The 243,793-nt window shown below is 38.6% G+C and overlaps 2 protein-coding genes across 4 annotated transcripts; one reads left to right on the top strand and one right to left on the bottom strand.

Moving 5' to 3' along the window:
• The first annotated feature begins 1,787 nt into the window (after positions 1–1,787).
• ASPH (aspartate beta-hydroxylase) lies at positions 1,788–120,821 on the top strand. Of its 3 annotated transcripts, none has more exons than XM_061994415.1 (27): positions 1,788–1,997; positions 19,117–19,266; positions 21,377–21,445; positions 41,410–41,499; positions 43,032–43,106; positions 43,587–43,748; positions 44,038–44,097; positions 45,637–45,693; positions 46,203–46,247; positions 46,976–47,011; positions 47,804–47,842; positions 48,997–49,041; positions 49,157–49,198; positions 50,294–50,341; positions 51,312–51,356; positions 61,086–61,127; positions 78,423–78,511; positions 80,544–80,630; positions 83,598–83,748; positions 84,810–84,946; positions 91,282–91,380; positions 91,952–92,041; positions 97,737–97,874; positions 104,192–104,327; positions 105,153–105,244; positions 109,871–110,004; positions 115,649–120,821. In XM_061994415.1, the coding sequence occupies exons 1-27, from the start codon at positions 1,937–1,939 to the stop codon at positions 115,797–115,799; spliced, it is 2,370 nt and encodes a 789-aa protein (XP_061850399.1). In that variant the 5' UTR covers positions 1,788–1,936; the 3' UTR covers positions 115,800–120,821. The 3 variants fall into 3 exon arrangements, with proteins under 3 accessions (XP_061850399.1, XP_061850398.1, XP_061850400.1); XM_061994414.1 differs by having other exon boundaries at positions 50,291–50,341; XM_061994416.1 differs by lacking the exon at positions 1,788–1,997 and adding an exon at positions 16,029–16,150 and having other exon boundaries at positions 50,291–50,341.
• A 276-nt stretch (positions 120,822–121,097) lies between these two features.
• Positions 121,098–219,463, bottom strand: CLVS1 (clavesin 1). Its single transcript, XM_061995723.1, has 5 exons — positions 219,075–219,463; positions 190,723–190,897; positions 137,424–137,534; positions 135,890–136,125; positions 121,098–121,185 (listed from the first exon to the last, which is right to left on the bottom strand). Exons 1-5 carry the CDS (start codon positions 219,461–219,463, stop codon positions 121,098–121,100), a joined length of 999 nt encoding a protein of 332 aa, XP_061851707.1.
• Between the last annotated feature and the right edge of the window lie 24,330 nt (positions 219,464–243,793).

Raw genomic sequence — 243,793 nt, 5'->3', positions numbered from 1 at the left:
AGGATCACACAGAAGGCTTGAAGATACATGAAGTATAAAGATACATGACTAGCACAAAGATAAAATACTGCTATGAGCATATGCACCTCTGTGCCAATATTTTAATCCTGCAAGAGAGCCATCTTGGACAGAATAGTGGACAAGTAGGTACTGAATACACCAAACACAAAATGCTGGCAGCTGTTTGACAATGAAAATAGAAATAAAGAATTTTACAGTAAAAAATTTTGTTCACAGTAAATCCTTAGCAATATCCTTTAAGTGTCACTGCTCACACAGTTGCTTCAATGTTTTTAATATCTGCCACTTCCTCATAGCAGACTTTCAGGAAACTGTATCCCACATTAACCACGAACAGCAATTGTCTCACTTGAAAGTAATTACTACTCACACAAATACAGTCACGCAGATAGTTACTTTCTATTATTATATTTTAAATAATCCCAGTTACAGATTATCAATTTTTCTTACTTTATTTATGACTATTTGTTCCTTAACGACACTTTCCAATTTTCTGAAACTTTAATAATTCACCCTATTAGCTTTTGTGGGACAAATTGTACAAAGTCTTGAGTAGCAGGTTTGCTCCTTCCTAGCAGCTTTTGAACTTGTTAGCAGTTTCAGCCTGACTAGGTAAAAGGAGAGCATCTCAAAAATATTAAGCACTTACACAGCAAGTGAAGGTAAGACTCTGTTAGAGTACCATAACAAAGTGGAAAGTGTATATATATATATATATATATATATACACACACACAAAGGTTTTACTAGTCAAAATTGTTTCTTTTGACATGAAACACTGGGCCAGGAAGACCCAAAGGTGAGGTTTTGGTGGATTTTTTTTGTTGTTGTTTTTTTCCAGTTATACTGTTGTGTCAAACTACTACTTAAGTCTCAGTCCACTTCATTAAGTAACAAGAAGTGTCTTGAATTCATATGAAAAAAGAACAACTTATTATGTCACAAGTCGGTTTAAGTATTTTTTAAAGCCCCAAAAAGCACGTTTGAGAGCTGATGCTAAGTACCACGATCTCTTTCATCGCTGTGGTTAAAAAGGCCCTTCCAAAGAAGCTTTTCTCTGTCAAGCTGTCTCCCCGCGCCACGGCAAGCGCGTCGGGCAGGCCCCTCACCCGCTGGCCACCCCGAGGTGCCGGCTTCGCACACCCGCATCGCCCGCGGCCGCTCGTCAGCCGTCAAGACACTGCGGAACGCAAACTGCCGACCGACAACCAGCCAACCAGCGATCCTCCCGGGAGGGCACTCGGACACCTCGGCATCGTCACGCTTCCCGCTACTCCTTATCGCACCGAGCGAGGGGACCCCAGTGCCGCACACGCCTCGGCCCACGCCAACCAGCAGACACGATCTTCCCGTCCCCACTCCCCTCTCTTCTGCTCGGAGCCTGAGCTCCTTTCCCTGCGAGCAGGGCGCGGAACCGAGCAGCCCTCTCCCGCGGCGAAGGCCATATACCACACGCCCAAACCGCCCACCACACCGCTGCCCCTCAGCGCCGGCTGTAGCCCCAGCCCCGCCCCCGCCGGGACCGCGCGGCCCAACACTCGCGAGACAGCGCCGCTCGCTCCCGCGCTGCCACGTTCAAAGGAGCCGGCGGCGGGGAGCGTGTCGGACACGCGCAGCCGGCGCTGCCGCTGCTCCGCCCTACCTCCCCGCCACCAATCGGAGCCGAGAGACGCCCCGCCTCGTTCCCATGGACGCCCCGCGATTGGCTGGCAGCGGGCGGGCGGGACGGGCCGCGGTGCGCTCGGTGCTGCGCTGCTGTGGCCTCAGGGCGCTGCCGCACGCGGGGCTCAGGTGGTGGCGGCGGCCGTTCCTGACTTGCTCTCGCTGCGGCTCCGCCGGCTCCGCCCCGCCTCTGTCTCCGCCGCGCGCGCAGCCGCCGCCCCCGCCTCCCCCGCGCTGTCTGACAGGAGGTGCCATGGCCTCACGCAAGAGCTCCAGAGGTGCGGGCAGCAGCCCTAGCCCCGGCTCCAAAAGAGGTGAGTGGAGGCGCATCGGGAATGGGGCCGCAGCCCGAGGGGAAGGATGAGGTCAGGGACTCTCGCAGCCTCGCGAGGGGCGGTCGAGGCGGAGCGGGGCTTACTGCTGCGGGGCGGCGGTCAGAGCCCTGGAGCTGGGGGAGGAGGCAGGGGCCGGGGCCGCCCCTCACTGCGGCGAGGGGGAGAGTCCTCCGGAGCGGGAGAGCCGTCCGGAGCAGCCTCGCTCTCCGGAGCAGCCTCGCTCTCCGGCCACGGCTCCTGGTGGGCTGAGGTGTGGCCTCCCGCACCCTCCCCCTCCTCTTCTGCCCGCCTTCGGCCGCGCGGCGGAGGCTGCTCTTCGCTGGCGCCGTGGGAGTTGTAGGGGGCTGGGACAGATGGCCGAGGTCTGTCCCTCTCCATTCCCCTTCTCGGGAGCTCACGTGGAGGAGGAGAATCTTGAGTGGCGGGGCCGAGGCGCTGGGGACGCCTCTGGGAAGCTCCTCAAAAGGGTTGGGGTGAGTGGTAGGCAGGTCTCGACATCTGTAAGCATCCCGAGAGCGTGTGCTCAGACCTTTTGCTCCAGAAGCCGGGATGTTACTGAAGTGGTGGTTGTTCAATGTTGCGTCTTGGAATATTTCCTCGGGCTGACCAGTTTAACAACGCTGGTCTAAAATTATTAGGTATACTGTAGATGTAGTAGTATCTAAGCCGTAAGTATGGAAGCAAGAAGGAATGGTCTGGAAAAATGTAGGCAGAAGGTTTTTTTGTGTGCACTAGCATTTTTAAGCATAGCAGAACATGCTTGACACAGGAAAGAAGTACATGCTTCTGGAGTCACTGTGCAACCATGCACACTGGACTAAATAAAGGAAGTGCTCTTATCAGAGATTGAATGATTGTTTCTTGTAAGTTTGATTTTTAGCTCTACATGCACAGAGCTCCAGTGATGGAATGTCACGATGATACTGAAATAATACCTGTTCCCCTTGAGTTATGGCAATAATTCAATATAGCAGGCATATGAAGAACAGTGTTGATTGAAGGATGAACCATATAGCATTACCTTACCTGTCACAGGATGAGTTAGGAGAAAAAGATTTCTAGTATACTTAAGCAGAAAAGAGTTTAGAGATGATGTAGAAATGGTATGGATTTTTTTGGGGGGTTGTTGTGCTTTGATGGGGTTTTTTTAAATCCTTTTTCAATGGCTGGCCTACACTATAGAGTCTGTATTACATATTTTCCTTGCACTGGTGGTGCTCTGATCATCATCCAGTATTAAGCATGCTAAATAGAGATTTTCAATTTTAAAGAATTTAAGAACATTCATCCCCACTGTAATTTTGAATACTAAACATGGTTCTGTTAAAATTTTAAAGATCATTTGAAAGGTTCATCAGCATTTGAAAAATAAATTTATCAGGAAACCAAATCTCTGACTAGCTAAATAAGTATTCCGTAGGTTTTTCTTTTCAGTCTGAATAAAATTTTATCTCATTGGATGAAAAGATATCTGGCTTGTGTAATTACATTGGGGACTGTTTATTTACTGTTATCTCTCAGGGAAAAAAGCAGTATGAGTAATGTGTTAAGCACTTGTAAGAGGTAACCTCTTACATTTAGACAACTGTTTTGCTGGTTTCAGAAAACCCTAATTTGAATCCCTTGGACGGCTGTAGAAATTACAGCATGAAGCTGATGCTGTTTTCATAGCTGCAGAAAGAGATAATGGATGATTACTCCTGTGTGAATAAAGGAATAGCTAGAGGAGCTGAGGCTTCTTAGCAACTCGTAAGCCTTCCACAGTTGAGGGATGTGAAAATCTCATGAAGAAATAATTTTGAGATGGCTAGTAATTGAAACTGTTAAGTGTGGAAACCTGAAGTTTGAGGCAGTTCTTGATAATGTAGCATTCACTTTCACAGCAGTTAATGGGAGAGGATGTGGCTTCTTGCCAAAGCATTGCTCACAGCTCAGAAACCACTGAGGTTGACAGCACATCTGAAAATCTGTGTGCTGAAGAAAATACCTGTGTCTGAATGTAGTAATTTGCTTCTAGGTTTCCATGTTGAAAAATACTGACAGTAATGTTACAAATAGATTGTCTGAGATAGTTAAAACTGTAGTTGATATTGATGTTTTCAGATTCATTGGGAAAGTCAGAAGTGGGAATAAATATTTTTTTAGAAATAGAATGCTGTCTTTTATTTTCAAAAGTCATACACTAGAAGCTGTCAAATCAGTCCCAATAAACCAAAATTCTTTGTATTTAATCTTTGTACTACTACTGGTGACATTTATGTTTGAAAGTGACATTTACAGAATTGTGTGAATACCTGAATAACTATTTGGAGCACAGAGTGAAATCCAGGTCAAGATTTGAGATGGGGACATGTGTTTGTTATTATCTTTACTGGAAAGTTTGGCATTTTTTCACTAGCCTACAGAATCCATTGTAAAAACTGTGACTTCTCTAAAAGAAGAAAATAAATACGGAATATTACTTAAAGCTTTGTTAGGTGAAGTACAGGTTTTGATCCAGGAGCATATGCATGTCATCTGGTCATGAATTAACTCCCTCAAATGTCAAGAGATAGGAATTTGAAAATGTCTTGGGCATTAGCAGGTGTTGTGGAGAAGCGTTCCAGTCAAAAACTATTTGAAATACAGATGGCTGTAAAAATATTACTTTGTAAGCTGTGCTTACTTGTAGACATAAGAGTACCAATGATAAGGCATTATGTTGTCCTATGTTTGACTTACAGTACCTAAGCAAGGACTTACTTAAATGTAATTCTCACTGATCATAAAGTCATGCAGTAATTATCATCTGTTTTCTTTATATTTCTATCAGAAACCAGGAGAATTCTCCAGTAAGCTACGAACTATACAAAAAACGCATTTCCAATACAACTGTATTTTATGTTTTTTTAAGAAAAAATCCTACTGCTAGTTCTGAGGCTGTGTTGTCACACAAATTGAAGTCAAACAACTCTACTGTTGCTTTGATAAATTTTCTTTAATCTCCATAATGGTTGAAAAGATCTTCCACATCCCCTTCTTTTCTCTGCAAGATCCCAGAAGATGTTTGTTTTCACTTTTTCATATTTAACCATTCAGTTTCCTTATATATCCAAATGCAAATCTGTTACCAAACATTTAACTCCTTTTACTCATTTCTTGGACCTTCTGAGAGTCTTTAATCCTTTTATTATTTTCTGATTTTTGAACTTTCTTTGAATTTGGATAGGGGTTCTCTTTTATGGATTGACCCAATATCCTTACTGAAATGCATTTTTTTGCTAGCATTACTTCTTGTTTTAGTTAACAGTATCACTTTTAGAAAGGAAGTTGTGCCTGTTAATTTGCATGAAGTTTGGCATTTTACCTCACTTCTGTAGTGTTTATTATATTATAATGTACTTTCTCTGGGTGAGGTGGGTAAGTAAATTAGCTTTTTAATTTATTGAACAAGCAGAGAAAGTTCATCACCCTAACAAGTCACTTTCCTGGGAATCTTGAACTTCCTATGCTTTCAGTGGGCTTGCCCAGGACTTTTCTGGTCTCTCTCAGCTACCCAATTGTGCTGTGGTACAACATCTGCTTTAAGATGCTTCCACCTATCTAAAAAATCTGTCTCTCAATTTCTGATCTGAATTACTGGTCAGTGTGCTTGCTTTACGCTCTTGGCTTTTACTGTTGCATAGTGTATCATCTGATTTCCTCTGTTGCAATCTATACATTTTTAACTTGTTCATTTTTATTGTAAACTTTAGGAAGAAGGATACGAAGATGTTCGAGGTTATAACTGACCATATATTTGGAATGCTTGGTGGGGCTTGACAAAGGTTTTGCTTGGTTTGTCCAAGCCTAACTCTTAATGTTTGGTGAACTAATACAAATTCTTATTAATTCAGTTAGTTTACTGCTCAGTGCTTTGGTTTGCCTATTCAAACTCAATGTTAGAATGTTTTCTTGTAAGATCTTTGCTGTTTGGGAGTATAGCATGGAATGTTATTACTTTGCCTGTGTTTCACTGATGAAATCTTCATGTACTGTTTTAGAAATGTTGCAGTGATTTCTTCACCAAGCTTATCCTGTTGCCTAATTTAGTTGCTCACAACTAGTCGAAGATCTTGAATTTTTACTGTTAGTGCCAGATACTACTGGTTTTTTAAACAGTTTGGCATAGACTGGTAAAAAACATGTATCTGTGTATGGAACAAGATGGATTTAACTCAGAAAGTGGATTATAATTTGCGAGACTAATTGTAGATCTTTTAATGGCATTTGTGTACTTGGTATCTTAACTATAGCTTTCAAAATATGAATTGCTTGTGTCAGTGACAAAGTATCTAAGTAACAACTGTGTATGTGTGTGAATGTTTCTTCCCTAAATCTTCAGGAAATCCCAGAACATGTGCTAATACAAATAGCAAAACCATGAAAATGCAGACAACCACTTCTTTGTGATTCATCTGTCTGCCTTGTGTCTTGTTCAGAGGTGGCTTTTCTGGAAAACATTTTAACATATTGTAAAATAACCTGCCAAATGGTAGCAACACTAATGATCCAAACATCTGTTATTTACATGGTGTGTTGCAGTAGTGCCATCAATGAAATTACTGGTTTTAGCTGGGTTTCCCCTTTTTTCTTTTCTTTTTTTAAAATGTTCTGTACAAAATTCTTCAAACAAGTTAGCTTTCCTATATCTAATTAAAACATAGTGATGTAAATAACATTCTTAAAATTGTTAACATAAGTATTCCTCTGGATACATGAGCATGTTTGAGTTGGAATAATGAGTCCTTGATATACCTCTTAATTCATTTGTCTAGAACCAGAATTAAATGAGCTCTAGATTCTAGAAAGGCTACCTTCTCATCTCAGATTTATTTGTATTCCATTAACTAGTGAAAGATATGGTAACTGCCAAGGTCACTCTGGACATGGTATGTGCTGTTATGACAGGATTTTCCATGTTGAATTTCTTCTGTTTGTTCTTTCTCAGAAAAGTATTATTTTGGGTTTTAAGATTGATATCTAAGTGGAGCAGGATTAACAAAAAATCAAAGCGAGCCTGATACTTTCCTTCTATTAGTACTTTTTCTCTTGAAGAATTCTGTAGCATTGGGAGATTCTTCTCTGGACTTCTGGAGATGCTGCCACTTGATAAGAATATCAAGGGAGTTCTCCTGCCCCTTTCTATCCAGTGTGGTCTGAAATCTTGGGCCTGGTCTGTATTCTATAATGTCTCTTGTCTGCGTGCAGAATTTCATTGTGGGCTAAAAGATTTGTGAAGAGTTTAAATGCTACTAAGAGGTAAGATGAGGTAGCTTTTTGAAGGTAGAGCTTATTTGAAGTGCTAGGTGTAGAACCTAAAGTATTTCTAATAATCTCAGAAGACAGAAAGCTGGATTATGTTTTTTCAGATTTAGGCAATTACTCTGAGAACATACATGAAAGTTCGTCATTAGAGGTGGTAGCTAGTCTACATTCAGAGTCCAGGGATGTACAAGGTGTTAAATTTTTTTTTTGCAAGTCAGTGTCATAAGTCTGCATTCAGATTTATGTAGTCTGTGGTTGCTCTGCTGTCTCTTTCTTCCTCTTTTTCTTTTTTTCTCCTTCCCCTTCCCTGTACCTGAATGTGGTAGCTGCACAAGTTCTAGGTGAACCACACTAGGAACTGATAAGCCGAAAGCTGACTCTGGTCTTTTTCCCAGACTGGCTTCAGTACTCAGCTTTATGGAAGGTCCTTTGAGGAGATGGGATGAGGAGATGAGACAGTGAGTGGCTGGGCATCAGGGGAGGGTGAGATTGAATCTAGAGTTTTATGTTCAGTCATCATAGAGCCATGGTGTGAACATAAAAGGCGAAAAGTTGGGTATGCTCATGTAATGGCTGGATATATAAAGATATCAATAAAGACAATAAAATTTGCTAGCAGGAGAAGGCATGTATGTTAAGATTATTTATAATTACAGAGTGCATAAAGAGGTGAGACTTCAATATTGCTGTTTCTTTAACCTGAAAACCACTTTCCTGATTACATGTATGAAAAGAAAAAAGTTCATTTTCAGCTGAACCTTTCTGAATCACTTTGAAACATGTAGTAAGTGCTCATATGCTAATTCTTATGTTGAATTCTTCATTGTAGAGAACTTGGGCAGTGAAGTTCTGGTTTACCCCAAGTGATTCTTTCCTGACGAAGATCACAAACTGGTAATCTGTGTGATACCCTGCAGCAGTCTTTTTCCTAACCACATCCTATGGACTAGCTCTTTGCATGAAAGTGTTTTAAGCTATGTTTTGAAATGGAAATAATAATTATGTGTCTTTAAAGACACTGGAAGTGAAGTATGCAGATAAGCATATACAGAGTTTGCACAAACTATAGTATGTGTGGTTCAGCTTTGTTAGAACTTTTAAAATTAAGCAAGTTTTAGTCTCCTTCATGTGGTGTTGCACTGTTACTATGCATGTACTCACCCACTGTAACAAATGCTACTATTTTGTTTGTTTGAACTTTCTTTATAAAATGCTTAATAGCTAGGGGCTTTGTAACTTGAGTGATGGTTTTCTTGGTTTACAATTTTATTTCCTGAGGTCCTGTTTGATTGATAACTGACAATTAATTACTAATGTAAGACTTCACTTTCTCATTTTTTTTTACTCTGGTGCTTTTGAAGTTCAATTTTGGTTGGATTTTTTTAGTATTATTAAAGAAATTTCTCATAGTAACAGTAACTTGTACTATTTCTTTTCATAGTAACTGGGGACATAAGTATATCTTCTGAAGCAATAAAGTTGTAAAAAGAGCAATAATTTAGCAACTCCAATCTCCTAACACCATATCTTAAAAATCTATTTGTAAGACTGTAGGTATAGGTCTAAAAACATTTTGAAGGGGTTGCCAAAGCATAGCAGTACCGTGAACTAACACCTAATTGCATTGATTTAGTATCAGACTTGAAACTTGGATAAGTTTTAGGCATTAAATAAAGGATTTGAAAATACTCTTTCTTATATGAGCAGAAACCCAAGAATAATGGATTTGTAGGTACTTGCATGGCAACTACAGTCTTACTTGCTTTTATTTGAAACTATCAGAAACCATGAGAAAAATTGAAAAAGCAGGAATAACGTCATCTGTTTGCTTTCTTTTGTGGCTTAATTAGGACTACTTGCTAAAACAAATTGATGTGACCCACATTACAGGATAGGAAAATAGAACAAGGGAAAAATACCCTAAAATTAGTGCCAGTGCGCTGTACACAGAGATGAGGATTTTCAAGCTTATGTAACAGAAAGTTTTTTAAAGGTCACCACCAGTAGAACTTTGCATGTTCTAGGCTTAGGTATTTCTTGTATTTCCTGTCCACATTTACCTTTCCTGAACTCTGTTCTGACCTAAATACAACTAAATATTTAATAAGCTAGTAATTATGTAGGATTATTTGCTACATTAAATTGTTCAAGTACAAGACAGCTAGATTGTATAATTTTGGATCTTATTTCCAAATGTTTTGTGGCAGAGAGCTGGTTAATCAAAATAGCAGCTATTAAAAATCTCTAAGTAATCTGCACACAAAATCTTCTAATCAGCGTTATGACCGATACAGATATGTTGACACTGTAGCAGGAGAGAAACTAAAATTTCTTCCTAAGCTTGTAGTCTTAACCTTAAACTTCTTGACTTGATGTTTGTCAATTAAGTTTACAAGAGACAAGTTCTATATACAGTTTTGGACATTAATTGTATTTTATGTTTGTATACACATAAAAAATCCCTTGAGAAAATTGACTAAAGTTTGGGAAAAATATCAGAATGTAAGAAGGTGTACTTTTCTGTACAAATCTGTTTAGATTAAGTAAATGGATTAAACAACATTTTTATTTTGTCTTTATAGGACTTCAAAGTGCTAGCTCTCTAAACCTGTTACTGTACTATCTGAAAGTTTTTGGATAAAAGTTTTTTTTAAAAAGTAATTCAAACTCTTCAGATAGTATGTGATAGATGCATTAAATGTCCCTTTCAATATGTTCCTATTCAAAGTCAGTGTTCATTACAAAACTTTTTCAAGTTTTAAGTAGTGTAGTTTTTAGTCATTTTAGCTGTGTGCACATTTGTGTGCATTATTTTATTGTAGTAAATCCTAATTGAAGAACTATTCAAAGAAATGTTCAAATTGAATAACCAAAAAAGAAAAACCCAAACCATGGCTAAAATAAAATTTTACTAGCTTTTGAAAATGATCATCTTTCTAGCACGTTTAGAAAAAAAGCAGATGCAGATTCAGATTTTTCTCTTATATATCTATTCATTTTTACCTCCTCTGACTTAAGCAGTTGTGCTTAGATAAACAGAACTCCAGAGGAAAGTTGTTAACAGCAGCTGTTTACCACAAGAGCTGCTGATCTCTCTAAATCTCACTGAAAAGTGTGGAGCTTTACTGCAAGTAAAATTCACTCCTGTGCTGTATTTAGGTAGTGCTTTTGACAAGTCTTAGAAAAGTATGCAATGGTGGGACAGAATTTCTCATTAAGTTTATTTTCATCTTTAATTTGTGACTGTTTTTGTCTTAGAGACAAAATCTTCTGTTTCTTTAAAGAAACCCACCCAAACCTAGTCATCCTTGTGATGTTTATTTTATGAGTACATTTCCTTTGAATAAATGTTCGTATTTTTTTTGTGTGTGTATATATACCTTAGATCATTTAAATGGAAAGCAATTAGGATTTGTTCACTGTTTACAGTCAGAATAAATGTAACTACATGAGAACAATAATTTAAAAATAAACTACCCTGGAAATGATGCCTGACATCAGTCTGTCAGATGATGATCTTTCTCTTGCTTTGTGCTGAGTTTTTTTTCTGAAGAATAATCAGTTCTGACTTAGTATCAATTCACCTTATCTTGCAACTAAAAAATCTTCAAAATACTGTTGTTCCTGTGAACTAGAAGATATCTATTAGCTTAAAAGTACTTTGAACGATAATAATTTCCATTAAGAAATGGACTGACTTTTGTCAAAAGTATTGACCATTTTACTTTATAAACTGAATGTAAAAAAGAAAAAACCTACATTTATCTACTTTACTTGAAGTGTATTTTCAGGTAGTAGGATTGCAGATGTGATTCTGCGTAGAACAAGTCTGGAAAGAGAGGTTTCTTTGTGCAAAACTTGGTAATTGCAGCTCTCACCTAGAATAGAAGAGAAAAGATTTAATTTCTCTTTTGTTGACATTCACTGTTGCAGCTGCTGCTTATGAGGTATACTTCAACAGGAGTGAGAGTGTATATTTTCAATTATTCTTGTTGAAACTGTTCCAATCCAATGTGAAACAGAGGTTTGGCCTGATGAAAGTGACCATAATGATAAGCCAGTTATGTGTGGAGTTCCCTTTCTTGCCTAGAAAGGAAGGGAAAAACTGGTTTTAGTCTCTGTTCCATTGAACTCATCTCTTACAACTTGCTGTTGTGGCCAGTTGAGATTTGTCTATGCATGAATAAACAGCTTCACCATGAAGGACTAAAATGGCTTTGTTCTCATACTCTTGATTATACTTAAACGTGTGATTTAGACCTCCAAAGAAATTTAAACACTGTTCTCCAGAGGTGAAAACTGAATCTCCGATCTTTCACATACTAAGTGCCGAGTTTGAGGAGACAGTTCAATAGAATGGCTTCATCTGTTGGAGGGAGGATTTTTCTTTCACTAAGGAAGTTCATGAGGCAGCTTATGATCCTAGAGGTTTTTGTTACAAATTTTATGATGCACCCCTGTGGGGTTTTTTGATGTTGTTTTTTTAAAATTTTGTTTCTGCTCCAGTTGGCCACCTTCAGCATCTCCACTGTCAGCCTCCTTACTTGTCAAATCCTGAGTTTATGACTTTGCTCCTGTTTTCAGTATTTGTGCTCTTCTTTGATTGTATAGTAGCACACTTTATTATGAGAAATCTTGTAGGGTTTGAAAGTGGAAGACCTTAATGGTTTATGTGAGGATTGATTAAATGTTGAATAAGGAAAAGTTCCTCACATGCTAAAGGAAAAATCTATGAAATGGCAACAGGAGAGCTGAAATTGCTTTTCATTTGGTTAATTTTATTATCTCAACTTTTAATTTCTAATATTTGTATTTTTGTCAAAAGTACATCTCTTTCTGTTCCATCCATTTCACTGTTCCTAACTGGGAACTGATTTAGTTGATTAAAGTCCTTTGATAATGTGTACAGGTATCTTTATATAATCTAGGCTACATAGTTATAAAGTACAGGGCAGAGATCTAATTTTTAATGAGAATAGTAATAATTTTAAAAACCATGGGTTTTTTCTCCAGTTTCCATTAAGGCTGCAGTGCTGAAGAAGAATTCTTAGGTACCAAAAAGAAGAATCCATTTTGTATCACAGAGGATTTATATTGAATTTATGAAAAGTAAACCTTTACATTAAACTTTAGATCTTCTCTCTAAAGACCCTACTGTCATGACTGTTTTGAAAACAAATAAAAATCTCTGAGTAAGGATATTTGTGGAAATTTAAGGCTGGAATGCTTAATGATACCAAAAGTATTTTAGGAAAAAAAAAAAATCTCTGTTCTATCTGTAAGGTAAACAGAAGAAACAATAACCCTATCTCCCTTAAAAAATGAAATAGAATTTCTACATGCACATCAAAACCACAGGTTTGTCCATTAAAAGTGTATTATTCCACCTTTGGTAAAGATGAAAATCTGTTTTTTCCTCCAGTATAGTACCTGCAGTCACTATGGTGTTGTGGACTTCTCAGGATGGTACAATTCAACACATGTGCTTATTGAGTCTATATTTTAAAACACATCTCACAAAAAGTGTGTGTATAAATATATACGTATTTTACCTGTCTCACAGGAGTAAGAAAAGAACCCCAAACCCTTTCATTTTATTATTCAGACAGGAAATGAAAATAGTATCAACAGAGTATTCTCTCTTTCCTTGATCTTTTACTCAAAATACTTGCTACTAACCCGACCTAAAAAACCTTTGCGTAAAAACTAATATGTTTAAAATTATTTCAATTTTATAACTGTGAATGGCTTGCAACAGTTGTTTTATTGTTAATCATATCAGAAGAGATTATTTGGCAAAAATGTCAAATGGTTGTAGGCCATGCTTGTACAACAGGTTATTTTTTGTCTTTGCACTGCTACTAGATCAGCTCTCTTGATGGTAGAATGGTTCTATTGTAACTTAGTTTTTTACTTTTCTCTGTATCTGTTTTTTTTAATCACTCTGCGTTTGACTTTTGAAATTAACTTGTTCTAAAGTCTCCCTGTGGTATACTTGATTGTTATTTTTTACATTTGAATTGCAAGTTTTAAATATTTCTCTGAGGTGACTCTTTTGTTAGTTTTCCTTTTATTGTGTTTTTCTAATTTCTAGTAACTGCCTGCTGGTATTATGTTCATGTGGTAATCTATAATTGCTTCCGTGTTTATTCCTCACAAAGGAATATTAAGGAGTATTATACACATTACAAAAGCTTAGCTTGATCCTTGGAATCCAGCCTTTATTTTAATGTTCATAGTTGACTTTTTTTTTTTCCTCTATACTTCTTTGCTTGCAGGTCGAGATCTACAGGTGGAATTAATGCTGCTAGTCTTGATTGTCGATGATGCTTTTCTAAAATTAACTAAAACAGCATAGAGCAAATAGTTGTAGCAAAACTAACTTGAAAATAGATTTAAATGTGAAACTGTTACACAGGTGAGGTGAAGAATAATAATTTGAAAGCAGTCAGTGAAGCAATCTGTGTTGCTTCGAAAAAGAATTAATAAACTACTAGGCACGGCATTTGAACAGAGTAGAACAATATCTTACAAGAAGTCTGCACCGTTGACTTGGCTATCCCAGTCTTGAATTATATTTTAAAAATATATCTATTCAATTTAACCTTCGTCTTTCACAAAACTAACCAAAATTATATTGTTTGATGTTTTGAACTAAGGCATTCAGAGATACATGTATAAGCTTTTTTTTTCCCACAGTATGTGTTAATGTGTGTTGTTCATGGGGTGTATAACCAGTTTTGTGATGCTTTGGCCCATCTTCCTTGAGGTCCACTTTCCTTCAGATGAGTAAAGCATTTCCCCATTTTAGCTGTAGTCTCCTCTTTCAGGAAGGAAGATGTTTATCATTTCTGGGGAAGACATTACTTCAATCAATTTTTTTTTTTTTTTTTGCAAGGTAAGGCTGTGAGTACTTGGCTAAAGGTCAATGTATGTGTTTTAGGTCAGATAGGGAGTGTACATTTGAATTTCTTGACTGTCTCCACTCACTTTATTTTTATGTGTTGTGCTACTGTCCCTGAGTATACTTCTGTAGGTTTGAGTGAAATGAAACAGAAAGGTGTGCTGCTGCCACTTATGGACATTCAGCCAAGTAAGATCTAGTCTGGAGTAATCCCCCCAAAATACATATTGGACTTCAGGTTCTCAGCATCACTTGAATGCTCTATGAATACACTTGTAGTAAGATCTAGTATCTTCAAATGCAGATGCATCTGAGGCAAAGTTGCAACAAATTGCCTAATCCAATACCTGTCAAAACATTATAGGTTTTATATGCAATAGACTACATATAATTCATTAAATTATTTCCCTTAAGCTGTTGATTTCTCCATATATTTGATGACTTCTACCCTTTGTTTAAATCTTCCTCCTATCTTGCTCTGAACTGCTTGTTCATTGCATGAGTTGCTGAAATGTACTAATCATTAAGTCTTTCTTAAAGCATCCATTCTTTTTCATGCATTGAGTGTCTTTAAAGGTAATTAAAAGATACACTAGTGAAAATTATCTGTCTGTAGTTCCTTTACATCCATTTGAAAAGCCTTAAACCCCAGTGTTATTTCTCACTGTTTTTCTCCCTTGAGCTATTGGGAATTGCATTTATTAATTAAGTGCTGGTATTAAAGCCACAGGAGGTGTGTGTTGTTTTTCAAAGTAGCTGTAGCATTCTGTTGGTCACTTCATCTGCCTGGTGGCTATCTTATATAAAGTTTGCTTCTGTCTTCCACCCAAGAGGAGCTAGCTTCTGTTTGAAATGCAGCAGGAAAAGAGTAGTTTGCAAAAATTGAAGATGTAAATAAGTTGAATAGTGTGTTAGTAATTTTTAAATTTTCCTCCTTTTTCTTGCCTTTAAGAAGAGGGGAATATGTAGATCATTAATTGTGGATGTTAGCTTTTAACTGTACTGGTAGTATGCATATTGTCAGAGTTCAAGGGAGGGGTGAGTGAGATGAATTAAGTGGTAATCCTTTTTGAAAAGGGAGGACAAAAAAGCAAAATGAGCACCTCTGCTACTTTGACAAATATGTGTTAGGAATTTGCCTGGTTTAGCTTTATGACATGTATTGCACTCTAGGGAAACAGACTTTGCCTTGGCAAAGCTTTCAGTAACTGTCCCTTGGGTCTGCTATAAGCAGATAGGAGAATGTACCAAGGGAACAAATCTGATCTGAAAATTCGTCAATAATGTGTGTGGTTGGTTTCAAGTGACTCTTATTAGAAGAATCAAAACTACATTTTAGAAATTGTCTGGGTTTTATTCTTGAAGTAGCTAGCTAGTTTCAAATGAGCAGTCTCTACAGGATACTCAGGAAGCCTGGAAGAGCGGTGCCAACATGAAGAAAGTTTTTTGGGCTAGGGCCAACTTCACAAATGCAAGCAGGCAAGCTTTGTGTCCAGACTTGTGTTTCAGCTTACACTTGATGTCCTTAATGTCCTCAGAACTCGGGCACTGAGGCATACATTGCAGCAAAAATACTACAGTACGGCATGCTTCATTTCATTTGCTGCTGTGTTTAATGTTGGAGGATTAAGGGGAGGGGAAAGGATCAACTACCCAGGATGCTCTGTTAGGAGGAGTAAGTGAATTTGATTGTCGTCAGAACTAGATTGCCATATGAGTTCTGAACAGCACTTGGCTCCTGAGGATAACTACTCCAAAAATAGATTTGGAAGAGAGGTTTCTTTTGGGTTCAGTTTCCAGCTGAGCTGGCTTTAGGAAACTTGTTTGCTCCTGTTGCAAGACTACAGTGAGGATAAAGAAATCTTCAACATTAATTTTTGGAGATATCGACACACACGTTCTCTGTGGAAATCGAGCACTAATGTTATGGCTGACGACACAGGTATAATCTTAACGTTTTTGTGAACAAATGGAAAATGCATAGTTGCAAATACCATCTGTACCTGATTTTGTACTCGACAAAATAACTGGCTTACTGTGTTATGTTGGTGTTTTCTAGCCAGTTTGCTTTTTCAATCTGTTTTACAGGCTGTTTCTGTTCTGTTTGATTAAATGTTCTCTGGAGAAGAGATATTTGAATGAATTTATGGCAGGTGGTTAATTGTAACTTAGTGTGCTCTATTCAATCATGAACTAACATAAAAGACATTGTTTTGTCTTCAGATATCTGACTTGAAAGTTATTTTTGGAGTATATGAAATTACTAAGTATCTTTAACATAAGCTAAAGGAAAAATATTTTAATACATTTTTTTTCTAGATGTGACTCTTGGTGCAGGGTGGATGAGGTGTATAAATAGGGCTTTTTGAAAGATTTGCCATTGGGGAATAGCGTACTCTTTTAAGACTTTGTGATGTCTGCATAAAGACATCTGGTGGTGTAAGCAGAGGCTTACCAGATATGGCAAGTGACCTACTTCTGACATGGCTGGCAGCATGTGTATAGAAGGGGCTTGAATTGAGAATTAACTATCTGGAATGAGCTCTGAGCCATCCTGAGTCCTTGCAGTGTCTTGTTCTGACACTATGTGCAGACCATAGCTAAATTTTGTGTTACATAACTGCTATTAATATTAAGGAGTTGGCTGATCAAGATGTCATGGTTGAATTCTCAGACGAATTTTTCAAGACTTTTGAAAATAATTTTCCCATAGGATAGGAAGCCACAGCATAGAAATGTATCTCTGTCATTGTTGTGAATTATATCTTTTTATAGCAGAATCTGTTATTTGAGGGGTTTGTGTCTTTCAGACTGTAAAAAGTATCAGCAACTGTGCTTGATTGCCTAAATAAATTATCTTTTATTTTCCTATTCTTTTATTCTAATAAGTAAAGCCACTTTCTTCAGAGGCAACTAGCAGCAAAGAGTAGAAAACAGTAAGGTGAATGTGTGTGTGAAACACAGTAAGATTCTCTCTCCTGTTTGCCTCTTCCAATAATAGCTAGTTTGGTCTAGAATGAAATTGTAATCTGGAATCGTATAAATTATTTTTTTTAGCCTTAAGGTTTCACTTTAAATACGTACAAAACTTCTGTTGACTGCGTTGGAACACAGCAATAGCAAAATTCTGCCATCACATAGTATAATTTTTAATTTTTGAATATTAGCATTTCTAGCTCGGGAGTACTTTAAGTACGCAGTCAATCTTATTTCTGAATGTACCGGCACATACTGCTTGCCCTTCACTCTGTTCTCAGCCTACCTGTACCTCTCTCCCACAGGAGATGTTGTGATGAATCATATATATGGACCTTGCTTATATGTATTAGTGTACTGCACAGTAGCAAGTGATAACATGCTTGACTTGAGGCAAAGATTTTTTAGCTTATTTCTCAATATTGGACAGTCTGTACCAAGGTAACTTTGTATTTAATATAGAAAAGAAAATTATTTTTTTCAATAAAATGCTGAAATGAGTAAGAGCTGATGTGAATATGTTGGGGTTTGCTTGTTTGTGTTTTTTTTTTTTATTGGTCTGATCTCAGTAGCACATATGAGGTTAGTTTATTACAACTGTAAACCTGATGGCAAGTAGGGTCTGAGAGTACTTTTATACAATGTTTATTACAGAGTAAGTCAGTTACCAGTTTCTCATTATGCATCCTTCAGAGCTATACCATTTTGTTCTAAAAAGCAAAATTCTGTTTTGTTTAGTTGTTGAGAGTGGCTTTTTGTCTTTTCCTATGATCAGTGTTGATAAATACATCAAACATTACTTACAATCAGTGTGATAAAGTTAACTCCCTACCATATTACATTATCATAGTACTCATGAGAAAATTCCTCAAATATTTAAAAATATGTAAGAAATACTTTTACCTTAATAATGAGGACTGAATGTGGCTGAATGGGCCACGTCCTCAGGGATGAAGTGCAGTAGTCTGGTAGACATGAAACTGTGGCCACGTTTCAGCCATGCAATGGTAGTATCAAGAGGCAAAAGACCAGACTTTAAGCTTTGGAGTAAAGCCACAGGCAACTTTTTGGATGCACATTTATTTACTACATGTATCTCTCTTTGTCTAAAATAATCCTGAAGCAATGAACGAAGCAATTTACGTTCTTCTCTGGTGTGATGCCTGTTTGAAACCCCTTACCCATATGCTAGATTGACTTCTTTCTTTTCCCAGCAGTTTGTTTAGAACTACTGTATTTTTTTATATATATACACACTTACTTTCCATATGTGCAGTTATAAATGAAGTATTGGGAACTGTCACCCTTTTACTTGTATATTCCATGAGACTGGAAGTCTGTAGGTATTCAGCATGTAGTGAGTGTCTGATTCAAAGCAACAGCGAAAATATTTGTAGTTGCTTGAATGTTTGAACTCGGAGTCTTACCCTTAATATGATTTAAATTGAGACTTTGAATTTTCATGTTAATTCTGTGAGCTATTTAAACGAGGTTAGAAAAAACTTCCTTTAGAAGAATAGCTATTCTGCTGGTCATAGTGCCCTCTGGTGGCAGTTCAGGAGCCACTGGCACGAATGCAAAGCATCTCAAAAATGTTAAGCTCTGTGTAAATATACAGGAAAGGGGACGAAGAAGGAATTTCCCGCCAAGTTGTTAAGACAAATTACATGTGGGTTTTTGGTGTTTGATTGGTTATAGGGCTTTGACTTAGATCATCATTGAGCTTCCCACTCTAATTCACAGTAATAGGAAAAGCAAGTAACAGTGAGTATTTATTTTAAAAAAAAAGATGTCCAGAAAAATAAATGTTACCCAAATGTCGTGTATACTGTATTGCCTTAAGAAACAAGATTTTTAATTATATCCTCAATCATAATTTTCTAACTCTTACACAACTCCATTTTTTTCTACTTGTTTGCCGTGTTTAAACAGAGACTAAGCATGGAGGAAGCAAGAATGGAAAGAAAGAAGGCCTCTCTGGAAGCTCATTTTTCACATGGTTTATGGTAATTGCTTTGCTGGGAGTTTGGACATCAGTAGCAGTTGTCTGGTTTGAACTTGTAGATTATGAAGAAGTTCTAGGTAAGAATTTTGAATCTTCAGATGCTTCTAATAGTAATTGATATGTACTAGTTGGAGGCCGTTTTAAATTTCAAGATAGCTAATTTGATTCATGCAGTGTTTGCAAATTACCTACACGATAAAAATAGGAAATGCAGTTCAAAAAGTATGTTTTAATGCTAAACTCTATTATGATGTTAAAATAGGATTCTCATAAGACTGAAAAAGGCTATTAAAATACTTGATTTATTAAAGAATTGAAGAACTCTCCTAGGATAAATCCAGATCTCTTTGTAACTTGTATACTGTAGTTCATGCATAATGTTGGCTAAGCATGTGTTATTTTAATTTAAGCTCTCAGAAACTTGCAGCAGTGGTTGAAAGCTGACAGCTAATGTTACCACTCATCTGATGGATTGTGTTGCCTGTAGAGTTAGGAAAACTGATCAGTATGAGTGAGCTGTTTAATGAGCTCAGTTTTAAGCTTATAATGGTGATAAATCTATTTCAATATGACAATGTTAAGATAATAAAGTAAATATACTATCTAAGGGTGAAAATGTCTCAAATTTCAAGATGTCTATCTGTAGGTAGAGCTGTTGTCCCTGATGTTGTAGGATTTGACATGCCCTTTTGCAACTGCTGGTTTTATAACCTTTACAGCTTTAGAAATCTATTGGTACATGTTGTTTTTTTCCTTTTTTTTTTTTTTTTTCCTTTTTTTTTTTGATCTGGACTGATTTTAAGAGAAGCCTCTCATTTGAAACTTAATTGGGTCTAGCAATGCAAATAATGTTTCTATGTTTTTACCATGCATGCAGCCAAAGCAAAGGATTTCCGTTATAACTTGTCAGAAGTCCTACAAGGTAGGATAATAGAGAAACGAACTTGTTTTACAGTCCCTTTGGTAAAAATTTTGGTTTACTGTTTTTTATGTTTTTAATTTTTTGAGAATTACTGTTCTTCTACAGTGACATGAAACCCAGTCATTTCTCATCTATGTCATGCTTCATGGCTTTTTAGATGATACAATTCTTCTTATTTCTGGAGAATTGCAGTTATTCCACCAGTCTGCTGTGTTTAACCATAAACCAGTAAAGAACCTTTCTAATTGATTGCTTCCATAAAGTGGTGATGACCTTTATTTTCATCTGTTCTAGACCCAGGTCAGAGCTTTTTACTTCCACAAAACTTTTCTAATTTTCTAAAGTATGGTATTAAGAACTATATTTAATATATTTTTAATGGCATTCAAGTTCTGCCTCTAGAGAATGACAAGTGTAATAATAAACTAGCAAACTGTAAGGACTGTAAGTTCTCCTGCAAACAGTGTGCAGAGTCTCAGTTCTATTAAAAGTTATATCTGAATTTTACCAAAACTAATTAGGTAGCTTTCTTAGTCACTTGATGATCCCAGGATATTTCTAATCCTGGATACTGTGATTCTATGCTAAAAGTTCTTTTTTAATAGAAACTGGGTTCTCCTTTTGCTTATACTTAGGGCTGTTACAGCTTCTGTTTCAAAAATAAAAGTGACAAATTTGATGTATTAGTCGCCTATGAAAGGATGGACAATTTTTTTTGTCTGCAGTGAATGTTATGCAGTTGTTGATAAAAATTATGAATATTTTTCCTTTGTCCAGTAGGTAGGTTGCTTAGCTTCTATTAACTTGTCACTAAAAATTACTTTTTTTTTTTTCCCTGTGAGAATTCAAAAGGGCAAGAGTGTATAATTAGAACACAAATTGTGATTATGTGATTAATTCTTGTTTTGTTATTTATTTTCTCTCAGATGCGTTGGTTGTTCCTTGTGAACTTGAATTTTATTCTGAGACAATTGTGTTCACATAAGCATATCACTTAATTACAGATTTTTTTCAAATTTGTCAACACTAAAATAAATATGTGCAAAAAGACTAACTTGTCCTCATTCCGAAGTTTAGGAAGTGCAAAAAGGAACTTAAAATATTTCTAATATTTTCCTGTTAATTTAAACTATGGTTAAGAACAGTGTAATGAAATCATTAAAGCACCCTGGCATTTATAGTCAAATCATTGCACTTAGAAAACACTGTGCAAGAAGCAAACTTCTGGATCCCTAATTGTCTTTTCCTCCTCTTTGCATTTCTAGGCAAGCTTGGCATATATGATGCTGATGGAGATGGAGATTTTGATGTGGAAGATGCTAAAGTATTGCTAGGCAAGTACAAACATGGGTGGAATAATCTGTATAATTCACTTGTCATATTCCTGTTTAGTGTCAAAACAATATTTCCATTTTTTCTGTAATTCGAGAACTTAAATTGATTTAATTGTGATGGATTTTTTTCTTAATATAAGTTGTACGATTGTGTGTGCTACTTGTAGCGAGTTGCATTGTTTTCTCTTAACATAACAATGTAAGTAGAAACCATTTAATTACTTACAGGATGATTTTGAAGTGATTGATACTGCTGCACTGACTTTTGAAGGAGGGTTGTGATTATTAATAAATTTATCAGATGCAGGGCATAAGATACTTCAAGAGTTAAAACATTGTTTATATTAACATGTTAATCCAGGTTTGTTTTAAAATGACTTCCAACAGACACTACTTAAATGACTGCTTGTTTAGCATATTTTTATTCGATCTTTCCTCTACTCTTGAGTTCTTCACAAGTCTGTTCATTTTCTTTGCCTTTCAGAAATCCTGTATCATACGAATTTTTATTCTTTGACATTGAAATACTGCTTTCAGGCTTCTGTTCTGTATAGTTTGGGAGTTTCTTTCTGATCACCGTGTGTCTTGAGGAATTTTAATCACTATACGTACTTAGTGATATCGCCCTTCTACCTACATCCTCTAGCAGTTAAAACACTACCATATTCAGCTTTACTGTAAAGCATTGGGTAGATACTTCTTGCATACCTGAAGTTAGAAAGTTTACTCTCCTTTAATTGATTTGTTCAAATGTAAACCTATCCTGAGCGCACAAACCAAGCAAGTTGAACAAATAACAAAACACAAAGAATCCCTGGCCTAGTCAATAATAAATTGAGCAGAAGTCAAAGTGGAATGTCTCAAACTATTCCAAGTTAACAATAGGATATCAATAGTATATTAGGCTTGCTATTTGAGATTCATACTCCATAAAAATCAGTTTATCTTCAGTTTCTTTTTCCCCACTTATGTTTGCAGAAATAAGCAAGTCTTTTGGAGAGGTTCATCTTTTTTAATCCTTTCATGATTAAAGAAAACTTATGAAATCAAAATTACTGAACTAGTTTGCAGTGGTATTAATGTGAGAGGCACTTCAAAGACTCAGGTGCTTTGAATTACTTCAGAGCTACCAACTGTTAATTATAAATGGTGAATAAGGTAACATTTTGTATGGTTAGAATCATAATCTTTCTCTGTCTGTTATGTAGTGTATAGAAAGTGGATATGAGTCTCTTGTGGGTCTCATTAGTTGGATTAGGATTGCAAAGGTGCTTTGTTTCATCTCTGTTTTGTGCAACTTGATATAACTGGGAATTCTGCCAGTACATGACAGTGTTTCTATTATGAGCTTGTCTTATCACACATTTAAACCTTATGCTTCAAATGTGCTGTTAAAAGGTCACAGATCAAAAATTATTATTTTTTGAATACTTGCTAGAAATCTAACGGAATCTTATTTACATTTTAAGTTTGAGAATATTTTCTGCAGTTCAAAAGAAATTTTTGAAAAGTTGATTAAAAAATATAAAAATGGTGGGTTTTTTTCTGATAACTAGCATATTATAATATTAACTGAAGTTCTCAGTAAATCATTGTGCCTGTTTATATTTTACATTTCATAGGAACTAAAAAATGAACACTGCTATGCAGAGTAAAATGATTTCATTGATGAAGACTAGAACTGAAAGACTAGAATCCTTCTTGTCTTCAAGAATTATAGTAGAATTAATTGTAGTAAAAAAACCTCTATTGTAAGCCTATATTCAGCTGCAGTAGGGTAATTTTGTAGACATTTAATGCACGGTTGCTTTTGCAGCTTATTTGTGAGGATTTTGTGTAGTACATATCCTGTGTTTGAAGACTCAGTACTTTCTGGGATTTTTCTTTGGATGAGAGTACAATAACAGCAAGTGGTTTTCTCTGCTGATATAGTACTGACTTCAAACAGCAGTATCTCCTTGTTATGTTTATGCTAGGAAGCCATATGTATTTTTCTTTTCTGTTCTTTATAACTAAATGACTGTATACTGAAATTGTGACATGTACAGTGGTTTAATGTTGTCCACTTCCATAATCTTTTTTGCTTCAAATTTTAAGGAATACTTCTGCCAGCATGACTTTATTTTGCACTTCAAAGAATGATTTAGTAGCTCATAATTATTAAAGTGGGCACACCTAAGTGGGAGAATTAAAATGTATTATTTTATTTTATTGTCTTTATAGGATATTATAAGGTCTGTTCTTTTTATTTGTTGAGATCAAAGGAAGTTTGATGATTAAGTGCTCTTGAGGTATTTGTACAATTTGTACAAGAAGTGTGTGTTTTCCTGCTTTGCCACCCTTCCCCAAGTAAGTTAGTACAAGAGGGAACCCCTATCTAAACCCCAGCCAGCCAACTAACCCCAAATATTTGTAGAGTTAGCTTTGCATACGTTTATTACAAAATTATCTAGGGTGGAGATGCAAATGTATTGAAGCTGATGTGCAGTTATTTTGCAGATTCTTTTTCACAGGTGTTTGTGAGGTTCTGTTTTCTGAATTCCTCTGATAAGGGAAAGGGAGGCTTTATTAATCTGGTCCTTTATGGACTGCCATTGTCAGTAATTCTCTTCCCGCTTTTTGTTCGTTTCACCCTGATCTTTCTTTGAACAAAGTTAATCTTCTCAGAAGGAATGTTTTAGCTTAGTACAGTGAAACAGTGGATTTAGTCATATTACCAGAAAATGCGTGTATGAGGAGTACTAATATCTGTTGTAACAGAACCTTTGGAGCCAAGACATTTTTTTTTTTTTATGCTTAACCCTTTTTTCACAAGCAAAAATATCTTGAAATTCTACTGAAGTGGCTGCAGTAGTTAGTACAATTTTTTAACTGCAGCTACACAAAATCATTGATTTTTTTTTTTTTTTGGTACATTTGATTCAGAGTAGTTTGGCACTGCAGAAAATGGGAAAAAAACCTCCCAAAACCTAGTGTATCAACAAAGAAAGGATGGTAAACAATAGAATCCAGGCTTCTGTGAACCAACTCTTTTTTCTTCCTAGTTCACCTATTGTAGAAAAAGTTGTTTGCAAGCAGTCATACAAAGGTTGCACATTCAGGAAGTGTGTGGTGAGATAATAGGAGTTGACACCTCTGTGATTCAGCTGTTTAGGATAAATGTCATCCTCTCATTTTTCTTCTGTAGCACTTTAGAATTTTACAGGCTCCCATATGCCTATTCTCTTAAGAGGTGTTTTCAGTAGAAGAAAGGTGCTGTCTTGTTGAATGAATGTAGACAAGTCATGGGACTACTGTTGAGTAGATAAAGATTTTTGACTCCTTTGATCACTGCTTAATTTAAATTTTAATGTTTGGACTTCTGTTGAAATAAAGTAGTTCTTTCCTGTGAGTCACTAATTTCCCAAGAGTCTTAGCCTTGATTTAGTGCAAGAACAGGTACATCTATACAGTTCTTCACCTGCTTACAGAAATGGTATCTAAAGCCTGAGTCTTTTGTGAGTAATGTTTTTCTGGTTTTGGAGTGTTGGGGTTTTGTTTGTTGTTTTGGTTTGGTTTTAATGCCAGATTCTGACAGAATAGAGTGCTACAAATATTTAATATTTCATAATTCTGTTTTTATAACCTAGATTTTTTAAAAAAAGTTTTACATTTAGGTTTTCACTCTTAAATTGAGTAATTCTTCAGTAAATATACTTCAATTTATATCTTTGCATCTTACTTGGTCCAAATTTTGAAAACACAACAATGACTGACTACCATGCATAAAGTTAAGTTTATAAAATTTAATTTTTATAGACCTAAGCCATGGAAGAAGTTGGAGAGGGATATTTGTAATACCTTGATTGCCTCCTGGATTCAATCTGTCATTTTTAAACCTTTGGGCTATCCAGTGAAAAATTAAAGAGAATGGCTGTTCACTCAAGTAGAGGTTCTGGACATCCAGGTACAAGGATGTGGAACATCATGGACTTGGAAGTTTCCTCAGAATTATCATTGATACTTTCGCTATGTTCTGTAAGAAAAACGTGTTGAAATGTCTTCAGTGTCTCTGCCATGAATTCTTCTATCTTGAATATTTCATTAACCTGCACCTAATATTACTTTGTAGTCTGCATGTGCAACACATTCACTTAATTTTATTTATGTCTCAGCAATCTGTCTTCACCCTTAGCCCACTTTTCTGCTTCTCCTTCTAACACAATTGAAGGTTTGTTCAGGTTAAAAGTGGAGGAAATTCTTTCCTCTCCTGCTTTAAAGCTTACCAATAATTGTCATTTGTCATTGTTTAGTCATTCTGTTGTACTTTTTCCCAGAATGGAAAAGTTAACTGTAAAACAGTGGATTTTTCATACTGAAAGAACGGGGGGGGGGGGGGGGGGGGGGGAACAAACAAACCAGCAGCATTAGTCATGGCTTATTTGTATTTTACAAGCACCAATTAGATCAGTTGGTCCGGGAGCATGAGACAGGAACTCCTGGTATCAGAGAGTTTAGAAGTGATGAGCTCATTCTTTGCTGCTCTGGCTATCTCCACTTTGTCTTTATGGTCCTTTAGATTTTCTGTGTAGCAATAAATATAGCCTTTATATTGGCTACCTATTTATTTTTATCTAGTCTTCTGGAATTAATTCCTGAGGATGAACTGTATCATGCAGAATTCACATGCATATTAGAACAGATGTTATCCTTAACAGTATGTCTGTGACAAGTTCATTTAAATACTATTTGCTTTTAAATGTTGTCAGCTATCAGTCACAAGCTCTCAAATTTGAAAGTTCTCTCTAAAAAAAACCAACAATAGTAATTGGGTGATTTTAAGTAGTGGAAGAGTACTTTTTAACACTGTCTAAAGATAAATACTCTGGCAAGATAATTGATTATAAATAAATTTGATTTTAGGACTAGGAAGATGAGAAAGCAAGGCTACCACCCTTTGTAAAGATTTTTGGCATACTATTGTGCATGTTTATTGCCCAAATTATAGTCTGCACTTTGAAAGACTCAACATTCTTGACACCTTTCTATCTCCTAATTAGCATTCCTGTAAAGACTACTGTCTGTGACATGAGATGTCTTTCACAGATCCTCCATTTGCAGTTTCCTCTTTCCACCTAACTGCTGTCTCTTTTTTTCCTTCCCTCTCTCTCTCTCTCTCTCTTTCTCCTATTCTTGTGTAGGCCTGACCAAAGATGGCAGTAATGAAAATATTGATTCCCTTGAGGAAGTCCTTAATATTTTAGCAGAGGAAAGCTCTGATTGGTTTTATGGCTTTCTCTCATTTCTCTATGATGTATTGACTCCTTTTGAAATACTAGAAGAAGAAGAGAGTGAAGCTGCAGATGATGTTGATGGTACGTCACAGAATGAAGGGGTTCAGGGAAAAAAGACTTGTGTTATTTTGGATTTACAGAACCAGTGACTGAGAGATTAATTTGATTTGCCATGAAATCATCAATCTTAATATAACAGGAATTTATGGCATTGAGGGGAAACTCCCAAATGGACGCTATAAAGATTGAACTAAAGTCAGCCATGCAACGTAGTTTCACTAATTGAAAGCCTTTCAATGACTTTTCCATTTTTGTGACAGGATGACAAATACTACACAGTTGTGTAAATATGTAGAATAAAACATGTAACTGCAGTTTTGTAGCTGCTTTCTGTATGTGCTTCAATTTGTGCATTTTGTGCACAAAACCTACAAAGCTAAGTGTAATAACCTCTCCTGTTAATGTTATAACATTGTCTTTCTAGCAAACATTAACTGAAGTGTTTTGTAACAGCTTTGATTGTAAAGTATTCTGGCATGACTGCATTATGTAAATACATATTTATATGTTAATCCTTAATATAGACATAACAATGATAATTCTTCTGTGAAATATAATTTTAATAAATAATTTATTTTGTAATTTCTGAATTTCTGAGATAGATTCTTTTACCTGTTCAAATAAAAGCACTTTACTTAAAAGTGCTTTTTAATTTTACTGAAACATTTTATTTCTAAGTTAGCTACATATGTTGTATTCAGAAACTGTGATGTCATTATTTGGTTTATTCCAAACTGAATTTTTAGTCACTTTATATAACAATCACACCACAAGGGCTGTTCTGAATTTGATTTGAGTTTTTTAAGGTGGGTCTTTTATGGAAGCGGGAAGCTGTGATTATGTATCTAATGTAATACTGAATATATTAAAGATTAATTGGAAATTAGAATGTAATGTCTTCTATTCTTTACTAATTTCAAGAACTTTATGCAGTTTTGCAAATTTTAATCCTTTTCATATGAAAATAGTGTATGACAGTTGTTCCAAAAGTGTTTCTTCGTGTTCATGGTTTCTGTCTGCTGTCATAAAGTTGTTGATATAGGAAGGGGAATTTATAGTTGTGCTCTGAAATTTATAAGAGGATTTAGAAGCTGAAACTGAACTGGATACATGAAGTGTGCTCAATCAGATTATTATTAAAATTATATGACATTGTTTATTGTGGTGCCTGATACGCTTAATTTTGTATCAGTTTACCATAAGAAGTTTAAGCTTAAGTTTTAACTCTAGTGGATGCAGACTGAAATTTTAACCTCTTTTTAAATGAATTTTCGCTTGCTCTTGCATGGCAATTTTAAAGCAATGTGACCTGCTTACATCACAAGTACTTTCATTAAATCACCTAACTCAGAGTTCTACTCAATCTTTTAAAAGTAAAAAAAAGGAAAAAGTGTTTAATTTTAAGCAAGTGAAATGTTTAAACAAAAAAAATAAAGGTTGTGACATCTTAATATTGCCACTTAAGATTTGCAAATGAAATCGAGGCACATGAATGTTAGTCACATATTTTTCCAAATGTTTGAGGATTAGGATATAAGGAAGTTAATAACTTGTAAATTTAGTGGGTTTTTTGGGATGATATATGAAGCATAATTCAATGAAAATAAATTCCTCCATACATTATGAAGAAAAATACTAGTAAGTCTGTGGAATATTACTGAGAAGTTTCTTAGCAAGTGGAAGAAACTTGCAAAATGTCAGAGACATAGGAAATAAGCAAGCTTGGTTTGTTTTGTTTGTTTGGAGTTTTTTTCCCCTCTTAATTTTAGAAACAGATCTGAATTAGAAATGAGAGTTTCATCAGTACTGCAGGATAATTGTATCTCACTAACAGAAAAACTGTCATGAAATGTTGAATTCTATTGTAGATGCTTTGATAGCTAAAAAGAGAATGAAGGCATCTGGTGTGAGAATTTTGTATCATGAAGTTTATACCAAATAATTAAAATAAACATTGATAATCTAATAAAGTTTAAAGTGAAATAGACATAAATAGATTGCTTGAACTATGAGAAAGCTGCAGGCACTGAAATAAGTAATGGTTACATCGGTAACAGTAAATTGTAATTTAACTTGGGCTAAGGAGTTGAAAATGCAGGCCAAGACATTTCTTAGTTGATTTCATGAAGATTTGTTGTTGATTTTATTAAGTGTATGGAAGTCCACTCAAAAACAATTATAGAGGGAATAAAAAATTTGTAAGAGGAGAGAAAGGGGTAGGGCAGAAAAGATCTAAGACAAATAAAACCAGTAAATAACATTCTGGAATATTTAGTTTCTGGAATATAGCTTTTTTTCGTAAGTATTCACTCTTGCCTCATATTGTTCCTGTTGAGTTAACAGCTAAACCCTCAGCAGTGGTGAGAGGAGCTCATATCCTAAAGTTTGTGTTAGAAAAGTTTGATTTTAATGTATTGCATTAATTGTGACTGCAGGACTTAGCTAGTAAGGATAGTAGTAAGGTTTAAATGAGTCTTCAGTTATATCAGCTTGCCATTTTCTTTTTTTTTTTTTTTTTTTAAAGAAAGCATGTTAACAACAAAAGGGTTGAGCTCAGTACTATGTGCAAGGAAGCAAGGAAAATTGAGCTGTGTCTCAGCTCACAAAGTGTTTTAAATTAGTTGAGAATGTTAAAATTTAAATTTTTTTGTTTGATTTGTAGTGACTGTCGACTATACAGTCAGTATATTAATATTTTAGAAGATGGCCAGAAAACTTTTTAAGTGTTTTTAAACTGTAAGTAGAAAGCTGTAACAGCTTTGCTGCCTTATATTGGTTTAGAGTAATTATTTTTAGAAGGCAAAGCTACTTCTTTCTACCTACAGTTTTTTGTTTGAGAATTTAAAATAGGAGCAAATTAGTACCAGATTTTTGAGTGAGGAAATTATTTCTTAAGTGATAGGAACTTAGTAGGTTTTGTAGCTAGTAAAGAATGAAAATTTAGTTAGTTTTATGTTAAATTGGACATGCTTGCATAAGCTATCTTTATGTTCCTTACAGGTAATTTCCATGAAATTTTACAGAGATCCTGAAATAAATGTCTGTGACTAAATTTGTAGTCTTCTAGTTTGGCCAGCATTTCTAGAAATACATGAGAGATTTTGCTTTGCCATTTTCTTGTGTTTGTAAATGTTTTGTATTTCATGGCTAGTCTTCAGCAGAAATTTACAACCTTCAAACAAAAATGTTGCATTAACCTCTGTAGCATCAGCTCTTGCTTTCTTTGTTGTGACATCTGTCTGAAATGGCTGAGAACTTATATAATGTTTGAACCCCCGATTTCTGTGAATACCTTCAACAATATTTAACTTGAAAGTAAGGCAGTGTTTTATATAGGGGAAGAAAATTGCAATGCTCATAGAGTAGATTAGAACTGAAGAGAATAAACAGAAAATTGTTGGCATGTCTGTTGAAATTATTGTTGCAACAACTTTTTGCCAGTACTTTCCCTTCCCCCCAGCCCAGAAGATTTTTTGAGTCTCTGCTCAGTCTTCCCTCTTGAAATTTGTTTCAGGGTTAGTGAATAAATCTTACCACCTGTAGGTTTCATTTTATGGTAATTTTGCATTATTAGTTATTCTTAATTGACTGACCTTAGAAAAAATGGAATTTTTATGACAGTTACTCAAGTTACAGTTGGATGGAGGAGTAGAAGAAAAATGCAAAGGAGGATTTGAATTTAATGTCATGGTCATATGGGAGGGAGAAAATGACCTATATTGGAAATATTATTTGATTAGTATTTGAGAGCCTGAGAATGCTGTTGCTCACAGTTTCACTATTCAGTTGCCATCAGTTAAGCAGCTATCATCATAATGACATAGCAGCATGAAATACATTAAATACTGTTTTTCTTTTGAGCAATTAGTATTATTTCCTTATGATGAGGCTAATAAAGACAAGAGTTGCTTGTTGATTTCTTACATCTTCTCATACAAGATGCAATGTATGTGTCTGAGTTAAGAAAAGAAAATACTGCCCTGTGTCTCTGATTTGAATTTTTCTTCTAAAATTAGGCAGTTAAATAGGCAAGAATTATTAAAGAAACTTACTGAGAATGTATTGAAGGTAATTTTTTGTTTGTTTTTCGTGGTAGTTGTACCAATTAAAAAAGCTCTCTTCATTTTGGAAGGTTAAAGGCTTTAGTATTCTAGGCAGTCTATGAACAAGTAATGACTTGATAAGATTAGTGAGTTTGACTAGCTTTCCATCAGTAAGCTATTTTGTTTAACAGAAGACCTTGTATATCCAATGTAGCTTATTATAAATGCAGAAAAATTGTAGTAATTAAATGCAGATGCATATACAAACAATGATAGCTTTTTTTCTGACTTGTAGTCTTTCTGGAGGAGGAAAACAAACAAAATAAAAGAAAAAAGGTTAATAACAGTTTGGTACTTCCTTTTTAAGTTTTGCAATTTTAACATCTTTTGCTAAATTCCTGTGTGGTGAAGGAAAATTTTGATGTGACCTCATAACTTAAAACAATCTGAACATAAGCCCTGATGTTCAAAGCTTGATGCTTTCTATTGTTATCTTGGCTTTTTCAAATTACAGAGGGTTAACTGTCAGCAGCTTAGTGCTGACCTTGACTGCATGATTTCTGTAGAAATTATGAAGTAGCGTTTTCATTTTTCATGTGAAAGTGAGTAAGCTATCTTAATTAGCTTACGTTTGTTGCACGGTGCTGCAGGTAAAAAGGGTTTATTTAGGTAGGAGTTGTGGTGAAATTGATTTATATTAATTTTTTCCTGTGAAAAACCAAGACTCTTGAAGTTTTCAGTATTATTAAATGAATAATATAAAATTTGGAAAAAGCAAATGTTGGATTTCTCAGAACATTGTTAAATATGAGACTTACCTGTCAACATCTGTGAAAGTGCTCCAAAAGACCAAGTGCTTTGTGTTATGTATTTTTGTTTGTTTGTTTTGCAATACTTATCTTTCTGAATAAGTATAGTACTCGTATATTTTTCTTTTGATGCTGAAATTCTAAAGCTGTGCCTTCACTTTGGAGTTCTTTTTGTGGATGTTGTTCTTAAAGATTTTAATGAGGAAAAATAGAGGAAACATCTGTGTTTTGTTGTAGAATGAGAATGCTTTCTGATTTAAGTTTCAAAGCACCAGATGTGATACTAAGTGATCTAACATTAAGCATTATGTAAATATAACCATTTTGACATCAATATTTAATTTTTAGTATGACTATTTAAGGCAGTTCTTTGAAAAAATATTGGAAACCTATACACCTATCTTACCTTTGAATTTTCTAATTCACTGACTCCAATACTAGCCATTTCTGACATTCCATTATAACCACGTATGTAGTTATACATTTTATATTTCTTTTTAGATTGCCAGGACTATACGTTTGTAATGTAGAACTGAGTAGGAAAAAGAAGGAACTTAAAAACTAGCTCAAAAAAAAGTGTGAAGACACTTGAATTAGCTTTTAGAATAAGAGTCCACGAGCTCAGCTACACGATTCATAAAATTCAAGACACTGGTTTATGCCCTGGGGCTCCAAGAACCTAACTCTTAGCCAATGAGTTTACTTAGATGACATTTTTTATCATATGCCTGAAGCTACTGCTTCAGTGTTCAGTGTTTTGAACCCGTAAGATATCTTGCTTCAACCTGTTTGAGGTTCACAAACTTTCCTGTGCTATAGCCATTGCAGCTCAGGTGGAAATCAATATTCAGTAGGACTTCTGCCTTATGAATGTTGCATAACAGTACTAAGATTTTGAAATACATCATTCTACATACTTTTCCTATAAATGAGACTATTCATGGTATGTCAAACTGTACATGATTTATGGAATTTTGTCACACATTAGTAATTTGATAAGAACTGTGATACTGTATGTTTTATGCAAACAGATTGAAACAAATCGCTGCTTGCCTGAATATTTAACAAATGAGATACCAATAATCAGCGAAACAGGTGTTTTGTAATCTTTCAATACTTGTGCTTGTACTTTTATTTAAAACCAATGTCATGTGTCTGTATGATATTTTTGTGTATACAGGTCTGTAAGTTTTCTATTTTCCCTGTCAGGATGTGCTTTTAAGAATGTATCTGGAAGAGTCCAGTAACACTTAATTTTACTATGAAAAGAGGGGTGGAGCTGGAAATTTTAATATTACTTTTTTGTACCGCTTTGCTGAATACCTTTTATTATTTATATTTTCATTAATGCTGTAGTATAACAAAGTTGGAGTCTATTCTTTCTTTTATATCAGAAAATTGTTTATTCTTTTTCTATTATTTATTATTTCACACACTGCTTGGAAGATTGAATAATGTATTCAGGAAAGTTAAAACGTTGCATTTCAGCAGTGACGGTAATATGTAAGGGAAGAGCTTAAGAAGGCTTTTGTATCACAGGTATGAAATTGTATTTTTACCTGGATGACCCATCTTTAAGAAATTTTGGCCATAACATCAGTACTTAATAATTTGAAAACCATGTAGAAATTAGATGCAAGTTGATTACAATGACTTCAATATCTACATTCTTTAAATTTATTAATATTTTTTAGTGTAGAATATGGGGATTTTGTTTGGTTTGTTTTTTAAGAATAAATGTTGAGGTATTTTGATCCAGTTTGAGTAGATATTGTTTTCTGGAAGCCTAAGCTCAAGGTTCAGGTGTCTAGTGTAGCTGCTTTATATGTCTGAATGCGAAACCTAGTATTGTGATATGGGAATATTATCTCTTTTAGTTTATTACGATTATGTATGAATTTTAGAAATATATTTACCATGACTTTACCTAACTTTCTAGTAATTTTTTCAGTAGCAATGCGCATGATTTTTGTGCTTAAGGTGCTTACGTTTCTGGGATTTAGGTCGTAATCCACAGCATCATGATTGTCAGAATACAGTCTCTTTTGTGGTGTGAAATGAGACCAATTGTTATTTGCATTTCTGGAGGAAGATTTTTGCCTTCACACCTCTTGTGGAACCAGGTATAAGGTAGAATCAAGATGCTGAATGACCTCAGTTTCTGTTAGCTGCAATGGTAAGAGGACAGCACCTGAATTTAGAGAGCAAGGTCTAATTTTTAAATAACTGTCTTAACAGACTATAAAGAGAAGCAATATCTTCCTTCCTATGGGAGTGAGAGAGTGCTGACACAGGCTGCCCAGAGAGGGTGTGGAGTCTCCTTTTCTGGAGGTTTTTTTTGGAGCAATAGCAGTACCTTTGCCAAAACACATCTTTCCACTGGATAAAGATACATGGATTGCTATTGATTTTAAGAAAATAATTTATATAATCTATATATTAGCTCTTTTGAGTTAATGCTTATTAAACATTTATAAAATTATATAGAAACATAAATTAGGGGGTTTGAGGGAGAACTGGCACAATACTTAGTAGAGAAATCAGCTGGGATATTGGTCATAATTACATGGCATTGCACTGTCTGGAGAGAGCTGAGATAGCTTTAGAAAGTTAAGAAGCACCTCAAGTAGCATGCATCTGGTAATGGGGTGTTTGTCTTGGATTAATTAGTCTTCTACCTCAGTACTTGTGGTGGTCTTGCTGTTGAAGATGCTTTTTTCTTAATGAATTAACAGTTGGTATCTCTCCATAGCAGTGTAACATGCCACGTATAGATAACTTTTTGTATAGCCTGGCAGATTGGAACATTTTATGTCATGTTTGAACATTGCAGATATGTTCATAACCTATTTCCATTTTGCAACAAATCAGGTGAGGAGCCAGGAGGGCTAGCCAAGAAAAAAACTAAAGTCAAAGGTATTTTTAATCTTTTTTTTTTTCCCTTGTGGAACTTTATGCAGATAATGATGTCTGAAATGCATGTGCATTGCAAATACAGATTGCAGGTAACACTGTTTACTAATATTAGCAATGTTAGTGAAGTGTTGGCTAATGGTGCAGCAAACAGTTGTCTTCTACAATTTCAGTAAGTTTTTTTTTTTCTTTACTACTGAGTGTAATTTAATAGCAATGTGAGTGTTCTTCTAACTGGATATTATATTTTATTTGTGCTTTTTTTTTTTTTTACAAATGTCTTGTTTTAATTAGAAGTATATTTATGATAACTTCATATCCTGCATGTTTAAAAAAAAGTTTGAATGTATATGCAGACTTTGCTCTGAGTGAAATGCTCCTTTAGTTGTCTTTCGCAAATTTGTAGTACTATTACTGTGTTGTAGTTCAACTTAAGCGCCTTAATTTTTGCTTAAGTCTATAGTTTATAGTTTCATCTATTTCTTTCTTATAAGAGGAGAATTTTAGGTACAGTTCAATAGCTTTAATACTATTTTCAGGATAATGGCAGTGATGAGACTGATAAAAGAAGGATAGCTTGCAAGAGATTTATGCCATATATTTATTTATAATTAGATTGTTGTATGAACTCAATAGCCTCAGCAAAACACAAAAGTACCAGATGTACTTTGAGTGCACAACATTTTCAATGTGCTTGGTTATCTCCACACAGCATGATACTGTACAAAGAACACAGTCTCTTTGCTCATATGGGTTTGTTGAGGTTTTTTTCCTAGTAGTATGTGAAAAATGTATGCTGTATGTAATGCAAAGTCCTCTTAAGAAAAAAGTGCATTTGCTGAGGGAAGCTCTCATGCTTATATGACTGTGACATTTCTTAGCATCGTGCATGCAAGTTGAGATTTTTAGCATTCATTCCATGGTGTGTTTGGTATGACTTGCAAGTCACGTGTTTCCAAAAATGTAATAAATGTCATTTAACAATTAATTCCTGAGTTTTAGATTATTTTAAAATGTTTTATATGAAAATGAGGAAACTATGTGATATATTTCAAATGCCTTATGCCAAAAATCAGTTTGAAGGAAACATGATGTTATTTCTTTTAGCCTGAGCTGTGCGAGTGAATTGTCAGCTCCACAGAAATGTTACACAGCAGTTAGAGGCAGATGCTACAGGAGAGATGTTGTCACTTGCCTCCTTTTTGCCTCAACAAACTGCAGTTTCTCTCAAAAGTGAATAAAACTAGAGCTATTTCTTTATATGTATAAAATCTGAATAACGTTTTTAATAATATGGGAGTATTCATTTTAAAATGAAATACACATATTGCATACAGAGATTTCATGAAAAAAAAGTCTAAATTTTATTGAGTTAAAATCTCTTTATTCTGGAGAATGACAAGTTTTGAAAAAATTTGTCAGAACCAGCAGCAAAGTGAAAGTTAATACAGAATATTCTGGTTTAAAAGATGTTGTTCCAACTGTTCTTCTGATGTGTTATCAAGATGTTGTGTCACAGCCAAATGTGAATTGAGAGACAATGAGCACAGGAGATAGAACTCAAAAAATAAAAGAAACAAACAAAAAGTATTACTAATAATGCTACATATAGAAAAACAAAGATGGAAAAATTTACAATTGTTACTTTAATTTCACTGAATATGGTCAAACTAAGTTAAGGGTTTTTTTGATGTTTATTTAATTCACTAAGATATAACTATTTCTTCCTAATTATTGTGTATTTATTTCTTATTTCTTACTTTTGTAAAATGTATGCTTCAGATTCAGTGGCTTAATCCGAGGTAATAAAGTCAGTAAAATGTTCTAGTACACATTTCTGTTGTTGTAACACTTCAATTTGTAGTTTTAGAAAGTTGAGAAAACTGTGTAAAAAGTGTGTTTTGGTAATGCTTTTAACATTTCTACATCCTAAAATTATCATACCATGGTCAAAGATTTTTTTTCTACTCCCAGACAAAACTGGATTTTGTGTTCTGCAGTACTTAACAGTACGATAATAGAGGCATGGTTTTCACTAGACAAGTGCGTTGTTTGGATGCAGTTGCAGTAAGCTAAGGTCATTGATTGGCTGCATGGTGTGAGATATTGCTTAAAGTCAAAACTAATTTGTTTAAAGTGCTTAAAGCTTAAATAGTTAATTACACAAGTTAAAATTGGCATCTAACAACATTAAGTAAAAATTTGCTTGAAGTTTTTAGGTTGTTGATCATAAGGTATTTTCTGATCTAAGAATGATTCTCTTATTGAACATTTCCTCTTTTTTGAATGAAAAACTAAAAAGTAAAAGAAGCTATTAAGGAGCCACTCAAGAAATTAAGGGAGAAGCAGGAATCCAAGAAGGATGAAATCAAAGATGAGGATGAAAAAAAGAAAGCCAGGAAAGGAAAAGATGCTACTGATCGAAAGGACAAGAAAGATGTTGATATGAATAAATTAAAGAAAGATTCTGACAAGGCTAAAAGAGACAGAGGAAAGGAAAAAGCCCTAGACAAAAATGTAAAATCCAAGGTGACTACAAAAAAATCAGCCAGTGAAAAGGATGGTACTATTCAGGTGGGTAAAGACAAAGAAACAAAAAAGCTAGTTAAAAACCCATCGAAGGAAGACAAGAAAGAGAAGAAATAAACAGAGTTCTGCTTCTGCTAATGAGGAACCTCAAGAATGAGAAATTCAGCATACTTGTGTGAACGTGGTAAATATGACAATAAGAAGATAATTTTTCTGGAAATTAATATGTGAACAAAGGCTGTGTATAATAATTTTTAAAAAACTGTTAAGTGTGTATTGGCATTGTAAACACAAAGCAAAAATGTCTCCTCTAAAACTGGAATGTATACATACATTAACAGACCTGGCTAATAATGTGTATTGAAAACAGAAATATCAAATTGATGCCAACTACTTCAGGAACACTCTTTAATCTGATTTTGTTGGGTTTTGTCGACATTTTTTTTTTTCCTTTCCCTTTATTAAAATGCTGTTTTCTTGATGTGTGCAGGAAAGTGTAATGTATACCAAATGCAAGTTTAAAAGCAGTATTAAGAGGATTATCTGGGCAAACATAGTGGAAACTCAGAAGAAAATAATTTTATTTACAAAAGCAACCAAGACGAACATTAATGGAATGTATTGCTATGAGAACTTAGGGAATCATTTATGGTTATTTGCTAAACTCTTTCTTAAGTAGACTGAGAAAATTATTTTGTACACACTCAAACCAACTTTAATGTTGCATTTAATTATGAGACTTCAGGGTACATTCAACCAAAATACTGCGACACTTTTGTATGTTGACCCTGAGATGGTATGTTCTGCTTTACTTCCCTTTGTTTTTTTAACTAGCTTTAGGTTTGAAGACTTTATTAATTGTCACTTCTCATTTAACAGTGTCCTGAATTTCCAAGTTTTCTAAACTTCTGGCCACCTAGTTTACCATTTCTGAATGTTGCTGGTTTCCAATCACATTTTGTTATATTGCTACTACTATATTCTTATTGAACTTGGTAAGAGAACAGCTTAGGTATTTTGCAACAATAATTTTCTACAAACACCACTTTTTAAGTACATAATACTTCTGTAAGCAAACTCTTGTTAGTGTGCTCTGGATAGCTTCTGTATTTTTGGCACTGAGGAATGATTTATCCAGCAGTCTTAGAGTAAACAAAGTTACAAACTTCTCTGCAGAGATATTTCAGTATTGAATTTATACTTGCTTTCAGGTTTATATGGGAAAGGAATATATTTTACTTATTAGTAAAATTATCAGTAGAGAAATAATATTACTTATATTGAAATGTGTAATTTTATTGTAAAATTAATAAGATTCAGAACAAAATTTTATAATGCAGTACTATTTTAAAACAAAACTAAGGAGCTGAATTGAACATGCATGTGAGTGATGCTTTAAGTCCTGAAAGTTGATTCGGTTCATGATTTTGCTTAAATTTTTTGTGTAACAGTACACTTATCTCAGACTTCTGATACAGCACAAATGTGACTGTGAAAGTAATGCTTTAAGTAATGCTTTGATCACTAAAGGTCTAGGATCTGTTAGGGTAAGATAAAATTTGATTTCTTTTTAGAGGTAAATTATGAAAAATATTTCAAATAAAAGCTGTAGAAAATAGTACAGTAGTTTAAGATTCTATATTTGGTAATTGAGAGACAATATACTGAGCTATTTTCTAAATATATATTTGTGAATAGAGAGGGAAGAGATGCGTTTGTTATGAACATTATAGTGCTTAGCTAAAAGCTTGACAGAATGAAGGTCTAATTAATGCACTTGCATAATGAGCATTCCTTTAGGTTTCAGTGATGATCGATGTATTTATTCATCTTTGCTTTGATAAGTGTTGAGATCCATATTTGATAGAGGAGCACTGAAATCATACTTCTCAAGTTGTGGCACAGTAGTCTAGTACACATCACTTTATTTTCACCTCTAATGTCACAGAAATTTTAACAGTCTGGGAGGGAAATTTGGAATGAGTTACCTTTCTGATTAATATGTTATTGTATCTCTGACCCAAAGTTGTATCTGGTTCTTAAAAAGTTGGGTTTTTTTCAGAAATGAATGTTTTATTTGAGCAGCACTTCAGGCTGTACAGATAGCCACACAATAAAATGAGATTTTTGCCTCAGAGATCTCTTGTGCTGTTGTGTATCTCTATGAAATAAAAATGTTATTCAACTTAGCAAGTTACCACATGGGCTCAAAAAATGCACAACAAGTAAAAACTGAGTGCAACTTTATTTTAGTAAAAAGGTGAGAGAAAATTGTATCTTGGGAAAATGAACTGACTAAATATATTACCTACTCAAGAGGATTGAATAGAAATCTACATATGATAGATGTATATAGAAAGCTTGAAAGCAAAGTTGAGAAATGTGCAACCAAAACAAAGAAATACTCTTTCTAGTCCCTTCGTTCCTTTTACACACTCTTAAGTGCTTGTTAGTAGTGAAATAATATTTTTTTAAATACTTTGAATCCCTTTGTTTTTCATGTCTGGAATTGGAAGATGTGAGAACTGAATGAAAGAAGTACATGTATAAGGGAAGGGAACTGTATTTATGAAAGCGGAGTAACTGTTCCTATACTTCTAGATTCTGAAACGTGTGGCATTAACTAATAGAAGTAACTGGTTTTATCTCCACATGTAATTAAAGATTATTGTAGAAGGAAGTAGCTTGTTACTCTTGTAGCCATTAATATTACTACAACAAAAGATGAATATATGTCTTGATAATAATTTTAAATATTTCGGGGTTTTTAAAATGTCATGAAAGAAAACTGGCAAAAAATGAAGTGTAAATTTGCTTTTTTTTCTTCTACCTTCTGATCTTGACTCCACAGTAATGGACTCATAGTTACAGTATTTTTAGATACAGACTAACTACTTATTTTTGTGTAATTTAAATAATATAAAAGATATAATTATAATTAATTATCTTATTCCTGTTCCCATTACTTAAGGTAATAGATTAAATTATGTTTTTCTCACAATAGATAATATAATGTCTAGTTTATAAAATTATTTTGAGGCATGTACTAGTCCTGTTTGTATTGACTGCATTAGAAACCCGGTAATTATTTTTTAAAAACTTTACTGAATTGAAATATACTTATATTGTTCCACTTACAACCTTGTAAAAGTAACTTAGCAGTACTCAAGTGTTCATGATAGTGTAGCCTCCGCTTTCTTAAATACTGTTATTCTGTTTATTTGTGTTCATACAGCTCTTGAGAAACTAGTTTATTTTGGGCAGTGTCTGTGTATTTATTTAGGATAACAATCTATCTTAACCTTGGAACTCAAGTAGGAACCTAGGGAAAATGATGTAGGATTATAAGATAATTCCATTTGTCACCTCAGATGTGTGACAAGCTCTTAGTGGCAGTTATCCAGTGTAGTCTTTAAAACCTCCAAGGACAGGAATGCACATCTTTCTGTACAGCCTTTTGCACTGATTTGACTGTCCTCATGGTGGAGGATGTCAGTGGATGCACATGAGTGTGTTAATTTTTTCTTACACTCAGTCTGAAACTCTCTTGTTTAAGTCTTGCTTAAATCCTTCCTAAAGGATAGTTGAGAGGAGGATTACGCTAATACCAATATGTTCTTCAGGATGTGGTATCTAAAGGTGTGGCAATCTCTTTCAAGGCTATGAATTATCTTTATCTCTTATAATGATGTTGATCATTGCTGTTATTGATTGCTTTCTTTTCATTGTTTTTTGATCTAGAAGGACACTGTGGTATATAGATAGTAAGCATCTTAGTGATGAAATTCCATCAGTGATACATTTTCAGTAGTAATTTAGTTGTCAAATGAAACTTGAAAGTTGCAAAAGAGAGAGAGATTACCTTAATTTGAAGAAACTGTAATTCTCTTCATCTGATCTTCTGAGATTTATTTCTCATTATGTGCAACGTTGTATAAAGTTCAAACTAGTTCTTTATAAAACCTATACAATTGATCATACGAAGCACTTTCTACAGGAAAAACCTACTGCCTGTGTTTCTTATGGATGCTGAATAGATTTTGAGAATAGTATAATCATTTGTTCATTTACTTTGAAATAAAGGCACATACTTAAATTTCTGTTACTTTTTTCGCCTTAATGTATGTTTGTGTTCAAAACATGTTAGTTTACTATCTGAATGCACTTTTGTCTTTGTGTTATAGTATTGTGTATTGTGAGAGCCCTGTAATTGTGATTGTCTGAATACATTTTGGAGAGTTTAACATCAGTTAACTTAATTGAAACAACTTTCTTAGTTTATAATTGAATCAGATAAAAAAAGACAATAAAGTTAACTTTATAACTGAAAAATGCAGGCCTTAAAGAAAGATCTGTCCCAGCACAGCCAACATCATCAGAATCTGTGGACACCATCCAGCCTGATGAGAAGTCATATGTTGAATCAGGTAAGGTCTTTTGTCAACCATAGGTGAGACAAAAGACAAGATGCTTCATTATTATAATTCTGTTTCCTTAACATGAAAACTCACTGTGTTATTTCTTCGGGTAGGAAAAATAATTTTTTGTGGGTTTTATGTATTTCCTGTTCACTATAGTTTGTTGAATGGGAACCGCTGGTGATAACTTCATGTAAATCCTTGACTCTGAAAAGTTTATAATTTAAATGCATAGAGGGCACTTTTATCAGCTCTCATGGTTACCTTTGAAACCATACCACATCAGAATAACTCTGCTTACATACAGTTGTAGTTTTGATACATATGCAACAGTATAGTCAGAATAACAACAGATTCTCCACCTTAGAAAAACCAAACAAGCAAACAACAAACCCCCAACAAAACCCACAACAACCAGCTTTGTAAGATTAATCAAGTATTCACGTTTCCATTGAAACCGATAGTATATCATAAATATAAGAAATAGCTTCTAATATTGAAAAAAATAATTCAAACCTTTTTAAAGCCTCATAGTATTAGTAAAATTTGTAGATTTAAGAAAAATTGAAGAAAAAAAATTTTTTTATGTGTCAGATTTCAGATAGGTGATTTTCATCTTAGTGTTATTCAGAGAGTACATATTTTTTCCTGTTCCTTGAAGAAGCTTATCCTACTTGAAGTTTATATTAACACAATAGTCCACAAATCTGAGGCATATAGTAAATAGAAAGGAATATAGATTTTATATTAAAACATTACATGAAAACCATTACTTTTTGTAAGTTACCATTTATAAAATATTAAACTCTATCAAGTTAAGTTGTAATTTTCCTATTTTTTGTTAGTTTATAATTGGTGCCATTTGGGATTTTTATTTGAAAAGTGCAGCTGTGGTTTCCTTTTTTGCTGTTGAGTTTCACAATGTTTTAATAGCAGGGCATTCACATGAAGGCAATACTTAATACAAATTCCTGTTATGTCTTGGACTGATGTCTTAAGTGACAATCACGTGTCCTTGCAATCACTTTGTGATTTGTTGTACTGTGAATTGCCAGGAGAAGACTTTGATTTTTTTATAATGCTAGTATCTATTTTCCCTATTGATGAAGCCAACAAAGCCATACTTTAAGTGACATTTTGTTTTCAAATATGACATGCTAATGTTGCTGTCTAAATTGCAGGAAAGTAATAGGTGAAAGTGTTCATGAAATAATTACTTGGGAGGGAATCATTGATTTGAGAAGTTATTTGAAGCTATTTATGTTGCTAACACCAAGAAAAATATGTAATGGAAATGCAGTATAGATAATTTTTTTCTAATTCATCTTCAGAATTAATCTGATCGATGTAATTCTTTGCATATTGGAGAGTAAGAAAAACAAGATTGTGTTTATAATTGAGTGAGTTACAGAGATTCAGCAAGTCCATCTCTATAGAAATTTATGGAATACAATGAAGGCTACTAAAAGCCGCAAGCCTTGAGCTAGTGTTTAGACTTTGCCTTTTGCACTTACCTTCACTGCAACTTATAATCCTTTTAGAGCACAAGAATGCTGACATAGAATTGGAAGACGAAATTCAGTCTGTTTTTCATGAAGATCTCCATTCCCAGCCTGGTAATGTATTTACTCTTACAATTCATTGAAGAACTTATAAATGCTACCATAGGCTAGATCAATCTCAGGATCTTGTTTTGGTATGCACTTTTAAAGAACTTTTACCTGCATAAAACATTCTAATTGACTAATTTGTCATTTTTGAGAAAATTCAGTTACCAAAACTTAAAACTATGGTATCTTACCCAGAGATATTTTACAGCAGTAACTCAAATCAATCAATTGACAAAAACTGAGAATATTGCATAGAGTGGGTAAACGGGTAGCTTTCCCTGTGGGCGAAGAAAGCATATCAAGTCAGTGCAGATACTTTGGGTTTATATTGCTGAAGGTACAGACAAGTAAGTCATCTATCTCCCTCCCCCATCCCCTTTGAGGACTGGTTGAAAAACTTGAAGGATATGCTGAAGACTGAATATTTACTGATAATAGAGTTTGCCAAAGATTATCTATTCTCTAATGATCTGTATTATTGATTAGGAGAGAAACATGAAGATGTAGATGAAAGTATAAATGACCAGTGGCAAATGAAGGAAGAAGTAGAGGGAGAAACTTTTGAAGCTCCTACAACAGAGGACTTGCTTAGAGAATTTGAGAATGAGCTACCAGAAGCATATGAGACATCAGATGCAGTTCAGACAGGTATCTCAATGACTAGATGTATTTTAAAAGAGAATATGTTCTACTTTCTTTACATTTACACTGAAATTTCTCTGGAGAGTCATCTTTTTCTGAGCAAGTGTGTATAGAGCTTATGTATGTACACACAGTGTTTATTCATATAAGTGTCTTGCTGACTTTGAAATAAATTGGTCAGAATTTCTGCATAGAAATTTAACTTTATTCTTACATAATACTCTGTTATAGGGTTTGCAGTATCATATGTTAATTTTGAAAGTCTAAAATTTGTAAATACATGTTTATTTCTCAGATGCTGATCTTTTGGCAGATGATCTTGGAGCAATGGAGCCTGAACCATACGAACCTGCAGGTATAATTTTGTTTTTCCAAACTCAGTAATAATGGATTTCTGCCTAAGTTACATGAAAAAAACAATATAAAAAAAGATTACACTAGTTTAGGAATATATGCTTTTAAAAAGTGTATTTTCTCCAAACAACTCTTGATTGTCTTGAATATTTTTGCTTTGACTGAAATGACTGTATCATATTTGCTATAGCAAATGGTTCCTGAAAAGAAAGGATGATAGGTATGGAAACTGCTTTCATTGGTGCAAAACCTTAATTTTTATTTTTAAATGTGTTTTTGTCTGTTCTGTATGATTGGAATCTGTTTAGGCAAGAGATCTGTGGTTGCACAGTGAGACAGTGAGAATGAGAGGGCTTAAATTATTGTTTTCTTTCAGTCTACAATGCTAAAATTCTTCTTGTCATTAGTCAGAAACTTGTGTTCCCACATGGAATCTGTCATCTTTCAGAAGCAACCACTTTATAACCTTTTTCTTTAGGACTGTTTGTTTCTTTATGGCTGATTATACCATCAGACAGTGGGTCAGCACCAATGACTTAATTCTGAATTGTCCTCCCACTGTCTTTCACTCTAATTGATCTTTAAAGCCTTTTGAAATTTTGTCTGGACTAATCCAATTAGTTTATAGTTATTTTCATATTGTGATTGATATCCTAAAATGGCATTAGCTCATCTTTTCCATTATGAAGAAACATTAGATGGATAGACCAGTTTTCATGCTATCTGCTGAGTAGTTTCTCATGGGTGCTAATAGTGTTTGTTTATAGTATGAGCAACCTCCTCCATTTACATTAGACATCAATTTCTATTTGGACTAAGCGTCTTAACTTTGGCTCAATGTTAGTTCAGGACTTACAATCCTCTTTGTTAAATACGACAGAAGAATAATTTTGTTTGTTTGATGAAGCTAAAACTGCTTTTTCCTCTCTTTCTGGGAGATTTCTGCTTTCTAGTTACTGATTTAGAATCCAAACTGTGATGATTCCAAAGACAAAGGATAATTACTTTTACCTTCAGTACCATGTTTTGTCAGATGTATCATACAAAGTATATTAATAACATTGCAAAGAATTGTAGTCAGAGGAAAATAAGACACATTTATCTAGGCAATGAAAAAAAGTAAATTGTTCTAAATCTGTGATGCCAGAAGAGAATGTACATATTACTCAAGGTCTAATTTCTGGTTCTTCACTTACCTTCTCTAGATCATCACCAATGGTCCTCCATCACGTTAGTAAAGAAGCTAGGTTAGAACTCTGAGGATAGCGAATTACATTTTTTATTCATATTAAAAGAACTATTAAAAAATAGTGATGGAGCCTAGTGACTCTTGTGGATCTGGTTTTCGTCTAAAAGAGGATAACAGAGAAGTGTGTCATGCTACAAATGTCTGTTCATAAGGTTTAATTTGTCAATTTTAAACTAAGGAGATTCATTTAGCTATTCACACATTATGGATGCAAGTTGAAATAACTGAGTATTTTTTAAAGTTAATATTCTTAATTTCAAAAATATTTATATTTTTATATTTAATTTACAGTTTCATACGAATATGATATGGATGTGGAAAAGACAGTAAGTGATCAAGAAGATCCAGGTTTGTGAATTTTCCTGACTTCAGATTATAATACAGACACTTATGCTTTCTTAAACATCTTTTGAATTAATATGTGACATTGACTATTTAATCAGTTTTATTTTCAAACAGTTTTTGAGTAGTTTCAAATAAGCCTTATTTTTGCAGTTGTGTTGCTGTTACATTTGTGAACACAACACAACATGAATGCAATCTGCAGACAGTTACATAAATACTTTGTTCTGTTAGGAGTCTCTCAGTCTAATCAATGGATTGTCGAAGACGTACTTTTATGCCTGATTTTAAGCATAAATACAAATATGCATGAACTTAATATATTGCGTGACTTGGCTTTTGGATGTATTTTACAATCCATCTGTCACTTTCAAATAAAACACTATAGTATTAATGTGATAAGTTTATTTCTGTTATTCTTGTGCTAAATATGTAACCTTTGTAACTTTCTGTGCTATTCAGCTGTTGCATGAAAATTTGATCAGAATAAAAAATATTAATTATTTTTATTTAAGGTGACTCTGAGCTAACGCTAGAAGATGCTGTGGAACATTACACCGGTACAGTACAAAATCTTACATCTTTTTATTGAAGTTTCATTGACTTTTGGCCCCCAAAAAAGACAAAAAAAAAACCCAGAAACATTAGTGCTCATAGATAGTATCAGTTCCTTAGTAACTTATTAGATTTATATTTTTATTTATGTTCTGAAAAAATACAAAGACATACATTAATACTACTTTACTGTAATGTCGGCCAAATGGACGGAATAATATTTTGAGGGTTAAATTTCCAGGAGAATGAATATATTTTAAATTATATAGAAGTGATTATGTGGATAAAAAATAATTTGAATTTGACAAAAACATTGAAGTTAGTGTGATGTCAGGAAAATAAAGCGGTGTCTTTTTTTTTTTTTAAATGAACAAGCTATAACAAGCAGATCGCAATATTCCACTGTGGAAATTTGCTACATTATTTATGAGTATTCAAATCCTGAATTGTTAGTCATTTATAGATAGGCTCAAGAACTGTATAAGAAAAGCCTACTTGATAGTGCTTTAAGTCTGTCTTATGATGCCAGAAAATGATTCAGTTCTTCCCACAGGATCTTTTAGAAAACTGCATCTTTGTTGAACTCTTACTGACTTTTAATATGTGTAAAACACCAGAGTTTTGAATATCTTTTTTTTTCTGAATAAAATTGCCACTGTATTATTTGTGTGTATTTTTTTTGTCTTAAAATTCCATTAATTTTCTTATTGATTTTTTTTTTTTCTTTGAACAGAAGACAGAATTCATGATGTCTATAATGAAGACTATGGTATGACAGCTGCTATGTTTAGTGAAATGACAGTGTCAAAGTCTTTAATTTGTAGCAGTGAAACTAGGACAAGAAGGCAAAGTGGAAATTGTCATTAGAAATTAAGAGTTCTAGATATTTTTTAAGAATAAGGTCTAAGAACTTTTTTTTTAAGGGATGAATGGGAAACCAAGTGACTATTAGTGCCTTTTCGGATAAAGCAATAATACAAATATTTTATTTTTCTTTAAATCTTATCAAAGTAACTTTTTTCTGATGAGAGATAATACTTGTGAAGGTAATAAAATTAATCAAAACTCTGGGTGAGCATAAACCATTAGTTCTGAAATTCATAATAAATGTGTATCAAAGGTTTAAACAATTAATGGATAGCACTTTTTTTATTGTCAGACATTAAAGTAAAATAATTAATATTCCTAACCTGTGTCTTCTCCTGAGTTACAAAAATTAGTCTGTCTCTTTACTCAAAGATTAGTAGTGTAGAGGAATTGTAACAATTGTACAAAATAGTAGCTTTATTGTTGTCATTGTTTTCAATATTACATCTGTGTAGATAGAAATGCTTGAAATTTCAATGTTATATTAGCATTTGGTATTTGTTTTTTTGTGTGGAATTTCTTTTATAAACTCCAGTAGGTGTTCATATGCCTCTTCAGGCCCCAAAACTAGGTAAAGTCTTTGAGAGCTTTGCATTTATCAGTAAAGAAATTAACTGGATGTTTAACAACCAAATTCTTAGGATACTTTATGGATATCAACCACTTAGAAGTTTTACTCTTTTTTTCTTTTCAGAACTAAAACATGAAAAACAGACTGAACCTCAGGATACAGGTGTGTATATATGTGTGTGTATAAAAATAAAAGTATATATGTGGGGGGCTGTGTGCACTCTTATTCCACCATGTATATACATTTTTATATATGGAACATATTAGAAAATCTTTTCTTCAAATGTTACTAAAGTAGAAATACCTCTAAAATAAGTATTACACAAATAATTTTTAGGATCAGAGAAATATTTTTGTTATTAGCATAAAAATCATTAACTTAATCAGACTATTTATATATATTGAAATATATAACACTTTGTGTGATCTTCAGTCATGTACATTTCCAGTTCTATCAAAGGTGCATTACAGACTCTGTAGTTATAAAGTTAGGTTTTGACTATGAGCCCAGACACATTCCTGTAATATATCATCCTTGAGGATTAACCTTTAAACTGTCAAGTGACACAAAGTGGGGTATGTGAGGCTTTTTATGGACATTTGGAACACAGTAGTTGAGCACAGATAACCCACTGCCTGCTATGAGCATTGCTGATAAACTTGTAACCAGTGGTTAAGGAAACTCGAAGTTTACAGGCTGTCAATACTAGCTCAGCTTTGGCAAAAGACTTTTTGCTAGTGCCTTTGTTGAGTTAGCAGAAGCAATTAAAAATTACTTATCTGCCATGCTCGCTCTGGGTCGTGTATACTTGGTTGTCTTGAAATACCCATTCTTTTGAGAGTCATCTCAGAAAGCTGCTTGAAAAGGACACAATTGTTTGGTTTAGAATGAAATCAAGAAATTCTCTAGTCTAAATAGATTATATGTATTTGTTTTGTCACATTTGTAATCATAAACTTAAGATGACAGTCAAGTTAAAAGGTGCCATAGTCAAAGAAAATAATAATTTGAGATTTGAAAGTGGAATACTGATTATGCTTTTAGAAAGAACTATTTATAGAAGAACTATTTATACAATTTCAGTTTTTGCAATTACTGTTCAGAAGTATGTTCAGAAGACACAATTTTGAGATATTGGCCCATTTAATGCAACAATTATTTAGTGAAAGAGAAGAAAATTTGACATGTAACTTAATTTTTCCACCTGTTAACATTTAAACATGCCTGTATGCTAGCTCTTTTATTTTGTGTTGTGTGTAAGTTTCATCAGTTGAGGTCTTGACTTCATTATTGCTCTGAATTTAATGTTTTCTTAGCTCCTGAGGATCTTCCAGAGGAGTTAAATGAAGTCACTCAGCCAGGTATACATTTTGAAATTTTGTTCTTTCAGTGTTTTGATGAAATATATGCAGTTTGAAATCTGATGTTAGAAAAGATCACTATATACTTAATTTATTTTTGTTCTTTCTCTTACAGATGAAATTGTTGAAGATTTTGATATTGATAAAGAACTGTCAAGTATGAGGGGTTTTGTAATTTTATGAAAGAAAACATTTTTTTCTTGCATTTCTATCTTTTACTATAATTAAAAATAAGGGCAAAGCAAAGCAGAGACAGCCAATATGGAGAACGACAGCACAGTTTAGGTTGGAAGAGACAGTTAAAGATCATTTTGCCATGGACCGGAACATTTATCTCTAAATCAGGTTGCTCGTAGCCCCATACAACTTGACTCAAATCCACTACTGCTCTGGGCAATCTGTTCCAATGTATCATTACGCTCATCATTTCTTTCATATGTCCAATCTAGTATATCCTTTTTCACTTGAAAATGATTGCCCCTTGACCTGTTGCCACAGGCCTTGGTAAAAAGTCTCTCCATCTTTTTTATAAGGCCTCTTTATATACTGAAAGGCTCCATGGAGCCTTTTCTTCTTAAGACTTAACAATCCTAAGATCCCCAAGTCTTTCTCTGCAGGGCTCCACTTGATGCCTTCATCCTGCAGGACCTTGCACTTAGCCTTGTTGAACTTCGTTCTTATGAAGCTTAAAGCTTCAATTTGCAGAATGTAGTATGTTAATTTCCCACATTACTGCTCAAAAAGATTAAGTGGGAAGGTTTTTTTGTACTGGTGTCAAGGTTTTTTAAATGAGTGTTAGGTCAAATGTAGTTTGAAGATTTACTCTAAGAAGTTAATATCATTAAGCAAGATTTTTTTATAAACAAGACATTAATTCATTCAGAGAGAGTAAAGTGTTCTAAGCACTTTCGTCTGAGCACAGAATTCAGGATTTCATGCTGTATTTACTTAGGTTTTCCATTTGAAAAATATGTTGGGATATAATTAAATGAGGAACCAAATATTGTTTAACACAAACAATAGTTGTAACCAAAATCACTTTTGGTGGGTATAGTAGGAATGGAAATCAGTAACAGAGAGGAGCTAAACTTTCAGCCTTGAAATGCATTTAGTATCTTTTTTCTACTATCAAGGTAACCTAGTTGGTGATTCTGCAGTTTAAATCTTTCTTTTTGTTTGATACTGATTTGATTGGGTGGCTGGGAACATAGTATGTGGAACGCTTTTCTTTTTCTTTTTTTTGTAACAGTAGAAAGTAAACATAGAGATGATGTTGTGGCCACTGAACCAGAGGAATCAGGTTTGTATATTATCTTTTGCATAAGTTGTCTACTTAAAAAAGAGAATTCTAAATATGATAGAATAGAATTCTGTGCTGCAATAAAAATACCTCAATAACTTTTTCTGCAGCTTTTTTCTTCTAAGGACAAACATAATTGTGTTTTTGGAATCTTACAGCTTGGGGTTTTCAATGACAATATTTTGATGGCTTACAAAGGACTCTTCGGTTTTAGAAGTTGAGAATATTGGCAGTTTGGAAAAACTTATATCCATAAAAATGACCAGATTAGGTCATATGAAACTGAAGATTTCTTTGCTATGCTGTTTCCCACCAGCCAGGCAGTAGCACCTACTCAGGAAAGAAAGTATATGCAAGAAACGAAGTGGAATGTCTCCCCAGCTTTGAACACTTTTCATGAGCTTTCTGAGTCAGAGAATATATTTCTCTCTCTTCAATTCTTCTTGTCTGCAGCCAGCATCCTGGCTATCATAAATTCTTTTCTGGTGAGCCTGACTTCCCTCCATGCGTGAATAGGGAGCTCTGTGCAATCTTTAGTCTGTTAGCAGTAATAGCACCCAGTGACATGTGATATTGTCCAATTTAAAAATACACGTGGAACTAAAAAGAACTGTAATTTAAAGACAAATATTTCACACTTACAGCTGGTAGCATTGTAAGAACATGAATGCTTTCTAAGCCCATGCTCTAGCAGCCTATGAAACCGTGGGGGATGTGTGCTTTGGATACTGTAGTTTCAGGATTTTTAAATATGGGTTTTGAAACTAAAATTTTCCCTGAAATTTACTCATTGGCCTACTTAAGTATTAATCTTTCAACTGAGGAAAATTTGCATCCCATTTATGCAAAAGTAGTATTGCAGAGTAGTCTTAATAGGTCACTGTTTTGAATGTAAGGGGAAAAAATGCAGTTTTTTGTCATTAGTTAGAGAACAGTCCAGTTTGAATGTTTGCACACTTTTGATTTACAGAAATGCCGGTTCAAGCTGAGGATTTTTCAAATGATGATCTAGTGGGTAAGTTGATCTTAAGTACTTGTTTTTTGTTTTGGTTTTGTTTTTTAAAAAAGTGAGATAAAGCTACACAGAAAGTTTATAAACAAATTACTTTGTGGAAAGGAGTGAAGGGATATGGTTGTCATCTAAAGATGCTTCTTGTTTTGAAGCAATAATTTTTATCTTGTAGTGAGTAAATGTTAGTAATAGTTACTGGATTATATGGAAGTATTCCAAAGAATCATTAATTTTTAATGATATCAGACATAGCTGGATCATTTTGCTGTAAAGGGAAATAAAAAAAAATCAGGTCTCCTGTATGTGCATGCTTCCATTCCAGAGTAACTAGTCATGAGTGGTGATACTGTCATTTTTCTGTGTATCAGTCAAATCTATTGGAATACAACTGCAGCATGTTCTTTGGGCACTGGTCTGGAAACAGGAATGTTTTGTCATGCCTTTACGTTTCTCTTGACAAACTGATTTTTAACAACAAGAACGTTTACAGCTCTGCCATCTGTTGTCTGACAGTAGTAAACATAAAGTTTACCAAAACCACTTTTAGAAGAGCTAAATGGCTTCTAAATTTGCAGACTGTGTATTACCTGTTACATTCAGTCTGCTTTTGGAGTTAATTATTAGAAGTTGCTAGTTTATTCTTTGTAATGAAGTAGTTGCATTGAGTGAAACATTAGAATTGTGTCTCCGGGCAGAAGCTGCGATCCAAGCACCCTGACAGCTGTATTTCTGTTTTGTTCTGATTAGCCTGAGCACCAGTTAGTCTTTACAACACACAGAAGTTCTTATGTGGTGTGGTGCCCAGGTAGTTCAGTGGGGATTTGGTTTTACTTGTGGGAAAGGAAACTTGTTTTTGATTCTTGGGCATGCCAAAAGTAGGGAAGTGAAAAAACATGAGGCCTTTGTGGTTAACCAGTACAGACTGGAAGCAGGGTTTAGTTTGTGTTTTGATTTACATGCTGATCCTTAACTGAGGCAATGTGATATGCTCATATCATACATAATTGTCTTGTGTATGAGATTTTTCTAACCTCTTTACTATAACAGCCACATGGTGTGTTGAAATGTTTGAAGCCGTAGGTATTCATTACTAGATGCCATTTCTAAAAATGGTTTGTTTCATAATTAGTATGAAATATTTTTCACTGAGCTTATAATCAGTGTAGCAACAAGCCGTGGTTACCTTTGACAACATAGGCAAGAAGTTCAGCGAAGGATGTAGTGTTCAGTTGGTTTGTTGTGCTTTAAGTTGGAATGTAGAAGAAGAAAATGTTTTTTTCTCTGAGAAGATGGTGCTGCTTAAAGTTAAAATAACAGAAAAGGTACTTACAGGACTACAGCAAAATTTCAACTGTAGATAATTCCACTGCAGAGTGACAGTTGTATTGATATGAGGATATTGTGATGAACTCTTGACTTCATATACTATTTTAAAACTAAATTCAGAATCAAAATGTCAAATTAAAATCTTTGGGAGTTTTTGGTCCATATTTCCATTGGGTTTTGTGCTATAATTTATACCTCAGTCTTGGAGTAGTAAATTAATTTCCTGCTTTCACCAAAAAAAAAAAAATCTTATCTGAATTGCACAGTAGTGGATGGTTTTCCAAATATTCGATTCAGAATCATTTAGGCTAGAAAAGACCTTTGAGATCACTGAGCCCAACCATGAACCTAACAGTGCCAATCCTATCACTAAACCATGTGAGCACCAGATCTACACATCTTTTAAATGCCTTCAGGGATGGTGAGTCAACCACTGCCTTGAGCAGCCTCTTTCAATATGTAATAACCCTTGTGGAGAATTATTTTCCTAATATCCAATCTAAATCTCCATTGGAACAACGTGAGACCGTATCTTCTCATCCTATTGCTTGGGAGAAGAGACTCACCCCCTCCTCACTACAGACCTCCTTCGTGTAGTTACAGAGAGTGATCGTGTCTTATCTCAGCCTCCTTTTCTCCAGGTTAAACAACCCCAGTTCCCTCAGCCACTCCTTACCAGACTTGCTCTCCAGATCCTTCACCAGCTCCGTTGCCCATCTATGGACACGCTCCAGCACCTCTGTGTCCTCCTTACAGTGAGGGATCCAGAACTGAACACAGTGTTCAAGGTGTAGCTTCACCAGTGCCAAGTACAAAGGGACAATCACTCCTCTAATTGCAGGTGGAAATTCAAATAAGGCAGTGGAACTGAATGTAGTTCTCCACTATATTTTTATTGTATTGTGATACAGAGAGAGTCCTTACTGTTTTCAAGCACCATTAGAATAAAAAAAAAAACCACACACCTTTTTTTATTCTCAATTAGTATGTATTTCTTGTCTTTTGGAAAGATTTCATAGATTTCTCTTTTTTTACCTTCAGTTATGTTCAAAATTAGTGCAACACACTTTTTTTTAAACCATAAGATGAGCCGTAGCTCTATCCTTGTATATCTTGTAGAAAGAGATAATAATAGCAGCACTGGAAGGAGTGATTTTCTTTTTCCCTTCACGGGAAGAAGGGATAAAATAAATCAAAACCCATTTATTCAGTTATTAAACACAAAAGTGACTATTAGATGTAATACCCTGTGTGTGATTCCTTGTTTAGGAAGTAGAAAATTTAAAATAATTTGATCAGCACAGTCTGATCAAATTGATCTGCAACAGTGTACTGACATACTCAGGAGTCTTTAATTTCCATAGTGATGTGGGAACCACTTTCAAGGCAGATTAATTGTTGGTTATCACTTCTTGTAAAAAATTCGTTGTTTCAGCACATGAATTGAAATGTGGAAATGAAATGACATCTCTGAAAACTGAGAAATACAGGGGACATAAGTGAACTTCTGACCAGGAATAAAAAAAAATATTACTATTCAATGGTGGGGTTTTTTTCCTACTATTAAGGATGGTTACCTGCCTTTTTATTGATGTGAATATTCCAATTTGAAGGCAACGTTATTCTCACATTTTGTTTTTAGAGTATGAAATTCGTGTTTACCAGAGATTTTTCTTAAATTATTCGTGATAATGGATTGTGTGGGGTTTTTTCTTGTCAGAAATATTTTATTCTTTGTTCAAGTGATTTCATTTCATTAAGTATTTGAAACTAGCATTTCCTGATTTTTCAGCAATAATAAGATTCAAGTTCATTGGCCTAGAGACAGTCAAGAACTCTCTTCTGGAGGAAGAACACCTTTGTATGCATAAGTGTTCTTTCAGGCAGTGTAAAAAATATTCTGAAATGTCACTATAGAGTCTTTATTCTTTGGCAATATAAATTCATACAGCTTCATTTGAAGCATAGTGGCATCAGTTTGGATCAGGTCAGAAGCTATTATGTAATTTTTATCTGCGACAGAGGAGCGTAGTTGTTTTGGAAAGAAAACAGGAGATATTTCAGAGGATTAATTTAGTTGTAAGGAACATTCTCACATTGTAAATGAAGAGATCAGGTGTGGGATTTGAATATGTTGGAGTGTAAGTCAAGTTTTTGATAACTTCAGGGCAAATCACAAAAAAGTACTAGGCAACTGCATCTTTAGGTGTCTGTAGGTACTGTTTGCTAATTCTCTTAAATATACTTCTAAAATTATTATCATGATTCCTTTCCAGCAGTAGACTATTTTAACTGCAATTGTATTCTGTATTTTTGTGAATGAATGTACTTGGGTCATACGATAGGTCAGCTTGAAATAGTAACTGATTTAGGATTTTTTAGCTAAATCTGTTTTACAATGGCACATAAATTGCAGTAGTTGTGAGAGTGGTACTTGTTGGAGACATATTTTAAGGAAGAGGTTTTACAGTTTTTGGAATACCTCTACAATTCTGTATTTGGATTTTTATCCCTCTTGTATATGTTCAGATTTAAAATATCTAAGGGTTGTTCCTCCCACCCCTTTCATCTTGTGTCCTTGACATTTTTATAACCCTGCATTTATTTTTACCGACTGATGAAGTCCCTTATGTGTAGAAAAGTTTCTACCTTACTACTTTGACCCCTCCTTGTTCCCTGGCTCCTCTTTTCCAGTTGTAATCGTCCTTGACTTAAAACAAAAAAAAAAAACAAAAAAAACCCCAAAACCTTACTTCAATATGTTTGCAACATGGCCTAGATTTCCTTTACAAGGTAAATGAAGTGCCATATGCTGAGAAAAATAATTGTTGCTTCAATAAGTATTTAAAAGTTTTCATTTTCCACCTTATACAGCAACTTTGTGTATATTCATTATGATAGCTCTTAGAAATAATAGCTTTCTCAAATTCACTAGTCTGATACAAAGTTGCATTTTTTAGCATTTAAGATTTTTTTTGTTGTTGTTTTAGACTAAATTGTGTTTTGGTTGGTCCTTTAATATAGATTTCCCCTTATTTTTTCAGATACTTAAAGCTTCAAAAGAAAAGTCCCTACATCAGGAGGACCAGCCCTAACCATACGCTACAAAAGGGGAGCAGATGGTTGTAATAGACCTTATGATGTAATTACCAAGCAGTTCAGGGTTTGGGGAAAGAACACTTAAGATATTGTAAATGGGTTGTAGCCAACTGTCATTTTAGTAAGCTTTTTTTAACACTTGGATGTTTAATTTACATTCCTGTCTGATTTTTTTTTTTTCTTTGGTTGAGTTTAGTGAATTTGTTATTTTTCTTCTGTTTGTGACAGAATTGCAACTTTGAGCTGCATTTCTTATATGCTATTCAAGCAATTGTTAATATTCTATTTATAATGTAGCAGCAAGTACATTTTTTCAGATTTTAATATATATCTTTTGTTGTGGATTCATACAGTATGTACAGAGCAGTTTGGTCCAATGAAACATATGCATTTTTAAAATGTTTTCTAACTGCTGATACAACATACAGCCTAACTGCGTTTTATTGAAAACACTAATCAGGCACACACTGTGCTGTGAAGTTTGACTTGTGTCTCTTTGCACTGATGTTACGTCAACGGTTACACTACATGAATTTCAGGTGATTTTTTTAAAATAACAAGATACAAAGTGAGTATGTTGAATGCATACTAATAAAAGGGCAGATTACTAGACTACCTTTCCCAGAAACCCTTCATGTGTGAATTAGGACTTTCTATTTCTGCACATTTGGTTTTTGAAGCAAAAATGTCTAGAAGCTACATAAGAGCGTGAAAGGGAGTCAGTGTAGACTACAGCGAAACTGAGTTGCCAGAATTGGGTTGAGTTCAGTAAAACTGTTCTGGTTTACTTACCATTATAATGATCTCAGTGCAGGGTTTCATAAGCTTTATATTCAGTGAATTATTGAAGAAGTCAAATTTGTGTGAATACTTGACTTGTAAGGTTTATTTAAATTTAAGAAAAGCTTTGAAAATTCAACCTTAAGAAAAAATAGGATATAAAAATTCAAGACCTACAATTGTAAATGCTCTTGTAAATGGTACATCTGATGTCTAGCCTTGATGTGATTTAGAATTTCAATATAACAGGTATCCTTTTTACCTGTTCTGTGCTGCTGTTCCACAATTATGAAGACATATTTTATTCTTTGGCGTTTTGCATGTCTTCCTTTTTTTTGGCTCAGGAATAATTGCTGTAACTTTAGGAAATGGCCAAGCATGATGTGGGAGCTTAGAAGAAATAAGATAAATTTTTGCGAAGAATAATCAGTTTGATAGGTCTAACAATGGTAGCCATTATTTTGACAGAAAGATTTTAAATTTCTGTAATAATGTTTAGAAGTCAGGTTTTTAGTTGCTCACATTTATAGTGAAAGGGGAACCATATATGCTTCCCTTCTGTTATTTGAGATTTTAGTAAGACTTCATGTTACATCTGATCAACAGAGATATCCCAAAGTGGTTTCTTTAGACTTTTCAGGAAAGCAATAATACTCTTAGACTGTGATATGGTTTGGGATGGGATATTCTAGTGAAATGACCTGTGACTGTGCATTGCAGAGCAATAATTTTTACAAAGCCATATTTTGTGAGGAAGCATAGGAATAACTTTAGAGCGGTGAACGGAGGACTTTTTATATAACAGTGGCAGCCTATTTGTAGAATTATGGGACTGTGGGAGTGTATGATGCTGTGATCAAAAGTATTTTGTAACTATGTGATTTTTACGTGCATCATGTTTACAAAAATATGCCAAGATGAGCAAGGTCAAGCGGACTGTTAAAAAATGTGTATTTTATCTGTTTTAATGTTTGGCTACAATAAAATACAGAAGAGTATCTTTATCTTTCTAGTGTCATTATTTTTTCCCAGAATGTGGTAGATATTAACTATGGGGGTAAATATTTGCCTCAGTCACTAATTAATTACTAGTTAATTAGTATTATTTTTCAAAGTAATAATTTAGAATGTTTGAAATTGTTATTTACAAGAAGGAAGAAATTTAAGTGGAAGTAATTTTTATTTCTGGATAACGTGATGTGAAAGAAATGTGCATTACTCTAAGATCTGTGTCTTCCATAAGTGTGTTGTACAGCTATACTGCAACCAGTTTGGCTGGAATTTTGCCCATGGTACATAATTTCTATTTGTAACTTAAAATGGGTGAGATATCACTCTTCAACAAATGTGAATGTGTGTGGGAAGTATGATATCTAACTTTCATTGAGAAGTATTCTAGGTTATGGTCCATAGTTTAAAACAGAACTGTAGCAAAGGTGTAATTTTTGTGTAGTTCCCTGTTTGAAAACAAATATATCTTTGACTTTTTCAGTTTTTAAACACTTCCATATTTTTATGATGAAATACTGCTGAATAAAGAATTGTAGTTTAAGAAACAATCAAAATATTACATCTTTCTTTATATTTTTGCATTGCTACACTGCTTCTTGCTATATCTCAGTGACTCTGTGAAAACTTGCATAATTTTTTGGAAATCATAAGAAGAAATACCAAAAAGGAAAGCAAAATTTAAATGAGTAGGATACTGTGGTGGTTTAGCCCTGGCTGTCTGCCAAGTGCCCACCAAGTCATAATATCACTTCCACCTCTTAAACTGGACAGGGGAGAGAGAAATGTAATGAGAGGTTTGTGAGTTAAGGACAGAGAGATCACTCAGCAATTAGCATAACGGGCAAAACAGACTCAGCTTTGGGAGAAAGGGTTTGATTTATTAATGAACCATCAGAACAAGGAGATGAGAAATTAAATTGAATCTTAAAACACCTCCCGCCACACCTCCCTGTTCCTGGGACTCTCCTTCCTGCTCCCCCAGTGGCACAGGGGATGGGGATTGTGGTCAGTTCATTACAGATGGACTTTGCTGCTGCTTCTTCTCAGGGGGAGGCCTCCCCACACGTCCCACTGCTACACTGTGGGGTCCCTCCCCATGGGAGACAGTCCCTCACGAACTTCTCCAGCATGAGGCCTCCTATGGGGACAGCTTCTCACACCCTGCCCCAAAGTGGGTCATCCACCAGGAGAACAGTCCAGCCTGAGTCCCTCACAGGATCACAAGTTCTGACAATAAACCTGCTCGGGCGTGGGCTTCTCTCTCCCCGTGGGCTCCCAGGTCCTGCCAGGAACTTGCTCCACTATGGGCTTCCCATGGAGTCACAGCCTCCTTCCGGCATCCACCTGCTCTGATGTGGGGTCCCTCGTGGGCTGCAAGTGGATCTCTGCTCCCTGGTGGCCTCCATGGACTGCAGGGGCACAGCTGCCTCACCATGGTCTTCACCATAGGTCAATGAAAGTCATTCTTCCAGTGCCTGAGCAATTTTCTCCCCCTCCTTTTCCACTAATGTTGGTGTCTGCAGAGATGTTTTCACAATCTCACTACCAGTTGCTGCCGCAGTTTAGCAACTGCACAACAACTTCTCCTTCTCAAATACATTATCCACAGAGGCATTACCTCAATCACTAACTGGCCAGGCCTGGGTCAGCTGTGGGGTCCATCTTAGAATTGACTGGCCCTAGTCCTATCAGCTACAGGGGAAGCTTCTGGCAGCTCTTTGTTTAAAGAAGCCACCTCTGTAGCCCCCTGCGTTACCAAAAACCTGGCCCAGGCAAAACCACTGCAGTTACTAAGATTTTATTTTAATGTTTAAGATTTACTAGAATTTAAGTGACTTTTTTACATTCTCAGTAATTGAAAAGATATCATGACACTTTTCTTTCTAAGAAGTAAAGAAAATGGATTAGATATAAGAAAGATACTGAAAAGTCATTTTTTTACTGAATAGCATTGTGTAATTAAAAATGTATATTTAACTAACAAATTGTATATTTATAGAGTTGGTTGGGATTTATGTAAAATCTACAGGGTCTGAAATACATTTCCAGTTCTGACTTGGGCCATTGTCACATGCACTCACAAATACTCTAGATGCAGTACAATATGAAAAATGTGTTCCTTTTAGTAGTAACCTTGGTAATACCTGATGAGTACGTAACACAGTGGTAGGAGTCCCAGCCTGTAGAGGTTGGTCAAGACAGTTGTGTCTATTATTTTAATCTAGATTTGTTTTGCTGGTAATGGAGACATTCAGTAAAGGATGAATGGCATGGAGAGCTACAAAATTTTTTTGTTTGAGCTACAATTTAAGTTGATGACAAAATAGTCTCAAGGTTTACTATCATATCCCTGTCTTTGAGACATCACATTTTTAAACCTTTGTGTGAAATACACAATAAAAACCATTTGCACCATCAAATTAAGCTAGGGATCAGCATAGAGAGAACAAAGTCAATTGTCACGCTGAAGTAAATTCTTTAGAAGGTCAAGAGCTAAGCGACCTAGAAGGAGAGGCTGAAGTATCTAAAGATCATTGGAGGCTCTTTGGTGAACTTAATGGCAGCTAGTTTAGCAGAATACAGGTTGAAAGCAGTCTGAGAGATAATTTGGAGACCTGATCCTAGTACATAAATGGGTACAGAAAACTATAGGTTGTATATTGTATGAGCCTTAGTAATAAAGAAAAATGAAGTTGGACAAGAAATGGGAGGAGGGAGGAGGCTTTAGTGACCCGTTCATGTCTTGTTCTTCCTGTGATGGAAGAGAAGTTGCAGAAATAACATGAATGTCCAAGATGGGTGAAAGAGGGTTGCTGAGTGATATAGAGGGAATTGGAGAGGTCAAGTGAGAACATCAGTATCGCTGATAAGGGGAAGATACAGGAAAAATAAGTGGCTAAGTGGCATGCTCTATTACAGTTTATTATCCTGTAATGAGCTGTTCCTGTGCTTTGAGTTGGTAAAGTTTATAGAAATATAAGTATATAAGCTATTCTGTGTCTCATCTGGAGCCACACTCTTTCAAAAATACAGTATTTCTCATTACATACAGAAGGACGTGATCATTTTATTTATTGTGTGCTACGTGTATGTCCTGGTTTTGGCCCAGATAGAGTTAGTTTTTCTTCCTGTAGCTGGTATACTGCTATGCTTAGTTGCTTGCTGGGGTTAAATCACAACAGCACAAAAAAAAACGGTAAAACCAAAAAAGACAATGTTTTAGCAAGTACTGAACAATGTTTCCATTAATGTATTGTTATAATGATAGTTAACTAAAGGGGAAAATTTATGAAATACTATGTGACAGAAGCAATAATGTACTATTGGAAGCACCTACAGAGAAAGACCTTTTGTTTAACTGTGTAGTTCAGACAGTAATCTTTGGTTACCTGAAAAAAAAAAAAAAGCAAAGTCCTGTTGACCTGCTTATATTTTGAGTATAAGCTGTAACTTTTTTTGGTTATTCCTTTCTTAACATAAATTTATTTCAATGAAAATATATTTTTAATATTCTAGGAAAAAGTGAAACAGAAACTGAACAAGAGAAAACAGAAAAAGGTAAGTCTGAAAGGAACATTTTGTCCTTCTGAAATTCAAAAGCATGCTTTTCGGGAGGACTAATTTAAGTCAGGACAAGTAATAGTGAAGTTGCATGCCTGTACATCTTATGCAGATAAACTGGACTTGAACAGACATCCAGAGTGCATCTGCTTTTGTACTTAAATGCATGATAATTTCCGAAGCTGTGACATCAAAGTATTCCCCTCTTATATGGTCACAGGCTGCTGTCAAAAACACAAGCTGTTTCAGTAATAAAATGATCAGTGTTGTGCAGTTTCTAGGACTGTCAAACTTTAAACATGTTATCTAAGTATGAAGTATGTCAAATGTAAACATTCTATTTAAAACATAAATATACTATTAACCAGTTTACTTGGAAAGCAAAGAAATTATGTCAACATTTCTTTATTAAAGGATAGATTTGCCAGGAAACACCTTACTGCACTGAGCTTACAACCTAGGTAGCAGAAAAACCCCATTATGTTGTACTAGTTTTGTTGCCCTGTTAAAACAGTAGAATAAAATGATATACAATGATATAAAATGACATCCAATATGGGTAAAAGAGTTCATAGGTTAAAATACCAGCTTGTGTAAGAAAATGAAAATGTATGGATTTACTATTGTACAACACTATTAATTAGAACTTGTAAGTGAACTTTGCGAATTGAAAGAGTGACAAGTAGAACCACTTTACTTTTGCACCCTAAGTGCTATGTGTTATTGTTTCTTTTTAAACACTGAGGAACTGAATAAATGCTTGTGCATTCAGTTTTGCCATTGTAGATCACAGGATTTCTGTAAGTTGGAAAAAGTTCTGATTTTGTTTTCCAGGTTAAAAAGATAAAATTTTACATCCTGCAGGGAAAACCAACCCTTCTTTCTTTACAAAATTCATTTATAGTGTATGATTTTCATACAAGTTGAATTTTGTTGAACTGTTTATCCCTTTCAATAAAAGTGTCTAGCAGTAGACATAGAAAGTGTTTAAAATACTATTGCATTGTTTTATTTTAAATTATCCTATTAAGATGCAGCAATACATTGATGAGAGATGTGTTTTAAAAAATACTGTGCTGTGCCTGTCTGATATATGTAGAAAACTTGGAAATCTAGGCAGTTGGGAATTAGAAAATTCATGTTTGGCTTGGGTTTAGGACTGGCATATGATTCTAACAGTACACAGAGCTGTATGTGAAAGTTGCATATGTTAAGTATTTTGACATACAAGCATCAGAAGGCCTGTGCAGAAACTACTTAGAGCTTTGAGTGGACCTTACAGCATTAACAATTTTCACTGTTGCAATCTTCATACTACTTTATTAGCAAAATGTCATAAAATTCTCTGTATTTCGGGGTTTGATAATATTTCATTAAGTTTATTAAAAGACTTACTGAAACTTCTATATTAACAAACTCCTCAAAAGAAAGAAAACCTAAACTTATTTGCAGTCTACTATTTAAGTTTTCTCTTATATTTGATCGAGAAGGATTTTTTGTCTTCTCCATAAGAATGTGATCAGAGTTTATACTTAAGTGATTGAAACTGGATGAATGTTTCAGGTGAATCCAAGAAATAATTCTTTATTTCACAGGTAGCACAGACTAGGGCATGCATACTACATCCATAGGACATCTTTCCCTATGAGATAGTTTTAATTATTGCTGATAAAATATGCTAACAAAATTTAAATTTAAGTAAGTAGTGTAATTTTTCTCCTTTGGCTTATGTCATCATATATTGAATATTCATTTATATTGGTGAAGAGTGGATATAAAGACGAGAACAATCATTTTCTGCAGTGAATGTGGGTTTTGTGTACATTGAATATGAGCATAGGTAATTACAATACTAATTTTCACTTTTCAAAACTGATAAAATGTGGAAGTGAAAATGAACACAGAGAGTGCTCTGGTAACTGAGGATGCAGAGAAGGTCAACTACTGAATGCCTTCTTTGGTTCAGTCTTTGTGGCCAAGGCTTGCCCTCGGGAAGCCCAGTCCAGCAAGGATAGTAGGATGGCCTGGACAGCAGAAGACTTGCCCTGGGTGGGAGAAGAAGAGATTAAAGACTTATTGGCCAAGCTTAAGGCTCATAAGTTTATGGGACCTGATTGGATGCATCCAAGAATGCTGAGGCTGCTGGCTGATGTGGTTTCCAAGCCACTCTCCATCATTTTTGAACAGTCATGGAGGACAGGCGAGGTGCTTGAGGACTGGAGAAAGGCCAATGTCACTCTAGTCTTCAAAAAGGGCAAGAAGGATGACCCAGGAAACTATGGGCTGGTCAGCTTCACCTCCATCCCTGGAAAAGTGATGGAACAGTTCATCTTGGATGTTGTTAGTAAACACATGAAGGAAAATGTGGTTATCTGGGGGAGTCAACATAGATTTACTAAGGGGAAATTCTGTTTGACCAGCCTGATAGCCTTTTGTGAGTGCATAACCAGCTGGCTAGATGAGAGGAGAGCAGTGGATGTCATCCACCTTGACTTCAGCAAGGCTTTTGACACTGTCTCCCGTAACATCCTCATCAGAAAGCTCACGCAGTGTGGCCTGGATGAGAGGACAGTGAGGTGGATCAAGAACTGACTGAATGACAGAGCCCAGAGGGTGGTGATCAATGGCACAGAGTCGAGTTGGAGGCCTGTAGCCAGTGGAGTTCCACAGGGATCAGTTCTGGGGCCAGTTGTGTTCAACATCTTCATCAACAACCTGGATGAGGGGACAGAGTGTACCCTCAGCAAGTTGGCTGATGACACCAAACTGGGAGGACTGGCTGATTCCCCAGAAGGCTGTGCTGCCATTCAGCGGGATCTCGACCGGCTTGAGAGTTGGGCAGAGAGGAACCTCATGAGGTTCAAAAAGGACAAGTGTAGAGTCCTGCACATGTGGAGGAACAACCCCACGCACCAGTACAGGATGTGAATTGATCTGCTGGGGAGCAGCTCTGCAGAGAGAGACCTGGGAGTGCTGATTGATAATAAACTGAACATGAGCCAGCAATTTGCCCTCATGGCCAAGAAGGCCAATGGCATCCTGGGATGCATCAAGAAGAATGTGGCCAGCAGGTCAAGGGAGGTTCTCCTTCCCCCCTACTCTGCCCTGGTGAGGCCTCCTGTGTCCAGTTCTGGGCTTCTCAGCTCAAGAGGGACAGATAACTTCTGCAGAGAGTCCAGGGCAGGGCCACCAAGATGCTCAGGGGACTGGAACATCTTCCTTATGAGGAAAGGCTGCAAGAACTGGGACTATTTAGTCTAGAGAAGAGGAGACTAAGGGGGCCCTCATTAATATTTAAAAATATCTAAATGGTGGATGTCAGGAGGTTGTCCTGTTGTGTCTAGCAACAGGACAGAGGGTAGTGGAAAGAAGCTGGAACACAAAAAGTTCCATTTAAACATAAGGAAAAACTATTTTATTGTAAGGGTGATGGAGCCCTGGCACAGGCTGCCCAGGGAGTGTGTGGAGTCTCCTTCTCTGGAGGTTTTCAAAAGCCACTTGGATGTGTTCCTGTGTGACCTGATCAAGGTGGATATGGTTTAGCATGGACTTAAATGATCTTTAAAGGTCCCTTCCAACCCCTACTATTCTGTGATTCTATGAATGCTGTTTGGTTGGAGCACACAGGATATTGCATCAGAGACAGAGGTATGCATAGCCAGGCTTAGAACAATGTCATTCCACAAGTAACTCTGCCAGTGTCTTTCTGATACTAGGGTCAACATTCACCTCAGTTTACTCCAGATATTTACCTTTGAATAGTGTCTGTAGGATTCTGCTGTGGCACCAGTAGAAACACATATAACCCGTGGAGGCTACAGTACTATTCTTCTGGCTTAATATAATTGTTTTCTTTAGGATGAGATGAGTTGTCCCCTAAATTGAGAATCTTAACCAGAGCTCCATTGACCGTAGAAAAATTTTAGCTACTTAGCTCACCTCCAGCATTGTCACCCCAAGTTAGCTGGACTGAGTTCCGCTCTTGCAAGCTTTATTTTTAAGGGTATCTGTACTAAATTAAATATGTAATTGTAGCCTGCGTGTAATATGAGCTGAGTAACCGAATGTAGTAGAATCACCTGTATTGTACTTTGTAGAAATGTAGTTCCCCAGAACTGGTGCACTACACCACACTGAAGTAAACATATAGGACATTGGAATATTAGGGTGTATTTTTGTACAGAAAGTCAATGATGAAATTTATTTCTGCTCTTATCAAAGAGTTGCTTGATTCTCGCCTCCAAATGAAGCTGAAATACTTCATTATGAAAGGGACAGATTAATCATGGAAATATATACAAAAAAAGAGAGCATTCTGCAAGTGTTTCTTACGATCAACATCTAACTAACAAACAGTAATTTCAGATAGAAAACTATGTAGAATACTTTTTTACTGCAGTGGAAATACATCTGGAATTAACTGCAGCTGAAGATTTATTATAGCCATTAGATTCCACAGGTTTATTAGTCCGTAAAGTGCCTCAGTTTTTATTGTGTGATTACTTCCCCAGATAAGTTGATTATAGAGGTTTTGCTGGTTCTACCAATACAGTTCAGAAAGATCTTTTAATTATTGTAGTGCTACTGACTTTAAGTTGTCTAGATGCAGTTACTTGCTTTTATACCTTCTAAGCTATCATTTATAGAAGCCCATAAAACAAGTGAATTATGCTATCTATATGTTACTTAAGCTTCCCAAACAACAGGACAATGACAGGAGATTTTCATCATCATTAATTTCTCATTCAAGCATCCACTGAATGGCAGCACAATTTCAGAAACTAATTTGGATAATGATATGGGTCTTGTATGAATAAGGAGGACAATTCTGAGAGTTGTGATCAATGGGGTAGGATCTAGTTGGAGGCCTGTATCTACTGGAGTCCCTCAGGGCATGGTGTTGAGACCAGTACTATTAATTAATGAACAGAGGGCACTGTCAGCAAGTTTGCTGACAATACTAAACTGAGGGGAGTTGCCTACACAGCAGAAGGCTGTGCTGTCATTCAATGAGACCTGGACAGGCTGGAGGGTTGGGCAGAGAGAAATCTAATGAAATTCAACAAGGGCAAGTGCAGAGTCTTGCATCTGAGAAAGAATAACCCCATGTACCAGTACAGGCTGCGGAATGAACTGTTAGAGAGTAATGTAGGGGAAAGGGACCTGGGGGTCATGGTGGACAGCAGGATGAGCATGAGCCAGCAATGTGCCCTCGTGGCCAAGAAGGCCAAAGGCATCCTGGGGTGTATTAGAAGGGCTGTGGTGAGTAGGTCAAAAGAGGTTCTCCTCTCCGTCTACTCTGCCCTCGTGAGACCGCATCTGGAATATTGTGTCTGGTTCTGGGCCCCTCAGTTCAAGAAGGACGGAGAGCTGCTGGAGAGGGTTCAGTGCAGGACCGCCAAGATTATGGAGTGGAGCATCTTCCTTATGATGAAAGGCTGAGGGACCTGGGGCTCTTCAGCTTGGAGAAGAGGAGACTGAGGGGTGACCTCATTAATGTTTACAAATACATAAAGAGTGAGTGTCAGGAGGATGGAGCCAGGCTGTTCTCAATGATGTCCAATGATAGGACAAAGGGCAATGGGTATAAACTGGAACACAAGAGGTTCCAAAGAATACAAGGAAGAATTTCTTCACTGTGAGGGTGATGGAGCACAAGAACAGTCTGCACAGATGGGTTATAGAGTCTCCTTCTCTGGAGACATTCAAAACCCAGCTGGATGAGTTCCTGTGTGACCTACTTTAGGTGGTCCTGCTCTGGCAGAGGGGTTGGAATAGATGATCTTCCGAGGTCCATTCCAGCCCTTAATATTCTGTGATTCTGTAAAATTTTGAATTCCAAGTTAAAGTAGTTGATCTGATGGCATATATGTACGTTTTTGAGTTCATAACTGAGACTTTGTAATTAGACTTAGGAGTAAGACATGATTTGTGTTAAGTGTACAAAAGTGCAAACTGGTTTTTACAGATTAACGCTGATTGTTCCCCGTGGAATTTTCTCCCACTTACTTCACTCAGGAACGAAGCTGTACGTGTATTCTTTGATCAGAGGCTGAGAGTATATCAGCAAGGACAGAAAAATTAACACTATGTGTTGTGCTAAAGTTATCTTAAATGACTTTTTCAGAAAACAATGAGTAGATGATGAGTTACGATGTAGACAATATCAGAGACCCACTTAAAAGTAACTTGCTATCTGTTAAAATGCTAAGTGTATGGTGTATCTTCAGGATGAAAAAAATGTATTAATCATGAAAGAGAATTATTATTGTATTCAATATTTTTGTCCAATTCTGGTTAATGGATTAATGGTTAACTGATTTGAGATACCAGGCTCGTTACTAATCACTTTTTTTTAGAAAGATGAGGTTTTCCATAGCCTAGCTAATTGTTTTGTATTGCAGATGAAAATGTGAAATGGAGAGATGACTTTTTGTTTCCCCTACACTTTCCTTCTGTGAAGGCTAGAGAGGATTCCTGTACTCTGTCACACAAGTTATTTTATTTCTGATCTAGTATTTCTGCCAGTTTGTTCTTTATTGCTTTGGACTTCTGGTCAGGTGTAATATACTCCTCACTCTTCTTTTTCCTTTTTTTTTTCCTTGTTACTTCATGTAATTGGTTTGGATGCACTTACTGTTTTAACGTAATTGGCTTACTTGGCATTTTACACTAATTTCAAGCCTTGTACTCTGCTCAGTTTTACTGGACCATACAGACTTTTGATAATTTGTATAATTGATAATTTTGACATTTGTATAGAAATTCTAGAAAAAATTCATTCCTTGATTGTTACTACTTTAGGTAGCTTTTCGCATTAAAAGTTATAAAGTATAAAGAAATTATATTTCCTGTTTATTTCTGTGAATAAAATCAGTATAATAGTTGCAAAATTATTTGCCTGATGCAGTTTATCTGGACAGCTACTTAAAAAGACAGATCTGCTTCAGATGAAGATACACAGAACTTGATTTTTTAAAATGCTATTAGCCTTCTGTTTTTACAGAAAAAACTTGATAATAGCACTGGCAATTCAGATTGCTTTCAGTCACAAGGTGCTGTTTTTATTTAGTTATAGCTTTTCTGAAATGGTACCATTGAGGTGAAATTTTGCATTGGGAAAACTCATTTTGGAAATGCCTTTTTAAAAATTGATTTTTGAAGGTTTCAAGGAAAAGATTCAGTAGCTTCACAAGATATGCTTTTCACTGATTTCTTTGATTTTTTTTTCTCAGTATTTAAATGAAAACAAAAGAACTAAGCTATTATTTCAATAGTGTATGTTTTTTCATCTACAAAAGCATGCAGTATTAACATCTGCAAAATATTAGTTCACCTATACACATGCTGCCTAATAATCAATGGAGAGATGTTTGAGCTTGGCCACTAAGTTTAGTTATCTGTCCCCTGCCCACTCACTGTTGCTGTATCTCCACTTGTCTCAAAGCAGGTGGTGTGTTCTTGTCTAGGTCTGTAGACTTGAGCAGCATTTCCTGCAATGTCATTCCTCTGTAGCTCTGAAACTTTCTGTGAGATCAAGTTGTGAAAGGAAGGAATTAACTGTTTCCCGAGTTTTTCTGTGTTCACACTACTAGCTTCTAAACAGCTCATGGGAGAAGTAAGAGTCAGCATCTAACAGTTATGTCAATGAGTGTGTGAAATAGTTTGGACAGGACTTGGTTCCAGATCAAGACACATACATGTGACTGCATGTGCTGACATGATGTCCAAAGTGCATTATATACAGTGGTCATCAAATACAGCCAGTGGAGCCTGCAACTGAACTCACTTTTTATGCTCCATTGACTGTAATGACTAGCTTTCTAGAGATTGCAGCAGAGTTTAGGTGTCTACGTAGCAAAGCCTGAATTTCGTTGTCTTAATTTTAAATTGGCACTGCACTGGTGACATTCTCAAGTGATGGCTAGGTGAATGAACCTTCAGCCAGAGAACCAAGAGCTATGCTAGCAAGTACTGTTGCTGAGATAAGTAGTTGTATTGCTTCTTGCTTAGACTGTGATAATTTGCAAGTGGTTAACACAGTGTTGCTTTATGTGTAGAAATAGGTGAAGTGTTTCTCGAAAAGGGATACTGATGCTCTGTTACAACAATTTGGTATGAAGCACATGTATGTGACAGCAGAGGGGCTTTTGTCACTTGCCTTTATCTTTCCTTGAGTCATTCTCATGACTGCTTATAGACTCAATCATTTTCTGAAGTACACAGCAGAGATCAGTAGAGTGGATGGTCAGTAATAGGGATCTGGGGCAAGGGGGTTTAGGGGAAAAGACCTTCAAAGAAAAAGAATATATTTGGAATAAATAGGAAAGCTGGACAGAAATAGATTGTAAGAAAGTGCAGAGATGAAAGGGATGAAATGTCGTAGGGCATTGAGACTGGAGAGGAGGATGATAGGAGCAGGAAAGGGAAAGGAGATGAACAGAAGCTTAATGATTGAATATAAGCTGCTGAACATAAAAGCATGATTGTTAGATCAGATAATCTGTGTCTGAACTGGGGTTTTTTTTAATTTCAATATCTGTTACTGGCATAGAGCTAGGGCAATCTCAGTGACAGTGATAACTGGCACCGGGAGCTCCAGGAAGCAATTTTTAAATGAATAGATGAAAGAATGGAAGTTCCCTGCATAGTCTTGACAGTAAAGCGCATTGACATATAGCATTATATTGTAGAAAATAAAGCTGAGTAGGACCCTGAAGCTTACTTTGTCTATTCTGTTGACCAAAAGCCTTATCAACTCCACATTGTTACTCACAGATGTAAGAACAACTTGTTCTTACAAATTGCCAGTAATTAGACTTCCAAAACTACCTTCAGGAATCTATTCTACTGTCCTTGCTCAGAGATACTAGATCCATATGTTCAAGCCAAATTTTCTGCTGTGGCAATTTTGAAACCTTTTAGTCCTTCTCCTGTCTATGGTGATATACATCACAATGTATTATTTTCATCTTTGTAGCTACTTTTTACAGAGGAGTATGTACCCTTCTTCCAGTGGGAAACTCTGTACTACTGCCTTTTCCCCCTTTGTTCTTGCTTATTCAGATGTAAATGTTACTCCCCCCAATTAAAAAGATTTTTAAAACATTCTTCGAAAGTGATTGAATCACTTTTAAATTTTTAGATTACTTTTCCTTATTTTTCACATGATGCTGTTGTGATCTGAATAATGTCATGCTGTGCACTCATTGTTTTTCATAAAAGTATTACTCTGTCCTTTGTAGAAAGAGATTGTCATAGCTTTTGGTGATGACAGGATGCCTTTCAACGTAAAAACATAGAATATGCCTGGCATTTTGTTTTTCACATGCCAAAATAGTTATATAAAGTAGCTTTTTCGTCATCTTTCACTGTAAGTTTAATACATTACCATTTCCAAAGTATTTTCCTTCTCAGTTTTGTTAATTTTTTCTTTCTTCTCTTCCATATCTTTACATGGAAAGGAGATATGAGATTGCTTGTCATCAAAGGCTGTTGTTAATTTTTCAACAGAAAGAATTAGCATAGAGTTTCTTACAAGGCTTCTCCGTAGCTTGCTTTCCATTTTCACAGTGGAAACTGTTTTCTCTGAGGGAGTCTTCAGCAAGACTTAGATAGAAACCCCATCCTTATTGTTATTGGCCATTATTGAAAATCTTCAGTATTATTCTTGCAAGACCATGGCATGATATATAAAATAATTATTACTATTTTAATGCTTAACCAGATTTAGGCTGGAAATCACATTAGCAGCTGTGTGATCATGCATTACTTGAACTACATGGTGAAATCTGTACATCATTGAAAAAAAACCTACATGTTATTTTCCTCTGAAAACAGATAAGTTAAATTCTTTGTCACATCAAATTTAATATATTGGATCACATCTGCTAAAAGATTATTGCACTAGAAGGAGGCAATGGATAATTTATTAAAATACCCCTGCAGGGAAATAGCAGACTATCTGGTTAATATAGAGGAATGCTTGATGGTTACTCTGAAAGCTCCCTAGTGAATCCTTTAACATAGGAGTAGAATGGGAGATGAAAATGATTGCTCATTACATAATGTTTACTGTGTTATATTGGTGCCTAACAGATGAATATTATTTATGTTAACAGTTCCTTTCCAGATTTTATATTGATCTCCTACTGGTCTAGAGCTGATATATAATTGTACTGAAAATGAGAAGATAATACTTTTTTGTATTGGAAGGTGGCAAAAAGATTCCTCCAATGTCTCACCAAAGTCAGACATGAGGGGAAAGATGTCCTATCTTTGTGCCACAAACTTGTAAGATTTTCATTCAGTTTTTCTTCTGAGCTGTTTCTGTCTCATCTCCTAATAAACTTAAAGGAACTGTGGAAACAGTCTCCCATAGGCAGTTAAGTGTTCTTTGGTGGATGGGAAAGCTTCCTTCCTTTGCCTTGAAGGAATCTCACTATTGCCATGCTTACCGAGTTTGAGAAGGACCAAGTGCCTGTACATCTTTCCATAATTACTGAAAATCACTAAGCTGACAAATAACTGTCCTCTCTAACTGAATTCAGAGTTTATGTGTAACTGGCTAGTCTTAGGTAAAGATTTTCCTTCATGCCAGAAGACCTGAGAGTTGACATTTTAGTTGTGATTTACATGATTTGTCCTATGTACAGCCTCCTTACTTAGAGAACGGGAATAAACCCAGTGTTTGGTGGCAATATCCAGCTGGAAGCTGCCCAGATCATGTACCCAGAAGAACTGACATGCCTCAATTTCCCTGCTAACATCAAATGACAATTTCATGTAGCAGCTGTGCGCTCAACCAACTTAAAAGGCCCTTAGGGACACTTGCTTTAATTGTCTTCATGGACTGATGCATCTGAGTTCATCCACACCTACTGTTGAGCAAGCCAGGCCTTAGAAACAGCAATGATTTCTTAACAATTGAACTGGCATAGTTTTGGAAAAGTAGGGGTTGGAAGGGACTTTTAGAGATCATCTAGTCCAACCCCACTGCAGAAGCAGGTTCACCTAGATAAGGTCGCATAGGAACATGTCCAGGTGGGTCTTGAAGACCTCCAAGGAAGGAGACTCCACAACCCCTCTGGGCAGCCTGTGCCACTGCTCCCTCACCCTCACAGTGACATAGTTTTTTCTTATATTTAAGTGGAACTTTTTGTGTTCCAGCTTCATCCCATTACCCCTTGTCCTGTTACTATCTACTATAGAAAAAAGGGATGTCCTAACCTCCTGACACCCAGCCTTTAAATATTTATAAATGTTAATAAGATCTCCCCTCAATCTCCTCTTCTCCAGACTAAACAGCCCCAGTTCCCACAGCCTTTCCTTGTATGAAAGATGTTCTATACCCCTGATCATCTTGGTGGCCCTGCGCTGGACTCTCTCCAGCACTTCCCTGTCCCTCTTGAGCTGAGGAGCCCAGAACTGGACACAGGACTCCAGATGAGGCCTCACCAGGGCAGAGTAGAGAGGGAGAAGAACTTCCCTTGACCTGCTGGCCACACTCTTCTTCATGCATCCCAGAATGCCATTGGCCTTCTTGGCCACAAGGGCACATTGCTGGCTCATGTTTAGCTTATTATCTATCAGGACTCCCAGGTCTGTCTCTGCAGAGCTGCCCTTCAGCAGTTCGACCCTCAGCCTGTACTGGTGCATGGGGTTGTTCCTTCCCAGATGCAGGACTCTGCACTTGTCCTTGTTGAACCTCATGAGATTCCTCTCTGCCCAACTCTCAAGCCAGTCAAGATCCCGCTGAATGTCAGCACAGCCTTCTGGGGAATCAGCCAGTCCTCCCAGTTTGGTGTCATCAGCCAACTTGCTGAGGGTACACTCTGTCCCCTCATCCAGATCGTTGATGAAGATATTTAACAAGACTGGCCCCAGAACCCATCCCTGTGCAACTCCACTGGCCACAGGCCTCCAACTCGATTCTGTGTCATTGATCACTACACTCTGAACTCTGTCATTCAGCCCATTCTCCATCCACCTCACTGTCCACTCATCCAAGCCGCGCTGCCTGAGCTTTCTGATGAGGATGTTGTGGGAGACAGTGTCAAAAGTCTTGATGAAGTCAAGGTAGATGATATCCACTGCTCTCCCCTCATCTAGTCAGCTGGTTATGCACTCATAGAAGGATATCAGGTTAGTCAAACAGGATTTCGCCTCAGTGAAGCCATGTTGACTCCCCCTGATAACCATCTTATCCCTCATATGTTCAGTGATAACATTCAGGATGAGTTGTTCCATCATCTTTCCAGGGATGGAGGTGAGGTTGACCAGCCCATAGTTTCCTGGGTCATCCTTCTTGCCCTTTTTAAAGACTGGAGTGACATTGGCCTTTCTCCAGTCCTCAGGCACCTCACCTGTCCTCCATGAGTGTTCCAAAATGATAGAGAGGCTTAGCAGTCACATCAGCCAGCTCTCTCAGCACTCTAGAATGCATCCCATCAGGACCCATTGACTTACGAGCCTTAAGCTTGGCTATCAAGTCTTTAACCTCTTCCTCTTCCACCCAGGGCGAGTCCTCTGCTGTCCTGGCCATCATGTTATCCTTGCTGGACTGGGCTTCCTGAGGGCTGGCTTTGGCCATAAAGACTGAAGCAAAGAAGGCATTCAGTACTTCAGCCTTCTCTGCATCCTCAGACACCAGGGCACCCTCAGCATTTAGCAGTGGGCCCACATTACCCCTCACCATCCTTCTGCTGCTGATGTACTTGAAAAATGCCTATTGCTGTCCTTAATATCCCTGGCTAAATGTAATTCTGGAAGGGCTCTAGCCTTCCTAGTTGCACCCCTGCATGCCCTGGCAATGTTCCTATACTCTTCCCAAGAAGCTAGCCCCTGTTTCTACCTCTCATAGATGACTGCTTTTTGCCTGAGTTGTCCCAGCAGATCCTTGCTCATCCATGGAGGCCTCCTACCTCCTTTTCCTCCTTTCTTGCGCATTGGGACACACTGATCCTGGGTTTCGAGGAAGTGGTGCTTGAAGATTGACCAGCTCTCATTGGCACTTCTACCTTCTAGAATCATATCCCATGAGATCTGTCCAAGTAGATCTTCAAAGAGGTCGAAGTTGGCTCGCCTGAAATCCAGGGTCATGGTCCTGCTTTGGGTTCTGCCCCTTCCACGCAGGATCTTGAACGCTACCATCTCATGGTCACTGCAGCCGAGGTTGCCTCCAACCTTCACATCCCCAACCAGACCCTCTCTATTCATCAGTACCAGGTCCAGCAGCACACCCCTCCTTGTTGGTTCCTCAATCATCTGTGATGGGAAGTTGTCGTCAGCAATCTATAGGAACCTCCTGGACTGTGTGTGCTTGGCTGTGTGGCTATCCCAGCAAATACCAGGGTGGTTGAAGTCCCCTATGAGGACCAGAGACTGTGATCGTGAGGCAGCTCTCAGCCGTTCATAGAAGGCCTCATCCACATCCTCCTTCTGATCAGGTGGCCTGTAGCAGACTCCTACAACAGTATCACCTGCCTTGTCCTGGCCATTAATTTTTACCCATAAGCACTCTACTCTCTCCTCATCCCTACCCAGGCACAGTTCAGTACACATTAATTGCTCCCTCACATAGAGAGCAACTCCACCTCCACAGCTTGTCAGTCTGTCTTTCCTGAACAATACATAGCCCTCGATGGCTGTGCTCCAGTCATGGCAGCTGTCCCACCACGTCTCTGTGACCGCAATGAGGTCGTAGCCCCGCATCCGCACCCACATCTCCGGTTCCTCCTGCTTATTCCTCAGGCTGCATGCATTGGTGTAGAGGTAGTGCAGGGGCTTACTCAAACACACAGGTTCCCCTGGGCAGGTGCAGGAGGTTCCTTCTGGGTTTAGCTCTTTCCCAGGGTGGTCACCCATCTGTATCTCAGCCCAGTGTGCAGATGAAGGGCACTTATCATTGCATTCCCTGTCCTGCCCTGTTTCCCAGCTGGAGGGGACAGCTTGTTCTGTTTTGCTTCTCCCCTCACCCCCCAAGTTCCTTAGTTCTATGAGTTTTACTGGGTTCAAGGGGTATGAACACTTGGAACAGGGCCAGTGCTGTGCTCGTTATTCATTATCACCATTAGCTGCATGGAAGTGCAGTAAAGACATCACTTTCCTATGAAATGAATAATATTAACATAAGACATAGAAAGGCTGGAACAGAACACAGATTGAAATGTATTTGTAGTCTTTTGTTTGTTACCCAGAGATAATAGACACAAAAGCATCTCTGTCATATTTTGTTTTAAAAAGCACAAAACATCTCATGGGTCACTTCAGGTCCATGACAATTACATTCCTTAAATACGTTGCTGTGTGCTTGAGTATAAACGCTTAATTTCAAGTCATAGGATACAATTAAAACTAGAATCTCAGAATTATAGAAGTTGGAAGGGACCTCTAGAAAGCATCTAGCCCATCCCCATTGATCAGGCAGGTCCATCTAGATCAGGTCACACAGCTACACATTCAGACAGAATTTGAAAACCTCCAGAGAAGGAGACTCCACACCCTCCCTCGGGAGCCTGTGCCAGGGCTGCCTCACCCTCACTGTAAAGAAGATTTTCCCTTAAGTTTCAGCAGAACTTTTTGTGTTCTAGCTTTTGTCCATTATCCCTTGTACTATCACTGGACACTACAGAAAAAAGTGCCACCCCATCCTCTTGACATATATATTTAACTACTTTTGAATATTAATGAGGTCCCACCTCAGTCTCCTCTGAAGTGATTAGGAGAACAAAACCAGTATATAACAGTATGTTATTTGGTGGTTCATTCTGAAAAAGGAGTAAACTATATATCAGACAGTTTTTTCCATCTGAACTTCTTGGTCTGTAATGCCTTTGAAAATTACAGTCACCTCTATTATAAGAAGGATCAACAGGGGTAGAATAATCCTAATGCACCACTTTTGTATGTTTCCTTTACATTTTTGTATTACTCTCTTGGGAAATAATTAAAGGGAATTTAGTAGGATATCTTCAATCCTGCTTAAATTTACTAGCCACCACCCCCCACCTGAAAATCAATAGCTTCTATTTAACTGTGTGTACCAATGCTGCAGAATAGTCTATAATGGTAAGAAAAAGTCTATATAGAGCTGACTGAGTTCACTGTTGAACATGATGGTAAAAGTCTTACCGAGAAAGAATGAAAGGTAGTCAAGTTTTTCTTTTTTCTTGCTGCTTGTACAGAAGCAGCTCAGACTCATGAGATCCTCTAATAGGGCTTGCATTGGTTTAGCATTATCTAAGGCATTGGTCTTTCTCTAAGGTTTAATGTAGATTAAGTGGTTGACCTGCCTAGAGCTCCTGTGTATGATCAGAGTCTCAGAGAGAAAGTGCCGTTTCATGAATCATGAGCATGGCTTCCAGTAGCACCTGACGGCTCTTGTTCTTCTTGAACAGGGCACCTGAGGACTTGTGAAACAGACCAAAACATGGCTAGTTTCAATACTCTGTTATCCAAAATAATTGCTACAGTATTGCAGCAGTCTTGTGACGTTAAGCTGTATGGTGTTTGGGTTTAACTCTACACATACCACTTGCAGCATTCCCTGTTTAAACTTCTACAGAGAAAAGAGAAAATAAAAATTTTACTATTTTTATGCTATTAATGACTTATTGTCCATAGAGGGGGGAAAAGGGTAATGCACAACTGAAGCAAAAGTATACACTACTGATTACAGATACACATAAATAGTAGTTACATTGTCTTCTGATATAAGTTTCCCTTATGTTAGAAAAGTTGTATTTTTCCTAATGGAGTGCAATAGCAAAGTTTAGCTATAGCAAATGTGAAGAAGAGCAATTCTCTTTATCTGTCATATCTTTTAGTAGGGTATTGGCATGTTTTTTTTAACATTCAGTATGCTTAATGCAACGAAACAGATATTGTGTAAGAGTGGACTGCTGTGAAGTAAATATCTGTTTGAATTGATGTAATTTACTCCAATTTGCTTCAAACACAATTTACACAATTTACTTCAAGACTGGCTTGCTACACACTGCTGCTACTCTGCTGCTGTGTGATAGCTTGCTAAGCTGTGGAAACTTGATCAATTAAAGAGGTCTTGATCAGAGATTTTGACATTGAACTCTGTTTTCAGCAGAAAGTTGGACTACTTGACTTTTTGAGTCCCTCCTACCCTGAGTAACTATGATTTCCATCACATCTTCTAATTGCTTTAGACAAAGGAGTAGACACATATAGATACAACTTTAGAAATTAATAAGGTCTCTTGGTTATTATATTTTTTCATAATACTAAATAATGTGTAAAATTAACGGTTCTGTTTGTTCTTCCATGTCAGTTGAACTATTTTGAAAAAATTCTGTGACTGGATCAATGAGCTGTGGCCAATTGTATGAAGTTCAACAAGGCCAAGTGCTGGGTCCTGCACTTGGGCCGCAACAACCCCATGCAATGCTACAGGCTTGGGGCAGAATGGCTGGAAAGCTGTCCTGTAGAAAAGGACCTGAGAGTGGTGGTCAAAAGCTAGCTGAACATTAGCCGTCAGTGTCAGAATATCAGTATTCTGGCTTGTATCAGATATAGTGTGGCTAGAAGTACCAGGGAAGTGATTTTCTCCCTATACCTCTGGGGCTGCATGTCAAATACTGTGTTCCATTTTTGGGCCTCTCACTACAAAGAAGACATTGAAGTGCTGGAGCATGTCCAGAGATTGGCAATGAAGACACTGAAGGGTGTGGAGAACAAGTCTTATGAGGAGGAGCTGAGGGAGCTGGGGTTGTTTAGCCTGGAGAAGATGAGACTGAGAGGAGACATGGATTAGACAAGAGGAAATGGACTCAGTTGTGCCAGGGGAGGTTTAGATTGGAGATTAGGAAAAACTTTTCCACAGAGAGGGTTCCTAGACACTGGCACAGGCTGTCCAGGGAGGTGATGGAGTCACCCACATTGGAGATATTTAAAAGACACATAGGTTAGGGCTGAGGGACATAGTTTAATGATGAGCCTGACAGTGTTAGGTTAGTGATTGGGCTTGATCTTAAAGGTCTTTTCCAACCAAAATGATTCTATGATTCTATGAGATGAAAAATGCAAAAACTTGACCGAAGAGTTACTCAGTTTGAATGACTGAAAACTGCATTTTCATAAAGGAGTTTGTGATTGTATTAAGTAAGAAATTACTTTTTCTTCAGTTTATTTTGAAACTGTCTTATTTGAAAGTCATGTACTTTACTGGCATGGTAGTAGTGGCTAGTTAAAGGTTACTCCAAGCAATTGTGGTGAAACACAAAATTGTACTAAACTGTGTGTTTTTAAAATATTTTCTAGCTAAAAAGAAGAAGAAGCCAAAGCTCTTAAACAAGTTTGATAAGACCATTAAAGCTGAACTAGATGCGGCAGAAAAACTACGTAAAAAAGTAAGTTTTGAGTGCTGTAGATGATGGACAAAAATGAGTACAATAAAAACTAACTTAGGTAAAGGGAGGATTGCTTTTAATTTTTGTGAAATTAACTTTTTAAAATTAAATATTCAGTGCATGTTTATCCTTCAAGTTTCATTCCTCCTGGATAGTTTATGTTAATTTTTTTTTCAGTCACAAATGTATATCTGTTCATCTGTGTTTGCTCACTGTCAACCTTAAAAATATTTAGCTTAACTGTAAAATTCCTACCATCAAAAAAAAGCTTAAATTAATCACATGGAATAGGATTAGTTCTGTCCCATCACTGTTGTTGAAGTCAACTATTATCGGAGAACTTAACTAATATGTGAGTTCATATAGATCTTTCAATATGTGTTCATACGCTTCGTGAGCATTAGGTGCAAATCTTTGTAGTAGATGTTTCTGTTTGGATTCTGTGTACGTGCTGTGAGTGTGTCTGCTTCCCTACAGCTGCTTAGAGCATAACGCAGATGTTCCCGCCTCTCACCAGTGGCAGCAAGACCTTAATATCAGCCAGACGAGTTTGCTAGCTCTGAATTGAATAACTTGTCTGTGAAAAACCAACAACCAAAAACCCCCAACAAACACAAACTCTTCAGTCACCTCCTCTGATAACTTCTAATTTTTCTTTTGTTTCAGAAAATAAGATCTTTGCAGAGATGTCTTGTTTCCAGATGTAAGCTTAAATAGTGAAGCAAGACTATATGACTGTTAGAAATGAGAGACCTTGAGTCTTTAGATTGTAAATCTTGTAAAAACTCTATGATATGCCTCATAGACAGTCCTAGCACATGGAGAGCAGCTGCAGGTCTTTGTTGTGCCCTGGATTTGAGGTGGCTGAGCAATGAGATATGCTATTTTCAGTTCAGAACAATAAAAAGCAGGCACTTCAGGTGTAGGGTTATTCTTGATTTTCAGAAGACTGACTGCAGTTTTAGCTTTACACTGTATCTGTGCATTCCAGAGTTCCTGTAGGTCTATGATGGGACTGAAGGGGCTACTGCATAGAGAGCATAAACCTTAGCTGCCAGTGCTACTGCTCTTCACTAGGAGCCTTGTTTACTTGGTTAGAATGCGTAAATTAAATGTATTTTCATGCTTCTTGTTACAATTGGTCTATCAGAGCAAGGAATAACAGAAACTGTTGATGAGCCTGTAGGGTTGGTTGTATGACTCCCTTTTCCTACCTATGTCTCTTGGTGAGATACAGACAATCATGCTTGTCTTGTAGGAAGCAAGATAAATTTTGCAACAAATCAGACGTGTAATATTTTAAGATAGCAAGATAGTTGTGTATAATAGTCCACTCCAGTTTATAAATCTGTGAGAACTGGAAATGGCAGCAAGATCTGATGCCAAATTTTGCCAAGCAGTTCTTAGCTCCTTATTAGCACTGCAGCTGGTTCTTCACAACTTCCATCTTTACCTGCTAGTCACCGTCAATTGTGAGAATACCATAGTTACACTTGGACTTTGTATGCAACAAGGAAGAGACAGAGGGCATATGTGACATGTCCTGAGGGACATCGTTATGCAAAACATTTGGAAGAAACAGACATAAACTATGGATGAATTTACAATATTTCCCCTAGAAAAACTGTAGATACTATACCATTCAGCGTGTGAGGTATGCAGAGAGGAAATTTCCACACATGTTTAGAACCTGCTTTCTACTCTCTGTCACATTCAGTTTGGATTTTGCTATTAGCAATAGGATATTTGCATTTTTGTAGAGACAAGTGATTGCCATCTCAGCAATTTTTCCAGCCAACAAAGGGAAAGTGAGTAAATAAAACCTATTCATTTTAACCATGGGAAGTAAACAATATTGATTCATAAATAATAACATATTTCTCTTAAATAAGCAGGCAATGCCAACAAAAATATGAGTGAAAACTGTTAATTCAGTCTGCATTTTTTTCCTTTGTTTTTTAATTAGGAAAACTAATGTAGTATTAGGTCATGCATCCTTTAAAGAATTGCTGATAATATCTCTACTTTCCAGGGAAAAGTTGAAGAAGCTTTAAGGGCCTTTGAAGCGCTAGTGAATCAATATCCACAGAGTCCTCGAGCAAGATATGGGAAAGCACAGGTACTAAAGAAAAGCCATAAGTGTTAAAAAAGATAAAATAAGCCTTTATTAACAATAGAGTTCTAAACCCCAGTCAGACTTCATTTATAATTTTATCGATGTTTCCTAGGGAAAAAAAGAATTATGTAATCCGTCATAGTCTATCTGTTTCAGTCCTTTGTTCTTCCTCGATTACTATGGGAGCTTTCATCTAACTTTAGTCCAATGCCAAGTATAGTAAATAACACAAAAATAATAAGATACATTCTGTGGATCTCGTGAAAACTATTAGATGAACAGTAAGAGAGAAATCCCAACTAATGTCCCAGTGCGGAACTTAGCTGTTACATTCTATTTGCTGTAGCTGGTAAATAAATATGTCAGTCAACTCTGGCTGTTTTTTGCTTAGTAGAGAAGGACATTCAGAGGTTTTTCTACAGAGTATGTTAAAGAATAAAGAACATAAATTCTTAAGCAAGGAGGATTAAATTGATTTTTCATATGAAATGAGTTCTATTTTAGGTGTTCTCCTCAAATACAAAAAAATCACCCCAAAACCACACCACCAAAAAGCTAAGCATCAGAAAATAAGTTCTGCGTTTGTAATACTTTTGACCCATGTTGGGATGTTTCAGAAGAGAATAATCCTCGTATTTTTATAAACAGTAGGATAATCCCCCTGTACTAGGTGTAATAAGAGACTGCCTGAACTCATGTTAATCAAGATGAGCGAAGTGAAGCCCTCACTATAGAAGGGAATTGTGCTAATATACAATTAATGAAGCACTTGGAATTACAACTAGTTTTCACATGGTTAATAAATTATGCTAAAACCAAAGCTATAATAGTCAAAGAACTATCACACAAGCTCTTGATACACAAGAAACCAAATATTTCAGTGCTCACTGTGTGAAGGATAGTCTGCTGAACTATCTAAAGACGGAACTGCAAAAAGATTCCAGGTAATTTTACAGCATATGTTCCTAACACAGTTGAAGCCATTGCATTTGAAGTATGATTGATACAACAGCGAATTTAGATCTATGAATAAGAGCTTCTGCACCTGCAGTGCTTGCTATGTGTCTACACTTTGCTCTACTAATTAACTTAATAAAGAACACAAGCCAGTAAAAATAGAAGTATTTGAGAAGAGTGCATTAAACACATAAAAATGCATGCATTTATATAAATAATTGAAAGCAATGCTTTAAAAATTTGAGACTTGAAATATAGTCCCTTTGGGGTTTTTTTCAGCTATGGAAACAAATTATGAAAATGCCATACCACAGGTGAAATCAGTCAAAACTTCCATCAGCTTCATCAGAAGCTGTAATTTCACAATAGAATCATAGAATCATAGAATGGTAGGGGTTGGAAGGGACCTTTAGAGATCATCTAGTCCAATCCCCTGCAGAAGCAGGTTCACCTAGATCAGGTTGCATAGGAACATGTCCAGGTGGGTCTTGAAGACCTCCAAGGAAGGAGACTCCACAACCCCCCTGGGCAGCCTGTGCCACTGCTCCGTCACCCTCACAGTGACATAGTTTTTTCTTACATTTAAGTGGAACTTTTTGTGTTCCAGCTTCATCCCATTACCCCTTGTCCTGTTACTATCTACTATAGAAAAAAGGGATGTCCCAACCTCCTGACACCCACCCTTTAGATATTTATAAATGTTAATAAGATCACCCCTAAATCTCCTCTTCTCCAGACTAAACAGCCCCAGCCCACAGCCTTTCCTCATATGAAAGATGTTCTATACCCCTGATCATCTTGGTGGCCCTGCGCTGGATTCTCTCCAGCACTTCCCTGTCCCTCTTGAGCTGAGGAGCCCAGAACTGGACACAGTACTCCAGATGAGGCCTCACCAGGGTAGAGTAGAGAGGGAGAAGAACCTCCCTTGACCTGCTGGCCACACTCTTCTTCATGCATCCCAGAATGCCATTGGCCTTCTTGGCCACAAGGGCACATTGCTGGCTCATGTTTAGTTTATTATCAATCAGGACTCCCAGGTCTCTCTCTGCAGAGCTGCTCTTCAGCATTTTGACCCCCAGCCTGTACTGGTGCACGGGTTTGTTCCTTCCCAGATGCAGGACTCTGCACTTGTCCTTGTTGAACCTCATGAGGTTCCTCTCTGCCCAACTCTCAAGTCGGTCGAGATCCCGCTGAATGGCAGCACAGCCTTCTGGGGAATCAGCCAGTCCTCACAGTTTGGTGTCGTCAGCCAACTTGCTGAGGGTACACTCTGTGCCCTCATTCAGGTTGTTGATGAAGATGTTGAACAAGACTGGCCCCAAAACTGATCCGGGTGGAACTTCACTGGCCACAGGCCTCCAACTCGACTCTGTGCCATTGATCACACCCTCTGGGCTCTGTCATTTCTCATATATCTTCTCATATCAATATTTCTCATATATCTTCTGATCTGCTCCTGAGCTTGGTGAACAAATTCTGAAACAAGTTCTAACAGAGCTGTAAGGTAGATATGCTATCAATATGTGCAGGAGTAAAGCCAATTCTTAATTAATTTTCTAGGAAAGGGAAAATAAATTTTGTCAAAATATATGAGGAAAAAATAATATTGGTGTGTTTTATCTGGTGAGGCTTAGTATACAGGAATAATCCATAAGCAATAATTTACTTCCACATTATTAAAACAGATTTCTTCGTGTATTTTCAAAGCAGAAATTATGACTTCTACAAATATTAACCAAAAACCTGTGTTAATGTTTGTTTTAGGTGCAAATTTTCTCATATTTGTGCTTCCAAATAGCTTGCAGGAAACAAGAATTAAAAGTAATTAAAATCTACCTTACCATAAAGCACAACCAAATAAGTTTTCCATCGTTATGCCAACATTATAGAGATTAAAGATTATTCTAAAGTTATTCTCAGTTTAATACTGCATAGTTTGACTTTTAAGAAAACAAAGATATTTGCAAGACTAATGGAGTACTGTGTGTTCTAATAATGGCTTTGTAATTCTAGTCTGAAGATGACTTAGCTGAGAAAATGAGAAGTAATGAGATGCTGCAAAAAGCTATTAACACATATGATGAGGTGGTTAGTCTGCCAAACGTCCCTTCAGATCTGATAAAACTGAGCTTGAAACGAGAAGCAGACAGGCAGCAGTTTCTTGGTAAGTTTTGAGTGATGCAAAAATTACAGAAGTTGTGTGAGTGAGACTTACAGAAAGTAACTAAGGCAATAAAAATGCCATTTCCATTGAATTTTCAGTGGTATTTGTGTTCCTATCTCTTAAATGCTTATGAAAAATCCTTTAAAATTCTTTAAAGTTTTGCTATGGAAGTAGTGTATGTAATGCATGCGTGATAACAATGCACTGTTGACAACAGTGCACTAAGTGCTAAGAGAAGCTGTGATGGGAGGTGGTAAATTGTTATTGACAGAGAGGAAGAAAATGTTATTCTTTTTCTACTGAAGCTGAGGAAAATCAGGAGGAAATTGATGGCATGCACAGAGTGATAACCGTACCCAGAATAAACTTTTGGTAAACATAGACAAGAATGGAATTGAACTTGGGGATAACATCTGCAAGTTAGGTCTCAGTTCTGTGCTGTACGCGAAGTGATGATTAGAATATGAGGCACAGTCAGCTTGGGTGGAGAAAAGAGTTCTGTTCCCATGGGTTGGATTTTGGTAACTTATTTTGATCTTCCTCTTCCTCAGCCACACCTCATCTAGGAAGTTGCAGGAAATACTTAGTTTTAAGCATTTAATGCATGGTTCATTTTATAATAGAAGTATAGTAGAACTATTGTTTCATTCTAGAAATGTATTTAATTAGTCAAGACATATTATTTTGATATGTTTACCTAGTTTTGTCAAGCACTCTGACATCTGTGTATGAAAGAGCAACCAAAGCACAAAGAATATTGTTTGCAGCTACACTATAAACGCTTCTCCACTAGAGGTTACCATAGCACTGCATGATAGGCACTCGCAGTGGTTTCCTGAAATGATCCTTGTACTAAACCCCCAGTGACAACCAAGCAACTGAATATACTCCTACCTGCACAAGTTTTTTTTCAAGTTTGGCCTCTTGATATGTAGTGAAAGTGGAACGCCTGGGTCTGATTTGTGTTTTCTTAGTCGTTGTGTAAGCATCTTGCTACTGTTACTCATATCTACAGTTATGAGTTACAGTTATACCTACATTGTCTTGTTCAATCAAATTAGGTCGTATGAGGAGTTCCCTGATTACTCTACAGAAGTTAGTTCATCTGTTTCCCAGTGATACTTCATTCAAGAATGACCTTGGTGTTGGTTACCTCTTGATAGGAGATAACAGCAATGCCAAGAAAGTATATGAAGAGGTGAGTTTCCATTCCAAACAGGGAAAAATATTTTTTGCATTCGTATGTTCATACTAAAGATTGCTTGCTTTTAACTTCTTTTAGTTGTTAAACATTTTGCATGTCAGGTTTTTAATATATGAATATAGCTATGATTTTTTTCTAGTAAAATTCTTAATTATCTTCTAATTTTAATTCAGATTTTCTAGTACTGTCATGCTAAAGTTTTTTGCCTCATAGACAGAGAAATGCAGATGTTTTTCATATGCTTAATAATACTTGATTTCTTATACCTTCTGGTAGCCAGGTTTGGAATATATTGATAACATGTATGAATGTAGTGCACAGTATAAAAAAGATGTCTTAGCATGACACAGAAACAGCCTATTTCTTTACAGGAATACTGTCTTTAAACATGCAATGAAGTAGTTCAGTACTCACACAGCTATTTAACCTTTGCTTTTTCATTATATTTGTAAGCAGCCTACATTGTATTTTAATTTCATGGTGCTTCAAGTGTGGACAGTTCACTGTGTTTATATTTCTGTCTTATACTATGATTATCAGGCTGGGAAAACTTCACCTCCAGGAAGGGCTACTCTCCTCCTGTGATCTAGAAACCCTGTTAACATCTGGAAACTCTCTGACAGATGTAGAGCTTAACATTACTGGTAGAACAGAAGCTGTCAGAACCTGATCAGAGATGATTTTGCTGATGCTGGCACACTTATTGCGGTGCTTGTTTAGTACAGACATGGTACAGTGGCTGATTATGTAGATGGAATGATTAGTACCACCTCCTGAAAGTAAAGGTCCAGTTTTCCATCCCCTACATCTGAGAGTCTGAAGGGATTCTCATTTCAGGTGGTTTCTCAAAGACAAGGAGGACATTTAACCTCAGGGTTGGAAACGGTAGCTGAATCTTGATATTATCATTTTTTTTCCTCAAACTCCTGTGGTAGTTCCAGATGTTGCCAGAAAAATGTTCGCTTTGCTACTTTGGCTATTTCTTAGGTCCCTCCATAAAACATTTCTGTTCAATGATTTTTGGCCTGCTGTCAAAATTTCTTGGAGGATTGGAAACATCAACTTTTAAAGATAGACTATATTAAGCTGCAAACTGTAAGGAACTTGAAAAAAAACAAAAAACATGCTCCTTTGGTGCGTTTTCCTGTACAATTTTTCAATATTTCACTGCAAACAATATAGTTGCTGTAATTTCTCAGTATCAATAACCACAGGACTTTTTATAAATCGAAGAAGATAATGAGTTTGCTATAAAATTGCTTTGATATTGAGTTTGATATACTTCAGAGAAGTGTATACTACTCTGATTAAGAACAGATATGTTTCTGCAGATTTTATCCAGTGTAATTATTCTGTTTTGCAGTTCACTAACCACTGAAATAGAATAGATCACAGTGATGTTCTGTCTTTGTAGAAGAGCAACAAATAATTACTTCTTAAAAGGAGTTGGATTTATTCTTTTTAAAAATCATCTGTGTTCTGTCCGTATTCTGGGTATTCCTCAGGCTGAATTCCAATACTGTATTGTCATTTTTTTTTTTTTCTGGATAAATTTATGTAAGAAATTTTAAGAAAGGAAACAGCCAAAGAAACGGGGACAAGCACACGTGTACCTGCATTTATTCTTGGTTGTACTAAGGGCTTCTTACATGATTTTGGGCAGATTTTTTAGAGGCCATATGGTCTCCTCTTGAGTACTTTGCTCAGCTGTTGCAATGGATATTTAGAAAGCTATTGACATAAGGTTTGGAACTCCTACCATACGTATGCAGGTTCTCTGCATAGCCAATAATGAGAGTGGAAAACTGTGAAGAGTGGTTCTGGGGGCCTCCTGGAGACTTCTTCCCACGATTTTTTAAAAACCTGAGAAACTTCTGTAGTGTGATTATATCCTACTTCTCACTAGTGTAGGACAAATTAGCCATTTGACAGAAAAATGTAAGAGCACAGACAAGGGCATGAACTCAGTGCTGCACAGTGGACACATAGAATCATAGAGTTGTTTCAGCTGGAGGAAACCTTTAAGATCATAGACGAATATTTATGAATCCTGGGTTCTGGTTCCTACTGTAAGGATATTTATATTCTCTGCTCAGATGTTTTTTAATGCAGAAGGCATGGACATGTAGGAAGTGAGATCAGAGCTCAGAACACATCCTCAAGAGAACATAGCCCTTGTTTGACCAAAGGCTCAGCTTTTTGCTGATTCCTGTCTGGTTCCATTCATTTCTTTGTGGTTGTCTGGCATCTTGTGTGTGTGGTACTTGCTTCTACTCCTCCGGCAAGTCCCCAAGTACTTGAGTACTCCCAAGTTCTGTGCAGAAGACTCTACACTCCTAATTTCCAATTTTCTGGGAATCTACTAGATTCTTGCACAAAAGGTACCTGTATCCTCTGCTTCCTGTTGTAACATTTTGATCTTAATTCAGTCTATGTTAAGCATGGGCTGAGCACACACAACTAGCTGGACACTTTTCACAGGTGCTGTCCCTCATGTCGGAATTGCAGCATATACTATTTCAGACCAGGCTAACTGTAGGTGGTATCATCTCCAAGGCATTGAATAGATGTCAAAGGAATATTAGTGAATGAAAACTTTCTGCTTTACATTTAATAAATATAAACTTAAACTAAATGTCCACCATTCAGTTCTTATTTTCACAGAATCTTAAGGGTTGGAAGGGACTTTGAAAGATCATCTAGTCCAACCCCCTTGCCAGAGCAGGATCACCTAGAGTAGAAGGGCAGAGTAGAGGGGGAGTTGAACCTCGCTCGACCTACTCACCACACCCCTTCTAATACACCCCAGGATGCCATTGGCTGTCTTGGTCACGAGGGCACATTACTGACTCATGCTCATCCTGGTGTCTACCATGACCCCAAGTCCCTTTCCCCTACACTACTCTCTAACAGTTCATTCTCCAGCCTGTACTGGTACATGGGGTTATTCTTTCCCAGATGCCAGACTCTACACTTGCCCCTGTTGAATTTCATTAGATTTCTCCCCACCCAACTCTCCAGCCTGTCCAGGTCTCGTTGAATGGCAGCACAGTTTTCTGCTGTGTCAGCCACTTCCCCCAGTTTAGTATCCTCAGCAAACTTGCTGACAGTGCCCTCTGTTCCCTCATCAAAGTCATTAATGAATAGATTGACTAGTACCGGTCCCAGCACCATGCCTTGAGGGACTCCAGTAGGTACGGGTCTCCAACTAGACCCAGCCCCTTTTATTACCACTCTCTGCCTTCTTACCTACAACCAGTTAACAATCCACCTCACTACCTGATCATCCAGCCCACACCTTGTCAGTTTTGCTGCGAGGATGCTGTGGGAGACAGTGTCAAATGCTTTACGGAAATCAAGATAAACCATATCCAGTGCACTACCACCCTCTATCCACCTTGTTACATCTTCATAGAAGATCTAAAAAAGGCTATCAGGTTGGTCAAACATTATTTCCTCTTGGTAAAGCCATTTTGGCTGCTCCCAATGACCCTCTTGTCCTTTATATGTCTGGAGACAGCACTCAGTCATTCCATCACCTTTCCAGGGATGGAGGTGAGGCTGACTGGTCTGTAGTTACCCAGCTCATTCTTCATACCCTTTTTGAAGACTGGAGTGACATTTCTCTCCTCCAGTCCTCAGGCACCTCTCCCATTGCAAATTTGTTTTCTCTTAGCAGCTGTTGAAGTGTTAGTCACATTTTTATTTCAAAAGTCTTAAATACATATTCCTTCTTATAGCTACAGAAGCAATGTGTATAAACACTGAACTTCATATCAAGAGAGTTTTCTACTTAGAGCTGTAATGTGGTGTAGTCTAACTCACACAAAATACATTTTTCTAGTATGCATTTGCCAGAATTTATGCTGAAACACAGAGAGAAAATGGTGTCCAGCTGGAGAGGATTTCAGTTTTCCCTCTAATACTGTTTTCTTTTGAACATTAAACTTAGGGTCATGGAAACGTAACATTAAAAGAAGTTCAAGTTAACACAATTTAGAGCTGTTTTTGTTTTCAAAAATCTACAGATTATGATAAAAAATAGATCAGAAGAGAACTTTACAAGACCAATTACTCTACTAATAGCACTTTTTCTGCCTGCAGTGCTGAGACGTGTCTGTATGGCTCAGTGCAGCATTATACAGACATTCGTAAGCCAGCTCTGATTGAGCCATCTCAGGTACCAAAAGCAGAAATATCCACATTAATGCAGTACTCTGCCCTGGCTAATTAGCCATGGATAGCCCCAGAGGTTAATTTCTATATTCATGATTAATATTTAATTGTCTATGAGCAGTTTAGTAAAACTTATTTCTAAACATAATTAATATTGCATGCAGCAACAGCAACAGAGTAATACAATTTACATTAAATACTTCCAGTGTAATTTCTGCTGATTGTATCTCTTTGCTTCTCTTTAGGGGCTCTGAATGTAGATCATGCCTTAATGTAACTCGGCATAGTTTCAATCAACCATAATACAGAAAAAATCTATTCTCTCTTAATTAAACAGATAATTGTATAGTTAAAGGAACTGTATCAACATTATATGGTTAATAAATATTTCTGACAGTCATTTATTTCACCCTGCAGGTACAGATTTTTGAATCAAAATAACTATACATAGAATGCTGTAGTCAAAAGGCACAAGTTACATAAGATGATAGCGTATTCTTATACTGGGAGTCAAACTCACCCTTGCTGTGACTTGTTGTTAATAATGTGTCATATTATGGACAAATTGATTGTTCCTTCACAGTAACTCTTTTCTGCAAAAAGAACTGAAATGCTGCTATTTTTAACTCACAATATTTTATACTTACATTGTATTGATTTTGGTTTTTCTTGGATGTACATTGTATGTAATAAGTTTGAAGAAAGCAGAGAAACTGGCCCAGAGAACTTGTTATGGTTTTGTTTGTAATTATTTTAAATGAAAAATTAGGTTAGACAGTGACTGGAAAAGGCAGAGAGAAATGACTGTAATGTGTGCAGACATTTTTTCCATGGCATAAGTTTGGTAGCTTCGAATATGGTTTCAGGCAAGAGAAATTGCTCATCTGTCTGTAATTTTGTATTTAGCAACTGTGCTAGATATTCAGCAGGTGTCAGCCTCTGTAATTCTACTGACTGCCAGGGTCTTGATCCTCAGAGACTGAGGATCTGTCCAGGTGAGACCGCCTACCCTTATTCTAAGGAAAGAGGAGGTGTAACAACGGATGAACTCGAGTAGAAATGTGGAGTTGGAAAGAAGATCAAGACATTCTCTAATTTTCCCCTTGGCTGAGGAAGACCAAATGCACTTAAATTATCTCAGTAATATTGGGGTATATGTCTCAGAACTCAGGCCAGCCAGTATCAGACCTCCTTTCTTCCCCAGTACATTGATATTCTACAGCTGTCCCTGTACTCAGAGCTTTGTCTCGTACAGTCCTCATAAAATATTCTTTTCCAGATATTTGCCTATGTGTTTTCCTTTCCTGCAAAATTAAACCAGGTTTTAACTCAGATATTATCTGAATCTTACTCAGGATACAAAATCTTTTAGCTTAATTCAACATGATAGGTCTTGGTCTTTGTCAAAGAGTTCAGCACACAACTACAAGAATAATTTATCCATCACCTTCTAGTGTGAAAGCACATTAAATTACTACTACGTTAGACCTTGTATTACCATTTGATAGCTTTCCTTAGCCAAGCATCCGTGAACTCTTAGAGACGGTGCTTCAGTTCACTGGAAGTGCTAAGAATGTCCTGTGTATTCCCTGGGTGTGTGCAATCCCGTCACATGAGGCAGGTGTCTTTTTAACAGCATCTTTCTCAGTTGCACTGACTGTGCTTTGCGGAGGAATGTATTTTTCTTTTGCCAAGACTAGTTTATCACCAGTATAAACCTGTCTAACTTTCAGCTGTTTCAAGTATACTCCTGCACTACATTTTTCATGACTGTGCTGTACACTCATTCAAAAGCAGCTGCTTTCCTTCAGAGCTTTCAAACCTGGCATATGTAACTTGGATGTCAATGAATGGTATTAATTCTGTAATGTAGCATGCCATAACTCAAGAGAGAGTGTAAAGAAATATGGACAATGGAAAAACAATGCAATGCAGAGGTTCCAGTTGGAATAATTTTACTTCTGAGACTTTAAATTCTCCTTTCCAGAGAATCACAAAATTGAATGAGGAAAAAAAGTACAGCCAAGACAAGAATGTATCTGGGAGCCAGTGATAGAAAAAGATGTAATTGCATCACTAAATAGTAATATCCACACAGGTTTGTTAATGGATATGTTAATACATAAATATTTATTTCCTTTACTCTTAAACAGGTTCTAAGCATGGCTCCAAATGATGGCTTTGCCAAAGTGCATTATGGCTTCATCCTGAAGGCAGAAAACAAGATAGCAGAAAGCATACCCTATCTAAAGGTATTTTTCTTTTCTCCTCTACAGTAAATATTTAACCTGTAACAAATAGAATTCCATTGTATAAAACATGTGAAGATAGAAGCATACCAATCATAAATCATAGTTTAAGCCACGTGTTGGATTTGTGTTGCTAAGTCACTGCCTACGAACTAGAACAAGCTTATACATCAAGACTCATCAATTCTTAAATATCAAATATTTAGTTTATTAGTGGTTAAGTACATAGGGTTGAGTCTCAAATTGTTTTGAGTTTGGGAAGAAATACCACAAAAACTGAAAATGCTTACATGCGTGTGTATGTAGGGTAAGTGTAAGTATAAGGTAAGTGCCCTTCTCTGATACACCTCTGTCTTGATGGGACTGAGAGGAGAGACCATGGCATTTGGAAAACTGTCTTTTTACTGAAATGTTGTATTTGTTCAACCTAAATTATAGGTTACCATGGTGGTCATATTTTATAGCTAATTTTGTAGCCTGTCTCTTGCATAGAATTACCAATCTATTTCCAGCAATCAAAGTAACTGTTTTAGAAGTCCTGCTGAAGTTTCTCTTATACTTTGGGTTTTTTTAGGAAGGAATAGAGTCTGGTGACCCTGGCACAAATGATGGACGCTTTTATTTTCATCTGGGTGATGCCTTGCAGAGAATGGGAGACAAAGAGGTATGCATTTAATATGTTCTTGCTCTAAAGTCTAAACCTCTGATGGACTGCAGAATCCAGAAAAACTTTTAAGCGCAGACTCAGTGTTGAAATCGTGAATAATCATACTGCAGTAGCAATCCAGCATATGTGTGTAGAGATCAAGATCTGCCACTGGTGTGACAATACAATCTCTTAGCATCCTGTGCTTTAGAATTATCCTAAACTTTTGAAGTTTTCATGAGACAATATTAACAAAGAGACCAAACATTTTTCAAAAATTTAGCACAGCTATTTTTAGAGTCTGTTTTCTGCTTCTACCACTTACAACAAAGATTTTAGCCAGAGTTAGAAAAAACAGTTGCATGTGTGTGACTGTACAGAAGTTTTCTCATAGCTCTGAGAGAGAATCATAGAATTGCTTAGGTTGGAAAAGACCTTTATGATCATTGAGTCCAACCATTGACACAGCACTGCCACATCCACCACTAAACCATATACCATATCCCTAAGTGCCACTCCAGAGATGGTGATTCAACCACTTCCATGGGCACTGTGGAATGCTTCCAATACTTGACAACCCTTTTGGTGATTTTTTTCCCCCCCCTAATATTCAATCTAAACCTCCCCTGGCACAGTTACAGGTGATTTTTTCTTGTCCTGTTACTTGTTCCTTGGGAGAAGGTGTGGAACTCCACCTCACTATAACCTCCTTTCAGGTAGTTGTAGACAGTGACCATGTTTTCTCTCAGCTTTCTCTTCTCCAGGCTAAACAACTCCAGTTCCTTCAGCTACACCTTATAAGACTTGTGCTCAGGCTTCTTGGCCACCTAGGCACACTGCTGGCTCATGTTCAGCTGGCTCTTGACCAACACCTCCAGATTCTTCTCATCTTGACAGCTTTCCAGCCACACATCCCTAAACCTGTAGCATTGCATGGGATTGTTGTGGCCCAAGTGCAGAACCTAGCACTTGGCCTTGTTGAACCCTGTACAATTGGTCTCAGCCCATCGATCCAGCCTGTGTAGATCACTCTGTGGAACCTTCTTACCCTCAAACGGATCAACACTCCCACCCAACTTGGTGTCATCTGCAAATTTTCTGAGGGTTCACTCAATCCTCTCATCCAGATTATTGATAAAGACATTAAACAGAACAGGCCCCAGCACTGAGCCCTGGGGAACACCACTGGTGTCTGACTGACAACTGGATTTAACTCTATTCACCACCACTCTCTGGGGCCAACCAGCCAGACTTTTACCGAGCAAATCATACACTCATCCAAGCCTTGGGCAGATAGTTTCTTCAGGAAAATGCTGTGGGAAATAGTGCAAAATGCCTTACTGAAGTCCATGGCTTTTCCCTCCTCTGCTAAGTGGATTACCTTGTCATAGAAGGAGATCAGGTTAGTCAAGCAGGACCCTGGGCCTGCTCACCTAGTTTTAATATATGTGCTGTGTGGTTGCACTGAAAGATCATCTGTTTCATAACCTTCCCCAGCACCAAGGTCAGACTGACAGACCTGTAGTTCCCTGGATCTTCCTTCTGGCCCTTCTTGCAGATGGGTGTCACATTTGCTGACCTCCAGGGTCCTCCCTGATAAGCCAGGACTGCTGGTAGAGGATGGAGAGTGACTTGGTGAGCAGTTTTGCCAGCTCCTTCGGTACCTTTGTGTGGAACCCATCGGGCCCCATAAACTTGTCTGTGTCTAAGTGGTGTAGCAGGTCATATATAATTTCCCCTTGGATTACAGAGGCTCCATTCTGCTCTCTGTCTTCCAGCTCAGGGTACCCAGGGCTGAGTACCCAAAAAACAACTCACCTTACTGTTGAAGATTGATGCAAAGAAAGCATTAACTACCTCAGTCTTTTCCTCATCGTTTGTCACTATGTTTTTCCTTGCATCCAATAGAGGATGGAGATTGTCCTTAGCCCTCCTTTTGTTGCTAATGTATCTGTAGGAATGTTTTTTATTGTCTTTTACAGCAGTACCCAGATTAAGTTATAGTTGGGCCTTGACCCTTCTAATTTTCTCCCTTCATGACCTCACGACATCCTTGTACTCCTCCTGAGTTAACTGCCTCATCTTCTAAAGGTCATAAACATTCCTTTTTTTTTCCCCAACTTATAGCCAAAAGTTCCTGTTCAGACAGGCCAGTCTTCTTCCCCACCAGCTTGGCACATGGGGTTAATGGTTAAATCTGCTGTAGGAAAAATTAATGATCAAATATCCAGTAGAAAAAGTTATAATCGACAACAAATTATCATCTCGACATAGAGGAGACTTTTAAATTTATTAGTGGATAGTTCACTGTTAAGCTGTATTTTTCTCACTGACCTCACTAGACTTGCTGTATTTCAAGATTTAGTCAAGGAAACAGATCAATATTTAAGGAACATGTGAAATTGCTATCACTGAAGGTTTGTTGAAGGTAGATATTAATCTATTAGAACTAAATTAGAAATAATGAATATGGTCTTGGTAAGTGCTAGGGAAAAAGTATTCAGTATACTCCTTCCAACTCTAACTTGATAAAATGCCAAATTGAATTTAAGAAGATAAATTAGAACTCTGGAAGGTATTGTAAAACAATGTGCTATTCACTTAGAATGTATAAACTGAGTGCATCTCAAGTACTTTCTTGGAAAAGAAGCTATGCTGTTGTAGCCGTCCTGAATAGTACATTGGCCATTATTTAGTCTTTCCACTGCCAAGATCTGCATTTGAAAAGAAAGATTTCTCATGAAAACTCAGAATGAGCAAGGAAACTCAACCCTACTCCTTGCTGTCAAAGGCAACCCTGTAGCACAATTCTTCTAATAGGTAAGGATTATCAGTATTATACATTGTGATTAGAGCTTGTAGATCTTAAAGAGCAGCAACATTCATATTCATCAGTCAGTGGCTGAAAAAAAGTAATTCATCCCCCTTATCATTTGGACTAACTCCAGACATTGCAAATGGATGCAAGGCAGTCAACATGAATGATCTAGATATCCCACTGCTATTAGAATTTACATCTTGGGCAACGTACGTTATAAATCATAATACTTCCATTTCAGAGACTCAACTAAGACAACACAAAAATTTAAAGATATGCTTCATGTTACTCAAAGGTACTACTTTCTTCTCTTTTTTTTTTTTTTTGACCCATACACAATTTTACAAAACTTTTCAAGGGAAAAAAAGCAGCAGCTTGTGTATGGCCTGCTGTTATTCTGTTCATCCACACTGTTTTTCTGTGTTTCAGATAAATACTATAAGGCATCATTCTATTGCAGCTTTTCCTTCATGCTTCAAGAGAGTTATAAAGATCAGAGTACCACGTTTTTAAAAAGCATGAAGAAAGTTTACAAACTCTTAAAAACATGGTTGCAATATAGAGACTTATGTAAAAATTTGCAGACAAACCTCACAAAATCATTTATTACCTTTTATCTGAAATAAATTTTTCTGGAAAATTTTATAAGTAATCCATTACATGAAGAATTTCCAAAAACTTCTGGCTTTCTTGACTGTTAGACTGCTAAGGAAGTCACATACTACTCTCAAGGCTCATCTGTATAAAAAAAAAAAAAGATTTGTTTTTGCTGCTAGTTTACTGGCTTCAAAGCAAACATAACAATTAGTTGATGTGAATTTTGTCCTAGAGATGTGTTTATATGATAGTATGTTTTGCTTGTCATTAGACCCCATGCATACAACAATTCTTCTTTAGCTTAAGTTACTACTGTGTTTTTTGTCTCAATAAGTCTTTCGCTTTAGCCTTCACATCAAATGTGGGCAGATTAATGGAAGAGTGTCATATGCTCATGAATTAGAATAGGAGAAATTACTCTCTTTGAAAAATAACAATTAAAATAGTTAGTCATGCAAGGAAATTACTATACTGGAATGCTACCAGGGACAGTGTTCATCTTGCCCAGATGCAGTGGTTTAACCCCAGCCAGCAACTAAGCAGGGCACAGCTGCTCGCTCACTCTTCCCCTGGTGGGATGAGGGAGAGAATCGGAAGAGTAAAAATGAGAAAATTCATGGGTTGAGATAGACAGTTTAATAGGTAAAGCAAAAACTGTGGACACAAGCAAACAAACCACATAATTTGTTCACCACTCACTGCCAGGCAGATATTCAGCCATGTGCAGGAAAGCAGGCTCTATCATGCATGACAGTTACTTGGGAAGACAAATGCCTCCCCCCCACTTCCTCCTTCTTCCCCCAGCTTTTATTACTGTGTGACATCATTTGGCATAGGGTAACTCTTTGGTAAGTTGGAGTCAGCAGTCCCAGCTGTGTCCCTTCCCAGATTCTTATGCCACTTCAGCCTACTAACTGGTAAGGTGATGTGAGAAGCAGAAAAGGCCTTGGTGCTGTGCAAGCACTACTCAGCAATAACTAAACATCCTTGTATTATCAATAACACATCCAGCACAAACCAGCATACCAGCTTACTAGGAAGAAAAATAACTATCCCAGCCAAAACCAGCACACCAGATTTTCTGTACTACTGCTGGAAAGAATAGTGAAGAGTTTGTTTGAGAAGAACTTGCCAAGTAGGTGGATATAGCCAGGGAAGGTGGCTAATGGTGGAGAGCAGGGGAAGTATTATTAACTGGAAGCACAAGAATGAAATTATGTTCTGTTTTATGTGGAGTGAGATTAGAATAAATATCAGGGTGGATGGAGGACTGTGAGAACATGGTCCAAGATTGCATGAATGACTCTTAGGCAGAGATGAATTAGATGTGTTGCAGGCTTGGGAGGGGGTGAATTTCAGGTGATGTAGCTAGAGAGGGACTCTGTGCATGACTCCAATTAAAGAGGTTTTTGAATGGTGTCTGTTCAAGGCAGGAATTGCTGTCTGGACTTGTTACCTCATATCTCCCTACTTAGCTGTCCTGTCATATCCTTTTTTTGTATGTGTGTTGTCTGCAATATTGCAGCTGTAGCAGCAGTGCTGGACTGGAAGGAGGCAGCTATATGTAGCCTTCTCAGTATATGTTTCATCATAGTGCCACTCGTTCTGGATCTTCTCTTTCCAAGCATCCCATTTTCTTCCTTTGCAGGACCTTGTTTTGCTGCTATGGTAAAGCAATTTGTAGAAAGGGAGAATGAGACAAACAAAGGTTTGGTATTAGCCTGGGTAGGTTTCTACCATGTGAAATAAAGAGAAGGGTCAAGAAGAATTAGTAGCATCATCTCAATTATGGTGTGGCACAATAAATATTTGAAGAAACTCAAGTGCATATATGTATTAGATAATTACATAACTATTTAGATCCACAAAGCACTGTTTTCATGATCACAGCATCACCATTGGCAGCAGAAGAAATCATCTTTAATTCATAGGTAGAGAACTGAAACACAGAGAAAACAAGGTTGTCTGAGATGACAATTGGATCTTCCAAGTCCAAGGGCAATGCCTAGATTACTGGCCCATATTTGACATGAATGACTGTGAGATGATGCTATTTTGCTAGTGTTGGATTGGACAGCCTTAGACAGGTAATCTATTTTTGATTAGTTAGTTAGTTTGGGATTTTGAGTTGCTTTCTGGGATTTTTTTTCCCTTGAAGTGTTGATTACTGTGTTGCATTTGAAGAATAAGCCTGGCATCCAAGAGACAGTCTATTACAATGCCAAAAAAACCCCATAAGTTGCTTTTTATTCTATGGGAGCTGGGCTGATATGAAATTGATTGTTAACAATCTTTTAGGCGTACACTTGGTATGAACTTGGATACCAAAGAGGTCATTTTGCCTCAATTTGGCAACGCTCCCTCTACAATGTCAAGGGACTGAAAGCTCAACCTTGGTGGACAGCAAAGGAAACTGGTTATGTGGAACTGGTGAAGGTAAGGCAGTTTGTTTCTGTATACTTTGATTTTATTAAAAAAAAAAAAATAACAGCTATAAACAAAAGTATTAAGCAGAGAAAATTCTCACCTATGAAATGAGTCACTGTGTGTGAGTACTAGATGCCAGTCTCAGACTGAGCTCCAGCTTTGATGAAGATAATATAAAATTTACTTAGGCATTTTCAAAATTGAGAATGAGGACAGGATGGCTGAAATGATTCATAATTGGAAAATTTGCATGGTAGACACCCATAATGTCACAAGTCCAAGATGATAGAAACTTTGATAATGTCTGGCACACCAATTGTGAATTTGTAATTAGTCAGGAAAGGCTGTGTCTTTCATCCCTTGTATAATATTTGGTCACATCTTTGGAAGCTTCTAATTGCATTAGAGGAACAAGTGTAGACTCCCAGTGATGAATTTGGCAAAAGATAACAGCATAGCATTTAAGTTCTTTGAAGTTCTTAATGAAAGATAATTAGTCTGATTATTATTCATAACAATAGATTGTGTTTCCAAAATAGCATCTTTTAAAATTATTTCATTTTACTTTAAACAATTTAAATCATAATGCCTTTAAAATTAAAAAATAAAAGAGGGAGGAAATAACCTGTTTTTTTTTTCTCCTTCCCTGGATGTTTTAATTACTGGTATGTGGTTTAGAAAAATTATTCTGCACAAATAAATTAAAACCACAGATGTTTATTTGCAAGAGACAGATTTCTTCAGAGAGGTTGTTTTCTTACACTTACTTCCACAACATGTTAAAAATCCTACTCTGATAGGATGGTTTTATTAAAAAAAAAGATTACTCCTTGTTATGCTTTTGATGACTGCATAGATAAGGCTAGGAAATTTAGATTAAAGTGAAACCCTCCAATGTAATCTCAGTCTCAAAGAAAGGCAATTAGCATTATGGGATATCATTTGAGATTTCAAATGTGCGTGTATTGAATTCATTCTTGAGGAACGTGTAGGAATAGATGTTCCCTGCCATAAATGAGATAGAGAAACTGGGAACTTCTTATCATGCTTTTGCCCAACAAGAAGGAAAACATATTTCATTTTGTTCATGGTGTGGAGCTATCTGCAGTGATGTTTTACAGTCTCTTACATGTAAACCATTCAAATTCCCAAGTCACGGAAGGTAATGGTCTCTTCACCCTCTGTGTGAGAAGACAAGTCAGCTTTGAATGATTAAATATTTCAGTTTCCTGTTATAAAATGTCCAGGGCTCTATCTTGAAGGGATTTTTTTCAGATGGATTAGACCATATGTGGAGGTTTTGGTTTGAATCAGCACCCTGCATGGCTCCTAGAAGAGCCATTCAGAAGATTATCAAAGATAGAAAGTCACCCCTGACTTCCACAACAAAACTGCCTATCTGAAATCCACTCATACCTCTTCAATAATTTCTGGATATACTTTTCAGCTGGTTTATTGTCAATATGTCATTGAACCCAGACTAAACTGTGGATGTTAATTTACGTACATAGGTACCATAATTTGAGGATGGCAAAATTTACATTCTTCGAGATAATGTTCACAGTTGAAAGCAGAAACCCAAAATATTAGTTAAATATGTCAGGAAAAATGTTTGTTTGTGTTTCCCCTCATAACTCAAGAAAGTACTTGAAGTTTTGAAAGAAAGAAGGCTTGATTCTAGAAAAAAATGATGCTACATGCAAAATTTTGAAGAAGTATTCTCCAGAAAGTGGCAAAAAAAAAAAAGTTGAAAACATTGCCTTTATTAACTACTGAAATATTACAACTTGGTTACGTGTTTTAGTTAAAGAAAAACGTTATATCCCCATTTCACAAAGCAAAACCCCATCAGCTGTTATTTCTTACTGCTTCATCTTGTTGCCTTCTTCTATCTACACAGGATGTGTGGGAAATGCTGCCAAATTCCAATGCCAGGGTTTGACTGGCAAAAGTGCTGTGTGAAGGGCAAAGCACTGGAGGGCCTGCCCCTCTCTCCCTGTGCTTCACCACTTGTTAAATGTGAACAAGCTATTTTTAGTATCTTGATAGCTTATCAATGCTGAAGATTTATTTATGGCTAAGGGAGACAGTGCCAAAGCCTGACTGGCAGCTCTTTCTGATTGATTCTACTAACCAGCACAGCTATGGTCAGTAGCATCTTATAGCACAGACCTGGCTTGATTTTGTTTCATAACATGTAGTTATGTAGTTTCTTGGGACTAGCCATGGATATATAAATTCTGACAGTGGCTCACTTATTCCACAGAAATCTTGGGGGAAAAAAATTGTCTTTTTTGAAGTTTCTTGGTTAAAAAAAATTCCTTCTGAGGAGCATTCAGCTCCCTTAACTGTAGTCATACAGAAAAAAAGGGCATATTGTCCGTGCTAGTGGTCTAGTATACAGATCAAAAAAGAGGTATTTCCAGAGGATAATTCATTTTTACTGTGTTAAACAGTGTCTAAGGATGGTATGTCTTCCTTTTTGGTGTTAACTTTCCTACTGCTTTACTAAAAAAAGAAGCCAGCTAATCTAGGCCTGATGTTTAACTGCCTGATGATTAAGATTAAGGAAGACAATCTCATACTGTATTTACTGTTATCTATTTGCCTTACTGTCTTAAGGAAGAGGGTTTGGAGCTTGTCCTGGGGTTTTTGGGGAAGCAGGAGAAGACTGAGAATATCTTTGTAACATTTATCAGGACATGTGTGATGATAGTAAATGTTGATTAGTGGTACCATCCTTAAGGGAAGTGGATATTTACACCTCTCAATCTGCAGCCCGTTAATTCTTAAGTTTTTTGTAGTATCCTTGACAAAACAGGAAGGGGCACCTGATTACTCAGGGAGGAGAAAATATAAACCGTTAGTTTAGTAAGGTGATTTGTGTAAAAATATTCTGCTAATATTTCAGATCTACAGTGTTTCAGACCTTTGGATATGGAAATTCAAGAAACTTTCTTGCTTGAGCTCAGCTAAAGGAAAAGCTTGCTTTTATCTTTGAAAACCTATCCTCTTCCCTTGGGACAATTAACTTTCCTCAGATAGTCTTTCTGAGTCATCAAATCATTCTCCTGTGCCTTTTGTAGAATCTCAGTATAGCATTATTCTTCTATTCTGGTGCACCTTCAAAAAACTAATAAAGAGGTACAATGCTGTTGGATCCTAGAGACTATTCACTGGTCTGAAATTGACACATAGCTGATGAACTAGGTAGAATGGTAGGATCTCGGAGGATGCTGTAGCAATAATGTACTACAGTGAATAGCTGATTGATTAGAGTAGATCTTGTATGTCAGTTTTTTTCTGATACCTCATTAATTAAAAGTTCCATGTGCAACAAGAAAAGCACAGAAAGAGAATGAAAGTACAGCACATATCCATAATGTTTTCTGTAAAGTGACATCTAGAGATTAGTGGTATAGCTAATAATAGCTAAACATTTGTATTTCATGGAGAAATTAAATCGAAATGTGCTTTTAAAGTTTGCTTGGATGCTTTAAGAGGACCCTTGTGTTGAAAAGAGCTAAGATGATGCATACAAGTACTGGTGTTTAAGTACCGTGAGCAACTGAATGGGTGCAAGGAATATATTTTGAAAGGTTTAAACTACTGCCCTTTACTTGGAGGTTGTCAGCATTCCTGGATGGAGACACAGTAACTGATTGTGAAGATTCTCTACTCTTTTTCCGTAACAAAGTGAAATAAATCTATTTCAACCTGATTTTATTTTATAGTCCAATGGGTGTGTAGCCAGAAGTTATACCTCACAGAAGGGTAGTAATCTCTTAATCTCCACCTGTTTCATTTATGGTCATGCATTGAAAGGGCTTGACAACACAGAATAAGGATTCTTTTAATATAGTAGTCACACATAAAAATAAACTGGTATTAAGAAATTGCTATTTAAATACAGAGATGTCTTTTCCAATAAAATCTACACTATTGCCAGATGTAAAGCAACTGTAAACTTCTATTATTGTTAGGAACTGTATTTTAAAGGCTATATGGAGGTTTATGGAATTCAGCTGCTAGGAAACACATGCTCCCAATGGTTGTTGGCACCTGATTCTTCAATTGGAATCAGGATATTGCACCAAATATAATGCAGATTTATTGCTCTAATCTGAGGCTTGAATCCCTACAAATCATGAAGCATAAGCATATTTAACTTTTTTGCTGTTGATACTAGCTTTTGGATCAAGAGTCCAAGTCCTGCACTCAGTCATTACACTTTAATGATGTTTTGCATTCTTACTGTTCAAGATACACCTAAGAATCTGTAACAGCAGGGAAACCAAGGCTGAGCTATATTTGAACTGCCCACTTCATTTCAACCTGGGAGTTACCTGTTACTTATGGTAAAGCATTACCAGTGTGTTCTATAGAAGGGGTCCAGATTTTCAGGAGTACAGAGTACAGATGTTGTGGGAGGAGCATGGACAAACATACACCTTTGGAAGGTAATTTTTAGCCTGTAGCACTTGTGAAGGAATAGAAGTGATAAAGCTGTTGTTGCTTGCAACTCTTTGGACCACTGGTACTCTACATGCATCATCTTGTCTGTGAGGGTGAATGCTCCCTCTTACCTTTTTCTTCAGATGAGGGAGCAGGAGCAGTGTAAGGAAACAGAGAAGTACTTGTAATAATAATAACAAATAAATATTTTCTGGTTTTGTTGGTCTGTAACATTTTAATTTGAGACTGGTATAAATTTAAGTTACTGTTTTCTTTCTCTTTGCTAGTCAGTGCAAAATCACGTGCTCGAACTGGTATTTCCCTTTGTAGCTATGACAGTCCTGAATCGATACCAGCACTATTCCCAAATTCATCTCTGTTTAGGTGGAAATTTTCAGTCTGTTTAGTACCTTGAGTTTTGGAAAAGTCAGTTTTCCAAAGATATTAAAAAAAAACCCAAAACATTTCCATTTAATGTGAGCTGTTAAATGAATGTTATGGAAACCCATCAGAGGGAGACAATAAAGTCAATGCAGCAGGGAAAATACCTTCCTTTTACTGGTAGATGGGAGAAAAAACAATGTGCTCAATAGAAGAGATTACTGTAATAACAGAAGTACAATCCAAATTTCCATGAGTCTTAGCCTACCTAAAAGTGTTCTAGTGGGAGAAAGTCACTATATTATAGATGAGATGTTCTAGCTATGGCTTTGGTGAGCCTTTTATCAATATGCAACCAGTTTTGTGGAATCAACCTGTCTTTTAATTGAAAAAATATCAAGTGAAATATGCATCTGCTTAAATAGGGAAAGATAATAATCATATGGAGTTTTGAGGCTAAAAAGGGCAGTTAAATCATCTGGTAAGGTCTGTGTTATGCAGACTTCTGAATTTTACTCAACTTTACACCTCATATAAAGAGATAGTGTGGTAACACATCTTCGCCTATTTTCAGTGTGAAATTGATTCAAAATGTCTTCCTGAAACATTTTGCTTGAGAACAAAAAGGAAAAATGAAAACTATTCAGCCAAAATAAAGTTTAGTGAGCAAAGTAAGCAGCTGGGAAATGGAAATTACTTTTATCCAGACCCATTGTTACACTGTGGGATTTTCATTTATATTGCTATAACATTAAAATGACTTATTAGTAGTAGAATAAAAGGATTTTTAATCTATCTGATTTTTACAAATATAATGTCCTAAGACAGTGGAGAACAGAAATTTTAATTCTACAGTCTTGTGGTTTTGACATGCATGAAATAGAAGGCAGCTTGCACATTTTTAATGATTGGATCCATGAATTATCGCTTGGGATTTCATATGATCTTTTTGAATGGGATCAGCGTGTACAAGTGTATCTTTGCAAAACTTTTTGAAGATTTAAATCATAAACGTCAACTTAATGGCCTTTTTACATTTGTACTCTTTGAACTGTGATGTTCTGCCAGCACTTGGGGTTCCAAGTTATGCAAGTGGTTTTCTAGTCACAGGAGTGCTTCCAGGTAAGATATGCTATCTTTGAAAGATCAATACTTTTCCTAGATTCCCATACAAAATGATCTGCTAAAGAGCCCTTAGGCTATATCAAAAAGCAAGTCAAAGTGAAGCTCAGTCTGCAAAGAGGCTGGGGAATATTGAAATTTTATGAACGCCATGTAATTGAATCGGAGAAATGCTCTGAAAGTTGTTGTTCCTGCCTTAACATGTCAGAAGGGAGCTGAATATAAAGAAACTCAATAATGATGAAAAACATTTTTCTAGTGCTTTTAAATTAAGGAAAAAAGAAATTTAAAATAGCAAGGAAAACCAGAAACTGTACTAAAGCCAGACTCAATAAGTTCTCTGTGCAGTAACATGGCTCTTTAAACAGTCCTTAGAAAAAAATTGGAAGCTCATTCGAGATGAGGGACTTGCTGTAATGGATAAAAAAAGAAGTCTTTTCCTGCCTGAAGATGAGAATCTACGAGAAAAAGGAGACTGGAGCCAGTTTACCTTATGGCAACAAGGTAAAACATGTTGTGTTTCTTCTCTTTCACCAACTTCACTTTCTCAGGTTAACATAGTATAGTAAGGATGAGAAACACTTGTTTTTTCCAGAAATGTTTCTGCAATCACTGAATCTGTAGCTAATAAAATTGTCTCTGGGACCCCTGCAACAGTGAGCAAGAGATCTTTATTTTAAACCATGTTGTCCCTAAGCACTTATAAGAATCCCTTGAGGGTAATACTCCTCTTCTAGCAAGTCTGCCAGCATTTTGCATGGTAATGCATAGTACAGATCATCCTGAGGGAAGACAGGAATGTGGGAGAAGACACATCCTCAATATTGTATTGTCAGGTGAGATCTATTATTCAGAAATGGTATGAGTAAAAGAATATGAGCTTTAATAAACCTCTGCTGCCTTGTCCCTGAACTCTGTAGTGGGAGGCCTAACTATTGGAATGATACATTCCAATAAGACTCTGAATATGAAATAGTACTGTAAAATAAAATATTAAAAGCATTTTATATCTAGATATAATCTGCTATTAAATGATATGACGTTGGAGGTGTTAACCTTTCTTTTGTATGTAACCTTATTAATTAGAATCATTTTAAAAATAGTAGAAAGCTTGGTCTTCACAAATACTTTAAAAACAAAGATACGCAGGCTGCTCTTATATCACAACGTGTAAATATTTCTGTCTCACAATCTGTAAATGGGAATCATAATATTTACCTGTCTTTCCATGTCAGCTCTTTGACATCTTTGTTGCACCTCTGCAAAGCAGAAAACAAGGAAATGTTTGTTCACAGCTCTTACCAATGCTCTATCCATTATTTTCACTAGGAAGAAAAAATGAGAATGCTTGTAAAAGTGTTCCGAAAACATGTGCATTATTGGAAAGATTCCCAGAAGCTACTGGTTGCAGAAGAGGGCAGGTATCTGGCAAACTTCTTAACTTTTGCGAATTCCTAATGTGGGGAGTGGGTGATCTTGAGGAATGCATATAGAAAGGTGCATGACCTTGGTCTATTTCATGATGTCTTAAGCACACAATGAATTTAGTGGCAGAAATTTACTCAATTTTAGCAAATACAAGATAAAATATGTTAGCTGAAGCCTTACCATGGAATCTTTAGTTTGAGCCATTTTTACCTTGTGTTCACTGTAAGTAATTTGCCATGGGTCAAGCAATAAGTAATAATTTGCCAAATCTCATCCCTTAGTCACCTGGTCTGATTCACAGTTAACCCTGCTTTGAGCAGGAGGTTGGATTTTCCCAAGCCAGTGAACTCACTGTGATAAATTTCATCCATCTACCCCAGCTGGACTGTGTTAGACAGGAGAATCACCTCATGGAAGCCAAACAATAGTACTGCTGACAAAAGCATCTTTCCTAAAGTTTAAGAAAGGAAATTTTACATCCATGAGCTGTGGCTTTATATGTCAACAAAGTTTGTTTCAAGTGCCTGTCTACACTAACTACTCAGCTACAAACTAACCTCAGTAAATCATGGAGTAGACTTATATGGTATGGATCAGTAAATACTCAGCTGAATGAATGGCCCAACAGATACCATGTGATTCTGTAGGACAGAATTTTTCATTATTCTTTTTTTTTTTCCTTTAAGCTGTCATATTTTATCTGTAATGACTACTGGAGAATAAACTTCATGTTGCAAATTAAGGCTGCAAAAGTTGGAAAAGATGGTGCTAGCATAATCCTAATTCAGAGTCTTGAGAGTAGATGTTGGGCTTTTTCCTCCAGACTCTTACTTTTGATGTGCAGAAGTGCACTAAATGACTTCTGGTATAGGAATGAACAAGGCTATTGTTTCACTGATTATTTACAAAAGCTGGTTGTAGTGAATGAGAGGTCATCATTCTCCATGTGACTAACAGCAAGGAAACTGCTTTCTGGGGTGTCTGCAGACAAAATGTCTCTATCCCAGAGAGCAAATTTGCTCTGAGAGTTGCTTTTTTGTTCAGTTTTTGGTCTCTCACAGATTATCACAGGACATGGTTTGCAGAAGCATTGTGTACTCACAGCTATAACTGTAGCCACGTGCTTTAACAGATAAAATGTAACACAGTGTGAAAAATGGTGCTTTACAAGCCCTAAGTTTTACATCCAGTGTTGGGGGAAGCTCAGGACAGTTTTGGTCTTACGCTAGCCATGCCTCAGATTCTTGCAGGTAAATTATATGAAAAATATCACCTAATGTCTATTCATGTACTGAAGTACTTGGAAGCAAAGGGGACAAACATCATCAGGAAATTAGGAATTTTGTGGTAGATAGACCCTTTGGATGCTTTGAGCATGTTGTGTATTGACAAAGATAAAAAGAAATGTAAAATTGTTCATAATTTACTCAGTGCTGCTGACTGTGTGGAACAATGGCAAGTGGGCATATTATTAAAAATTATATCATTCTTAAAAATAGCAGTAAACTAAAAGTTTCACAGGCAGTTCTAAATCTGGGCATTTCTTGACTCTGGAGATATACTTGTCAACCAAAGTATAACTCATCAGTAGTTCATGACTGTCTGTGTATAGTACTTGAGTATAGAATGCACATAAAAGTCAGCTATAGCTAGATAGATCTGCATGGACAGATGAAACACATAGCAGTAATCATTCTGCAGTGCTGGTATATTAGCATTTTAAAAACTGTTTCACTGGGATATTAGTAACTGTCCTGCACAGCTGATTATTTGCATTGTGTTAGGGTCTGACAAGACTATAAAGTTGACACATCTCGATGTAGCAGAGGTGGTAGGTTGAGCATCTGTTTACCGTGGCTACTGGAGCTTGTCACTTACTGTTGTAAGAAACTGCTGGTAAACTGAAACCTTAAATGGTGGGAATGACTAAGGCATTAGACACATACTATCTTCTGCTGATTGTGTTACAGTTGGAAAGCAAGCAACACATTAAACACTAAGATTTATCAAAGTTGCACTGTCCGGGACAGATAGATGTATGGATTTCTTTGTCTGAAAAGATGCCACTGACGTGTGTTATTCACACTTCATTTTCATTGGGTTGTTGTAGAATCACAGAAAGGTTAAGGTAAGACAGAATGTCTGGAGATTACCTAGTCCAAGCACTTGATTGAAGCATGATGAAATAGAGCAGTTTGCTCAGGACTGTGTCCAGTGAGGTTTTGAACGCCTCTAAGGACAGACACTCTACAGCCTCTCTAGGCAACTTGTTCCAGTGTACACTTTTTTAGTGTTTTGTTGTGTTTAAATGGAGTGTCTGTATTTCATTCTGTGTATATTGCCTCTTTACCTTTCACTGGATACTGTTGAGAAGAGCCTGCCTCTGTCTTTTTCACTTCTTTCATTGAGTATTTATATTACATTGATAAGAACCTCCCTCGAGCCTTCTGTTCTCCAGGCTGAGCAGTCCCAGCGTTCTCAGCTTCCTCTTGTATGTCAGATACATAAATCCCTTATACATCTCTATAGCCCTTCACTAAACTTACTCCAGGATGTGAGTCCATGGCTCTCTCATAGTAGGCAGCTCAGAACTGGACCCAGCACTTGAGAAGTCTCACCAAATCTGAGCAGAGGGGAAGGATAACCTCCCTCAACTGGCTGCCAAAGTGTTCCCTAATGCAGACCTGGAAGCAATTCGTCTTTTCTGTGAGGGCACATTTCTGGCTTATGTTCAGCTTGTTTTCTGTGAAGACCCCACAGTGTTTTTCTGGGAAGCTGCTTTCCAGACAGTTGTTCAACAGCTTGTATTGGTATATGGGGTTATTCCTCCTCAATGCAGAACTCTACAATTCTTTCTACTGAAGATTCCTGTTTGCTGCTTTCACATCCCTATGAACAGCAGCAAAAAAAGCAAGCCCCAAAAACTAGTTTACCAGACATTTCTTCCAAGTTTCTATCTTCAGGCTTGTTGAGGGGGATGCACTCTATCCCATCATCCAAGTAATTTGTGAGGCTACTGAACAGTGTTGGATCCCAATGTTTTAGTCCTGGGGCACAGTCCTGGTAAGTGGCCTTCAGCTGGACTTTGTGCCTCTGATCAGAACTCTTGAGCCTGTCTGAACTGCTATTTTTTGATCCACCTCACTGTCAACTGATGTAGTTTCAATTTCAGCAGTTTATCAATGAGGATGTTTACAGGAGATAATGCTGAAAATCTTGCTGAAGTTGAGATAAACAATGTCCACTAATCTACCCTCATCCACCAAGCTAGATATCTCACCCTAGAAAGCCGATAAAGTACCATTTCCCCTTCATAAATCCATGCTGACTGCTCCTAGTCACCTTTTCCTTCATGTGTTTGGAAGTGGTTTCCAGAATTATTTACTCCATTACCTTCCCAAGGATCGAGGTAAGGCTGATGAGCCTTTAATTCCTCAGATCCACCTCCTTGCCTGTCTTGAAGATTGGAACAATATTTGTATTCTACCAGTCCTCAAGAACTTCCGCTGATTGACATGACCTGTCAAAGATTATTCACAGCATCATCGCTCTCCCATCAGCACCCATGAGCCAGTTTGAGTTTGTTTAAATATACCCTAACCTAATCCTTCTCCACTGAAGGTAAGTCATCTTTGTTTCAGACTTTTCTACTGGTCTTAGATGCTTGGGATTCCTGAAGTTAGTCACACCAGTAAAGACTGAGTGCCTCAGCCTTTTCCATGTCCTTTGTCATTGGATTTCCAGCCACATTTAGCAGCAGGCCCATGTTTTCCCTGGACTTCCTTTTACTGCTGATGTATTTGTAGAAGTCTTTCTTATTGCCTTTCACATCCACCTCTAGATTCAACACCAGGAGAGCTTTGACCTTCCTGAGCTCATCCCTGCATGCTCAGAGTGTCTCTACAGTCAACTTGGGTGACCTGGCCCTGCTTCCTTTTGGTGTTTCAGTTTTGTCTGGGTTGCTATGCTTTCATGCACATGGGAATGAACTGTTCTTGATCTTGGACAAGGTGATACTTAAAAATCATCCAGCTGTCCTAGACTTCTCTCCAGCACCATATCTCATGTGAATTTTCCCAGCAGATCCTTGAATAAGCCCAGGTCTGCTCTCTTGAAGCTGTGGGTAGTAATCCTGCTTTTTGCCTTTCTCCCTCTTCTCATGATCCTGAATTCCACCATCTCATGGTTACTTCAGCCAAGGCTGAAGTGAAGTGACCTTCACAGCCATGTTGTCATCTGAGAGGAGCCAATCAGTCTGGCTAACGTAGGCCTTGTGCTTTCTGTAGTTCATCCTTTAAAATGATGACAATGTCTGTCTTTCCACATGAAAGAAGGTATTTTTCTGATAGTAGATAGGAGATAATTATTTTTAGGTTGAAAAAGGAATACTCATTATTTAATCAAAACAAAAAATATGCACTTTTATACACACACACCCCACGAGACCTTTTTTCAGTAGCATTGAATGCCTTTAGGACATGAGAAAGATCAATTATTGCTGAGATTAACAGAAAGTGACTTGCACTTTTGGCCCATCATCAAGGATGAGATGTCGTGAAGTCTTGAACTCCTTGCAATACAGTTGTGAAGCTGAATGTGTTGCCTTTCTCTTCTTGTAGATCAAGTATTCCATCATGCACCCAGGAACTCATGTCTGGCCCCACACGGGGCCTACTAATTGCCGACTAAGGATGCATTTGGGCTTGGTGATACCTAAGGAAGGCTGCAGAATTCGATGTGCCCAAGAGAACAGGTATGGTTGGCGTCTTTTTTCCCCACCTTCTTCAAGGCTGAAAAAGGGGTAATTTTTGTAATGCATGTAATTTTTTTTAAAAAGTGTTTTTTTGATCAGGAGGTGTACTGTATTTTGTTAAATAGGCAATTTGCACCCTTAATCTCTCAAACAATGCCAGAAGAATCTTTGCAGACAAAGCTGCTCTTCTCTGCCAGGGCATGGAAATAACAGTGTGTTTAGTCCACAGAGTCTCTGTGCTTACTTTTACAATGCCAGTCTAATATAGTTCCTCACAGAGTTCTTCTATTTGTTTTTGGTTTGAGGGTACTTAGAATTCATTGCTTAATCAGCAAAAGCTGGGATTAAACTGTACCTCCATTTTCACCACCATGACAGAATACTCCTGTGTTTTTGGCAGATGCCTCCTTACTTATCATTCAGTTAAGTTCATTTATAGTTCAGTTAAAAATATTCCAACTGAAGTTGATTTGAAGGTGAGGACAACCATGAGCTGCTTGGCCCAATGAATTACACAGATAGCAATTCTCTTTTAAATGCATTTTAACTAAGAATTATTGCCCCTTAGGGAAAAATTATTCTCACTTGAAGATAAGTTTTGTGTCTATTTGCTCACTGCAAAAAAAAAACCCCAAAAAAGCAACACCTTATATATTTACAATCAGGGCATATACACCCCTGGGAAATTTGAGAAAATGAGATCAGTTTTTGCATGATATTATTAAACATAGAAAAATATAGTATTGGCTGTATTGCTTTTTGCTTACAGACTTAATTTTCTGAGACTTATGTGAAGTTCTAATGATGCTTAATATCTATGTGTGCATTTTTGGAAGATTCTATGTCATGTCTACAGCATCCAAGTGCAACAAGTGTTAATTTTGCATTCTTTTTGTGGTAGTAACATGCAAATATATCTGATATTATGAAATGAAGTGCCACTCCTGTCTGCAATATGTGGCAAAGATATTTTTCAGAGCATTTGAAAACAACTACAACAATAAATATTTCCAATTTTTGAGGTTAAAGTCTCCAAGCGTTAACAAAAAATGTTGTCACTATGATCACCTGCCAACATACTCGTTCCTAAATAATCTGTCACAGTCAGTGTTACAATCCACACTACCTAGATCTAGTCAGTGATAGACATTTCCTTCCAACATTCCAATCCAATATCCAAAGTAAGTTTAAGATACACATTTGGATGGAAGGAGAGGTAGCAAAGAGGCTACTGAAGGACTAATATAGAGAAGTGGAGTCTTTCCACTTTAGGGTATTATGCTGAATTATGATTGGTGGTGACTGAATGGCATTACCACCATGGGGCTCCATAGTGGCCTCTGTGAAGGAAGTGTTACTGTTGATCTTCTGCCAAGACAGCAGTTGTCCAGAGCTAACTACCCCTTACTACTGCTGGCACCTTGCTTTGTCTTAATACAAACAGAAAGTATAGTTCTGCAGAAAATGAAATTAACAGCCTCCTTGGTTTTAACACTACCTCCAAGTCAAGAGTAGAGAAACACCTTTTGCTGCCAGTGTGCTGAAGATGGAACACTTCGGTGACCAGGCTCCTGACCCTTGCTCAGCCTTGTGCATCCAACTTGCTCATTTGAAATGTAAAATATTCAAGAGCTGTCTATAGCCTATGTTGGAATGCCTTAACTTCATTTGCTTTTGGCAAGAGCTATGCATGCAGAATGAAAGGCAGGATTTTCCCTGAAAGCACTGAAAGTCTGCCTACTGATGGCAATGAAAGGGAGGTTTTTTTTCCATCCTTCCCCTCATGAATGGGGAGGTTGGTAAACTAGTGTGGAAGGGAAGGCTGCCAGGAGGAAATCCTAGACTGGGCATTTTCCATTCCTCCCCTCCTAATGTTTCACAGTAGTAGTAAACTAGAGATTTCAAACAGGAAAAATATGAAGATTAGCTAGGTCAAACCTTTTCTGGCCTCCTGTCCCACTGCTGTGTGTATGAGAGAGAGAACAGAAACAATGAGAATTTTGTGCTTGGTTACCTCTGTGCCACCCAGTGTGGGTGTTTAGAAGGGTAATGTTACATGAACTCATCCTTTGACAGACAAGCAACTCAGGTCTCTCTAGTACTGTATTTTATGCCTTCATTTCCAGATTTTTGCAGTGGCTAGGAGCCAGTACACTTCACTGTTATTCAGTAAAGCTATAGCAATTTTAGGGCCATTTTGAAGCCTCAGCTCTGTAAAGTGTAGGGTAGTTATAAAAATGGAAAATCTCTGTCAGACAAGGTAACTAATGTCTAGTTACAAAAATCTATCATCTCTGTCAGACAAGCTAATCATGTTTTGAAATCAAGATGCAGAATTCCAGCTTTATGCAGACATCAGTGCAAGGTCTCACCTGTAACAGGTGACACCAGAGCTGCGCAGGTGATAGAGAAACTACTCCAAAGTGGCTCAGCAGGAGACTAGAATAATAGTGTCCCTATGATCCCACTGTGAAGTGTTTCTCACACCCTGAAGACTTCTAGAAAATATTTATTTGCATGTTAATGTAAGGGTTTGTAATCTGTTCAAAAGGGCCTAATAGTTCCTTCAACTTCATGACTTTGTCTTTGTTGTGCAAAACAGCCTGTCCCATTATGATGCAAATGACAGGTCCTGGGTTTTAACCTCTGAAGCTACTTCATCTGAGTGCTTGGAGTTTTTATTATCCTTAACTGAGCTGCACTTTCAGGCTGTTTAAGGCAGGATTTTTCAGGTTAGGTTTAATTAAAAAAAAAACAGAACATCTAAACACAAACTCCCCCCCACACACACAAAGCCCCCACAAATCAATCCCCAAAACCCCACAACACCCCACAACAATAAAAATAATGCCAAGCCAAACTACCTACCCAATAAAAAAACAAAACATAATCCCCCAAACCCTCTCAAACAACAAAACCACGTGCAGCCCAAAAAAACCCTCAAAGTTAGCCTGATTTTTTTTTAATCACATTATAGCATTGCAATTATTTTGCTGAATAATGCCAGTGTAACTTTAGTGCAGTAATAGGGACTCAGAGTGTGTATGGCATAAAACATTTTTGTTATCAGATAACTGAAGTGGTAGCAGAAAAAAACCCACATGATCATAGCCGAAACCTGCAAAAGACTCATTATCTGGGTCTCCAAGGCTAATCTCTATATGCAAGTCAATGTGACCTTTTTACTATGTTATGTCTTCTAGTTTATCTACTCTCGCTTAAAACACATTTAGGTGATCATTTTGGTTGAAATGGTCCGATTTCAATTTCCATTTCTCTTCAGAAGATTATTGCACAACCTCATAAATTTTAATGGTTGATTTTTTTTTTCTTTTGATGAATTAAAATTTAAAAATACCAGATGACTTGGGAGTCTCACCCTTTTGGGAAAAAAAAAATAGTTTTCTCTGTGAATGAACACAGTTGAGTGACCTAAGCTACGTATTTTCATCTTTGATGTCAAGACTTTTGTTTCTTTACCATTGCTACTGTTCATAACAGCATCCATTCTCTTGGATGGCTTCATCTCTTAAAGGATCCTGTTAAACTTGATTATGTGGCCATTGTGAAGTGGCTTTAGGACGTAACATTTCTTTGACTGTTACTGACTTGACTGACTATTGTTTATCCAGTGTCACACAAAGAGGTATAACTAGGTGCATGCTTTTGCCCTGCTGCAATGCAAAATAAATTTACTTTGCTCATACTCCTGCCAGACTTTACAACAGATAAACCATGTAACACATAATCAGCTACTGTACCTAAATGCATTGGGTAAGATTGAGATCTCAGGGGCAGCAAAAAATTACTAGTATGGTGACTTTTTCACAAGCTGTGACATTGTCACTAGTGGTCACTGATCAGTTGATGATTTCTTGCAGTCTCTGGACTTCATTTAATCAGGTGTCAAACCTCTTTTGAAAATTATGAACACATTTCTCAGCAAGCAGGCAGAAGTGTTCCAGCGGAAACTTCATGAGGTTCAACAAAGGCAGATGCAAAGCCCTGCAACTGATAACAACAGAGAAACACCTTGCAACAGTACAGGCTGTGTGATGGCTGCATAGAAAGTAGCATTGCAGAAAAGGAGTTAGGGGTCCTGGAGACAAGTTGAACATGAGTCCTAATGTGCTTTTGTCTTGATGAAGGCTAGCACTGTAATGGACTGTGTTAGTACGTACGTTAGAAGCAGTTTCAGGGGAGCACTATTTTTCTCTCTTGTCGGCACTCAAGACACTGCCTCTGGAGTACTCTGTGCAGTTTGAGGCTCTTTAGAGAAAAAAAAAATTATAAACTAGAGGGACTCCAGTGGAGGATAAAAAACACAATCAAGAGACTGGAGCATGAGAGACGTAAGGAAGAAAAATCTCAGAGAACTGGTTTGAAGTCTGAAAAAGAAAAGGCTAAAGGGGAGCCTAGTTGCTGTCTTCAACTGCTAATGAGTAGCTATGCATAAGACAGAACCAGATTCTATTTAGAGATGTGCAGTTATAGAATGAGAAATAATGGACACAAATGACAGTGAAGGAAATTCCATCTAGATAGAAGGAAATTTTCACAATGATGTTGGTGAAGCGCAGGAAGAGATGGTGGAATATTTGTTGCTGCAAATCCAAAAGTCAAGAACCTGAGATATCTCATTTAAACTCAGTGCTGGATCTAACTTTGCAGTGAGTCTTGTAGCACAGGCTTGTACCAGATGTGCTTCCAATGTTTGTTTTGACCTAAATTCTGTGATTCTATACTTCCTGAAATTAATAGAAACACTGATTCTCCCAAAAGTTAATGTCTCCCTCCTGCATTGCCTCTCACCATTGCTTTTAAATGGGGTGGTTTTGTTAGTTTTTCAAACAATGGAGATGCTCAAAACCAAGCCACTTGGAATTCTATATATCCATTTTTGTGCCTAGTAAAGGTAAAGATCTTGGATAAGTATCCCTGTTAAAACTTGGCTCTTCTGTGCTGTAATGGACGCTCGCTCAGGGTATTTATATCCATTCAGTGACCTGCTCTTCCTGAGCAATGCTTGGCAAGCAAAGGGACTTCAACTTATTTGGTCTCATCTTTCCAGTTCAGCTTTAACAGTATATTTAAACCAGTGTACACTGTGGCATTGCAAACTTCCTCCAAAGAAAAATCTTTAGACTCAGTGGTTTGAATGGACTTATGGGACATGACTGTTAACATCCCTGGAATTTGAAGCATGATTAGGGCCTAATTCTGCTGTTCTGATTTTCAGAAAAAGCAGATTGATTTCATGTACTTTATTTGCAAACCATATGACCATATTATTGGTCATTCCCTCAGTTTCCATTACTCATTATGAATGTATCTAATTAGAAAAAAGAGAAAAGTCGATTACTTAACCAGTATTATACCTATTCCCTGTTTAATTATGCAGATTGAGGGAAACAATCTCTCAATAATATTAAGGTCCATTAGACTGATCTTTCTGTAGTTTGTATGAATTAAAACTCTGATACTCCAATCTCTTTGTATTTAGGCACTGAAATCTTGACTCTGTAATATACACTGTTTAAATCTTTCTCTGATGTCAAAGAGCATCTTCAGAGCTGAGGCATAGCTCGTCTACTCCATGACACTTGTCATACTACACTAAAGAATGTTCTTTCTTGTATTGCAGAACCTGGGAAGAAGGGAAAGTTCTTATTTTTGATGACTCTTTCGAACATGAAGTATGGCAGGATGCTGAAAATTATCGCCTGATATTCATTGTGGATGTGTGGCACCCTGAGTTAACAGCTCAAGAGAGGCGGACCCTTCCTGCTATTTAAAGAGTTCCTTCCAATGTGCGGAGCAGAGGAGCTTTAACTCCTTTGGAGTATGCAAATAGGATTAATTTATCCAGCATACAAAGAGTACAAGTATTGTAAGGATTAGAAGGCATAAAAATGACATTCTACAATCACAGAGGACTTGATTTTTAAAAAGGATGAAAAAAACCCAACCCAAAAAAAAGCCATGTTTTGTTTTGTACTGATACAGCACTGATATATATTGTTTTTTTCTGGCTGCAAGTTCAAAAATACAAAGAACAATAGGCCTGGATTTTCAAACTGAGGAATGTGCAGATGTTTTTGTTGTGCCTGTATTATATATACAAAATCTGTCAGTCAGTCGCTCACCCGCCAAACCATGTGGAGGCACAAGATTTGAAATTCTACATGTGGGAAATACTTCCCAGGTTTTTATCTTGGAAGCGACATGTAAGAGATTTACAAATGTATGCACACAACCAACTTTGAAAATCAGGCTGCAGTTGTAACGTTAGCTGCTTTAGGCATAGAACATGTCCCTATGTTATCGACTCTTGATAATGTGAATGGGTTTTGTGTGTTTTGTATTTTTTTTCTACCTGAGTAACTGTATTTTTGTAGCATAATTATGAACAAATATTCTTTAGTCAACCACTATTTTTTAAAAACAATATATATAAGCACATCTTTAGCTATCAGCAGAAGGAAAACACTATATATAAACAGATTTTGGTTTTGCCAGCTGTAGCCATCTCTTGCCTTCCTGGAAATGCAAACGTAAATTTGCATAATCAGCTGCTTAGTGAAGTTTTGTTCTTCTAAAACAAAATAGTTCTCCTAGTTAGCAGGCAACCTTCTATTTGATAATGTGATTTTTGGAAGATGTTAAACAAAAGTGACATCTGTAGGCTCAGATCTTGATGTACTGACAGTTCTTAGGATTCTGTGGTGAACTCCTGTTTCTCGTATTGTTACAAAAGTTTGTGTTGTGATATCCATTTTCTACCCAGCAAGACTCCTTCTAAGCTGCCCTTGGGTGGTCATTCAGCAGAAAAAAATGATGAAGAATTTCTTGTGCTTTGGGAAGAAGGACATGGTCTAAGATAGTTACTTGCCAGAATGCAGAGCAGACAAAAAGCTTCAGGTCATTAACTTGTGTTAACTTCTGCTGCCAGCATCCCACAGAGTGCTAGAATGATCCTTTAATTGATCTAATGGTGTTTTTTTTGTCTTGAAATGTATGACATAATGCTGAAAGAGTCTCATCCCAGCACTGTTTACAGTGTGCTGCATATTTGCCATACAAAATTCACTATATGGGGAAAAGGCCTATTTTCAGGAAGGATAACTAGTTGGATATTTAAGCAGTTGGCTGATCTTTTGTGTCTGTGTTGTTTAATAGGAAATGGAGGGTGCAGGACCCTCCACTGTTAACTTCTAAGAACACTAACAGGAAAGAGAGACCTGAGGTTGCACTGTTGATGTTTATGGCTGGCTGGTACCTATTCGCCCACAAAACCAGTTGGGTGTGGAGAGGTGTGCTAAGATGCTCAGGGTTTGTCAAGAGCAGTGGCATCATTACCAAGGGTCATGAGAGACAAACACTAAGCAAGGAGATGCTGAGGTTACTTAGTCTCCACAGCTTTGGCTTTCTTGTCCAAAAGGCACTGAACAGACATCTTATTTGTGTAATGTTCAGTTGTTTCGTAGTGCAGAGAAGACATCATGCTACATAAGTATCGTGACCAGAATGCCAAAATTGCTGAAACAAAATACGTAAAAGAGCTCTGCATTCCCCTAACCTGAATGCTTTTCAGATCTTGTATTTTATTAAGTAATTAAATCTTGTAATGCCACATAACACATGGTGAGTGAACCATAAATGAGTGTAACCAGTTTCTGGAAGCGTGCACTTTAATTTCCTTTTTGACTGTTAAACTGACAAACCTTTTCTGATCAAGAGTCAGTTTTAGATAACTGTTATAAATAGGCTTTAATGTGCTGTCCATATCAAAAATAATACTGAGACTTTACACAATATACAAGAAAGTAACAGTTCTCAGTTAATTAACATGAAAATTGAAAATATTTTTAAGTTTCACACTTAAGAATATACAAGAGAGCTTTAGGTGAATCACGTGCAAAACTGGAAATAAGGTACTTGTTATTGTGGGAGATGGTATTTTTTTAAAAAATCTCCTGGTAATTGTTTAGTCAGAGGCTGTATTTTGTATCTTTTTTAATTGATCAAGCAATACAACTTCTGAACTACTTTGTAGTTCTCTAAAATGAAGACATAGTCTGTAGAGAAGAAATCAAGAACTGTTTAACCCAAAAATCATGCTCTAGGATTATTTTTATTATTACATTTTAGTTTCTATGGCCCAGAGTAAGTTCTAAAAGAGTAGTAAAATCTTTGGAGCTTTTATTTATGAAAATCCATGCCGTCCTTCAGATCGTTTCATTGTTCCTTTGAAGGCTCATACTTTATCTTTTCTAATTGCAATTGGCAAATAGATAAAAGTAATCTACCCAAGAGGTGTGTGTGCCAGAGTAGCGCGGTTTGTTAAATTGTGTAATAATATATTGGCCATTGGAAATCTTAAGTGCCTCAAGTATGACGAGGTGTATCACGAATAACTCCTGCAACACTGAAGTGAATCTACTCAATGCCTACCTGTCAAGGAGCTGAGAGCATATCTTTTTGTCAGGTACAGTTACTGGATTAGTTATGTATGTGAGGAGGGATATATGGCAAACCATAGAAATTATGCAGTGAATCAGTGGTGTATTATTTTAAGTGTCCCTGTTTGCTAACCAATATTCCATCTTGAAAAAGCTTTTGAACATTGGAAATGCCAATGGCAGAAGTGAATGGAGATGTTTTTTAAGTGGAGAACCATTGCATTTTTTTTCTTTTGATTTATTTACCAGAGAGAAATGACAGAAAAGGGCAATTATCATCAGTTTATAAGGCAGTACGTATTCATCTTGATGTTAGGAGGTGGATTCCTCCCTGCCTGTAGTTATCTTCTTTACAAGCACAGAATCTGTATAAGATCCTACAGTTAGATACAGGCATAATACAGTTATATGCAAGGCATCATATGTATTTATTCAAATCACAGCTAAAGAAAATAAGTAGTTCTAATCCTCTGTGAGGTTCGATCCTCAAGGACTAGATTTCAGTGATATTTGCACTTCTTGGGCAAACAAGTCCTACTTGAATGAATAGTGATTGTAACAAATCATCACAAAGATTCAATGACAGCAGAGATAAATGTATTAACAGATAAGAATCATAAACCAAAGAATTTCTTCATTAATGCTGCAGTATAATAGGCAATGTCTGTCTTTTTTTCTTTTTTTTTCTTTTTTTTTTTTTCTTTTTTTCCTGCCTGTTTGGTTTAAGCAACTTGCTCAAAGCAAGTTCTTTTTGACATATTCAAGTGCCTGTGAGTCTTGGTAAGTCTAAGGAAGGGACCTTTGTCTTGCTACCAGGAGTTGTCATCCTTGTTTTCTGTTAACAGGTGGTAATGCCAGGGGAGGGGGAACAGAAGTAATCCCAAAGATAAATGGGCTCAGTTATCTTACTTGTTTAATGTTCCTGCAAGCTTCTTGTACTTTTTCTGACTCCTTTGTTGTCTTGCTGAGATCATCCACTGCCTTAAAGACCCACTGTCTTAAAGACTCACTGTCTATCATGGAGGCCAGGCTTTGTATCAATGATGTGCTGCTGCAGAAGGTTAGTCTGAATAAGGCTGTTCTGTACAAATACTAGTGGGTAAACCCCAGGTGTTCTGGCAGGATCTAGTAGGATGTCCTTTCTGCCCCGTGTAGAGTTAAAATGCTGCTGTAGATAAAGTCAGTATTTTGTTAATCCGTCTGTTAGGGCTGACTGTGTCCAGTTTAACTATATTATCACTTCTGTGTATCACTTCTGAGTTCAGTGGGTGTTCCTGAGGCACGTTAAAATCTCGTGTGCCTATTATCATCTCATTTTATATATTTGGTTTACACTGCTGCCTTTGATATGTTTTTCCCAACCGCTTGTTCTAGTAAATTGTTAGTGTATGGAAATTTAATTGAAGACTAAAGGTGTGTACAGTGGTTGTAGCCATTATAGGAAATAAAGTCACTGCACGTGCAATTTGATAATGATTTTTCTTTTATTTCCTTAATCTGGTTTCCATTTCAATGAAAGGATGGGACTCTCTTTGCAGCTAGAGCAAATAGAGAAATAACAAACTGATCTTTGGCATTTCAGTTCTTCTACACTTTCACGTTTGCTTCAAGCAGAAGCTTGTACTCAGTAATTAATTATAAGTTTTACTTTTTCATTGTAACTGTGGCACGCATCTGCAGTCAGCGTACCCTTCTGCCTACACTTTTCACTGACTGCAGGAGGGAAGGGGGTTAATGGTTCCACAGAGCTTTCAGTTTGTAGTCGTTTGCCTAAATGAAACAATCTAGATTGAACCACTAATCACCGGTGAATGTGTCTAATGGGTCTCCCCCGCACCGCACCCCTTCCTTCACATGCACGGGCACATGGTATCTCACAGGCTTCGGTGTTGCCTGTGAAAAACACATCGTTAAAAATAAATAATCACATTTCAAATCGTATGCGTCTGCCTCCCACACGGCTCGTTCCAGTTAGCTGACAGTCTTATAAGGGATTCAAAGGTTAAGAATATTTTTTGCTAGATACTGAAATGTGACCCTGTCTAAGCAGCATGGATGAGGCAGTCACAGAGTTTCATGTTGAATGGCATTATGCTGGCACTGTTCTGGAGTTTTTTTCTTTTCTTTTTTTAATGCAAAAACCTTCTTTAAAACTTGAGCACTGTGTAGATGCTGCTGTTTCTGCCCTCCAAGCCAGATTAAACTGCTGATTACATTACACAGTTTATATTTGAGATGCTTTTCTTTAAAACACACTTAACCTTTGTTTCTGTAAAACTGAGCAAACCTTGCTGGAGTCTTCAGGAAAAATACTGACACATCCTGGTTTCTTTAAGCAGAGAGTGCAGTCCCATCATTTCCGATATTTTAATGTCTTAAGTCAAAAAAAAAGAAAAAAAGGAAGAAAATAAATAAATCCTTTGTATATGGACAGACTCCCGTGTCAATTGAAATTTCTCAGTTTTTGTTCAGCATTGGCTGCACAAACAGATGGCTGGTGATGGTTGTTACTTGGTCAACAAACATGAAGGACTTGCTGTCAAGCAAAACCTGGGAGGGCGTGTGTGTGTGTATGTGGTGTGCTCTGTGGAAGCCTATTAATGAATCTCTGTGTGTTGGGCCCGTGGGAGCTCAATCCAGAGCCAGCAGTGGTTGGGTGTTCTCGCTTTCCCCCTGGTCCTCATGTTTCAACGTGCCAGCTTCCACCACAGACTGGGACCTGAAAGCAAGAAGACACACATGCTAGTGAGGGCTGCTGCAGAAGCACTCACCTTCTGGGAGTCCCTTCACTTCATTTTACCATTTCTGCTTTTGTCCATTTTCGCTTATGTACATTTTCATCTTTATAGTTTTCTAATTACTTTCTGTGGAACACATGAGGAAGTTGAGAAGCATTCTTGAAGGAGAACTTTATTCAGAGCTAATCCATTTTAAATTCATTTCTGCCTTCAAGGTGGGAAGCATAGTTGATCCTTTGCTGCTAATGGACAAAAAAACCCAAAAAAGTAAAAAGGAGTAAACACTAGAGAACGTGGATAATCATGATTTCTTGCAGTGATAAAATCCAAATGGGCTTAAACTAATAGGAAAGCCATGAAAGGAGGAACTGATGAGTTGGTTGGTGCAGAGTTTTGTTATTTTCCATTTTTTCTTTTGGGATAAGAAGCAGTCACTTCCAGGTTTGGAGTGGACAGTGAGCTTTATAGCAAAATCACAGTGTGAATTTTGAACTCTTAATAATGGAATTTTTTCAAAGGTAGGAGTGGAACCATCCAGTCCAGGTATTTGTATAGTATTGGTTTTAAAAGCCAGTTTTCTCACAGATAGGCTTTAGAATTAGGAGTAGCTCTCATTCTCTACAGCATGTGTTTGTACTTCCCCTTTGGTCATAATGGTAACCTCAGTTTAAGCCTTAGTTATTTCACGAGATTAGATATCAGCTCCCTTTTGATAAGAATCATTAATAAACCACATCCTTTGGTATTTCAGCACTTGATCAGGACTGAATACCATGGCTGTGAATAACTTGTATGATTAATTTTCTTATTCTTATGCCTGAAGCTTTCATTAAAGCATAATAAAGAATTTTCATTAAAAAAAACAATTTCCGAAGATAGATGGCAAAAACTGGATGTTCAGTGGGAAGACTCTTAGCCTAAATTTTCAAAGAAAAGCATGTTTGCCCAGATGTTTTTGCTGTGTATTTTTTACAGTGATGTGACATGCATCATGTTTATGACTGCATTTTAATATAGAAAAGCGGCTGATTAGAGACTTATGCAAAATGGCAATTTACATATTTCTAGTGTGTGGCAGCAAAAACTAGCCACTTGTCTTTGAAACTGGTACAGAAGAGATTCAGATCACATCAACAGGTGTTTTGGTCTTTTTCCCTGGACTACCAAATTTAATCATTTTTAAATAGTACCCGATTAATCCTTTTCACCATTGTATTGCTTCTGTCTGACCCACTGCTCTACAACGAATATAAAAAGTCTTAGATCCACTGCAGCATTTGCCAGCATACAGCAGGAAGTTTCTGCTTTAAGTCAAATGTGGAAAATCTCACAATTTTGCCCTTTGTGCCTTTTGTGATTACTGCTGATTATTTGTGTTCACATCACACACACACACAAAACCACCCCCATTCTTGCATCTAGAACAGCAAGGTACCAGTTTCTCCCCCATATTGGTACTCAGATGCACGCCAGGTTGAGAGCAACATAATCCTAAACCCTGTATGCATGTGCCACGCTGCTTTTCTTCACACAGAGCCAAAACAGCCAGAGCACTGCACAAATGCATTGCAGCCCATCTGACCTCCAAATTCAGATGCCAAATGATTCAAATGCTAGGCCCGGCCTTTCTGAATAACATGAAGAAGGATCCAACTGAGATTTTAGGTTCTGCCAAGCTCTGCAGAAACATTCTCTTTTCATTTTCTGCTAGAAGCTGCTTAGCCGCCCTAGCCTAAAATAAGCAATTCAAGCATCTATCTGGAGGGCAATGTAGTGATTTGAACAATCATTACTATTTTCTAAGACACCACAATAAAGGCCTTGCTGTTGTGTTTGGATTTCCATTTTCCAAATGCATCGGTTTTTGTTTGCTGAAAAATGTTTTCAGTTTTGTGTGTTTAACTTAAATTTTATATAGGGAAAAAAAAATTCTCAACAAGATTCTAAAATATGTTTTTTGTACTCTTCATTTATGGCAAATATTAAAAATGTAGATGCTCAGAAGAGCATTTTGGCAACATGTATCATGCAGCTCACAATCATCTAATATAACTCTGTCTGAGGTATATTTTACTGGTCTAGAACATCCTGGAATATGTATTTCATACCTATACCTTAGTTAATGACAGAGAAAAAAAGATTTGCAATAGGTCACGGTTGCATAAAGCATTTTCTTCTGACCAGTAACTGTATTTTGCAGCTGTAGAAAGTAATATAAGACAAATGCTATTTGAAAGAGTGCACCTGTATCATAGAATGGTAGAGATTGGAAGGGACCTTGAAAGATCATCTAGTCCAACCTCCCTGCTAAAGCCAGGTCACCTAGAGTAGGTCACACAGGAACTCGTCCAGGTGGGTTTTGAATGTCCCCAGAAAAGGAGACTCAACAACCCATCTGGGCAACCCATAATGTTGATTTCATATTGCTTTTCTGTATCTAACACATATTCAGTTCAAGGAAAGCAGCCATATTCTAGCTATGTGCAAGTTTGCACAATATTTGGGGTTTTTCGTATGCTGACTCTAGTATTAAACCTAGAACTAAGACTAGTTTCCGGTTGAACAGTACTGCTACCTGCTTCAACGGCATTGATATTTTCTTCAGAGGATTTTGCAATCACATTTCAAAATTTTAAGTAGAATCTGGTTCTTGAAAGGTATTTGGGTATCTAACTTCACTTTAATCTCCTATTGAAAAATAAATTGCAGTCAGGCACAAAAGTACCTCTGCCCTGACTAGTCCTTGTAATTTACAACCATCTTTGCATTAAATACATCTTTGCATCTCTTGCACATCAGTTTAAACCATTTGCTGTTCCGTTACGGCAAGCCAAAGTTCATGGCACCAGATAAAAGGATTTTTATTTTGCTGCCTATCCATATCAGTGTGTATAAATACTTGATGGGATAGAGCAGATAACACTATGCCAGACTTCCTGGTGATACCCAGTGACAGAAGAGACAATGAGCACAAATCGAAATACAGGAATTTCTGTTTTAATGGAAGAACAAGTGTTTGCACTGAGGCAGTAGACAAACACTAGAACAAGTTGCCCAGAGAGGTTTTAGAGTCTTTATGCTTATTCAAAATCCAGCTGGACACAGTTTTGGGAAACCTGCTCTAGCTGACCTTGCTCTGAACAAAGGGTTGAGTAGATGCCCAGGGGTTCATTAACCTTTATGTGATTCTGTGCCCTCAGAAATACCAGCTTCTCTGAACTGTCTCAACTCATGTTTCTCTATCCTGATAGAGCAAAGATTTTCTTAACAGGCTCATTATGCCTTTGGGGTGTCAACAGCATGGATGACATTCAGCTGCTAAATGTAGATACCTGCTGCCATTTAATGCACCTTAGGATATCCAAGACAACCTTCCATGTCTGACAGTTGGAGCCCAAGAGTACCTCACAGTGCCTAAAATTATACAAGATGCCTATACTTAGGCAGTAGAGCCTTATACTTAGGCAGCAGAGCCTTTCCTCTGCTGTTGTTTCTGCAGGATGAATGCAACTAGTTTGTAATGTTCAGGACATATCCAAGTCAATTTGGCCTGCACCAGATATGAACTAATCATCTAAGCAGGAAATAGTAATTGAATTGGCATTCTCCAGATAACACTACATTTCAGTCACTTGCATTGTGATTTGTCTCATCATCAGACATCTTTGGTCATTTTGTGCTATAAATGTTAAATAGATGTTCTCAAGGTGCAATCCATCTGACCTGTCCTAGACATATGGTCATACCATATGATTCAGGGGTTATCTACATTCCAGTCCCTGTTCTGATAAGTTCTCTTCTGTTAACAGGAGAAATGGGTTCCATAATTTACCAGACAATGTTTCCTACATATCATAGCCGTGACTGCCTCAGACCTTCAATACTCACTTGAAGTGTGGTAAATGTCCTCAGTGTGCTGCAACTTTGGAATTATAAACAAGTATCTTTGAATTCAAAGCCTTCTGGTTTTCCTCATTTCTCAGCTAAAAATTCTCAGTAACAAGACTGGGAGATGCTTGGCTGTGGAGGCTTTGGCTGAGTTAAATGTTAACACAAGTAGACAATTGTACCACATATATAGGGTCACTGTGTAAGGCACTGAGCTGGCAAACCCTATGCCTGTCTTTCTTTAACATGATAGATATGAGAGACATACCTCCTACAAAAGTGCGATGTGATCACCATAGGATCACTGGGAACCAAGTCTGCAGTAGTTAATGAACCCATAGTGTTCAATGCCCATAGAGTTTCCAAACCTAGGTAACCTCACTTAGGAGAGCAAAAGGAAAATGAAAAGACAAATGAACTCTCAGTCTCACTTCTGGAGCCTACATACCATTTGAGCATGCTCCATTTAAAGCGTCAATCAAACTCCCCATGGTTGTTTTACCGTTCAGTAAGAATATTTGGAAGGCTGGAAAATCAACACCACACAGCTGTCTCTCCAGCAGGTCAGCCATATATTGCAAATGACAGCACTGCATAGGTATGTACATCAATATCTAAGAGAGCAGATGGCTTTATGTGTGTAGTCATTTTTAACACAGTAATATCAAATTTGGTCTAAAACCAAGAAGACTGGATGTAGCCCCTCTAGCTGCATGGGTTCACAAGTCTCTTGTCAGAGTACAGCTCGAATGAAGCTGATGTCTGTTGGCTATCAGTTTTGTTTCCCACAAAAAAACAAAACTCCCAAATCCTACACTGGGCCAACAGTAACTGTTTGCCTTAAAAGACACCTTCCAGTTCTCTGATCCCTTGTTATATGCTTTTCATCCCAGCAATGCTGATGTGCTGCAGCCCATGGGAGCTAAGACATGTTACTGTTGTGCCAGGCTTCCCTTGTGGATTTCTGTGGAGGAAGGAGGAGGGCAGCATGTATTTTTACCCAAGTGCAGGAGGCTCTAAACTCTCAGATTGACCCACTGCAGTCAATCAGATCACATCGTGTGACTCTATTCATCTACCTCTCGTCTCCTACCTACTCATTTCCCTCTAATTCCCTTCTCATTTCACCAGCATCTCAGGGCTGTTCATCTCCCAATTATCCATTCTCTTTGCAGAACATAATAAGCATTTCTTTTTTTAAATGACTCTCGTGAATTTGACAAGGTCTGAGGAGCACCATCAGACTGCAGAGGAGGTTGCAGCACTGTGGAGTGTGCTCTGCAGCCTGCCTCCAGAGCATGCCTCCATCAGGTAGGAAAACCAAGCATTTTCCCCTTGTGTTACAGAAACAATGGAGAAGTGCAGGTGTGAAGTAATGGTGGTAAAAGGTACTGTTTTCATACTGGAAGCACTTAAAAATGAAATGCCTGAGCCAGGCATGTTGAAAAAGGCACAAGGTCCTGCAGGTGATGTGGGCAGAGGCAGCCTTGCCCAGCCCAGCCCAGCCTCGCTCTGCCCTGCTCTGTGATGCTCAGGGGAGCACATCTCTAGTGCAGATGCTGTGGAGTGTGGGAGCGTGGCTCTCTGCCCAGGCTAGTGAGCCCCACTGAAATCTCTAGCTAACACAGCTCTGCAGCTTCTGCATTGGTGCCAGCTCACAACTCTGCATTAAGACAGCACAGGAGCTGTGCTGCAGAGACCTGCTTGGAGGGGCAGCTGTGATATACCAACTACAGTATTTCAAAAAGGACAAGCAATATCCAATGTCTAGGGGCACAGCTGAGCTGGTGAAGTGATCCACCAGCACAGGGAGTCAGGGCAAAGCAGCACGAAAACTGACTTAACCTCACTACCAGCCCAGCGCTTAGCCCACAGGACTATTGTGACTAGCCACTCCACCTCCCAAATGTGGCTTTGTGGCTATTGTGACAGCACTGCCCATCTTTCTCCCTGATGGTTAGCACATCCTAGAGGGAGATCCCCAAGTAGTCTCTTGGCACATCAAAGCCAAGTGATTATGGCATGGATCTATGCTTAACTACACATGTGAAGACATCTCTGTAAATGCGTCTGCACCTCTAAAGAGGTGACTGCTGCAGAATGAACTCCAGCACCAGACCTTTCCTCTTCCTTGTGCCCAGCAGCTCTCTCCATGCATCCCCTCTCCCAAGAGCTGGCCCAGCTGCTTCTCGGCACTGCAAGCTCCAGGCAAAGCTCACTGTGAGGTGTGCACCAAAGAGCTTTAGCGATTGCACTGCACCACGTTTGACTCTAACTATGGCCCATCCAGATCTGCACCCTGTCCCAACCTGTCCCTTAGCCCACACCACATCACAGGAGATGCAGCTCCTACTCTTTGGCACTTGCTGTAAAAGCACTTCTCTGGGTATTTTTGGTTTATGACAGACCTCTCAGCTTACTGCTCTCTGAGCTGAGAAAACATACATAAATGCTTAAGTATTTGGCATAGCACATACAATCTTATGCCTTAAGGCTGCTGAGACCCAGAGGAAAGCAAAGGCTAGATGATATGCAGGGCAAAAGCAGCCAAACTCCTATGGCAGAGGCTATCACAGAGCAATACAGAAGGGGAACAGTCTGAGCCACTACTCTTGGAATTCAGGTGCACATCTTGATCTGTTTTCATTTATCAGTGTGAATGTCCCTGGTATCTCCTCTTCCTAAGTGCTTCTGACTTCTTTGTCAAGATCTTGCCTCAGTCATATCCAAAGTTCAGGGCTGGGGAAAGGCATGAGTGGGAGCTTGTGGTCTCCATTTCCTTCCTTTACTATAGGCTGTCTCCTCTACACACTTTTTTTCCCAACAGAAGGAATGGGCATGATTTTCTGGAAGACCTTAGGGTGCAATTTGTTATCTATCAAAAGGTAAGCTGAGTCACAGACCAAATAAAGACCACACTGCAGCAGCAGTCAGCACCAATTTACAGCAGCTTTGGCAAGAAAGAGTTGCTAAAAAGTGTGTAGATGTCCAAGCAGAAGAGATTTGGATCAAGTATTAAAGAAAATATTCACTTCCCACTTTATGAATGCTACACACACACACACACATACAGATACACAAGTTTGCACTTGTCATCACCATTCACACTTTTCCAACTGATCGCCATTTCCTTGCCACCAAGGGCGTTTCCTAACCCAACAGCTTTCAGTACCTTTTACTCAGACACTCCAGTCCTTTACACCTGCCTCATCTTCAGTCTGCCCTTTTTTTCTGTTATTCCAGTGACTCCAGTTCCAAATATCTCAACCAGATTTGCCACTGAATCACAGTGCCTTCACTTCTGTGTGCCAATAACATGGAAGGTGGGGCCTCTGGAGCAAAGGACATCAGTCTTCCTTCTCCCCTGTCCTACACCAGAAGTTTTCTGTCCTTAGCAAGCACAGCACTGCAGCATGAAAGCAACCCTTCGGGTGTACTATTTAGGATGGAAAGTCAAACATTGTCACAGCAGGAAAAGTCAGAATGTAGGTTGTGGGAGCAGGAGTCACTCATCTGGGTGCATGGGGGTGTTGTGACCCCCTTGTCACACCCCAGCCCCTGCAGTATGCTCCGTTCTTTCTCAGAGAGCTCTTTTTCTGCTCAGTGCTCAGGGCAGACAGTGCCAAGCTAATAAGTGGCTATTTGTTTTGCTTTCTTCCAGCAGTTCAGCATGTGGCTCTGTGACACTTTTTCTGCAAATTATTCCAAGCCTGCTCTGAAGATAGCCTTTGTTAATTCCCTCCTGAGCTTTTCTGTGGAGTTCATCAGAGCAGTACTTGTGTGACTCTCAAATGTCAATTCACTTACTGCCATAGCATGACTGTGAGGCCTTTTTTTTTAATTTCCATTCTGCATGTGGAGAGCTGATGTGCAGTGAGATTAGCGTCCAAGTATTCCTCTAGTGTGGGGTGCCATTTCCCAATGCCAAGGATTTGATGAGGTGTCAGCCTTTCAAATCTATGGATTTGGTTCTATGTCTTGTTACAGCCTGGCCTAGTCCAGGACCACAAGTAAAAGTTGTAACTACAAAAGCTCTCTGCACTCCATGGCATAGGCAGGAGATGGACATTGTAGGCGTTGAATCATCAACCTGAGCTGAGCAAGTTTATTTGTGCTGGAAGGCCAAGCTAAAGCATGAGGCAATTCCTGGAGTCATTAAATGCGAAAATCAAATATGTTTCTACAGAGGACATGTGAATTGCCTTTTCAAAGGCTTGTAACTCAGCCAGATGTAGGTGGATTTTTTGACAGGACAGTGAAAGACGTAAGCAGTATAAAACCATTTGTTTTATTATGTGTCATGTCTCTAATCTAAACTACTAAACTTTTGGCAAATTTATAGCCAACTGAAGACATAATTTACAAGGCAATATTTTAGGCAGCCTGAAAAGCACTGGTTCTACATTCCCACCTCCAGCCTGTGTTTGTGCACCCTTGTACTAGCAACGGAGCACTGTAAACAGATGAAATCCACACTGTTGATGCCCTTGGAGGGCAACCAATTTCCTGTCTTGTCCCAGGGGATCCCCAGCACCAAGCTACTTGACCTTCCTGTCCTTGGTTCAGCCATGGCTTTGCAACTGTGATCTCCTCCTCAGCCTTCTCTCACTGCTGGTTTCTGAGGATATTTACGCACTGTCTCTCCTGCAGCCTTCCCAGGACACACTAACATGTCAGATCCACTGCCTCCTCTCCGCTTCTTTCTGATACATTAGTAGAACTCATGACATGCACATCCCTGGGACATTTGCTTTACTATCGAGACACATCTCCTTTGTAATTGGCCAACAGGGGAAGTATTTCCACAGAAGCTTTCAGAAATTCTACATTGTTTGAAATAATTAATAAGAAAATAGTGAATATAAGTCTTGCACCATGGGTCTCATATATTATAGAGCTACTTTAACAGAAGCTTACGTGGAGCCTTTCCCTTTTCCCCATGTGGAAATGCACCACAGCTACACACAGAGCAACCCAGGTGCCATTCACGGGCAGTGAGAAGTTTTCACACATTTTCATACTGATTTTTATTTGCTGGTATTTTACTACTTGGGCAGTAAATCGGTGCTGACTGTGAAGCAGCATAAAACATGACCCATAAAAGCAGAAACATATGGTGAGAGAACGTTAGGGTCACACTAAGGATAACAACTAGAAAGGCCTGCCTTGCACAGCCCAGCTGGGCATATGGACAAATCAGTCTGAACAAATAAAAACCTTATATGTCATCCCCCTACGAATGGCCCCTTTTGGATCTAAAACTGTTCCAGTTGGCACTAGTATATACCAGTTGTGATACTCTTCCCTCTGGGAGCAGGTTCCCATTTCTGAGAACCAGCAATTAGTTTCAACAAGTTCATTTGAACTGAATATCAGTCCTTTTGAAAATGCACATATAAGGACACAATAATGGCAAACCCTAATCTGTACTTTAAAATCCTTTCACTCTAATCTTTCACTCTAATCTGCACACACTGACTCTACAATGTGAGTAAACACATTCCAACAGATTTTTTTAACTTTGTTTTCTAAATGGGCACTTTTGATGTACCACTAGGCAGATCATTGCATCTTTAGGTACTCAAATCCTTTAAGATGATAGGAAATTGCCTCAAGTTGTGCCAGGGGAGGATTAGATGGAATATTAGGCAAAATTTCTTCACCAAAAGGGTTGTCAAGCATTAGAAGAGGCTGCACAGTGAAGTGGTTGATTTGCCACTTTCATGATGTTACCATCATCATTGCTTTTGCAATCTGTGTTGTCCTAAGATAAATTTTTAAACCCATATTTTTAAAGTTATCCTTAGTCAAACTTTGACTAAACAGCACAAGTTGTTTGGATAGAATATCTATATGAAGCTGTTAGGTAAAATTTTCTTTCTCTACAGGGCGATTTTAAATTACACCAGATTCTCAGACCTGTTTGCACTGGCAGCAGGTTAAAGTGAGCACTTTTTTGATGCCTTGGAGGGCAGGGAAGGAACAGTCAGCTCCCAGGCTGTGCTTGGTGACCGCAGAGGGAACAAGCAAAGGCAGAGAGCAGTTTCTGTCACTTGGACTAAAGGTCAAGTTTAGACATAAGAAGCGACCCAGATGCATCTGCAGAAAAGCAGATCTTGTTAAAAACAAATCACAGCGGACCTACATGCTACTGCAAGTTACTTGCTTCTGCTGCATCCAAATGTAAGAACAGAGTGACACTAAGGAAAAAGGAAACTCTTCAAAGAACCAAGCTCCTTCATATCTTCCACAGTCACTGATCCATCTCTCCAATTAGGGATGCTTCTTCACTGTGGTTAGGTACCCAAATAGCCACAGATACACTTCTTCCACCTGTGCTGGCCAAAAGTCTATGGCCTGTTGGTACAGTGATATGTTGAGAACAGTCTCTGACTCTAACTGCTAGGCTTAACCATCCACCATAACTATTCATTACATTGCACACCCAGATAAAACCTCCAGCTGTCCCCAAAAACAGCTCATTAACAGAAGCCAGCATGAGTGCCTCAGGCAAATGGTTCGCTTTTGTGTTAGCTTCCTGTTGACTAAAGCAACCCAAGGTCTCTTTCTGACCATCAGGGCTGAAAGGGAGGTGCCCCGAATTTTCACACCATTTACATTGCTTTCAAATCCCACAGCTCATAAGTGAGGACTATGCATGGATGCAGACCATTCAGGCCAGGAAGTGTCTGTTGCCATTGCTTCTCCCAGGATTATCAAATGCATGTGGCCAAACTCTTGGATTGAACTGACTTTGCTATTACTGGTTTGAATGTTTATTACCTTTGCCTGTTTCAAACTTCACTGAGCAAACAGATACATTCTGAATGGATTTTTGTTATCGCTGTGCCCTTCCCCTCCCCCCGCCCCCTTAAGACTCATTATATGGACTTATCAGCTGTTTTGCTTTGTTTCCCATCTGTTCATAAAGTACTTCGATTCTGAGATTTTTCCCAGGGTGTGAGATAATACTGCAGATGGGAGTGAGGCTTCATGTAGCCACTGGTGGAAAAATGACAATTGCATTGGTTTTGATTAAAGACATTCCATATTATAGAAGCTCATCAAATCTCAAGTTTTTCAAGATCATGTTGTTAACTAGAGTCACTGGGGTTTGTTTTTTTTAAAAGGATTTTCAATCCTTTATTCATCTACAACACCTCCATTCTCTAAAGTAAACAACTAATTTTGGGGGAAACAAATCTTGTGCAATTTCGAGTCACAGGGAAAAACCATCCCTACTGGCAGATGGGGAGAAGATAATGTTCTGGCCCCATTGCTGTTAAAGGGCACAGAAATTGGAAGCTAATGACACTTTGAGGGTCAAGCCTAGTCTCTTGTGGCCACTGGTAGCCACCTTGTATCAGACCTTTCACTCATGTATCAGTTTGGTTGTCATATTGAAAAGCTGTTTTAGTAGCTCACTACTGTGATAACTAGTTAACCCGTTCCTCTAATTTGCAGCCAAAATATACTTTGGTCAGTTTTTAACCATTTGATCTCATGCCTAAGTTGTCCTTTTTTCTCAAATACCTCTTCTCTCTCCCTAGTTTTGATTCCCTCCTGTATATTCAGAGAATAATCATAATTATTTCAACTTTTGCTCTGTAAGGCTGAACAAACCGCTATCTTAACTTCTTGCTGGAAAACCATGTTCTTTGCTCTGCTCACCTTCCTTGTAATTCTCAGGTGGACTTGTTTCAATTTATATGTGTCTATCCCAGAGATGGGAGCCAAACCACTGCTGTCAGTACTGAAGCCAATGCACAGGCACATATCTGCTCCAGCTTCACTCCCTCTAACTGCTGCTTGGTGCTGCATTTTGTCCTGGTCTACATTTTGAGACTTACTTTAATTTTCAGGTGATGACTTCTATTTGGTGTCAGGTACATCCTGGAAAGGCTCTCTTTCTTTCCCTCTGCCTTCTTTTTTAATATAGATGAAGTAGCTACAAAATTATTTTGGTCAGTTATTCTCTGGTTCTGTTTCCTAGCATTTTTCTTCCATGTCTATAATTCCTGTCTTGATTGGTCAGCATCTCTGTTACTAAAATTGCTAGACACTGTATTTGGAGTAGGTTGTGCCCAAGGTGAGCTTCTCTCTAGGTACACTTCACAGGGACATTTCTGTGTGGTAATGGTGCAAGACTCCAAGGTATTCTAACAGCAAGGAGCTCCAAGATTCAGAAAGCTTTAAGACAGCACTAGTCCAATAGCAGCTCTAGTGAGGATGTACCTGTATGACTTTACAGCAAGTGGCCCCAGAGCCAGGAGGGGCAATGTGCAATCCTGTACCTTGTCATGTAGCAGGATCATGCTCGGGAGGGAACAATCATCATACCCCCAGTCTCTGGGGTAAATCCACCTCTCATAAGCACAGCTCTCCACTGCAGCTAATCACTGGGCAGTGATTATAACCTCAGTGATATATGAGAAGTCAGAGAAAAGAAGATCTGTAAATGTTCAGCAAGGGGTTTTGGCCTTAAATTACGGAAACCCGAGAAAGTTCACTCTTTCTGTATTTATCCTCTTCAGAGGAACCTAAGTACTAAAGAAAAGGGCAGTCACTTTTTTGTTTTGTTTTGTTTTGTTTTGTTAAACCAAACATTTCAGCATAGAAACATAAAATTACCATGTTTATTCTGGAGTTTGAAGATTTTTACAATGTGAAACAAGAATGAATCTGCAATTTTTTTTTTTTTTTTAATAAGGAGAAAATGACAGGGAAATTGTGAGGGGATTATATTTAAGATGAAGACTAATGTTAGGAGATCACCTATGCCTAGTGTAAACCTCCCTAGAGTATCCAGATATCTCGGCTGTGGCCTGAGACTCTCATTGTGTTAGATATGTATGAATCTGAAGAGGCAAGAAAGGGCTTTATGTAAAGACAAGCAATGCTGGTAGAAGTCTGCAGACCTTTTAGTAGGCCTTAGATATTAATCTGGTCTAACAAATCTAATAAATCACACAATTATGCTTCCTAAGCATAGGCTTTTACCTCGTTAGGCCAAACCATGATTTCAGGGGAAGAAGAATCAAAGTAAATACTTTTAGGAGAAAATCTGTTGAAGTAGTGAACTTTTCACCTCTAACAGCTAGTAATGACCACAAGGTACAAGATCAGATGATTCACTTAACCACCAAGTAACAAAATTAATCTAAAAGTTAGATGTAGTCTTGCCCAGAGGCAATATGACAAATTAGATTCATCCACTCACCATATTTATATTAATGCACTTTCGTATTAGTGAACAGATTATAAAAGAAGGCTTTGCCTCAAGGCAGGGTTTTCTGGCACTAAACTCATTTTCCAGCTGAGGTTCCCCTCTGAGGGCATGATAGGACCACTCCCCCTTCTTTGCAGCCAAGAATCTGATTCTTAGCAAAGATTACCTGTCACCAGTTCTTAACACTTTGGAGCTTTAAAAACTGCAGATTCCTGTCTATAAAGCCACATAAAATGTATACTCTTGATATCTGTTTCAATAATTATGGAATATTTAGTTAGCATACTTCTTAAAATCATCCACTACTAATATTAAAAAAAAAAAAGTTTGAAAAAGCTTTCTGGGACAGGATCTGTAAACTCTTCCTGGCTCCCAGTCTTGGCTGGCAGTCAGTACTGAGAACTACTGACGATGCAGATGGCCACCTCTCTTCCTGCCATGGCTGCAACCCTGCAAAGGTTCATAGCCCTGTGGTCTTGTGGCCCTGTGAGCCGTAGGACTCACAGGACTTAACATCACTTATGAGTGCCAGTGGTTCCAGCACGAGGCTTCGCCTTGCAGCTGCAGCAGTGTGGCACCCCTCTGACCCAGGTGGGAGCTGTGAACCACGAATGCATTTCTTTTCCTCTGCCGATGAAAGACTCTTAAAATTAATTGCACAGCATTACAGCTTGTCTGTGTTGTCAGCTTTGATTTTGCTGTGACAAGATGATAGCTGTTCCTTGTTAGGCGGTGACGCTGCGCCTGTGAGCTCTGTGCTCATCAAGGGACAGCAGAGGGTGAGAGCATCCCTGCCATCCGGGGAAAGCACTTTTGTGGAGTGGCAACGCGAGTGCAGATGTTACACTCCTGCAGAAGAAGCCCACCCAGCCATGGCTCGCTGCAGCTGGTGTTGGCTCTGCCATAGCACCCACAAACCTGTGCCAAGCACCTAACCCTCCTCCTCACATTCCCACAGGCAGTGCACATTACTGAGGAGGATACTCTCCAAGGGTGGCATTTTAAGCATTCAGAGCCGAAAGCACAACCACTAGACCTAAAATCAGAGACATTAAAGAGTAGTTCTGCTGCCTTAGCAGGGCTGGATGGGGAAAGCAGGAGCAGAAGGAGCGGGAGGAGACTAACTCATTTTCCCTTTAGAGGGCAGTGGTGTTCATAGTACAAAAGTTGGGTTTCCAAGGAGGTAAAATCCTTGTCGTTAACAACTGGAGTCAGCAGCAGCAAAGTAGCAGCAAGTAACAGGGACTAGCACTGAAATGGTGCTGCTGGCTGTACTACACCATACAGAAGGCCATCTCACTCTGATATAGCTTCTGTAATGCTCTGTTCAGGGTCCCATTAATTTCCCCTTGTTTTTGTGCACAGTAGTCAGACAAGTAATTGTGGTTTCACAGAGAGGCTTCCTTTCTTCCACCACACTGTGAGCACAGTCCAGGGTGAAGTTCTCCTCACCATCAATGTTTGCCAAATTACAGCCTCTCTCTGCACAAGATGAACCCTCCTGTCTAGATTTTTGCCAAACCAGTTTGGAAAGTCATATGAGAGACAATTTCAAAGGCAGTACTAACCTTTTCATGGGTTTGGGCGAGGCCTCCCTCTCCAAGTTGGAGGAGGCATGCTTCACATGCATGGCATTGTAGGAGGTGTGGGTGTACTCATTTTCATCGCTGTAGTCGGGACCAAGTAACGTTCGAGCCCACGTCCCCATGTCGTATGGAGGAAGAGTCCCCCCGAATTCAGAGGGCAGGCATTCAGGGTGTATTAGCTGGTGGAGGCTGTTCAGGTTGTTACCATGAAGAAAGATCTTTAACAAATAAAAAGAAAGTTCAAAGTCATCATTGATTCCTTACTTCATTAAATACAATAATAACAGTGCTAATGAGGTGTGGAGCATCATTAATTGATGCTTCTGTTTCAGGTGGGAATTTCTGAAGTGTTCAGGGCTGCCTCAGATGGGTCAGAGGTGGGGATTAGCTTTGGGGTGTGCAGCTGAAGAAGTAAGCTGGCACTATAAGCATTTCTGAAAACCCAATTTGCTTGCTTTTGGCAAGTACAATTTCGCTTTCTTAAGTACCAGATCAGGGAAAATAGAAGGCAGGACTTACGACTGACTGCTGCTACTGCAAGAGGATAGAGGCTTGTACAAAGAGCGGTGAGAATAAAAGAGACACAGTGGATCTTACTGAAAGAAGATGTGAAGAGCAGATCCTCAGCATCTGACTGAATAATCCAGCTCTTCACCCCAGGACTGAAGTCTCCCAGGTGAGACAGGGTCTGTTGCCACTTTGCACCGCTTCAGCAATATTTGTCTCTCTAATCCCTCTTTGCTTTCAGTCTCGCACTTGTCCTGTCTGGTCAGACACACCTCAGGATGGGCTCTGGGGCCTCCCGAGGCATGATCCAGTGGTCATTAGACAGGCTGCAGAGCACAACTGGCTAAGGTAACTTCAGGACCACAGTTCACACGGGTTTCAGTGGGGAAGACCTGACTCTTCTGCAGTCATGTATGGGCATTTTTTGTGGAAGCAAATTACCACCATGTAAAAACAGTCACTTGCTGAAGAAATGTAATAGGAAACTTTACTCCCACAAAAAAAGTTCAGCTGAAGTTTCCCTTAGTGCAGGTGACCTCAGTCGGGCCTGATAATCCCTCCACATGGCCAGTTCCCTTTGTCCCTAAAGTGGAACCAGCTGCCCAGATGGGTTGTTGAGTCTCCTTCTCTGGAGACATTCAAAACCCACCTGGACAAGTTCCTGTGTGACCTACTCTAGGTGGTCCTGCTCTGGCAGGGGGATTAGACTGGATGATCTTTCAAGGTCCCTTACAACCCTTAACGTTCTGTGATTCTGTGATGTCCCATTAAAATGTATCTACACTTTGATAATGATAACTGCTTTCTGGTCCCTGGCTGAGTTACTGATTCAATCCAGACCTTTGCATAAGTTTTAATAAGAGCAACAATCCTCTGAGACCATATGGAAAATGAAGAGAGAAAAAGAAGGAAGAAAGGAAAGCAGGCAGCCACTCTGGCTCTGCAGCTTCCTATCCCTCCCCTCCCCCCCCTCCCCCCACCCCCCCCACCCCCGGCCCCGGCTAATTACCCTTTTCCTTGTCTTGTCTTTGAGGAATGGTTTGATTAGCGTGTACAGTGCATGGATGTACCAGGGCTGGTTGACAAAATGGACTCCTCCAAAACGGGCAGGAAAGCTGTCCTACAGAAAAAATGTAAAGGAAGGCAGTTAATGGGTGCAATGCTTTAATGTGGGAGTCAATAAGATGAAAGCCAGAGGAAAAAGTCAGCCTCTTTCCACCTACAAACAAGCACTAGGCTTGCTGAGAGCAGGCAGGAGAGAGATGGGAAAAGAAAGACGCCTGGAAGTGTTTGTATCAGTTTCTTCTGTTAGCAGATTCAGTCCCTTCTCCCCTCCACACGCTAACACATCGATTGCCAGTGATTTAAAGCAGGCTCTCCAGCCATTCTGCCTGAACGTTTTTTAACTCCGTCAGAGCATCTGACTCTCCCGGGATGGGAAGTGAGAGAGGGTTGATGAGCACCGTTCCCTTGAGGGGAAGCTTTCTGATTTCTCATTGTGCAGCACCAGGGGAGCCCCCGGTTCCCACGGGCATTGCTGCCCACAGCTCACCTCTTCACCCTTCGGTCTCCTTGCCTCCCCCCCAGCCAAAATCATCATTACAATGGCTGACCTTTCGGGGTGAGCAAGCAGCATATTCTAGGGAGGAGGATGGGTGGGAAATGCTGATAAGTGAAGGTGTAGAGAGAGTGCACCATGACAGCACCATGGAAACTGCCGGAGCCCAGTGCTGGCTGCCAGGCTCTGCACAAACACCCTCAGCATTAGCATGCAGGTAGCATCCCGCTGGGGAGGTGTTTGCAACAGCATCCTACTCCTCTCAGCCAGCATGGCATGCTTAATAAAAGAGGGGGTTGCTGGCGTGTCTTTAAAGGTTATTGTATATTATGATGGGTATTTTGCACCTACACTCTCATCTAACAAATGTCAGTCAGCCAAGGAAGAACCTATTTTTTTTTTCACATTGCCTAAATGGTGGCATGACGGCTGCTCCTGCATGCAAATGTGCTTACTGTGAGGGTGAGGGAGCCCTGGCACAGGCTGCCCAGGGAGGGTGTGGAGTCTCCTCTGGAGGTTTTCAAAACCTTTCTGTACGTGTTCCTGTGTGACTTGATCTAGGTGGACCTGCTTGAGCAGGGTGTTCGATAGATGATCTCTAGAGGTCCCTTCCAACCCCTACCATTCTATGATTCTGTGATTCCAGTGGGAGGAGAGGGGCCGGTTTCTCTCCTGTGAAGTGAGATTCTGATGAAGCCGTCCTCATCTCACTTCTGCAGCTCAGCATGTAAGACAGAACATAATCAGTTCTCTTCCTTCGGGGCTTTCGCTTGGGGACTCAGGCAGGTTCATTCCCCCCACAATTAGCACAATGCAACCTAGGGCTTTCTCTCTCCTTCCTTTGAAGCATCAGAGATTGAGCACAGCTGGTGAGGATCCAGGGTGGATTTGTGAGCTGATATGGAAAATCCCCTTATACACCTGCTCAGTGTAGCTTCTGTGTTGCTTCAAGGTCAAGTTGGTTTGGGTTTTTTTTTCCCAGATTTTGCGCTGTATGGGCTTGCCACCACCTCCTGCCACCCAAGGCAGATTGGAAGGACTTTCTGTGTAATTTAGTACTGGCTGTGGATTGCCCTGGCATTCATCTTAAATTGTGCATGGGTAATGTTTGTGAGCAGCCACAGGCATTAAGTGATGCATTTTTCTTTTTCTATACAGTAGTATAAGCCTCTTACACCTCAGACACATCAGTTGACCTGAAATCATTACAAATCTCAGTATTGGATGCTCTGTGCAAAACTAGTGGACAGTCAAGCCAGCATGCAGGAGGCTAAGCAGTGTAACATAACAGGTGATCTCATTTTAAATCCCAATAAACTACAAGCTGTGTGTTTTTTTAAGGATGACACATGCTCTGTTGAGGTGTTAATTCATGATGAAGATTACTATTTCCACTGCAGATGAAATATTCATTAGAGTTTAGGGCCACAGCTCTGACTGATATAAACTGCTGCAGTGCTGCAGGTCGCAGTGAGTTAATCTGGGCTGTGCTTAGAAACAACTGCAGAGACTCTGAGCCCACCTAGAAAAAACATTGACCAACAGTATGAAGCCCAAAGTGATTTTCTTCCCTGTGACAACCTGAAATATGGTTTCAGAGCACACCAGAGCCCAAAATGGCCATCTCATGCAAAAGACACATATTCAGATATTTTTTTGCCACATGGGAGTGAAAATTTGAGGATGCAAAACTTTTCACAGAATATTCTAAAAAAAAAAAAAAACCCAAAACAACAACAACAACAAACATTGGAATGTTACATATTTGCCCTTTTAAAAAAGAATAAATCTATATTTATCAATCTATCTTCCTTCTCACAAGCTGAGTCTCTAAGGGAGAAGTTCTGGACTTGCTTGCTCTTCTGGGGCTGAGCTGCCACAGCTATCCTGGGTTGTACCACAGCAGCACAGATCAGTGTAGAAGATGCAGTCCAAGTCTGAAGCAAAGGGCAGTAAAGAAATGAGAGATGGGAAGTACAGAATAACTTTTAGATGCAGAGATTTATACTCGGAAAAGAAAAATTGTTTTGCCTTCTCATTGACTGCACAAATTATATTAACCACAATCTTCAATGAGAAATGTCAGTCAGACTTCATTTCAAAGCGTGTGGGTTTTTTTAGAACACATTGGCCAGCCTTAGTGATATTACATTAGCCAAAAAGGTCTGAATGCTGGGAATTATGGGAACCAGTCAGAGCTTTAAACTGGCAGACTGCCTCTGGAAAAGGCTGACTAAGGAGAAGGATATACTTTCCTACGTAGAAAATGAATTTTATGTCTACCCGTTGACTCCATAAACTAGATTTTGTCTGGTACAGAAGTAGAATAAGTGTTACAGGAAAACCTCTCATATAACAGTTTTATTTAAAGGCAATTGCTTTCTTTTCATTCTGAAGTTACACCTGAAAATGCACCAAGACCCTGGAAAAGGCAATGTGGTGGCCAGGGAAAAAAAATAACCACCTAAGAACATTTATGTGCTATTAAACACAATCAGCTCCATTTGACCTTCATCCATCAGTCCACCTGCATTTTAAAGGCTGTCAATTAGAACAAGGACAAAGACAATTTTTTTTTTTCCCCCTTAAACCAAAGAAATTTGATATGGGAATCATCCAGACACTGTTTGGAACCACAACACTCCAATTTTGCAGAAGGCTCTAATTAGAGCAGAGCTGTCTTGGAAAGAAAAGCTCCCATCTGGAGGTCTGCCTCGTGCAGTTCCAGGAAGATGTATGAGACATTTCCCACACCCCACTTAGTGACTCTGCAGCTTTCCCTGGGGCAAGGTGAAAGTAGCTGAAATTGATTTTCTGCTGGAGAGCTTTTGCTTTTAGGAATTCTCTTTTGATTTCTCATGTCTTGCAATTCCTTGGGAAGGTGTATTTCATAATGAGGTACATTTTTTTGGAGTCTACTGTGAAAAGGACCTTGGGATCATGGATAGTTTTCATAACCTGATTCCTTGTTAAAAATATCCAATCCTGAAGATACACTTACATTTTATTCCAACAGCACAGATAAAATATAGCACACAGGAATTGGTTTAATTATTTGTGGGCATTCCTGTCATTTTATCTGAAAACCAGGCTGGACATATTAGCACATTGCTCAGAGATGAAATTGTTGCATGAATAAGCACATCCAACCCAATTCTAATCTAGATAACTTGCTACTCAGCAATGGCAGGGAGATAACAGTGAAAGGACTCCAGATAGTTACTTGGGCAGCTAGCTTGCTCCAGAGTCAGACCAGATTGTCTTCACTGAGACCTGAAGTGAACTAAACCAAGGAATATATCTAACCATGCTGTGATTCAGGCATCTTCCCAAAGCAGTGTAGGCAAACTGAGAGAGAGCAAATTATCCAAACATAGGGTTTTAGTTGTTTTTGATGAAACAAAATGCCATAGATGAGACTTCTCTTTTGCCTGATTTGTTGTTGTCTTACTTTATGTATTTTTTATTTATTGTTTTCAGTTATTTCCTGCTGCATTGTCCTCAACGAAAAGAAAGAAAGAAATACTTAAGTGCCACAGCAGAGCTGCCACAGACACCCCATACAGGCCTCAATGCATCTTTCATTTCAAATTGCAAAAGTGTTTCCAAGCTTGCAGATCAGAGGAATATGTTACAGAAATCATTGTTTCCCTCTCTTCTCAGACCTCCTGTGCAGGGAAATTTCTGAATTGAAATGAGTCTTGGACTGAAAACCCTCGGTACATAATGTTCCACTAAACAGCTCAGGAGCAACAGCTACAAGGTGAATGAGAGACATTTTTTCATTATTTCTGCCCGTTCTTGCCTTCACGACATCTATTTCTTTTGGCATGAGTATGCCTCAGAGACCTTTTACTGTGTGTTGTTGTTCTGAACTGCCTGAAAGCTAAAAATCGAGATGATCTTCTAGTATCTTTTCTCGCCAAAGTGTGGCAGAAAAGCAAAAGTATCACTGGAATACTAAAATTACGAATAAAGCTAACCTGATGTTCAGGGCCAGTCTTTTTCAACTGCATGAATTGGCTTCATAGATCAATGAACTGGGCTCAAAACCAAAATGACAGCATATTTCTGTGTTACAGGACACCAGAATTTTGTTACATAAACATTTTAAAAATGCTTTTGTAACTTCTGCCCTTTGCAATCAGAGAAGCAAACAAGCACACATCGTCATCCAAATGCACTTCAATCTTGACCATACTTGCCAGTTTACTGCAAATCAAAATATAATCCTCTTTGAAATAAAATCACTTCCCTTAGATTTGGGAAGATTTCAACCATAAACAAAACTTTTTAAACTGAAAGGTCATTTAAATTGAGGATAAAAACAGCATCTTCATGCTTGTGCACTTATATAATCAGTCCCCATGGTGGATTAAATCTCCCACAGACTGCAATAACAGTTCAGGAAGATTTTAATAATAGTTCAGTCATAGTTTCTCCATGGAGAGTTTCCATGAGTGTGTGATTTTCATGGATGGTGTGATAGAGGAAGGAGACTTTCCAGAACTGGATCCAAATTCAGACTCTGAATGAGTGGCACAGGTTGAAAGTTGTTGACCCCCTTCAATTTTACACCTTTGTCAGGTATTAAATAGGTTATATCTTTAAAAACCACGTTCCTGAGCATGCTTGGATGAATGTCATGTAACGCCCTGAGTGTTGACAGAACAGGCTGCCTTATAATGTCAGTTTTGAGAGAGGGTAAAATGCCCCCCCCCATCGCTATAACTTCAGTTTCTAATTTTAATGCAGCTCCTAAGATGAATGCTTAGCTTAGGATGGGCAGGATGCAGTGGGAGACAGCGGCATGGCCAGGGTTTGCAGGGACCCCAGGGCTGGGCTGTTTCTACATCTCTCCAAGAAGTCCTTGGGGCTGCGGGAGCCAGGGCTGCTCCTGTTCACCTGCTGCAATGCCTGCTCCAAGCCCAAGTTGCTCGTCTTTGTCTCACTTTTTTTTTCCTGCTCCCCTGTGTTTTTGAAAAGACAGGAATACAAAATTAATGTCGCCAGTGGCAATAATTGCAAACTCGTTTGCTTCTACCTTGACATGCCCTCAGAGTACACAGGGCTTGGAAATAGCTGCAGAGTAGGGAAAAACCTTAAAAAAAAGGTCTTAGTGCTAGTGATAAAGCAGTCCTGACCTGCTAAATTATGACCATGAAAAGAATTCTTAGAATCAGGAGGGACTCGTTGATTTGGGGTAAGTTGTGACTATAACTGCTCACACTGAAATGCTCTGTTTTCTTTGACGCATACAGTAGCAAGAAATTGGAGCAAAACCACAAGAAAACATGAGTGCTTGGTTTATTTTTACACCACATACCCACATATGTAGATGAGCACGCTCTTAAGTACTGCTGTCAGCGATGTGGAACTGAAAAATGAACACTGGGATGCATTCTCCTAGACATTTTTCATTATGTTTGTTATCTCTCTCGCTACACTCGATAACTTTTAAAATTCAGTCATTTGCAGTGGGTTTCTCCCAGTCATTATTGCACATTAGTGAGGTCCTACAGAGCAGCTGTTCATGGGTGCTGGCAGATGGCACCAATAAATCAGGTTATAGAACACAGATTTGCTCGGTAAACTTTGATTTGTCCTGATAGAATCATGCTGTCATATCATCTGGTCTAACAAAATAACTTGTAACCTTGGGGCAAAAGGCGGATTCCTTCACTACTTTTTAACAAGAAACTCTTTGCTGAACCACTTCAGAATAACGTAGTAACAGAAAACATCCCAGAAGTGGCGACTGCTGGACTGACACCATACCCCAGTGCTGCTTTTTTGCTTGGCATGTGCCCCTCCCCATTTCAAAGTGTTTCACACACTTAGGTATAGACTGATGCTCTCTTCAGAAAAAAAAGAAAACAAACCAACAACACCCCCCCCAAAAAAAAAAAAAAGAATTGATCAAGAAATGGCAGATTACTTCAGTGGCTTGGTTGAGGAGGTGCACAGAGAAGAGGGGAATTCAAAAAGTGATTAAAAACTAATGATAGAAAGATCACTGACGCCCCAGTTTGGAAGTAACCCACACGTGTGCGACTGGGATGACACAGTTTGCTCTGGATTAGGTCATATTAGGCGAGGTCAGATCAGGGAGTTTCTTGGTGGAGCAGGAAGAGTGAAAAACATTTACCAAACTAAGAGGTAGATTGGGTCACAGCAGCAGGCGTCAGAATGACAAGGGACACAAATGAGCTAGAGGCTACTTTTCAGAGGTAGTTTGGGAACTTGCTATGATCTTTGCAGCCAGGTCTAGCAAATAGGGCTAAATTCTCTCCCATGTCCTGATTTCTGATGTAAACTGTAGCTTAGAAACATGTTTATATCGAGCTTTCTTAAGTGAGGATGACTGCAAGCTGAGTCACTTCTGTTCCTGTATCTCACTGAACATGAACATCAGATGTTAGTCTTGGGGGAAGGGAAAAACAGCAGGAAGATCATCAAAGCTCAAAGTAGTTTAGGGCTTAATTAGAAACTCAAAATGTGCTGGGCAGAGTACAAGCCTGGCCTGGAGGCTTGCTGCATGAAGGTGAGTGCTGCTGGCTGAAGTGTGGGACCATAGGTCGGCTGTAATGCTTTGCTCTCCCCGTGATACCAAGCCCTTGGCTTTGACCTGTGAGCTGTAGTTGCACACTCAAAATCATCATCAGAAGAAAGTATCCATCCAAAATTCAGGTTTCTGAGATAGGTAACCTCCCTTTAGTCCTTTCTCTGACACCAGGAGTTAAAGCAAGGCTGTTTATCTCTGCTTGAGCTGTTAGTGGGTTGTGTGGGTGTGAGTTGCTCTCAGCTTTGAGATTGTAATAAAGAAGTGAGGTATTTTGTGGCCAGATTTTAACACAGGACCTTCTAAAGCAAACGGCTATTGGCAGAAAGATCATGTCCAGCAATGAAAGTAGAAGTCAGCATTAGGATAGATTTAAGGGTAGACCACCTTAATTCCCTGGCACCTGGAAAAGAATTTACCCAGAAGCAGTGGGGTTAAAAAGTTTGGCATGAAAATTTGACCCTGAAAAGGTTCCATTTTTAATATACGCTTTTTGAAAATGAATAACTGAAAAGATTTTTTAAAAATTATTTTCTTAAAGTTAAGCCCTAAACAAAATTAATTAGTGATATTAACCACTGTAGCCAAAATCTGCTATGTTCCTTATCTGTCCTGGTTTAAACCTCTCTCTCCTTAGCTATTTCTATTTCCATACAGGTCTTGCAACCCTCCTGAAGGACAAAAGATCTGTAGAACACTGTGGCTGAAAGCACAGGGAGTGAAAGAGTTAGGGCAGATGACACCGAGGCAAATCCATGAAGATTTAAAAGGCTGTTGAAGGGAGAGTCAAAAGGATGAGGTACAGCACCTTATTTCTTGTCCAATACTGGGATTTTAAACAAACAAACAAAAAGCTGTACAAAGGCTGCCTCTTTAGGTATGCATTGGTATGCTGATGATCAACATCAGGTATGTAAAACGTTTATTCTGCATTTTCTTCACATGGCCTCTTGCTGTATCTATGTAATTGCTCTTTGCCAAAATAGCCCTGTGTCTGAATGAAGGGATAATGAAGGCCACACTGTCATGGTGAGGACAAATACCCACAGCATTAGTTAAAGTCAGCCAAAGAAAAGCAATTAAAAAAGGTCTTGTGGCACTTGCCTTTTTTCTCAGGAGACCTATTGACTTTGCAGAAAATCTTTCCATCTTGCCTAAGGAAGTGACAAGGTGTTACACAGAAATCATACAAGCATTTTACACTTGTCTTGTGATTGAAAGCTGATGATGGAGAAAAGGAGATTTTGTTATTTATAGTGCTAGGCAACCTATTTGGCACTGAACAGAAGTCTGCTGTAGCTTGGCTTCAGGAAAGCATAGAATCATCTTAAAGCTTTTGCACACGCATTCATATGTAGAGCAGCGTGTAAAGGGGATTGTAAACCATTATTGTGATGAGATTGTAACATAGCACAGGGCAGAAGAAAAATGATCAAGCATTTTTTTAATTGAAATATGTTTTCTGACTGAAACAAACTATTTGACAGAAAGTATTACCTTTAGAGTAAATTTGCATCCATGTATTTGTATTAGTATGTAGCAAGAAGTTAAGAAAATCCTTTGTGTTGACTTCTCCATACAGCTGGTTGAAAGTTCATAGGCTGCTGGAACTCATTTTCTCAAGGCTATCTGCCAAACAGAAACTAGATCCTCATCTTATGTCACTAGGAATTTCAGGTTTTACCCTAATGTGTTTGAGATTGGAACCTCATTTTAAAATGGAAGGTTTCCCTTCCCCTAGTTCTTGCATAAACCATTTTAGAAACAAATTTTTGTGGTCTCTGTCATCCTTGATAGATGTACTCTTTTTTTCTTGTTCAACAGGAGTGTGTTTGTGAGAGTGGAAGGGAAAACCCCGTGACCTGCTCCATTTTAAAGGAGGTCAAAATGCCAAAGGCCTGTGCAATGGTGGAAACCCAGCTTAAAGGGGACTCAATATAAGACAGTTTACGCTACATTAGATAAACACCTGAGAGCAGCAGCACCTTTGCTTCATGTACAACCTCTTAATATTCAAAACAACAGTAGGAGAAAAAAATTATTTTATTATTTGCAAGATTCAATCTCTGTCCTTGTCCTAATATCTTAGCTGGATTACTTAGCTTTCTTATCCCTCCATGTTCAATGGAAACTTGATTCATTTATTTGTGTTTCACAAAGGTGCATGTAGTCACAGGACTCAATTGACAGGCTCTGCAACAAAATATAATCTTCGTGCATCTGTCCTTTTGTGACTTCTTTTGCTTTTTTTTTATTTTAAAGAATGGAGCAGTACCTCAGTACTGAGAAACCTGACCGTAATTGAATGTCCTTGAAATCAGTTTTGAGAACAAAAGTGAGTAATACTAAAAATACTAGTGGAAAGACATAAAAGTACATTTTTAGGAAAGTTATTTTTTCAGTGGCAGACATTATTTTAAGTTTCATGACATCTTCTATACTCTGCATGTAAGAAACAGGCTACAAAGACTATTTTGAGATGAAGAACCTTATACTATGCAGTTCAGAGAACACACTGCTGGTTTTCCCCCATGATCATAAAAGTAGGCATTGTTAATGTTACCATCAATAGCTGAGGTTGCCTGATGCTCCATTTGCAATTTGTTATAGTTTTGCCAGAGTTTTACATTTAGGGCCTAAAAGTTTCAACAGCGAGCTAGACATTTTTATTGGAACAGTTTAAGGGGCTGGAGAGTGGAGATGAGGAAACAACTTGAGTGTTTCTCAATGGGCTTAGGGGCAAAAATATTGTTTCTGCACTTCAAAAAAATTTCTGTGATTACTGGAGGGTGGAGATTTAAAGCTGCTTGAAATAAAAGTTTGAAAGAGAGAAGAAACATGAATGTGGGAGATCTGAGAGTGAGGAGCTCTAGGAAGCTGAGTTTCAAGTGCAACTGCACTGGAAGGGTTGAGAGTGATAATGTGTTATGGAAAATAGGAAATTGACTCCTAGCAGTAAGAATGACAGTACAGGACACAGCTGGTGAGGCAGAAAAAAATGTCTTTGGGGCATGGGCCCAGACTTTCACCTTTTCCCAGAGCACGTGGCTTTACTAGCGCAGTGAGAATCTGCAGCTCCATTTGTGTGTATGCCAGAACTCATTCAGGTGAGTTTTGAGGTTGAGATGTTTCATAAACTGGATAGTCATATTAGTATCCTCTTGTCTTAAAAGCTATGGTCAGTCAAAATGCTTAGAGGTGACTAGCTATATTCTGCCAACGGATTAACTGCAGCCCTGACCCATGGCAGGAGGCAGAGCTCTCCCTGCAGTGATTGTCCCCAGAGGTATTGTAAAACACAGGTGGAGTCAGGGATCCCTGAAGCTGCACTTTGATACTGGGATTTCTCCTTTCCTAAGTGCGTGACTTTGTCATTTTAATGTTCTTTTTGTGCCATGTTCACCACCTAAAGCAATGCTAGGTGACAGCCAGTGCTGCTCATCACATAATCACCGCAAATCAGGGCTTTTATCAGCCTGGCAGCATTAAATGCTGCATAAACTTTGTACTCTTTGCTACACAAAGTACATGATTATACTCTCTGCAACAGCTCTTTCATTTCCACAACAAAATTTCCCTTCAGTTCACACTTCTTATTCCTCATTTCCTTGCTATACTGCAACCTTAACTCTGACATCCAAACAACTTTAAAAGATAGCAGTAGAAAAATGATTTCTGCTGTCTGTGTAGATGAATGGAAACTGGGACACTAATCACTGCAGTTTCACAGCCTTTTCTTTGTCATCAGCACAGTGTGAATATCAGGCTGTGACGATAATTCCAGGATATTCTTCCAGTCCTTTGACCTCTTCTGTATTATCATCTGCTCTCACTACAGTCCTGGAACAAGAGGATTCTGAAGCTTCCCAGTTAAGTTTACTGTCTGAGTAGTGCCTCCACTGCCTACCCCAAAAAGTTATTCTTAATTATGTTTTCAAATAGCCCAGCATCAGCCTGCAAACTAATGATTTCTCCATTTGTTCTGCTCTTAAAGTTGGTTCTGATTACTTTTTCTATGGGCAAGAGCAGAAAAAAGCCTTCTGTGAACTGGCTAAAACTACAGCTAGCAGGAAGGCATGACCCCATAAAAAGCCATATAATTTTTTCCCTTTCTCTTTCTTCTCATATTGGATTACAGTCACACATTAAGTACTGCTACATGAAGTCTCAAATAAATTAAAAGGCTTTTTACGTCCAGAGGATTAGAGTACGCTGTGTCATGTTCCGGGAGGTCATTACATTTGCTAAGTAGATACAGGGCAGTCTGTCTGCAACTTCTACTTTGAAGGGTTTCTCTCAAGAATTATTTCCACCTGAAGGCATGCAGCAGCGTATCCTCCAAGCATCTTATTACTGCTCCCGACTTGAGCATCAGCATTTACAAGTTAGTGGGGGTCATTTACATTGAATTTAGCAGGCTTTAAACATGGTGGCCCATATCGTCCCTGCAGAAAATTGGAGAGATTTTCTCTGGAGACATGGAACTGTGTGGATGAAAAATTGATCAAAGTGCTGGGATTCAGATGTGAGACCAGAGGCGGAAAGTCTGCCTCGAGGTCATTTACCAAAGCTTTTTATCTGGCACTGAGGCCAATTCAGCTTTGCGTCTTTGTAAACGACCTGGGTGCTTATAGGGAGTAACTAACCCTCAGAAGCTTTGCTGATAGTACCAGGCTACAAAATAAAGCTCATATCCTGGAGATTAAGTCTCTATTTAGAAGGACCCTGACAGTCTGGAGAGTTGCTGGGAGCCACATCAACAAGTACAAAGTGTATCTTAGACAGAATAACCCTATGCAGCAGGACAGGTCAGGCACTGAACAAGCAGTTTTGCAGAAGAGAACCTAGACACCCTGGTGGGGCAAGTTCAATGTGAGTCAGCAGTGTATTAGTGTGGCAAAGATGACCAGCTGTATCCTTGGCTGTACATAACGAATGCATAACCAGTGAGGGACAGAGGTGATCCTTCCCTTCAGTACTTGTGAGACCACAACTGGAGTGCTATGTCCATTTCTTGCCTTCCTACTGCAAGAGAGGATGACATCATGGAGAGAGCCTGCCAGAAGCTGCCAAGATGGTCAGGGTCTGGAGCACATGGTATACGAGGAGAGACTCAGAGAACAGGGCCTGTTCAGACTGCGAAAGTGGAGGTTAAGGGGGAATCTTGCTGCTTCCTGCAACTAATTATTGGGCACCTGCAGAGATGGCAGAGAGACTTTTCTTGGGGAGAAAAGACAGAGTAATCATGTAAGCCAAATCACATATTAGGAAAAAGCTTCAGTCAAATACAGGAACACATTTCCTGGGGAAGCTGTGGAAAACCCAATCACAGAGACATTCATATCTTAGCTGAACAAGATCCTGACTGACCTGATCTAAACTCAAAGCTGGATCTAACTTAAAAGTTTGCCCTCTTTTAAGATGTGAATGGTATCAGGTGACTTTTGGAAATCCCTTCCAACCTTAATTAGCCCATGATCCTGTGGTATTTCATACGTGGGAGTATATGTGCTTCTAAAGTGGTTAGACTGTTCCTGCTCTGTATTTTACTTAGTCCTTGTTCCATACTTATTGCTGACTGATCTCTGGTTATTCAGGGCCTCAGGTGGCAGTTTCCATTTAATGCTGAAGCTTTTATCATCTTTAAAATATGCCATAGAATTTATCATAGACTAATAGGCATGAAGGTAAGGCTTATTTATGATATGCTTTGTCACAAAACCCATATCATGAGCATAAATGACAGCAATAAACAAAAGAAAATAATCTTTTCAGACCAGAGGAAAATCTATATCAATCCCTGTTGTTCCAAGAATGAAGGATTTCCTTGTTTTCAGGAATATGCTGGGTGAGCAGAAGTAATCAGAAAAGCTGCATCGCCTGTTAACTGTTACAGTATTTCTAACATGCCGTAATGCATGTTAATCCCACTTATGTCCATCAACTTAATTAAAGCTTCTCAATTATTGAAATCTATAGCTGACACAGAAAGGTATTAGAGTTTAGGAAAGAGTCAGAATTTATGCCATTCACTGGACAGCTTTCCACTAGTGCTAGGTTATTTCTGCCAGGAAATTAAACAATTTCTGCTAGAAATCCAGCCATTTGGAAAACATTTAGAGGCTGCAGCTAAAGCCAACAGTTGTCTGCAAGTGCTAGTGAGAAGTTAATAGTACCACTGAATGCTTTGCAGTTGCTTGACTCCCAATTCTTCTTGTTTTCCTTCTCTTTTGGCAATGACACACATTTATCATACATATGTGTACAGTACAATTTTGTATAAAAATTCAAGATATGGGCAACTGACAACACATTTATAATGCATAGGTTACATTAATATCTTGCATTCTCACTTCTATTATGAGTCCATCTGGGAAAATCTGTTGACTGGTACCATCCTCTCCAAAATTTTAAGGATAAATTGTTAACAAACTTCTGCCTTTCCCTCCACTCCCCAGTTCTCTGTTCCAGGCACTGTATTGTTTCAATTTTAAGTCTAAAAAAAATCTTAGGCATACTGCATTGTACAATCTGAGAGAGACTATGTTAAATAGGTTTTGCTATTTGAAGAGGTTAAGTTGGGAAGGATTGGAGTTATGAAAGCCTGGTCAGTGTGAAATCCATCACTGGATGCAGCAAATTCTTCACTCAAGGTTATTTTTGAGTAACTATTTTTCTCAAGAATAAGCAGCAAAGAAATATCCAAAACAGAAAAACAGAGAAGTTAATTACCTTGCCAGCACCAAAATTCTTTCAGAATACAGAATACAATTAGAGTAATTTGCCTAATACTTCAGTATATATCCATAAGCCAGAAATGCCGCTGGAAAGGTAGCTTAATTTCTGACAGAGAAGTTCTGAAGAGCCTTGATTGTTAAAAACATTTTCCTGTTAACTTAGGCAGAAGAGATTAATTATTACAGCAATTTGAGTACTAGTCTCAAAGTAAAAGAAAACATGACAGATAAATATTTTTAAACAAACATTACAGAAAATGTAGTAAAAGTAAAATTATGTTGTGATTGACAGAAAGTTAAAAAGTTCTTCAGTTTTTGGAACTAAATTCAGTTTGTGATCACAGTTAGATTCTGGGAAAAAATAATTCAAGCAAGTGTCTACTGAAATACTCAGTATCAACTTACAGCAAAGCAATTAGCATTGTTAAAGCAATGAAGGACCTGCCTGAAGTTTGAGGATATGTGCTGATTTTGTCTGAAGTAGAGTTAATTTTCTTCATAGAATCATAGAATTGTTTCAGTTGGAAGAAATCTTTAAGATCAAGTCCAGCCTTTGTCCCAGCCCTGTCAACCACTAGACCATTTCCCTAAGTGCAATATCCACCTGTCTCTTAAACACCTCCAGAGACAGTGACTCCACCACCTCCCTGGGCAGCCCGTTCCAATGCCTGACAATCAGTGAAGAATTTCTTCAGTGAAGAAATTCCTCCTCATATCCAGCCTGAACCTCCCCTGGCACAACTTGAGGCCATTTCCTCTTTTTCTATTGCTTGTTACAAGGGAGAACAGATCAACCCTTGCCTCACTACAACTTCTTTTCAGGTAGTTGTAGAAAGGGATAAGGTCTCCCCTCAGCCTTCTTTTCTCCAGGCTAAGCAGCCCCAGATCCCTCAGCCATTCCTTATGAGACATGCTCCAAATCCTTTGCTAGCTTGGTAGACCACCTCTGGATGCTCTCCAGCACCTCCATGTCCTTCACGTAGAGAGAGGCCCAAAACTGGACACAGTATTCGAGGTGCAGCCTCACCAAAGCTGAATACAGGGGAATGATCAGCTCCCTGCTCTTGCTGACAACACTGCTTCTGATCCAGGCCAGGATGCCACTTGCCTTCTTGGCCATCTGGGCACACGGCTGGCTCATGTTCAGCTGCTGTCAACCAACACGGCCAGGTCCCTCTCTGCCTGGCAGCTTTCCAGCCACTCCTCCCCAAGCCTGTAGCGTTGCTGGGGGTTGTTGTGGCCCAAGTGCAGGACTTGGCACTTGGCCTTATTTATACTGATGGAATTGACCTTGGCCCACTCATCCAGCCTATCTAGATCTCTCTGAAAAGCTTCCCTGTCCTCAAGCAAATTGATACTTCCACCCAGCTTGCTGTCATCTGAAAACTTACTATATAACTAACTCTACAGTAGCTAGTATGGGGCTGTGTTTTGGATTTGTGCTCTAAACAGGGTTGACAACACATAAATGTTTTAGTTACTGGTGCATGGTGGTTACACCGAGTCAAGGCTTTTTCTGCTCCTCACATCACTGCAGCAATGAGTAGGCTGGGGATGCCCGAGAAGCTGGAAGGGGACACAGCTGAGACAGCTGATGCCAACTGACTCAAGGGATCCATACTGCATGATGTCATCCATACTGCATGACATCGTGCTCAGCAATAAAACTAGGAGGGAGACTGGGAGGAGAAGATGCTGCTTGTGGTCTGATTGGACATTGATCACTTGGTGATGAGTCATTGTTTTCATTCATATCACTTGTCCTTCTTAGGTTTTATTTCTCTCTCTTCATTAGCTTCCTGTTCATTACAATTTATTACAATTTTTATTACTTTTTGATTTTATTTCAGTTGTTAACATGTGCTTATCTCAACCTGTTTACTATGATTCTCTCCCCTCATCCTGCAACATGGGTGAGTGAACACGCAGCCATTGTTTTCATTCATATCACTTGACCTTCTTGGGTTTTATTTCTCTCTCTTCATTAGCTTCCTGTTCATTACAATTTATTACATTTTTTATTACTCTTTGATTTTATTTCAGTTGTTAACATGTGTTTATCTCAACCTGTTTACTGTGATTCTCTCCCCTCATCCTGCTGCATGAGTGAGTGAGCACACAGCTGTGTGGTGTCCAGTTGCAGCTGGGGTTAAACAACAATGGAAGGTTAGATGTTGCTTCGATGCTGTGGACACAAAATGAAGGCAGGAAAGCACAATTCTGATGGTATGGGAGCCCACAGAGCCCAAGACTCTAAGAAACAGAGCTGAAAAAAACCAACTCATGCACAGTAATATCTGCACAACACTACACTACACTACACTACACTACACAGGCATGTACCAGTATTAGAAGAGATCTACAGAGGAAGGAAAACACCATAGCAGAATGAACTGTCCACCTGAAAGTCCAAGGGATACAGACTGATTTTCCGTGATGTTTATGTGCTCAAGGGACAACAATATTAGTAAAGACAAATCACTGATGGTAGGAGTCAATGAAACTCTGATCTTGTAGAGGTAAAATTTATTCCAGTACAAAATTATCATAGAATAATAGAATCATAGAATGGTAGGGGTTGGAAGGGACCTTCAGAGATCATCTAGTCCAACTCCCCTGCAGAAGCAGGTTCACCTATATCAGGTCGCATAGGAACATGTCCAGGCGGGTCTTGAAGACCTCCAAGGAAGGAGACTCCACAACCCCTCTGGGCAGCCTGTGCCAGGGCTCCATCACCCTCACAGTGAAATAGTTTTTCATATATTTTAGTGTGTCAGTGAGTATTCAGATAATGAAAAATATTGCAAAATATAGAATAGTTAATGTTTATAATAGTATCTCAAGAAAACATAATGCTTGTTGTTGAAACAAAAAGATGTCAATTTCCTCATCTCAGAGTGTGAATTCATTCAGTGGATGAACAATTGTTGACAGCAACTGACCAGGAAACTAAGGATGCTTTCAGAAAATAAAGGAATTCTCAACAGAGTATGGAATAAAGAAATAAAGGTCCATGGCTCATTTACCCAGGAAAGTTTCTCTTGCCATAATTCAGGCTACAGTAAGAGAAGCCTATTGCTCTAGGGAGAAAAGTAAAACTAAGAAGAACAAGTGAAGGTGGTGCTTTTATAGATAATATAAAAGGAAAGAAAAATGTTGAAATATTTCATTTACATACAAATGACCTAAAAATGGCACCTATTGTAGTGTCTCTAATGAGAAATTGAAAGGTCAGGAACCCTCTGGGAGGTGACCTTATGAAACTGGGGCATCCATTTGTGCACAATCATTATCTCTTTAGGAAGCCATTTTCTCAGAATGCCATTGGGTTGTGCTCAGAGCCACAAATTTTTGCTTGGGAATACAATATATTTGACAGTGTAAACAGTACTAAGTTATATAAAAATTATGTTAGATATGGGGGAAAAGTGTAAAAAAAATCTCGTCTGGAGGCTTCAAGCAGCTCAGAAAGCACACCACCTTCTGAAATAAACAAAATGAATAAAGATGTGAAGCGTACCAATATATTCCAGAGAATGCCATGGGAATGCCTCCCCCAGCAGACCCCTCAGATGAGGGAGGCATAAGGAAATTTGCACCTAATCAAGCTGCCTCCATGAGAGGGCTACTGAGAAGATACATTGGAGGAGGGATAAGTTGCAAACAGATCTGTAGTTAACATTGTGAAATTACAGAGACACCAGTGATGCACAGGAGGTCATGTGAACTCTATAAACAAGATGCCTGTTCAGCCAGTCAGCTGTCAGAGTCACTTTGGACTCACATTTGCCCTAATAGACCAAAGCAGCATGTCCAGTGTGGTTTGTGAAATGACCTTTGCAATGCTAAAGGTGGGAAGCAGTCATCCCAATGTGCAGTGGACTCATCCCAGTGCAAGTGACACTGCTTCACCAGATGGACGCAAGTAGAGGAGAAGTAAGTGGAACAGGCTTTCTCAGCTGGGACAGCTGAGCCTCAAGACATTTAACAGCAGGAACTGAAGGACCCAACCATGGCAGAAAAATAAGTGTGGATGTTACAGCTGAGATCCAAGGGTCCACGTGACAGCAAGGGGCACTCCAGGAGTTAATTGAGCTCTGGTAGTTAATGGTCTTTGAGACTATGAATTGCATTAAAATTCAGTGATGGTGTGCTTGGAAAAGGAAATTGAAGGAAAACAAAGAACTTGCAGGAGGATCCTAAAATAGTCACTTGATTATTATGCCCACCATTGCTGTGCTAACAATTTGGATTGGAAACATGAAACAGCACTTTCTTTGTATCTCCTTTAAAAGTGGCAAGAACAACCTCTTTCACCCTTGCAGGGGATAGGATAAGATATCCCACACTGCTTACAGAGCCTAAATTGATAAGAAGCAGCAGTAAGGACAGAAGAGAAGACAAGAAGGAGGAAGACGGTGCTAGGAAATATGTTCTCCCCAATGGTATTCTGACAAGAGGATAATTTCTCTGGCTTCAGATCCCCTGGTCATAATAGCAAACAGTCTGCTCATGGGAAGAGTACACTGTAAGAAAAGACAGCTGGCTCAGTCATCCAGTCACATCACAGCTCTACAGGGTTTCTCTTAATTTACTAAACCAGGTTTCAGTTTTAAACCTGTTTCTCTGTCCTTTGAGAAATCTTTTTGTTGTTTGTATAGTTTGTCCTGTCCATTCTTCTAAAGAAAACCCTTGAAAACATGCCAGAGAAATAATCAAGCATCCTACAAAATTACAAAGCTAGTAGTACCAGCAACTGTAGTAACAATAAAGCATAAATGCAGTTAAAATATTCTGGATCACATATTCCTTGAGAGACTTTTAGCCCTCATGGAGTTACCTCTTCTTTGCTGTAAGGGTGTCAGCCATGCTCAATACCAGTGACAGCCAGGGACATGCATGGCCCCAATGTTTCCAGCAGAGGTGCGGGACTCTGCTCCCTACAGTGAGTTCAACTCCTCCCCAGGATGCATGCCAAGTAATGTGACCCTGTGGGGTAAGTTCATAGGGTCAGCTGCACCCTGTGGGGCTGGACCTGTCTCACGTTCATGGATAGGCACATATGCATGTTACAGTCTTAACAGTTTCTCTCTGACCTTTCTTATGGCCTCTTCTCTCTGAGCAGACAGTGTGATGTGGACTAGATGGAGGCTGAGGTGCAGGTTAGTGGGACACTAATGTCTCATTACTCTGCTTTCTGCTGCCTTTCTCTACTCCTCCAAGAAAATTCCTGTGTAGTAGCTAAGGAATATTTGTTTCTGTTATGCTGCAAGGCTTGTCACAAAATTCAGACTGCAAACCACAATCTGCTAATGTTCTTGACGTGCCTTTTTTGTGCCCATTTTTTTTCCCTATTGTTATCATTCCTTTACCCTTCCCATCATCTATAATCCTCTCCTGGTTCAGCCAAGTTTGGGGAAAAAAAATCCTGGGTAATATACTTCAGTGCATGTTTTGCCTTTAATTTTGATTGACTTCCCATGTGTTTTAAGAGCCACAGGTCAAAAGCTTCACTGCTCCCTGTTGCTTTACAAAAAGTGTTCTTCTAAATAAATAGTACATACCACAGAAATATCATCCTAGCAAAACATGAAACTAGCAGCACTAGTTCATAGTTGAGGAAAACAGAACCTGCCCACACTTAGCGATTCTGTGTAATTCTAAAGACACTGAGATAAACTGAAACCCTTAGCTCTTCTGAGACACAGGAAAATTTACTGTGAAGTGAAGCTCAATGCATGAGAACAGGGATGTAATTCTGAAAAAGCAGGAGAAGTCATTTCCCCATTACCGCTAATAATCTGCTTGAAGCAGCTGATTACCATCCCTTGTGGTATCTTACTTTGTGATGGTCCCTGGAGCATTACAAATAGAACTTCCCAGGATGGCTTGGTGAACCTGACGTTTTTGCCCTGATACATTAAAGAACATTTGTGGTCCACAGTTACAGAAAACTACAAGGGGTGGATACTACTATGTGCCCATCTCTGGTACTCCTCCAAGCATACACTCTTCAGGTTTGGGTTTGTTAAGTTAATCTCCACAGGACTGTGGTTGGTAAGAAAAAGGTACACTGTCATTTTTTCTCATCCCCAAATGAAGTACAGTAACATGTAAAGTCTTATTAATGTATATTGATGACAACTTCCTGTCATAAGTGGTCGAGGAGCCAACAAGGAGAGGTGTACTGCTTGTGCTGACAAATAAAGAAGGTCTGGTTGGAGATGTGAAGGCTGGAGGCAACCTCGGCTGCAGTGACTGTGAGATGGTGGAGTTCAAGATCCTGTGTGGAAAAAAAGGACACCAAGCAAGATTGTGACTCTGAACTTCAGGCAAGCTCACTTTGCCGTCTTCAAAGACCTGCTTGGAAGAATCTCATGGAATAGGATTCTAGATGGTGGGAGTGCCCAAGAAAGCTAGTCGATCTTGAAGCACCACTTCCTCCAAGACCAAGATTGGTGTGTCCCCACAAGTAGAAAATGAGGAAAAGGAGGCAAGAGGCCTACATGGATGAAAAAAGAACTACTGGAACTACTCAAGGAGAAGAAAGACATCTATGTAAGGTGGAAAAAGGGCCTGGTTGCTTGGGAAGAGTATGAGAACATTGACAAAGTATGCAGGGACAAAACCAGGAAAGCCGAAACACTTTTGCAATTAAACCTAGCAAAGGAAGTAAAGGAAAATAATAAGGGCTTTCTCAAATACATCAGCAGCAAAAGGAAGATTAGGGAGAATGTGAACCCGCTGATGAATAAGAACTGTGTCCTGGTGACAGAGGATGCAGAGAAGGCAGAACTACTGAATATCTTCATTGCCTCAGTCTTCATTGCCAAGACCGGTTTTCGAGATGCTCAGTCCCTGAAGGATAATAGGATAGTCTGGAGAATGGAACACTTTCCCTTGGTGGATGAGGATGGGGTTAGAGAACTGTTGGGCAAGTTCGACACCCATAAACCTATGGGACCTGAAGGGATGCACCCATGAGTGCTGAGGGTGCTGGCTGATGTATTGCTAAGCCTGTCTACATCATTTTTGAACGATCATGGAGAAATGGTGAGGTGCCTGAGGACTGGAGGAAGGCCAATGTCACTCCAGTCTTCAAAAAGGGCAGGAAGGATGACCCAGGAAACTAGAGACAAGTCAGCCTCAATTCCATCCCTGGAAAGGTGATGAAACAACTCATGCTGGATGGCATCTCAAAACACATGAAGGGAAAGCTGGTTTTCAGGGGGAAACCATTCTCAACCAACCTGATAGCTTTCTATGAATGCATAACCGGCTGACTAGATGAGAGGAGAGCAGCGGATGTCATCTAACTTGACTTCAGCAAGGCTTTTGACACCGTCTCCCAGAACATCCTCATCAGAAAGCTCAAGCAGTGTGGCTTGGATGAGTGCACAGTGAGGTGAATCGAGAACTGGCTGAATGACAGAGCCCAGAGCGTGGTGATCAATGGAGCTGAGTAAAGTTGGAGGCCTGTGGCCAGTGGAGTTCCACAGGGATCAGTTCTGGGGCTAGTCTTGTTCAACATCTTCATCAATGACCTGGATGAGGGGACAGAGTGTACCCTCAGCAAGTTGGCTGATGACACCAAACTGGGAGGACTGGCTGATTCCCCAGAAGGCTGTGCTGCCATTCAGCAGAATCCCGAGCGGCTTGAGAGTTGGGCAGAGAGGAACCTCATGAGGTTCAACAAGGACAAGTGCAGAGTCCTGCATCTGGGAAGGAACAACCCCATGCACCGGTACAGGCTGGGGATTGACCTGCTGGGGAGCAGCTCTGCAGAAATAGACCTGGGAGTCCTGGTTGACAATAAACTGAACATGAGCCAGCGATGTGCCCTCATGGCCAAGAAGGCCAATGGCATCCTGGGATACATCAAGAAGAGTGTTGCCAGCAGGTCAAGGGAGGTTCTTCTCCCTCTGTACTCTACCCTGGTGAGGCCTCATCTGAAGTTCTGTGTCCAGTTCTGGGCTTCTCAGCTCAAGAGGGAAAGGGAACTTTTAGAGAGAGTCTGGTGCAGGGCTACAGAGATGATCAGGGTATTGGAACATCTTCCTTATGAGGAAAAGCTGTGGGAACTGGGGTTGTTCCTCCTGGAGGAGACTGAAGGGACTGAAGTTCTAATTTCCATATATTTCCCACACTATGCTTTGGATCAGCTTTGTATTGCATATGCTTATTTGGTATGGTTTTGGTGCAAATGACAGTATAACAAGAGAGAAGATTTCAGCTGTGTATTTTTTCAGTGTTACCCAGCATCATATGCCTTAACTCCAGATGTGCTGACATATGCAGCAAACAAGTAGATAGGGCTGCAATGGTGAGCCAGGAGACTGGACACCCAGAAGATATTACTTTGTATTTTAAATGTATTGCAGTGGCTGTGTCTGCAAGAGCTTCATGCACACCCCCCTAAGGGACCTGATATTTCTTTTCAATACTTTCATGACTTGAAGAAAATAATTGCAGCGTCCTGGCAGTATATTTTAAAAGCTGCCTTCACAGTCATGAGTTTGGGACAATGGAATAATCTGACTTTTAAACAGAAGTAATACTGAATGCTGATTGTGTGTTATCTTGGAAGACTGTGTTTATTGGTTGAAGCCTGCAACGGAGAATTGGAAGTTCACCTTAACATGAGACCACGAGGGGGAATATTCATCAGACATTATGAAAGGGCATCAAATATGCCTGCCAGGTGAGTCACACATGGCTTTACAGCTTGGACATTTGCATGAGAATCTGTGTGCCCTTTGCTTTACCTCCACTAACATTGTATTCAGTGCAACATTGTATACTGAATACACTGCCTTGCCATCTTTGCAATCTCAACCCCTCTCCATTGCACTTGGTGATTCATGTTTCTCTAAGAATGCCAGTCACTTCTTCTCTCATCATGCTCCCTTTGTTCTTCAAAGAAAGATATTCTTCATAGGACATACTGCTCTGGCAACACTTTAAGGAATTCCACATCTGATCAATGACTCAGGTGTCCTCAGGTTTGGAACATGAATGTTACCTGGTATTTTTGTTATTGGGCAAAGTTATCAGAATATCACTTCCTTCTCTTCCATCCTTTGGCCATATTTACCTGTGTTAATGACTGGCTGCTGCTATCGGTGTGATCTCTGATTGTCTTTTCTTTACCTCAAGGTTATTAAGAACAAGAAGAATATTCAAGAAGTCAATGCTTCCTTGTCTAAATTACATTTATGAAAAATCCTTTCATAAAAACATAGGAGAGTCCTTACTGAGCCAGATCCAGCTAGCCCAATATTCTGTCTCTGTCAGTGGTCAAAGATGACCACTACACCAGGAAGGAGTATAAAAACAGGATGAAATTTTGTATGTTCTTAAAGTACTCTCAGTCTCCAGTTAATGGCATATATTTGCTCTTTTCCTGAAAGATTTTTCGTCCCTAAAGACATCTCTTCTCTAACAACAATTCAGTCATGATTCTCCATCCTAGCAATCTACAAATGAAAAAAGAATTAACTTACATGACAGGAATTTTGAAGACCACTGATACCTCAGGAGTCTTGCTTGCCTGCCTGACTGGGAATAGATTGCAAGGTTTAGTTTTCTCCTATCAAAACATTCCTTACTAAATCATGAGGGAGCCTGCCAGCCGCAACACTGTCCCTGGAAGTCAGGGTTTGTTATGAGAAAGAGAAGAGGATACCATCATGATTTTTGTTTCTTTGGTTTTGCCTTTTCAGCATATTTTAGTATTGCTACAGTCAGTAGCTCATTACTTGCTTTACTGACAGACTCTTCTGGGACTCGCTGGTTTGTAGAATTTTCCAGTGGAAATGGAAAACTCCTCTGAAGGAAGGGTCAAGCTTATTATTATCCTGAGACCATGAACCAGGATCCCAAATGTTGCAATACGATGTCCTTCCTTCTATGAAGATGTAACCAGGTGGATAGATGGTGGTAGTGCAGTGGATGTGGTTTATCATGATTTCAGTAAAGCATTTGACACCATCTCCCACAGCATCCTCTGATGAAACTGAGAAAGTGTGGACTGGATGATCAGGTAGTGAGGTGGATTGCTAACTGGTTGAAGGGAAGAAGGCAGAGAGTGGTGATCAATAGGGCAGGGTCTAGTTGGAGTCCTGTATCTAGTGGAGACCCTCAGGGGTCAATGCTGGGACTGTTCAATCTATTCATTAATGACCTTGATGAGAGAACAGAGGGCACTGTCAGCAAGTTTGCTGATGATACTAAACTGGGGGGAGTGGCTGACACAGCAGAAGGCTGTGCTGCCATTCAATGAGACCTGGACAGCCTGGAGAGGTGGTCAGGGAGAAATCTAATGAAGTTCAACAAGGGCAAAGGTAGAGTCTTGCATCTGGGAAAGAATAACCCCATGTACCAGTACAGGTTGGGGAATGAACTCTTAGAGAGTAGTATAGCGGAAGGGACTTGGGGTGCTGGTGGACAGCAAGATGAGCATAAGCCAGCAACACGCCCTCCTGGCCAAGAAGGCCAATGGCATCCTGGGATGTATTAGAAGGGTTGTGGGCAGTAGGTCAAGAGAAGTTCTCCTCCCCTTCTACTCTGCCCTTGTAAGACTGTACCTGGAATATGGTGTCCAGTTCTGGGCCCCTCAGTTCAAGAAGGACAGGGAGCTGCTGGAGAGAGTTCAGTGCAGGGCCACGAAGATGATGGAGTGGAGCATCTCCCTTATGATGAAAGGCTGAGGGAGCTGGAGCTCTTTGGTTTGGAGGAGACTGACAGGTGACATCATTAATGTTTACAAGTACGTAAATGATGGGTGTCAGGAGGATGGAGTCAGGCTCTTTTCAGTGATGCCCAATGATAAGACAAGGGGCAAGCTGGAACATAAGAGATTCCAAAGAAATGCAAGGAAGAATTTCTTCATTGTGAGGGTGATGGAGCAGTGGAACAGGCTGCCCAGATAAGTTGATGAGTCTCCTTCTCTGGAGACGTTCAAAACCCACCTGGATGAGTTCCTGTGTAACCTACTCTAGGTGATCCTGCTCTGGCAGAGGTGTTGGGACTAGATGATCCTTCGAGGTCCCTTCCAGCCTTTGAGCTTGTCGTGGTTTAGGCCCATCAGGGAACAAAGACCACGATTAGCCTCAAGTACCGAAGAGGCTGAGAATTGCTCAAGGGCAGGGAGGGCTTAATTGCCGCTTAAGGTTCAGGACAAAACGGACCAGGCTACTCGGTTTGGGGAAGAAAAAAAAAACCAGAGAATAATTTAATGCAACATCAACTAAAACATACCCACAAAAACCCCAAACATAACCAAAACGAAACAACACAGAGGAATACGTCAATGAAGAGTCCAACCAGCCTTTTTAAGAACACCTTCCCGCCACACCTCCCCTCTTCCCGGGCTCAGAGCCCTGATCCCGGGGTTTTTACCTTGCCCCCCCCCCGAACGGTTCGGGGGGGCAGGCAGTGGAGGTCTCAGTTAGTCTGCTCCCAATAGCTTCTGCCGTCTGTCCCTCCTCAGGACGGGTGAACTCCACACCAGTCCTCCCTGCGAGTCCGTGGGGTAGCTCACACACATGGCAGTCCTGCACGGGCTGCTCCGACGTGCACCCATTCCAAAGGCTGCAGCTCCTCTCTGCCTCTCGTGTGGGGCTGCTCTGCGACGTGCAGGCTCTCCAACACGGCCTGGGCCATGGCCGTCTCCCCACACAGTCCCTCGCCCGTCCGGGCTCACTCACATGGAGCTGCTGGTGGCTCTCAGTCCTGCCACGGATCTCCACAGGTTTCAGGGGCACAGCCTGCATTCTCGCCACGGCCTGCAGAAGGGTCTCCGGTCTACTGCTCCTCCTTCCTTCCTCCTCTGGCTGAAGGGTCCGCGTGGTCGCCTCCATCTTGTATCCCTCTTACACCTCCTGACCCGCATTCCAAATTCCCGTCCCCTAAATAGTGATCGCAGAGGCGCCAGATTGGCCCAGCCAGGCCGGAGGTGGGTGTGAACCCAGGAGCCGGGGGAGGGTCCGAAAACTCTTTACCGGGTCTTCACTGCAACCCGCTCCCCCTGTTACTAAGCCAAAAGCTGCTCCTTGCTAAACCAGAACATTCCACCCCTCGCCTCTGCGAATCACTTATTCAAGAAAACATAAGGGAATCTGAACCACCTTCACAAATCAACACATAGTAACTAAGATCAAACAGAATCAAACACTTCCCCGTGAAAATAAATGAAATACACATAACACAATAGATACACATAAATAAAAAATCCACCCCTAGACACAAGGTAGCCTCACCCAGACGTCTGTTTTGTCCTTTACCACTCCCAATTCACCATCCTTATCACAAATCCCAAACTCCAGCAGCTCGAGGCCCCACGTTGGGCGCCAAAAATGTCGTGGTTTAGGCCCATCAGGGAACAAAGACCACGATTAGCCTCAAGTACCGAAGAGGCTGAGAATTGCTCAAGGGCAGGGAGGGCTTAATTGCCGCTTAAGGTTCAGGACAAAACGGACCAGGCTACTCGGTTTGGGGAAGAAAAAAAAAACCAGAGAATAATTTAATGCAACATCAACTAAAACATACCCACAAAAACCCCAAACATAACCAAAACGAAACAACACAGAGGAATACGTCAATGAAGAGTCCAACCAGCCTTTTTAAGAACACCTTCCCGCCACACCTCCCCTCTTCCCGGGCTCAGAGCCCTGATCCCGGGGTTTTTACCTTGCCCCCCCCCCGAACGGTTCGGGGGGGCAGGCAGTGGAGGTCTCAGTTAGTCTGCTCCCAATAGCTTCTGCCGTCTGTCCCTCCTCAGGACGGGTGAACTCCACACCAGTCCTCCCTGCGAGTCCGTGGGGTAGCTCACACACATGGCAGTCCTGCACGGGCTGCTCCGACGTGCACCCATTCCAAAGGCTGCAGCTCCTCTCTGCCTCTCGTGTGGGGCTGCTCTGCGACGTGCAGGCTCTCCAACACGGCCTGGGCCATGGCCGTCTCCCCACACAGTCCCTCGCCCGTCCGGGCTCACTCACATGGAGCTGCTGGTGGCTCTCAGTCCTGCCACGGATCTCCACAGGTTTCAGGGGCACAGCCTGCATTCTCGCCACGGCCTGCAGAAGGGTCTCCGGTCTACTGCTCCTCCTTCCTTCCTCCTCTGGCTGAAGGGTCCGCGTGGTCGCCTCCATCTTGTATCCCTCTTACACCTCCTGACCCGCATTCCAAATTCCCGTCCCCTAAATAGTGATCGCAGAGGCGCCAGATTGGCCCAGCCAGGCCGGAGGTGGGTGTGAACCCAGGAGCCGGGGGAGGGTCCGAAAACTCTTTACCGGGTCTTCACTGCAACCCGCTCCCCCTGTTACTAAGCCAAAAGCTGCTCCTTGCTAAACCAGAACAGAGCTTCTGTGATTCTGTGATTCCAGCTGCTACTCCTCCATGTCTCAGATCATATTCTATCCTTTGTGAAGTTCCATGTGCAATCTAGGAACATTTCTGTGCTAGCCAGGAAAGCTTTACATGTATTCCTCAGATCCTGGTGAATCCTGTGAGAGCTCTGCTTTCCCATGCAGTACTTAAGCAACAAACACTTGCCAAAAAAAAGCAAAATCTTAATGATCACATTGTTTTATATAACAGATAACTTGGCAAGTTATCACTGGAGCTGAGAGACGCTAAGCATATTTTGTAATGTGATGATGACCTCAGGACTCATATGGTAACAGATATCCCTGGGCTATCTGAGAACCTGACCTTGCTCAGCACTCTAGTGTTGAACACTTACAAGTAAAAACTCAGGACTTTCCAAGAGACTTGCTCGTTTTTCATTAGGTTGACATTTCCTCTTTAGCTTCACCTCCAATCCTGAGGCATGTGGGCTTTCTAAGGTGGAAAAGGGTTGAATAAAAGGCGATGATTGATTGTAAGAAAACAATTTGCAAGGAAAGTGGAAACAACTGCATTTCACTTCATCCAGAAGGACTTGCCATTTTGAGAGCTCAGCACTTGCCATTTTGTGCAGCAGTACTTCTGGATCTCCCAATATTGCCAAGTTTTGAGTACAACTCAGCGTAGAGTAAAAGCGATCAAAAGGGTATTAAAGCTATTACTGTTCACCAAAATATGATCTATTTAAGAATCCCTGACAATTTTTTATACTTAACTGTCTAGTTGCTAGAAGTGGAATGCTAACTCTGAAGAGGCCACAAGGACTATAGCATCTTCTGGAAGATATAATATATTCCTTATTCTGGTGTTCTGTTTTTGTAACTGTCTTTACACCTGGGAATGCAATAAAGAGTGTTTTCTAAAAACTCCATGGTGTCAGATTAATAAACACTGTGTATTTACAGCTACTCAACTTATTTTCTATGCAGTACCAAAACAGCTGAAGATAAAAAATGAGAAGGTATAAAAAAAGATAAAATCTTGTAAACCAGATGTCTCATCCACTAAGCCCTTTGGTCTTAGGAAAAATCCGCAACAACTCATGAAATCCATGAAGTCTAATTCAGGCTCTTAGTGGAAGCAATTCACTGCAACTATCTAGAATGCTGCAGTGCTTATAAAATACCCTGACAAACAAACAAACAACAAAAAGTTAGAAGCAGGAAAAGAGGTATAGTCTCTTTCACCTGCATAGGACATACAGACTTCTGCACAGCCTTCCCTTAGAATCAAGATGTGACTATCCTCACCACAGGCCAATCCCTTGCTCCACAATTTCTCTCTCTGTGTTGCCTAGGCCCCAGGGAGCACTTAAATACTCCTCTGCCCTGGCCATGGAAACACCATCTGTTCTGCAAAGTAAACAAGCTCCAGACTGGGAAACCACAGGAAGCCCTTTATAAACACTTAACCATTCTTACATGAGCATTTAACTGTTTAGATAGGTAAACAAGAAATTATTTTGCTGGCAAAATGACCAAAGTGAGACCTTATAACCGTCAGTGAAGGGAGTCCACTCTTCTCTCCAGTGCTATCTAGTTTTTAACACCAAAAAGTGATAAAAATAGATACCAATGTGTTTTAGGTAGTAACAACTGGATCACAACAAAAATAGTATTTCTAATGGAGAACAATTTCTGGCAATATCAAGCATCTGCTGTCTGAGTCAGAAGCTTTTCAGGAAAGTTTTACAGCTACACTGAGACATCTAAAGTAATGTATACACTCATATCTCAAGAAGAGTTCTTGGCTCAGATGTTTTTCACCAGAATGGCCACTCAATTTTCAGGCTAGCACTAGTAAGTGGACATGCCAGCATCTGTCTGCCTTAACTGTAGAGACAAGATGCAGGTGGCCAAAATTTGTTAAGAAAACAATTTATTTACTGAATAAATAAAAGCTTGAGTGAAATTACTTGTGTTTATCTGATAAAGCATCTTTCCAAAAAGAATGTGGAAAAGATATCAAGCAAATGCACAAACCCGAGTGTTTTCAACTTTTATTCCAAATTTTTGGTATGTAGCTTCAACGTGATATAAAAAGGGAGAAAGAAACATTCCAAAATGACACAAAGGCTTTTTGCAAAACAAAGAATGAAACAGATGTTTTCTTTTTTTGTTTAACCCACAACAATTGCTTTTCCAACTTTAATACTGGGGCAACAACTTACAAAATCAATTTGTTTGCCTCTAGTCACCAAGTGGGTAATGAGGCATTCAGTGTTGATCAAGGCTACACTGAACAAACAACTTATTCAATGTCATTAACATGTTCAGCCTATGAACTCATGAACACTGTCATTGTGCAGTATGGGTGAGATATCTTCGGTGGTTTGCAAATCATTGGCAGAATTCAAGATAATATTTTACATTTATTGACCATTCAAAATATTTGTTTATGGTAAAATCTTATCAAAACAGTCTGGACAAGATGGTCTGATGATCTTCATGTCTTTTTTGGCCAGTGGAGTATTTGCTGGATTGTGTAGAGTTATCTATTGAAGTAATGGGGAACAAGCACATATATCAGGAAAGAGTGTGTGCATCACTGCGTTAATTGCGCGATTTTGCTGCATTATGTAGATCTCTCCCATACTACAATGTTGCAAGCCTCTTATTGTCATCTTGAAGGCGAATTTTAATGAGAAACAGTACAGAATAACATTTATCATTAAACTCATGAGCATATATTTTACATGAAAAAGATACTATGTACTATGTAAAATTGTCATTCGATTTCCAGATCACCTATTCCACCTCCTCACATGACAAAGCTTCAGTCCCTCAAGGCCATTTACAAAACACTCCTGGAAACTGTTTGCTTGTCCAAGAAGTGGAGCCAGGTCCTCCTACCCAAACAAAAAATATGAAACTCTAGTTAAGCAATATTTCCAGGCAGGGAGAGACCACAATGAAATCTGAGAAGACTGTAAGGCTGAGGAAGACTCAATACTCAAATGTTGCATTTTTCTTGAGAAATTAACTCCTACTGAAGAATCTGTAATCACGTGGGTTCCAAATTATTGTAAGAAAAATGTATATTGTGTCATATAACGACTGGAGAGATCTGAGATCCTTGTATTTGTTCTATGGCTGGAAACACGGACTTTACATGACCAAATGTCACATCTCTTTCTCATTCAGAAGTGTAATAAAGGTGGCTTCATTTTCCTCAAGTGACAAGGACAGATTGAGTCATACAAAGGGAGAGGGAGACATCAAGACACAGTAAACTGGGACATCAGAGAAGAAATTGTCAAAAGATTTTTGTCATCATCATTATTTTCCCCTCATTTCTTTGAGAAGGATATAGTATGGATTGATCTGAAGTTGGACTTTTTCCTGGGTGGATGATCCCACTTTTGTTTTAATATATAGTAGTCCTGTGTGTAGAAGCAACAAAGCTTTGCTGTATTACCTGGAAAAAACCTAACTTTGCTATGAACTGACATTCTTAAAGTAGTCTAAATTTTTTAATTGTTAGAGTGGTTTGATTGAATTGACTTGATCAATCTCATAATCCCATTGGCAAATAACCTTAACTGGAAATATGCAAGTCTACCTTAAAAATCCATCACTTTCTGTTGATACCAGAATCACCTGCCCAGATATGTGCAGACATAGGATAAAATTTTGCTGTTGTAAATACTGTTATCATAAGACCTTGAATTAATCAATCTCGTTATTATTACTTGAAAATTGTATCATCCGCTGCTCAGTTCAGTTTAGAGTATAATGAACATATATCTAAACATCTTCATTTTCCTTCTTGTCATGGCTGTTTTGCTTTAAAAGTTATTTTGCCTGGGAGACTTAATACATTCATAACAATTTCCCAGTTTGCATATTACTTAAGACACAAAGATCTAAAAAGCATGAGAAAAATCTAACAGAGATACCAGTTAAATTAATTGTTTGAGCATGTGTATTTTATAGCTAAGCATTCTCAAAGATAGTTCAATAAAGAGCTCAGACCTCACTTTTCCTCAAACCTCACTAGGAAAAGGATTACACATGCCCACGACAGTACCATATATATTAGAAAAAATAATTTGACTTGTAAAAGGAAAGGACATGAATCAACAAGACAAGCCTAAAGAGTACCAAAGTCATGCCTTCACCTCACTACAGAGTGCATCCCTTGACTAAACATTATCTAAATTAGTAATTCCATTTCATGCGGTGTGGATGTGCCACATCATACCTGAAACAATATTACTTCCTTCACATCTCTCTCATTTAGCTCCCTGCTACTCATTGCTCATCTCAGACATCTCCTGACTCTTCTCTTGCTGTATAGATATATTGTGCACCTCCTCTGACTCAGTGTCCAATTTTAAATGACTTGTTTGTCCCTCCCAGAATCTAAAGTTCCTTTAGCTGTGTTCTGTGCAGGCATGGGAAGATTTCTGGGTCAGAGAAGTGCTGAGCATTTTCACTCTGCATCGTTATTTTCTGAATTAGTAGTCATAGTTTGCTCTGTGTCAGTTCAGTCACCTTCATGCTAGAATAATGGGGATTTTAATTACATGATGTTAGACCTCTCACTCTGATGTAGCCATGTATTGGAAGGCTCATCATCAATTCAGCAGCTGATTGAGGAAATCTCGGATAATGAGAGTTTATTAACCCAGGTTAATGAGCCTCAGGCAGAAATGAGGGATTTTGTCCAACTGAAGAGGAGCACTGAACATAAACATGAGTGAACTCAGTCCTCTTGAGATCTGCCCAGGAAATGACAGAGCATTTGTTAGAAATACTAGTGACTGGATGCTGAAAGCAGAACATCTGTGTTCTCAGCAGTTATATTTTTTAACCATGTCCTCCAGATCTCAGAGGAGAGGTAGATATCCCAGCAAGTGCACTGGCAAAGGGAGAAAATGGCTCAGAGAGGAAGTGAGCATGATGGGTGCCTCTTAAGAAGTCCTCTAGACTCAAGTATCCCTGAGGTGGGAAGGAGGATCCTTCTGTTGCCCACCCTGGAACTAATAACACCTCTGCTTCCAGCAATGCACTCCCAGTCCTTCTTGGACCTCACACCCTGTTCATAAATTTGAGAGCTGCCAGAAATTGGTGGTGCTGAATATAAGCAAGAAGCTATCTGCCTCCCCTGGAAGATAGCCCTCCAATAAAACATTAGCCCCATCACATAACTTCACACAGGTACACATTCCCATAAGATGATATGACAGGGAAAGGGAAAAGAGACATCTGAAACAGATGTTTACAGCCATACAAATACCATTTGACTTTGCTGCCTCATGCATGTCTTCACTCCAGTTGTTCTACCCTGCCCTGGCAAGAAGTAAGTAGATAAAGAGTCAAGAAGCAACACATCATTACGGTAGAAAGGGCATTGATTTAATAAAGCTACACATTCTTAATTAATTAAAAGATTGATGATGGAATTACTTTGGTTTGGGAAGTTATTCTGTACCTTTCTGAATGGCTGTAAATGCTACTAAAACAGTGATAGTATTTCAGAAATACTTGCTCATTCACATGTAACTGTCATTCCCAGCTAGACACTTAAACAACAGAATAAAAAAGCATAAACTTCATGAACTTCAGTGATGCAAATTACTCTTCTTTCCTGAACTAAGCGGATTTCCCAATGAAATAATAGATGAGTATCTGCAGTTCAAAAATACAAGAGCAAAAGTTTTCTGGATTTCCATTTTTTCATCCAATCCCCTGTGATTATGAACTCTCAGAAGAGGAAATAGTTCAAAATGACTCACTAGGCTGAAATTCTTGGTCCTGAAGTCAGCAAAAGATTTGTCCTTGTTGTCAGTTCTAGGAATTCATGTAAGCAGTACATTTACTCGTCAAATCTTGCTGTTGGCAAAACTCGTATACAAAATTTTTAATCTAGTGGATGGAAGAGAAAATGGCCCAAGAGAAAATGACCCTTAATTTTCTGAACTGAAAAAACAGAAAGTTTCTATTTCATATTTCTGCATCTATTGCAAGATATAGTTTGTGAATTAAAGTATCTTATGTCCTTCCCTGTAGGGCATCTTATCTATATTCAAAGAAGGGAAAAAAGACGTGTAATATCAAATGCTATGAAGCATATGTAACTTTTGAAATGAAAGCAGGTGGAAAATGGCTAGAAGCAAGTTGAGTGCACATTATTCATAGTTTCAATATATGTAAAACTGTAAAGCTGTGATTCAATGAAAATAATGGCAGCTATGCCAAAAATGTATCGGAGACAGATCTGAGCTACTTTATTGTAAAGTCTATTGTAAATTTTCAACTGTTCTGCTACTTCAGAAGGCAAAACCTTGCATTTTTTATTAAAGTAAGATTTCTATTAAACAAAAAATATATACATACATAGAAACAATTGCAGGTTTTGTCCAAAAATTAGAATCTTATTCAGCTGGGAAAAAAAACCTCTGTAGTTGATGACAAACAGAAGATCTACAGGATCATGTGTAAAACCTTGCTTGCACAGGAGAGTTCTCATTGTGTAACTTTTCCCATAACATCTGTGCAAATATTAGTATGACAAAAATGCATCAGGGTATTTGTAAGTATGTGCTACTATTGGATGACAGCAGATCCCACAGGGCCTTGAGGTCATGGTGAGCACAAACTGAGGGGGCTGATTCACATCTGGCAATCCCAGTAGGGCAAAGGTCTGTGAAGAGCTCACTGGAGTTGCAGCAGGACATTAGTTTTGGAAGAGACCCCCATTGAGCCACCATCACCTTACCTATGTATGCTTATATATACATGTTTGTATTTATAAAAATATCTAAATAGACGTGTTTGTAGCCCAACCACTGCTGTCAGGAAGGTACTAACAGCTATAGTATTATTTCATGAGTCATATAGAAAGGTTTAGAAATGCACAGGAGATTAATACCAGATTTGCAGTGTAGGGTTCCTGTAGCAGGACCATGACTGTAAAAAGGGTCTTGCTTTTTAGGCTTCACACTACTAATCTACAAGGTGGAAAATGCAATTGCTCTCTAGTGTTGTAAGGCGTGTCAAAAGCTTCGCAATTCTATGTGGTGACCACCTTTTGTTGCAATCTGAAGTATCTGTGCAAGTTGTAAAGTCATTTTCCAGCTCTCTGTGAGAGACCCCTGCAGTGAGTACTCCTGGGAGAGAGGGACAAAGTGGGACTTTAGAGGTTTGGGTTGGAGGATATGAGGAGCAAAATAAATGCACTACTTGTTTGTAACAAAAAGACTACCATCTAGGTCTACATTAAAATAGCCACTCATAGCTTAAAATCATCTGATTATCTTTAAGAAGTGTACCTGCACCAGAGTATTGGCAATTCAATTTATAATATATAAAAACAGATAAAGAGCTAAGAGTACTGCTTAAACTGTGAATCAGTATACCATTTCTTTTTTTGATAGCTGCAGCTACAATAAACATATGTCAGAATAAAGTCTCAATTTGTTTGTTACCACCACTTGCAGAAGGCTCCAGACCAGGAGGTGAGGAAAATTTATAATTTAGGAATAGAGAAGCATATATGGTCAATTACTGTGGGGTCTGAGATTTCAAAGGGAGAGTCCTTTCAATCTCAGTAAACAAAAAGGAATATTAAAGAAATACCGAGAGATTATATTTTGTTAAGTAGCTTACAAAGTTGTGGGCTTTTTAACAGTGAGAGTCTGAGTGACAGAGAGCAGGGTATTGCAGCAGAGAGTCATGCACCCAGTTGTCCTCAGAAGTTGCTCTGGAGCTGACACTGCTTTCAACTCCAATCACCTAACTCAAAATCATGATCCTAACTTTTTTAAAAAGAAGAACTGTCATGTAAGAATACACACAAACTGTATTTTAAAAAAGATGATTCAGTTAAAATACAGTGCTGTTTTCAGCACTAGAAAGACACTCCTAGGGGTGGCCAAGGACAGCTAGTGCTAAGTACTCAAGCCAGAACAAGCTCTGGGGAGTGAGAAGACCTGATTTTTCATATGGATGCTACCTTGTCATGGAGCTGGTGTGGACCTAGTATTTTCTTTTGGATCTAGTGATAAGATCCTTTTGGCTTCACATGTTAACTGAGAGAGTACAAAAGGAAAGCTAACTGCACTCTGTTTCAAAATAAACTCTGTTTTCCATATTTAGGCCTATCAATAAGGTGTAGATATAGGCCTTATGTAGTACTATCGATTATTAAAACTGACTAAATGGTTACTTGCACTTGCAGGCATCTTGCAGGTCACTTGACCAGCCCTAGTGGTCCTGGTGGTATGGAAAAAGTCAGGGTTTTTTAATTCAGGGATATAGGGCGGCATAGTAGACCTCTGTGTGTGCTCCCCATCACAAACCAGGATTGTCATGAGTATGCCTGAGCAATGCTATCCCCACACAACCTCTTAAGCTTTCTCTGTCCTTTTTGGTCCACCAATTTGGAGACCCCTTGTCCCTTCTCCAACTGCACCACAGCCTGTATCTCTCAAAAAATGGCATTTATGGTTATTTCTAATTTCACATATCCATCTCAATTCAGAGCTTCCCAAAGCTTCACAGTGTGTACCTGACCACCCAGCCTCTATGCCCTGAAAAGCCACCCAGAGCACCACACAACTCTGAATCCCTTCAATCCTTCCATCCTCTTGCTCCTTCTGCCAAATTCTTCAACTTCCTTGCTCTTCTGTCCCAGCCTCTCCACCGGCAACCCTCCCTGCTCCAAGGTCAGAAACACCAAGCTGATTTCTCAATACTCTGCTCAACGTTTCATCTCTGGACCCATCACATTTGTGTGAACCATCTGCCACCATCTGCTTGCACTGAGTCACAGTTAGCTAAGCCTATCTTCCTCCACCACAGCACCTCCTTCCTCACCACCCATCCCAGACAGAAAGATCCAGGCAGCTCCTGCAACTTAGATACAGAATGTGGTTCCCAGAAGTGTGCTTTAAAAGGATGCAAAGAACAAAAAGTAAGATCTATTCCAGAAAAAAAAAGCAGGTGTATTTAGACCCTTTATTTCCTTTCTTTTACTCTGCAATTAGATATGGAACTTCTCTTTTTATAAGATTTGGAAAATTCAACTGGAGAAAATGCACATTTAGTTTTTTTCTTTTTTTGTTTAATTTCTCCTTACCTCTCTTTAGCAAAGAGATTAACCCCACAGAGCGTATTTTTGTCTTTATCGTCTTCTCTTCAGCCTTGTATTTTAAAGGAAGATGGGGGAGGTGAAAGAGGACTAAGATCCAAAGAATTAGAGGTTACTTGATCTTCCTTGTAAATAATTGCAGTACCATTGACTGTGCCCTGAAGCCCAGCTGCCTGCTGACAGATTGCTACATCAGCAAAAGTTGGTCTTGTTTTGCAGGAGTCTTTAAAATCATGGGTTGAATACAATACAGAGTACAAAACAAACTCACTACCAGTCCTTGATGACTCACAGTATCTTTCTGCCAAATTCAAACATTTTTTTTTCCTTTCCATTCGTACCAGGGGTGTTAAATGAGTTCTTCCTCTCTCAGGGAGGTTGGAGTATTATTTGCTTAATTCTTGTTGAACCTTATTATTCCTTATTCTTTTTTTTTCATTGCAATCAAAATGCAGGAGTTTATTTCATTAATCACTTTATTATTCCTGTTTTCATCTTTGAAAAAAGATGTTTCATTCTCCTCCATTTATAGTGCACTATTTCCCACAAGGCACTGTGAAAATGCAGCTATGGATCAACACTCTTTATTAATCATTTTTATGATAAAATAGCTGTGTGAGGAGGTACAAAGACAACCTGGATAGCAAAACTCTGCTAGCTGCCTCATTTAGACCTTTTCCTATTAAAAAACTCCATGTTCCAGTACAGGAACATGTGTGCTTCCTTGTAAATAATATGTTTGCCTCCCAGCCTCACACTGCTGTCAATGTTAAAAAGGTGAACAAAAAGCATGGTACAGGGAAACTTACAGCAGTAAAAGTACAACTAGGAGTTCTTGCTTTTCAGCTACGCAGAGCTTTAAAGGATATAATGAAGAAAGGTGGACATTCAGTCTGGGCTACTGCTTAGCAAAAGTCACTAAATTTTCAGCAAGTAATTGCTGCAAATTGCCTAGTAAATCCAGACAGGGATAGCATGCATCTTCAAGAAAGCCTTCAAGCAATCACTAGCATAGCTCAGATGGTGGAGCATCCACTGAACTCCTAGATAAGATGCTGTAGTGGTTGGTAGTGCACATCACTACATAGAGACCTGTTTTCCGGTCTGGTCTTTCAACAGCTAAGCAAAGGGCTCTCTAAAATCACTGGAACAATTTTCTGAATTCACAGTCTCCAAATCAAACTGTGCTCATTTTGCAAGAGACAAGACGAGAGGTTTTTTTCCAGCTAAAGCCTGGAATCAGCAGTAATGCCAGGCTCTTCCCTTCTCACTTATCCTCACTTCATAGGACTTTGGGGAGCATGCAAGTGGCAGTAAAATCAAGCTTGCTCTCATACTCCTTTCTGATTTCATTTTGTAATGCTAGTGGAAGCAAATGGCTAAACAGCACTGCATCCACAAGGTAAGCCTTGTTACTCTGATTTGAAGAGGAAGAATATGATTTCTTAAATATTAACCCTTCACTCTGAGCAAAAGACCTCAAAACTCACTCCACATCGTCACAGTGCAAAACTAAGCTAATGAGGGTCTCTGTATGAGGAATTCTTTTGACAGCATCCAAAGGAAGAGCAAGGTGGTCTTTAATAACAAACTATTTTAGCTGGAAATAGACATGATTTTTGTGGAAAACATTCAGATGTGGACTTAGTGAGGAGGGAAGTGTTGGAGCAGCTCACAAAACCATGCTTAGTGCAACAGATGCTATGTGTTGTTTGCCTGAGAGAGGTTGTACCTCTCCAGTAACTCTCCTCTTCCATTCAACCTAACTATTCTATTGCCACCACAACCGTACTCAATGCAGCTGTCTCTTCTGTAAGGCCAGCAGCAGCAGCTAGGTCCCAAGCAGGCCTTGCAAGAGAGTGAGGGCATACATAAACCTCCTTTTCTGTGGAGATAAAGAAGCAGCACTTACAATCAATCTTAGGATTTTCAAGGATTCCCTTAAAGCTTGAGCTGCTGTTCCTGTGATATTGCACTAATGCTTGGCTTTCATTAAAACGGGAAGAAAATGGTTCCAGCCTTTATGGTAGCAGATAAAATCTTGAAGACATTAACTGATGCATTTCAGAGGCTTAAAACATAGACTGCAAATGCAAAGGAAGAGTCAAATTTTCCGATCATACTTATGTTTACATTTAAAGAAATAAATAAATCATGACACTAGAGATATAAAAAAGAAGCCAAGTGTGGGGAGTTTGGGTGTTTTCAGAGGGAAGTTGTAACAGTATTACGGAACAGCTGCTCTGAATGCTACTCTCTTGCCCACCTGGAAGAGATAACCTGTTGTGAAGTTTCCAAGAGCTTCTCAAAGGCAGATAGGTGGAGCGCAGCAAGAGCAGCAACAGCAGCAGTAGGGTTTAAAATGAAATTCTCTCCCTTTTGAGTCCTGTGGCTTGTGCAGAACTCCTGCAAAGAAGCCAAAAAGTGCTGGGAAAGACTGCAAGGTCTTCTGCCAGAACAGAGCTGGGGATTCAAAGTCTTTTGCTCTTCCTGTGCCTCAGGCACTCTGTGGGACATTGAAGGAATAGTACCACACTGTAGCTTTCATCTCATGATCAAGATCACCACCTCATCTGGCTACAGGACAGGGTGGGTAGGGGTTTGCTGGAGAGGGTGGAGGAAAAGGCTCTGTGATTTCTCCCTTTCTAGCCTTTCCATCAGCAGTGCTCACTCCAGCATTACAAGAACAGCTTCTGCCCTCACCCACCTTGGCCAGACCAGCAACCCACCAAGCCTTCACGCTCTGTGAAAAAAGGCCACTAAGATGGCAGCAGTGCCATTTGGAAATTAGTGATATATCAGTAGGCATAACTGAATGACACATGCTTTGGTCCACCAAACTCTGCTTATAGCCATGCTTAGATAAGCACAGGGAGGAGTACAATCATCCTTCCACTAATTTCAGAATTTACTACATTTTTACTATCATCTTGTTTTCTTGAATATGTTTATTTGTATTCTTCAGGCAAATATTTCTGCCTTCTGTGAACCTTTTATGTAAATCAACAGAGGCATTTGGCAAGCCATATCAAAACTGCAGCTTTACATATCACTGAAGCGTAAAATAAATGAAAATAATTACTGATGCCTCCAAGTACAGATTTGTTTCAAAATGAAACTTGTAGCTTGGAGGGGACAGTATATATTCAATGATTTCCTGTCAACTTACAGAGCATTGGCTCAGACATTTTTATTTCATTCCGGGATGTAGTTGTTCCCTCTTTTGTGGGAGATCAGGTATAGATGGTGGGTGGTTGTTTGCTCATTTTAATCATATTGACAGCATCAGATCTTCACTTACTTAGTAAGCCTAGAAGATCATGTTTGTAAATCCTTCCCTCATGCTAGAAATTGGAAATAAACTGATGTTTGAAGGGAAAAAGTTATACACTGCCGTACCAGTAACATCCATAGCAGAGCCACTGACTGAGCAAACTGTAGTTTGTATATGATGGGCTTGACCAACATTCATAGGGGTCAATACTAATCTGTTTTCATGTATAAACCATGCATAAACCAGTAATGCATGTCCTGACTCCTTTGAGTTGCACTGACTAGAGAAGAACCAGGTCCCATAGTGCAAAGGGCTGCTCCTTAGCTATTGTTGCAGCCCATTGTCCTGACACTGACACTTGCATCCCAGGAGAAAATTTAGGACCACTTCTGCTTAGTGTCTTTGGACTCACAGAACGAAGTGTTTTATATCTGTTACCATGACTGGGTAGTACTTGAAGGAATCACTGAAGACAGATGCACATTTTGCTGCTTCTGGAGGAGAAGGCAGCCGTGCAAGTCAGACAGACCAAAGACACACCTGGCCCTGTATCCTCTCTTTAGACCAGATGCCCTACACAGCTGCTGAGGAAAGAGGAGTAGCAGGTAAGCATGTCGTCACACAACATGATCACAGCCTTCACTTCTCCACTTTTAGGGTCAGATGTGGTTCTCAGATCTCAGATATGTCACTCTCACTGGATTTGTCTCACATTAACCTCTTGAATTCATGTGGCATCTACATATCCTTCCAGACAAGGACTTTCAGGTCTATAGTGCACTACAGGAAGAGTTACCTCCTTTTATTTGTTCCAAATCTGGTCCCTAGTAGCTTCATTTGCTACCTCCTCATCCTCATACTAGTGACTTTTAACAGGTGCCACCAGTGACAGTGACACTAGTCACTGATTGTACTGCTCAGTCTCCTGCTCTTTCAGTTTTTCAGAACAATAGTTTCTAGGCCTCAGATATTACAGATCTTTTGTTAAAAACAAGCCCACAGAAAGAGGGCTTGCCATGAATTCTGGTTCAAAGATTTGCTTCTGCTGGATCTAGATTTTAAACATGCCATCAATGACAGGACTTGCTGGGGGGGATGGGTCACACTCTATTTGGAATTGCTATGATTACACAAGTCCAAATTTGTTTCAACCCCAGGATGCAAAATTACACAGATACTTATATTTTAAAGGCCAATTCACATTTTATTAATTTGTGTCCTTTTTTTTTTTTAAATTTTTTACTACAGGGTAAAATTAATAGGTTGGGGTTTTTTAATCTCTTCTATTGCACTCCTACAGCATCTCAGCATGTGCTGATAGTACATAAGTCCTGGAAAAGTGTGTAGTATGAAAAAAAGTGATCATCCCTTCTACCCCTCCACATGCTAAAACTCTTTTAAAGCTCTTACAGGGAGTAAAAGTATGAAATACCATCTGATATTTGCTTACTCTAAAACAAAAATCTCCAAAGATACAGTACCTTAAAGTTCAGGCAGAAATTATCTGAGAAAAGGCAGAACACTAAGAATGTGGGAGATGTGGCAACAAAAGAAAAAGTGAAACATGTTTTCTGACAAAGCAAACTACTGCAAGTGTCTTTCCATTACTACCTCCTGACAGGAAGCTTACCAATGTTTAATGTGCTGCTGCTGATCTTATTTACATAATTGTAATGCCGAACAAAAAAAAAGAAAGAAAGAAAGAAGATGCGGCACTAGCTGTTCTACTTCATAAAACCACCCATCATGGCAGTGTAACAATACTTCAGCTTGTAAAGTTCTGATGCTCATTAGCAATTGGAGAAATTCAGTGGCAAAAGTGAGTTTATGATTTAAGAGGTAAAAAGGTAGTTAAAAAGAAAAAGAGAAATAATTTTAAAGTTGGTGGTGTGCTGCTTTAGCACGTACAAGCAGTATTTTGAAATGTTTAAGGGATGCAAAATCTGCTTCACGTGTGACAACAGTTGGGTAGCAAAGAAATCAGAAGGATACAAAGTCTTCACCTGTATCACATCTTCCAAGGCTATCTCTATTGGTGGCAGTTTTGTCCAAAGGATGCAGTATACACATAAATCAGCAGATGTTTCATCTGCAGTGAAATTCATTTCGCACAAGTTAATTCATGTCTTCTTTTAGTGTGCCAGCCAGCCCAGATTCAAAGTGGTCTACCTCAAAAACACACCCTCCAGGGTCTGGGGAGAGGTGTCATGAAGCTGTTCTCTGGGCTTCGGTACAACTCTCAAATACACAAAATGAGACATTGATTTTTGCCTGTGGTTATCACAGTCATATTAGTTATGCTTGTGACATATTTGGGGATTCACTGTGTTGCAATCCTTAATCATTTGCCCCTCTTCATGCCAGTGGCATGGATAATTACTGATGGTCCAAAGTAATTTGAAGAGAGGCGTTATGAGAGCTGTTGCTGCTGAGAAAAAAGTGCAGCCTGATAATCAGCTTCGTGGAAGTAGGTTTAAGTCAGGTATTTATTTTCAACAAAGTGCATGCCCAACAGAACACTGCTGTTAAAAGCAAATTTCTGAGAATCATATTCTGATATTATTACAGAACTTGCACTGGGTAAAATTTCCAATATAAGAAAAAAAACCCAAAATCAAATTTGCAAAATCTCTCAGAAGCATGCAAATTTGCTTACTGATTTTTTTTTCTTTTAGTTTGAACCCAGAATCCTAAAGATGTACTTTCTGCATTAGCCTCAAAGAAAAGGAATGCACTGCTACAAAGGGTTGCATTTTTTACTTTTTCCTATATACACAGTACTGAGCAATCCTTAGAGTTAGATACCAAATAAATTTATTCAAGCTAATAGCAGCATTCACTTCTTTTATTAGTATAACAAACATATTTTTGCCGAACAAATGGCCTCAAAAAGGTACAAGCAGTCAAAGTAAAATTCTTCAAATATTTGAATGAATTTTATCACAGGTGGCACAAACTTGTTGGTAAAGTTATTCATATATTCTCAGACAATACTGTACAGGTGTAAGTTATATCCAAACAGAGACAAACCTAAGTTATTTTCATTGTCTTTTAAGACAGTTCAAATGGATTTTATTTGCCTTCCTTACTCAGAAAACTGGATAAGAGGTCTAGTCCTTTAAATAACGTTCTAGTTTTAGAGGAGAAAGGCTATAAAATGGGGATGCGTCATTAAAATACAATAGCTGGCACCTGTGAGAGGCACAGGGAAAGAATATTCACTGAGTAAGTAACACATTATAAATTATAATTGAGATTCAGTTCTCCCAGGGAGAAGAGAAGGTAACTTGTCATTTGAAATGTTGTGAGTATCTGAGAGTGGACTAGGAGTTTAGAGGGTATAATGATATCATTAAGAAATGCCCTTGCAAAGCAAGCAAAATTATACTGTGCTGTTTCTTGAAAACCACAGGAACTCTTTATTGTTCTGTCAGCAGCAGTTCAAAGAGCTAAGTGACCCCATTAACATTCACTCAGGCATGTATAACAAATTGGAGGAAGAAAATTTTGTGAATAGTTAATTATATTTTGTGTGTTTGAATGACTAACATTTTACCATATGAGCTTAGCATCACATAATGCACACCTTGCACACCTGGTTTATCTCTCAGCTTTATTTATCATTTAATCTTTAGAGGAGAAAGCAATATCAAAGGCAGAAAAAGAGAAGGGAGACTGGGAAGCAGAAAAAGCTAGATAATGTTTAGCTGATTTAATGCCTGGGGTTGAACTGATCTAGTATTTGCAAGCAAAAATTGTTATTAGATGACCAGAAGACCCTTTGTACCCATGTATCCATGGCAGGGACTGGGTAGGAATAAGTGATACGCTATAAAAGTAAGCTAGAATCTTAGAGAGAAACAGTTTCTCTCAGTTTCAACAAGAGGCAGCTCTTCTGGCCAAACTGTTTATTTTTTGTGTGTGAAAAATTGGGATCTTCTTCCAGAAAATGTTGATTTTTTTTTATAGAAAAGCTTAACTGCAGGGATTCTGATGCAACATCTGATTGGGACTGCAGATTGGCTGCTTTTTGCTTCCTTAGTTCTTTGTCCAAGTGGCTCTTCCACACGTGATGCCAAATGACTGCAGACAGTCTCCATGCTGCACTGATCATTGACTCAGCTTAAGCAAGGACAGTGGCCAATAACAGAAACCAAGATTTACCCAGTTGGTCTTAAGCATAAATGTTCTGATTTTTGCTTTTTGGGTTTTTTTTTAAAAAAAAAAAAGTTTGGAGTTTGTCTGAAAATTCAAACTGTACATTTTTTTGCATAGTAGAATGACTAACATTTTTTTACGGAGAGTGAGTAGTAGATATTGTCTCCAATGTTAGCAGAATGCTCGTTCACATTTATTAATTAAGTCAGAAGCTTTATCTGTACCAATTCATTACTTTCAGCTACAGTATAGATTCAGGAATCCTTATGTCTTTAGGACTTTCTTAACAGCAATAAACTTGATAAATGATATCAAATTATGTGACAAAGGCCCATCACTATATAAATGCTATCTGTGCTATACTGGGAAGTTGATATTTCCTGAGAAACTTCACACAGAAGTTAAAGTAGAACCCTTTGTAACTACTGCAGATGTGCATTTAAATGACCATTCCCATCAACTCACCAGAAATCATCTCCTCCAAACACAGAGAATGTGTACTACTGAGCACAATTCTACTAATTCAAAGCAGCTTCTAAATTCTCCTGGAAAACAGAAAGTTTTTATTACCCTCTAATCCTAGGCAAGCTTGAATTATATTTTCAGTTTATTGAAACTTTTGCTGTTATCCTCTGTAAGTCTTAAACAGTGATGAATTATATTTCTCATCACATATACTCATGCTTCTGCCTTTCTTCTCATAAAATATCAATTTTATGAAATTCTAAATCTATCTGCTATTTGAAATACACTTGCACTGTAATTGTATTTGTGTTAGCTATGCTTTTTCTTAGCTGCATTTTCATTGCATGTAGACTGGAGTTGATCAGAAAGCCTCCTCCAAAATGGAAATTGTTTTTATTACACTTCAGCCATACTTTAAAATGATTTTACTGCAAACAGTTTGAAACAGTGGGAGTGTGCTCAGAGTGAAAAACTGAATGCACATTCAAATGGTCTAATATATTTCTACCAGAAAGGGTTGCAAAATACATCCTGAAAGGATTGTAGGAAGGTTTGAATTACAGAGCAGTACAACTGTTGGAACAATTTCCATGGAAATGCTTTTTTTTTCCCTCAGAAAATGCTTATTTGTTGAAATCAAAGCTTAGCAGGAGGTAACGGGTAGGGAGGAGAGGGGTGATGGGCAGAAGGAAGAAGGGTGAATTTTTTACCAAATGTTTTTGTACTTCTTTGGAAGACTGTGATGTTTGAGATGTTTCAGGTTGACATTTTTGCATAAGGAACCTCTGCTACTCAGGAATGTTTGTTACAAATCTTAAGCTCTACAAAGCTAAGAAGAGATATAGAAATGTTTGAGAACAAAATAGAGTGCTTTAAGATTGCTAGACCAAAATTTCTACTTGACATGCAAAAGGTCCAAAAAACTGCTGAGATGTTGAAGGACATTTTCTGCAAGCTCAGGAAACTCTTATGAAGTGGAAAATCACTTCCTGTAATAGGCATGGAATTATAGCCTCCATCAAGGCAGCAGCAAAAGTCCTATGTACATTAGTTGGGACTTCACCTCAAACTTACTGAAAACATTGTAGTCTCTTTTGACCTTATTAACCATACACATATCAATCATACAAATATGCATGACCATACAAAGGATTAAGGAATATATTAATTGCTTTGTTTAGGAGGAAGTAATAATAATAGATAAGACTTCAAAGAGAATTGTTACGTGTGGTAGGAGAGTGCTGTTTTTCTGCACATAACAGGATTCAAACAACAAGCAGGCTTTACTTTTCTGCAAAATTTTAAGATGTTACTGTCTGCAGCTCTCTGTTAAAAACTTGCACCAGAAATTAATACCTTGCCTAGAGCAGCAGAGTGGACAGTGTGAATGCAGAGTCCTGGCATGAGCTCTCCTTGCAGCCATCTGAGCCAAGCTGCTGGCTCTTGCACTGCAGTGGTTGGGGCCGCTTCCACTGATGGCCATTTCCACTGATGCAGCACATCCTCGACAGCATGTTCTGAAAAAGGGACTGTGGGCCCAAGGTGTAAGGGGACAACTGATCTTACACTGTCATGGCTGCTTTCCCAGGGCACATGGATTTCAGTTCTGCAGTTGTTAGTGAGCATGAGTCCTCTCCTAGAGAGACCCAAGTCCTTATCCACCCATGCTCAGGGGATAATCCGTGCCACATATCAGAGTGTACAGTCATATCATCACTCCTCCTCTTGCTCTGTCATCCTCCATCTCCCTACCCACATGTACCTACCCCACATCTCAAACAAAATAGTACCTATTCCACCTCTACTGGCACATAGCTCTTACTGAAATGTCACTACTCTTGGATCTTTCTGATCTAATCTTCAGTATGCAATTTTTAAAATATATTTTTGTATAATTGCTTTATATATTTTTCAAAGCAAAAATGTATCTTTAGTAAAGTTTTCACTCAGTTTCAATGCTAAAAAGAAAAAGGCTTTTTGGCTTGTAAAAGAAGTTAAACATTTATTACAGATGAATCGCTCCTGAAATTAATGACAACAAGGATAATGTAAATTCATGAAAGCACATATGTCTACATTCACATTCTAAGAGAGGAAGAAAAGTTCACCACACAACACAAGCTATTTATGCTTATGTTAGTCGGAAGGTTTGAGTATGACTAGCATTAGCTAGCTGCCTTTTTACTCGCTACTTTCTACTACACAAACTTCCTGTTTCTTTGCTGGGCTGAAAGTATTCGCTTCCTGTCTATCTCTTATCAGCAACTCAATGAACTCTTTAGTAAAATGTAATAACTGGAGTTTAAAAAAAAGCACCCACTTAATAAAACCAGCCTCTCAGGCTGTCCACATTGTCCTTTCCTCCCTGCCAAAAGCCCCAAAGCCTCTAATTGGCAAACAAGGCTGGGCTGATCAATTCTACTAAGCAGTTAATTCAAATTTTGAAGTGACAACTGTGAGTCTACAGCATACTATGCTTTTCTTTTACTTGTTAAAGTCAGCACACTAGAGATGACAGGAAAAAAACGAGCATAGGCTTTCTCTTACAGAAAGGAAAGTCTGTTTATCTACCTTTATTTTATACACGAGTCAATTTCTTTTCTCATCTCCTATAATTTCAAAGGCATTCTCCACTAAAAGCTCAGACAGTACTCAGTGTACATATCACAACAGCTCTTGGAGACAGACAGCATAAGCAATTCTGGAATGATTCAACCTGACCTTATTTCACTGGGTACTAAGTGATCATCATTAGCTGTGACTTCATGCTCAGCCGTTCAACATCAGTCCCTTTTCCTCTGAGGAAAAAGTAAAACTTAAAAAGCAGATTTGGCAACATTTGAGACAGCCTTTAATGGAGAAAGGAAAAAAAAAGTATGTTTTTTGTGTGTCTATTGCATTTGTTTTCATTCAAACACCCAAACATGCAGACTTATATCTCATAAAAGTAGTAAATTTGAAATCAAGACAGGTTTTTTTGCTACAGAGATTTGAGAAGCAGAGTATACCATTGTACCTTATAGCATCTGCTAAATTCTGAACTTTAGCCATTTTCCCAATGCTGAACATCATTGCGTCTATAAGTTTTCTCTTTTTAGAAGCAGTTAAATCATTCTTACTGGGAGGAGTTCTCTGTTTTCTTCATATAAAAGATTTGTCCCCCTCTGTAGGTAAACCTGTGTTTGTATAGCTAATGTTACCTCCACAAACATAAGTTATTAGCAGTTCTTTTAATGTCGGTAGCAGAGACTCTAGTTTGGGAAGCTACAAAATGCCTTTTGGACATAACAACACACTATAATTAGAGTACAGGAACATCCTGCTTTTATATTCTGAGGAAATTGCTTGTCTTTTAGTGGGCCGCTACTATAGAAATGTTTATCTATCATTCTGGAATATCCTCTTTTCTTCAGTTTCTCTATCCTGGGAAAGATATCAAGGCTTTTGCAGAAAATACAGCATTTAAATATTTTGTTTATCTCTTAGAAGACTTTTAATTCCAGACATAAAAAAACCCAAACCAAACAAAACAAAAATGGTGCATCTTCAAGTAGGTTTCTTTTTAACAGGGAAAGGAAAAGTGGGACTGATTCTTAGTTGCCATAAGTCAGTGTTACTATGCAGATATGCTCAAAATCCTGCAGGAGCCAAACAAAGGAATGAGTGGCTTTGGAGTCTACATTTTAGTCTCCTGGAGATAAACAGCTTTAGAATCTACATGGAAGGCTATTTTATATACGTGCTAAAGGTCTTATCCTTTCTGAAACCAGTGTATACATACGCCTATATATGGTTTTACTTGCCTAGCTTCTGTTACAGAGGATTTGTTCTGTTCTGCCTTCAGTAGACAATGACAGAGAGCATTCTGTCTTTCTGCTAATGAGACCAGTTATAAACACCTGAGGAGGCATAACAGCATCATAGCATATTTATTAGCATAGACAGACTTCTCCCTAAATTATAGATTTCTACAGAAAGGCTGAGCTAGAACAAGTTTTTTATAGAGTGTTCTTCAGTTTGTTATGATGAGGATTCTCACTCATTTTAAATTTTCAAATAGCAGCATTATGTTCAGAAGCTCTATGGAAAGACTAGTTGTATCTTATACTTACTATGTAAGGCATCCTATAGTTTGTCCAAAGTTGAAGACATCACATCTACCCAAGGTTTCAGAGTATAAACAGGTTTAAGCAAAGAGAGAAGAATCATCTTCTCCAAGGTCCAGGCTGGTGAAGGAAAGACCAAAGTTGCAGGGCAGAGGGTTTGGCAAAGTTTTCGAATGCATGAGGAGTGTAGGGGCTGTGTTCAGAACCCCAGTTTGATCACAGGATTTGATCTTACCCACTAACCAGGGTCATGATGGTCTGCACTATTGTTCCATTATCTCAGCTTCATTTCAACTTTGAAAAAGCAAGAAATAATAACAATTAAGAAAGAAATCAAGTACTTCTTATCACTTATAGTGAAATGGAATACTAAGTATTTTTGTTTTCCAGATGAAAATTTTTGAAACAAATGTATTGCCAGATTTTTTTTCCCACATAATTTTGGAAGCATATTTCACCCTAATACTTTCTATCCTGAAAACATGACATTGTTCCAAAAAAACATGTTTTTTACTGGAAAACTTTCATCAGCTCTAAAAGCTCATATTTTTCACTAAGATTTTGAAAAACAAACAAACAAACAAATTGCCCATTTGTTGTAATATTGGACTACATTTTTTCTTTTAAGCTCTATATTCTAGTGGCATTTTGAGTATATTTTATATTTTAACTCTTCCTTCTGAAGCACAACATGAAAAATAATTGATTGTATAAGATAGCATCAGGACACAAGTAATCTGCTGCTGTAATTTAGCTGATATTTAGTTTCTCAATGCCACATAATTACAGTGGGAGGGAATTTTTTTAAAAAAAAAAGTAACTTATTTAAATCTATTGCTTGTATTAAAGATCAAAAAAACTTCATTCAATTCTAAGCAAGCTGAATGGTCCCCAGTCTGCTATCTCATTCCAGATTTTGAAGTGCGATAATCTCCAATAATGTCCAAAAAACCCCTGTTAGCTTGATTATCGGACCTCAGCATCAGTTATTCTGGACCAATGTACCTTGAACAATTTTCTAAGAGAAGCTTATACAAGTTTATCTTATTTGAAGATTATTTTCTCAGAGTTTTATCAGTACCAGTATCTGATGAAGGTCTTCTCAAGTCATGCATCATTGATTTCCTTTCATTTCCCTCTACTCTCAGAAATACCAGCTTTCATTGGGTAACGATAAACTGATGATTCTTTTTTTTTAAAAAAAAAGAACTTTAATGGATCTTCGAAATGGACATTGTCAGTCATAACTTCTGTCAGACTGTTATCAAAGAAAATCTGGGAATGAAACTGTTTGCTGATATTGGTTGTTCCCTGTTAACTGCTATCTGCTGCAATGACTGTGAAATTTGAATCAAAGTCTTGCTGAACCATAGAGATCATCTCTGCTGGGATTCATCATTGTCAGAAATTAGGTACAGGGCCTTTTTTTTAAGAGACACTGTCCTTACATATGTGAGTACAATTACATGTTACAGAATAGCCAGAGAAAAATAGAGTATGGCCAAGATATGATCATTTAACCTATTGTTTCAGCACCTTTTTGGATGCCATTGGGGAAGCTGCTGTATTTCAACTCAGAAGATTATCTGGGGGAATTTCTGTATGGATACAAACATGTATGTACACAAGGCAGAAGCAAACAGTGGCTCTCTAGACTCAAAAGTAGGAGCATCCTACAAAGCAACTGCAACCTCAGAGCAAAACCAAACCAGCATTTAAAAAACATAAATCTGGGCTTCACTGGACACCCAGGCTATGTTGAATGTGACATATATATACTTTAGCCATAACTCCTGTCTTTATCAGAGGTCTTCAAATGCAGTGGTCAGTAGCAAGCATACTGCATACTGAGGATTCTAGCAACCGCGTTTTACATGCTTTTCCTGCTTTATGATCGCAACGTGAGTTTCTCACCTTTGCCATTAGACTTCGATGCTTCTAAGCTGTTATGCAAAGTGCCAAAAGATCAGTCTCTGGTTAACTTAAGCTACAATTACATTTTGTCTACCATCATAGGATAATTATAAGATCAGCGTTACAGGGAAATATAACTTCACAGATGAAGAGAACAGAGGGGAGAAATATGCTGTGAAGGGGAAAAGCTGTTCACATTAAAGGAATAGAGATCAGAAGTCAAAACTCATCAAGTTATTGGCAAAATATATTGGTTTTATATACATCTCTTCTCCCACCTTTCCATCCACACGACAATCTTGTCTTCAATATGTTAAAACTCAGAAAACAGTAAGGGCTAGGGAGGAGTGCAGGATAAGCTCAAAACACACAGTAAAAATTCCCTTGTGACAGAAGAACTGAACAGAGATAGTTTAGACATTAAGTACACCTTTGTTCCCACGCTGATGTGGCTCAGTGAGAATTGCTATACCATAAAAATATTTGTTTAGCATCTAAATAAGTTTTGTTTAAAGTGCAAACATTAAACTACTTTTAGGTCATTAGACAGCATATCAGAAACAGAGTAGGCATCCTGTTGAGTTACAGTAAAATATCTTATGTGATGCAATATATACAAAAATTCCAAACAGAAGAAAGAGTAGTATTGAGCAAAATGTGCTTTCAGCTATGTGCCAATGTCACTCATAATTATTTCCCTGGGTATTTACAGACTTTATAGCATTTGGAATGGAACATCCTATATAATAACAACATATTAATCTCTGCAGCTAAGTCTATTAGATTTGACTAGTATTGGTCTTACAACACAGGATGCATTAACATATGCACCTGGGTAATGTTTGTTCTCTGCACTTTGTGAAAATTCACTGCAGCAGCAATTTCAGGAAAAAAAAAAGGAATACAAATGCAAATACAAAAAAAAAAAGAACTGCCAATACATTAATTTACTTAAAGCAGTTTGACTGTAAGAAAAAAATAGGTTATTACATTTCACATCAGGATAGCAGTAATTCTTTTAAAATAATAACAGAACAAAGTCCTAATGAAGATATTTCAACAGCAAAGATTTCAGTAAGAAAATAAATACCCCAAAAAAACCCCTAGTAACATTGCTTGCTAAATACGGTGCTTTATAAGCAGTAATGACTTGCTTCTAAACTTGCTAAACTGGAGTGCAGCATTCATAAAACCTACAACCCATCAAGTCTGCCAGTGGTTAGAACAGTCTGGGACACATCCCAATTTGTACTTTCTAGAGAGACAGTTACTTTTTTACTTACAATGGAGAAAACGACAGTAGAAAAAACCAGAAATGAATGCCTACACACCAACGAGAAAGGCAGCCTCATTAAACTGCCCAGCATAGAATGTCAGGCCAATGACATCATCATAAAACCAACTCTGGTACTTCCAGGCTTTGGTACTTCCAGAAACATATTGTTGCCAACAATAAACTGTGGGCTCCTTTGAGGTAAGCTTCTTTCTTCTGTAGAAGAAGAGCCTATGAACAGGGTCAGCAAGGGAAACTGGCTTTGAAAGAAATATCTTTCTTTTCCACCCTTCAAAGCTGGAGCTGCCATACAGTGGATGTATCACTTCATTCCCTTGCAGTAGGCATCCCCCTTGGCAGTGCCATGGCCAGAAATTGGATAGGATGAAGGCTAAACTGACCTCTTACTGGAAAGTTGGAAGTAGAAAATTTGGATAGGCACAAAGACACCTTGCTGGAATTTGTTTTTCTTATAAATTTCAGTTGGATTTCTCTTCCTTCTGACTGGAGGCATTTTTGAACCACAAAATGTTATTTTGTGAAGGAAGACAAAGTGATAGTAGCAGCAGAAGATAAGATATTGTCCTAAGGAATAAGTGCACAATTTGACTTTCTAATTTTTTAGAATACATATAAATTCCCCATAAAGGAGATCACAGTCTTAAAACTGCTGGCAGATTTTTCTACTTCATTTTTGAATAATAACACAAAGTAGAGGCAATCACAATATAATTGTAGACAATTTGTTAGTAAAATAGTTGAACAAATTGTTCTTTCTAGTATGTAAATTAGAGTTAAAATACAGACACATACCAGAGAACATTATTCCTGAGGTATCTATGACTGAAAAGTACTAAAAATAAAATTAAAACCCAAAGACTTATAATATCTCTCTTAAAATACATAGCTACATGAAACATCTGGTCTAAGATGGAAGTCAATCCGGTTTTGGGCAAGGAGTTGGACAAGGTGATCTTCAGAGATCCTTCCAACCTAAATAGTTCATGGATTATATCAAATGCCCACAACTAATAAGGTTGTGTCAGACTACTTCAAACCTAAAAATCTACCTCAGGTCTAACCACAGTGATGGGCTTAGACTCTAGTGGAGAGGCCTGGTGTCCTCTCTGAGCATCACAGCTTACCTTCATCCATCAGGTTGCTCTATCAGGCCACAGCTGCCATCTTTCCCCCTAAGCCCTTAACATCGCATGGTTTTAGCAAGCACCAAGTGGATGCGCAGCTCCTGAACAGTCTGAACCATGCTGTAACAGGATCTTGTGTGACAAATGAAGGCAGCCAGAATGAGGACACAACAGTGAGCCTGTCTTGCATCTTCTTCCTTTCTCTCCAACACAAATGTTTCCACATGAGCACGACTTCTGTCTGCCTATGCAGCTACTCTCTTCTCCTGCCAGCTTCTCTTTGCATACAGATGTGCTTGAATGTGGTCTGCATGCTTCAGAAGGCAGATGCTAACAGATTTTAATCTCCCTGAATTGTCCAATGGATTAACCCTCAAATCTCTAACCATCATTCTTAATGCTACAGTAACATACATACTGGATTTACAGCTGAAATAAAAGCAAAAGACAGACAAAATGAAACTTCTGAAAATCAATCTATGCTGAGAGTGGACGGAGCACCAAAGATTCTTGATTGTTTTCTCCCACTACCCTTTACCCTGCTTAGTGTCTGCTGAGGCAAAAATTACCATCTTCAGCAGTAAAGGTTATAGGTAAGTTACAGGTTACTTACCTGTAACCCTTCAATGGCCAGTTTGAGGATAGATGGCGTAAGCTTGGAGGCTTGCTTGAAGGAGAAGTTGCTCCAATCTATAATTAGAATGAAGCCATTTATCTGAAGCTCCTGATCTTCAATGAGCACTTCCAGGGACAGCAGGATAGCCCGAAGGATATCTATGAAGGAGTTCCTAAAGCCAAAGTAGAAAAAAAATATAATCAGTATTTGGAGTTATCTTTAAACGTCAAGATGCTCTGCTTTGCTGTGGATGGGGCACGAGCAAGAGATGGGGATTTATTCTGGTAGAATTATTCTTCTCGGAGAGTTGTTTCAGAGGTGTCACTAAAGAGCTCCTGCTCTGAAATTCACATTTCTCTGCTTGGTGTGAGAAGTACTGCTCACTGGTGGATAAAATAAACCCTGAATGAAATATTTTTGTTTCTTCTGGAATTCCTTAAAATAAATTTTAGCTAAACTACTTTGGGAAAATATTTGTCTGTGGTAAAACAAAACAGATTCAGCCTGCCAGTTTAAATCCCTGATCCTTTGGATACACTTTACCGTTGTTTTTTGTTTGGGATTTTTCCCTCCCTTTTTAATTTCTATGATAAAGAAGAAAATGAAAAAATGAAAGAAATTGGTATGATATCAATATAATGGTATGGTTATAGCTAGGCTCCCTGTCTTCTTGCTTGAGTGGAGGGAATGATCCGAGGCTTTGCACTATCATGTTTGACTGTTGCCTTATTTCTGCAAAACAAATGCAACATCCAAAATAGCTGCATCCACCCAAAATGGGAACATTTATTTAATTAGGAGCTACCAATAGGCTTGCTGCAAGTCCCCCCTCAGCTCTGGGAGTATAATTTGAATCCTTGGAGGCCGTTATGGAGGTAGCAAGTGATAGAGAAGAAAATGTTACATTTACTTTAATCTGAAAGTTGGTACTGAGAAGTCTGTGCTGCTTTCTACTTCCATTTCACACATTTTACAAAAGAAGGGTTGGATATATTAATGACTTATTCCGTATCTACACTCAAGTAAGCTGAACCAGGCCCTCTCCTCATCTATCCCTACTGTTAAGATGATTTACAAACAACAGATTTTTTTCAGAGAGTAACAAACAAGGAAAGCTACAGAAAGTACAGCTTAACCTTGTGAAAATAGAACTGTAACCTACTGCTATTACAGTCTGCTTTACCTCTGCATAATTCTCAAATTTTGATGAGGACTGAGGTCAGTTGACAGGGAAGACTCACAACATATTCTTCCATGGAGATTTTAATTTAATAATTTTCTACTGTTTTCTTTAATTGAAAACAAGTCATCTAAGCCTACAAAAGTGTTGGTCCAAATTCTGCCTGAGAGAAAAAAAAACTGGCAGTCAAAACAAACTTCTCTACCATCAAGACTTCTACCCTTAAATGGCAGCAACACATGATAAATTTGTAGTAGAAGCAAATGCTGTTTTCTTACTCTTTCTTTGTCTCAGCAGGTTTTGAGTGGAATTATACATTCCTTCTCTAAAAACAGAGTCTAGTGTTTCTGAATGGTGTCTTTCTGAAAAAGTTAGAAACATCTCTGAAGTAAAATTACTGAGGCAACTTGCAGTACATACAGTTTAAAGATATTTAACTTTGTAGCTGTTGGTTACAAGATCACCCTTCCCTCACTTGGAAGAACAGAAAATCCTTGACCTTTCCAAATCCTACAGGGAAACTGTGCTAAACAGACAAGTTGATTACTTTCCTTAGCAAAGTAAGTTGAAGGCATACTGATTGGACTGGCAACCCACATGCACATTTAGTCTAAATTTATTTCAAAACCTTGTGATATGGATACACTACCCACTGCCCAGCTGAAACAGGTGATGATTTCCTAGCAGAAGTATCACATTACAAGACTTTCAGTAACAAAATAGTGAATCATAGAATCATAAAATGGTAGGGGTTGGAAGGGTTTAAAGATCTTTAAAGATCATCTAGTCCAACTGCCCTGCAGAAGCAGGTTCACCTAGATCAGGTCGCATAGAAACATGTCCAGGAGGGTCTTGAAGATCTCCAAGGAAGGAGACTCCACAACTCCTCTGGGCAGCCTGTGCCACTGCTCCCTCACTCTCACAGTGACATAGTTTTTTCTTATGTTTAAGTAGATCTTTTTGTGTTCCAGCTTCATCCCATTATCCCTTGTCCTGTTGCTAGATACCATAGAAAAAAGGGATGTCCCAACCTCCTGACACCCACCCTTTAGACATTTGTAAATGTTAATAAGATCTCCCCTCAGTCTCCTCTTCTCCAGACTAAACAGCCCCAGTTCCCACAGCCTTTCCTCGTATGAAAGATGTTCCAAAAGGCACCCATGTCTTAATATACCCTAACCATTCCAGCATCCTTATTCAAAAGGATCAATCTTCCACAAGAATTGCCCTGGGGAAGCTTCTAGATGTGCAGGGCCCCCAAAAGTGTCTTCATACACATGCCAGACTTCACTACTGCCTTGTTGACATCAACACACAGTGCTATTGTCATTCATGGATGAGCTTTCTGGCTAGACTGGGGAAACTGGACTAATGCAGAGCTCTATTTAACCCCATATTTGCAAATCTTAAAAGGAACTTGTTATTACAAAAGATGTGAAAATAAGACCACATCATGAAAAGGTTTCCTTCTTTGTTTATGGGAAAGTTTTCTTAACAGAACATTCAACTCATATTCATTATACTGATACTTTTAAAGACTGCTTAATTACTCCTGAAAGGCTACATGGAAGTTGTGCATGCAAGGCATCTTTTGTAATCCACTTAAACTCTAAATTATAATGAAATATTTTATTTGACTGAGTGCAAACTCTTCCTCTTGTACTCTATGCCGAGGAGTTCCAATCTTTGTTTGGGTGTCTACATAAATTAACAATTTATCAAGCAATTACTCACTTGTATTTCCCTGTACTTTCAGAAGATATTATTTGCCTGTAAGACATGACATCCAGTTTTCTTAGCATGTAACTAACCTGGCTGTCTCCTGCCTACATTCCCCCCCATCTCTATGCATTTGTGGTTTTAAGACACAGTGTAGGAAAAAACTCAAAGTGAACACAAAAGTTTTTTTTTCAGATGAATACAAGGAGACATGAAAGCAGTACACAAGTCCTCCAGGTGGGCTATTTGTAGGCACATTGTTTTGTGAATACGTGGTATGGATAGAAATCAAACAGAGTGAAATTTGAGGCTGAAACCTTCTAGCCTCTAATCTTGAGGCTTTGAGATAAATCATTCAGCTGTGTGACTGATTTGCATCCAAATAATTTTCTATGCATTAACACAGAAACATTCTATTAGTCCATCACTTTTGTTCCTATGCTTAATGTTCCCTTCCCTCCTCCAATTTCTCTTCCCCACCAGTTTAACCCTCTCACATAAAACAACAACAAAAAAAAAAGAAAGTGAAAGAAATTACTATTAGACAAATCAAAATGTGTAAGATGTGGTAAGGATTCAGCATGGAACCTAATGAAGTGAACCACTAATGAGTTACAAAAGATTTGCACAAGCCACAGAAAGGCAAAAACGAGGAGGGAGGGAGAGTGTCTATCTGCCCTGGTTGAATGGAAAGGTACCACAAAAGAGGTTCTTCAAATATCGTTTGTAAAATGGGAAGTTAGTCAAACAGAAGGTGAGGAACAATAATGTAAAACAAAAATGAAGACAATTTAGCTGAGGGATTTGGTGAGGAGATTAGCCAAAGGCATAACATGAAAATAAATAAGAAGAAATTACTTAATTATAAAAGGCATAAGCAGGCTATGAGAGAATCAAAAGGCTCAGTGGAGTACCAGGGTGCAATGGGAACAATTAAAGGGGATAAAGACATTTCAGGGAAATGAAATGATCTATTTGTATGTCTCTGTCATCATTCATTTTGAAGATACATGGCTAATAAAGCTGAGGGACTGCTGGAAAATAAGGGGTCAAATAACACACACTGCAAGAAAGTGATACATTTTGGAGAAGATGGCATCAGCAAAGGCTTTTTGACATTACTCTCTCTGAACAGTTAAGCACAGGCTCTTAGGCATGCTAGTGAAATTAATTGGATTATTCTGACGGTTAAATATACGAACATACAGAAGTACTGGCAGCTGAAGCCATTAAGATTTTCTGGTAGTAAGCAAAAACAAACTGTCACTAAAAATCCTGACTGTTCCCCTTTTGAGAAGGGGAAAAGAATAATTCAGATTCTCCTAAAAGCTGGTTTTGCTGTAAAAAGAAGCAAAGTAAAGGGACCTGCACAAGAGATCCAGTTCTTGGGCATAAAATGGCAAGATGGGTGTTGGCATGTGCCTATGGATGTTGTGAACAAAATAGCAACTATGTCTCAACCAACTAATAAGAAAGAAACACAAGCTTTCCTGGGCCTTGTGGGATTCTGGAGGATGCATATCCCAGGTTATAGTCAGCTTGTGAGCCCTCTCTTTAGAGTAACCAGAAAGAAGAACTGTTTTGAGTGCTGCCTTGAGCAATAACAAGCTTTTAAAAAAATTAAACAGGAAATAGCTCGTGCAGTCGCCCTTGGGCCCATCCATACAGGACCAGATGTGCAAAATATCCTCTACACTGCCACTGAAGAACAATGGAACAACAAACAGGTAGACAAAGCTGCCAAAATTGAAGTAGCTCAGGTAGACCTAGACTGGGAGCATAAAGGTGAGCTATTTATAGCTCGATGGGTCCATGAAACATCAGGACATCTGGGAAGAGATGCAACATATAGATGGGCTCGTGATCGAGGGGTGGACTTGACCATGGAAGCCATTACACAGGTCACCCATGAATGTGAAACATGTGCCGCAATCAAGCGAGCCACACGAATCAAGTCTCCCTGGAACAGAGGCCGATGGCTGGGTTTTCAGTATGGTGAGGCCTGGCAAATTGAATATGTTGGACCACTACCACGAACACATCAAGGCAAGCGGTATATACTCACCATGGTGGAAGCAACTACTGGTAGGTTGGAAACATACCCTATAAACCATGCCACTGCCTGAAATACTGCCTTGGGCCTTGAAAGGCAAGTTTTGTGGTGACATGATACTCCAGAAAGAATTGAATCAGACAATGGGACTCATTTTCTAAATAATCTCATAAACTCCTGGGCAAAGAAACATGGCATTGAGTGGATATACCACATCCCCTATCACCCACAAGCCTCTGGAAAGATTGAGAGATATAACGGATTACTAAAGACCATGTTGAGAGCACTGGGCAATGGGGCATGGAAGCAGTGGGATAAAAATTTAGCACAAGCCACTTGCCTAGTTAACAGCAGAGGTTCAACTAACCATCCTGGTCCTGCCCAAACAAAACTCCTACATACTGTGGGAGGAGATAAGGTCCCTGTAGTGCACCCAGGGAAATGGCTGGGGAAGGCAGTATGGGTTGCACCTCCCATGGGAAAGGGCAAACCCATTCGTGGGATTGTCTTTTGGACCAATGTAGTTATTCGTGGCAGTTGCAGACAATTCAGCTTAACATCCCTAAGTCAGTGTGCAGTAAGAGTCTCACTCTGGTAATGCTTAAAGGGTGGCCAAAGCTGAATAACATTTAGCAATCTGCAAATATGGCATAGATACAAATCAGGAAAGAGACTATATCTCATATTATTCCCTCCCCACATAGTAAATCACCAACAAAGAGCAGAAATGCACACTTAGCTTCTAGTTGGGAGAGAGATGGTACTATCCTGCAAGGAAGGTTCTCACAGAGAAGAGGATGTGGAAAGAAAAAGGACTGATAAAATCTCTTCTGGTTGCCTCAAATTATTTGAGCTAGCCGAAGCTGAAGAAGCTGGCAACACCTTGAATACTGTGTTCAGTTTTGGGCTCCTCACTACAACAAAGATATTGAGGTGCAGGAGCGTGTCTGGAAATGGATAATGAAGACAGTGAAGGGTCTGGAGTACAAGTCTTATGAGAAGATGCTGAGGCAAGTGGGATTGTTCAGCCTAGAGAAAAGGAGGCTGGGAGGAGGTATGATCCCTCTCTATAACTGCCTGAATGGAGGTTGCAGTGAAGTGGTGTTCAGTCGCTTCTTCCAATTTACAAACAGTAAGAGGCAATCACCTCAAGTTGCAGCAGTGGAGTTTTAGGTTCGATATTGGGGAAAAAAAGAATAACCTCAAACATTATCAAGCATTGGAACAAGCTGCCCAGGGAAGTGGCTGAGTCATCTCCCTGAAGGTATCTAAAAGACCTGTAAATGTAGTGTTTAGGGACATGGTTTGGTGGTGGACATGGCAGTGTTAGGTTTACAGTTAGATCAAATGATCTTAAAGGTCATATGAAGTCATTTATTTCAGCACATTAAATTCTCCTTCCTATTCATGAAGTATTGACAAGAAAGCCCTAGCTTACATCAATGTGTTCTTAGAAAACATCTGGGATTTTTTTAATGCATGTGTTTATTTTAGAAATATAAAATTCCCCTCTGCTGAAAAAAGCTCTGGAAATCGAAGACACACATGGGGATTCATGTCTTGATTCATATTTATGGTCATGAGTAGCAGCTCTGCCTCTCTGGCATCAGAGGGAAATGGCAGTCAATCCAACCAATACAAAACCTAGTCTTCACATTTTACAAACTTCTGTTAAGGAAAGGCTACTCAGATGAACCCTGTGCAGTGTGAAGCAGCCTTTGGCTGAAAAATAACCAGGGAGAGTAACTGCAAAATGAAGAATTGTGTATAAACATGGGGACTCACTTGAGTAATCCTGCACCAAAGAAGATGAGCAGTCAAATAGAGGAGCTCACAGCTGACTCAAGTCCTGAAAAGGGCTTGTTTGTTTCACCTGTCTGAGGTCTGAAGAGTGCATATGTGCACAGAAACTAGCAAGGCTTGTCTGCAATTTATAGAGAAAATGTGTTGCATTCGTAGCAAATATTCACAACAAATATTTTAACTAGCCTCAGGTAGCTTCCATCATAGAACCATTCAAAGCCATTTAAACTCATCTGCAAAGACATGAATAATGCACCATCATGCAAACCGGAGAAATTATTACACAACCATATGATTTTTTTTATTATTTTGTAGGATACCAACCCCTTCTTTGTCATGCCCAAGTTTGGTTACAAATTTTTTATTTCCCTGTAGAAACAGAATATATGCAAATAAGCCTCCTACTGACTGAAACACAGGCTGCATTAAGTTAATGCCATAGTTCCAAATTATTCTTCTGTCACATCCAGTGTAGCTATCTTTGGTAGTTTCAGCATGTCAGCTTCAGACAAGCATGTCTCCTGTTTTGTAATGAAAAGATAGTAGGATTTTTCCCCATAGCATCTGCATAAGTCTATAAATAAAATTTCCACATAACTTTACATCCAGGATACCAGATCAGATGAGTAAGAATACTGGTGTTTTTTTTCTTGAAAAGTGCTTAGCCCAACAATGCACTGAATACAAAGAATAATGTAGCCTAAACTGAGACCTGAACTGTATTTAACATCAGAATGCCACAGCTTAGCTTATATCTGAACAGAGAGTAGTCATCCACAAATATCTGACTGGCTTTGAATTCCTGCTTGGGAGTGAGCTGGAAGCCTCTGCCACTGTCAGTGAAGAGGAAATGTACTGGCCTGTAGAAAGAAATTGCATTGGTTTATTCCTTTATTATGCAAAAATTGCCTCTCGGTGGCTTTCTAAAAGATACAAAAATATTCCCTTTGTTATGTTTCTGCTGGAAGTTCTTCTATATACAAGTATCATGAGTTTTTTGCTGTCAATTTCCACTTCAGTTGAACTCCATAGCAACCAAGAGCGCCTGAATTACACGCTCCACATCCAAATTGGTGTTATTAATCTCCTCCTACACTTTCATTCATATTGTGGGTACCCTTACCAAAGGAATACTTTGTCCCTTAATGTGACTGTGCAAGGACCCTTTGTCATGTGAAGTTTGTCTAATAAACAGGGACCTTTGCAGGTCATGTGATTGGGAAGGGAGGGTGCAGGTGGTGGAGTTTTTTGGACCCCTGTTAAGACCAGCTTTCACCAGAGACGTATACAGAACAATGGGGAGGTGATGTCTGCTCTTTCCGTTGCCTCAGCCTAGGAATGCATCACACCATGTAGCAGGGAGTTAGTCCAAGATAAAGCAAAAAATTGTTAGACTCCTAAGAGCTAAAAAAAAAATCCCTCCCGAGCTCTCCAGAAACTTGATCTGAAATGGATCAGGCAACCAATAGCAACCCAGGGCAGCACAAGCTTAATGACTGCACAGGAGTCCAGGTGGGTGCAGTGGTGCAGCCCAGCATCAGGTGAAGCTCAGTCAGCACAGTGCAGGTGAAGCCTCTCAGGAGCATCATGCAGGTCTCCTTTGCAGCCTGCTGCCCAAAGGAAAGGCCAGAATAGAATCTCAGGTGCAGTATGACTGTTCCTCTAGCTGTTAATTTGTTTTATTACTTCAGGAGTTAAGTGCATCTGAGCTGCACACTGGTGATTTTCTTGCCCTTTTAGTACCCAGAGCAGTGTCATGCTTGCACATCATGTACATTTCCCCACTGAGAAGGAACAAGTGACACTCGCTTCTGTTATGTGTTATGATGCTGTGGAAATTATTAGAATCCCTACACTACAACCCCTAAATGAATCAATAAATCAGTTCTACAGAGCCAGTGTAGTAATTTGTCTGGGTAGCCTTACATGCACCTGCAAGGAGCATGAGAAAGATGGACAAAGAGTATAGTCCAGTAAGATCACAGTCAGAGAGTGTATGGTGGTGTCAGGTTAGTATTCTCCAGTGTCAGAAATTTAGGAGATGACTTGTGAGAGTAGAACAATGGCCACAGCTCAGGACAGTATTTGAGAAGTATTTTTTTATCTCATCACGATGTTACTGATGTTGTGATACTCTTCCCTCAAAGTATAACTGTAGTAATAATGAACAAAATGAATGCTAGTACATGAATAGCTTATGGTTAACAGCATTAGGATTGATGACCTCTGTTGTTTTATTTTATTCTGTGTGATTGCACAGCCTTTTCCTATTCTCTCTTGGCACTGCAATCCATCTCTCACACTAAGCTATTTGCTCCATTTCTTGCATCGTTGCATTCCACAAGTTAATTTTTCATTACAGAAAGGCAAAGGATTTTCTTTTAAACATTATGAAGCTACTGTTTAATCATAGAAAGCAATTATACAACTCCTTTGTTCTGTTATTAGGAGAAGGTACAGATGGCACCACCAGTTCAGTCTCCCTGCTATCATGTTTTCTCTATGCAATTTCACCACATCTCCTCTAGCTATATCTCTGCTGCATCTTCAACATTTTTCCTTTTGAAAGAGCCCTGGACTTTTTGCTCCCTCCTGATGTGATTACCTCACTTGTTAATAACACTAATTAATTCCTTTCACTGCACTTTTTTTTTGGAAAGTTACATTTTTTTACATCACTTCTTTTTGAGATAATACAATGTAAAGCAAATTCAGTATGGAAGGTAAGATTGGAATATAAGTATACATAAAAGAATATATTATCTTTTCGTATGTATTTTCTATCTCATTCTTAATGCAGCCTAACATCTGATCAAATTTTGACCACCACTTCACAATAAGTACACTTCTTAATTGTGCTGTTTATAACGACTTGATGTTTTTGTTAAAAGGTTAAAAGTAATCGAAAACCCAGAAGAAACTGCACAGAGTTAAGAGAAGATAAAGGATCTACATACAAGATGCGGCCACATTGTAAAATCCAATGTGTTCTTGAACCACACTTAGACTTCTTTGCACAACAAGTGTTGGTTTTCTATGTCATTCTAGAGTTTTCCAGAATTTTTGCTAATTTTCACTAACCCCCATATCTTTCCATTTACTTTTAACCACATCACTGCTTTCCTACATCTGTCAAAAAAATATTTCTGGTGGGCATTATGATATTGTAATTTTGTCACTTACAAATCCTACTTTCTGCCTGAAGTATCAGGGCCACTCCTATGTGCAAGGCAAGAATTCACCTGTATATTTATTAACTTTTTGAAAAAGACTTTAATACAAACTTCACAGGAAGATTTTCTTATTAGCTAACTAAACAGTATATTTTCACATTTTATTTCAGACAATCATAACAAAATTATGTCATTGTCCCTTTGCTTACAATCAATAATTCTTACAGAGCAGACCTCGATGATGACTAGATCAAATAACTGCTCACTAATGCATATATTCTGAGACTGATGAGTTCAGAACTACAAGAGTCATATTATCCCTTGTGGATATTCAAACAGCACCCAGTTACTCAAAGATAACCCACCAACCCAGGAAGCTTTGAAAAATGCAGCAGAATACCTATAAGTTCATTCAGAAACCGCTTTTCTCTATCTCTTTTCAAAAGTGTAACGGTTTAGCTAAGAAGTAGACTCCTTCTGTGTGTTTGAAATTACAATAATGAAATTTCAGTTGGTAAATACAAGCTGACAATGAACCCAAAAGGCATGCATGAAGTCACCTTTTTGCTTCTGGTACCCACCCTGAAAACTGTGAAGCTCTAAGATCAGAGGAAAAATATGGTCCATCTGAGTCTCAGATTTTTAGAGTCACAGATAGTGTACAACCGTGCTAATATGAGAGTTGAAGCTTGTCTGTGGAAGCAGTTCATATTCTGAAAAATATTCTGCTGAAGTGTCCCTTTTCCCTGTATATGGAATTAAGGAAGGTACATTTGGTCCTACAGAATGAAAAAAAAGACAGAAAAAATAATAGGAAAATTGGAAAATTCAGTGAGTCCAGATTGTCAGGAGCAGATTGATTCAGTCTTAAAAAATTATGATATATACAATGGGAAGAGAAGAGCTGAGCTGATCATGATGATGGGTAGCAAAGTTCCAGACACCGTGTGTCAAAGTGACAGCTATGCAATATTAAGTCCCATTCAAAGCATAACATGAAGAAGACAAAGAAAACTACATCTCAGTGGACTTTACTAAGTCAGTGCAACACCCTCCTTGGCCTATGTGAAATGAATACGCACAGAGAGACAGAGGGTTGCAAACCTCACAGCAGTAGCATGTCTAGAAATGGTTCACATGCAGAGAGTGGAAAATGGCTTTTATATCTTCATTGACATGATCATCCTGTGGCAGTAATGTGTAGTTCCACACAAAGACTTATAAAGTACTTTTGGTATCAGCAGATGGTATAATGGAGAATGAGACAGACCATGCTTTATCACTCCTTTCATGAGGAATGGAAGAGAGAGGCAGAGCAGGTATGCCTGGTGAGCAGCAATGTCACCAATGAAAACAAAGAAATAATTTGCAAAGAAAGCAATCAGAAACATCACAGTCTCTACACTTACAACTTCTCTTCATAAGAATGGCGTTTTAACTATCATTATGTAGAGGATTATATAAAAATTATGTTATTAAAAAGCTTAGTGGAACTCAGTGGACTCTATGTCTGCCTAGTGGAGAGCATATTAGGTTTCTGCCAGAACAGCACGAACAGACTGATGAAGTCATCACCAAAGGCAAGTAATAAAAGCTGAATCCTATGCAACCTAATCTAGGTGAACCTGCTTCTGCAGGGAAGTTGGACTAGATGATCTCTAAAAGTCCCTTCCAACCCTACCATTCTGTGATTCTGTGATTTTGTGATTCTGTGATTCTGACTCTCTTCAGAAGTACTGTATAAGAAGCTATGATGACTCGAGAAGAAGTTGCAAAACCCAGAAACACAAGTACATCTCAGTAAACACCAAAAAAGACTATTGAATCAGGTAATAGGCATATACTTACGCTCATGCCTCTACTTAAATCTGGCCAGTGGTAGACATTAAAATGATGTACAAAACTGATGTCAATCACAAAAAGGGTTATAAACGATTTTAGTTGGAGCCCTTCAGGGCCAATGAAAGACAGACATGAAAATATTCTAATCCATTCTTACACGAAAATGAAAAGATATGTCAAGTGTTATATATCAAAGAGATTTCCCACTGGAACAATAGGTAACTTTGATATAGCTGACAAGATGAGGGAACTTCCTACTATTGATGTAGAAATTATCATTGAGGAACTCAAAACAGATACTGTGAAGATTCATAAGATAGTAGTCTAGGAAAAATTAAATGGAGCTCTCTTCATAAACAAGGATGAAGAAAATTTGCTATAATGATTCAACTGAGCAGGAGAGAGAGGACTAGAAAAGAATGAATCTGTGTGGATTTATGAAATAGAAAAGACGTTAAAAGTGTATGGGATCCTGGTGCTGTCAGCCACAAAGAAACTGCTTTGTGTAGTTAAAATTCAAAGGATATCTGGTGCCATGAAACTCAAGAAAAATGAGCAGTTTTCACCCTGGCCACTTTTGAGTGGATCATGTTTCATGCAGCTTCACTAAAGAAAGTGAAGGAATGAATAGCAACAACCATTCCTACTAAGGGAACAAATTGTATTTTTTTTCTTCCTGAGAAATCTGCTGAAAGTGTAAATGAGCTATATCTGTAGCAGACTCCTGACTTTACAAAATCTTTAACAAGATAAGAATGTGATGTGACCCAATCAAAATGAGGAAACTGATCAAACGTTACCTGTAGAATTAGTAAAACATGTGGCTTCTTATTCACATTCTCTAGATTTGTCTCAGATTTCATTGGGTATTGGACTTCCCATGTGGAAAACAGCTGACAGAACTTGCTTTGGGAGTTTCTGGAATCCACAGACACATGACTCCCCAGTACGTCAATCAACAAAAGACTGATAACTGAATTAATTTTATCAGTAGATAGTAGAAAATAAAAGTTATGGATGATGCCATCAGTCTGAATCATGTCCCATTGCAGTAGAAATCTTGAGAATTTAATTCTATAGGCAATATGAATGACAACTGCTTCTGTAATGACTCCAGAAAGTGTGGCAATTGCACCTGTTGAAGGGGAATTACTGAATACAGAAATCAAATGTCATCAGCATTATACCATGTATCATCACTAGACTTTTACTAAATGTACTTTTTTTACATATGACAGCAATGGGGCAAAAGAAGTCTGCCTAAAGGAAGATAAAAACGTTTTTCTGTAGGTTTTACAAGCACTTAAGCTGAATAGATTGGGTAAGAGGAACAAAAACTATTCAGATCCAGAGATAGGAACAACCACTTGATGCTTTGCAAGTGAGGAAGTGAGCTTTGACTGGGATACCTGGGATTTCTTTAATATAATAGTTATTTAGAACGTTCTTATTTATTTGTTGGCCTTGAAGTTGTGAAATACAAGAATTGCAGGACAAAGGGAAAAGAGGTGAGCCTATAAGGACTCCTGTGATACTTTTCTAAAGCAGCAATCTGAACAAATTAATGACACTGGCCCAGCTCATTTAGAAATACAACAGTGTTTAGACTAGCTTTCTCAAACTGAGTGAAGTAATTATGGAACAAAAATATTAAAATGCAGGCTGAAAATCAAAAATTAGAACCTGTCAGGTTTTACAATACTTCTCAAAATACCCCCTGTGCAGATTCAGTGGACAAAATAGCATACAATCAATCTTTAAAGTGTGCTTTAAGATACCATAATCATAAAGGGAAAAATTAAGCATATTTTAAAACTCTAAGATCACTACTTAGTACTACTGTTTCTAGGCATGCAGTGGCTTGGTACATAATTTCTCCATTTAAAAAAGAAAGAAAGAAAGAAAGAAAGAAAGAAAGAAAGAAAGAAAGAAAGAAAGAAAGAAAGAATGGGCAATATATCTGACACACTTAATCAATGCTTTACTTGCATTTTATTATCAGAATTTGAAACATTAAATTTCTGAAATAAACTCTGCCTTTTAATCAAGATTTCTAATTCTATGATCTAGCAGTCTGAAGATTTTTTCCTGGATGGGGTGGATCTTTGTGTCACATACTCATAACAGACATTGTGCTCATACTGGCCAGTTGTGCTCATCAGCAAACAATTTCCTGTGTGAAGTTGAGATTCCAAAGGCAGTAGTAATAGAATCATAGAATCAAAGAATCATAGAATCATAGAATGGTAGGGTTGGAAGGGACCTTTTAGAGATCATCTAGTCCAACCAGCCTGCAGAAGCAGGTTCACCTAGATCAGGTTGTACAGGAATGTGTCGAGGTGGGTTTTTAAGATCTCCAGAGAAGGAGACTCCACACCCTCCCTGGGCAGCCTGTGCCAGGGCTCCATCACTCTCAGTAAAATACTTTTTCCCTATGTTTAAATGGAACTCTTTGTGTTCCAGCTTAATTCCATTACCCCTTGTCCTGTCACTGGATACAACAGAAAAAAAAGCGATGCCCTAACCTCCTGACACTCACCACTTAGATATTTGTAAATTAATTACAAATTAATAAGATTCCCCCCTCAGTCTCCTCTTTTCTAGACTAAAGAGCCCCGGTTCCCGAAGCCTTTCCTTGACTTTCATCAAGTCCCCTGATCATCTTGGTGGCCCTGCACTGGACTCTCTCCAGAAGTTCCCTATCACTCTTGAGCTGAGGAGCCCAGAACTGGACACAGGACTCCAGATGAGGCCTCACCAGGGCACAGTAGAGGGAGAGCAGAACCTCCCTCAACCTGCTGGTCACACTCTTCTTGATGCATCCCAGAATGCCATTGGCCTTCTTGGCCACAAGGGCACATTGCTGGCTCATGGTTAGTTTGTTATCAATTGTAAAGCCCTCTATTGAATATATCACAGAATCACAGAATCTTGAGGGTTGGAAGGGAACTTCAAAGATCACCTAGTCCACCTCCACTGCCAGAGCAGGACCTCCTAGAGTAGGTCACACAGAAACTCATAGTAATGGAGAAAAGACGTCCGGCCTGGTATCCCTTATTTCCCCAAAGCCAGATTTTTTTGGTACATGCCAGCAGTTCCTAATAGGGTATAGATTAGTGTTGCAGGTGCAGTGCAGTCCATTGTCTTGGAATAGTAATGCTATGTTATGTTATGATTTTGGTAGACTATCAAATTTTCTCAGGAATTACCAGTGGAAAGACAATCAAAGAGATTTATAAACTATTAAAATTCGGTTGAGCTGAAAACAGAATATCATGTGAATTGCAATGTTAGGGATTCTGAAATAAAAGTTCCATTCATTTCTTATACAGAAGTTATTACCAGCCTCCTACATCACTCTAGCCTCTGTACAATAGACTATACTTCAATGTATGAATATTTAGTTTGTGACTTCTGGCAGACACTGTTTCAGAGGGAAAGGACTGCAATCTAGATTTTTAAACAACTGGAAACTGTGCATTGGATGATCGAGTGATTTATACTCTTCTATTTCTGTTTGCACTGTTTTTTATTGTAAAGCTAATATAATTATTTTGAAACATTTTTTCACATCTCTAACAAGAATTCTTACATAGTCAATACAGATAATTACTGACATAATTTGATTAACTGTAGTCACTACAATACTCATTCTATCATAAATAATTGCTTATAGAGCAACACATGTAACAATGATGTTCTGACAGACTCCGTGGTGGTATTTGTAGGGGGCATCTCTGTAACTAGATGTCTAGAATAACTACAATCTTTACTCCAAACACAAGCAGTAGTGATCACTGAAATAACACAGACAGCAGGGAGGCCTTGTTTTGTCAGAAATCCGCAAAAAAGAGGAATAAGGATTGGAAGACATTGCCAAGACAAGTCTAGTTGCATGGCCTTAAGAAAAATACCGGGGGAAATTTCAGTATTAGAGGTAAACATGAGAGACTTTAACAAAAAAAATAACCCCTTGTTCTTTCCTTCCCTTTATTTTCTGGGAAACAGTTGCATGCAGTCATTGGTACAAGCTTATTTACAGATAAACACCTGATTTATTCATCTATTCCTTCCCATAAAAAGCCTTCAACTTATAAAAACAGAAAATTACAATTAATTTTCCTTGAGATCTAGATGTTTTGATGTTAAGAAAGTACGGGATTGGGTGTTACCACAAACATATTATGGCTTATTGGAATAGTTGTACTTTGAAGACTTTTAAAAGTAGCAAAGCCCACTTTTCAGGGGGTGTTATATGGCTTGCAGCATGACAAGGAAGATAGAGTCTTTGAAAGATTTAATATATAAACTACATAATTTGGCTTATTAACAGTACAGGGTTTGTTAATACTACATTGAGTGTCCTTTTTTGTCTGTTATTGTCTGGTAGTTTACATTATATTGAAATTAGACAGTGAGAGTTCATTCATATAGATTTAAGCGCAACTTTACAACTCATTTTTTTCAACAGCAAGTTCATTTGCTTAAAAGCGACTGTAATACATACTTCTCTTTATTCTAGCCAATGCTTTGACTTCAGAAAAATGTTGCTGAGAAGACCTTATGGCAATATCTGAGAAAAACTACAAGTGATCAAGTCTTTGGAAACTGAATCCCAATATGCTGCAATTTTACTCACAAAAACACACAAGCAGCAGAGCGATTCCAGTCTCTCTGTTGTTTTTCACCAGATCTGGCAGAACTCTTCGCCACTCCATTTCATTGCATTCACTTGACTTGGATTTAGTTACTATTTTGCAATTTTAGTATTAATCAACAGTTTTTAACAGTCAAGTAAATGCACTGGTTTAGTTTCTGCAGGAGAAGTATGTTAAGTCATAAGATACTTAAGCAATTGTCTAATGTAAAGCATAGCCTCAATGCAGCAATAGCCTCATTGCTGCATTTTGTATCCACAGTTGAATTTGTTGGGATTTCTCACATTTATATGGGTTCATGCATTGCTGAATCAGAAATTATGGAAAAAAACTTTCCTTTGTCTTCTCACTCCTTGGTAAGGCATGAACGCTTTTATATATATGCTTTTTAAAGAATCGGAGAAGGAGATTCCCTGGCTTCAGTCATGCAATCTTCTAAGTCACTGTTTTGTGAACGTCAGAAATCAGACTTTTAGTTCACATATTCTGACCTGCTCATATGCACTACTTTTATTAAGGGCCTCACAACAATACCGTAGGCATGAATTAGGTCATTTTTCATTCCAGAAGTAGGAAACTGCATGACAGTACAGTCCTGGAAGACCAAGGAATAGAGGGGACCTTGAATGAGCAGAACACTGTTGAATACCTTCTCACCCTCCACCTGGCCATAAAGCTTCCTGCACTCTGCCACTTATTTCTTCCCAGTGTCACCAGTTCACTGTCTGCCTGTGTTCAATCAATCCCTTGCAAGCCCTGCTGTCAGCCCTCTGTGCACTCCCACCTCCAAGCTGCCTGTCCCTGCCCTGCTGCCTCAGGAAGCCACCAGAGCTCCCAGTCCCCTGAGAACCCCTGACCTCCAGACACACTTCTTCATTTAGGGAAGATAGTGTTTCATTCTTTTCATCCATTTAGACTGTAAACTTCCTAGAGTCACGGTAAAGCCTTGCTTTGTTTTTTTATCCTAGTGTGTTAGAACCAAGTTTAGGGCTGATAGGAATGAGAAAAATGATCAAATTCACACAGGAAATTGTTTGCTGATGAGCACAACTGGCCAGTATGAGCACAATGTCCTTTTAGATCGATCAAGCAATACGCAGTAACCTAGTTCAACAGTCATACTCTGGATTGACTGGGCAAGAGTTTTGATGCAGTTGCATTTAAAGTCTGTGCATTTTATTACATTTGACTGTTGCCTGTAGGTTACCTCTCTGCATTATATGATAATGTAATCTTTGTCATTCATTCTTTCTCTGTCCCTAGTGCAGTTGAAGGGGATAGCACAGCAAAATCCTTAATGTTCAATCCACTCTACCAAGACAATGTTTTTGGCTTGGTAAGTCCAGTAGCATTCAAGAACAACATTTAAAATCCTGGAAACCAGATGCTCAGCTCTGCCAGAAACATGCTCCAGTGTATTTCAGAGTTAAGATGAAGGTGGCTTTACACTAATTAAATTTCCTGAGATGTAGGGATGTGCCTGTTGATTAGCAATAGGAAAGAACACGTGGTTCCCACAATGTCTGGAGCATTACTCCCACAAATATGGAGCCAATGCTGCATCTGCACTGCAACATTTGACAGCCACATTCAGAACTTTGGAATCTGCCTCCCATGGGAAAGATCAATACCTCTGAAAGTAAGACAAACACAAGAAAATGCCATTCTCACTTACTGCATCTGCACACTCCTCTTTATAGACTATTTACTCACCAATACTTTCCTTAATTCTTAGAAATTCTTTTACTGGGGTCATGTCATAAAATCCCTGTTGGAAGACTATTTCCAGATGGACTACCTACCTAAAAATTCTTCCGTTTTCTACATCATAGATAGGCATAGTAACCTTTTCACAAAGTCAGGATCCATCATTTAGTGGTTTCAAACAGGTTCTTACCTAGTGAGAAGGCCGCAATAGACCTTGGAGACAAAGAGTTTTGTAACCATTATCCCCATAGCACACAGTGAGTGGGAGATATAGCTCCATTGTAGCAAACAATTACATTGGAACACCGTAACATGTCAAAACTATCCATTTTCAAATATAATTGATGCATAAAATATGCAACATGCATTCTGAATCCCAGGAGGGAAAATTGCTTTTACACAACTTTTACGTACAAGATAGTCTGTTGGACTTCTAGATACCAGAGCTTACTGATATGATGTTTATGTTCTTAAATTGAAACATATCTTAAAAATCTTCTGAGTTAATCCTCCATAGAAGTTTTTGACAAAACAAAAATAATCCTAGAAATATGGGATAGAAAGTTATCTGACAGCTTTTCTTACATCTCCTGTACTAGTTTGTCCTGACTTCTTTGGTAAAAAGTCCAGTGATGAGGAGTCCACAGAGTGCCTCAGTTACCTGTTCAGGTCCTGAACCCATTTAATCATTGCACAATGCTTTATAATTTTTTGAAATCCAATTCTGCTTAAAATTACTTGATTTGCTTATATTCTGTACATCCATCCTTAAGGAAATGGGAAACTTTTCATTACCATGTTTTATTAAGGTAAACTTTTATAAACAATACAACTTGTATCTCATCTCACTGTTCTCAACTTTTATTACATTGTCATATTTTCCAGACATCTTGTTTTAATCTTCTTTTCTTGACTTCTTAGTTCAGTTTCTTCTCTTAAGATAGTACTTAGTTTACAGGTCAGTTGAGGTGAGTAAAGGTGAATAAGTGCTAGTGTTCTGCAGACAACATTCCTGGAATACAGCTCAAAGACATTTCTTCCACAATGGTATCACCTTACAGTATCATTCCACTTGTAGTCCACCACTTATCACCAAATTCTTTTTTGTCTAATTGGTATTTTCTCTGATAATGAATAACTTATTTAAAAAATCAAAAAGTGAGAAAATCCCAGTCGAGAGAGATGTGCCATCCAGGACTAAATGGCAGGTATGTTCGGTGTCTCACAAGACTCCTTGGATTTTAACATGGAGTCTACATCTCACATATCTCTTTTTTAAGTAAACCCCCAAATGATCCTGGATTGCTTTTAAATGAATTGTATAAAACCTTCTTGTAAAGAAAAATGAATGTATGTGTACCTGAGTATACATTTTAGCAGAGAATAATAATAAGATGCTGGAAAAAGGAAAGGCATTCATTGGCAGCTATGGCATACACAAATTGACATTTTCCCCAGACTTGCAAAGCCTGTCTATTCAAACAGAACTGAAGGATTTATCAGAGTAAAACTGAATTTAAATTGCAGTAGGCAGCCAGAAGTGGCTTACATGTAAATGAGAATCTAAGAAATGGAAAGATTCCCTACCGTGTATCCCTAGGTCAGAGTTTATGTCTCTTTTTTTAATCTCAGTTCTCAACTGAATATTGCAGTGCATTTGGAAGCAGGATTTTTCACCAGTCTCTTTCTCTTTCAATATAAATCACATTTCTCCTTTGTACTTATACAACAGATGGATAGGATTATCCCTGAGACAACAAGGCAATGCATTCCTATTCAGAAACCTCACAAAGTGAAAACAGCTTAGAGGATCACAGATCCAAGATAACAGAAGAGGGTGGAGATGCCTTAGATAAGGTTATCATACTCTGGTGTGGATTTTCATGGTCAGAATACCTACCCAAAATTAATTCTGTGTGCTAACACATACTATAGCATTCCAAAGGGATATAGGCACCACATACGCTCTGCAAATTGATCTGTGTATATTTAATATACGTGACTGGCATCTCTTGGGTTTGCTGTGAAAGGAAGCCAGAAGGAGGGAAGGAGTGAAAGGTTTAGGACTGGCAAGGGGAGTGCACGTTCTTGATCACACCAAAAATGTGGCCTTGTGCTTAACACTTTTTTTTTTTTCACCTGTATTACTTCATTCGTAACTGAATGTACAGAATTCAGTTCCTCTACTGGCATGGTATAAGAGCTAAATTACAGCTTTGTGGAAGGGAGCACAGTACTATCTATGGAAAAGAACAAGGAAGGCATGGGGATGACCTGAAACTGGAACTCAATAAAGAAAATCGTACTGGTGTAAAAAGGTAAAAAAAAAAAATCTTGAGCCTCTTGTTTTGTTTATTCAGACCATCAGTTGTATGTCTTTTAAGGTGTGTGCAAGCACTTTTCCTGTAAAGTACACATGAGAGTTGTTCTACTGGATCAGACCAAAGGTTCCTTGAGCTCCAATCCTTGTGGCAATGGCCAGGAGCAGGTCTTTAACAAGGGGTTTGATACACACCAGGTTGGCAAGGTTAAAATAGAAAGAAACTACTTTGTCTCTGAAAAGCAACTGTTTCTTTTTATGTATATTGATATGTTAATTTCAAAATTAGTGAGGTCAACACTGAGCTTACAGTCTTACACTTTCAATCAAGCCCTGAATTTTGGCCCTCTCAAAAGGTATTATGGGATATTATATAAATAATCTGTATAAATTTTTCAAATAGTTATTGATCATATAGTATCATAACTTTATACTGTGATTTATACATCATTTATGAAAAATAACTGGAACAGGAAGTTTCCAGAGCTGAGATTATCATGGTGTATGGGCAAGTGATAGTTGTTCTTTTTACTGCCCCTGAGGTTGCTGCACTTACTAAAAATCAAAACTGTGAGAGTACAAACAAAATTTAAGACAAAATTTTCCTCTTCTCCAAGGAGTGACTCCATTTTCCTCTATTCAAGAATAAAATCTCTAGTCAGGGCATATTAATTATGATGCTCCACCTATTTATTGGTTTACTCATGTCAAAACAGGAAAAATATCTTGTAGAGAAGAGCTTTAACAGCTCTATTTTTAGGCTATAGAAATGGTTTTAGTCCTCCATCCTTTGCCCTGGACTCCACCTCTGTCTGATCTGTGAAGTTTTTAGGTGCTGTGGCATACGGGTACACTTCCTCCCTCACATTATCAAGACCATCCCAGAGATATACTCTCATCATTACAACCACAGGAGTTGTTGTCTCCCTCACCATCCAGCATTGCAAACACAGGCAAGCACTCTGAATCAGAGTGACCATGGTGGCAGGACAGAAGTCTGTACCTTCAGTCTGAACAGTACAATGTACTGTTCAATCATTTCATGGAGCTCAGCGCCCCACACATCACACACATCCTGACCAAATTCATACACTTCTGGGATCATCCAGTCCCCTAATAGCAGCAGTTCCTAACCATCCATTATGTTGCTTTGAGGGTGCTGGAAGTGGAGGATGCTCAGCAGCTACCTGGGTGTGGTGAAAAAAGCAACTATTTTTATGTAAAACAAAATTGATACAGAAGCTTAAAGTTCAAAGGAAAGAGTCTAAAATAAATAATGACCTGAGGAAATAATATACCAAGAAATTATCAGAATTGTAGAATTTCAAACGTACTTATGAATTCCAGCTCAGAATCTACTCTTTTCTGATGCTTCTACTGCATGTAACCTATTAAATAGCTAATCAGAGAATTATGGCGGTATTTTCCTACCTTGCCTCCTTACAGCCTGTTTCTGTTGCAATTCATCAATTTGCCTTAGCTCCTTTGGATTAGATTGGCCAGTTAGAAACTGAGTAGTACATCAGATATTTTGAAATTTCATTTAGAAAAAGCTCTGATAAAAAATTGCCAGATCTCTTCCTATGAAGCCTTACCTCAAAAATCTCCTATTTACAGGGCATTAGTTCATGGCTAACAGCTGTTCCCAAGAGTCAAAGGGACAAAGAGCCAAGTGGGATGTGATATTCTTTGGCCTCATACTATTCTGTTGGTATAGCTTTGTAATGATATTCTTTAGCATGAATGACATACACAGCCCCTGTAGGAGTATGAGTCATTTTCTAGGAATGAGAGAGAAGTGCTATCAAAATGCAGTTTCTGTTTTGTGTCACCAAGACATAAGCCCTCTCAAAAAATGTGGATCTTTTGAGAAAGGAAGGGGGCATGGGAATGTTTGTTGTATATGTGTGTGTGACTGTGTAGACTTTTCTTAATCAACTGTCCTTTCTAGTAATTAAACTTGGGGATTGGATTTGGTATCATTTCTCCACAAGAGTGAGGTGGCACAGAGCCACTTTCCAGTTTGCCCTTTGTTTCCCTTTGTTATTCTACAGGCTAGCTCCAGCAAATGTCTGTCTCACCCACTGGCACTGTCCTTCACAGCCCTTCAATCAGACCCTATCCAGTCACCCTCTATTCCCTCTCAATATGTGTTTGATTGTTAACACCTTCCCTACCCCCACTCCCCCACCCCTCTGTTGATTTTCTTCTCATTTTAGTCAGGCTTCTCTCCTTCTTCAACATATGCTTCACAACTTTCCCAGATGTTGTTTTTCTTTCTCTTTTTTCAGACATTTTCTCTCTCTTCTTTGATTTCCTTCTCAGCCCTACCTAGGACTGTCATTCTTCTGTCATCCTTCTGTCATTCATATGGACTACAATTGCCTTCCCAAATGCAGTTTAGATAATAAATGGTACAAACTAAATTAAGTTGCCTCCTTCAATAAAATTAAAACATTTCAAGACAGAGCTCCTTTTCGCCTTCTTTGTCTAACGTTTAATTTGCACATCTGTTACTCCTCAAAATGAGTATTCTTCTTACGCTACACTTCCTTCCTCTACTACCCTGAATTCTGCTACCATTTCAGACTAGTTCAGTTACGTAGTAATGTAATATCAATTCTTTTTTTACACACTGTGCTTCTTGGTCTTTTATTGGACAATACAACGCTTGAGCCACAACTTCAATCTGCATTTCTGTAAGTATATCTCAACATAGAAGCACTACCTCCTAAACAACCCAAAGTCTTGCTATTTAAATGTCATTCTGGTGTTAGGACTGGCAGTGTTTCAGCTGTAATCTTTCACAATAAACAGCTATGAGACTGAGTTATTGCCACAGTTTGCCTGTGACTATAAATCAGTCTCAACAGATGTTTATTCCTTCATATTCCGTTAAGCATCTGAGATTATCTTTGAACTATATTGGAATAATCAGCATTTGAGACATTCATTTATACCAACAGGATCTGATGATGATAATATCCTTGTAATTACACCACTATGGGCATTCTCAGCAAGGACATAATTTTTCCTATTGCGATCCTTCAGAACATTTATAGCTGTTGGTTATCCATTATGTCAGAGTATTTCCTTGCCCTTTAGCCTATCTCAATATGCTTTCCAACAGAATGGTATCAAGTATTTGAGTTTCTTTGGTTAATAAATGAGAATTTATGATTTGGGAATGTATATTGTAAACAAAGCTGTGATTTTTACCATCTGACTCTCTTGAAGAACTTTTGGAGCTATGTGACAGCTTCTGAAATACAACAATTCATATATGAAGATGGACTGTAATTACCATTTTCCTGCAAAAAACAATGGGTATATTTTTATTTCCTTAACCCAAGACTCTACTTGCAGAGGATTATGGATGGAGATAGCCATTCTGCTATCTCTCTACACAGAAATAAATTTTACTCTGTCTGAACAACCTTGAAGAAAACATCTTTACTTGGAAGATTAATGAACACCTTTTGCTGAATTACTTGTTCACCCAGACCCCCATCTCCCTTGTGTATGAGCAAGATATATTACAAGGCAGTAGCAAACCTTAGAAACAGGTGTGGTAGTTAATGAAGGATTTCTTTAGCCAAAAAGGTATTCTTGTTCAATTCACTAGAGGTGCATCAGAGGAAGTTGGACTTGGGTTTGGTGAAACTGATGAAATGAAAAAGTATGAAAAAGAGTATTTTTAATCCAAAGCAGGGCACTTTGGTTTTATGTGAAATCTTAGTTCGAGTCTCATAAAAACTGCACATTAGTGTGTATGCATGTATTTGTTTTACAAACTGGGATTTTTTTAATGATGAAAATTATTTTGTCAAAAACATTTCTGACAAGATCAGTTTGACATCATTATCTGTCTTCATTACTTCACAACTTTCATTTTAAAATAAGGTGCTCTGTATGCAGTGATATATGTGAAGGCTTTGTGGGTTTTGGGTGAGTTCACACCTTGTAGCTGGATTATGCTGCACCTCTGACAACTGAGCTCTGATCAAAGAGAACAATGGCCCTCCCCTATGTGAATTCTCTAGTGTACAGTAATATAGCTCAACACTTTCCCTCTCCCTCAGTGTGGAACTAATCTGATCTCTTTCTTTCCTCTCCCTGTGCTCATTATTGCTTGTTCAACACCTCTGAAGTTTTCTCTACCACGTGATTAACAATTAGGCCCTAAACATACTACTTATGACCTAGAGAGAAAATGTTGATAACATCTCTAAGAAACCTTTCTAAAAAAGAGAACAAAACCAAACCAGTGCAGCACATGTTGAATGAAACCCCGTCACAGTGACAGATCTCAGCTAGTGCTTTGGCAAAAAGAATTACCATTCCTTGTGGTTTTTCTTAGTTGTCAAGGAGGTTTTTGTCAAAACAATAATCACTATCTTTTTCAACAATGTGGAAGCAAAAATAAAATTCTTGCCAGGTGTCACAAAATCCATGCAATGATAATTAACGAGGAGGACAGGTTTAGCTCTGCAGAAGAACATGAATCACATGCTAGACTGTGCCCACATTATGGATGAGAATGTGTGACACATTTACCAGTGGTGTTTGTATTTTAGGAAACAGTAACTTGGAAGCAGATTTGATCTAAACATGAGCTCTAAATGTGATAGAGTAGCTAAGAAAAAAAGTGACAATCTTGTATCTGAATACTGAACAGAAGACATGATTTTACCACGTGATGGTTTATTAGTCAAAGTTTGCATTCAGTTCATCCATCTGCACAACAGCAACAATGCTAAAATGATAGGAAAGGCCCACAAAAGAATGATGAAGAGTATTAGCAACCTAGAAAATCTTCCTAATTCCAAGAGTAAAGAAGCTCAATATCTTTAAGCTTTGGCAGTATAAATACATTTCAAGAGATTAAGCTAGTGCAATACTTTGCAGAACACTTTCTTTGCTGTTCTGGCTGCCCACAAGTATGTTCTTTAACTTGTGGACAACACAAAGTTTTTTTGTCCTTAAGGAAAAAGAGTTTAGCTATTTTCCATTCACCATGGCTATAAGTGAACACAAGAACCACTGCTATAGAGTACCTAATGTACTATCTTCTTGCTGCCTTGCAGTTACCCTACAGTGCTGCATCCTCAGTGAATTCAGGTTAAAAGATGACATGGTCAGGACACAAAAGTACAAACATGGGAAGCTGTTATATTTTTTGTGGTCCTTTTAAACTAACACAATCTGGCAGCTGGAAGCTGAAGTTGGTAACTTTGAGACCAGAAATGAAAGCCTAGTTTTCCAGAGATGTCAGATCTATCAGTTACATTTTTTAAGATAAAATTAAAAATGTTTCTACAATCTCACACAGAATTTTTATTTTTTGATACAAGAAATCCCTTAAAAACATCTTGGATTTGGTTTGTCCAAGCAGTCATATTACACAAGTAATGACATTTCCTTATAGAAATCAACATATTTGTAAAACCGAAAAGTTTTGAGGCTGCTCCTGGCTCCTTGACATGGTATCCCTACAGCCACTATCCTCCCAGTAGTGTAACCAATAAGAATGGCTTGACTGGAAATATGTTTATGAGTTACAGCTGTACTGATTTTAAACAGCCTTTTGTAAATTGTGATTTCTTTAGAAATCATCCTTTACAAATTTTGATTTAATCATAAAGAAAGAGAAGATGCAGCCAGCTGCAAATGACATGAAAGTTAGGAATGGCATGCTGAAATTTGCATGTCAGCATCCCAGCATCATATGAATGGATTGCATTAACATTCAGCTGAAATGTATGCTTGAATATATCTTGCCATTACTGAATACACACCTATAGAAAGGTTGTCCAAGATATATATATGTAAAATATCCACAATTACTGTTTATTTGAGGTTTTGGGGGTTTTTTTTGTGAAATATATAGGAACATATATTTCTTCTGGTCAATAACTTGCTGCTTTGCTGCTTAATACAACACTGCACTCATCATTTCCTGTTCCTTAACAGCTTTTGCTCTTGTTGATGCCTTTAGTCATGTCTACTTACAATCCATATCCTGTCCCAAATTCCTGTTGTATTTGGAGCACTACAGAAGCCCAGATAAATGACACTTCTTTTCATTTACATCCACAGAGGAGTTGAGTTTCAGTGGCTGGACAGAGGTAAAATTTGTACGTGATTTTTAATTTTACCGAGGACCCTTAGGAAAGTATATACTATGTTATTTGCCTTAGCCTATCTTCTTTGAAGGTTAAAACTACGTTTTCAGAAACTAGGTATCTTGTATGCAGGATCACTTTGTTTTTTACAGCCACACACATATACACATATACATGTATGCATATTAAAGTACTTGCAGAAAATTTAACTCTGACAGGAATCAATCAAAATCTCATTGCCAGAGCCTTAGACAGCACCACTCTCAGCTTTCCAAGACCAGGACCTGATGTACAAGATTAATCACAAAAGTCCATTTTGTTGAGGGATCAGAAACCCAAAACTAAATCCCTTAATGCAACCATAAGAGACACAGTACTTCTGTCCTCTAAAGCTGATACTTTCTGTTAATTCAGGATACCTGTTCATTCATCTTTCTTTCCAGGCCAATTGTTAAAGGAAAGGCTTTGTGCTTTATCACAGTTCAGAAAGACAGGAGATTGACTACATGTAGTTAATAGCACTTTTATCATTGGCTTCAGTTCTGGATTTCACCAAATACTTTATATAGGCAAAGTCACATTTCTGTGACTCTTTCTGTACAATTTTTAGAGACCTATATGTGCAAAGGAAAACTAGAAAACCTTCCAAACTCTATTCTCACATGGAGATGAAAAGTTTTACCAGAAAACAATTAACAAGAAAAATTGTACGCATAAGTGTATTGTTCTCTAATAGTTTCTATAACATAAATTCAAAGCTCAAATCTATGGACCACTAAGGATGCGACACATCCATGGATAACTTTAGACTGTGACAGGACCAAATCTTACCTAGAACTCATCAGAATTTATAATACTCAAAACCTGAATCTTAATTTTGTTCTTCAGGATGATTTTTACCAAAGATCATCAGAACACATGGCAATCCCACAGCTGATCACATTTCTTCATCTTACCATGAAGTTAAGTAAAATGGAATGGAGTGACATCTGATAAAGAAGACAACATGAACATGGATCAGGCCTTTTTTTTCTATATCACTTGAAATACATAGTGAAAGCTGACTAAACATATTAACATTTAAGGACATCATTTTATAATAATGGCTGGGAGATATCTTTGTTCATAGCATTCTGTAAAGGAATGACCTGGACAGAAAGTCCGCTTTGCATGAATCTCCTGTTTATCAGACAAGCAAGCATACACTAACCAGAGTGTGCAAAAATTACGATGTAGTTGTGGAAAACTCATAACAGAGGCTGCAATTCCTGAAATGATTAAAAGAAACAAACAAACAAACAAAAATCAATTAAGCAGTCTTGAGTCAGAATAAATATGGTCAGTTCCTTCTGCACCAGAAGAGCTAAAAGAATCCCTATATGTTTTGAGACTCTTGCTTTCCGTCAACCTGTTCAGCTGGTCTTTGATATTACTGAAGTATTTATACAATAAGCATTAATGTATTTATAGCAAACAGAAAACACCTGGATAAAACTTGAAAATACTTAGGGAAAAAAAAACACATGCTATTTATCTGACACACTGATGTACCCTTATCTCTTGATGGTATTATGTCTGGAGAATGAGAGGTGATCAGATTAGATGAAAGTTTTAGTCAAGTGAACTCATGGTTACAAAATATTTTACTGAAAATGGCCTTGCTGCTTCAAGTATGGTCATAAGTATTCCATTATGAGTCAAGTGTGAGTGATAAGATAGGATAAGGACGCTAAGTGATAAGATAAAATAAGGATGCTATCTACATTTACCTACTCTGATCCCAGTTGGCTGCAAAAAGCAGAAGAATCTTCCTGCCACAGTGGTCTCGGTTTTCCAGTACTCCTGGAAACCCATCTGTCAGAGCCCGTTTGATTCCTGGATCATCAGCCTTGAAGTTTTTGAACATATCCAGATTTAATTGGCGGTATTGGAAATATTGAGCGAGCAGTCTGAAGGCCTCAGTTTGGTGAAACTTTCTGGCTCGGAGAAATCTCAAGATGAAGGCGTCATCTGTACGTAAAAACCCAATGTCAGGTCTTGTGATGATCATGTCCCTGACTTGCTGGATGTCCTGATGCAGAATATCTGGGTTTTCATTCAGTTCCAGGCGGGCTTTCTCTATTGTCTCTGGACTAAGTCCTGCTTGTAAATGGGTCATCTCTGCAAAAACCTCTTTTCCAAATCCTTAACTTCAGATATTTCAGTAGAAGTGCTGATCCCATTCAATTGATGGTCTGCTGTGAGCATGAGCCATTCAGAAGCTTTTTGCTATCAAGTGGATATTTAACAAATGAAAGAAAAGAGCTCTTCTTGCAGGAAGAGTAACAGGCAGTTCACATGCAGTGCAATCCATCCAAAGGAAAGTGGTGATTATTCCATCAATTACTAAAAGACAAAGCAAATACATAAAAGAAATATTAAACAGACATACAAAGCTTATAGGAATGCATTTCTGAAATAAATAAAATTTCTGAAATAAAATTGGTTTGAGTGCTCCGATTTTATGTTCCTATGTGTAAGAGGATACATCAGTCAATTTTAGAATGAGTGCATTTAAGATAAGGCATGCCTTCAAGCTTTCAGGCCATCTGATTATTTGACAATTAATTCTAAGCTACATCAACTTACTATCAGAATAGACTTTGCAAAGTTGTCTTACAGAAGTATGGGAGTTCCAGCATTCCATAACTTCAAGTCCAGGATGACAAAAGCAAAAACAATAGTAATTTTTCCATCCTTTACAAGAGCTACATTTCAGCTTCCTAAGTATGCATATTTACACTTATCTTGTTCAGTATAACTGTCTGATTTGCTTTTATCACTCGTACTATCAGCTTGTAGCTTTCTTTGAATTAGCCTCTGACGTAATTGTAAAATAGATCAAAATACCCCATAACTCCACCAACATTAGGAGTATTTTCTACTTGGTAAAACCTCACTGCAAATATTTCCTCTTGACACTTACTATATCTTCAAGGGAAACTTCCCATGAATAGTGTTTAATGAATCTAATCCAGCAGGGTTGGTGTTTTAGCTGAAAAGAGCTGTGTTTTATTCCAAACTCTTTTTTTTTTTTTTTTTTGGTATCTTGTACCTTTCCTGAATATCTTCTGAATTTCATTTTCACTCCTCTACTTTATCTAGAATTTGTTTTTACAAGTGTTAGAAGAAAAGCTGCTTAAGCTGTTATGTATGAGCAAAATAGTACAGTGAATCGCTTACACTTCAGTGACAGAATTAGCAAGAGGCTGTCATCGAAGTCTGTGTAGTTACACTTGTGTGAAATAAGATCAAGGTTTGTTCCAGTGTGAAAAGCATGTGAAGAAAGATCAAGATCCATCTAATTTTTCAGCCATCACAAAAACAGACAAGCAAACAAAACCCCCACTGCTTAACCAATCTCTCCCTCGATTTCCAAAAGAGAAAAATTGGTTTTAAAAATTAAAAGGGTATCCCTCAGTGAAAGACACACTTTATTGTATCTGAAGAAAGCTGTTTGGAAAGTTATGAATTATTTATAACAAAACAACCATTTCACTGAGCTAATCCTCTGGGTTCAACATTCTCATATCAAACAAAGGGGAGAACAGCAGCCAGAGCATTTCTTCATTCAGGGTCTACTCAAAGTTAGACTTCAGGACCTGGAAGTCAATTAGCACAAGGAATGCCCAAGTTCCTTGTTTCGTGAGCTTGGTTTTCTTTGATAAAACCTACATTTTAGATGACACAGCTGCAGCTCCAAGCTGAGTTTCCCAAATCTGAATAGAGTTTCTGCATATTTGCTTAAATGGCTTTTGTGGCAAGAAATAGGCTTTTGATTTAACAGCAATGTGCATTAGACTTGTCTGTCCATGAAACAAAGGAGAGCTTGTTAAGCAGCCTTTTTCTGCATTCTTTGTGGAGATGCAGTTGAGAAAAGCTACCTGCAGAGCAAGGTATCTAGTGGTTGATCAGCCTGGGAAAACTTGGGAAAAGGCAGAGATGGGAGGAAAGCAAGCCATCTGCCTTCGACAAGGCAATACAGAGTGCAAATGACTCCATAAAAGCAAGCACTGAAGCTTTGAGAGATAATCTATGGGTGCAGGTTATTCAATTCTTAAATGAAAATTGTATTAAAGGTGGATTGCACACATCAAAATAAGGTAACAGTTAGTTGCTTTGCTCTTGCCTTTTTTAGATCCAATTACAATAACTCTGATAGTATCAACTGAGTTCCACTGATGTAAAGTTGATGTAAGCCATGGGGAAAATAGACCATTATTTTGTGCTTAAGATCACAAATTAACGGTGGCATTAGCATTTTCTTGCATACTTCATGTTTTTAGTTACAATTGCTTCCATGATCTAGTTCAGGGAGCCAAGTGTATTTCAGTGTGACGCTGTCACTGGGGGAGTGTATTGTAAGGACTGATTCTTTGCCTAGTTTAAACAGCAAGTAATACAGTAAAGAGAATGTTTGTCCTCAGAAGTGCTTGGCAGAGGGGTGGAAGGAAGAAAGCTATCTGAGGTTTACATCATCTCTGGCTCAAGGCTCTGGATACATTGGAACATCTTTGGATCTTCTGTGACTTAGAATCACAAAATCATGGAATCACAAGATGTTTTGGGTTGGAAGGGACATTTGAAGATCATCTGGTTCTACCCCCCTGCCATGGACACTGACATCTTGCACTGGATTAGGCTGCTCAAAGCCTCACCCAACCTGACCTTGAACACTTCCAGGGATGATACATCTACAACCTCTCTGGGCAGCCTGTGCCAGTGCCTCACCACCCCATTGAAAAAAATGTCTTATGTCGAATCTAAGTCTACTCTCTTTCAGATTAAAGCCATTAGCATTTGTCCTGTTACTACAGGCCCTAGTAAAAAGTCTCTGTTCACCTTTCTTATAAGCCCCTTTTAAGTACTGAAAGGTTTCAATAAGATCACATTCTCCTCTTTTCCAGGCTGAAGAACCCCAATTGTTCCAGCCTTTCTATATAGGAAAGGTGTTTCAGCTCTCTGACCACTTCTGTGGTCATCCTCTGAACCTGCTCTAACACATCCAAGGACTTGTGGCAGTTAAGTGTGACCCCTCAGTGGGTTCATCTATTTTCTAAGAGTTTATGGGAGTAAAACTGTCCCTTCCTCTGTTCCTCTTCTGTCACCTCCACCAAGATGTTTCTTTAGAATTAAGGCAAATTCTTGAAAGGTAAATTGCAATCTGCTCCGGAAAAAAATGGGATTAGACCAAGAAGATAAAGTTAGATTTTCTTATAACATCCTCAAGCATTTAATATAAAGCATCATGCTACTTTTTTTTTCATTGGTTTCCTACTGTTTTTACCTTATTTAAATGGATTAGCACCCTTGATACCCAGGATAATCCCACAGCGAGGGAGATATGGTCTTCTCAGATGATGTTGCCAAAAAAACAACTTACAAATACTCAGTCTAGACAAAAGTACATATTTTTAATATATTTCAGAGTTTTCTGATAGTGATCTGCACTATAGCCGTGGGTTACAGCTTACAGGAGAGCCTTAATAGATTATCAGGTGAAACAGACTGCACTAGAATACATTATTGGTGTAATGTTATATATTGGAAAATAATCCTAAATATGTATGAACAATGTTGTTACTATCTGAATCATAACACAAAGCAAGGGGTTAGTAATCCTTTCTAGTACCATTGACTTCAAGGAGCCTGATTTACATCAGTAGATTATTTGGCTCTCCCACTGCTTACCTTGACAATAAATTTAATGCTCCATAGCTACCCAGATTAATTGTCATTGTGCTTCTCAAATGGTATTGATTTATTCTGATTCACAAAGGTATAACAGAAGTACCTTCTCCATTTTCAGCCCCTCCTACACATGGCAATTTCTCCTTCTCTTCTGGTGTCGTGTACAGCTCTGATTCATCTGCCAATTTTTCAGATGTTTACATCTTTGGTCTGTTGTTTGGGATTTTTTTTCAAAATGAAGATGCTGGCCTTTCTTTCCTTACCTTGAATATTATCACTGCCTGTTGGCACAGTAGATTTGTTGCTATAGTCTCAACAGCTGTTTTTCTGTGTTGTGACTCTTTATTCCCAAAGGACTATTTGCTCTCCTAAAGACTTTTCACAGCCACTTAGAATAAATCAGCCTTCCAAAGGAACAAAGCCCAGCTTTAAACAAAGAAAAATAACTGGCAGAGGTTTGAAATACAGCATATTAATTCAGGGGAAAAAAAAAAAAGAATATTTCCACCAAAATTGTGGTGTCACAAACCATTTTAGCTCACTCATTTTCAGTTCCAACATGGGACAGAGAGTGGCTTTAGGATAAGTAAGATACTGAAAGTGGGATACAGTCTTCAGATAAGCAGTTTATTTTTTTGCCTGACTCTCAAAAATAATATTTAGTTAATAATAAAATGGATAGAAATACTTAACAATCAACTAAAATTAAAGTAATACCTTAAGGAAGTATATATATCATTTTCCATCCAAAGATCTTAATAAGCTTTACTGCTCTCTCTTTTATGACAGCTTCTGGATCAGCATTCAACTCCTACTTCCTCTACCTTCTTTGGAAAAGCAGCCAAAACCTGCTCTCGGTGACAATGACACTTGTCTGGATCATTTTGTTCCCACCTATTTAGCTGTTTCTGCAACATTTGCCTCTTGAAGCACTGTCTTAATGTCCATTTGGCCCTTTCCCATCCACTTCAGTTTCCTGCCTCTGTCTACTGAGTGTTTTCCATTCAGTTCAAAGCTATATATCATGTGAGATTTCATTACATCTGTCAAATGGGGAAGGCACTAGGGTTTGATCCTCATCTGGTATTAATAGGCATCACTGTTACTATTTGTCTCATTATATTATTTCTAACTCCTAGCATTCATACAGATAATAGCTTCTAAAATCATTCCAGAAAAGAAGGGAGTGGGCAGGGAGGGAGGGGAAATGGTAATCTAGAATGATTTCATCTCAGAGTGTGGGTGTCATCTCATTAAATCGCTTTTTAAAAAATATTTTGATGTTAACTGTGGAAAACATCTTAGGGCTATGTTGTCCTTAGCAGGGCTTGCTCCATAAGGGCAAGGGAGGATGAATCCATAGCTGTACCTACACAAATGGCTCCTATGGCCCTTGGTGTGCTTGTGGTACCTTAGTAGGAACACACTGGAAATGGAGCATTCAGATATGGAAAGGGATGTACTCCAGCTCCATGAACTAATTTCAAAAGAGTGATGAGAAACAATGACTCTCTCTTGCCCTTGGCTGCGTGATGCTGGCATCCTCCACAGACAGTGAGGAGAAGTACAGCCCTGAGTGATGTGCCTGACATCACGGAGGACACATTTCACAGAGCTGGGAACAGACCATATGTCTTCTGAGCTGCAAGCTTACATGTTAACACCTGGCAATCTTTCCTCCCTATGCATAATACTCTGAATCACAAGAAAAATGTGAAGCCATGTTGCACACCAGGAAATGGAGAGGTAGACTGCAATATGCGCAGTGTCCCTGGTATAATTTCCTTGCAAAGAGCAATCCCCTTATGGGGATTTCCAACAGGTCTATCTCATATCCCAAGTTCAATAGCCTGACTGTTGCTCAGATTATTATAGAATCAAAGAAAGACTCAGGTTGGAAAGGACTTCTGGAGGGCACCTGGTTCAAACCCCCACTCAAGCAGGGCCTCCCAGACAGCTTTTGAGTATCTCCAAGGAGAAAAACTCTGCAGCCACTCTAGGCAACCTGTGCCAGTGCTCGATCACTCTCACAGTAAAAACATGTTTTCTGATGTTTGGAGGGTACCTCTTGTGTTTCATTTTGTGCCCATTGTCTCTGGCCCTGTCACTGAGCACCACTGAAAAGAGCCTGGCTCCATCCTCTTTGTATCTTCCCTTTAGTTAATTGTCCACATTGAATCCCTCTGAGCATTCTCTTCTCCAGGCTGAACAGTCTCAGCTCTCTTAGTCTTTCCTCAGAGGAGAGGTGTTTCAGTCCCTTCATCATCCTTGTGACTCTTCATTAACTTTCTCCTCTGTGTCCACGTCTCTCTTGTACTGAGGAGCTCAGAGGTGAATACAGTACTCCAGGTGTGGCTTCACCAGTCCTGACTTATGAACATCTCGTGCTTCCTTGTAGCCCTTCCCCAAGGGACGAGATTCTCCCAGTGAACCTAAATGAGTTAAATATCACAAGCCTTTTTCCTTCAAGTCCTAGTGCTCCTGTAAACTTTCACTATGGAATTGTTGATTCTCTTCTGTATGAAAATAGTTGGTGTTTGTGACTGTAACAGCTGTGTGAGAAAGTTGATGGTTTCTCACACCTTCCAAGGATGTGATCAGCTCACTCAGGTACAAAAACTAGCATTTCTTTCAGTTCAGTAAAATCAGTATATCACACATTCCTGTTCCATTCATATTAGAATCTTGTTAGCTTGAGTCAGTTACGGGTTACCCTCAGGCCACATCTAGCTGTCTAGCAGTGGTAATTTAGCCATGGCACAGCTCGAAACACAACAGCAACTCATCTGATCTTTTCAGCTCTCTGCATAGTATGTAGGACAGGGACATCTGCAACACTGACCTACAGCTGTCCTGTTGTTGCTACAAGCTGACAGGCATGAGGAGAGACTGACAAGGTTGTTTAATACATGCAAAAATTAAAAAAAAAATACAAGCTTTGTTATCTTTTGACCTGAAACGTACAAAACTTAATGCCTACCTGAATATTAAAGAATAGGACCACATTCCAAGGACAGGAACTTCAATAACTTGTAAATAAAAAAGTTAAACAAAACACCCATGAACTTAATGAGATTATTTCAATCTTTCTCCAAATAATCGTTTTAAAGTTTTAAGTATTCACCAACCACAAATAAACTGCAAATCCCTATTGGAACGTGAGGCCTAACCTGTGGCATGCCAAAGAAGCAGCAGACTCTGAGGAACTTCCACATAGATCATGAATTACTCCAAGGATCACTGTGCAAAAAGCATCCTGGCCACAACTGGACAAAAAGGTTACTTTCTCCAATACTATAGAAACTTCTTGCAGAAGAAATTATCAGCAGTGTGCAAAATACGAATTCTGATCCCCAAGTCTCATAATTAAGCTATATGTAGAAATCTGATGGCATGGGATCATGGCATTGGTGTCTGAAAATCCCTAAATGCATTGTAGAAGTTGGGTTATAACATCTGCACAAAAATATACAGAAGAAGTAACAAAATATATTATTGACATATTTAGTCCTACATCTTTAATAATGATTATATATTACAATGATATATAATTATATATATTATAATATGCTATTTATTATATTATTATAATATTTATATAATACTAAAGTTCTTTTGCTCTGCATTTAAAAAAATACGTTCCTTAAAAAAATATTAAATCCAGTGGTGATGTGCCTTATGAGTGTCTGACTTTGTTATGCTTTATACACGATGCCAGAGAAAGGCAACTCTGGCAGGTGGGTGGAGAAAGGGAAGGAGGAAAGATCAGGGACAGCAAAGGACATGGGAAGGAGGGAGGGCAGGAAGAAAGGACAGATTCAAAGAAGGAAGAAAAGAAAGGAGGGAAAGAAGAGAGGAAAGGAGGGAGGAAGAAAGGAAAGGAGGAAGGAAGAAAGGTAGAAAGGGAAGATGGAGAGATTTCTGTATACAGGAATTCATGGAATTCTCCTTTTTTTTCTCTCATTCCTATTGAAGTGTGAGTACAACACAAAGATCTGCACATAGATATTTCTCCCAAAACTGTAGAAATAAAATTTAATATAATTTGGTAATAACTTGCCAGTTTATTTCTCAGTGGAGGAACATATCAGGCTTAAGGAGTTTATGTCTACAAATCCTATTAAACAACAACAAAACACCCAAAAAACATTTGGAAATTCTCAAACTAAATCCTCAAAGCAGTATTAGTATCAAGAGGGAAAGGACTTCCAACTCATCTGTCAAAAATTATGTGAACTTCTGCTTACTGAACTTCCCACTCCATAAAACTGACATTGCTTCACTTTTTTTACTGGTAGGGTCTGATTGTCATCTCTTGTTTGTGTATGTGCCAGACATTACAGCAATGGACTGTGAGAGAAAAAAATACTCACTTGACAAACAATAGCACAGTTGTTTCAGTACCTGCACACTTACATTAAAAATTGGGTTACTTTAATCTTAGTTTGAAGGAAATATTCTCCATCCTTTTGTGTGCATGGTCATTTATATTTTAGCTGACATGATCCTCTTTTGGAAGATGAGATGTCTGTTGTTATATATTTCAGAGAAACATTCTCTGTGGTCAAAGAACACAGAATTTAAGGAATTATGACTCCGTGCTATGGGGTGTATTCCACAATTACTCTGTGGCCAGCCTCAGTTGCACTGCATGTACTACTTTCAGCAGTGCTCAGTGCTGCTCAGTGTAAGAGCATATGGCCTCTGCACCATATTTGAAGTCACAAATGATGAAATAATAAGGAAAGGTTGGAAAAGGTTATAATATCATTCCTTACTTTGCATATGCCTTACAAGAGTCTGATTCTTAGAAAAGACTCAGTAGTTCTCAAAGCTGGATATGTCAACAGAATTCTTAAACCAATCAGCAGTATTTTATAACAGATACATTCTGACAAAATAAGCTGACCCTGTAAACTTCAATTGGGATGCAGACTGCAGACCAAGGAAAGCTCTATGAGGTTATATGAAAAACAAAACCTTTGCCTTTGCTATGCAGTACATGGCAAAATGCTGTTACATAATATGTCATTTAGGTGTTGGCATTGCATTAACTTTTAGTACTGAAGAAAATCCATACTATCATCTGATTACTTGGAAAGCACATGAAAGCAGCCTCTCCATAATTTAATTTTTCCTTCCAAATATGATCCAGTCACTGTTTAGAGATGGACAATGAGTAGCCATCTGCTGCTTAACTTCATTATCTCTAGAGCTTGTATAGATTGAGGAATCAGCATTTTGAAAAGGGAAAGTTCCTTTTCTCCTATGACCTTCCCCATCCTCCCAGGATTAAACCATTTCAAATAGAATTAAAGTCAAGCCAGAAGTATGCATGGGATTTCTCCAGTCACTCTTTGCTTTGTGTTTATCTTCTATATGAAGCACCCTCTGAACACCTTCACTGCTTGCAGAGACCACAACTTAATTCTTGACTTCCTGCAGCAAAGGCTCCACAGGGTAGGAGTAATTCACCCACTTCTTCCCTGCATCCAACTTTCATTACTGTTTGCTACTGGGGAAGCAGAACCTTCCCTCTCTGGGTTGAATGAACCTGGTCAAAAGAGGCATTAATTTGTCAAGGAGCAAACAGGTATCTGCTGATGTTTCTCTTCCAAGCTGTGCTCTTTTCCCTGCTTGTCTAGCTCCTGGGCTGCTGAACTGATTTTTCCAGCCCCCATGCCCTCTTTCAGGAAGCATTGAGACTGATGATGAAGGAACACGGGAGCGGAAGAAGGAGCTAAAAAATGAAGAATGGGGGGAAAAGAGAGGCAGGGAGGAAAGGAGGCAAGCAAGCAGGGCAGGAAGAAGAGTAGAGAGAGAAGGCAGAAAACAGGAAAGGAAAGAGAAAAGGAGGCAGAGAAGCAGGACAAAGAGGACTGGAGGCAAAGAGGCAGGGTAGATAGGAGGTAGGAAGCAGGAAACAGGGAAAGGAGGAGAGGCAGGAGAAGCAGAGGAGAAAGGGGTAGTAAGGGAAATAGGGCAAGCAAGGCAGGCATAGGAAGCAGAATAGACACAGAAGGCTGGGTTCAGGGCAAGGAACAGAGGGAGCAGGGGAAGCAGGCAGAGCAGTAAGGTAGGACAGGTAGGAGGAGCAGAAGCAGGATAAGAAGGCAAGGAGGGAGCAGGAGGCAAGGAGTCAAGACAGGCAGGGAGCAGGAAGTCAGAGCTGGCAGGGGAGGCACGCAATGGACTCAGGGGTCATGGAGATACAGAGACATGGAGATGGGACAGAGTAAGCAGGAGAAGGAAGCAGGCAGGCTAAGCAGGGTGAGAAGGAGGCAAGGCAGGCAGAAGGCAGGAAAACAGAGGCAGGGCAGGCAGCTGGGAGACTAGGCAGGGATCTGGGCAGATGGGGAGCAGGGCAGGCAGAAAGGCAGCAGGTAGGGAACAGGGCAGGCTGGGAGCTGGGCAGGCAAGAAGCACGGGTCTGAGACAGCAAGGAGCGGGGCCGGCAGGAGTCGGGGCTGGCAGGAGGCAAGGTAGGCAGGGGTCCGAGCCGGCAGGAGGCAGGGCAGGCAGGGCTCGGGGCCGGCAGGAGGCAGGGCAGGCAGGGCTCGGGGCCGGCCGGAGGCAGGGCAGGCAGAGCTCCGTGCCGGCAGGAGGCAGGGCAGGCAGGGCTCGGGGCCGTCAGGGTGGGCGCGGGCCGGAGGCCGGGGCCGGGGCGGAAGCGGCCCCTGCCCGCTGCGCAGCGCGGCGCGGCGGGGCTGGGGCCGGAGCTGTCCTCGCGGCGGTGCTGAAACGCCGCAGCCCGGGCCCGGCGTGGCGGGGAGGGCCCGGGAGCTGCCGAGCGCTCTGCTGCAACCCGAGAAAAGGCAAATTCAAATACCTGCACAGCGCCGGCAGCCTGCTGGGGGCGGCGGGGGTGCGCAGGGTGAGTCCTCCCCCCGCGGAGCTGTCCTTGCTCTTGAGCTGGGTGGGTTGAGAAAGATCTCCCGGCTCCCAGGTTCAGCCTCAGATCTCTCTAGAAAACTGTGAATGCTGTGAATGAGCGAGCGCCAGCTCCACGGGGCTATGGGGTTTTTTCTTTTTTTCTTTCTTTTTTTTTTTTTTTTTTTGGTAGGAGGCGTGTGCGCCACAGCCTGGGTCCTTCCACTCGGCGGCTGCCGTCCCCCTGGGTCCTAAGCCCTCCTGCCGCCCGCCCTCTGCCTCCCGACGCTCGCAGGATGCGGGCTCGGCGCACCGCCACCGACGAGCAGCGGGGACAAAGGAGCTGCGGGCTGCTGACAACGGGAAAGCAGCCGCACGGCCGGGCACAGCCAGCTTAGCAGCGCGGGCTTTCACCTAGGGACAACGTCTTCGCTGCCTTTTTTTCCCCACATCACCCGTTTCCCACCCAAACGGGGAGATCACAAGCTCCTGCAGCGTTCGCAGCAGCCACAGAAAGGGTAATTTTAACGGGCCGTGGATTATAGATGGGCTGCTTTAGTGAAAATGGCAGCCTGGGTTTGTAAAAGGAGATTATCAGGGTCAGACTACAAATATGCCTAGCTTAGAGTGCTGTCACCAAAAGCAGCCACAGCAAATATCTAGTAAAGAATATAAAAACAGGACAAACTTCACCCCTGTGCTCTCACAGCCCTTCTCCTAAGCATTTTTCTAGAGATTTCCACAGGAATGTTGTGCCTGTGCTTTTATGATGAATTTGTCCTCTTTGAACTTTCACAGTGTCTCCTAGAACACCTATAACTTTCTAGAACATCCTTCCATAATGTCCTTTGAAAAGGAGCTCCACAAGCCATCTGCTCACTTAATAAACTGTCACCTTTTTTTTTGTTATAGGAGTCTATAAGCTTCAGCTAGCATTGTGGAAAGAACAGGTCAGGGGAACTTCTCTCATTAAATTAGGTCCTGAAAATAGCTTCCTATGTGAGCCTCATAAGACCTGTGCTAAGCCATATCTGGAAGATTTTTGGGTGATCTAACGGCCTTGACAGTCAAATTCACACCCAACTGCTTTTACCCACAGAGTAAGCTAAACTAAATGTACCAGTAAAGTGCATTTCTTCTGCTGCTACCCCTGTGCATTGTGGAGTACAGTTCTGGGAAGTGATGGATTAAAGTCAGCAGACTGTCTTGGTCTCTGCTTTAGACATCTATGTCAGTTACTGGAGGATCTTGTATAGCAAAGAACTGGGTGATGAAAAATAAAGATAGATAAGAACTGCTGCATAAGAAATGGTCAAACCAAGTAGGATTCTTCAGCACACACACACACAAGTAACCGTAAATACACAGATATAAGAATGATGGGATTTTTTTCATAATTTATAGTATTTCATAATAATGAGTAGCACAAGGAAGATAAATTGGAACAATATCTCGATACCATTTCCAGTTCAAGGAGCAGGAGAAAAGAAACCCACTAGGGGCTAGCTTTGAATCAAACCAAAAGACATGCTTCTTCATAAAATATTTAGTGAAGATGTAAAATTCATTTCAACAGGAATTCAGGCTTCAGAATATTGTTGGACATATCCATGGGAGAAAAAGCCATTAAGAGCTTTTAAACATGAAGTCACGACCTCTGACTCAGGAAGCTCCTGTTCCACAGATTGATGAAGGCTGGAGTAATATGTGGGAAAGAATTTCTGTATCCTTGTCCTACTCTTACTCTTTGCCTTGGCCATCCACTGCTGATTGCTGCTGGAGACAGGCACTGGGCTAGATAGACTTTTGATCTGACCCAGTGCTGGCTGCTTTTATATTCTTATATACAAAATAGACTGAGAGTGTGAGCACAACAGGAGCACTTTCAGCTTTCCCTTTGCTTGAAAGAGGAAGAGACAGTAGTTTTATTCTGCTTCAAAGAATGTACATCCAGACAGAATCACTTACTTTTTAGAGGAAACCCCACAATATTCATGAGCAAAGGCAAAAGGAGTCTATGGGGAAGACCCTTTGTGCTTTTAGGATTATTTCCGTGCACGACCATTAATTTAACCCACAGCATGTTCAAAACTCAAATGCAAGGTATTTGCATCCTGTGATTCAGTCACATTGACTGGAAGAGATGAAGCAACAGCTCAAAGGCAGAGGGCTCAAAGCTCTAACAAGATAATTTGTCCAGCACTTGATGGGAAAGCCTTTCTAGCCCCAGGGAAGTTAGTAGTCAGTTAGTAAACAATCTCATTAGATCATTATTTTCTGTGTAGAGATCAGTTTGGAAATAGAACAATAAGCACTCCATTTTCATAATCCTGTGGCAAGTTTCCACTCTTGCACACACGATAAAGATTAATGTACTAGCTGCTGTAACTGTGCAGTACTTTCCTGGGAATTGTTAATAATATTAAATGGAATGGATGTGACTCTATAAACCAACTGCCTTAGGTAGTCAAACGAGTTGCCAAGTTTAACCCATGCTTAATATTCAGGGATTTAATAGTTTTATTTGGTTTGGTAATTGAGGTTGTTTTTTTTCCCTTCTTTAGTGTTGCTATTAGGTGACCAGTGCCTGCTGATCCACTGGATGACTGATATAGCAAAATGTTCTGGCAAATCCTTAAACATATTACAGCAGGCCTTATATTTATCCCACTGCAAATATTCTCAGGTGTAGTGATTTTGCCTGGGCCAGGTTTTGGTAGTGAGGGAGCTACAGGGGTGGCTTCTTTAAACAAAGATCTGCCAGAAGCTTCTCCTGTAGCTGATAGGGCCAGTGCCTGTCAATTCCAAGATGGACCCTGCAGCTGACCAAGGCCTGGCCAATTACTGATGGAGGTAACGCCTCTGTAAATAACATATTTGAGAAGGGGAAGAAGTTGCTGTGCAGTTGCTAAACTGCAACAGCAACAGGGAGTGAGTATGTGAAAACATCTCCGCATACACCAAGGTCAGTGGAGAAGGACGGGGAGGAGGGAGCTTAGGCACTGAAAGAAAAACTCCCCTGTGACTTGTGGTGAGGACCATGGTGAAGCAGCTGTGCCCCTGCAGTCCATGGAGACCACCAGGAAGCAGAGATCCACTTGCAGCCCATGGCAGACCCCACGCCAGAGCAGGTGGATGTCTGAAGGAGGATGTGACTCCATGGGAAGCCCACCCTGGAGCAAGTTCCTGGCATGACCTGGGATTCTGTGAGGAGAGAGTAGACCATGTTGGAGAGTAGGTTTGCTGTCAGGACCCCACACTGTAGCAGTGGGAAGTGTGATAAGGCCTCCCCAGAGAAGAAGCAGTGGCAAAGTCCATCTGTAATGAACTGACTGCAACCCCCATCCCTCATCCCCTGCGCCGCTGGTGGGGGAAGGAAGGGGAGTCCTGGGAAGAGGGAGGGGTTTTAAGATTTGGTTTTATTTCCCGTCTCTCTGTTCTTGACTGCTCCTGAATAAATCAAATCTTTTCTCCCCAAGTTGAGTCTGTTTTCCCCGTGATGCTAATTGCTGAGTGATCTCCCTGTCCTTAACTCACAAACCGCTCATTATAGTTCTCTCTCATAGAATCATAGAATGGTAAGGTTGGAAGGGACCTCAAAAGATCATCTAGTTCAACCCCCCTGCCAGAGCAGGACCACCTAGAGTAGGTCACACAGGAACTCATCTGGGTGGATTTGAATGTCTCCAGAGAGGAGGAGACTCCATAACCCATCTGGGCATCCCATTCCAGTGCTCCATCACTTTCACAGTGAAGAAGTTTTTCTTTGTGTTTAAATGGAACTTTTTGTGTGCCCCCTGTCCAGTTTAGGAAGGGGAGTGATATTACAATTTGGTGAGCATCTGGCACTCAGCCAGGGCTAAACCACTGCATCAAGTTTCTTTCTCACCACTTCATCACTTCTTTATAACTTTTTTTCTGCAAAATCTATTCTGTACTACAAAAGCATGGTTCAGGTCTTCACATTCTTGCATTGTTCCAGTCATTTATCTGAAGTTGTGACTTCAGAAACAGCAGTGTTGAAGCTATGAAACCTTCAGTTTCATAGAAGGTATATCTGGGACATTAGGCCTTGAAAGTGTGCACAGTCTGGAGCTGCACCCCTTTCTCATTTGCAGTGTTTTGTTTGCAGCAAAACATTTTGTCTTCACTCACTACATTAAACATAGATCTTCTTGCTGTATTTTTGAGTCCCAAGAAGTGCAATGAAGCTAAGAGCTAGCTTGCATATTTTTGCAGTTTTGATATACTTTCTCATTTATAGAAAGACTGAAATCATTGAAATATTTTAATTCATAATAGTAAATAATAGGGTTTTTTTAAACCTGAAAAAAAAGAAATCCAAGGAAGTGCAAAACTGTGTTCACTCTGCCTTCAGACTGGAATAAAGATTTATGTCTCTGTTACACAAAAACATAGAATCATAGAATCATAGAATGGTAGGGTTTGGAAGGGACCTTTAGAGATGATCTAGTCCAACATCCTGCAGAAGCAGGTCCACCCAAATCAGGTCACATGTTGATATTCAGCATCTTATAGAGTTAGTGATTGTGAATGCTATGTATATGTAAGGAGAAGAACAAATATTTGGCATAATTCAACATATATCTCATGGCATTTACTTTTTCAACATGATTTCTCTAATATTTAAGATATTTTTTACAGCTTGTGAATAGGAAATTTGAGAAATAATATGATACAGGATGTCCTGGTATCTTTAAATTCTCTTTTGCAAACAATTTTCTTCAAGTTTCTAAAATTAACAGTCAATGTTAATAATTAATTGGCAGCTCATTATTTTTCCCTAATCTACAATTACCATCTGGTTTTATTTCCTTTGAAAGTAACTGCATTGCAAGTCCCACTAGATTAAAAAATAATGCTAAAACTGCTTAGACCAAATAAATCATTATTCTTAAGGGAGAAGTAACTCTCAGATCATAGTTCAGAGAGATTTATATTATAAATCCTCCCAGGTTTCCTGAACCTTTAAAATATTTAAAAATTTATACCAAAAAATGCAAAACATATGCTAATAGATAGTTCATATGATTTATTTAGCGAGAAGGGTCCGGTTTTTCTCATTTTTACTCTCAGTGGGGAGAATTCACTCTTTTGCTGAGTTCACGTGCAATCGTCACTTCTGCCACTCTCAGAATAGTGTGTAACTGGGACATGAGCAAACTTTTGGCCTTGAGTATGTACAGGGGTGAAGATGAAGTGTTGTCAGCTCCATGGGAATTCCAGGAGCTGTTCAAGGAGATCTGGCACAGACTGGGAAGCCAGCAGCAGAAGTCAAGTTGAGCTCTCAGAACCACAGTCCGGAATTTTCCCCCCACAGCTCTTGCCTAGAGCTGAACCAATCTAAATCACATAGTTGGCTTACTTTGGGATTGTCAAGTTCCTGGTGTAAATCCAGAATGAGTAACTTGGTACCAAAGATCAATCAGCGTTCAGAAAAACTACAAGTGTCTCTCTGACAGCCTAATAATTAGAATGCTGGAAATGTTGACTTTAGTCCCAAATGGGCTGTATAGATTGGGTGCAAATTTAGCCTTGTGTCTTTAGTCAGTTTAACTTGGCAGCTATGCTGACTCTACTGAGATACCTGTGATTTAAAACACTCGGAGACCTGATGCAATTGAGTTCAATTACTCGTAAAGTCAGTGCTGCTCTGTCTAAACAATAATGGCACTGTCTTCCTAAACCATTAAAGTGTCCTTTTGCAGAGGGAACTATGGGATTTCATGCTTTGCGTAGCTAGTACCTAAATGATATTACTTTTAAAGAATAGCATGAAAAAACTTGCCCTTACTGCCTAAGAAAGCGTATATCAGAGGAAATGTTCTTCCTGATCTAGGAGTAAGACAACCTAAGGTAGGCAGGCATGACAAAAAATGCTCACAGAGAGGCAAGTGGCCCAGAAAGTAGATGATTCCAGCAAGAAGGTTTAGGATGGTTGTTACAGAATTAATTCAGTAAAATTCTCTTGGGAAAAACCTGGTTGCTTTCTGCTGTCTGACTATGTTGGGATTAGTTTACACATAAACACTTCCATTTGAATTCTAACACACTCATCTCAGATTATGATATGATTTGTTAAAAGTTTGCAATATGTGTGCACTTTTAACATTAATTCTCCAGTGTGTTGACTTCAGGGTTCCTTAACTTCCCAAAGTCTGTTGTGTATTTTCCTCAAATTGCAACTTACTTCCGTGCATTTGTCCAAAATAGGTTTAACTATTGAGTTCAAGGCACAGTAACGTAACTTTTGAAGTAATAAAAAAGGATTCAAAGGTGGGTAGTTTGACTGGAATAGTTATAGATGGGGGGGAAATAATGGGATACTCATCTGATTGCAGTTTGATTTATTTCTGAAATATTTTTAAATGAACGATGTACATAAATGCATACAGCTTTGGTAGGCAATAACATAAATCAGTGACAGCAATAATGACTGTGAGCTCTTGCATGTGTAAACAAGCATATGTGCAGTATAAATTCAATTATCTCAGTGTCACTGAGGATATAGAATTATTTCACATTTGTGACTGAAGAACTGCAGAGATCTTTGTTGGAAATGAAAACAGATGGAGGACATAATCTTATTCTAGATAGATGAAGTTTGGCTGTTGAAAACAGGTATGTGAATGTATATGTGTATATGTACAAAAATAGAGGCAGGCACTGTGGCTGCAATCCTCAGTAGATATAAATCAACATAACTCCATCAACTCTGATGGAGGTGTACTAATCTATACTTACCAGCACAAGGGTAAGTGTGTGTGTATAAAACAACTGTTCCACCTGTCAGCAGTCTCATGTTTTACATTACCACTCCATACAGGAAGGTAAAAGAATGCAACAATTTGCTGAAGCCACTCTGTAGTACGTTTTTATCCCTCCTGGGATGCAGCACTGGAATCAGAATCTAAACAGCATCAACATCATCTTGCAAACACTGGGTATGCTTTAATGTCATTGGGGAGCCCCTGCACAATCCATCTAGAATATATATCAAGGAGAGGAGCATACAGCAATCATGTACTTTTTAACTGGCAGGAGGCTTTGTGCTTGTCATAGCTGGTGAGCCCCCAGGGAGGTGAGGCTGCTGCCATTCTGATTCCCAATATATGCTGATTCAGTCATTAAAATGTGCATTCATCTTCCTTCTCCCAAGACCTAGCTGTGCGCAGCAGGTTTAACTAAATTGCCAATAAGAAAGCCTCTTAAATCATCTGCAGTCCTGACTGGCAGCCTCACAAGCAGATGCAGCAACTGATCCCTAAGCAAATGGGGCCTGTTCAGCAGCAGGTCTGCACTTCTGTGTGTATCAGATAGGGATTTTTGTAACCATTAATGAGCAAGTGCATTGAAGATGGAGGGAGGACGGGCAGAGTAAGGGTGAGAAAAACATTTGGGAAGGGGAAGATGAAACTATTGGAAAATTCTCATTGCCTTGTCTGTGGTGATACCCTCTGTCTGTTGTAGGATAAAAGGAAGAGTCCCTAGCTTCAGGGTATGGAAAACTATTAATCAGCTTGTTCTCATGCAGCAGGGACCTGCAAGAGGGCTGGCTGGAGAAGTGCCAAGGACTGTCACTTCACACATCCTGAGAAATCTCCCCCCTACAGCTGAGATTTTAATGGCTTTGGGACATGTCTCTGTGTGTGTGTGTGTGTGTGTGTGTGTGTGTGTCTATCTGTCTGTCTGTCTGTCTGTCTGTCTGTGTCTCTCTGTGTCTCTCTGTGTGTCTGTGTGTCTGTCTGTCTCTGTCTGTCTGTGTGTCTGTGTTCTTGCTCAGTTCTTGCCTAACTAGCTGAACACAATTAGCCTCACTTCCCCTTTAGTAAAAAGCCAAGAGCGGACTGTGTCTGGCTTTTCCTGATACAGAACTTACGATCAAGACCATGGAAGTGTGCAGCAGTTTGCTTCACACTAATGCTAAGATTAGATTGTCTGTCATTCTTCCTGTGATGTGGTGCACACTATCTCTGCATTGAACAAAAGTCTAGAAACTTTCACTAAAGTGAATTGACTTTCCCCATCTACTGGACATTCCTTTTTTCTGTTGTATCTAGCAACAGGACAAGGGGTAATGGGATGAAGCTGGAACACAAAAAGTTCCATTTAAACATAAGAAAAAGCTATTTTACTGTGAGTATGAGGGAGCCCTGGCACAGGCTGCCCAGAGGGGGTGTGGAGTTTCCTTCTCTGGAGGTCTTCAAGACCCACTTGGACGCGTTCCTATGCGACCTGATCCAGGTGAACCTGCTTCTGCAGGGGGATTGAACTAGATGATCTCTAAAGGTCCCTTCCGACCCCTATCATTCTATGATTCTATGATTCATTGCAGAATAGAGGATGGCTGAGTCCTGCTGTTGAAATTTAAATTGCCACAGACCTGTAGCACCTTTCAGGAGGTAAATATTTTGCATGGGTGAATAACCAGATGATGGAGTGGGTTGACATGGACACTTGTGTGCTGCAGAGTTGTATTTTGGATCTTTCGTCTAACCTACATTTTTTTGCTATGGAATTGCAGTACAATATGAAGGTTCAGAGATTATATATTTGTCATAGGTGTTACTGAAAACCACGTGCTTCTCAGCATCTCTGAAAAACTATAAGATAAGTGTAAAATCCATGGAAAAACAGCAGGACATGTAGGACTCAAAATGTATTTAAAAAAAAAATCTCTTTGAATTCCAAACTAATCTCCATAATCACATATGAGTGGGAGAGATGGGAAACATTATAAAAAGAAAAAAAGAAAAAAACATGTCTTCAAAAGAAGTGCTCAGGGACTTTAGATAGAGGGACTTTGCTAGCAAAGAGTTATAAATTGCCAGGCACTAACTTGTCTCTAGTAGGATCAGAAGGAAGACAAATACTTTAGATCTTCAAAGAAATGACTCTACTCTAAGCCATAGAGAAGGAGACAACTGCTGAAATATATATGCCCAAAAGAGACCTCATGAAGAGCATTTGTCAGTGTAATTGACATCTTAGTGCTGAAAGCATCAATAGTTGACAGCAGTTAGTGGAGAAATTATTTTGGCTCCTTTGCACCATCCTTATAGCAAAAAGACTAGTCTATTTTGAGAGAAAATATTTCCACACATCAGAAATTAACACCACGTTTCTGAATGCCCAGTTCAGGCTGCTGACTTTTATTCCTACAAACACTTGTTCACCAAATACAAAGGCAAATCACTGTAACAGATGCAGAAAATACAAAACAACTACAGTAATTTAATTTTATTTTCTACAACAAAAGTTCTACACCAAGTTTTCTTTAAAAATACCACTGACACAGAAAATGTGAATTGAATATGTATTTTTTCCATAAAGAATTGTTGATATAACTGTTAAAAATTACCACATTCCCTAACAAGCAGTAGATTTAAACCAAGAAATTTGTGCTTTGCTGTTATAGGAAAAATTAGAGATTCAGGGCTTTTCCTGGGTCCATTTGGGGAAAGAATGTGAATAGAAGATGCTAAGGAATTCTAGTTCCATTGTAAAGCAAGTTTATATTCCTGTATAATTTCACCACTATACCACTCTTTTCTGTTGGTTACAAAGCTCTCTTTATTTTCAGCCTAAGTTTATTTGATTTTCTCCCTGTGTGGTTTTAGTTTTGTGGATTTTTTTTCCTTAAAATTGCCCTTGTGGGGGACAGGACAGCTGTAAACCTCAGTGTTTATTTATATAGAATGATCAAATTTCCATCTAATTTTAGTTTTTTTAGGCCAAGAAAACTAACTCTGGGAGGACACATCTCTGTTACATGATGGGCTTGCACTGTATGGGGCTGATGAATCCATCAGGTAGGGCACAGCACTGTGCAGGGAACCAGTCCAGACCCATGGGCAGGACAGAGATGCTTTTATGGCTCTAATGGCTTTGCATACATACAGAATAAAATTCCTGTCTCCAGCTCTGAGAAAATACCGGTAGGTGATTTGACAGCTATTCCCATCTGAAACTGTCCTTTTCAAATAAGGAAAATAGTTGATATCTCATGTGATTTCTGATTAGTGTCTCACAAAGGGACACACATACATCACTGGCTTTACTGGCTATACCAGGAAAAGTATTTTCCAGTTGTGCTTCTTGCTTTATTAATGACCACACTACGCTGGTGGCTCACAATCCTCCTGTAACCAGCAAGTGCCCTAGGGTCTCCCTCCTTCTCTGTCTATTTCATGTGAAACTCCCAAATTGCAGAAGTTCATGTTCCAAGCTCGTTAAGCGCATGACTTTGCACATTATGCAATTAAATTTCATTCCATTTCTAATACTCTACTCTCAAGGTCATTTAGTTTTTCCTTTACGATATTACAGTCTGCCTCTCTATTGAGCTTTGTGCCATCACCAAACTTCATTAGTACATGCCAACTTCTTATCCCAGAGTCATTAATGAAGATGTTAAAAAATCAGTCCCAAATGTTTAAGGACTTCCACTAATGTCGGTTCTTTCTAGATCAATTATTACTTCTTTTGCTGATTCTGAAGTCTTGCTGATTTCTTGCTACTTTCTTCATATAAACTCTGTAAGTAGTAATTTCCTACAAGGTATTGGAAGCTAGCTACAACACAGATAGGTGAGACTTAGCTTTGGGTTTAGTGTTTGAGGTTTTTTTGTTCTCTGTTTCATACACATTTAGTCATCCTTGATATCAAAAAGTATAATAATCATCTGACCAAACTACCTCTACTAAATCTATGTTATATTTTATTCTGGTTTCTATTTATATTCCTGCTTTTAAATATTCACCACTTCAGTATCTGTGTTGATCTTACATCTAATTCAGATTAAATTCTTGATTCTGGGTTATTTTCCTTCCCCTTTTGTAAACATGAGTAGTGTGTTTGCTGATTTCTAGTCAGATAGTACTTCTCCATGCTCCATTAAAAATTCAGCATGTTTTCCAGATTTCGCTGTGTAAATTATCTTGTTCCTCAAACAAGTATATTGAGCATTTTCGCACCCAGGTGTGATCACTTCTGTCTCTGTGTATTCACTTCCATTAGCCATTTATCCTTTTCTTCCATCCCATCAACATCATCTTTCTTACTGAAAAATGAGGCAAAGTATCATTTTGGATCTGGAGCCATATCATAATTACTTTTCATATTTAACCCATCCTCCCTACACCGTTGAGTCATTTCCCTATTTATTGGTATGACAACACATTTTCACTAGTTGTTTTCATTTTATTTGCAAAGTCTAACCTGGGTTTTTATCTGTTCATTCATATGGTGCAGTATTTTTTTATAAGAAGTGTGGACTACCGTCCTTAGCCAGCTGCATACCGTACAGTGTCTCCCTCCGCTGCACCTTCTAGCACACTTTCCTCGTCCCTTTTTTTAAACAACCCTCAGTGAGAGCAATGATCTGCTGCACCTTGTTTATGCTGATAGGACAACGAAGACATATGAAAACCTGCCTGGTCTCAGGAACAGTTGTAGCTGCCTGGGCACGGCGGAGAGCAGGGAACGGCAGAAGGCTTAGTTCTCCGTGTGTCAGCCCATGGCTTCCAGAGGGGGGCAGAGCAAGCAAGCATTTCTGGAGAAGGATGGGCTGACATAAGTATGGTTTCATTAAAATCGCTGAAAATCCTTTCAAACGTGTGCTGGCATGGCTGATGTTTGCAAAGTCTGCCCCAGAATTAAAGTTTTCTCTTTTCTATTCTTGGTATTAAGATATTTAGGGCAGATGTATCACCACAGGGCATGAGGACATGTTATGCACAACAACTACTGCATACATATTTGGAAACTGCTGCGGGAACCCATTGGTGTGACGCATTCAAAGCAACAAAATTAAACCCCTGATTTATATTCAAGGCTCAGAGGGATGGCTGAACATATGCCACAAACATATAAAGTTTCCACCTCTCAGCAGAGAAACCCTAACATACAGGATATGAATATACTCACTACTAATTTAGATTGTTTCCTCTGACTTTAAAGCTCAATGGAAGAGAACATTTCACAGATGAAGTGCTCTGAGAATGCAATGACTGGTTATTCATCTTTCCGTAGTCTGATGGAGTGCATGAGTCCTCAGTTTCTGTTAATTCAGTGCCCGTTGGTACTACTTCTAATACTAAAAGGAGGATTCTGCAGTACTGACATCCCAGTCCTGGGACTGAGAAGGTTAGCATGTTATTCATATTTATCTGACATATCTGCTCAATGACAGTGACCGGAATCATTACTCTGATTATCTTAGATTTCCTGCTCCATGGACTGAGGATAGTAATGCTAGCCTAGAGTGTGGAGAAGTTTTAGGTCCTAATTCTTTAACATGGGTAATGTGATTTCTGAATCATCAAAAGAAGGCGTAAAAGATGACCAGAATATTATTATGGCAAGCAGGCTGCAAAACTTTGAGGATTCAGTTATATTTATCTGTTGGGTTTTTTTGGTAGCTGGTATTTTAATTGTTAAACAATCATTTTTCTAAAGCAAATGCTATTGTGTCTTATAAAAGTCAGAAGTAACACCACAAAACAAGAGTTTGAGAGAGAGCCAAGATCCTTTCTAATGCTTTAAACTCGAATGAGAATTTCTCAGCCTTGATGCGTGACAGCCATTCAGGAGTTCATTTTTCTGGCTTTGAAAACTGAGTTGTACTTAGCTATAGGATCTGACAAGTTTCTGCTGCCTTACATCATCACTACTCACCTGGCAGCACAGAAGAAGGTGTCTCACACTAGTGCTGTCAAGCTAAAGCTCCACTGAGAGGACAGTGATGAATGCCATTTTAAGTCTATTGAGCTTGTGTTGGGTAGGCGATGGATAAAGGCCAGATATATGAAGCAGCAAGAATTATAAACTGAGATGAAAGGCTCTATTGCACACAGTCGTAATTCTTTATGTAGTCAAATTGAATTTTCTTGACTAAACAGTGATTTTTCCTCAATCAGCTTTTCCCCATAAGCACACATAGCAATAAGGTGATTGTCTCCTTGAATTACTGGCCCTGGCAGACAGCGCCATACCTCTATGAGGAGAAATATAGTCCTGAGAAAAAGAGTAATTCTGCAAGAAAACAATCATCCTTTGACTTATATACCCCTATGCCCCACTGACTATTCCAGCTATGAATGTAGACTCAATGTATCATTCATTAGGTGAACAAATTGCAACCTCAACAAGATGGGCACAGCCGTCACTGTAATTGCTCAGCGAGTGACTTTTTAAAACACTTTTAATACTGCCAAATCAAACCCAATTTCCTCCAGAATAAGGCTTCTCATTGATGCCCCTTGAAAGATATTTTCATTATGTTTACAAGTAGGTTGTGGATCGATATAGTTGTACTCTATGGGGATATTTTAGTTCATCACATGGTGTAATTATCCATGACCACAAATACACAAAGCCAGTAATCACTGGCCAATTGAACGTGTGTTAATTGGAAGTCTGAATGCTCTCAAACCACCAACTGCACAAGTTACTTAGATAAACACTGCTTTTTGATTACCAGTTAGGATGCAGGTGTTTATTCCCTATTTCTGGTTTTGAGGCGTTGCTCATATTCTATGTGCTACAGGACATAGGCTTTCCTCTAGGTCTCTTTCGGTTAAGGGCAGTGCAATGGCTGTGTGTCACTGCATTTCAGCTCCTTCTTGTTGTCTTTACCCACTCTGCCTGGAGATCGTCAGGACTACAACCTCATGAATACCAGATGCTGGATATTATGACACTCCTAGGACAGGATACCCTAAGCAAAAAGTTTGAAAGGAGGGAGGAGGCTGCTTTAACAACCTGATACCTGTTTTTTAGGTAGTGTTAAGTGTGTATAGAAAGCCAAGTATGTATTAAATAACAATACATGTTTTAAATAATAAAACCTGATCTATTGCAAAGC

Source organism: Colius striatus, chromosome 4, assembly GCF_028858725.1.
Source record: "Colius striatus isolate bColStr4 chromosome 4, bColStr4.1.hap1, whole genome shotgun sequence".
Taxonomy (NCBI): Eukaryota; Metazoa; Chordata; class Aves; order Coliiformes; family Coliidae; genus Colius; species Colius striatus.
This window is presented reverse-complemented; position numbering and strand designations above follow the sequence as displayed.

Coding starts and splice junctions, on each gene's coding strand:
- ASPH (XM_061994414.1), top strand. CDS start 1,937: ATGGCCTCACGCAAGAGCTCCAGAGGTGCGGGCAGCAGCCCTAGCCCC. Junction 47,012..47,803: donor TGTCTATAATGAAGACTATG/GTATGACAGCTG, acceptor TTTTCTTTTCAG/AACTAAAACATGAAAAACAG. Junction 110,005..115,648: donor CGATGTGCCCAAGAGAACAG/GTATGGTTGGCG, acceptor CTTGTATTGCAG/AACCTGGGAAGAAGGGAAAG.
- CLVS1 (XM_061995723.1), bottom strand. CDS start 219,463: ATGACCCATTTACAAGCAGGACTTAGTCCAGAGACAATAGAGAAAGCC. Junction 137,535..190,722: donor TGGCCATTGAAGGGTTACAG/GTAAGTAACCTG, acceptor TTTTTTCTGTAG/GACAGCTTTCCTGCCCGTTT. Junction 121,186..135,889: donor TCGCCCAAACCCATGAAAAG/GTTAGTACTGCC, acceptor TCTTGCTTTCAG/GTCCCAGTCTGTGGTGGAAG.